The following is a 288,358-nucleotide window of genomic DNA, read 5'->3' as shown; positions in this document are numbered from 1 at the left end:
TTCTAAGGAAGATTGGCATTTTCAATTCTAGAGGCCGAAAAGGAGTCCCAGAGTGTCGGAGAAGCATATTTCTGGTTAGTAGAAGGCAGAACGACTTCATCAAAATCTAGCAGAAGGTAAGTCATCTAGCAAGCTATGCAGAGCAACGCAGAGGCTACCGAAGTGCCCCAAAAGGCCGAATTTCTGAAGGCAAGTGGTGTTGAGAAATTTCCTATGGGGTGAGGAAAATTCCTCTCCAGATTTTTTCCAGTATTTCTGTGTAGGATTTCCATTTTCGACATCCATTTGTACTCAAATTATTTCAATGTTGCTTAATATTAAAACCCTCAGCTGTTGCATTGATTTTCCCAAGTTGGGTTTTTTTGGGGACATTGGTCGAAAAATAACCATGTTATTTTATGTGTGTGTGCTAGCATTTCTTATAGCGTTTATTCTTATGTAGTTTTATTTGTGTAGATTACAGTGTGATTTATTTAGTATTTTTTGTAGGAACCCTGAAAGAAATTGTTAAATTTAATTAACAATTAGGAATAATTTTCAGTTGTTGCAATAGGATTCTGGGTTTCAGAATTTTCACATTCTAAACATATATGTTTGTGAATCCTTATATAGATGTATGGGACTATCAAAGCCCTCATTGTGGTGGTATAGTTTGATAGCAATAGTTTGGGCAAATGTATCAAATATCTTTTTTGGAAGGGAAGATTTAGACTTTTATCTCGCTTATAATTTGCAAGTGATGGATAGAATGCTTAAATACATATGCAAAACTCATACAACAAATCTAATTGTTTAAGGTTCGTGGTTTAAGGATGCCAATATTAGAACCCAAAAAATGTATTTGGAATTTAATTAATTAGGACAAGATTGTTTGTGAATAAAATGCTTGCTCCTATAGATGTCCATAATCCTCATTTGTGTGCTGAAATGCTTAAACACCATTTCGAGCTATATCCCCTATTAAGTGTCTTAAGTAACTATTGAGTCATTGTGTGGTCAACTACACTTGTCTATCATTTCTTGGGCAATTTCTCCCTTACAAGATAAGCTTAGGTTGTAGATTCCCATATTGTTCTAGAACTTACATGTTCAAATATCATTCTTTTCTCAGGGAAAAACAAATAATATTTTATTTAATAAGAAGGAGCATTCACACTCTTACTTTTACGTGTTTATCCTTGGAAATAACCATTAAGGAAAATCCTAGTGGAAATGGGCCATCTTCAACAATGTCTTGAGTTTTGGAGAGGTGCCCCACTTAACATTAGTAAGATTCCAATAAGTGCATCACTAACCTAGTGAACTTGTTCCAAATAACCACAAACAACAAAGCACAACCCATGTCACAATGGCTTGTCATCTTAGTGAAGGCATAATAATCTCCTCCCCATGTATAATAGGTTGATACATTCCAAGCCTAAACACTTGTTATATTTAATATTAGCAAACCACCTAATCCCTATGAACAAAGTATTTTGGATTCTAAGCCTAAGATTATTTATGAAGAAATATGTATTCTATTAATCACGACGAGCCACTCCCTTATGTTGTTATATACAAGACCTATGCTTTTTTTCTATATAAAATTCATATACATATCAATTATTAACAATTAAAGGAGACCTATGGCTAACAAAAAATTAATTGACTAACATAAGCATTACAAAAAGGTGGTACACAAGCGTTGTGTCCGTACAAGAAGCAAAAGAAAGCTCAACTACTAAGCTTGGGTTTAGTGATGAAGCAAATTGAGTTTCATACCCTTTGATTGAATATCATGAGCTACAATTTGTACCTTATAGTCAAGGAGCATCTAAAAGCAAGTGAAAAACTCATGACACATAGAGGTGGGAGTTGACCTTGCACTGCTAGAAAGTGATGACATGCATGTACATATTATGAGCATACCCTCGTGTCATTTTATTGTTAAGGATTGTTATTTTAAATGTTTGTTAGGTAATGTGTGTAACAGAAACCCAACTTCACCCCATGTTCTCCTTAAGGCTTATGATATTATATGTAAGTTGGGTTTTATGTATATTGTAGATTCAAAGTCCCTTATACTCCCCCTGGGCCTTGTGATTTTATATGTTCATTGAGTTACGACCCATCAATATATTTGTCGGATTTTACCACAACTAACTCAAGTCCAATTATCAACTCATCTTCTATCATTGTAATTAAGAATCCCCAAACAACATATCCCATAAAAATACCCCACTCCAATTAACCAAGGTGCATTTGAAAAGAGGAAGAAAATATAGAACTTATAGTATAGAAAATGGTTTGAATATTGGGACATGAAGAAAAGAAGAGCACAATGGATAAATGAGCCCTTAAAGGTCGTGCCTAAAAATGGTACAAGAAAGGAAAACAAAGAAAACATACAAAAGAAGCAATAATACTACATAAACAACTTTAATAAATTAGAGGAGATGAAAGTGAAAAACTACTTAAACCTCTATGTCTCACTTCTCAAAAGTCTAGCAATAACACAAATTTAAATCAACCCACACAAGTTGAGATGTGAAACATAGAAATGTGAACAATCTAAGGAAACACAAACAAGGAAAATTCTAAGGATCCACGGTTATCTAAAAGTGAAAAAACCTTGATAAATCTCATTAATTCTTAAAAATATATATATAATTTGTTTGGTAATATTTCTATGAAATACTCACTTATAATTGTATATATTATCTAGAACACTTTGGAAATTTTTAGAGTAAAATAATTTTATCTTATATAATTTGGGTGAATCATTTCATAGAAAAATGGAAATTGACAACTCTTTTGGAAAAACCACATAAAATTTTCTTTGGGACTCATGGGATGAACAATTATGTTAAGTGTGTTGAAGTGGGAATGTCAAAGTTTAGAAAAAATTTATCCACTGTTGTTGTTATAAACAAAACATATATATATATATATATATATATATATATATATATATATATATATATATATATATATGAGGCCCCATTGTATATCATATTTGTAACAAGCCTCATTAAAAATCCATGTAATAAAGTTAATAAAGGCAAAATAAGACCAAGTTCATGGGACATGTATTCCAAGCTAAATTTTGGGCAAAACATCTTAGTAGGTGTTCATTTGGTTTATTATGGCGAAGAGAAATTGGTAAAGGCATTGAAAAGACAGAGGCATTAATTGACATTTTATTTATGAAAATAAAGGAAATTAGGAGGAAATGTAGGTGAAAGGTCATAGGATTGTAAGTGAGGAAAATTGAAGAAAATAGAGACCTCAGCAATAAAAATACTCATGAGAATTAATTCACAACTTTTGTCAGTTGAAGCTTTTGTCAGTTCAGTATTGGAGTTCTTTCTCTATTCTCTCTCTATCATACTCTTGCACACAGATAATTCTTGGAGCACTCTAGCATTGGAGAAAGGAAGGCAAAGGAAGGACAAGAAAGCAAAGATCAAGCAAGGAAGAGTTGGATCAAGCAGCTACATCAGGATTACTTGTAGGTATTGAGTTGCATGTATGATTCCTTGCTAGTTTTGGCATGCATGTTACATGCATGTGTGTATTTGGTTCTCTTGCTTTCATTGGCATGGGTTTTTACAAGTGTGATAATGGTTTCAACCTTGCCTTGCCATTTCTAGATAGTCATGGTGTGAAGGGGTTCTTTCATTTGGTTGAGCTGGATTTTTAGATGGTTTTGGAACCAGGTGAGGTGGTCTCAAGGAAAATCCCAAAGGCCTAGGAATCCCTTGACCGGTAATAGCGGGATACACGATAAATCCTAAGGGTGGAGACAAGAAAAGTCCTCTAGGTATTGGTGAATAAATGTAGAGGCATGTAAGCTTGTTTAGGCCCAGTGATCCCTTAACTGGTAATGACAGGATTACGGTAAAGCCTGTAGTGAATGTTTCTTTGTTTGAGCTAAGGAATCCCTTGATCGGTAATGGCGAGATACACGGTAAAGCATAGTTGTATAGATGAGGATTTCAAGCCTATAAATTCCTTGACCGGTAATGATAGGAGATTCGGTAAAGCCTGAGGAAGCCCTAGTTATTTTTTTGTGAGTCCCACATTCATGCTTGGAATATGGCACGGGGGTGATTGGCTGAAAGAAAGATTTGGTTCATCCCAATCTATGGTCGCGTGGTATGTGGAAATCCTTGACTTGGTTGGATTTTGCATATGTCAATAAAAGCTATTTTTCCCTCTTGTATTTCATGAGTATTTATACTTATTATTATGTGGCTTTGATGGTTGTTATATCATTGTAATTATTTTGGTTATATGTTGGTTAAAAGCATGGTTTTATGGCAGAATTTAGTTATGGATCTCATCATGTTTTGATTTTTAAATGAATGGTTAATGAATGCATGACCTAATAGATGATAATTCGGTTATTGGGAGAAGGCATCAGACCTTCTTGATGATTCTCAGATAAGTATGAGATCCCTATGTTCATATATGTAATTATGACCTGTAGATTACATGTTCATGATGTGTTTGACGAACTTCCTATCATGGTTAGGATGGGTCAGGTTAAGTCCTTGATCAAGTTTTAGATTAAAGGATTTGTCTTTATGTCATTTATCATTTCTGAGAGTTTCATCAAGTTCTGGGCATAGGTCTAGATCCTAGACCTTAAAAAGTGGCTCAGATCTCCGGATCGCTAGCACAGAATTGAGAAATTTACTCTACATTCGCTGGGAAGCAGGTTCATGGGAGCGACTGGAGGGTTACAATCACTAGTTTGACTTGTCATGGGAGCGACTAAGAGTCCAAATCATTAAAAGTCAATTTAACTCAGGGATTGAGAACTTGGAGTGGTTGGTTAGCTCCTAGGGGTTCTATAGTCCCTGAGGGTGGTCAATAAAGTTTTGGTTGGGCTATTCAACTTCATTCACTGTACCTAAGAGGTTGAGTCATATCATAGTAGCTCCTCTTCTCATGTTTACCCTAGCAGGGCAGTGAAAGTGGGTAGATATGGGACGGGTGGTTATAGAGTGGTATTAGAGTAGCTTGCGCTCTCTTTGGGTAATATCTGATACCTCATAGTGTTATCAGAGTATGGTTCAATACTTGGACTAGATGGGAAAAATATGTTTTTCATGCATGCATGTTAGTTGTCTATGTGTTTGTTGTGAATGCATCATGGTGGTCATTATGTAGTTTATGATGTTGTTGGTATGTTAATGAGGTTGACATTTTACTGAGATAAAACAAGAGATGCAGATCGTCAGAGCGAGGTTGCAGCTCTGGACATTGAGGTAAGAGCATATAGTCACACAGGTTTGTATGTTGCGGTATGTAGGTATGTTGGTTAATGGTTGTTATAGGCATTGTGGTTATGTACATGCCTGTCATTCTATTGTTGTCACGATTACATGCATGATAGATGCTAGTGATTTGTGCGGTCATATGCACATGCATCAGATAGTCATGTATGGTAGTTAACTTGTTGTTATATGCATCACAATCATATGCATGATGATTATGGGCATTGCAACTAATATCTTGATGTTATATGTATCGTGCTATTTTGGACTGACTTGTGCAAATGGTTATGGTTATGATATGTATGAGTTGATATATTTGTGATATTGTGTCCTACTAATTTGGACTGACTTGTGCAGATGCAATAGCCTTCCCTGAGATAAACTGCAGTATGAGGTTGATTATGTTGTCTATTTGGTTTATCTAGCATGGTATGTTTACATTTTGTTTGAATGTTTGATTAATTGCATGATATGCGTATGTGTCCATAATATTGCATGAATGAATGATATTGTTTAAGACAATTGTACTAATACAATATGTGTCGAGACAACTGATATGCAGTTGAGTGCCAGTGGGTGTTAGTTGTAGTATTATGACTGATGACTTTGTGTTGATTGTTGATTATGACATGGTTGTTAGTCTTGGTAAATGTTGATTTAAAATTAATAGACATGATGTCTTGATCTTTGGAACATGTGACTTACATGTGTGAATAGTTCCAGGACAACATGATTTGCATTATCGTGACAAGGTAATATTTGATTTGTTTGTATATCTAACAGTTGGGTGATCTGATATCACGTAATAGGATTCAATCACAACAAGGAAAAAGGTAAAATAATGGAATTTGGGTGAGATTTCCTTTGGCTATGTTTGGAAGCCACAATTCCAAATGAATGAGTGTTTTGCATGAATACAAGAAGCCTTCTTAACCTTGATTTTGTCAGGGAAACTTTCTTAATACAACAAGGTAAGGTAACTGGTATATAGTTACGTTTATTTATGCAGTGACAATTATGTGTTTATGGTATAATGATGCAAGGGATTGCATGAAAAAAGAGACCACCATGAAATTTTGATGAAGGCTTGAGTTGAGCTTTCCCTTGGAAGCATTGGGAACCATGGGATTGAGTCATTGTGTTTGTTGTTATTTTTGTGCTTTTGGTCTTTTGTGATTTGTTTGCGCTTGATTTGCAGTTTTAATTATGTCTGGTGCATGGCCATGCCACTCTGTTTTTGGTGTCATATTTCTATTGGTTTTCATGGTTTTATTCTTATTTGTTTCTTGTTATTGACTTTTGTGTTTTTAGGGTCTTTGGAATTGATTGGGGAAAGAGGAAAGTTAATGGAGCTCGGGGAGATCTGAATGGAACCCAACAGGTAATGCAAGGCCCGGATGGAGCTCGATGCATGAGTCTAAAGGGCAGCTGAAGGCAAGAATACGACAGTCAGTTGGATTGGTTAGGTCCATTGGGATAAATGGACGGTGGTGGGATAGTGATGAGAAAGGTAACAAGAAAGGTGAAGTGAATGGATCTGAAGTATCAAATGTCTTGGCCATGTTGGGAATTGTTGTTCTCAATGTTGTGCACAGATATAGGGAGTTCTCTTAATCTCAACCTTATGAGAACTAATAATTGTATTGCAACTATGATTATGTTGATGTTTATGCATGTATACATGTATATATGTATGTTGTTACCCGACAGGGTCGTCAGGGATCATAATTTTTTTATGTTAGTGATTATATATATGTATATATGTATATCGTTATCTGACAAGATCGTCAAGGATCATTCTTGTGGAGGAATGATTGTAGGTGAATGGAATGAGGAGGTTCCTCGTTTTACGAGGAATAAAGTGGGAAGAGTAGCCTTGGAAAATCTATGAGGTCAGTATCATGTGGATATGAATTGATATTGTGTGATTATATTATGTCTATGTTTATGCTATGGTAGGTAATGCGGAGGGATACATTAGCAGAATGAAAGCAGTGTGATCTGCGGTATGCTAGGACAAGCATGGATAGTGGAAAGACACTAGAAGCAAGGTTGCTTGGTAGGGACATTTTGGTCTTCGGGTGTGCAGTACTAGTGTTGTGTATATGTTGTATAGTTGGTGTTGTGTACCTATGGTGTTGTGTGCATGTTGCATATATGGTGTTGTGTGCATGTTGCATGTGCAGTATTGTGTACATATAGTGTTATGTGCATGTTGCATATGTGGTGCTGAGTATGAATGGTGCTATCTACATGTCGTATATGTAGTGCTATGTACACATGGTGTTGTGTACATATGTTTTTTGCGGTGTTGTGTACATATGTTGTTGTGTACATGTCGTATATGCAATGTTGTGTACATGTTGTATATGCAGTGTTGTGTACATGTGGTGCGATATACACGTTGTACATATGGTGTTGTGTATATATGGTGGTGTGTACATGTTGTACATGTAGTACTGTGTACATGTGATGCTATGTACATGTAGTGTTGTGTACGTATGGTATTGTGTACATGTTGTACATGTGGTGCTGTGTGCCCGTGGTGTTGTGTGCACGTGGTGTTGTGTACATGTTGTGTAAGTGGTGTTGTGTACATGTGGTGTTGTGTACATGCGGTGTTGTGTACATGCGATGTTGTGTACACATTGTGTAGGTGGTGTTGTGTAGATGTTGTGCAGGTGGTGCCATGTACATGTGGTGTTGTGTACACTGTGCGGGTGGTGTTGTGTACAAATGGTATTGTGTACATAGTGTACATGTGGTATTGTGTGCATGCCATACATGTTGTGTTATGCACATGTGGTACTGTGCATGTGCATTGTGTACTCGTTGTTTGATGACACGTGTATTCGTTGTGTTGTACTTTGTGTATGTATATGTGTTATGTTGTACACCAGGTGTAGGTGTATGTGTTGTACACTGTGTGTAGGTGTATGTGTTGTGTTGTAAACCAAGTGTAGGTGTATGTGTTGTGTTGTATGCGAGGTGTAGGTGCATGTATTGTGTGGTATTGTATGTCATGTTTGGGTGAATGTGTTGTGAGTTGTAATGCGTGTATGTGTATGTGATTGAAGAAAAGGGAATTATTGGGTGTATGCCAGGTGTGGCAACCAATCCGATGTGTGCACAGAAAGGATAGAGAACTCAGGTTGAAGTAAAGGACCGACTAAAAGATAAGTATCAATACTTTATTTTAGTTTTAATTATGCATGTGATCTATGATTTTAGTTTATGATGGTTACATGTGATATATGATTTTGCTTATGATGGTTGGGTTTTGAGGTAATCGGATGTGATATGTTTATACATGATCATTTGATCGAAAGGTTGGTTTGACTTGTTATGATAGGAAGTGAACAAAATTGAAGGTGTACCTTATTGATGAGCTACCAATGAGGTATTGAATTTATTTTGAATCTAATGGAGATTATGTGCTTGGTATAGGAAAACATGGAAAATGCATGGTTTGGATGGTTGAAACCGACTACAAGAATTAGTAGCAGCAAAAGGAATTGGAACAAGCAGCAGTATGCTGGTAAAGCACTTCAAGAGCAAGGCCATTGTGGGACACTAGTACACTATAGTGTCCATTGATTTCCATGAGCATGCTATGACCAGTATGATGGTTTTGAGGTAGGGATATGCTTTGTTTTTTGGACCTTCTGATGTGAGGAAACCTTGCCAAGGGATGGATCACTCAAGATAGGGGATGTTGGGGAACTTGGAAGGTGAGTGTGAACGGATTTCCCGAGGGACTGTGTAGCAAAGAAGGGAATGCCAGGGGATGTATTTGTTTTGGTCATTAGCATTGCTAGATAGAATCAGATGCACATTGGGAGTGTGCACTGGAATAATGAGCCGGTAACTGTTCATTGAGAGAACATGTAGCACAAGGATCGTATCACTAGACATTGGATGCAAGTTAACTTTGGTAATGGATTATGAACTTCCTGGGAAGGAGGTGAATCCTAGTACTACTTTTGAGGGTGGAGGTGTGACCCTCTATATTCCTTATTGCGGATGCAGGGATCATATCCTTTTATTTGCTAGTTCAAGCAAATGTGCATATGCATATGTTTATATTATTGTAAATATTGTATCAAGACGTGTTTATAAAGATCCACAAACAATATGATTATTTTTTGGTTAAAGCAAAGGTGCATAAGTATATGTGGTTGTTATTCTAAATACTGTAATGAGTTATCTTATAAAGCTCCAATAAATGGTATGTCTGTTATGTTTTCAAGAGTGTTCATTGTAAATACTACAACGAGCTAAGGTATAAAGCTCCTGATCTATTATGTTTTTGTTGGTTTATAAGTGTCATTGAACACTGAGGACGATATTCCCCAAGGGGGAGGGTTCTGTAACAACCCTGGTTAAAAATACATGTAATAAAGTTAATAAAGGCAAAATAAGACCAAGGTCATGGGACACGTATTCCAAGTTGAATGTTGGGAAAAACATCTTAGTGACTGTTCCTTTGGTTTATTATGGCCAAGGGAAATTGAAAGAGGCAATGCCAAAGGCATTGAAAAGGCAAAGAGGTATTAATTGGATTTTTATTTACGAAAATAAAGGAAATTAAGAGAAAAGGGAGGTGAAAGGTCACAGGATTGCATGTGAGAAAAATTGAAGAAAATAAAGGCCTCAATATTAAAAAGGCTTATCAGGATCAGTTCATAGCTTTTGCTAGTTCAATTTTGGAGCTCTCCCTCTATTCTCTCTCTCTCATACTCTTGCACACTTAGAGCATTCTTGGAGCACTTTAACACTGGAGAAATGAAAGCAAATGAAGGACAAGGAAGCATAGGGAAGCAAATATCAAGAAAGGAAGAGTTGGATCAAGTGATTACAGTGGGATTATTTGTAGGTATCAAGTTTCATGTATGATTTCCTTGTTATTTTTGGCATGCATGACACATGCATGTGTGTATTTGGTTCTCTTGTTGTCCTTGGCATGATTCTTTTCTAGGTGTGACAGTGGTTTCAACCTTGCCTTGCCATTTCTAGATAGCCATGGTGTGATGGGGTTCTTTCATTTGGTTGAGCTGGATTGTCGGATGGTATTAGAACAGGGTAAGGTGGTCTCAACAAAAATTCCCAAAGGCCTATGAATCCCTTCACCGGTAATGACGGTATATACGGTAAAGACTAAGGGTGGAGACGAGAAAAATCCTCAAGGTATTGGTGAAGAAATCTAGAGGCATCCAAGCTTGTTTAGGCCCAATGATCAATTGACTAGTAATGGAGGGATTGTGGTAAAGCCTGTAGTGTATGTTTCTTTGTTTGGGCCTAGGAATCCCTTAATTGATAATGGCGACATACACGTAAAGCCTTGTTGCATAGATGATGGTTTCGAGCCTAGAATCCCTTGACTGGTAATGGTGGGATATGTGGTAAAACCTGAGGAAGCCCTGGTTGTTTTGTTGTGAGTCCCACATTCATGCTTGGAATATGGCATGAGGGTGATTAACTGAAAGAAAGATTTGGTTTAGCCGAGTCAATGGTCGGGTGGTACGTGGAAGTCCCTGACTTGGTTGGATTTTGCATATGTTAATAATATCTCTTTTTCCCTCTTGTATTTCATGATTATTTATACTTTTTATTATGTGGCTTTGATGGTTGATCTATCATTGTTATCATTCTAGTTATATGCTGATTATAAGCATGGTTTTATGGTAGACTTTAATTACGACTCTCATCATGTTTTTATTTGTAAATGAATCGTCAATGAATGCATGACCTAATAGATGATAATGCAACTATGGGAGAAGGCATCATATATTCTTGACGATTCTCAGATAACCATGAGATTCCTATGTCCAGATATGCAATTATGACCTATAGATTACATTTTCATGATGTGTTTGACAAAATGCCTATCATGGTTAGTCATGTTAGGTCCTTGATCAAGTTTTGGATTAAAGTCTTTGTCTTTGTTTCATTTATCATTTATGAGAGTTTCATCAAGTTCTGCGTAGAGGTATGGATCCTAGCCCTAAAAAAGTGGCTCAGATATCGGGGTCCCTGGCACAAAACTGAGCAATTTAGCCTACACTCGTTGGGAAGCAGGCTAATGGGAGCGAATGGAGGGTTACAGTCACTGGCTTGCCTTGTCATGGGAGCGAATGAGAGTCTGGATCATTAAAAGTCAAGTTAACTCAGGGGTTGGGCACCTGGAGTGGTTGGTTAGCTCTTGGGGGGTTTGTAGTCAGTAAAGTTTTGTTTGGATGATTCCACTTCCTTAACTATACCTAGGAGGTTGAGTCATATCATAGTAGCTCCTCCTCTTATGTTTACCTTGACAGGGTGGTGAAAGTGGGCAAATATGGGACATGTGGTTACATTATCATATCATTTCTCATACATTCATTATATGTATAATATTATTATTTTTTTAACTAGAGGAATCAACAACTAGGTCAAGCTTGTAGTTGTGTGACTCAAGGTCGATTTCGATCACTGGCACTATAGCCCCTAGGTGTGACCACCCTATTGCAATGGCGACACATGGGTCTACAGACAAAAGATTTGCACAAAGGACCTTACTACTTGCATAAATTTACATAACATGGGCTTACCAAGTGAAATACCCTCAAGGGGACTACTCTGTATATTTTAGTATTTCTAAATGGATTTCTTTATTATATTCCAAGAATTTTGGATATCTTATTTGTGAGTCACATTTGGTACTAGAGCTTCATTTTCTAATCCCAACCATTGGCCATATTTTTAGAGATAAACTTTTAGCCACAAATTTTGGAGTTTCTTTCATTCAAAGGTCCTTTAAAAATCTGTCCCTTGGCCATAATCATTATTGTACGTTCAAAGTTTCTCTGATTGTAGTCTTTGACCAAAAATATGCTCGCCCCGGGCCATTAAAATTTTCATTGAAGAAAAAACATTCCATTACAAGCTTCAAGAAACCAATAGTCAACATTGATGTCACATATAATTCAAGAATTCTTGTAATATCAAAACAATAAAAAATTAGGCGTTGTAACAAGAAATAATTATAAATATCACAACCTAAGATCAATAATAACTATTCTCGAATAATTCTAGACTGACACATTTACTATGATTTGAGGGATTATATTAATTGGGGTAGAAAAAACAGTTAAGGTGTTTATACAATAGCACAAACCTCTTATCACATCTACACCATTTTACAATAATGTTCATATAACCATGCTAGTTTGCATACTCTTATCTATAGTCGCTAGCATTCGTACCTTAGTTACCAACCAATCTCATTCTTACATCCATCCACATTGTTGTCGTAAAGGCCCCATCGACAACCACCATACAAGCCATGTATGTTGCCATACAATTCTATTTAAGTACAAAAATTATAGATTCCTACAATTTGTATTGTGGTTGTTGTGCCACCCATGTCACACCATACAACCACCAAATTGTCATGTAATGTTTTTAACAACAACATTTCTGTGTAATTCATGTTGTTGTTCTTTTGTTAATGGTACTACTAATGCTAAATAACAATAACAACTCCTACACCCGGATGCGGGTGATTAGTAGGTCATTAATGCAGACGATACAGGTGATTCAATATATATATATATATATATATATATATATATTCAAATTAATAATTTTGGTAAAGTTTTACATTATTAAGTTTTATATATATTCACTAGTTTCAATCCCACTTCTTCACCCCTGTGAGCATCACTGGATGTAATGAATGCTAAGTAAACTATTCAAAAATCATGAGAAATTAGTCAGTTACGACTACCTCTCATGGAAATGGTCATACGTGAATGACTTACTTAAAGCAGTTGAATCCCAAAATGATATCTAATATAATGCACTGTGTAAACCCCATACTTAAATTATTAAGTTTTAATAAGTCATACCATGATTCTCTTCGCAACTGCAACTGTACCCAAGAACATTCTCTGCCGTCTCATCTGAATCTAATCCTCGCCAAGAAGCACCGAAGGAGCAGAGCAACCAAGCAACAACAATGGCGGTGGATTTCAGAATAAAGATAGATACGCGACCAATTTTTTGGAGTTTGTGCTTGCCGACATTGTTACTATGGCTTCTGCGACGACTGCTTATGCTTATGACGATTCATTGATTTATGTCCGTGAATTTGTACTCTTACAACGTGTTGCCATCCATTTTAATGGAAATGCATGAAACTTTGTGTCCGTGAATCTGTACTGTTACAACGTTATTGCCATCCATTTTAATAGAAAGGCATGAAACTTTGTGTGACGAGGCAAAATACATCAGTATTTTCCATCTTGTTACGATATTCTTTAAATATTTTGCCAACAAATTTGTACTCTTACGATGTTATTTTAAGTCGTTTTAACTGAAATGCGTTAAACTCTGGGTAAAGAGGCAAAATCCATCCATATTTTCCATTTAAACCTAATGCCCACTATATAGTGAATAATGCAGCTTCAAAGGCTAAAAAGCAGTGCTATACATGATCAACACTAACAGAGTGAGGTTGAACAAGAAAACAATGTTATAGCCAACCAAGACTAAAAGAATGAGGTTCGATAAGTTTCAAATATTTTAAAAAATGTCGTAGAGTTTTGTTTCGGTAACTTCTTGCGAGGAAGGGATATCAGAAGATAAAGGGAGTTGCATATCTGATTGGGGATTTTAGGAACTCCGTAAAGTATTGTCAAGTCCTCGCAGAAATTTGTATTATGGGTCATGATATGCATTTCGCCACGACCGACACTTCAACTTTTTCTGTATATTTCTGTTCTTGGCTTCTTAAGCTTTCAACTTTTTTTTGTACCTCTCTGTGCAATTGCTAGTTTTAATAGTTTTACATTTAATAGTCATGTCTTCTTTTAAATCCCAATGATCCAATGATTTAGTTGTTGAAATTAAATATATCTATACAATCTATATAAAAAAAATGGTTCCATAAAATAAAATAAAATAAAAATAAAAAATAAAATATATATATATATATGAGGACCTCACTCGAGCACAAGTTGTGGAACTTAAACAATCCAAAGAACAAGTTATGGCAGAACGATAGGCATGGAAATGGGTGGTTATCAAGAATCTTTGGGCAGTCATTCAAGACTCCTCCACACCTGGGTGGGAACCCTGAATTGGAAGTTCCAAGTGATGGGCCCGCTTGGGGAGATGACAAGGTACAGACATTTATATTCACTATTAGAATGGAAATGGACCGTTTTGGTGATCGTCAAGACTCTTGTATGATGCTCTCGAATCAACGGACATCTTCTTCGTGACCAAGACTACGATCCCAGTTCGACCTCTCTCAAATATTATAGGTTACCATTGGTTCTAAGTTTGCAGGTAGGAGACTAGAAGATCATGAGGGGTCAGAGGATTAAGTGGAGTTGCTTGTTTGGCTAGTGACTCACTCCGGAACAGGGTATCTTTGGTAGCCAAAAATGAGTTTACCAGGTTTATGTGGATTCATATTAGCGTCAAGGTCTCTCCTCCAAGGGACATCTACATTGCAGTCTGTTGCTTTCCCCCAACCTCTTCACCATTTTCCATCCATAATGGCTCAAATGAGGAGCCCTTTATATACTTGTACACTGGCATCACCTAGTACTCTACTAACGGGGATGTCATCCTCCTAGGTGACTTCAATGCTCGTATTAGAGATCTCCATATCCTTCTCCACGATCGATCAAAGGATGTGTTTTACACCCAAGGGATAGATCCAGATTCAGTAGGGCTTCACCAAATGTCCGATGATGCTTTGGGGCCACCACAATTTAGGGTAAGCATCTATTGTAGTTAGGGAATCACAAGAGTTGTTGATTTTAATGGTCTCCCCTGTTTCCTAGACTCTTGCTTTTTCACATGTCAACCATATGGCGAGGGTGCGAGTGTAGTTGATTATGTCCTCGCTAGCCAGAACTTGCTCCCTTTTATTCATCATCTCTTGGTCTCCCCTATCCTTCCTTGCTGATCATGCACTTCTTTCCTTCTCTCTCCGGTTTGACCCTCCCCTTTCACCCCATCCTTCCCCTCGGGGCCCACCTCGAACCACCTTTCGATTTGATGAAGGTGACCCTGACATCTTCTCCTCTACCCTACACGTGATGCTCCCATCAGAGACCCAAATTTCCTTGCTTGTTTATGCTTCCACTAAATACACTTGTCTTTCATTTTCCATTTGGGAAGCAACACTCAAATCCTTCCCCCACTACACTCATTCCACTTCCATCTCCCCAAAAGTTGGATCTTTCCCCATGAACAAATGGTACGATGACGAATGTAAGACTCTACATCAAGAACTTTGATATGCTTTCACCTACTCTCAAACCTTCTACCCTGACCTCGAAACTTCTTATCATCATCTCCTTTGTCGCAAGAAACGACTCTTTGTCTCTCATAGAAGACGAGAACTTTCTGCTCTCCTTGCCCACTCCCCTAAACAATTATGGTGTACCATCCTTCCTCGGTTCTCCCCTCTTCCATTTGACCTCGACCCCACATCCATGTTCTCTCACACTTCAAATCTTTATGATATTTCGGGGAAGGCCCAAATTCATGTTACCTCTGCACCTACCTATTCTCATACAAAGATATTAGAGAGCCCATTTGGGTGATGAACAATAAGAAAGCATCCGATCAGGAAGGCTACCAAGCAGATTTCTTTAAGCATAATTTCCGTGCTTTGGTTAGCTACTTGGCTGATCTCTTCAACCATGTAGTCTGTGAAGGTTTTCCACTAACATGGTCACACCACATCATCCATCCAATCCACAAATCATGTTCCAACTCAAATCCCAATAACTACAAAATGATCATGTTGGGTCGCACGTTCTCGAAGTTGTATGTTACTATTCTACAAAGGAAGCTCTCAGTGACCTTGAGAAGAGACAACTAAGAGCTAGGGTACAGGTAGGTTTTCAACTGGCTAATCAGACCATTGACCACATCTTCACCCTTTGCGTCGTGATTGAGGAGGCACTACATCACTCTTCAAAAGTCTATCGTTGTTTCGTAGATTTTCGTAAAGCTTTTAACTCAGTTCCGAGGGAAGCCTTACTCCAGAGGCTTAGAGATATTGGTATCTTGATGACCCTATTGACATCTATTACATGCCTATATGAGTCTGTCCTTGGTTGTCTTCACATGGCTCATGGAATGTCTGATTTCATCTGTAGCACTATTGGGATTAAGCAGGGTTGTCCACTCTCCCCTACCCTGTTTGAGATCTATATTGATGAGTTGGAGGCATTTCTACATGATCATATCTAGGACACCAATGGATGCCTTCTTCACCATGTTTTGATATATATTTTACTCTTTACTCACAATGTGGTCCTCCTCTCCTCATCCTTGTAAGGATTACAGAGGCAACTGGATGATTTAGCTCTGTTCTGCGATATTCGACAGTTGACGGTAAACCTAGGTAAACCAAGGTTATGATCTTAAATGGGGTGAAGAAAACTTCAGACCTTCACTTCCTATTCAAAGGGGAGGAGGTTGAGATCACCAACGCATATACTCACTTGGGGGTGTGATTTTTAGGTCCCCGCTTAAGTTTGCAACCAACGCTTCAGCCTTGGATCCATAAAGGATATGGATCCTTAACCCTTCTTGAGAGACAATGCTTTCGACATCACTTCTAGGACATCTCGTCCAAGATGAACCTCATGGACACCTTGATTCATCCCACTATTCTATATGGCTAAGAGATTTGGGGATCGTCTTTACTTGAGTGAGATTGGGCTTCAGCTGAGAGAGTCCAAATTCTTCTTCTTTATTTGAGTGATGTTTGCTTATATGGTTGCAGCCTCAAAAAGACCTGATCCCCTTCTTGAAATTGGCGCTCTGAGCGATGTTGGTCAGCCTGTTGCTTCATACAGTTCTGAGCTTGATGAAGATTCTCGCGCAGATGGGCAAGCATGGTTGCGCGGTGTTGTAGGAGTTGATCCACGGCTTGTACTTTGGAGCACCCCGTGAGATAAGAAGTAGGGGAAGGCGGAAGTTGTCCATAGACTGCTTCATAGGGAGTCATTTTGGTGGTGGCATGATAGTTGGTGTTATACCACCACTCCGCCAGAGGTAACCACTGTACCCAAAGGTGTTGCTTTTCTGAAGTGAAACACCTAAGGTAGGTTTCTAGACATTTGTTGACGGCTTCGGTTTGACCATCTATTTGTGGATGATATGAAGTACTGAGTTTGAGTTGAGTGCCTTGTATTCTGAAGAGCTCCTGCCAAAAATTACTGGTGAAGATTGGGTCACGGTCGGATACAATAGAAGTGGGCATGCCATGCAATTTGAAGATCTGATCCATGAAAGTTTGAGCAACCAAGGTTGGTGTAAATGGGTGGGGTAGGGCACAGAAATGAGCATACCTCGATAGTCGGTCCACAACCACCATGATGACTGACTTGTTCCCAGACTTTGGAAGACCTATAACGAAATCCATGGAAACCTCTATCCAAATTGACGCCGGAATGGGCAATGGTTGTAATGTGCCTGGTGTGTTGACGGTTTCCCCTTTGTGGCGTTGACAGACGTCACATTCTGCTACGAAAGTAAGGATGTCCTGTTTCATGCCGGTCCAAAAAAATGATCTTCTGGTGCGAGCATACGTCTTCTGAAAACCCGAATGTCCTGCAATGGGAGATGAGTGCAATTCGGCCAAAATGCGACTTTTGAGGGTGGATGTTGGTGATATTACGACTCTGTCCTTGTAGCGAAGAATATCATTCTACCACGAGTATCCCTTGCTGGAATTAGGATTTGCCTGCAATTGAGAAATGAGTTGGGAGAGCCCTGGATGTGAAAACCATTCCCTGCGAGCCTCTTCAATCCAGTCTGGAATGGGGAGGGAAATTGCGAGCAGAGTACTTTCCTCCTCAAATTGGTGCGACAATGCATCTGCTACCCTGTTGTCTTTCCCTTTCTTGTAAATGATCTCATAATCATATCCCAGCATTTTGGCTAACCATTTATTTTGTTGAGGGGAAGAGAGGCGTTGCTCCAAAAAATATTTAAGGCTGTGATGATCTGTGCGGATTTGTAAACGTCGCCCCAACAAGTAAGGTCTCCAGGTCTCGACTGCATGTAATATGGCCATCATTTCCTTCTCGTAGGTAGATTGTCCCAGATTCTTCCCACTTAGTTGTTGGCTGGTGAAGGCCAATGGTCGCCCTTCCTGCATTAAGTCCGCTCCAATACCTTTTCCCGAAGCATCACATTCAATGACAAATGATTTGGTGAAGTCTGGTAGTGCTAAGACAGGAGTGGAACACATGGCGGTTTTTAGAGCGGTAAATGCCTGTTGTGCTTCCTCATTCCAGAAGAAGGAATTTTTCTTTAGGAGTTGTGTTAGGGGCTTCGCTATGCGGCCATAGTTGCGGACAAATTTACGATAATAGCCTGTGAGACCCAAAAATCCTCTCAAGCTTTTCAAAGTCTTAGGTTGAGGCCATTCTTGCATGGCCTGGATCTTTTTGGGGTCCACCTTGACACCTTCGCGCCCCACAATGTGGCCCAAATACTCAACTTCTTCCATGCCAAACGAACACTTAGACATTTTGACAAATAATTTATGTGTTCGGAGCAGTTGCAAGAGTAGATCTACATGCTGAAGATGTGCCGCCCAAGTGCCACTATAGATGAGGATGTCATCGAAGAATACAAGGACAAATTTTCTGAGATATGGTTTGAGGAGGTGATTCATAAGGCTCTGAAAAGTAGATGGGGCATTACAGAGACCAAATGGCATGACGAGGAACTCGTAATGGCCTTCATGAGTTCGGAAAGCTGTCTTGGGAATGTCGACTTCCTTCATGCGAATTTGGTGATAGCCTGAGCGAAGATCCAACTTAGTGAAGAATTGAGCCCCATTGAGTTCGTCCAGCAAATCGTCAACCACTGGGATGGGAAATTTATCTTTGACTGTTAACTTATTGAGGGCCCTGAAGTCGGGACACATCCGCCATTCCCCATCTTTCTTGAGGACCATGACCACTGGGGATGAATAAGGACTAATGCTGGGACGAATGACACCTGCTTCCAACAATTCCTTGATGATTTTTTCTATTTCATTCTTTTGGGTGAACTGATATCTGTATGGCCGCACATTTGGGGGTTGGGCCCCTGGAACCAATGTGATGCTATGATCATGTTCCCCTCGCGAGGGTGGAAGCTCATGAGGCTTGTCAAAGACCGTCGGATGTTTATTTAAAATCTGTTGCATCTCAGGATGAACTGGCGGAGATATGGTGTCTACTACCTGGATGGCATTAAATTGAGCTACCACTCCATGATGGCCCTTTTTTATCAATTTTTCCATTCTATGCAAGCTGATGATAGAGGGGGCTCCTGCCTGAAGTCCACGGAGGGTATGTGCGGAGTTGTTCTGCTTAAAACTCATATATAACTCCTGGAAATCCATTGTGATTGGCCCAAGGGTGTGGAGCCATTCACCACCTAGGACAATGTCGCATCCCCCCATGTGTATGGCAAACATGTGGGTTTTCAACTGATAATCCCCCATTTGAAGTTTGACATTTTCACAGCGGCCTTCACATTTCATTGTGCCCCCATCTGCAATTTGGACCTGGAAGTTAGAGACTGCCCGTAAATAACAATGCGCTGCTTCGGCGATTTTTTGATGGATGAAATTATGGGTACTTCCACTATCAATCAAGACTATTAATGGGCGATGTTTAAGAAAACCCCTGATTTTGAGAGTTTGAGGGGAAGAGATTCCTGCCAACGCATTGAGTGAAATAACTGGGTCATCAGATACAATCTCCTTTTGGTTGTCTTCTTCGATCGCCTCCGGTTCCTCAAGAGGTGGATCTTCCTCGGTGGAGCTGTAGTCAGTGGCATCTATTTGAAAAAACTTGGGCTCCTTGCATTTATGCCCAGGGAAATACTTTTCATCACAGTAGAAACATAGTCCTTGCTTTCTTCTCTCGGCCATTTCCTGAGGGGACACCTTTTGGACCTTAAGTGTCTGAGTCGTGGTATGAGCTTGTGGGGGACGACCTTTAGTGGGGAAATTGGGGCGGCTGTATTGGGCTGTTATGGCACGCTCCACCTTACGGGCTACCTGGCAAGCCTCCATCAATGTGGGAGGGTGGTGGAGTAGAACTTGAGCTTTGATGGCTTCTTTAAGACCACTGATAAAACATTCCGTGTAGAACTCATCTGAGAGATGGTCAGTGCGGAAGGCCAAGGCTTCAAAAGCGGTGATATATTCATCCACTGTACCTGTCTGTCGGAGCTTAGTGAGACGGCCCAAAAAGGAGTCTCCTTGTTCAAAGCGATCTCGAAGAGCTTTGGAAAATTGAGCCCAACTCGAAAAAGGTGCATTGCGACGTTGATGCCATTCTGCCCATTGCCATCGTTCATTGTCCAAGTACATGGTCCCCAAACCAATCTTTGTCCAATCATCTTGGAGATGATTCAATTTGAAATACTGTTCCATGTGTGCTAGCCATGCGGACGGGTTAGAACCATCAAATTTCTGTATATCCAACTTGGGAGGTCGCTGACTATCCAACTTAGGAGGTGGTGGATGGGTGTGCCAGACGTGAGGAGAGTGGCTAGACTCACCCTCAAGGTGTATATGGTCATTATATGGTACCTCAAGAGCTGGCTCCTTGCCCTTAGCGAGTGCTTGCCGTACCATGCTCGATAGGTCTTTAAGCGAATCTTTGAGCTCGTTCATATCTGTTTCAAGTTTCTCTAGTCTTTCATTGGCCATTGCTTGAGCTCTAGTTTCTACCATACACCAACTTGATGAAAATTTGGGACCGCCAAAAAAAAATTTCTAAGAAATTGAATGGTACCACCGTGCTCAGCTTGTTGTCCTGATGCTGATGGGCTAGGTCACAAATAAGCACTTCAGAAAACTCCGTTAGGAGTTTTACTCCTTCCTGATCAATACTGCAGTTGCCAAATCCTCAAACTGTCAATGCCGCCAAAAGTCCTGCGAAAATCATATCCAGGTACAGGAACCCTTCGCAACTACTCCGATCTGGTGGATCTGAGAGATCTGAATGGTGGAACAAATGCTGCTGCTGATCTGGAATATCCGATCTGGTGGATCTGAGAGATCGGAATGGTGGAACAACTACTGCTGCTGATCTGGAATATCCGATCTGGTGGATCTGAGAGATCTGAATGGTGGAACAACTGCTACTGCTGATCTGGAATAGATGATGTGTGATCCCCCGATAGAAAGGGAACTATGGTCTTGGGGAGTGTCAGGTGCTACAGATCGCAATATACATAAGGGTCTGACAGTAGTACTCGGCCCAATGTTTCAGGGCTCTAACTAAGGAGGATCGACTATACCCTTAGCCGTACAACCCGACTACCCTATCGTACGGGCGAGTAATCTCTCCGAGTGTTGTTCTTGGTGTACTGTAGCAACAAGACGGCCGAAGGTTTATCTAAGGCGAGGTTTCAAGGGAGCTAGGGGGCTTCCTATATACCCAGAGGGTACGTGGAAGACAGTCCGTGTGCGGTTCTGTCTAATGCGCTACTACTCGAAGGGGTACCCACAGGGGTTACAAGGGAGTCCAACAGACGTGACCACCTCTTGTATTTCCTGCGTGCATACCTCCCCGAATCCGCAGGTTTATGCGCTTAACGACAGATCCCGTGGTTTAAAGACGCCGGAACACGTCTCTAGCCTAAAAAAAAATTTGCTAAAATTTGGAGATCCCACCGAGCCCTGGAAAGTGCTCTGATACCACTTGTTATGCTCTTAACCTGCAAATCAATACCCAAGCGAAGAAAAGATACCGAGAACACAAAATATGCGAAGAAAACATACCCAGAACACAGAATAGCAATGATTTTATTATTCAGAGAGAAATGTTCATAGGCCTCTTCGAGGGGGCCACCTCCAATAGAGCAGAGCTCGATTACAAAACAAGACACAATGCTCCTCGCAGGGAGTCTCTATCCTTTATATATGACTCATACATGCAATACCACGAGCCAATATCGTGGGTTTTATTAATACCATCTATCTAATACTACCTCCTATTTACCATCTTTCTAATACTTCCGCCCATTTGCAACTAACTGTGGTCCCGTTATTAATTGCGGGTTAACCACTTACAAATATTAATATGGGCTTTATTGACTCTGACGTGATCCCAAGACATACATAAGGGGGTTAGGGTGGGACCCTAACACATTTCCTATGTTTAAGATAAAGACACTAAGTGTTTCAAACTAGGAAAAACCTAAATTATGTGAATCTCTTATTTATACATAGTTGTAACATTGGAATGGAACACCAAGAAGAGGTTAAATTTTGATTATGGTTAAATTTTTTACTATATGTAAATGTATTGAATGCAAAATTAATAATTTATTTAAAACAAGTGTTACAGGGCAACTTAGTCACTCTCACTCAACTTACAAATTATGCTTTTGAATTTGTTTTTATAAACTTGTATAACTTGCATTGGTCAATGCTAAATTAAAAGTGGTTAATTAGCAAATTGAATCCTATAGTCTTGCTTTGGCAGGGACTAATAAATTGATATGTCTACACATTTACAATTTTACTCCTACATAAATAATGGTGGGAAGTAACTCCTCATTTACATCTTGTTCCAATCATTTTTTTATACAAATATTTACTTAAAATATGGTGGGAAGTAAATATGTTATTTACCTAAGTATGAACTATTTTTAAAGATTTTAATTTTGGATGATTTTCTTGCAAAACTTAAGAATAAAAAATCACTACACAAATATTTAAAAATCATAAATGAATATCGCAACAATATCTAGAAATTATGGGATAAATATATGGGAAGCCATGATCCACATGGCATCATATTGTGAAAAGGTTGCAATAAGACCTTCAAATTATAGTCCAATCAAATATTTGAAAAATGTTTTTTTTTAATAATATGAAGAAAAAAAATTAACATTATAAATTGCATTGGTCAATGTTAAACTAATAGTGGTCAATGGAAAAATACCTTGGAGATAGTTTAATGATTGATTAGTAATTTGATAATTATGTATATTAATACACTGACACATCAAGGCCTGCCAAGTAACCCTTTCTTCACATATCGGAACCAGTAAGTTGATGATTATAGGTGCATTGGCACATAGGGACCTTCAAAGTAAGCCTTTCTTTAGAAATATCAATATATGTGAAGCAAGCATTTTTTTAAGCAGTAGCAAACATAACTCGTCTCATGCGTTAATAATCTAGGAACTATCCCCTTATAATTTCTGCAAAAAAACCTGAGAATTTTAATTCCCAATACTTCAAAAAAAAATGTGCAATCCATTCAATTTGAATGTCATGTTTTTGCACACAAAATCCCTCAAAACATTTATTCATCATTTGATTGCCCATAAAAATTCCCTTCAAATCTATAATGTATTGGATTTCAATGATAAAAATGGTAATGTTTGTATTAATAAAAATAAAACCCACTGGTCAGCTCTACGAAAGAGAGTCTGAACCAGGAGAGTTTGGCTCTACAGAACGCTCTACATTGTTCATCAACATTACACATTAAATAAAATACATGGTTTTAGGGAAGTTAGAATAGCATCCTAAGAAATAGAAACTAATTCCTATCCTGAGGCTATGTGAACCAACTCTACCTATTCTAAGATATTCTCCATTATCTTCAACACTCCCCCTTAATGGAGAATGGGTTCACATATATGCCTAACATCTCCCTAAACATTTGAAACTTAACTTTTCCAAGGGGCTTAGTGAAAATGTCTGCAACATTATCACATGTGTTACAATATTCCAGATGAATTTATTTAGATTGCACTTTCTCCCTAACAAAATGGAATTGAGTATCAATATGTTTAGTGTTTTTATGAAACACCAGATTGTTGGCCAGCTTGATTGAACTTTGATTGTCGCATCTGATTGTTGTTGCGACTATCTGTTCTTCCCCAACATCCTGGAGAAGTCTCTGCAACCAAACCACCTCGCACGTTGCTGCACACATGGCTTGATACTCTACTTCTGCTGAAGACAGGGAGACTATGTTCAGCTTTTTGTTGCTCCAAGTGATCACCCCAGATCCAAGACTGAATGCATAACCTGTTATAGATCTGCGATCATTTACATTTCCTGTCCAATCTGAATCAACAAATCTTGCCAATCTAACATCAGAAGAGTCAGTGTAAATAATTCCATAATCTACAGTACCTTGTAGATACCTCAAAACATTCTTCGTTGCATTCCAATGGCTTTCAAGTGGCTTAGACATAAATTGGCTTAACACATTGACTGCATAAGCCAAATCAGGTCTAGTGGTGGTTAGGTAGATCAGACTCCCAACCAGTTGTCTGTAAAGTGTTGCATCTGCCACTTTTGAGCCATCCTCACACTGCAATTTGATGTTCTGTTGCAATGGTATCGGTGCAGACTTACACTGATCCATTCTAAACTTTTCTAACAGGCCTTTGACATACTTTGCTTGAGACAGAAATGTTTGACCTGAATCTCTCCAGATCTCGAGACCTAAACAGTATCTGAGTTCACCGAGATGCTTCATCTCAAACATCTGTGACATCTGCTGCTTGATTTCATCAATTAGATATATAACATCACCTGTAATTATCAAATCATCTACATATAATGAAATCAGCACTACGCACCCTTGTTCATCTTTCATGGTGTAAAGATTAGGGTCATTCTTACTTCTATTGTAGCCAGCTTGTAGAAAAAATGAATCAATTTTCTCATACCACGACCTGGGAGCTTGTTTTAGTCCATAGAGTGCTTTCTTCAACCTATAGACTAAATGTTCTTTTCCCTTTTGGACAAATCCTTCCATTTGCTCTAAATAAACCTCTTCTTTCAGTTCTCCATTCAGAAATGCAGACTTTACATCTAGTTGGTGCATTATCCAATGTTTCTTAGTAGTTAAAGCAATTAACATTCTGATAGTGTTCAATTTAGCTATAGGGGCGAAGGTTTCTTCACAATCTATCCCTTCTTTTTGTGTGTACCCCTTTGCAACCAACCTAGCTTTTAGTTTTTCTATAGTTCCATCTGCATTAATGTTCGGTTTATATAACCATTTGCAACCTATGACCTGTTTTCCTCTAGGGAGTTCTACAAATTCCCAAGTGTTGTTTCTAATTATTGAATCATATTCCTGTTCCATGGCTATTTTTCATTCATTACTTTCATTTGCTTCTTTATAACTCGATGGTTCAACATCATTCATCATACTAGTTATAAATGCATTTTCCCTATATCTTGCAGGCATTTGAGCTTTCCTACCTGATCTCCTGAGTGGTGGGTGGTGGTTTCAAACCTTATTTGATCATCATTTACTTTTTCCTGTTGTTGTTGTTGTTGCTGCTATTGTTGCTGCTGATGTTGCTTCTGCTGCTGCTGTTCATCCTCTGCCTTTGTTTGTTGCTAACCCTGATTGTTTTCTTCTTCTTCTTCCTCAAAGTATGGAATGTCCCATCCGTCATAGTGCTCATCAAGTTCTTCATTATCCTGCTCATGGAATTTAACATCTCTACTAACAAAGATCTTGTGAGTAGAGGGATTAAATAATCTGTATGCTTTATGTGATGAACAATACCCTATAAAAGTGCATCTGATGGCGTTTGAGTCTAATTTCTTTCTATCTTCCTTTGGTATGTGGGAAAATGCTTTACATCCAAATACTCTTAAGTGTTTTACTGCAGGTTTATATCCATATAAAGCTTCAAAAGGAGTTTTAAACTCAAGACTTCTTATAGGACACATATTTTTCAAATAAACCGCAGTATTCACTGCTTCAGCCCAAAAACCATTTGAAAGATTCTTACCTTTTAGCATAATTCTAGCACATTCCACCAGTGTTCTGTTATTTCTTTTTGTCACTCCATTTTGCTGCGGAGTATGGGGTACTGTGAACTGCTGCAAAATTCCATGATCTTTACAATACCTGATCAACTCATCTTTCTTGTATTCTCCCCCTCGATCAGAATGAAGAATTTTTATCTGTTTCCCTGTTTGTCTTTCAATCATATTTTTAAACTGCTTAAAGTATTCAAATGTATCACTCTTCTTACTTAAGAAATACACCCAAGAAAACTTCGTACAGTCATCAATAAACATTTAAAAATACAGTGCACCTCCTAATGATTTTTTCTGCATGGGACCACAAAGGTCTGTGTGAACTAACTCCAGTATATCCCTCTGTTTCTTTTCTACTCTAATAGAGAATTCTTCTTTATGCATTTTTCCTAAAGTGCAAGCATCGCAATCATTATGTACTTGCTTTAGCATAGGAAGATCTCTTACCATTTCTTTCCTCTGTAGTAACAACAAATCATTGTAATTGGTGTGGCCAAATCTCTGGTGCCAAAGCTCTTCTATAGTCAGGCTCGCTACTGTCAATGCTCGAACCAGTGCAGGTCTCACATCCAACTTGTACAGTCCTCCTGTTCGAAATCCTGTAGCAATTGTCTTCATTCCATCTAGCAGATCCTTAATGTAACAGTTAGATTTTAAAAATTCAACTTTCAAATCTTGATCTGTAATCATTGATACAGAAATCAAGTTCTTTGTTATGCCAGGCACATACATTACATTATAAATTTGTTTGATATTACCATCAAGTATAATGACAGAAACTTTCCCACATCCTTTGATTTGATGACTACTATCATCTCCTATGTAAATTTGTGTGCCTTTATTGATCTCTTTAAAATCCTCCAGCGAGTGCTTGTTCCCTATCATGTGTGTTGACGCTCCTGAATCTACATACCAAATGTTTGCATCAACATTTTCATCACGATTTTCCATGAACAACCTCAAATGCTGCACTCAATCACCATTCGCAAGATGACCTGGATGTCTCTTTGGCTTCTGTTGTTCTTCATGATACTTCTTTTTCCTACATTCCCTGGCAATATGATCTAATTTTCTGCAACAAAAACATTTTGTTTCAGAGTAGTTTTTATTTGGGTGCATACCTTGGGTCAGATTTGGTTGTTTCTGTGAACTTCCTCCATTTTGTTGTTGTGGACCTCCTTTCCCTTTGTAGAAGTTTTTCCTCACCACCAATGCAAGATCGACACTTTGGGGCTTCAAAGTCGATCTCCTCTCTTCTTCCTGCATCAGTATACCTGTCAGCTCTTCAAAATGCGGAATCGTTTCTCTGGCATTTTTACCTATGACGAACATCTGATAATCGTGAGTGACACCATTCATTGTAATGGTCACAAGATCTGTATCGTCCATTGTATGACCAATATCTAATAATTTGGTTTTCAGATCCTTGATCCTTGCTACGAATGAAGCAATTGTTTCATTCTCCTCCATCTTCATGGACTGGATCTTACTCTTAAGGAGCAAAAGACAATTTGAATTTTTGATCTCGTACAATTCCTTCAAAATTCCCCAGATCTCATTAGCTGACTTACCTTCTCTAATTTGTGGTATAATACAATCTTTCACTGACATCTTTAACATTGTCCTTGCTATGCTTTCTTGTTTCTCCCAATCTGGGACTGATGCTAATCCAGCTGCGGGCCTCGGCTTATCCCCATTCACAATCGTCCAAGCACTCCGCGCTTCTAGCAAATTCTACATCTTAAACTTCCAATTTGCATAATTGAAACCACCGAGTTTGTTATGCTCATTCATGCATGCTTCAAAAATATTGTTATTCATCTTGGCGATTTAGAAAGAAAAAAAATCGAAAGGTAAAAGATGTTAAATTTACCCCAGATCTGTGACAGAGATAGATCACTGTTGTTTGATCTCGCAACACACGCGCAGATCACTGTGGATTTCTTCTCAGTCTCCATGCAACCTCCTATTGCCAGCTTCAGCCTTGTTATTGGCTTCCCCACGCAGCTTCTCTAATAGCTACAACCTTGTTTTTGGCTTCCTCGCACAACCACAACCTTGTTATTGGCTTTCCTCTATCGTCGCAAAAGTCCCTGTCTATTCTACGACGTCGTCGCAGGGGTACACATCTTTCCTGCGACAGAAAATTTGCACGAAGTGCTACAGTGCCCTCGTCACAGAGGTACACGCCTTTCCAGCGACGATTTCGGAAACATCGCAGTTATCTGCTTCAGAACTGCGATGATATCAATTCAAAGAACCACCCACAAGCCAGCGTACAGGTTCCATATACCATCTCCTTACATTTATGACCCATAGCTGATTATTTTCAACCTTTATGCGCAAGGGAAGGCCCAATGGGAATCACAGTCTTGATGAGACCCAAAAAGCCAAAAACCAATGCAGACATGCGATCATATATCTATACACTCTGGACAGACACGTTGATGATGTTCGCTTTGACAACAAAGTGCAAATACGTGCCCCTGCCCTTTCCTGCTAGGTTCTGGACATATAACGAAAGTCCTCTGGAGTAACTTTCCCTTAAAAACGTTTTCGGTGTAGTGACCGATTGTCACTCGCAAGTCCTTAAATTGATACTTATTTTTTCAAACATATCTTTTTTCAATTATATTAGTATACAGAGTTATAATTAATTTTATAAAAAATTTGGATTAATTACATTATAAGTTATGGGTGGAACTATCTAATATGGTTCAACTTCACCACAAAAGTAGAAAAATCTGATTCAACCTCACCATAAAAGTGGAAAAATCAATCAATGATGTATCTGGTTCCAAAATTAACCATAAGAAATAGCTATTAAGAATTAGCTGTCAAAAATTAATTTAATTAATTAATTATTATTTTGTTAAATTTATTTTTATTTTATTAATATTTTTAACTAAAATAATATTGAATTCAAATTAGTTAAATTAATTTAATAATAATATAATAAGAATGGAATATTTGTAAATATATAATTAAAATTAAATTTAATATATATATCAAATGGTTATTAAAAAATAAATAATATTCAATAATTAGATTTAAATATTATTATATTAAAATATTGGATAATATTTTAAAATAATATTCAATAATTAAATTTAAATATTACTATGTTAAAATATTGGGTAATATTTTAATAGGAAGGTCAAAGAGGATATATGTTGATAAATTAATTAATTAATTAGTTATAATATATATATAATTAATAAAAAACAATTTACTAAGAGAGGGCATGGATCCAACTTCTATTTAAATTTCAACCAACCATCGTCCATGTTAAGATTAAAAGCGCACTTTTCAGTTTTAATGGCTTTTCGAAACTTCCTATGATGGACGTGATCAACCCTCGCGGTGACCCGAGAATCCTCAATGCAGACATGGTGATTGGATTTCACTATATGTTCCACTAAAGCTGAGGAACGAGAGCGGTTGTGCTTAATCTGAACGAGTTAATCAAAATCAGTATGGATCACAAAAGTATAAGATCAAGCATGATAATTAATTATTATTTTTCAGAAAGAAAAAAACATTTTTTTTATATAGAGAAAAAAGCAATACATATATCCAGATTTTCAGTGCCAAAGCATTGCCCAAGGCAACATATATCTATCCATTCAGATGTGACATAAGGTCAATCTATTCTAACATACCACTCTATGAACGTAAATGTAACAACTTATACATATTAACAAATCATAATTACATCTATGTCCTATAAATATCCAGTTAAATAGTCCATCAACGCACCCTATCTATGTAAACATATGCATATCCAAATCAAAAACCTACCCAAGGACAACAATCCAGGAAGATGTATAAACACCAACATTCCATTTGTAAAATATCCCAGCCAAGCAGGACTTATCCCGGGAGTGGTAGAATGCTAGCATCCAGTATGTTTCCACCCATCCTTATCTCAATGTGCATCACATCCAGTGCATCCAAAAGTCTCAGCTTTAACATCCTGTCAGCATTTTGATTGAAATCCCTTCCTATGTACTGAATAGTTGGATCCGTGAAAGACCCCCATAGGGTCTCAATTTGTCTGAGCCATCCATGTAGTTGTGGTTGTCTAATTCTTGTGCTGCCCCAGACGTGGTCGATGATAGTCTGAGAGTCCCCATAAATGTGAATTGTGGGGATGTCCAGGAAAGTAGAGAACCAAAGTAGTCCCCACAAAACCACAACCTTCGCCTTTGTATTAGTCCCTCCACCAACTCCACATTGAACCACATATGCCCCCTTGTGCCGCACCATCAAAAAACCCAGCCAAGCAGGCAATCCTGGGACCTGTCTTCCTATTTGTCGTCCTCTTAGCTCTAATATTGTTTGAGCTTACAAAGGTATACCAACCTAGAATGTGATCAGTCACAATAGTCTCACTTCCCATATTATTTTAAAAAATAATGTTATTTCGCCATCTCCATATTTCCCAAAAAAGAGCCAACGAGATGTTCCTCCACAGGGGGGTTTGTATACTCCACCAGTTCAAACAGTCAATAATGTTATCAAATGGATTAATATGGAAACCTATATGTCCCACGATGTTCCTCCAGATCTGTGTAGTGATGGGGCATTGTAGAAAAAGATGTACGTTGTTTTCCGCCGCCCCCCTACATAATGCACATATTCCAGGCCCTTGCCAGTTTCTCTTTTGTAGATTGTCCTAGGTCAAGTTCTTGTTTTTCCAAACAAGCCAAAGAAATAAAATGATCTTAATAGGAATTTTAGTTTTCCAATACTTATAAAACCAGCATACCTCAAGATTGTGTACTTACCCACAGCAGAAAGTTTTGTAGCAGTCTACCACTTGCATGTCGCCTCCCTTCATTTTCCCAAGCCATCCAATCCGATCACCCTCTACCTCCCTACAAACACCAACCAGTTTCATTTCAGACCTGATCTGCTCCCATTCCCGTGCCATCGGACCCTCCAGGCCCATCTCCCTCAACCCCATCCAAATAGGAGTATCACCTTGCCACTATCTTATGGCTTGATTCCAAAAAATATGCCCATATCATTGATGCATTGTATGAGCCCATATGAGAGGTTTAATTCCCGTCCCATTCCCAATATTCAATCTGGGCCAATCAGAATTTTATGTTCGATTCCAAATATCCAGCATATGTTGTGTAGAAATCTCTGTCTAATTTTATTTAAGCTGAGCCATATTGCTGACCCCATATGAACCCCAATGAGCTCCCTACGCATCCAGACAGTAAAGTCTCTGTCTTTGAGATATTTGTGTCTTATAATGTCCGCCCAAATGCCTACCCCGAAAATACCCCTCCATAGAGTTTTATGCAACAAGGCCCATCCAAAATGCTTCAAATCCAGAATCCCCCAACCGCCCAGCCTTTTTGGTAGAGTAATGGATGCCAAATTAGCTAGATGATACTTATGTGCAGTGGTCGACCCAGACCAAATGAATTTTGCCATGATCCTGTTAAGTTTGGTGATAATGGTACCAGGGAGGTGGTATAGATGGGACCAATATACCCCCAACTATGCAATCACCGATTGGGTGAGAGTAATGCGCCCCCCAAGTGTTAGACATTTGTACTCCCACCCAGATATTTTTTTGTAGAAACGGTCCACTAGCCACATCCAGTCATTTACCCTGTATTTGTTGGGTTTGATATGAAACCCCAGGTATTTCATACCACCAACCAAACTATCAGCCTCCACCCCAAATAATCTTTGGATATATGTAATATCCGCCATATCGCCATTGCCATATAGAATAATAGACTTCTGATGATTCATGAGAAGTCCAGTGGCATTCCTGAACTTATGAAAGATATGAAATAATGTCAACCAAGTAATTCTATGGATCATAGCCATAATAAGCACATCGTCCACAAAAAACTATGTGATATACTAATGTTCCGTCCCAGAACTAGAGTGTTGAAAACTCCCTCCGTCACAGTTCTTTTTATATGTAGGCTAAGCCCATCCATTGCCAAAATGAATAAAAATGGGGAAAGGGAACATCCTTATTTGAGCCCCCTGCCCGCCCCGAAATATTGGGTTGGGTATCCGTTTATAATGACAACATATCGAACATTTGTGATGCATGCCATGATCCATTCTGTGTTCCTAGCCTGTAAGCCAATTTTATATAAAACCATCCTCAGATAACCCTAGTCTAGGCAATCATATGCCTTTTGTAAGTCCACTTTCATAACCACGGCATTAAGTTTTTTTTTGTGAATAGTATGGAGACATTCCTGAGCAGTAGCTACAACATCATGGATCTGTCTATTCTGTAGAAAGCCAAACTGTTCAGGAGATATATATTTTGAAAGAGTTTGTTTAATCATGCTCGCAATAGTCCTGGATATAATCTTATAAATAAGATTGCATAGGGATATGGGTCGATAGTCCATGAAGGATCCAGTGGATCTCCTTTTTGGTATGAGGGCAATGTAGGTCGAATTGATATGTGGATGTATATATCCCCTGAGCCTCGACTCTTCCACCATCACCAGTAGATCTTCTTGAAAGATGTCATAGAAATGTGTAAATATCTTAATAGTCGACCCATCCGATTTCGGGCACTTATTCTTTTTGAAGGATTTTAGCACTTCCAAGATTTCCTCCCTTGTGACTTTTTTATTTAGTTCCTCATTTGCTTCATCGTCAAATATGGTGGGGTATGGACCCACTCCCCAAAATCTGGTCCTCAGCACAATCTGCTTCTCTGCGACTGTATGCTTTTTCAAAATGTTTGACTGCTTCTTCTTGTATATCCTGTTGAGAGTATATTTGGTTCCCCTTAAAGTCAATCATCTCCCATATGGTATTGATCTTCCTTCTGTGGTTGGAATACCTGTGGAAGAATTTGGTATTCATATCCCCCTGTTGGATCCATATAGCTCTACTCTTTAGACGCCATGTTGCCTCCTATATATGTAGTATATTTTGCCTTCTCTTTTCCAGTGAATTTATAGTCGTCCGTAGAGTCTACGAGGGATTGCCTTTTTGTATATGGATGCACAAGTTGTACAATTTAGTTGTAATATCAACAAGTTATTTTTTTAGTTGGGATTTATTCTTCTTATCCCATCCCTTAACCACGTCCTTGAGAGCCCGTAGTTTTTCTAGCACACCCACCATAGGAGAGGTGTTATGCATCTTATATTTATTCCAGAAATCCTTTACCAAAGTGTCAAATTTCGAGTCCTCTAGCCATACCCAGTTAAATTTAAATGGCATACCTTGTTTATGATCATCCCACCTCCATTGTAGAGTGATGGGCCTGTGGTTTGAAATAAGATTGTTTATAATCCCATATTGTATGTACCCGAGTCTCTCAATCAGTTCTCATGTAACAAAAATCTATCTAGTCTTTTGGCAACATAACCATCCTTAGTCCTTCCATTATCCCAGGTAGGGGCAATCTTTGAAGGGCAGATATCTACAAGATTGAAATCAGCAATAATATCCTTTATTTGTGCAGCAATGGCATCTACTTTCCTGGAACCCCCCAAATTTCATTCATCCAAATAGTACAATTTAAGTCCCCCACAATGATAAGAGACTCTAGTGTCAAGACCCCCGATTTTGCCAGATGTTCCCATAAAGTATTAATGTCCCTATATGGTGCATATATATTCAAAATATGTACTCACCCCGGAAGTCCTCTGATTTTTCCCATTAATAAAATACCTGCAAAACACGAATATGCCTTCATATAGACCCATCTCGGGTCCCATAAATCCACAAGGCCCCCCGAGAGGCCCACAACATCTGTCGTCGCCATATGCCAGTCAGGGAGCATCTTTATGAAGTATAGAATAACCTGTTGAGCCAAATGCATAGTTTCCTGGAGTAGAATGATGTAGGGTCGTGACATAAGTAAAAGTTCCTTGAGGGCTAGAAATTTGTGTGCAACCCCCAAACCCCGGGTATTCATAGAAAGGATGAAGTTCATGTCATCCCCAGTGCGGGCACATTCGCTCTAAGGGCCTGAAGTGACAGGATGATGCAATGGGAACATCAACAAGTGCTTGGGGGTCAGACGAACTAAAAGGGAGGGGTCATGGACGTCCCCTGAAATGTTGACTATCTTTGTTATGTTTCTAGCAGACAGTGGTGTTACTGGTCGAGGTAGGGATGATGTGGGTTGATGAGGATTCATGAGGCTTGTGAATAGTGATAGTACATAGGTCTAGGGTCTTCTTATTAAGTAAGAACTCAATATCACTATCCACTAAGTTTATAGGGGATGAAATGAGTGAGGTAGGCGTAAGAGTTTGAGACCCAGTCACCGGGAAAAGTTGTGACTGCAGGGGGGAGGGGGTGCAGGGATATATGTGATGTGTGTTGGGGAGATGTCGTCATGCATCATTAGAGGGGAAGGAGGGTGCCCCGGTATAGGTGGTGCTGCACAGTGAGAATGGGAGGTTTTATCCACAAGAAACAAAGTAGAGTCATCAGCAGTAGGCGACCCAGATCCATTGGTCGTCCAAGGAGAGGAAGGTACATCTATCGGGGTAGTATTATCACAATTATTTGGACAAAAAATAGTGGATGGGAGTGGTAAATGAAAAGGAGGGGTACCTGTGCAATTATGTATGTCGTCCACTTTCCTCGTTGCATTTTGGTCAGTAGCAGAATAGGTGATCTGTCCACCAACCTTTTCCTTCGCACCATGTAACACCCTTCTCTGTGTCTTACGATGACCACCCAACTGGCATGGGCATAGTGCCATGAGGTGGCTCGTAAGATGGCAGATGAGACATCTAAAAAGAATCCCCCATAAGTCCAACCTTTATATCAGATGTGTGCCTTCCCAGAACAACTCAATATGGTCCAGGAAACCCCCCATATAATCATTTTCTATCAAAATCCATGCAATTATTTTATCACGAGCACCCAGACACTGCAGGTCAACATATAGAAACTTCCCGATGGCATTCCCTATATCCATGAATACCTGTCAAGTCCAGAATTCGATCGGCAAACCAGTAAATTTGACCCATATCAATTTGTTTTTTGGCATCTCCTTTAGTGGATTGAAGCCGATATACCATGAGTGTAATGCCAAGAAACCTCGCCCCTTGATCCATGGCAATGCCTTGATCTTCTCCAAGTCGTCCTGGCTCAGAAAATGAAAGTTGTACCAACCATTCATGAGCCTGACCACCGAAGGCATATAGCCCAGAAGTGTCTTCCATTTTGTCTCCACCCAGCCCCACATATCTCCTTCCTCCACTTCAGTAAAATGCCATTTTCCAACCAGAGCTCGCTTCTGTAAGCTGTTTACTCGATCTATCAAAACATCATGGCCAAAACATAAAATTGGCGTCGGGGTGGTAATATTGATAGTCCGATTATGTTTTCGGAGCCTGTTATCTCTGTTGTAGCTGTGGAGTCCCCCATATGAATGGGGAAGCACATGCCCCCCACCTGGCATATCATCCAGCTTCCCCACCTTGTGCCTAGTATTAGAGACATCAGGCCCACCACCCAGATCCACCCTGGCGCCCCACTGTGTTTCCATTCCGCCTCCAGCGTGGCGCATGTGTATGCTTCATGGTTCGACCTGTTTGATAACAGTGGGTCTGATATTAACATATTGTCAAGGTATGGAGTAAATAATAATGAGGTCACCTTCCCCAATCGAAGTAGGAAATGTAATAGTCTCAGTCATAAAGGCGCGTATGTAGGGGGTAGGTCAAACAACAGGCAATTTCATCCCAAACCCTACCATAAGGAATGTATCAGGATCCTGGCCTTCAGTCGTAGTGGGATATACTCACGCCACAACACACCTGCATTCCGCATAACAAGGAAACTGTCGTCGTATCATCGCCCTAAGAAGGAATAAAGAGGAAGGAGGCTATAAAGAATAAATTGCTCGATCTGGACACCAAGAGCACAACCTCCAAAGGTCAAGAATGTCAGAAATCAGCAGTCAGGGATCCCTATAAAGAAATCCATGTCACATATATTAAATGATCCACTAGCGCCCCCCATTGGAAAATTTAAATTTCGTGGGAAACCAATCAGTGGTTGTTATGAGCACTAGGCAGCAGTCTAGCCCGTCCGCAACCCCGTTGCACTAGTATGCCCAAGAGGGATCAGCCAGGAATCTCAACAACCACAAACAGAGCCCAAACGGTTGAACACCAAAAATCTACCCTTCACAGCGACACCCAAACAAGTCCACCACCTGTTACAAAATCTAAAACCAAATTCCTTGCATGGCCTAGAAACAATGAAATAATTCACCCAGCATTACCAAAAAGCATAGTAATTAATAGGAATCAAACAAGATCCCTCCCCTTGATTGCGAGGTGGGCAAGCCAGGGAAAGGATATCAGCCCAAATAGGGATCAAGTGGCCAAGCAGTGTAAGAAAATAGTCCCTAAACATACAAATCAAAATATATATCTATCTATATATATATATATATATATGGCAGTGAAAAGATAAACAAGTAAAATCTCAGATTGCAAGAAAGTAATCATGTCGTCCAGGCAGTGCACACGGAAAAGCTTGCAGACTAATACCCTCGTTAAGAAGACATCAGAAAGAAGTAATTCACCATTACCAATAAGAAGTAACCATTGGATGTGACCATGTAAAAACTAGTAATGGAGGGAGGTGGATTGGGGTGGGACTCTCGTTGCTAGTCCAAGAAAAATCAAAACTCAATGTGCGCGCAACCAAAAGAAAAACATATAATACCAGACTGTATCATAGGTCCTGTTAATATGCTGCCAAATTTGAATCTGCTACAAATTTGTATCAATTTTGCTCACTGCCATGAAACCTTGTAATCCTTGGCGTGTAAGAAACTTGGAACTCTCCTAGATTCTGACCAATATGTAGACCATCCTCAGAAGGACAAAATGACTTTCAGACTACTTTGCATTGTATAAGAAACTTCTCTCTAACAATGCACTCGGAATTCTTCCCATACGCCCCTCTACCAATTTTGTTCTTTCAACCATGCCATTTGTGAATTTCCATTGAAGAAAAAGATGAATGCGTGCCCTCATGAACCATAGTGGACAATGTTTCTTTGAAATTGTTCTCTGGTCGTCAGCATCAAGTACGATAATTAATTTGTCAATTCAATATTAATATAATTTCCCCTTATATATTAATAATAATATCATTCTCTTTTTATTGAATATTTCCCTTTAAAACAAATAATTTACAATACATAATAAAACAACCATAAGAAAATATTCTTTCTTTCATTTTCTAAAAATAATATTCAATTCACAAACAATTCAATAATTTTAATTTCTTTTTAACGGTGATTTTTTTTATTAGACTCAATTTAACCCGTAATTTTTTTTTTCTTTACTTCAACAACTTAATAGAACTATTACAACCGCATTAAAGATATCAATGTGGTTGATATAATCGAATGCTTCATAAATATAACCAAAAAAAACTATTACAACAAGAAAAATTCTTTACTAAGTACACATTTACCTCGTTAACCATGTATAAAAAGGTTATGGGTCAACTTTAACTTAAGAAAATAAAGAAATAAATTATAAATGAATTTTATAAATAATAATGAGGAACTTATCATAGAGGAACTTATTAGAACTGGAGTAATCTCAAATCCCTAGGAAATTGGTGAGATTATCATAGAGGAACTTATTAGAATTGGGATAATTGTAGGAATTTACAGGGTAAGTTCCTCAGACAGAACACCAAAGGATACCACTCACACACAGATCACAGATCAATACACCAATATTTTGACGTGGTTAAAACCCTCAAAGAGGGAAACAATCCACGGCCTGAGCCAACGCGGCCACTTCAGGCAATTTATTAATAAAAGAATGAAATTTTACATAAGCTTCTCTCATGAATAGTTAACCTACAAATGACCCTCCATGCTCTTTAAATAGAGACCATGGACCAATCGGGTGTTAAGCCACGGATCAAGTGTCGGTAATACCGAGGAGAGAATGAACCGTCGGATTGTAAGTTACAAAATGTACATAGTAAAGAAACACACTTTACCTAACTCTATACTAGACCAAGTTATACTTAACTATTTCCTATGTGTCGGAATATCCTAACATCCCCCCTTAAGAACAACTTGGGATAGGATTGAAGGATTTACAAATATGACACAATAGGAAAAGGAAGGAGGCACTAGAGCCTATCCCCCCTTAGTGACAACTTCCTGAACTCCAACCATAAATCGAAGTTTATTGAACTTCGCCTCTGTGAGAGCCTCTGTAAAGATGTCTGCAACTTGATCATCTGTTGAACAATATTGCACTTCAAGAACATGGTCGTGGATGAGCTTTCTGATGAAGTGCATGTGCAGTTCAATGTGTTTGTTGCGCTGATGTTGGACTGGATCTTTGCATAGTTGAATGGCACTTTGATTATCACACCAAAGTGTAGTCGGATGTTGCTGCTAAAAACCAAACTTTGACAGGATCTGACGAAGCCAAAAGGCTTCCTTACTAGCTTCTACGGCACCACGATACTCTGCTTCTGCTGAAGAAATAGAAATGGCACCTTGTTTCTTGCAAGCCCATGTAATAGGTCCTGAACCAAGAGTGAACACATAACCTGCAGTAGACTTCCGATCATCAGGGTCACCAGCCCAATCGGAATCAGTGAAACCAACCAATAGAGGAGTTTCTTCGACATAGTAATGAATCCCAAACTGAACTGTACCTCGAACATAACGAAGTATTCTTTTAGCTGCTTTCCAATGACTTTCATGTGGGTTTTGCATAAACCAAGCAACAAGGCCAACAACAAAGGAAAGGTCAAGACGAGTATGGGTTAGATACAAAATTTTTCCTACAAGTTGACGGTATAAGGTAGCATCAACTTCAGGAGAAGTACAAGTGACTAAAAGTTTGACTCTAGACTGAAAGGGAGAAGGGGTTGGCTTACAGTCTTCCATGTGAAAATGGCGTAGAATATCACAGGCATACTTGGACTGGGAAAGGGAAATACCTTCCTTGGATTGCAAGACTTGAAGACCAAGAAAATAATGTAAGTGTCCTAAGTCTATCATTTCAAGCTTCCTTTTAAGGCTAGACTTCACATGGTTTATAAGGTTTGGGGGGTTCTTTTTTTTTAGTCACTGAAGCTTTGGGTTGCGTGCTTGCTTGAGAAAGCTCTTTTTCCCTACAAAACAAAAAACACAAAACCCAACATGGACATACAAAAAAACAAACCTTACAGCTCAAAGTTAGCTTTAGCCAGAAACTAAATATTTTCCTCAATGTTTCTGATTTTCCGAGATCACACTAAGGCGCAGCGGAAAAGAGCATACGCATGAGAAAAATCCTTCCTTTCTGTTTCTGATTTGCCCAGATCGCACAAAGTCGCGAGGCAAAGAGCATACGCAGAATGAAAGGTACAGATCCGGTAATAAAAATAAAAAAAAAATAAAAAAATCTAAATAAACCGAAACCGAAATAAACAAAGAGAAAATAACTGTAAACTGCAAATAAACACTGTATACCTCCAGATCTTAAAAATGACGTAGCTAGGGCTATCGGAAACCTTTTCGCGTGAAATGAAAGGGGTTCCTCACTGGAACAGATGCTCCCAACACAATAGAGTAGTCCTCTTGGCCCGAAAGTAGTCAGAAACAGTAGATCTAGGAAACGACAGTCGGATGCAGTTCTACTGGCTTCAGATTTGGATCACCAACGGACGCGGCCCTCAAATAGCTCTGATACCATGTAGGAATTTACAGGGTAAGTTCCTCAGACAAAACACCAAATGACACCGCTCACACACAGATCACAGATCAATACACCAGTATTTTGACGTGGTTAAAACCCTCAAAGAGGGAAACAGTCCACGACCTGAGCCAACGCGGCCACTTCAGGAAATTTGTTAATAAAAGAATGAAATTTTACATAAGCTTCTCTCATGAACAGTTAACCTACAAATGACCCTTCATGCTCTTTAAATAGAGATCATGGACCAATCGGGTGTTAAGCCACGGATCAAGTGTCGGTAATACCGCGAAGAGAATGAACCATCAGATCACTACATATCGTGACCGTTGGATTGTAAGTTACAAAATTTACATAGTAAAGAAACACACTTTACCTAACTCTATACTAGACCAAGTTATACTTAACTATTTCCTATGTGTCGGAATATCCTAACAATAATCTCAAATCCCTAAGAAATTGGTGGGAGGGAGCCACATGGCACGAATCTAATTTTTTAAATTTATTAAAAGTAATGAACCATTTTGCTAAATAAAATTTGCTTATATATAAATGAATGTTATAGATAATAATGAGGAACTTAACATGGAGAAACTTATTAGAAGTGGAATAATCTCAAATGCCTAGGAAATTGGTGGGCTGGAGCCACGCGAATATAATTTTTTAAATTTATTAAAAGTCAATGCACCCTAACAAACTTTTTAATACACTACAACCATTGATAAGCATTAAGGCTAAACATATGTAGAGCATATTCCCTTGAGAATCAATCTAGACCCATCTTAAGTTGAAATAAGAAACCTTCAACATTTATTTTGTATAATTTATAAAACAAATATATTATATTCACTTGGTTATTCCTTTTACTTTTCTTCAAACCTCGAAATTGACTTCAACAAAAATCGAAGCTGGGATGGTTGTAGAAAGAAAAGAACTTTGGGGGGTTAGAAAGCATTTTATGCTTTTCAAAATAAGTGTAGAGAGGCAAATTTACGGGACTCGAAAACCACTCAAACTCTTTTTGAGCTTCTAGTGATTTTGGTGATTCTTTATGGTTGTGAACTATGGGCCAGTTGTACATTCGACATGTAGTGGAGACAAATCGAGAAAATTCAGAAGCGTTTGATTACAAACAAATTCAAGACTAAAAGTGTAGTTCCTTATGCTATCTTGTCAAATGAAACAGGGGTCATATTGAAGCAATTACTATAGTGCGAGTCATAAGATATTTAAAAAAAATGAGCAAATGGAAGAGGGTAGATGGCCTAAGGTTGTCTTTAATGACAGATTGTGCAACATAAAACAAAAAACAAAAAAACAAAAACACAAAAAAGCAAAAAAACAAAAACACAAAACAAAAACAAAAACAAAAAAAACAAACAAACAAACAAAAAACTTGGATGCAGCCAAATAACAAATGGTTTAGTAAATGTGGTATTTGTTTGAACACGTGTCCCATAAACAACAAAGAGATAAAGACTTTTATTATGGATAAGTTCCACAAGCGTACTTGGGATAATGAGCTAGGAAGAAAGAAAAAGTAGTATATTGAAGTGTTTAATCCCACTCGTAGTCATCAACCAAAAGCATAAAAAAGAGGTCAATATCTCTTGGAGAGCTAGTTAAGGACTAATTATCATCAACTCCGTGGTGAAACAGGGCCATAGAAAAGGCCAAAAGAAGTGTAGGAGGAAAGAGCATGCATTTTTTGCCAAAAGAAGTGTAGGAGGAAAGAGTATGCATTTTTTGTTCTTCCGGAAAAATGAAACAGAAAAGCATTTCATTTTAGAATGTGACGCCTTCAAAGACAAGAGGGAAAGTTATGCAAATATGCTCACAACTAGCTCTTGGGATAATCTATTTAACAAGGGGTTTGTCGAGAAGCTCAGAGTATTTATTGTGAAGCTTCACATAAAAAAGGCTTAATACATACGCAGATGGAAAAGCAATATGTCCCATAAGCTATCTTTAGCCTTGTGAACTTTAAAATAATTTATTTCTTCTTCTTGCTATATATATTAAATATTTTAATATTTTATTAAAACTTTAAATCATTAAAATATAATTGATTTATTTTTCCACTTATTCACTTTTACTATTTCTAGTATGTATTTGACATATAAGCTTCCCCTTCTTTTTCCTTTTCCTCATATACATTAATAAAGATTTATTGATAGAATATAATTTTATTTTTTCTAATGAAGATTTATTAATATATTTTGTTTATGAATATACAATTAGATTCGATTCTTTCATGAATTTTTATTTACTAAATAATTTATTTAATTTTAAAAAACATTTAATTAATTTTTTATTAAAGTGATTATTTTGCTAAACATTGTATTGTTCTATTTATCTTAATTTACACTCTCTTTTATGATAATTGCTTTACAATGACTATACATTAGGTAACTTTTTCTCGAAACTCAATATAAATCATGATAGAATGCAATTGAAAATAGGGGCATGTCTACGATTCACAATGTAGGAGTTGTTATTGTTTTTTTTTTCTAAGTAAGTTTAATCTATTAAAAAAAAGGGGTAAAAGTACAATGAGGCTTCGACCTCTGCGATGTTGAACAAAAATACTAGTATGAAATCAAAAACCAAAAAGCATGACTGCCCACCGAGGGGAAACTAGTCTGAAAGTGTTCATACTCAATGCCCACGCAGGGGCCCAGATCTTTAAACAAAACCATAACTCAACCAAAATGAAACAAGTGGAATGAAAAGTCATAGAAAACACAACAAAACGGAACCTGGAAAACACAACTATCAAGCAGGACCCACTAAGCGTCTGGTGGAGGCTCCTCCACAATTCGACAGTCGTAGTCCACCCTGTCCACTGACTCTTCCTCGATACGACAGCTGTTGTCATTCCCCTCCACCACCGCTGCGGACGTGCCTCCCTGACTGCCAACTATCTCCTGCGTGCCGCTCGAGCATCCAACGACTGCATGTTGGCCGCCAACCAAATCCTCGCCATGCAGGGTGCCACCATGACCAGCTTTGCGCCTGAGCAAGGCAATCTTCGCCTTTTCGCCTACTCCCATGTTTTCGTCAGCTCCCTTGTCGCACGTCGTCTCTGCCTTCCCTCTGGTGCAGGTATTTTCTTCCTCTGGTTCAGTACCCTGAGTCTGAGTAGCTTGCACCTCCTGCTGACTCAAATCTTCTCTGAAAGCCACAGTGATGGTAGCGATAATGGTGGGGCTATTCAACGTGCTCTGAAAACGGAACTGGGTAGTGTGGTAAGAGGGGTCAAGAGGGCCTGTCGCTTGGAAGGCATCATTCATTCTTCTGGCCTCAGAGTTCTGTGCCCGTCCTCTGCCTCTACGGGTATGCGGGTAATGGCCAGTGAGATGACCACTGGACTGATCAGAAGAGGGGGTGGATGAAGGGGTATCTGATTCAGGGATGGACGGGCGATTGTTGCGTCCTCGATTGCTGTCGCGTCTTCTCCTCATCCTGTGGCGAGTCCGCGTCATGGCGTGGCTAGCAAAAAGGGGATTGTAATTCTGGGCAGGGAAGACAGAGGTAAAATCAGAATGAAGGCTTGGTGAGGAGTGATTCACTCTGGGATTATTGTTGTTGTTAAGCCTAGAAGCAGAGGAATTTTGGGCAGAATTCAGGATGCAATGTGTGGTTTGGGTGAAATGGAATCCATTTCCCAAATCCACACAACTGAGTAGCCAACAACGATGTCCTGTGACTGTGCGTGAGTTCAGCTCCTCCGCTTGGCGGGGGCAAGAGCATCTGAGCGGTGAGGGGGTGAAAGTGTTTTGGTCCGCGTTCTCCATGTTTTTAAGCCCGCTGCAGCTGTCTCGATCTGAGCCCCAGCATAAATGAGCCTGCATGTTGACAGTGTCGTGCCATAAATTGGCATGAGAGGAGACGCAGGTGGCCATATGGCTCGACCGCCTGCCATTCACCTGTATCATCTACATTAATGACCTACTAATCACCCGCATCCGGGTGTAGGAGTTGTTATTGTTATTTAGCATTAGTAGTACCATTAAAAAAAGAACAACAACATGAATTACACAGAAATGTTGTTGTGAAAAACATTACATGACAATTTGGTGGTTGTATGGTGTGACATGGATGGCACAACAACCACAATACAAATTGTAGGAATCTATAATTTTTATACTTAAATAGAATTGTATGGCAACATACATGGCTTGTATGGTGGTTGTCGATGGGGCCTTTACGACAACAATGTGGATGGATGTAAGAATGAGATTGGTTGATAACTAAGGTACGAATGCTAGCGACTACAGATAAGATTATGCAAACTAGTATGGTTATATGAACATTATTGTACAATGGTGTAGATGTGATAAGAGGTTTGTGCTATTGTATAAACACCTTAACTATTTTTTCTACCCCAATTAATATAATCCCTCAAATCATAGTAAATGTGTCAGTCTAGAATTATTCTAGAATAGTTATTATTGATCTTAGGTTGTGATATTTATAATTATTTCTTGTTACAACGCCTAATTTTTTATTGTTTTGATATTACAAGAATTCTTGAATTATATGTGACATCAATGTTGACTATTGGTTTCTTGAAGCTTGTAATGGAATGTTTTTTCTTCAATGAAAATTTTAATGGCCTAGGGCGAGCATATTTTTGGTCAAAGACTACAATCAGAGAAACTTTGAACGTACAATAATGATTATGGCCAAGGGACAGATTTTTAAAGGACCTTTGAATGAAAGAAACTCCAAAATTTGTGGCTAAAAGTTTATCTCTAAAAATATGGCCAATGGTTGGGATTAGAAAATGAAGCTCTAATACCAAATGTGACTCACAAATAAGATATCCAAAATACTTGGAATATAATAAAGAAATCCATTTAGAAATACTAAAATATACAGAGTAGTCCCCTTGAGGGTATCTCACTTGGTAAGCCCATGTTATGTAAAGTTATGCAAGTAGTAAGGTCCTTTGTACAAATCTTTTGTCTGTAGACCCATGTATCGCCATTGCAATAGGGTGGTCACACCTAGAGGCTATAGTGCCAGTGATCGAAATCGACCTTGAGTCACACAACTACAAGCTTGACCTAGTTGTTGATTCCTCTAGTTAAAAAAAAACAATAGTATACATATAATGAATGTATGAGAAATGATATGATATTGTAACCACATGTCCCATATCTGCCCACTTCCACCACCCTGCCAAGGTAAACATAAGAGGAGGAGATACTATGATATGACTCAACCTCCTAGGTACAGTTAAGGAAGTGGAATCATCCAACCAAAACTTTACTGACTACAAAACCCCCAAGAGCTAACCAACCACTCCAGGTGCCCAACCCCTAAGTTAACTTGACTTTTAATGATCCAAACTCTCAGTTGCTCCCATGACAAGGCAAGCCAATGACTGTAACCCTCCATTCGCTCCCATTAGCCTGCTTCCCAACGAGTGTGGGCTAAATTGATCAGCTTTGTGCCATGGACCCCGAGATCTGAGCCACTTTTTTAGGGCTAGGATCATACCTCTGCGCAGAACTTGATGAAACTCTCAGAAATTATAAATGACACAAAGACAAAGACTTTAATCCAAAACTTGATCAAGGACCTAACATGACTAACCATGATATGCATTTCGTCAAACACATCATGAACATGTAATCTATAGGTCATAATTACATATATGGACATAGGGATCTCATGGTTATCTGAGAATCGTCAAGAATATACGATGCCTTCTCCCAATAGTTGCATTATCATCTATTAGGTCATGCATTCATTAACCATTCATTTACAAATAAAAACATGATGAGAGTCGTAATTAAAGTCTAACATAAAACCATGCTTATAATCAGCATATAACCAGAATCATAACAATGATAGATCAACCATCAAAGTCACATAATAAAAAGTATAAATACTCATTAAATACAAGAGGGAAAAAGATATATTATTAACATATGCAAAATCCAACCAAGTCAGGGACTTCCACGTACCACCCGACCATTGACTTGGCTAAACCAAATCTTTCTTTCAGTTAATCACCCTCATGCCATATTCCAAGCATGAATGTGGGACTCACAACAAAACAACCATGGCTTCCTCAGGCTTTACCACATATCCCACCATTACCATTCAAGGGATTCTAGGCTTGAAACCATCATCTATGCAACAAGGCTTTACCGTGTATCTCTCCATTATCAATTAAGGTATTCCTAGGCCCAAACAAAGAAACATACACTACAGGCTTTACCGCAATCCCTCCATTAATAGTCAATTGATCATTGGGCCTAAACAAGCTTGGATTCCTCTAGATTTCTTCACCAATACCTTGAGGATTTTTCTCGTCTCCACCCTTAGTCTTACCGTGTATACCGTCACTATCGGTGAAGGGATTCATATGCCTTTGGGAATTTTTCCTGAGACCACCTTACCCGGTTCCAATACCATCCGACAATCCAGCTCGACCAAATGAAAGAACCCCATCACACCATGGCTATCTAGAAATGGCGAGGCAAGGTTGAAACCGCTATCACACCTAGAAAAGAATCATGCCAATGACAACAAGAAAACCAAATACACACATGCATGTGTCTTGCATGCCAAAAATAGCAAGGAAATCATACATGAAACTTGATACCTACAAATAATCCCACTGTAATCACTTGATCCAACTCTTCCTTTCTTGATTTTTGCTTCCCTGTGCTTCCTTGTCCTTCATTTGCCTTCCTTTCTCCAGTGCTAAAGTGCTCCAAGAATGCTCTAAGTGTGCAAGAGTATGAGAGAGAGAATAGAGGGAGAGCTCCAAAATTGAACTGGCAAAAGCTATGAACTGATCCTCATAAGCCTTTTTAATATTAAGGCCTTTATTTTCTTCAATTTTCCTCACATGCAATCCTGTGACCTTTCACCTCCCTTTTCTCTTAATTTCCTTTATTTTCGTAAATAAAAATCCAATTAATGCCTCTTTGCCTTTTCAATGCCTTTGGCATTGCCTCTGTCAATTTCCCTTGGCCATAATAAACCAAAGGAACAGTCACTAAGATGTTTTTCCCAACATTCAACTTGGAATACGTGTCCCATGACCTTGGTCTTATTTTGCCTTTATTAACTTTATTACATGTATTTTTAACCAGGGTTGTTACAGAACCCTCCCCCTTGGGGAACATCGTCCTTGGTGTTCAATGACACTTATAAACCAACAAAAACATAATAGATCAGGAGCTTTATACCTTAGCTCGTTGTAGTATTTACAATGAACACTGTTGAAAACATAACAGACATACCCTTTATTGGAGCTTTATAAGATAACTCATTACAGTATTTACAATAAAAACCACATATACTTATGCACCTTTGCTTTAACCAAAAAATAATCATATTGTTTGTGGATCTTTATAAACACATCTTGATACAATATTTACAATAATATACACATATGCATATGCACATTTGCTTGAACTAGCAAATAAAAGGATATGATCCCTGCATCCGCAATAAGGGAATATAGAGGGTCACACCTCCACCTTCAAAAGTAGTACTAGCATTCACCTCCTTCCCAGGAATTCCATAATCCATTACCAAAGTTAACTTGCATCCAATGTCTAGTGCTACAATCCTTGTGCTACATGTTCTCTCAATGAACAGTTACCGGCTCATTATTCCAGTGCACACTCCCAATGTGCATCTGATTCTATCTAGCAATGCTAATGACCAAAACAAATCCATCCCTTGGCATTCCCTTCTCTGCTACATAGTTCCTCGGGAAATCCATTCACACTCACCTTCCAAGTTCCCCGACATCCCCTATCTTGAGTGATCCATCCCTTGGCAAGATTTCCTCACATCAGAAGGTCCAAAAACCAAATCATATCCCTGCCTCAAAACCATCATACTGGTCATAGCATGCTCATGGAAATCAATGGACACTATAGTGTACTAGTGTCCCACAATGGCCTTGCTCTTGAAGTGCTTTACCAACATACTGCTACTTGTTCCAATTCCTAATGCTGCTACTAATTCTTGTAGTCGGTTTCAACCACCCAAACCAGGCATTTTCCATGCTTTCCTATACCAAGCACATAATCTCCATTAGATTCAAAATAAATTCAAATAAATTCAATACATCATTGGTAGCTCATCAATAAGGTACACCTTCAATTATGTTCACTTCCTATCATAACAAGTCAAACCAACCTTTCGATCAAATGATAATGTATAAACATATCACATCTGATTACCTCAAAACCCAACCATCACAAACAAAATCATAAATCACATGTAACCATCATAAACTAAAACCATAGATCACATGCATAATTAAAACTAAAATAAAGTATTGATACTTATCTTTCAGTCGGTCCTTTACTTCTACCTGAGTTCTCTGTCCTTTCCGTACACACATCGGATTGGTTGCCACACCTGACATACACCCAATAATTCTCTTTTCTTCAATCACATACACATACACGCATTATAACTCACAACACATACACCCACACATGACATACAATACCACACAATACATGCATCTACACCTCGCATACAACACAACACATACACCTACACTTGGTTTACAACACAACACATACACCTACACACAATGTACAACACATACACCTACACTTGGTGTACAACATAACACATATACATACACAAAGTACAACACAATGAATACACATGTCATCATACAACGAGTACACAATGCACATGCACAATACCACGTGCATAACACAACATGTATGGCATGCACACAGTACCACATGTACAATATGTACACAATACCATCTGTACATAACACCACCCGCATAGTGTACACAACACCACATGTACATGGCACCACCTGCACAACATCTACACAACACCACCTACACAATGTGTACACAACATCACATGTACACAACACTGCATGTACACAACACCACATGTACACAACACCACTTGCACAACATGTACACAACACCACGTGCACACAACACCACGGGCACACAGCACCACATGTACAACATGTACACAATACCATACGTACACAACACTTCATGTACATAGCATCACATGTACACAGTACTACATGTACAACATGTACACACCACCATATATACACAGCACCATATGTACATCGTACCACATGTCACAACACTGCATATACAACATGTACACAAAATTGCATATACGACATGTACACAACACCGTATGTACACAACATCGCAAAAAACATATGTACACAACACCATGTGTACATAGCACTGCATATACAACATGTAGATAGCACCATTCAAACTCAGCACCACATATGCAACATGCACATAACACTATATGTACACAATACTGCACATGCAACATTCACACAACACCATATATGCAACATGCACACAACACCATAGGTACACAACACTAGTACTGCACACCCGAAGACCACAATGTCCCTACCAAGCAACCTTGCTTCTAGTGTCTTTCCACTATCCATGCTTGTCCTAGCATACCGCAAATCACACTGCTTTCATTCCGCTAATGTATCCCTCCGCATGACCTGCCATAGCATAAACATAGACATAATATAATCACACAATATCAATTCATATCCACATGATACTGACCTCATAGATTTTCCAAGGCTACTCTTCCCACTTTATTCCTCGTAAAATGAGGAACCTCCTCATGCCATTCACCTACAATCATTCCTCCGACAGAATGATCCTTGACGATCCTGTCAGATAACGATATACATATATACATATATATAATCACTAACATAAAACAATTATGATCCCTGACGACCCTGTCAGGTAACGACATACATATATACATGTATACATGCATAAACATCAACATAATCATAGTTGCAATACAATTAATAGTTATCATAAGGTTGAGATTAAGAGAACTCCCTATATCTTTGCACAACATTGAGAACAAAAATTCCCAACATGTCCAAGACATTTGATACTTCAAATCCATTCACTTCAACTTTCTTGTTACCTTTCTCATCACTATCCCACCACCGTCCATTTATCCCAATGGACCTAACCAATCCAACTGACTATCGTATTCTTGCCTTCAGCTTCCCTTTAGACTCATGCACCGAGCTCCATCCGGGCCTTGCATTACCTGTTTGGTTCCATTCAGATCTCCCCGAGCTCCATTAACTTTCCTCTTTCCTCAATCAATTCCAAAGAGCCTAAAAACACAAAAGTCAAGAACAAGAAACAAATAAGAATAAAACCATGAAAACCAATAGAAATATGACACTAAAAACATAGTGGCATGGCCATGCACCAGACATAATTAAAACTGCAAATCAAGCGCAAACAAATCACAAAATACCAAAAGCACAAAAATAGCAACAAACACGATGACTCAATCCCATGGTTCCCAATGCTTCCAAGGGAAATCTCAACTCAAGCCTTCATCAAAATTTCATGGTGGTATGTTTTTTCATGCAATCCCTTGCATCATTATACCATAAACACATAATTGTCACTGCATAAATAAATGTAACTATATGCCAGTTACCTTACCTTGTTGTATTAATAAAGTTTCCCTGACAAAATCAAGGTTAAGAAGGCTTCTTGTATTCATGCAAAACACTCATTCGTTTGGAATTGTGGCTTCCAAACATAGCCAAAGGAATTATCACCCATTTCCATTCTTTTACCTTTTTCCTTGTTGTGATTGAATCTTATTACATGATATCACATCACCCAACTGTTAGATATATAAACAAATCAAATATTACCTTGTCACGCTAATTCCAATCATGTTGTCCTGGAACTATTCACACACGTCAGTCACATGTTCCAAAGATCAAGACATCATGTCTATTAATTTGAAATCAACATTTACCAAGACTAACAACCATGTCATAATCAACAATCAACACAAAGTCATCAGTCATAATACTACAACTAACACCCACTGGCACTCAAGTGCATATCAGTTGTCTCGACACATATTGTATTAGTACAATCGTCTTAAACAATATCATTCATTCATGCAATATTATGGACACATATGCATATCATGCAATTAATCAAACATTCAAACAACATGTAAACATACCATGCTAGATAAACCAAATAGACAACATAATCAAACTCATACTACAGTTTATCTCAGGGAAGGCTATTGCATCTGCACAAGTCGGTCCAAATTAGTAGGACACAATATCACAAATATATCAACTCATACATATCACAACCATAACCATTTGCACAAGTCAGTCCAAAATAGCACGATACATATAACATCAAGATATTAGTTGCAATGCCCATAATCATCATGCATATGATTGTGATGCATATAACAACAAGTTAACTACCATACATAACTATCTGATGCATGTGCATATGACCGCACAAATCACTAGCATCTATCATGCATGTAACCGTGACAACAATAGAATGACAGGCATGTACATAATCACAATGCCTATAACAACCATTAACCAACATACCTACATACCGCAACATACAAACATGTGTGACTATATGCTCTTACCTCAATGTCCAGAGCTGCAACCTTACTCTGACGATCTGCATCTCCTGTTTTATCTCAGTAAAATGTCAACCTCATAACATACCAACAACATCATAAACTGCATAATGATCACCATGATGCATTCACAACAAACACATAGACAACTAACATGCATGCATGAAAAACACATTTTGCCCATCCAGTCCAAGTATTAAACCATACTCTGATAACACTATGAGGTATCAGATATTACCCAAAGAGAGCGCAACCTCCTCTGATACCACTCTATAACCACCCGTCCCATATCTACCCACTTTCACCGCCCTACTAGGGTAAACATGAGAAGATGAGCTACTATGATATGACTCAACCTCTTAGGTACAGTGAAGGAAGTTGAATCTCCCAACCAAAACTTTATTGACCACCCTCAAGGACTATAGAACCCCTAGGAGCTAACCAACCACTCCAAGTTCTCAATCCCTGAGTTAAATTGACTTTTAATGATTTGGACTCTTAGTCGCTCCCATGAAAAGTCAAACCAGTGACTGTAACCCTCCAGTCGCTCCCATGAACCTGCTTCCCAGCCAATGTAGAGTAAATTTCTCAGTTCTATGCTAGCGATCCGGAGATCTGAGCCACTTTTTAAGGTCTAGGATCTAGACCTATGCCCAAAACTTGATGAAACTCTTAGAAATGATAAATGACATAAAGACAAATCCTTTAATCTAAAACTTGATCAAGGACTTAACCTGACCCATCCTAACCATGACAGGAAGTTCGTCAAACACATCATGAACATGTAATCTACAGGTCATAATCACATATATGAACATAGGGATCTCATACTTATCTGAGAATCATCAAGAAGGTCTGATGCCTTCTCTCAATAACCGAATTATCACATATTAGGTCATGCATTCATTAACCATTCATTTAAAAATCAAAACATGATGAGATCCATAACTAAATGCTGCCATAAAACCATGCTTATAACCAACATATAACCAAAATAATTACAATGATAGAACAACCATCAAATCCACATAATAATAAGTATAAATACTCATGAAATACAAGAGGGAAAAATAGCTTTTATTGACATATGCAAAATCCAACCAAGTCAGGGACTTCCACATACCACCCGACCATAGATTGGGATGAACCAAATCTTTCTTTCAGCCAATCACCCCTGTGCCATATTCCAAGCATGAATGTGGGACTCACAACAAAATAACTAGGGCTTCCTCAGGCTTTACCGAATCTCCTGTCATTACCGGTCAAGGGATTTATAGGCTTGAAATCCTCATCTATACAACTAGGCTTTACCATGTATCTCGCCATTACCAATCAAGCGATTCCTTAGCCCAAACAAAGAAACATACACTACAGGCTTTACTGCAATACTGCCATTACCAATCAAGGGATCATTGGGCCTAAACAAACTTAGATGCCTCTACATTTATTCACCAATACCTAGAGGACTTTTCTTGTCTCCACCCTTAGGATTTATAGTGTATCCCGCTATTACCGGTCAAGGGATTGCTAGGCCTTTGGGGTTTTCCTTGAGACCACCTCACCCGGTTCCAAAACCATCTGACAATCTAGCTCAACCAAATGAAAGAACCCCATCACACCATGACTATCCAGAAATGGCAAGGCAAGGTTGAAACCATTATCACACTTGGAAAAACCCATGCCAATGAAAGCGAGAGAACCAAATACACACATGCATGTACCATGCATGCCAAAACTAGCAAGGAAATCATACATGCAACTCAATACCTACAAGTAATCCTGATGTAGCCGCTTGATCCAACTCTTCCTTGCTTGATCTTTGCTTTCTTGTCCTTCCTTTGCCTTCCTTTCTCCAATGCTAGAGTGCTCCAAGAAAGATCTAAGTGTGCAAGAGTATGCTAGAGAGAGAATAGAGACAGAACTCCAATATTGAACTGACAAAAGCTGTGAATTAATCCTCATGAGTTTTTTTTATTGTTGAGGTCTCTATTTTCTTCAATTTTCCTCACTTACAATCCTATGACCTTTCACCTACATTTCCTCCTAATTTCCTTTATTTTCATAAATAAAATGTCAATTAATGCCTCTTTGTCTTTTCAATGCCTTTACCAATTTCTCTTAGCCATAATAAGCCAAATGAACACCTACTAGGATGTTTTGCCCAAAATTTAGCTTGGAATACATGCCCCATGAACTTGGTCTTATTTTGCCTTTATTAACTTTATTACATGGATTTTTAATGAGGCTTGTTACAAATATGATATACAATGGGGCCTCATATATATATATATATATATATATATATATATATATATATATATAAGTTTTGTTTATAACAACAACAGTGGATAAAATTTTTTCTCGACTTTGACATTCCCACTTCAACACACTTAGCATAATTGTTCATCCCATGAGTCCCAAAGAAAATTTTATGTGGTTTTTCCAAAAGAGTTGTCAATTTCCATTTTTCTATGAAATGATTCACCCAAATTATATAAGATAAAATTATTTTACTCTAAAAATTTCCAAAGTGTTCTAGATAATATATACAATTATAAGTGAGTATTTCATAGAAATATTACCAAACAAATTATATATATCATTTTAAGAATTAATGAGATTTATCAAGGTTTTTTCACTTTTAGATAACTGTGGATCCTTAGAATTTTCCTTGTTTGTGTTTCCTTAGATTGTTCACATTTCTATGTTTCACATCTCAACTTGTGTGGGTTGATTTAAATTTGAGTTATTGCTAGATTTTTTAGAAGTGAGACATAGAGGTTTAAGTAGTTTTTCACTTTCATCTCCTCTAATTTATTGAAGTTGTTTATGTAATATTATTGCTTCTTTTGTATGTTTTCTTTGTTTTCCTTTCTTGTACCATTTTTAGGCACGACCTTTAAGGGCTCATTTATCCATTGTGCTCTTCTTTTCTTCATGTCCCAATATTCAAACCATTTTCTATACTACAAGTTCTATATTTTCTTCCTCTTTTCAAATGCACCTTGGTTAATTGGAGTGGGGTATTTTTATGGGATATGTTGTTTGGGGATTCTTAATTACAATGATAGAAGATGAGTTGATAATTGGACTTGAGTTAGTTGTGGTAAAATCCGACAAATATATTGATGGGCCATAACTCAATGAACATATAAAATGACAAGGCCCAGGGGGAGTATAAGGGACTTTGAATCTACAATATACATAAAACCCAACTTACATATAATATCATAAGCCTTAAGAAGAACATGGCGTGAAGTTGGGTTTCTGTTACACACATTACCTAAAAAACATTTAAAATAACAATCCTTAACAATAAAATGACATGAGGGTATGCTCATAATATGTACATGCATGTAATCACTTTATAGCAGTGCAAGGTCAACTCCCACCTCTATGTGTCATGAGTTTTTCACTTTCTTTTAGATGCTCCTTGACTATAAGGTACAAATTGTAGCTCATGATATTCAATCAAAGCGTATGAAACTCAATTTGCTTCATCACTAAACCCAAGCTTAGTAGTTGAGCTTTCTTTTGCTTCTTGTACGAACACAACGCTTGTGTACCACCTTTTTGTAATGCTTATGTCAGTCAATTAATTTTTTGTTAGCCATAGGTCTCCTTTAATTGTTAATAAATTGATATGTATATGAATTTTATATAGAAAAAAAGAATAGGTCTTGTATATAACAACATAAGGGAGTGGCTCGTCATGATTAATAGAATCCATATTTCTTGATAAATAATCTTAGGCTTAGAATCCAAAATACTTTGTTCATAGGGATTAGGTGGTTTGCTAATCTTAAATATAACAAGTGTTTAGGCTTGGAATGTATCAACCTATTATACATGGGGAGGAGATTATTATGCCTTCACTAATATGACAAGCCATTGTGACATGGGTTGTGCTTTGTTGTTTGTGGTTATTTGGAACAAGTTCATTAGGTTAGTGATGCACTTATTGGCTTCTTACTAATGTTAAATGGGGCACCTCCCCAAAACTCAAGACATTGTTGAAGATGGCCCATTTCCACTAGGATTTTCCTTAATGGTTATTTCTGTGAATGCTCCTTATTAAATAAAATATTATTTGTTTTTCCATGAGAAAAGAATGATATTTGAACATGTAAGTTCTAGAACAACATGGGAATATACAGCCTAAGCTTATCTTGTAAGGGAGAAATTTCCCAAGAAATGATAGACATGTGTAGTTGACCACACAATGACTCAATAGTTACTTAAGACACTTAATAGGGGATATAGCTCGAAATGGTGTTTAAGCATTTCAACACACAAATGAGGATTATGGACATCTATAGGAGCAAGCATTTTATTCACAAACAATCTTGTCCTAATTAATTAAATTCCAATTACATTTTTTGGGTTCTAATATTAGCATCCTTAAACCACCAACCTTAAACAATTAGATTTGTTGTATGAGTTTTGCATATGTATTTAAGCATTCTATCCATCACTTGCAAATTATAAGCGAGATAAAAGTCTAAATCTTCCCTTCCAAAAAAGATATTTGATACATTTGCCCAAACTATTGCTATCAAAATATACCACCACAATGAGGGCTTTGATAGTCCCATACATCTATATAAGGATTCACAAACATATATGTTTATAATGTGAAAATTCTGAAACCCAGAATCCTATTGTAGCAACTGAAAATTATTCCTAATTGTTAATTAAATTTAACAATTTATTTCATGGTTCCTACAAAAAATACTAAATAAATCACACTGCAATCTACATAAATAAAACTACATAAGAATAAACGCTATAAGAAATGCTAGCACACACATAAAATAACACGGTTATTTTTCGACCAATGTCCCCAAAAAAACCCAACTTGGGAAAATCAATGCAGCAGTTGAGGGTTTTAATATTAAGCAACATTGAAATAATTTGAGTACAAATGGATGTCGAAAATGGAAATCCTACACAGAAATACTGGAAAAAATCTGGAGAGGAATTTTCCTCACCCCATGGGAAATTTCTCGGCACCACTTGCCTTCAAAAATTCAGCCTTCTGGGGCACTGCAGTAGCCTCTGCGTTGCTCTGCATAGCTTGCTAGATGAATTACCTTCTGCTAGATTTTGATGAAGTCATTCTGCCTTCTACTAACCAGAAATATGCTTCTCCGACACTCTGGGACTCCTTTCCGGCCTCTAGAATTGAAAATGCCAATCTTCATTAGAAAATCGACTTTGCTTTTAGAGGCTACTGCACAGTTTTGCATCAACCTCACTGTGGCTCACTTGCCTCTCTACAAATGCACTCACTAGATCTGGAATCCTTCCTCTGGCTTCATTATCTCTGCCCCTCATTGCTTCGATCTCACTAGCTCTCTCTCCGGCAATTGAATGTTTCTACTCTGGAAATTGATTTGTTCATCTGTCTCAAGTGATATCTCCAAGTGTCCATCAACTTCTTCTTATAATCCTTTGTTGGGAATCCAACAGCCAAGAATAAATCTTAATTGATTATTAGGATTAACTTGAAGTTGATCCGTGTGATTTTATCGAATATTCATACCTTAACTTAATTAATTATGATTAATTAACCATATTTCCTAAGTTTAGACTTAGGAAATATTTAAAAAATAACTAATAATCTAATAAAGTCATTTCTAAGCGTATTTTCCATAAACGATTTCTGGGTTTTGTATATCTCTTGTATTTTAGCCTCTCCACAAAATTTCGTGGCTAGAACACATTCGATGCTACAAAAAATTAACACTCCCTCTCAGTGAGGAATGTTTTCTAGTGCTCAACTGCACATCCTATGTCAACACCCTGTCTCTGCATCATCTCGTGTCACGACGTTGATGTCTGGTTGTTGCTGCCCACCGACCACTGCACAACTCTAATATATGTTGCATCTGTGTTGCTACTAACCCTGCTGAATTGTTGCCAACATTGCATCTGCAATGTAACTCCCTCTCATTTGTTGTTGTTGCAACTAAGAAGCATCCTAATATTGAATCAATTGTGATCAACATGATGCATCTGTCTCCTAAGTCCTACCTATTATTAGTATCTGCATTTTCACTAAGTAATTTGCGTTGTTGCTGACTCTGTGTTCTGCCAACTTCACTGCTGCCAACTCTGTATTACGCTCCTCAACATCTGACTGTTACTAGTCTTTTCATCTGTCACTCTACTTCTAACTGCATCTGTTGTCACTGATCCATCCTGTTACTGAATACTGTGGGCCCTTGTAGCAAGGTATTGATCCATGAGGTGGGCCTCCTCAAGGATCCTGCCCAATATTTGTATCTCTCTTGGGATACAGCACCAAATCTCCCCACTTCACTCCTAGAGGTATGTTTGCAAACATGGCAAGGTCTTCCTCCAACCTGGAGAACAACCTATCAATTTTAGCATGACTTGTTAGCTAGTCATGCTTCTCCTCTTTGTCCTTTTTTTACGAGGATACTAGGTACTGTAGTGGCCAAACTCGCCACACTTAAAACACTTGACCTTTGACAAGTCCTTCTTCTTCTTTCTCTGCTCCCCTTGTCCCTGACTGGGACCCTTTGATGCGAGGGCCACATTTTCCTCCTCCTTCACTTGTTTCGATCCATTGTTGCCACTGACGGAGCTCTTAAATAGAGCTCATCTCAACTCCTCCTGCTGCAAATCGACCCACATCTTGTCCCAACTTGGCAAGGTGTCTCTGCCCAAAATACTTTGGACGAATACCTGCCACTCCTAGGAGACATTGTTTAGTGCCAATCGCACTAGCCCTATGGGTTGAGGCGTTGCCCCAACAACTGACAACTAGTCTCAGACCCCCTAAATCTTGGTGAGGAAAGAGTATATGCCTTCCCCGTTATCCATCTGGATGAGCCTCAACTTCTCCTATAAGTGTATATTTTGATGCTTGGAAGTTCCCTGGTACAACATGGCAAGTATATCCCACATTTCTTTGGTCGTTCCCCATATCACTATTTGTGATACAACATGATCTCAGACACCATCTAGGATCAATCTCTTTTCCCGCTCCATCTCCATTATGTACTCCTTCTGTTGACCTGCATCCTGGGGTACTGCTACCACTACATCAATATATGGCTTCAGGCCATATTCATCTAGAAGGAAGGACATCCTTTCCTTACTAATGACATACTTGGAAGCTCCATCCAACTTGTCTTGATCATGAAGTCCAGTAGTGGTCATCTCAACAAATGTCGAAAATATCCTCTTCCCTTCTGCTCAGTTGTTGCTCAGCTCTTCGCACTCCATTCTGGAGTGAGAGACTCTGCTCACAACGATTGTCGATATGCAAGGGAAATCAAACTTCTTGAGGCTAGAAGTTCCCTGAGGAAAATTTTCCCTTAGTGTGTGCTCTTCTTCCTTCCACCCAATGCTAGCTATGCTATAGAAAACTGTTGCAAAACTACTGCATCTAGCTACAAATATTCTCTATGAAAATGTTGGGTTTCTCCCTTTTCCTCTGGAATCCCTCAATCTAGTGAGATCAAATTGTTTTGTCCCTTACTCATAAAAATCGAATCTCCTCAAGAAACTCGGTCTCTCGACAAAGTGACTACTCTACCTCTGGGGTTTCAATCGGATGCCCACACTAAATAACGAAACTCCTTTTTTCCTCACTACTAAACTCTTAAACTGATCAACTGTGCTCTAATACCATGTGAAAATTCTGAAACCCAGAATCCTATTGCAATAACTGGAAATCATTCTCTTAATTTTTAATTAAATTTAACAATTTATTTACTGTTTCCTACAGCAAATACTGAATAACTCACACTGCAATCTACAAAAATAAATCTACGGAAGAATAAATGTTGGAAGAAATTATAGCACACATACATAAAATAACACAGTTATTATTGGACCAATGTCTCCGGAAAAACCCAACTTGGGAAAATCAGTGCAGCAACTGAGGGTTTTAATATTAAGCAACACTAAAATAATCTGAGTACAATTGGATGTCGAAACTGGCAATCCTACAGAGAAAAACTGGCAAAAAATTGGAGAGGAATTTTCCTCACCCCACAGGCAATTTCCCGACACCACTTGCCTTCAGAAATTCAGCATTCTAAGGCATTGTATCAGTCTCTACACTGCTCTACATAGCTGGCTGGAAGACTCGCCTTCTACTGGATTCTGATGAAGTCATTTTGCCTTATGTTGACCAGAAAGACGCTTCTTCAACACTCTGGGACTCCTTCTCGACCTCTGGAACTGAAAACGTTAATCTTCCCCAGCAAATTGACTTTGCCTCTAGAGGCTATTTCGCAGCTCTACGTCAACCTCATTGTGGCTCATGTGAAAATACGAAAACCTGAATCTTATTACAGCAACTGGAAATAATTTTCCTAACTGTTAAATTAATTTTTAACAATTTATTTACTATGTTCTACGGTAAATATTGAATCAATCACACTGCAACCTACACAAATAAAACCGTGGAAGAAATACTAGCACACACACATAAAATGACACAGTTATTTTTGGACCAATGTCCCTGGAAAAACCCAACTTGGGAAAATCTGTGTAGTGGATAAGGGTTTTTATTATTATGCAATAGTGAAATAATCTAAGTACAACTAGATGTTGAAACTAGAAATCTTACAGAGGAAAACTAATAAGAAAAGTCTAGTGAGAATTTTCTCACTCCACGGGAAAATCTGGGCTCTGACCTTAGCTCAAATTGAGCCATCCAAACTGGCTCTGCGCAACTACTACATCACCTTGGTGCAACCACTTATGCACTCGGCTTGAACCAACTTCTCCTCAAGTCATTTGGTCTACTAATGTCTGGGAGAATGTCTCTCTTGGCCTCTGGAACCCCTGCCCGCTTTTGGCACTGAAACTCTGTTTTTCCCAAGCATAAATGAAATTTCCTCTAGAGGGTATTATGCTACTCTGCGTTAGCCTCACTGTGGCTCACTTGCCTCTCTACAAATGCACTCACCGGAACTGGAATCGTTCCTTCGGCTTCACTATCCGTACCCCTTTCTCACTACTTTGATCTCAATGGATCTCTCTCCAGCAACTGACTGCTGCTACTCTGGAAATCGATCTGCTCATGAAATCGAACTATTGAAGTGATCTCTCCAAGCCCCATCGACTTCTTCATATAATCCTTTGTTGAGACCTCAACGACCAATATTAGATCTTAATCGATGGCTAGGATTAACTTGAAGTTGATCCATGCGAGTTTCTAGAACATTCACACCTTGACTTAATTAATTTTGATTACTTAGTCATATTCTCTAAGTTTAGACTTAGGAAATATTTAAAAACTTACTAATAATCTAATTAAGTCAGTTCTAGTCGGAATTTCCATAAACAATTTCTGGGTTTTGGAGATCTCATGCATTCTAGCATCTCCACAAAATTTCAAGGCTAGAACACATTCGATGCTACAAAAACTAACAACTCACTTGCCTCTCTACAAATGCACTCACCGGATCTGGAATCCTTCCTCCAGCTTCATTGTCTCTGCTCCTCTCTCACTGCTTCATTCTCACTAGATCTCTCTCTAGCAATTGACTGCTTCTACTCTGGAAATCAGTCTTCTTAAGTGTCTCAAGTGATTTCTCCAAGTGCCCATCGACTTCTTCTTATAATCCTCTGTTGGAACTCCAACGACCAAGATTAAATCTTAATCGATGGCTAGGATTAACTTGAAGTCAATCCGTGTGAGTTTCTAGAATATTCACACCTTTAATTAATTATGATTAATTAACCATATTTCCTAAGTTTATACTTAGGAAATATTTAAAAACTGGATAATAATCTAATTATGTCATTTCTAGGCGGAATTTCTAGAAACAATTTCTAGGTTTTGGAGATCTCTTGTATTCTTGCCTCTCCACAAAATTTTGTGGCTAGAACACACTAGATGCTACAAAAACTAACATAGAATGCATCAAAACATCATTAGTTATTAGAATTTCAAAAGTCTCATCTCATATATGTAGATTACACCCCACATAAATATTCATCTAGAAGGAGGATGGAAACATTCCATTGCTTGACCATTTTAACTTCCTGAATATGCCATTGACCACACTCTAAAATAGACAAGCCTTTGGAAGATCATTTGCATCTTCATTTCCTTCCCTATATGCACGGTGAAAAGAAACATAGTTAAATTTGATTGAATTAATACCTCTTTGAACATGGGCCTTAACATACAACCTTCTAATCTATAAATATCATGCATCCAATTTATCACATCCATAGAGTGACAAAACATTTGAAGAATTGTGATTCCTTTTTAGCAATGAGGAAAAATAAAAGTTTAGAGGCCAACAACTTTATAAAATTATTTGTACCTTTATCGAGGCTTGCTTTGAACTTGACAAAATGGGAACCATTGAGGTGTATGACCCCACTAGAACCAAATATAGAAGGGATTCCTTTATTGGCCACATCCAAAAATGCCCAAGCACCTCATGTATCAATCACTTAAAACACTACTTGCTTTTCAACTCTTTCCTTTATATTTCAAGGAAAAGTATTCAATACAGATTTACATTGGACAACTCATTGTATAGAAGAAATAGTTTTGTCATCAAATGACATTGCATTTCAAGCAAACCATATGCCCTAACCCACAACCAGAGGAAGAACTTTATACTTTTTTGATGTAGGATTTATACAACAAGATCTTAGGCAACTAACAACACAGTATCCATTCCAACTGTCTCTAATACCAATAATGTCGCATAGTTCCTTCTAAACTGGAATAGTACAAACACAAGAGATAAGAATATGTTTTATAATCCCCCCTTGAGCTTGACACAAAGGTCATTTACTTGGAAGCCACATTTTAATAAACTTTCTTGGTAATGACTTTGCTTCTTATGACCAACTACATAAAGATTCATTCTTTTAATGGCTATTCAATTTCCACACCTCTTTCCACCATCATTGAGTTTCAACCACCTCATCTTCTACAAAGAGAATTAAATAACTTATTTTCAAGAAATACCTTAGTCGTGTTGAATTGTTGGACCAAATGAGCCCATCCTCATTCTTCATAATTCTCACATGACATCTTTTAAGATTAAAATTATATTTTGACCTATTCCTCCTTATTTTTGCCCCTAAAGCCTAGTAGCTCACTAGACTTCCATTCTCAACTCTACACTATTGTAAGTTCCTGAGAGTCAACTTGCTTAAGGAAGAATATTCTCTCTAGGTAGTAAAATGACCAAATTAACAAACAACCTAAATCCATTCCCATAATTGACCTAGGGCTCTAGCATAATATACATCCTTTCCTCATCCCTAATTTTCCACACAAATCATTGCCTAATAAGTGGAAAGGTAACCACTGTAGGCTTTAGACATTGGAGAAATTGTAAATCTATTTTTTAGGATTTTGAATCTGTTATTCAATATAATTTAGTTTGATGTACTCTTGAAAAACAACCCAATACAAAAATCCCCACGCAAATTCAACCTCCATCCATTTTTTGTTGCAACAACATCAACAAAAAAGAAAATATTTTTTAAATCCCACCCACTGACTCATATTTCACAACATTTTGGCACTTAACCAAAGGGATGTCTCATTTTCCCCTTTGGTCGTCCAAAATAAATCTAAAGCACATTTTGTGCAACTTTTATAACCCTCCCTTGGAAATGTGAGCCATAGACAAGTAATGGATTGGAATGGCTTCTAATTTTGATTTGGTTTTTATTAGTCTCCCCACTTGGATAACCACTTATTACACCATACCACACATATTTCTCCGTCTTGACAATAAGCCAATTTCGTAATAGTTTTTTTCCAAATAAAACCCTAAATAATTCAATCCATTATTAAAGTTTTATCCATTTAAGTGAAAATCACTAACATCTTCCTCCTCTACTTCAATGAAAGCAATGTTCAATTTATTGAAGTTGACGAACACTCTTATAACTTCTTCTAACTCGATATCATATCTTCATAAATGATTCAAATTTATGAAGGGAATGGAATGATATACAAATTTATAACCAAAACATAGAGATACAATGAAACTTGACTTCTATTAATAAACAAAAAATGTTGAAATTGTATACATGCATAATGAAAACAAACTAGCTTGAATGGTGGTAGCTTATCTTTAAGAAGAGATGAAATGGCTACACACTTTCACCAAATTGTGTTACAATGAGACTGAGAGGCATTTTTATCATAAAGCAAGGAGAAACTCTAAACATCCAAAAAGCTGACCGTAGGAGTTGAAGCGCCAAAATGCTTGTGGGCTCCGATGGGGTAAGTTGGAATTTCAACTTAACGAGGTTGTAACTTTGGCATATGATCTATGTTTGGCATGAATGATAACCCATTGGAAAGGTCTATCCAAGGAGTATATTTTTTCTGACTACATCTGGCAATCAAAGACCACTACATGTCTGGTTCCCTAAAGAACATTGTTAAGGGCCTCAAAATGATTGAAAAGTTTAGTACCTAAAAATTGTAGACAAAAACTACCAAAATAAAGAACTGTGCTATGAGATGGGTGGCAACTGATATCCATCTAAATTAGTAACCAATAAAAAAAATAAAAAAGGCATTAACAAATAACAAATGGGTCAGACCTCCACGGGGTCTTGGATAGACGATGATTGGGTGCTCTGTTAAATCACTCCTTGATGTGAAGTCACCTGTTTAAATCTTCACCCCTATCGGAGGGATATAATAGACATGATGAAGATATAGTCCGACCAAATTTACAAAAAAAAATAACACATAAATTAGACATAAAATTCTACCTAGATTAATACCTTTAAAAATACCTATTATTTTTGCTACAATTAATAATATGCAACACTTCTCCAATGATCAAGAACAAATATGACAATAAAGGACATCCTTAACAACGATATGAATCAAAGCCTTTAAGGAGTCCATATATCAATTATGACCCATCCATAAACTTACATATTAAAACTTTTGAATTATTATTTTTAATATTCACCGCAAACAACTTAAGTAAATTGTAACTTTTATTTCAACATCTGTGTTTATTTTATTTTTATAGAAGCAGAATATACACTGTAAAATTGAACCATAAGAATACATACAATAATTATATTTTTTAATTACGCCAAAGGTGTTCTATCCGGCTTTCTCTATGCAAATATCGTTCACTCCAGCGAATCACAAGCCCTCATTTTCATTCTCCTTTGTCAAGTAAGAAATTTATGCGTGGAGTTTTGAGCTCGTCGTCTTTGTTGACCGCAAATGGCAGGCACATTTCTGGTGGCCAACCTTTTTGCTTCGAATACATCATCCTCTTCGCAAATGGGACTGTACCTGAGAACATTCTTCGCTGTCTCATCAGAAGCTAATCCTCGCCAAGAAGTAAGAAGAGGAGGAGCAGAGCAACCCAGTGATGACAATGGTGTTGGATTTCCGAAGTTTTCGCTACACTGTTACAACTTGACTCAAAATACAAATCGAGTATGGCCTAGATAAACGATGGTCAAAAGTACTGTTACTGCCTTCCTGACAATCCTTGAGCCGTACACCATTGGAATCGAAATGAATGTAAGAGCTATCCATCCACTTGTGACAGAAACTGGTGCTATAAATATCATCAAGGTGTTTGGAATCAAGGGAGTTAGTAAAACCCATCTGCTGCAAAAATTGCTTAACTAGTGAAGGCGCCCATGAGACATCTGGGGGCTTGGTAATTTGGATGGCCATTTCCCAAAATCCTATAGTGTAAAAGCTACAGGTTGTGTTGTGCCGACAAATTTATTTGGATTTGAAATTTATGCGTTCCTCAAAGATAAGAAGTTCTTGATGATTTTAGATGATGTAAGGTCTAGAGGTGAAAGAATTCTGGAGCAATTAACTGGGTTTCATGACTCAGTTGACAGGAAATTTATCATCTCAATTCGTGATCATAGTGTCCATCCTATGGGAGCCAATTATATAATCAGGGTTGAACTTTTGGCAGAGGAACAAAGTTGGGAAATGTTTAGCTATTATGCTTTTGGGGTTGTGAGGAAATCGATCAAGTGGAGGAAACTGCCACATCCATTGCTAAGGAATGCAAGGGGATTCCTCTTGTTATTAAGACCTGGTAGGAAAAGGAGATCATCGACAGTGGAGGCTTGCGCTAGATCAGCTTAGAAATACAAACACATTTTTTTATTTGGCTCGTCCACAGGCAGAAACAATTTTGTATTGAATTCCCCAAATATTCGGGAATTGAGCGGTGTCAGTCAGATCCCCGAATATTCGGGGAATCAGCAATCGAATTAAGCTCAGGGCTATTTAGTATTAACCATGTTTTCTTTGTTGTGTTGCTTTGCCAAAAGATGAGGAGATCAATACAAAATATTTCATACAACTCTGGATTGCTGAAGGATTACTGGGGAGTGCCACTGCCAATAGGAGATGCTCGTACGTAGAAGAGATTGGGCGACATTACTTGAATATTCTTATTCATTATTGTTTGATTGACATCGCCATAAATGACAGGGAAGGACGTCCAGTGAGTTGTAAGATGCATGTCGAGCTAAGAGACATCGTTATTTACATTGTTGAAGAAGAAGAAAGATGTCTGTTCAGAGCGAGTATGGATTCCAACAACCTTCCAGTGCACCTGTTCCAGGGTCGTAGAAGAATATCACTGGTAACAAACAACATCAACTCATTTCCTGAAAGGTGTCGTTACCCAAAACTAGGCACATTATTGTTGAGCAACAACATATGTTTAAAATAGGTTTTGTATGAATCCCTAACAAACCTTTGGTGCTTGAAAATACTTTATCTCTGTTGTACCGATTTAGAGTCATTGTCGGAATCTATAGGCAGCCAGAAAAACCTTGTGAGCTTGAAATTGTCACGAACAAATATCACAAGGTTTCTGAGGTCTGCGAAGAATCTCAGAAGGCTTCAGATAATTGACTGGGTGTTGGAAGTTAGAGCACCTGCCTTCTATCATGGATAGTCTCAAACATATGGAGTACATGAATTTGAGTTGGTGCTGGAATTTAAGATATCTCCCACGTTGCCTCTCTGAGCTCACTTCTATCTTGGGGGCATGAGCAACGTGCCCATGAAGAAAACTCAAGGTTGGGCGAGCATAAAATGCGCATATCCGACCTCTGCAAGATGTCACATTTGAGACACTTGCACATTGATTGTAGGAAAGAAGTCAGCGTTGTCGAGCAATTAATGGGAATTTTTATGGAAATGAGAACCCTCTGATTGAACATGAGAAAGTTAGAAGCTCTCCCAGAAGGCATGAGAGGTATGGCGAATCTGGGATACTTCAGCTTTCTATTGGGGATCTGCAACAACTTCCAACTTGGATTTCGCAGCTTAAAAATCTCAGGTGGCTTGAATTATCGCATTGCCAGAATATTAAGCAGCTTCCCCCGCTGGAGAGGATGCCCCATTTGTGGCGCCTGCAAATTGAACATTGCTCCAATCTGAGAGAATTGGTTCCAACTTCGTATTTGCAGATGCCTTTCCGACTCTAGAGGTGTTGTGGTTAGGGACTAGATAAACTGGATAAACTACCAGCATTAGAGTCGGTGTCGATGGCCAGACTTTCCGTGTTGAGAATTATTTGATGTGATAATATTAGGAGGTTGCCTGAGGGAATCGACAAGCTAAGCAGTTTGAGGATTTTGGATTTAAATCATTCTTGTGAATTGATAAGGAGTCATAGGGAATCACAGGTAGATACAGGAACATCTGAAAGTTGGCAGAGGATCTGTCATCTCCCTCAGCACATTCATATTCACTCGGACTCTTGTGCACAAACTTCATTTGTAGATTGCAACGACTAGAAGTCACTAACCATTCCATTGAAACTCCATAAAACTCGCTCCAATAATCCATGTAATTGGTTTTGTAACATCACAGTCAAAATGCCGAAAAAGAGCCCTAGATTTAATAGGAATAAACGTGAAAGTTACGTGGATTGACGTTTTGCATTGAATTATTCTAAGATTTCTTACCACCGAAGCCTACCTATTCAAAATCGCACAGTACACACAAGACACCTAATGCATTGGGTGCTTAGATTAATCTCTAGTTGAAGCCATTGTAGTACAATGTTAAATTCAATATATATATTCAAATTAATAATTTTGTTAAAGTTTTAACATTATTAAGTTAGGTTTAAATAATTATAACAGTAACCATCCTTAATAGTCGAGCCGATGGCGGCTTTATTAGTCGAGCGTGCTACAGGATAACCTACTCGCCTGCGAAATAGCCGAGAAAAGAAAGCAAGCTGCACGGAACCAGCACAGCTTGTTCCTACCTGGGCTGGAATGGCTCTGAGAGAGAAAGAAGAAGCACTAGCTCTGGCTGGGGACCCACCTGCCAACACTTACTGCACGGGGGACCCGTAACCCCCTTCCAACCAGAGAGGCACCAACCCCCACCAGTAGAGGACCACCTATCCAATCAGGACAGTACCATCAAGTCCACCTACAGGGCCTACCACCTGCCATCTGGGTTCCCACCTGCCCACCCATGACGGAACAAGACAGAACAGCTAGGTGGTGACGTAGTTGCTTATATACTTTATTTTACCGTGTTTCCTAGTTAGTTGATGAGTGTTGTTGCTTGATTGATTGGCTTGATGAGGGGTTTAACAACAACAGAATTACGCCGAAGGAGTTTATCTCTGGGGGTTTTGGCTCTGCAAACACTGTTCACTCGAGCGAATCAGAAGCCCTTATTTTCTTCTTCGTCGAGTAGGAATTTTAAGCGTGGAAAGAGTTTTGCTCTTGTCGTTTTGCTTGAACAGAGATAGCAAACAGGTTTTTGGTGGTCAACTTTTCGGCAAGGGCTAACGAACCTGTCGTAGAGCATTAAATGCTCGCTCAGCTGCAAGCTCGTTAACCATATCTAATACGAAGTGGAGACGAGTTTTCAAAAAATCACTGCGCGCGTGTTAGATATGATTAACGAACTTGCAGCTGAGCGGGCATTTAATACCCTATGACAGGCTCGTTAACCCTTGCCCGACCTTTCTACTTCGAATAAGTCATACCATGATCCTCTGAGTCATACCATGATCCTCTTCGCAGCTGGAACTGTACCAAGAACATTCTCTGCCGTCTCATCTGAATCTAATCCTCGCCAAGAAGCACCGAAGGAGCAGAGCAACCAAGCAACAACAATGGCGGTGGATTTCAGAATAAAGATAGATACGCGACCAATTTTTTGGAGTTTGTGCTTGGCGACATTGTTACTATGGCTTCTGCGACGACTGCTTATGCTTATGACGATTCATTGAGATTTGTACTCTTACAACGTATTGCCATCCATTTTAATGGAAATGCATGAAACTTTGTGTCCGTGAATCTGTACTGTTACAACGTTATTGCCATCCATTTTAATAGAAATGCATGAAACTTTGTGTGACGAGGCAAAATACATCAATACTTTCCATCTTGTTACGATATTCTTTAAATATTTTGCCGACAAATTTGTACTCTTACGATGTTATTTTAAGTCGTTTTAATTGAAATGCGTTAAACTCTGGGTAAAGAGGCAAAATCCATCCATATTTTCCATTTAAACCTAATGCCCACTATATAGTGAATAATGCAGCTTCAAAGGCTAAAAAGCAGTGCTAAACATGATCAACACTAACAGAGTGAGGTTGAACAAGAAAACAATGATCAACGCTAACAGAGTGAGGTTGAACAAGAAAACAATGTTATAGCCCACCAAGACTAACACTAAAAGAGTGAGGTTGAACAAGAAAACAATGTTATAGCCAACCAAGACTAAAAGAATGAGGTTCAATAAGTTTCAAATATTTTAAAAAATGTCTTAGAGTTTTGTTTCGTTAACTTTTTGCGAGGAAGGGATATTAGAAAACAAAGGGAGTTGCATCTCTGATTGGGGATTTTAGGAACTCCGTAAAGTATTGTCAAGTGCTCGCAAAAATTTGTATCATGGGTCATGATATGCATTTCGCCACGACCGATACTTCAATTTTTACCGTATGTTTCTGTTCTTGGCTTCTTGAGCTTTCAACGTTCTTTGCACCTCTGTGTGCAATTGTTAGTTTTAATAGTTTTACATCTAATAGTCACGTCTTCTTTTAAATCCCTGATCCAATAATTTAGTTGTTGAAATTAAATATATCTATACAATCTATATAAAAAAATGGTTCCATAAAAAATAAATAAAAAATATCTTATATGAGGACCTCACTCAAGCACAGGTTGTGGAACTTAAACAATCCAAAGAACAAGTTATGGCAGAATGATAGGCATGGAAATGGGTGGTTATCAAGAATCTCTGAGCAGTCATTCAAGACTCCTCCACACCTAGTTGGGAAACCTGAATTGGAAGTTCCAAATGACGGGCCCGCTTGGGGAGATGACAAGGTACAAACATTTCTATTCACTATTAGAATGGAAATGGATCTTTCTGGTCATCGTCAAGACTCTTGTATGATGCTCTCGAATCAATGGACATCTTCTTCGTGACCGAGACTACGAGCCCAGTTCGACCTCTCTCAGATATTATAGGTTACCATTGGTTCTAAGTTTGCAGGCATGAGACTAGAAGATCATGAGGGGTCAAAGGATTAAGTGGAGTTGCTTGTTTGGCTAGTGACTCACTCCAGAACAGGGTATCTTTGGTAGCCAAAAATGAGTTTACCAGGTTTATGTGGATTCAGATTAGCGTCAAGGTCTCTCCTCCAAGGGACATCTACATTGCAGTTTGTTACTTTCCCCCAACCTCTTCACCATTTTCCATCCATAATGGCTCAAATGAGGACCCTTTTATAGACTTGTACATTGGCATCACCTAGTACTCTACTAACGGGGAAGTCATCCTCCTAGGTGACTTCAATGCTCGTATTAGAGATCTCCATATCCTTCTCCACGATCGATCAAAGGATGTGTTTTATACCCAAGGGATAGATCTAGATTCAGTAGGGCTTCACCAAATGTGCGATGATGCTTTGGGGCCACCACAGTTTAGGGTAAGCATCTATTGCAGTTAGGGGAATCACAAGAGTTGTTGATTTTAACGGTCTCCCCTGTTTCCTAGAATCTTGCTTTTTCACATGTCAACCATATGGCGGGGGTGCGAGTGTAGTTGATTATGTCCTCGCTAGCCAGAACTTGCTCCCTTTTATTCACCATCTCTTGGTCTCCCCTATCCTTCCTTGTTGATCATGCACTTCTTTCCTTCTCTCTTTGGTTTGACCCTCCCCTTTCACCCCATCCTTCCCCTCGGGGCCCACCTCGAACCACCTTTCGATTTGATGAAGGTGACCCTAACATCTTCTCCTCTACCCTATGCATGATGCTCCCATTAAAGACCTAATTTTCATTGCTTGTTTATGCTTCCACTAAATACACTTGTCTTTCATTTTCCGTTTGGGAAGCAACACTCAAATCCTTCCCCCACTCCACTCATTCCACTTCCATCTCCCCAAAAGTTGGATCTTGCCCCATGAACAAATGGTATGATGACGAATGCAAGACTCTACATCAAGAACTTCGATATGCTTTCACCCACTCTCAAACCTTCTACCCTGACCTCAAAGCTTCTTATCATCATCTCCTTTGTCGCAAGAAACGACTCTTTGTCTCTCATAGAAGACGAGAACTTTCTGCTCTCCTTGCCCACTCCCCTAAACAATTATGGTGTACCATCCTTCCTCGATGCTCCACTCTTCCATCTAACCTCGACCCCACATCCATGTTCTCTCACACTTCAAATCTTTATGGTATTTCAGGGAAGGCCCAAATTCATGTTACCTCTGCACCTACCTATTCTCATACAAAGATATTAGAGAGCCCATTTTGGTGATGAACAATAAGAAAGCATCTGATCAGGAAGGCTACCAAGCATATTTCTTTAAGCACAATTTCCGTGCTTTGGTTAGCTACTTGGCTGATCGCTTCAACATGTAGTCTGTGAAGGTTTTCCACTAACATGGTCACACCACATCATCCATCCAATCCACAAATCATGTTCCAACTCAAATCCAAATAAGTACAAAATGATCATGTTGGGTCGCACATTCTCGAAGTTGTATGTTATTGTTCTACAAAGGAAGCTCTCAGTGACCTTGAGAAGAGACAACTAAGAGCTAGGGTACAGGTAGGTTTTCGACTGGCTAATCAGACCATTGACCACATCTTCACCCTTTGCGTCGTGATTGAGGAGGCACGACATCGCTCTTCAAAAGTCTTTCGTTGTTTCATAGATTTTCGTAAAGCTTTTAACTCAGTTCTAAGGGAAGCCTTACTCCAGAGGCTCAGAGATATTGGTACCTTGATGACCCTATTGACATCTATTACATGCCTATATGAGTCTGTCCTTGGTTGTCTTCACATGGCTCATGGAATGTCTGATTTCATCTGTAGCACTATTGGGATTAAGCAGGGTTGTCCACTCTCCCCTACCTTGTTTGAGATCTATATTGATGAGTTGGAGGCATTTCTACATGATCATATACAGGACACCGATGGATGCCTTCTTCACCATGTTTTGATATATATTTTACTCTTTACTCACAATGTGGTCCTCCTCTCCTCATCCTTGTAAGGATTACAGAGGCAACTGGATGATTTAGCTCTGTTCTGCGATCTTCGACAGTTGACGGTAAACCTAGGTAAACCAAGGTTATGATCTTAAATGGGGTGAAGAAAACTTCAGACCTTCACTTCCTATTCAAAGGGGAGGAGGTTGAGATCACCAACGCATATACTTACTTGGGGGTGCGATTTTCAGGTCCTCGCTTAAGTTTTCAACCAACGCTTCAGCCTTGGATCCATAAAGGATATGGAGCCTTAACCCTTCTTGAGAGGCAGTGCTTTCGACATCACTTCCAGGACATCTCGTCCAAGATGAGCCTCATGGACACCTTGATTCGTCCCACTATTCTATATGGCTAAGAGATTTGGGGATCGTCTTTACTTGAGTGAGATTGGGCTTCAGCTGAGAGAGTCCAAATTCTTCTTCTCTGCCACATCATTAGATGCAAATAGACAATACCTCAACACATCATCCTTGCAAAGTTTGGAGCTCAGCCCTTTCGGCTTGAGATGGTCTTCAGATTGGTCTCATTCTTGCATCGTGTTCGAGGCTTTGCAGACTTGATAAAGAGTAGGGACTAATATCCTTACTTGGCATATTGCTCTTCTGAGACTATTACCTGTTCTCCTCCCTCGGGTCGAGCTAGTGGTTGGTTTACAGGAGTTTCAGATCTCTTAGAGTCAGTGGGCATTCAGTTAGATCGTTTCCCTCCTTTTTGATATTCCTCAGATGCTCCGCATCACCTTCTACCTACTAGACAGCGCTGAACAAGATCATTAGGGAGGACATATACAAGTGTTTCATCTAAGTCACCTGGGTCAATCCTCAAGGAGGGTTGCGCCCAAAGATGACCTCCTATGTTAAGCACTTCTTGGAGTTGAGAGACAAGCTCATTGTTTGACCCCATTATACATTTTGCCACTGGATGCATGCTCTTCACATTCCTCTAGGCTAGTTCAGAGTAGGTTCTCATAGACTTCGGGTAGAGATGGACCACTAGATTGATAAACCAGACAAAATCTGCTAGGTATGTCATTTATAGGAAGTGGAGACTGAGGTACACTTCATTTTTGGATGCCTTGTCTACTACGATATCAGAGGAAGGTTCCATTGTTTGTTTGGAGATTCTTAGACCCTCACCGATTTTTTCAGGTATCCTGATCATAGATGTTTGGCCCTATATATGTAAGAGGCTCTCAGGTTCCGAGCCCATATTCTTCAACCTCCCATAAGACCAGACCCCATACAGAGGATCATGACATTTTTGAGGGTACTACCTTCAGACAGGGGCACCAAGAGAGTGATTGATACCAGTTCATATCCAGACTCTAGATGAGTGAGGATCTGTGGGACCTCACCCTGCCACACGAGATTTCAACGACAAATTTGTCTCATATCTATTCTTGGGAGACAAACTAGGTCATCCAAACTTCAACAATGCACGAACTCCCCCAGGCAAAGATTTAGTGGACAATTCACACTTTCCACTGGTTCTTCATTGGACCAACAAAGTTTGTGGAGTTTTCTTCAGTGTTCTTCATTAGCCTCAGATATTAAAAGAGATAAGTTTGATCCTCAAACCCATTAGCTCCTTGTTCTTCTTTGCCACAACATTGCATACATTATATCTTTTATGTTGGGGCATTGTACCTTTTATATTCATGCATTGTATGTAGACATCATTGTACTCATTAATCCCTTTGGCCTACTTTATGGTCACTAATTAGACAAAAATATAATTATCTTATTAAAAAAAAAACCATCCATATTCACCAATATCTCATATAAATAAAAAATAAAAAATTCCCACTAATGTTCACGTTCCACCGGTTGTTTTCAAGACAATTCGCATGAAATACAAAAAACCAGAAGTACAGAAGGAGGAGGAAAGAGAGCCAGGGAAACGGCAAACGCAGTAATTAATCTCGAGGCTCCAAAGCCACCCCTTCGACGTCACGGTTTCGAATCACAGCGCTTCGGTTTTCCTGCGGTCGTCTCGGGGTCCCTACTGAATACGGCCCCGGCGGTTTCGAAAACCTGACGTTTAACTGGACTGAGTTGTACAGCTTTCGAATCCATGGACGGAAGTGGCTTCTAACCAGAAAGAAAATGCTGCCAAAGGGCAGCGAATTGCTTTTTTGGTGCAACGCAATGGGAGCAAGTCTACCGGAAGTACGGGGAGTTAAAAAGCCATACAAATTTCATATCTCCCACACGTCTGCAGACTCCAATAGCGATCAACGTATGTTTCGTAGCTGCGGGCTCTGGTATTTCCAATTCTTTATCTAATATTTATCATGAATTTTTGCGTCCGGCACTTGGTATTGCGAATGCGGGGGATTCGAACTTAGGACCTCTCTGTTTATAGTATTTTTATGTCATTAATATTTCTCTTCATCGGAATGTTTCTTTATAAAGGATGTTACTCTAAAGATCAGCAAGTGTTTAAAATTTTAACTGTTTTAAGGGAATGTGATTTATGTTAACCAGCTGCGTAGATCCCCAGTTATTGTTAGAATGCTAAAGTAGTTTCAGGGCTTGTAATAGTTTTGATTGCCAGTGGTTTCGACGATTCTTGGCGGGAAGCAGTTTTGATGATTTTTTTTTTTAAACCACGTTTAATGGGAAACAGTGACTTGCAGACTGGGGTGTAGATAGTTAATGTTGGTCAGATAAATGAGGCAAACTAGGTTACATGAGCTCTCCAGAGGAGTTGGGACTCGATTTGTAAGGATGTCAATTTATGTGAGGGTTTATGATGTCCTGAATGAAACAGTGACTTGCAGACTGGGGTGTATATAGTTAATGTTGGTCAGATAAATGAGGCAAACTAGGTTACATGAGCTCTCCAGAGGAGTTGGGACTCGATTTGTAAGGATGTCAATTTATGTGAGGGTTTATGATGTCCTGAATGAAACAGTGACTTGCAGACTGGGGTGTATATAGTTAATGTTGGTCAGATAAATGAGGCAAACTAGGTTACATGAGCTCTCCAGAGGAGTTGGGACTCGATTTGTAAGGATGTCACTTTATGTTAGGGTTTATGATGTCCTGAATGAAACAGCGACTTGCAGACTGGGGTTTAGATAGTTAATGTTGGTCAGATAAATGAGGCAAACTAGGTTACATGAGCTCTCCAGAGGAGTTGGGACTCGATTTGTAAGGATGTCAATTTATGTTAGGGTTTATGATGTCCTGAATGCCCTGGGAATTGTTCGAGTAATTTTGGCGGGAAGCAGCTAAAAATTTTGGATTTCATTTGAGGTTTTTAAACGTGTTTGTTCGGTCGAAAATGTTGACTTGCAGATTCCAGTTTAGATAGCCAATGTTGCTCTGTCAGAGATGGCAACCTTAGTTATTTCAGGTTTCCAGAGGAGTTAGGGCGCGGTTCAAGCGAACCTTTGTCTCCTCAGCTGTGGCTTAACTCGTGATCTGCTGGTCTCCCAAGGGGATAAAAAATGGGGAACCCATCCCCACTTCTCGGTTAATTTTATTAATATAAATTGATGAGTATTGTACTAATGCAAAAATGGGGAACCCATCCCCACTTCTCGGTTAATTTTATTAATATACATTGATGAGTACTGTACTAATGCAGTGTCGAGATGAAAATGAAAACAAATTGAGAGCATGGGCATGGCAAGAAATGGAACTCATGTTAGGTTTTTTGAACATAGGTTCAAACTATTCGTGCTGGTTATATTAGGTGAGCTGGGAAATAATATGCATTATAAAAATAGTGAATAATTTATTTTATGATGACTCTCTTTGTTAATATAGTGCCACCCACACCTATTTGTCCATGCCATTGACATCCATGTCTGACTGTAGCACAATGTCTGGAGCTACTTTTGGATGTTGTGAGGTTTACAAGTGGTTGCTATTTTGTAAGCATTGTGCCTTGTCTTTAATGCTGCGTGTTGATGTTGAGGAGCCAAGCTGATATAAGAACACCTCAATCAAAGAACAATTTGAGCTTGACTTGCAGAATAAGTGGTGGAATAGGCCACCTAATAACCATAATAATGATCTTTTTGTCCTGACTTGCAGAATGAGTGGTGGAATAGGCCACCTAATAATCATAGTAATGATCTGTTTGCCTTGGGTTTGATACTAGTTCAACATAATCATTTGATTTTATTATCTAGCCGCTATGTTATTCACACATGTATGTCCTTTAAATGTTGAACTCATATTTTTTTTGGGGTGAACAAAGTGGTGTTTTAGTTTGTGAACTTGATCCAGGCCAATTTTATTAGGAAAGTTTTCTCTGAGCCAGTCTGCCAGTTTTTGTTGAGTAAAAACTCTTTATAAGTACATACTATTTATATTTAATAATAAGAAACATTTTTGGTAAAGAAAAAAGAAACTTTGAAATATTTAATGTTTAATTGTTGTGGATCAGTTAAAGCTGTTTAATGTTTAATTGATGTGGATCAGTTAAAGCTGTCTGTGTTCACTAGTCTTCACGTAATCCCGACCCTTTAACTCTCAAAAACATTAAAAAAACCACTTGAAAAGATGAATGGGTTGGTTATATCATTACAAAGTCGTGTCTAACTTACATTAGGTCGACCTGGTTTTGTAAATTTTAAACCAACATGGTATCACGTAGGAAAATGTTTTCTCATAGATGTTCGTGAATAAGGTTGTCAGCATAATGTTTTCTCATAGATGTTCGAGAATAAGTTTGTCAACAAAGAACGCTGGTTTGCTTATAAAAAAATTAAACTCATGTTTGATTTTTCTGTATCACGTAGGAAAATGTTTTCACATAGATGTTCGAGAATAAGGTTGTCAGCATAATGTTTTCTCATAGATGTTCGAGAATAAGTTTGTCAACCAAGAATGCTGGTTTGCTTACCAAAAAAAATTGAATTCATGTTTGATTTTTCTCCTTCCCAGGTGTGTTGGATTATTTTTGCCAATGTTTATAATAGGATTGAATTTGACATTGAGATTTATGGGTAACTATTTGACATTTGGATTTACATGTGATTTTTTCCGTGTTAGAAGGTTATTTTGCTTTGTTGCTATTAAAATGATATAATTAGATTTTAATTTTTGCTTGTTAAAATGATAAAGCAGGAAGAGGATTTTGCTTTCTAACATTTTTTGTTCTTTGAGTTTTATCTAATAGTCAACAACTATTATATTATATCTAAGACTTTTGTGATCCATAATGTAGAAAACTGTCTTTCAGATCAATCATATTGTAAGGATTGGGTCAACGTTCCAACCAACTAATGTGGTTCATCCTCAGGACAAGGTGAGAAACCATTCGATCTGAGAGAATAAATGGCAGGGATGCATCATTGTTTAGGGTAAGCAGTTCAAAATTAGCCGTTGGTGAAATAAAATTATTTAGGAATATGTGATGAAGAGATGTTTATTAAATTAACTAGTATTTAGTTAGAAAATAATTATGTAATAATTAATTATTTAATATTGAAATTGTAATTAATCAATTTAAATAATAAAATAATCTAAGAATAACTTATTTACATAATATTATTAGTTAGAGTTAACCTATTCAATGTGAATTAGGTAGAAAAATATTATATATGTTATTTCTTTGTGCATTTAAATTACTTGTGCATAAATCAACACCATTCTTTGTAAATACATTTCGTTGATGAATTTAACGAAGAGTTTCCTAATATTACCATATATGAGAATCCAAAAATAACACTGGATCCATCCATTTAAATAAAACATAAAACTGGGAATGCAAAGCATGTTAGGATTCTCCTGCAATGTATGTCTTAATATCTTTTCCTAAAATTTGTAGGTGTTTTGGCTAATTTAGGTTGATGTAGTTATTGTTTTTCAAGAAATATATGGTGATAGCAATAATCTCTTTTTGAATTGTTGTTATACTTCTAAGATTGAGCAATCTATGTTGCAAAAAGAAGTTTTGATATGTAAGATTACTTTTCTTATTTACCTTATTCTCTCTAAGGGAATCTCTAATTGCATATTGCTTTATATGAACTACATATCTCACTCTGTTGTGCATCCTAATATAAAAGTTTGTGGGCATAATGTGAGATTTCCTCTTTCAAATCCCTCATGTCCCATTTGATTTGAACTCTATAAAACAAAAGCTATATGTTTTTTTTCTTTTCTTTTGGATATGGAATGTGATAGGATGAAATTGGGACAACAATTTGAACTAATTGTATGTTTTTGTTTTGTGCTCCAAATTGCTTGAGAGCACAAAGGTCAACTCTCTTCATGATGTCTTCTCCTTGATGGCCTTTTCGTCATTTCAATTGGATGTAAAAGCCTTTTGCACCCAAGGGTGTTGGAAGTATCAAGAAGTAGGGAAATTTCAAAGGGATGAAATTTTGGACAAATGCAACTTCAATACACATCATAATCATTGCAAGCTTGAATGCATTTTTAAAAGCAATGAATAATACCTTAATTTGCTTTGCTTTCAAAAAGTTATGGATCTCATGGTAACAACAATTGAAATCCCTTGGTGTGAAACTTATCTTCTAATGTTAATTGTTTTGGTGATAATAAATGCAATATTTGCTAACCCTAATTGATAATAGTGGTGAATAGAAGAATTATACAACCAGAATAATTTAATCCGTGTTTAGCAAGGAAATATAAAAGTGTGTGAATGGAATTATAAAAGCGTGCAAAATCTAAAATTTACATTTTATAAATTATAGTTGTTTTTTATTTTAATTTTGTTGTTTTCAGCAATTAAGTTATTGCATAAAACTTAATTTCCATAATTATTTAAGGTTTATGATTGTATCTTAACGATAAATTTCAACCTAAAATATTGGGAAAAACATTTTATATTTCTTAATAATTTTTTAGATTTTATGTTAATTCTTTTTCCTTATTTATTTATGTAATGTATTTTTGGCCATTCACTTCTCATTTGCATATGTTTACTTGCTTAATTTCTTAAACTTAAACGCAAATTTGACATAAAATTACACTAAGACATCTCTAAATTTCATAGTTGAAGGAAGTGTAATAAACCTAGATCGAGCAATCATGGGAAGATTTATATGCTGATTTGAAGCCTTGCCTTACACCTCCACTTAAAAAAACAAAAAAGATTACCACACCAAGATTCCAAGTCAACACATTGGTCCAATAAACCTTGTAGAGTCACGTTAACGTATATGGGCTTGTCATATTCTATAATGACACTCCCTTGAGTTGGAAAGGAACCAACCTAAAGAGTGAGGAAATGATATCATAGTCACAATGGGTAGGCTTCCTAAGTGGCACAAGACTAGTCCCTTGATGCTGGGGGCTTTACATCATATGGGTGTGTTATGTAGAAATTTTGAATAATAAACACTTATTCACAGAGATTATCCTGATTATACACTATTGCGGAATACATGCACAATACATAATCTCCTCTACGTTGATCATCAATTTAGAAGCATCAAAAATCATGAAACATCAATCACATGCACACATTAACACAATATGTAACCCGGGGAAAGCATACAACTGAAAACCCCACACATTCTGTATATTATAATGATTGAGAACATGTAACAATACATAGTACAATACTCCTCACAAGTACTCAGTACTATCTCCACCTGTTACACACAAAACTAGCTTAGATCTGATCAATCACAGGTTCAAATCTTCTCCGCTGCTTTGCTTGCCTACACTGCACAATACAAAGTGAAAATCACGTGAGCACAGGCTACAATTGCCTTGGTATTGGTCCACACTGCGCAATCCTCATTGGCATAACTCAATCCCATGCATGTGCAAATCTCATGCACAACTGATAGTCACAACTCACCCTTTCACTTACCTCTAACACCTGTCTCTGTTGAACTATCCATGCACTGAGTTAACTGATGTATTCTTTAGTTGCTTTATGAGTTAATAATTAGTGAATTAATTAACAATTAATTCACACTACTCATCACTAGTGTATTCTTAGTTAGACTAAATACAACCAGTTCAACTAAGTCACACTGAACACAACTCCATCAACTCCACATCCAACTCCACAGAACTCACATGCATGAGTTCTAACTGAAGTCCTCCATGCAATAGCTCAACTAACACATAAGAAACCACGTGATTCCTTCTGTCAGCTACATGTGTCACATTCGTAACTCGAACTGAAGTGCTCCAAGAGAATAAGATAATGTTTAGAGTCCAAATATTACTAAGGGCTAATAATATTTCACTGTTTCTATTTTTAGCTCAGTAGTCTAAAAATAGACTCTGATCACTCCGCTGTGAACCAAAATAGAAGTCCATCTATTTTTCCCAACATGACTAATCATCCACAAACAACATCTTGCAACTCATAGACCATGATCCATATGTCTAAAAATAGACATAGTCTAAAAATAGACTTTGCGCCAAAAATAGCCTACGGGCCCACTTAGTGAAGGCGACTCATTTCCACTAAGCTCCATCATCTTGTTGCATTTTCAACACTCCCTCTCAACAAGATATGGATTATCTGCAACCCCTATCTTGCCTCTGGAATGTTCTACATGCAATACTCCACTTGCTCCAACAACACTTGGAACAAAAACACTCCCAACTGACCACTCTGTTGGGCTAGGAACATACTCTGATGCTGAAGCTCTACCTGCTGCTGACAAGTGCTCCCTCTCTGACATCTGCGCTACTACAACATCTCCATGCATCTCGCACCATTGCACACCTCTCTATGCCACCTAGCACTGTGCAAAACACTTGTGCCTCTCACATTGCTGTAGCCTGCTAGCTATGCGCTGTCCTGGGATTCCCTACACTGTCGCTCTCTCTGCTGCTCCATCCGCATCTGTCTCTACCCAATCAATCAGTTCCTATTACTCCACATCGGGACTCCCGTAGCAAGGTCTCATCCAAGAGGTTGGGTACCTCAAGGATCCTGACCCTCCTCCTTGGGACGATCAATCCACATCAGCCCACCTTCTACCTGGAGGTATGGCTGCATGCGATCCCTCAACCCACCTGTCTCGAAGTTCCCCCCTACTGGAGGTCTCTGCATGAGTAGATGTCTCTACTCGATCTCCTCTCAGCTTCCCTTGTTGTGGCTGCTCCACAACCTCCTGAAGTTGCTGCACCAATCGTGGCTCCTCCACAATCGTCTGAGACTTCTTCTGGCTCTGCATGTTGAGAGGTAATATATGCTCCCTCTCAACCACCAAGTCTCCATCAGTTGCCTCGCTGCCAAGGCTTTGCATGCATCTTGAACCTCAGGAGCATACAAGTTCTTGACCCGTGAACCAATCTGCTTCACCTGTCTAGTGATGATGTGTCTAAGGAAAACCTTTCCCTTACTGAAGACTACATCATAACCTCCGTTTTCCAGCGTCGCGATCGACACCAAGTTTCTCTTCAGTCCTGGTACATACTTGACATCGGTCAAGGTAAGGCGAGCTCCATGCTCCCTCTGAAAAATAATCGTGCCTACACCTGAGACACTATACTTCTCATCATTACCCATCCCTATGAGTATCTGGAGATCTTTCTCCTCCAAAGTACTGAACAAACTTTTGTCACCGGTCATGTGGAAAGAAGCTCCACTGTCAAGAAACCAATCACTTCCCACCATGGATGAAACCATGCATGCAAAGAGTGTGAAATCCAACTCAAACTGTGAAGCAAGTGCCTCACCTTCAGATCCTTCCCTAGATCCCTTCTTGGATTTCCTCTGTGGACAATTTGCAGCATAATGGTCCACCTCATGACAACGAAAGCATCACACTTTCGATTTGTCAACCTTCTTCCCATTATTGGAAGAACTGGATTCAGAAAGAGAACCCTTCTCCTTCCCCTTCTTCACCTTATTCGCTAAGGCACAATTCTCTTCATCATGCATGGATGAAGAACCGTCTTTGGTGCTCCGTCTGATCTCCTCTTGCACAAGATCCGACCAAAGTCTCTCCCATCCTGGCAATTTCTCCCGACCATTGACAGAGTCCTGATAGGAATGCCAACTCTTCGGAAGACCAAGGAGAGTCAAGCTCACCAAGTCCTCATCATCAACAGTCACCCCCACACTTCCCAGCTCATCTCGGCACTGGTTGAACTTCGTGAGATACTAGGGCATACTGTCTCCATTCTCACATTTAGATGTTTCTGAGTTTATCCTTGAGCGCCATTCCACCAGCTCAAAACTCAACCACTTTTGATCTAAAATTCGTGAGAACAAAGTATTTCTCGTACAGAGATTGACTATATGGGCTTTTACCGGATATCTCACCTTTCAAAAGAAGGATGAATCCAAAAGCTACCTGGCCCGATTACAGACTCTGCCTGAAGAAATAAAATGTAAACACTTTCTGAATAATAGATCTGATGATCAATCCCGCTTTGATATCTTGTAGAACTTTTTCTACAAATCAACCAGCTCTGATACCATGTAGAAATTTTGAATAATAAACACTTATTCACAGAGATTATCCTGATTATACACTATTGCAGAATACATGCACAATACATAATCTCCTCTACGTTGATCATCAATTTGGCAACATCAAAAATCATGAAACATCAATCGCATGCACACATTAACATAGTATGTAACCCGGGGAAAGCATACAGCTGAAAACCCCACACTATCTGTATATTATAATGATTGAGAACATGTAACAATACATAGTACAATACTCCTCACAAGTACTCAGTACTATCTCCACCTGTTACACACAAAACTAGCTCAGATCTGATCAATCACATGTTCAAATCTCTTCCTCTGCTTTGCCTGCCTCCACTGCACAATGCAAAGTGAAAATGACGCGAGCACAGGCTACAATTGCCTTGGTATTGGCCCACACTGCGCAGTCCTCATCGGCATAACTCAATCCCATGCATGTGCAAATCTCATGCACAACTGATAGTCACAACTCACCCTTTCACTTACCTCTAACACCTGTCTCTGTTGAACTCTCCATGCACTGAGTTAATTGATGTATTCTTTAGTTGCTTTATGAGTAAATAATTATTGAATTAATTAACAATCAATTCACATAACTCATCACTAGTGTATTCTTTAGTTAGACTAAATACAACTAGTTCAACTAAATCAAACTGAACACAACTCCATCAACTCCACATCCAACGCCATAGAAGTCACATGCATGAGTTCTAACTGAAGTCCTCCATGCAATAGCTCAACTAACACATAAGAAACCACGTGATTCCTTCTTTCAGCTGCATGTGCCACATCCGTAGCTCGAACTGAAGTGCTCCAAGAGAATAAGATAATGTTTAGAGTCCAAATATCACTAAGGGCTAATAATATTTGACTGTTTCTATTTTTAGCCTGGCAGTCTAAAAATAGACTTTGATCACTCCGTTGTGAACCAAAAATAAAAGTCCATCTATTTTTCCCAACATGACCAATCATCCATAAACAGCATCCTGCAACTCATATACCATGATCCATATGTCTAAAAATAGGCTTTGCGCCAAAAATAGCTTGCGGGCCCACTTAGTGAAGGCGACTCCTTTCCACTAAGCTCCATCATCTTATTGCATTTTCAACATGTTAATATTTGTTGTAACAACACCCAATGTCCAAGTAATTCTTCCACTGAATTCCCATGCGAAATGTCATTTTTTTATGTTAAATAGTCCATCTCAATCAATACATTCATAGCATATGAGGAGGAAATTCGCAGATGTTCTATGTTTTCCTCTTCCTTGAGAAAGAGTGCACCTATTAGGTCTCGATATGTTCCTCTTTTGAAGATCTTCCAATGTTGGGCTTTTTTTCTAACTCCTAGCCACATGTAACTTCTAGCTTTTAGTGGCGTTCTAACTTTGCATCTTGTTTTCTATCACCATTGAGATTCTCTAGATATATCTTAAAAGTACATTGTTGTGTCCCCTAATTTGCAAGTTTAAGTCCCTAGAATTGAGTTCTTAGACCTTACAAGTTCCACGTATTTTTCTATTACATGGATATGGCTTTGTTTTTGTTTATCTACACATGCATCCTGTTGGATTTTATATTGTCCCACTCGACATATTTCCTCTACTTTTTTGCCAATGCTGTTGTCAAATGGAGGATATATCTATCAAGGCTACTTGAGCCCAATTTAATGGGCCTAAATTGTGAAGAGATTTAATCAAGGCTTCCAACTTCCTATCCATGGGTGTGTTCCTACTCTAACCTTTCCCATATCCAACCTTCAAAACTAACCAATTTCATATCACAGGGAAGCTTGGACTATTGTTTTTCAAAGTATAGATGCACTGTTGATAGGCTTGATTAGACTTCTTATACATTCTTCTATGTATTTAGGTTAAAGATGTTTCTGGACTATAATTTTATTGTGGAGTCATTTATTTCAACTCAATCTCCATATATTTTTCGTTGTAATGTTTTCCCAAAATGAAATATATTTTTTAACTCCCATCCTTCTTGTTACTTTGGCTTTGTCATTTCTTTCCACTTTACTAGAGATATACATTCTTTCTCCCTACTTCATGTCTATAACAATTGTAATTTAATTTCCTTACTTTTTCTATTATTCCTAAGGTGTCTAGAAAATTGGTATTGTCTCCAAAACTAGTACTAGCACTAATATTTTGCCTCAAGATAACCACGTATTATACCACATATTGATCGCTCTTTTTCTACTTTTCCTGAGATCCATTGCTAAGTTATTTGTTCCATAATCATTAGGTTTAACAAAAAAGCCTATATACTTGAAGCCTTACCATTGGCTATTGCATTTGAATGGGAAAAGCTAAATAATATATCCAACCTAGGCCTCTTCTATCCCACTGAAGAAACCTAGATACTTTATGCTTCACCAAAGAGCAATGCATTTGAAAGGGAAACATTAAAGAATATATTTGATATGGGTGTTGCCTAAACCATTGAAGCACACTAAAAATTTATAGATCTTGACTATCTACTTATGGGTAAATAATAGAAACTCACATTTCCTTCATTTTCTGGCATCTTTAATTGACCCATCACCAAAAAGTAGAACATCATCAACAAAAAGTGAATGACTCAAGTATAAAGATCTTCCTACTTTAATACCTTTTAGCTCTCATGATCTGTTGGCTTCTACTATGGAACCTTTTGCTACATTCAGGAACAATAAAGGGGCTAAAGGGCATCCCCATTTGAGACCTCATGTAAGGCTAAAAAGAAAGTAACCAATGATTGGAATTACAAAGGAGAGACGATTCATGACCCAATTAACCATCCAATTCGAGATTCCAATGTGAATAAGCATTAATTGAGGTATAGCCAATTACTTTTCCATATGTATTGGAGAGTTCCAATGTCAACATCATTGCAAATAATTTTTTTGTCATGATAAAGTGCATGCTTTCTTGGTCTACATCTATTGCATCGTGAATTTGTCTTCATATGAAGCTCTTAACCCTTAGGGACATATCTTTTAGAGTGGCTTTATAAATGCAATTATAGAGATGTATGGGCATGAAGTCATTAAAAGTTTTAATCTTAACTTTATTTCTAAATCAAGTCATAAAAGTAGAGTTAAAGGCTCCTAGAATCCTCTCCACGGATCTAAATTACCCAATTAGACTTAACATATCTTGCTCTAATAAATCGTAGAAGCCTAAGAAGAATTACATGATCCATTCATTAAGCCCAAGGATTTTTGCCTTTTGGAAATTGTGAAATATTATTTGCAGCTCCTCCGAATATTAGCTCCATCAACTTGTCATTATCTTGTTCCCTCACAAAAAATGGGAAAAAAGAGGTCATCTTGACTATCTCCCATATGTTGATTCTATCATCTTCTTCATAGATAACCTAAAAGCAGGCTCTATCCATCTTCTCTTGTAACTTCCCATATTGTATTGATGTTTTTTTTGTGACTGGTAAAATTGTGGATGAACTTTCTTTTCTCATCTCTTGGGCCAACCATATTGCTCATCTATTTAATCTCCAAGTAGCTTCTTTATTTGGGGCGAGTTTTCTCCTCCCTTGTTCTAAGCTTTTGCGGTTTGCTTTGACCTCTTCATCTATTATCCTATATTAGTCCCTTATATATGTATGTACACACACGTGCATATATTGTAGAAGTCTCAACCTTATTTAAGTCTTGATAATATTTGATTTTCTTTGAGTAGGCCTAATGCGACAACTTTTTTTAACCCCTATGAGATTCAAAGCAAATTAAATGCTCGCTGATTCTCTTGCATTTTCATCAAAGGGCTTCCATTCATATTTGACTCAATTGATGAATTTTCCTCCCACAACCAATTAGAATTTAGTTTGAAGGGACTTAAAGGTTTCCTTATCACCTTTGTTACTTAAAAAACATTATATTATGATTTAATTTAGGCTCCACCTCCATGCAAGAACTTATCCTACTTGGTAAAAAATGAGTGCAGTAGATCAAAATTCTATCTAGCCTCTTTGCTATCCTCAATTCCCCAATCCTATAATTTCTCCATGATGGGAATATCTTAGAGGGTTCCACATCTCCTAGGTCTACTTTATCTGTTATAGAAAATAGTCAACTAAAAGGTCAACTTTAGTTGCGCTACCCCAAATCTTCCTTATGTTCATAGTAAAATTTAGATCTCCCCCCACTATCAAATTCCTTCCCTTGAATTAATCTAAGATAGTAGATTTTCCTAGTATTCGTCCTAATTCTCATACGATCCATAGATGTTAAAGGAATGATATGATTACCCCATTTCCAAGGAGTGCGAGTAGGCGCCAATACATGAAGATAAATTGTTTGAGCTAGATAGCCTAAATAACACTTTTCTCCAGCCTGTTATTAGCTCCACTGATCTACCTTTCGAATCCATTGATCCAGGTGGCTCTAGACGCTCAGATTCAAAAGTGGCTTCAGAATATGTCAAAATTCGAAGTGGTCAGATTTCTCTCGAACCAGGATCAGATCGAAGTGCCCTTTGCCCTGATTCCAATGGCGTGAACATACCTCGAATCTGAGTTCATTTGCAGGAGATAGAGCTAGTCAAAATTGTGGTCAAAGTGGCATGTGGGCTAGGTTTAATGATCCTACAAATTGCTTGAAACCTGACACATGGAATTTGGCCATCGGGCGAGCAAAATTGTTGCCTACTTAATTTGCCCAATGTCTCTTATTTTCAGCGAATTCGAAAACGACCAATAATAGTTAAAAAACAAAAAATATTAAAAACAATGCCAACGCGCTAGACCCACACACCCTCACTAGTCATATCACATAAAAAAGTATTAAGGTTGGGGTGGCAGGCGGTCAAACCCCGCCACCTCCAGACCATAACACAAAATGATGACATATATCGTCACTGCTCACTATATATTACAACACAACGGTTATGTGCTGAGACTGACGGGGCTTGAACCCGCCTAACCCATGTGGCCAACCCCCACTAGGCAGTCTCACAACTCCAAAAAACAACGAATCATAACTCAAATCGCGTGGATCTTGATGGTTACAACGATGGGCTAAAAAAATGTTATGTTAGCGATATACAAAAATTAACAAACCGCTGAGTTTAAAATATAATTGGCCAACAAACACGCCAATCTGGGGGTCAGTGGGGTTGGAACCCCTACCACCCACAAACTAACTGCCATACTTAGCCATTGAGCCAACAACTCATGGTTGTAAAGTTTGCCAACCTTTTATTACAAAAACCCACCTCAATTGCTTAGCGACTAGGGGAGGGAGCGCCGAGTGGAACCATTAATGGCAAAGCAGAACCTTGACACGGATGTCGAGGTGGAACTATGACGATAGCTCCGAGACAGAGTCTTTGCAAATAATATTCCTCGATGCAGAAAGGAATCAAAATGATTCTTTGGGAGGTAAAATTTCACATTGTTAGAATGCTATCAAGTTTATAGTCATTTTTATCAGATTTTTGTAGGGATCACGATGGTGAAGTCAGATTCGCCATCTGAGCAGTGGAATTGCAAGTGCCCCACAACACAGTGTTTAGAGAATCTTGAGGAATATTTAGATTCCCTTGAAGGTTGAATTTTGCGAGTGTCGGAATGTAGCCGACTTTATACTCATTCTTTTCAGAATTTCACAAGGATCGTGATGGTGAGATAAGATTTGCAATCTGAGTAGCGGATCTTTAGCCAACTAGTGGGGAGGAATCTTGGGGGAATCTTTAAGATTCTCGAAGGCCCAGAATTTGACAATGTCAGAATGAGATGAATTGGCAGTGGATTTTACACTACTTGATGCCAGAAGTTCAGTGGTGCAGTTAGTTTCAACAAATGAGGCTTTCATTTTTCGGCCATCTTTAGAAGTGAAGGTACAAGATGCAGTGATGTTATGTTTCCTTTTGTTGTCGCTGAGATGATGTATTTTTCTTGAGATCCCTTTTTGACACTATATTGAGGGATGATTGTTGTCACATTACTGTGAGATTGTGATGTTTGTTGCCACATTATTGTGATATTGTATTAGCTTGTCATGTTGAAGGGTAGGCCCTTATGAGTGAGAGTTCCTGTAGGGAGAACGTCTCATGGAGAGACAAGCCACTCTGTTTGAGGTTGTATGTCCCTGTTATGACAAAGAATAGTCCATGTACATCTACATCATTTACAACATTATATGAAGCGGCCTACGCTACCTTGACGCTGGGCTTGAAGACGTAACCCACACTGGGTGAAATCCGTTATCAAATGTATCGTGTTTTTGATTCGCTGATCGTTGTCATGTTTCCTCTTGTTTAAGCATGCACATGTGGTTCTTTATGCTCTTTTAAATACACTTCTATTAGCATCACAAAAGTAAAAGATCTTGGATAATTCCGGTAATTGAAGAAATCTGGATCATAAACCTATGAAAACTCCTAATCTTTCTTGAATTTTTTCAAATCTCCATGGACCGTGGATCCTTTTCCCATAGTTTCTTGGATTACAATTACTTTAGGCTTATAGAGTTCTAGAAGCCTTTTATGGGTTTTTTTTTCTTTTCTTTTCGCTCAATGATGTAGGCCCTTGATGTTGAAATTGATTATAATCACGGTCCAACCTTTCCTTGGGCCTAGCTAGCTCTAAGGACCCTATCTAGAAGCTTATGCTTTTTTAGTTGAATTTCTTTCTTATATTGAAGTTTAGCTATTAGAATATGTGGTTTTCTACTTTGGAGGGAAGGATTGGATTATACTACTATCCATGACCTCCTTCGATTCCTTCTTCTAAGAGTGCCATTGAAGGTTTGTCTAAATGGGAGAGGGTATATGGTTTGGCAAAAAATGGGGATATGCTCTCTTCAAGATGAGATAAATAGAGGGAATACTTCTAGTTCCCCTTTGTTCTCCTTGTCATCCAAAAAGCACATACTTCTAGTTCCCCTTTGTTCTCCTTGTCATCCAAATAGCGCACATCTTTGATGGCCTCCTCAAGAATATTCATAGGTAATTCTATGAAGCTTTCACCTTCCACTTTAGGGTTTAAGGAAATTTGCTTCTTAGGTAAAGGGTTGCAGAGACCATCCTTACCTGTCCCTTCCCTTTTATCTAGCACATGACTTTCCATATCAAAACACAGACTCAAGGGAAGATTAACAAAGTTTGGGGATATTCTCTCTTCGAGATGAGAAAGATAAAGGGGATACTTTAGAGCTCCTTTGTTTTTCTTGTCATCCAAAGAGTGTAGGTACCTGATGGCGTCCTCTTTGTCTCCCTCAAGAATCTTCATGGGTAATTCTATAAAACTTTTTCCTTCCACTCTGGGATTTAAGGCAATTTTCTCATAGGCAAAGGATTGCAGAAACCATCTTTTACCTAACACTCCCTTTTATCTAGATCTGACTCCATATAAAAAAGAAAGCTGAATCGAGGATTAACAAGAGTTTCTATCATTGTAAGTACATCCTGGGTTTGAACCAGGGCTCCATTCCGAGCTTTTGAAACCGAACTCGGAGATCAGAGCCTTTTCAAACCTAACCCGGAGATCAGAGCCTGTTGAAACGGGATTCATTCTGATGTACTGCCCGGGGACAAGGTTGAATTTGGGTTCCTTCCGAACCCTCCTGTCCATACGGAGAGGGTTCTTTTCTCTTACCCTCGGCCTCTGGACTATTTGTGAGCTGACGATTTAATCCTATCTCCTTCCTGCCATCCCATCGTCTATATCGTAGAGACATCTATCAGGTGGGTACTGTCAGCTGGCTTATCGAATCCCTGCAGCAATTTTACAAAACTTGGTCTTCCTGCAACAAAATATAGACCCCGGCTTCCGTGTCATCAGTTAATGGTCCAGGCTGGTTTAAGTGGTCGACCAATGTCCTCTCAAAAGCATTCCCATCGGATCCAGCGCCTTTTGCTGTGCTAGACTGTACTGTGTCATTCCCTGACTCGTTCCATACGATTTTCTGACAGTGCACTCAAACCAGCTCTTGTTTCGAATGATATTCTTCTGCTAGATGTCTGACGGGCGTGGGACCCTTCGACACCTTTAAATCTTTAATTTGTTGAATATGAAAGTTAAGGTGAGAATTAAACTATTTGAAGGGGTGAGAATATGAAATTTTAGTTGGTTGATTATGAAAGTTAAGGTGAGAATCAAAACTATTTCATCCTTAATTCTTTAATTTGTTGAGTATGAAAGTTAAGGTGAGAATTAAATTATTTCAAAGGGGTGAGAATATGAAAGTGTAATTTGTTGAATACCAAAGTTAAGGTGAGAATTAAACTATTTTAAGGGGTGAGAATATGAAAGTTAAGGTGAAAATTAAATTATTTCAAGATGCATTTTATGTTGATTGTTCTTTTATTTTGTAGATAGATTTGATTTGGACTAGATTTAATTTAGTTAAAAAAAGTTTAAATTTTATGAGGAATTGAGAATAAGAATTATAATTTTTTTTCCTAAGCGATGGTGAAGTTAAACTAAAAAATGAAATGATTTCTTTGGCAATACAATTTCAATCAGATTGTGATTTCTTGTTGTTTAAAAGCACTTTAGAATGCACAAATGACTTTAGCGCTTTAAAAATCCATCCATTAAATAGATTAGCCTTGGACTTAATTCAACTTAGTAAAAAAAGTTAGTTTAAATTTTATGAGGAGGATTTGAAGATAGGGATTATAAAAATTTCCCAATAGGATGGTAACTAGTAGAAGAAATGATTTTTTTCACTGGAATCCATCAATACAATTTTGAGGAATATTGTGATTTCTTTTTGCTTAAAATGTACTTTTGAATGCGTAAATGGCTTCAACAACCTAAAAGACCCCGAGGCACTTGAACTTTGCATATTAAACAATTTAAATATATGATTCTTAAAAATCTCTACTAGATTTGGGGCAAATTTGATAAGAAAAAGTGCATTGAAAATGATAATTTCGTCTATTAGTTAGACTACACATTTAAATTTTATTGAGCTTTGTACAATTTTGGTGATAATACTTAGTAGCTAGGCATATCATTGCTTGCAATATTGAGGTTGACTTTGTCATAAATTTAGTTGATGGAGAGAAAAAAAAGAGGTAAATTGGTCATTTAGTTTTAAATTTTACTTGTGGTATTTTTGCAAGTTGATTGGAACTAACAAGGTATTAACCATCTCATATCTGTAGTGATATGAGGTTTTTAATCACTTAAGTTAGACAATTAGTTCAATGTTTAAGTGTTTTGAGCTATGGTCAATCCACTCTTGTTGCTTTTATTGAATGCCTTAATATTTTTATGGGGTTAAGTGTGTTTGTCTATAGAATATAAGGAAGCACAAACATTTAAAAAAAATAAAAATTGTAGTATATAATATCTATATTGTACAAAAAAAAACATAAGTTTTCTTTAAAGTGTATGTTATAAATAATCTTGCATGTATAATTATTGTGAAATAAATAATCTCGCATGTATAATTATAAGGTGGTGGAATGACTGACTAAAATTAGGGCTTTGTAGCTCTTATGGATGGTCGCAATACTGAAAAATTTGATCGCTGCCTCAAATTCGCTATTCTGCCTGCAACTAAATGACGTCCTTGTTGGACCTTCACTGTCTCAAAAACCATAGATCTTTGTTAGTTGGGGATGTGACATACTCTTTCAATATGCCAAATAATACTTGAGTATTTGTATTGGGGTTCACATCTCTCCTTGTGGGTAGCCGCATAAGGGAACTTTAACAATTGGAAAATTACCTCGTTGTACCAGAACAATGACACATAATGATAACCTTGCTGTACCAAAGATATGTACCTTGCTTCTTGTAACAAACTTCCAATTGTAATAAGATAATCTTAAGATGACCTTGGTTTACTAGACCAGAACAAAAGATAAATGAAAGATTTACTAACTAGGGTGGAATCTTTCACCACTGAAATTAATAGATGAAAGGGGCTTTAAAGCCCTTAGAGCCTCAGGCTCAAAGAAAAATAAAGGGAATGATTCAATCCAGTGATGCCTCAAATGAAATCAACCCTCTTGTATTTATAGATTTCCTTGAGGGGATTTTTTCTCCTTAATTGATTGAGGTTCACTGAAAACCCCAACTTCGAGTTTCTTTGCCTAGTTGCCTCAAAACATGCCCAAACATTGGGTATTTTGGGGTTTCCCCCCTTGATCAATGATTTGATCCAGGTGGATATTGGTGGCCACCTGCCAATTCCACTTGGCCCCCCACCCTTGCTTCTTTCAGTTTTTTAGTTTCCTTAATTGTAGCACAATTTACTATTTTTAGTAGTTTTTTTCGGGTTCTAAACTTTCGGAGCCATTTTGAGGCCCTAAACGACGTTTTTTTGGAAATCTACCATTAGCAATTTTATGTCTAAAATCGTCTTTTCTGTCGCAATCCTCGGAGAGATCTTTTCAACGGGCTATCATGTGCGTCAAACGGAGATAATATGACCAAGTCGCGACCCCGGGAAGTTGGTTGTCCAACTCACCCCAACGGGGCCCATAACTCTTGGTGTTACATCTCCTTGGGTTAGGGATTTTGGTTGTTTCGGGTTTGCTCTTATTGTTCAATAATAAAAATGTCCTTGAGCCTCATTGTAAGGCAGTTCAGAGGTATGTAGCCGCCACATTTTTTCTCAAAGATAAACTACCATCGCCCTAGTTGGTTTATTTCAATTCCTGTTTGTAAGCATATTTCAGTGTTTTATATTAATGAAATGAAGTATTATTTCCGTTGCATCTCTGTGTTTATGGTTATCTCTCTAATTTGTTGCGTTCCTGTTTAAATCTGGATCATGATTATAGCCTACAAGGATTGATATGCTTCTTCATCACTAGGACAATTATTTTTTCGGGAACATTACAAAGAGGGCATTATTCGACCATTGATTTTTAAATCTCCTAATCTTAATTTACACTTTTCATTAGCACATAAGTCTGCATCTTTATTGAGATCACAAAGAATGTGGAAATATGCTATTGAAAAGAACCCTTCCACTACTTATCTAATTCTTTTCATAAGACTTTCTAATGTTTGTTCCTTGGGGAGGAGACCTTCACCAAATGCTAAAAAAGGAGGAGAGGCTCTCCTCAAACAGTGAGAGAACTTACCTGTTTTTCTTTGCCTAATTAAATCCCTTGGTAGAGGGCATAAGCTTCATTTTGGTTGTTTGTCATGCATTCTAAGCCCCATGAATACTTTGCACCTTTAACTTCTTCGATACTATAGAACACCCTCCACCTCTTGCCATCCCTCATATCAATTCTTTATTTTTATTGTATGTGTTTTGAATAAATTCACACTCATCATGGTTATGAGATATAATTGGTTTAGAAGGCATTGCCTATATTGAAATCTTCACCAATTCAATTAATTTTGAGATACCACTCAATAAATCAATGTTGTGTATTTCTTTTTTAGGTGGTACCTCTACTTGTGACCCAAAGGAACCCAACAACTCGACTGACATGTAACTACTAGTAAATCTCTGGGGGTCTATGGTCTGTCCTCCTCTTCGCAAATCGGGTCACAAATAGGGGGATTTGAACCTAGGTCTCTTGAGTTTCAATGGTTTCACATATCTCAGATTGCCAATTGAGCTAACCCCCCCAGGGACAATGTTGTCTAATTTTAGTACAAAATACAATTTTAATAGTGTAACTCATAACATTTCTTCAATTCATAGCTATTATTTATATGAAATATATAAATATATATTATAAAATAATAAATAATTTGTAAATTGAATTTATTTCTATTAGTTTTGTAGCATTAGACATGTGTTCTAGTCTCGACTTTGGTCAGAGAGGCTAAAAAACACAAGTTCTCCAGAACCTATAAATTTTTTCAGAGAAAACACTTCGAGATGACTCAATTAAGTTAATTGATCAATACTTAAATTAAATATTTCTTAAGTATAACTTAGGAAAAATGATTAATTAACAATAATTAAATGAGAAATGTGAGATTTATCTAGAAACTCACATGGATCGAGTTGGAGATTATCTTAGTTGTTGATGGGGATCTAATCATGGTCGTTGGTTCTCCGACAAGGGATTATAATAGCAACTTGATGGATAGATGGAGAACATAGTTGTGAGGTCGAGTTCCTTGGTAGATCGAGCTATCCAATTACAAAGGTCAAGTAGGGAAGAAGAGTTCAAGCTAGAAGGGACGTAGAGACAGAGAAGGAGCAGAGACAATGATTCCGGAGGAGTTTCAAATTCCAGAGAGGCAATAACAAAGAAGCTAAGTTATTCCACTAGAAGATGTGTAGGCAACTTCAGTGAGGTAGTTCGATTTAGTTAAGCAGGAGGTTGATTTAGTTGTCGAAGGCTAGAATAATTTTCCAGAGGGCTGGAGGATCACTTCCAGAGGCAACAACAGGTAGAACAACTTGATCAGAGGTAGATTCAGGTTGTGCGAGGGTCTGCATAAGCACTACGCAGAGGCCTGCATAAGGGTTCTTGCAGGGCGAGTTTTTTTGAAGCAGGTTGTGCCGGGATTGCTCTTGGAGAGAGAGAAAATTATGTCTAATAATTTTGGCCATATTATTTACTAAAGATATCCACTTTTGGGCATCCAAATTGTACTTAGATTTTCACTGCTACATAATAATAATAAAACCCTCCTCTGCTACACTGATTTTCCGACATTGGGTTTTTTCGGGGACATTTATCCAAAAATAACTATGTCAATTTTAGTGTGTGTGCTCTATATTTCTCAGTTCCAACATTTTATTTTCCAAAACATTTTTATGGTGAAAATTGCAGTTTTGATTTTATTTGTTGTTTGCCATAACAAATAAATTGCACTTAATAATAATAAGTTAGAAGAATAATTTCTAGTTGTTGCAATATAGTTGAACATTTCACATGGCATCAGAGTCCAACCAGGTAGTGCGAATTGCTAGGCAGAGTTCGATTTTTTAGTTGTAGGTGGCAAAAAAAGTTTGAGTATCCATGTAGCGGTTCCAACAGGTAATGGTATTGTCGGGAAGCAATTTCAGTGAGCAGATTAGAGAATTTGTTGACTAGATCTAAGCACAATTGGTTTGCAACAATGTTTGTAGAAGCATATCAATGTTGAGTGGAAGAGAATTAACACATGCAAAAGAATTTCTCTAAGGGTTTCCAGATCTCGTTCCAGGAGGAAATCCTTGATTTCCAGTTGCAGGTGGCATTAGTAGTAGGCATAACTGCACATTCTAGGAGGGAGTGTGAGTTGCAGAGCAAGCAACCAAGCAGTGAAGGGGGGAGATTCTTGTTTATTTCCCAGTTGTGAGTTTTGTAGAAAATGGCCTCAACAGGACTTTGAGATCAAGATAGGCTAGATGGAGCCTCAAATTATTGTATATGGAAAACCATAATCTTTCCTACTAGACGAGTATGGTATGAAGACGTATGCAGAGATAGTTGTAGCCATACCGACAGACTCGTAACAATTAGAGAATTATAATAAGGAGATGACCAAGGAAAAGTAGTTGATCCTTGATGGTGTTCAAGATCATATAGTCCCACACTTAGCAACCAAGAATATGGCCAAAGAAATGTGGGATGCAATTGCCACGCTTTTCCGAAATCCTTTTGAGAATCGGAAGATGTTCTTGAAGGAGAAGTTGAGGACTATGAGGATGCATAAGGGTGAACGAGTCATGCCTGATCTCACCAGGGTTCAAAATGTCTAGGACGAGCTTGTTGTAGTTGGAGAAGCACCTCAAGAGAGTGAGTTGGTGCGTACAACTCTCAATGGTTTCACCCTGAAGTGGGCTACCTTCGTCCAAGGTATCACTGGACGAGATAATCTACCAAGATGGGATCGATTGTGGGTAGATTTTACGTAGGAGTAGATGAGGCTTGCTCTAGTTGAGAACAACAACGACAACAATAGTAACAAAGGACCAAAGGGTGTGATAGAAGAGGAGAACGTAGCCCTTGCATCAAAGGGAAAGGTAAAGAAAGGTCCCATTCAGGGATAAGGCTCACATGGAGGAGAAAAAAGAAGAAGGATCTGTCGAAGATCAAGTGCTTCAAATATGGTGAATTTGGTCACTACCCATTGTCCCAAGAGGGAGAAGGACAAGATGGAGAAGCAAGAGTTGGCAACAACTTCGATAGAGATAGATAATTTGTCTTCCAAGATGGAGGATGAATTCACACTATATGCAACTATACCTCCAGGAGAGAGGTGGGGAGACATTGAGCTCTAGACCCTAGAGTTGTTGAGGTTTGGGCAGGGTCCAGGGAGGATAACCTCAGACATGTGTTTCCTCATGGATCATTACCCTTGCTACAAGGGCTGCAGTATTCAGTAGTAGGTTGGATTGGTGTTAGGATGACATAGCCATAATCCTAAGGGATAGTTGGAATACTAGTTGCATTCAGATGATGAGGGGCGCAAAGTAGTTGCAACACAAACAATTACTCAATGGACAATGCAGAGGCTAGTAGCAATCCGACACTGAGGAGACAATTGTAGAGCCATCAGAGGGACATAGTTGATTCCAAGGATTTTATTCTCAGTTGCAGTAGTTGTAGCAATGACAACAACATGCGATCAAATGCAATGTAGAATAGAGTTGGTAGTTGTACAGGTGGTACAATGCAGTGTCAACAACAACGCAGATGCAGGGTGGTTCATCTTAGAGTGGCAGATGAATGAGAGTTTTGTAGTGGCTTGGTGCGCAGTGGCTGATTGTCACTATTGTTAGACATCAACAATGTGTATGGGAAGATGTTATGAAACAGGGAGAAATACCACATTCCTTGCTAACAGGGAGTATTAGTTTTGTAGCATCATACATGTGTTCTAATCTTGATTTTGGTTAGAGAGGCTAAAGAACACAAGATCTCCAAAAACCTGAAAAAGTTAAAGGAGAAAACATCTAAAGATGGCTCAATTAAGTTAATTGATCAATAATTAGATATTTACTAAGTGCAACTTAGGAAAAGTGATTAATTAACAGTAATTTAATTGAGAAAGGTGAGATTTCTCTAGAAACTCACATGGATCGAGTTGGAGATGATCTTAGCTGTTGATGAGGATCTAATCATGGTCGTTGGTTCTCCAATGAGAGATTGTAAGAGCAAATCGATGGGTAGATGGAGGACATAGTTATGAGGTCGAGGTCCTTGGCAAATCGAGCCATCCAGCTCCATATGTCGAGCAAGGAAGAAGAGTTCGAGCCAAAAGGGACGCAGAAACAAAGAGGGAGTAGAGATAGCGATTCCAAAGGAGTTTCCAGTTATGAGAGGCAACAACAAAGATGTAGAGTTATTCCACTAGAGGCTCCGTAGGGACTTTCGAGGAAGCTTTAGTGAGGTAGTTCGAATTAGTTGAGCATGAGATCGATTCAATTGTTGGAGGCCATAATAATTTTCTAGAGGGCCGGTGCATCACTTCCATACGCAGTAACATACATAACGACTTGATCAAAGGTAGATTCAAGCTGTGTGTGTGAGGGTTTGCACAAGCACTGCGCAAGGGTTCTTGGAGGGTCAATTTTTCTGAAGCAAGTTGTGTCGGGATTGCTCGTGGAGAGATAGAGAAATCTCTCTAATAATTTTGGCCATATTCTTCACTGAGGATAGCCAATTTTAGGCATCCAGTTTGTACTCAGATTTTCACTACTGCATAATAATAATAATAATATTAATATTAAAAGCCCCTTTTGCACCACTGATTTTCCCACATTGGGTTTTTTTGGGGACATTTGTTCAAAAATAACTGTGTCAATTATATTGTGCGTGCTCAATATTTCTTAGTTCCAACATTTTATTTTCTGCACCAATTTTACGGTGAAAATTGCAGTTGTTATTTTATTTGTTGTTTTTCGTAGCAAATAAACTACACTTAATAATAAGTTAGAAAAATAATTTCCACCTAATGCAATAGAGTTGAAAATTTCACAATTTCAAGTAGTTGGGAGGAATGATTGTTATCGTTTCCACTCGAGTTCTATTTTTACAAGCGACATATTGAGCTCATTTTAGGTGTATTCTTGTAATGAGTTCAAGCCTTGTTGTTTTTTGACCTTAAATCTTATAGTTTTACCTTTACGTACAAATTGAAAACAAAATTACTTATACTAATAATAAAAAATAAATAAAACAACAACATTATTTCATTAAACAAAAATTGAAAATATTCATATTAACTAACAATTAACAAATATCTTGAATCTTTAAACCCTTTTCCACCAAAGTCCTTTGAGAATTCCCTAACTTCTACCATTTATCCATATCTCACATAACTTGCATCTTAGTAGATAAGTTGACACATAACCATTGTTAATGCTCATTGTTGAATATGTATCTACATTGGTGAAAGGACTAGTATTTTTAGTCAAAGGGATGGATTGGAATTCAAGTAGTCTAGTTGTTAAATGTTTTTGCCCTTTCTTGGGCATGTTTCCTAGTAAATTTTGCACGTAATATGGCAATATTTTTTTGGAATCTTATGCTTTACTTGTGTAATTTGTAAAATTTGAGAGCCTTAGGAGTTTTTAAGGCCCTGAATCCATTTATATGTTCACAAGCACATTTTAAACAACTAAAATTCATGATTTTGCCAAAAATTGTATAACCAAATTTTAGCGAAAAATTACAAAAATATCTAATAATTAAATTGCTCCAATTAGAATTTTCCACATATTGAAGAGGCTTGAGAAATAAATTAGCAAGTCCATGGATCATGGCTAATTAGTAGCTAGAAATGGTTCAATAGGAAAATTATTATATTGTTTATGGGAGGAATTCTATTTTTCATTCATTTAGTTTATATGTTATTTTTAGGAATGCGAAATGTGAAAAGTAAATTTTTTTGGTGTTGGAGTTGACAATACAACAATGACTATGCGTAATCTAAAAAACCCTACAACACTTTTCGACAACAAGATTGAGAATGCTACACCTTAGTTGAAGATTCGAGCACATTGTTTCTTAAGGCTTTGGGAGGATTGGTGAAAGGTACTAGATCGATTGTGTTGTGGCATCTGCAAAGGTCTTCAAGCTAACACAGTTGTTGTTGCTGCTAGCCCTAGCCACCCTGCAGTCACTGATAACCAAATCTTTTCTCTTGGTCCTAGTGTTGCATTTGCGACAAAGGATCTTCTCCCCTAAACATATTTAATGATCTAGTTCTTTCGACGTTTTTTCAGATCTTGTGAGGACCCTCTCTGGAGGACGTCTAGGCCACAAACATTTGGGTTTATAAGTTTGTGCTCGGATGCTTGGCATGAGGCATTCTTAGATCTCAAGCCCTTCACCCCCACCGCCCCCCCCCCCCCCCAATTTGTAGAGCCCTTTCTGCTCTCACGATGAGGTTTCTACCCCAGATTTGGCAACTCTTATGATCTTTGTAAAATCGATATCAGGAGTTTCCCTTTGTATGTTGGTCAAAGCCACAAATCTCGTATCCTCACTAACAACCAAGATACTAGAGTGGGTTAGAATCCCATATGGCAGTTTTCGACTCTTGTTCGAAGAACGACAACTTTAGGATCATAAATGTCTAAGGGAGTACGACATAGTCAAAGATGCCACGATTTATATGGTATCAAGAGTAAGAGGTGGAGTTAAAGGTTTCTATGCGTTCATCTCATCCCAACCCAAATCCTTTAAGGATGTCCTTAAACCATGACCTCCAACTCCAAACCCTAAATATCCCTTTGGACCAACATTTGTGGTTGACTAGACAATGAAAAACCATTCTTATGAGGTAAAAAATGGTTTAGCTAAACTCCTGGCTTCAAACTATGAGTGTTAGGGGATTATTTGTTGTTTTAATGAATTTTGGTCCTCGCCATTTGCTCGTCGGGAATGGGTTTACCAAAGTTGGTTTCAAAATATAGAGCTGTTATTTTACTCAAAAGGATTCTTTGTGGTGTTCTTCAATAATTTCGAGGACATGCAGAAGGTTTTTGACAATGGTCCTTGGTTTTGCAGTTGTTCTGGGCTCTTAATGTAACCATGGTTTCTGGAATTTAATCCTCTTGCTATGATGTATCTTGCAACTCCAATTTGGTTAAGGATTCCCAATTTACCCATCCATTTGACATATCCAAACATATTATAGGATGTGGGAAGTTTAATAGGTTGCTTCATTAAAATTGATAAAGAAAGGCTTTCAGAAGGAATTCTCACCTTTACCCACATATGGGTTGAAGTGGATCTTATTAAGGGGTTGTCGGATAAAATCTTACTCAAGTGGGGGGGGGGGGGGGGTTAAGGTTTTCTCGCAACCACTGAATTATGAAAATACTACTTTCTATTGCAGGACTTGTCAACAACCCAAACATCTTCAAAATGTATACTCCATTCCCCCCAGACTATGAAACAAATGAGTTGTGGATGGTAAGATTTGAAGGCAACCAAAGGATCCAAGAATACTTCATGGCAAAAGTTGGGTACCCCTCAACAAAATACGTCATTTACTGCCAAATCAACTCCTCCAGCCCCAACGCAACGTCAAATGACACCAACTAATCCTTCAGAGGAAGAGATTCATCCTTCAAATGAAAAGGAAACAATCTTAGCCATAATTGTGGCTTCCACAATGAGTGGGCAAAAACACACCCATGAGTTAGATCAATCAGATAGTGATAAGGAAACGCCCAATATGGTGGAAACCTTGGCAATGGAAATGTTCCAAAGAAATAATGCTAATATTTTATCTACAATTGGACTTGATAATTCAACGGAATGGATTGACGTTCGCAAAAGGAAAGGAAAGAAAGGAAAAATCCATGTCCAATCTTGGGATATAATACTAGGAATGTAGTAAATGTGGTTTGGTGTATTGGGCTCATTGGTGATGATAATATGATGTAATCCGATTTTCTGAGGCAATACAATTTAACTTACATAAACAATAAAATTTTCCGGTGTTGGAGTTTAAATATTAAACATAATTTACTTGTTTTTTGGTTGTCTTTTATTATTATTTATTTGGATTTTTTTTTGAGAAATCCTAAAGTGCTTTTCTTGATTTAAAATGGCACTTAAACTAAAGTCTCTAATATGGTGTGGGTGTTATAGATTAATACACTTCATTTTAAGGGAATCAAATGGAGGACTTGTACAACATGTTGGATTATTGGCAACATCATGAAAATGATAAAACCATTGAATGAGCTAACCATTAAGGTTAAGAACAAATGTTCAAAGCATCTTGTCCAATCTTGAAGCACTCGAGGGAGAGTGAGATTGTAAGTACCTTGCCAACCCTAACTGGCCCACAATAGACAATCATGTCATAGTGAGATTTGAACTTGGGTAGGGAGGATAATACTTTTTCCTTTTAACCACTCAAATCTAAATCCAATTGACTTTTTTACCTTTTATTTTAATATAAGCTCTTTATTTTTTGGTTAGACTGGAGTCAGGAAGTAGTTTTTGGCATTAAAAACAACTAACTTAGTAATTTTTATGAGAACACCATTGCATTTGTTTGAATTTGATTTTCTTTTTGAGTAATATGACTTAAAGTTTTAGTATTCTATATTTAATTATTAAGGCATCTTCTTATCTATAATAACGATTGATAGGATAGATCTTTATTGAACTATCCGTGTGACCAAATTTTTACATGGGACAACATAGTTTACATTTTCCCAATAAATTAAAAGATGATTTGATAACTAGTGATGGTGGTGTAATTGTGGGACCTAAATCATTAACATGATCTACTTTATTATATCTAGTCCCCTCAACTTTACATAAGGGTTGGAGCCCCCGTAACCCTATTTTCTACATGATTTTCTCAACCAACCTTATTGTATCCCTTACCAAACCCTCTTGAAATATCAATTCCTAATTTTTGATAAGCAAGTTGTGAGTATGTTATGCAATTGTGACAACTAAAACTAACTCACAAATAAGATATCCAAAATGCTTGGAATATCATAAAGAAATCTATTTAGGAATAATAATATATATAGAAATTTTTACATGAAATGATATGATATGATATAGAATGGGGCTCCACATATATATCTAAGTTGGAATGTCTTTTCATTAATATCCATCTTTTCATTGAGAGTGTACTTTCACGTGTCTCTTTATTTATCATGAATTATTATTTATTATTTATATATATTTATGTTATTTTTGTAAATATTTGTTCTCAAAGCAAATAGATGACAAGGCTTCACATTTTTAATTTTGCTTGTAATATCTTTACCTAATTCTTTGTTTTGGATGTTGTCAAAGTTAATGATACTAGACAATACAAATTTCTAGGTGTTGAGCATAACTGTCAAATTGTAACATGTTCAGACTTTTCCAATTCCATTTTTTGCGAAACACGGCACTGATAGGATATTAAAGAGATATTGTTATGCGACTTAATGATATTCGTACTAGTATTCTTTGGAAGAAATTTTAACTGTTTTCCCTCTTAAGTGATGTTGATATGTAAATTGGTTAATATACCTACTCTTATGATGTGGACTTCAATAAGGATTTCTTATATTATGATTTTCCTTTATCACACATGTAAGGTTTTCTTGGCTTACTTTAAGTATTTGATTTTGTTCATGCACTGATATTGCTTAGTCATTTATTGGACCTTCACTTGGAATTTCCGTTCTTTGTATTGCAACATCCATATATGTTTAGCTTGAATTGGTTTGGCATCTTTCTGAGTTGTGATATTGTTGGATATGTGCTTGTTCCCTTTTTGTCAACTTGGATACACTTCCTTTTGGATAAATTATTCCATTATGTTTTCCAATGATTGCTTTTCATTCTTAACCTTTTTAATTTGCACAGGTATATATATATATATATTTTTTTTTATTCTAGTTATTGACATGTGAAAGTTCATCAACTTTATTTTTCAATGTTTTAAATTCTTCCACTAATGTTTGATGAAAAGCTTTTCATGTGACAATTTTCTTCATCTTTTGTTCATAAGCTCTTAAGAGTTCTTCTTTGTATCTTCCTTTAACTATTCTAATATTTGTTAATTCTGCTTCATAGCCTTGGACTTATTGGCTTGTGCAAATAAATCTATTTGGGCTCTTTTTCAACAAGAAAGTTCTTCACATTTATATGTTGAATTTTACTTCACTATAATGTCCTAAATGCTATCTTCTTTTTCTTACAGGGAAACATCAAAAACACTTTTCCTATGTTTAATATAAAAGTACCCAGTGTTTCAAACGAGGGAAAATCGAAATTATGTCGATCTCTTATTTATACATAGTTGTAACACCAAATTGAGAGATACTTTCATAATCATCAATTGTCACTTGCAAGTCTTTAAATTCATACCTTCTCTTGCAAAAAAGTATCTACTTTTTCAATTAGATTTATATATCGAATTAATAATTGATTTGCCAATTCAATATTAATGTAGTTTCCCTCTTTTGTATGCTAATAATAATATTAATCTCTTTTTCTTGAGTATCCCCCTTTAAAGCAAATAATATACAATAGATAATTGGACAACCATGATAAGAAAACATTCCTTCCTTCATTTTCCAAAAATGATATTCAATCCACAAACAATTATATAGTTAAATATTTTGAAACCTTTTAACAATATACCACTCAACTTAACTCCACACTTCTTCTTTACTTACACCTTTTAATTTAATTATTTTTCATATTACAAGAAGGTACGTTATATTTACTTAACCATCCCTTTTTTTCTTTTCTTCTAACACTTTATTATATATGTTTTAAATACTTTAATAATCTATTTATTTTCCTTTTTTTCCTATGTGTTTCACGGACTCTGGAGAACGATGACTGCTATGCCCACAAAATATTTTTACCAAGGATATCCACTCGAAGAGATCACTTCTTGTTGGCTCAACCATGGAAACTGACCCTGGGAGTGTCGAGAGAATGAACTTACGACTTCTCAATAACAAAGGTGCTTTAACGACAGGGACTTGATCAATTGAAATAACTCTCTGGACTTTAACAATCTATTGAAATATAATTTACTTATTTTTCCACTTATTTACTTTTACTATTCCTTGTAGAATTTAATTTATTCATCTTCTCATTAAACAAATTATATCAATAAATCTTCATTATATGCCAAGAAAATGAAATTATATTAATAAATCTTAATTATATGTCAAGGGGGAAAGGAAAATTACAAATTGAATACTTAGCAAAAGTAAAAAACTAATTATACCAATAAGTGCAGAAGAACAAGTTGACTAGGAAGCAAGATAAAGAAGAAGGATAAGTGGATATGGTCAGTCTTCAAGGTGAAAACCTAAGGGTGGAATGGTAGGGGAAAAGCCCTTCTGAAGAAAGTAATTACATTATGAGAATTGGTGTTGACAGGTATAAGGAACAAATTGAAGGGGTAGGTTGATGCTTGCAAATTGTTGAGTTGGTTCTCATGTGAGGAGATTGGAGTCTCCTGAAGATTGGTGCCTACGAAGTTGCTGAGTTGGAGCTTAGTTAGGGGACTCAAATTTCTTGGTGCCGATGAAGTTGTAAGCTGTGATTAATGAGGAATGGTGTCCTCATCTTGTTGATAGGTTGGAGCATGCAATTTTTGTAAGTTGGTGCTTATAGAGGATTGTTGTCCTGACAAATGGTTGCAATGAATTGATGATTGTTTACAAGTGTTTCTTCTTCAAGTTTTTTTACTCGTACTTTTTTTTTGTAAGCTTGGTAGGACTACATCTTCATCATGTCCAACTTCTCACCTCGATCGGGGTGATAACACAAGATTTGAACCCAAGACTTCCGGTTTAGTGAGGACTTCATTTCCACTACCATTGCCAATTGAGCTATCCCAAGAATACTTTTTTACTTGCACTTTTGATCTCTATGTTCATACATTGTAAATTATTAATTATGTGATGTGAATTCAGTTTCAAGATTAACTAAGTGAAAAATTGTTAAAAATAACAAAATACTAATTCAACCCCCCTCTCAATATTTCCAACATTATTTTACTCTAAAAATTGCCAAAGTGTTTTAGAGTAACATATATAATTAAAAAAATGAGTAGTTTTATAAAAATATTATCAAACAAATTATAGATAGCATTTTAAGAATTAATGAGATTTGTCACGGTTTTTGCACTCTTAGATAACTATGGGTCTTTAGAATTTTCCTTGTCTGTGTTTCCTTATATTGTTCATATCTCTTTGCTTCACATTTCAACTTGTGTAGGTTAGTTTGAGTTGTGTTATTTCTGTCTTTTCAAGTAATATGACGCAAAGTTTTTAAGTAGTTTTGCTCTTTGATCTCCTCTCATCTATGGAAGTTGTTTATGTAGTATTATTGTTTCTTTTGTATGTTTTCCTTTCTTGTAGCATTCTCAAGCATGACCTTTAAGGGCCCATTTATCCGTTATGCACCTCTTTTCTTCACGTCCCATTATTCAAACCATTTTCTATACTATTTTCAAACCATTTGCTAATTTATGCTTATTTAATTAATTTTTAGTGAGATAACTAAATTTCCCCTTGTTCACATTCATCCCAATTACTTAGTATCTTTGACCACTAATATAACAATGTGGAAATTGCACTCATGGAGGTCTAAATATTATAGACTATTTGTAAATATTTCCTTTTGTTGCTTCTTCTTTTTCTTTCTCTTCTTCTTTTTACATAAACTCTTTCTCTTTTAATTGGAGTGGGATATTTTTTTGGGATGTGTTGTTTATGGATTCTTAATTATAATGATACAAGTTGAGTTGATAACTGTACTTGAGTTAGTTGTGGTCAACTCTTAGTGGGTCATAACTCAATGACCATATAAAATGATAAGGCCTAGGGAGAGCATAGGGGACCTTGAATCTACAATATCATAAAAATCCAACTTACATATAAAATCATAGGCCTTAAGGAGAACATGGGGTGAACTTAGTTTTGTATTACACACATGACCTAACCAACATAATTACAAGACTCAACAAGAAAATGACACGAGGGTATGTTCACAACATGTACATGTCGGTCATGACTTTCCAGCACAAGAAGGTCAATTCCCACCTCTATGTGTCCCTAATTCTACTTCATGTTGGAAAGGACCACGTGATTAATATTTCCACTTTAAAATATAATATGTTGTTTATGTTGTGTGTCATGTTTAAAGGTTACAACTTATGGGTGTCACAAGTTTATCACTTGCTTATAGATGCTCCTCGACTATAAGGTGGGAAGTGTAGCCCATGAGATTCAGTCCAAGGGCATGAAACTCCTTGTGCTTCGCCACTAAACCCAAGCTTGTTAGTTGACCTTTCTTTACTACTTGTACAATCATGAGTGCTTGTGTAGCACCTTTCTGTAATGTTTATGTCAGCCAATCAATTTTTTGTTAGCCAAAGATCTCCTTTAATTATTAATAAGGTGATATGTATATGAATTTTATACAGAAAAAAGCATAGGTCTTATATCTAACAACATAAGGGAGTGACTCACCATGATTAATGGAAGCCATAATGCTAGATAATTAATCGTAGGATTAGTGTCCACAACACTTTGCTCATAGGGATTAGGTGGTTTGTTAGTCTTCAAGATAACAAGTGTCGAGGCTAAGATTGTATCAACCTATTTAGATGGGGAGTGGACTATTATGCCTTTACTCACATGACAAACTTTTGTGACATGGGTTGTGCTTTGCTATTTGTTATTGTTTTGAACAAGTTCATTAGGTTAGTGATGCACTTGTTGGATTCTTGCTCATGTTAAGTGGAACACCTCCCCATAAGTTGAGATGTTGTTGAAGATGGCTCATTTTCGTCAAGATTTACCTTGAATGGTTATTTCCAAGGACAAACTCGCAAAACTAGAGTGTGAATGCTCCTTCTTGTTGAATAAAACATTCTTTGTTTTTCCATGAGAAAAGAAGGATCTCTAAACAAATAAGTTCTAGAACAACATGGAAATCTACAACCTAACTTTATCTTGCAATGGAGGAAGTGTCCAAAAAACAATAGCTAAGTGTAGTTGACCACATAATGACTCAATAGTTCCTTATGACACTTAATAGGGGAATAGAGCTCAAAAAGATGTTGTTAACGGTGCTGGACCCATCAACATTCAGAGGATCTCCCTGGTATGAAGTCCCAACTAGGTCTCACACCGTTTGGTGTAGGAGCCCCATCCGGTATGATGGTCCGGTTGCCATTATCTTAGAGATTTGCCTTAGCTCTTGTTGTTCAACACATAAGAGTGTTATGCTTGTATCTTCAAAAAGAGAGGTGACTATGCCTAGTGAGTGCGTAATGTAACTTTGTGTCCAGGTTCTCTTATTGTAAGGGAGAGGGTAAAAGTGAGCCTTTAGATGAGAAGTTGTAGTACCACCCAAGGAGAGACACACGTGAAAACAACAAGGGTCTATCCAACATCCAACGGAGTAGTCCATAGCGGATGCGATAGTCGTTAAAACTAAAGTGCAAGGGAAAACTCGTACACCATCCAATGGAGTAGTCCACACGGGGGTGACAGTCGTTATAACCGAGAAAACAAGAATGGTATGTCTAATGTCCTGCGGAGTAGTCCACATGGACGAAACAACAGTGATAAACAATACAACACATCTTCAACAATGTAAGTACTAAAATAGCCAAATTAGCTCAACTATCTTAGTACAGGTTAAGCAAACATGCATAATAAACGTTTAAAGAATAGTCTTGCAAACAGATACAAAACATGTGTGAAAACGTGATGGCCTGAAAAAGGCTTCTGAATTAAGAAAAAGTTCCAAGACACATCTGTACACCATACATCACTAGTCCTAGTAGTGAGACATTGGAGCCACTTCTCGCTCCTCAAAGAACATACTACAAACTCTCAAGGCTATGTGGGAGGAGCCAAGGTGAAAAGTCCCTTGCTCATACAATGAAGGGGTATATATAGCCAAGGGTGATGCTTGACCCTTGTGACTCTTGGACTTCCCTCAAGACCATTCAACTTCCTATGACTTTTCAACTGACGTGATTCTTCAACTTCATATGTGCATCCGTTGGACATTCACTTTACATTACATTTGATTACAACAAGTATGGCCCGTAGTAGTGATGTGGCCGAGACAACTCATGACACAACTTGACATGACATTGTTGACATGTACTGGCTAACTATGGTGTCCATGTTAAGCTGTTATGCTGTAAGTGATGGACGTGCTCTCGGTGTGTTGTGTCTTCACCTCTGCATGACAACGTGTTGTGGGGTCTTCGATGGTCTTGGTCTTTGCTTGATAGTTCAGTGCATGTATCCCTTTTTCTTGCTGCTCGATGTGCTTTATATGTCTGTTCAGTTGTAAGCAAGTTTCCTAGCATGCGCTTCTTGTTCATCATGTTCGCTATCGCGCCATGTTCCATCAATGTACATATTCCAACAATTCACTCATGGCGGGACGACATCAAATCCAAAAATCTCCTAGTCTAGCATGATGCATTATTTTTGGTTTCGGGTCCAGGTGATTGGGAGGGAGGACAAAACACTGAAACTGCACAGAGCACAACTCTGGCTAGGATGAGGGGTTCCAGAGTACTGTTGGGAAAAACTGCGCAAGGGTCACTGGAAGGCAAAATTACGCAATCAGGGACAACAGTGACAGCTGCAAGGTGGAACCCAGTGGGGTAGAATTGTGCAGTTCCTGGGAGGAAGACAAGGCAGGGTGTCGGGGGGAATTGCTAGACAATTATGCACAATTTTCAAGATGAGGATTGAGCGGGCTACTCGGGGTTCGATTGAGAATCTGTGCAGTTTGTCGGAGGGAGACAGAGCGGGGCAGCAGAGGGCACTAGCAGAGAATTCTGCTTAGTTTTCCAGAGCAAGGAATGATCGGGTTGCTAGGAGCTGCTGGTCACAACTGTGCATTTTTTAGGGACAGTGTGGGACAGGTAGCAGGGGCCTTCCCATCATGACTGTGCGGTTCTCAAAAACAGTGCAGAGCAGGGCAGTGGAAGGTGTACCAGTCAGGATTGCGCAATTTTCAGGAGCAGAGCACAACCCAACAGGAGGGCTTGTCAGACAAGCCTGCGCAGTTTCTGGGAAAAATGCAGAGCAAGGCAGCAAAGGCCTGACTCAGCATGACGGGGCAATTTTTGCAAGCAGTGCAAGGCAGACAGCTGGGCCTATCTGCGCAGTTTTGGAGAGCAGTGCAACCTCGGGTCAGTAGTGAAGATTTCCAGTAGACCAAAGGGAGGCTTGATAATTGATCTTGCGGGAAGTGCAGATTGGATTGGGCTTGGAGACAACTTCTATGCAATTCTGGGACACAGACAACCTGCTCACTTCCAGGATTACATAGTGCAGCTGCCCCAGAGGACAACCTCAAGCACTGCGTAGATCTGAGCAGTTTTGTAGGGTCACTAAGAGCTGACACTGTGCAGTGTAGCTCAGTCGGGGTCCGGTTGAAGGGTTTTGTCCATTCTACAGATTTTTAGGAAAAATGGCTAAGTGCAAGAGCAAGTGAACTTGTGTAGACGTGACATTGTGATCAGACACTTAGCATGACTCGACGACATGATACCAAAACCAACAAGACAAACATGTGCTTAGTGAGATTGCCTTAAGGTTAAGAGTGACAAATGTGACACTTGAGATAGACCTTCGAATGGTCGTGACGACACTTGCGTGATAGTGCTTACAACTTTGTGTGTGAGTACGACCGATGTTCATAAAACGAAGACAACTCATGCACACAAAGACCAACCTTCAAGATTGCTAGAACAAGATCGCAAGCATGACAAAGCAGTCAACATGACAAAGATGACTGTTGGTCAGACAATCAAAAGGGTGTAAAGACCCTACAAGAGCTCATGGAATGAGCTTGAGTGTTTGCAACCATTAGTGGAAAAACCAAGGAAGGCTTCGAAATTTGGATGTAGGGCAAAATTTTGGAGGGTGTTGACGTCGCTACAACAGGTGCTTAAGCATTTCAACACACCAAGGAGGGTTATGGACATTTATAAGAGAAAGTCTTTTATTTACAAACAACCTTGCCCTAATTAATTAAATTCCAAAATGTTCACGAGTCTTGGATAGACAGTGATCGATTGCGCTTTTAAGGCACTCCTAGATATTAAGTCACCGATTCAATTCGAGTGTTATTCTTGGACATGACCATGATGTAGCCTCACCAATGTCAAACTTATTAAAAATAAATAAATAAACTCCAAAATACATTTTTTAGGTTCCAATATTGACATCCATAAACCACCTACTTTGAACAATTAGTGTTTTTGTATGGAGTTTTGCATATGCATTTAAGCATTTTATTGCCACCAAATTATAAGAGAGATAAAAGTCTAAATCTTTCCTTCCAAAAAAGATATCTTATACATTTTCCGAAAATATTGCTAACAAAATATACCACCACAATGAGGGCTTTCACAATCCGATACATCTAAGGATTCACAAACATATATGCTACAAATACAGCAAAAAGTCATTAGTTATTAGAATTTCAAAAGTCTCATCTCATTTATGTAGATTCCAGCCTACAAAAATACTAATATAGGAGGAGGATGGAAACATTCAATTCCCTGACCATTTTAACTTCTTGAATACATTATTGATCATAATCCAACAATAGACAAGCCTTTAGAAGATAATTTACATCGTAATTTCCTTCTCTATATACATGGTGAAAAGAAACATAGTTAAATTTGATTTGAATCACTGCATCTCTTTGAAGTGGGCCTTAACATATAGTATTCTAATTTATAAATATCATGAATCCAATTTTATCACATCCATATAGTCAAAAACATTTGAAGATTGGTGATTCCCTTTTTAGCAATGAGGAAATAAAAGTTTAGAGGTCAACGACTTTGTAAAATTATTTGTACCTCTATCGAGGCTTGCTTTGAACTTGATAAAATGGGAACCATTGAGTTGTATGACCCCTCCAGAACCATAGATAGAAGGGATCCCTTGAATAGCCTCCTCCAAAAATGCCTAAGCACCCCATCAATCAATCACCTAAATCACTACTTTCTTTTCAACCCTTTCCTCTATCTTTTAAGGAAAACTATTCGATATAGATTCATGCTTTTAATGGCTATTCAATTTTCGTACCTCTTTCCACTATCATTGAGTTTCAACCACCCTATCTTCTCCACAGAGAATGAAATAACTTTGTGTCGAGGAATACCCGAGTTATGTTGAATTTCTGGACCAAATGAACTCATACTCATTCTTCATAATTCTCACATGAGATCTTTTAAGATTAAAATTGTAATTTGACTTATTCCTCCTTATCTTTTCCCCTAGAGCGTAGTAGCTCACTATACTTCAATTCTCGATTCCACACTGTTGTAAGTTCCTGAGAGGCAACGTGCCTAAGGAAGAACATGCTCTTTATGTAGTAAAATGATCAAATTAACAAATAGTCTAAAGCCATCCCTATAATTGACTTAGAGATCTATCCCAATATACATCCTTCCCTGATCCCTAATTTTCCACACTAGCCATTGACAAATAAGAGGAAATGTAAGTATTGTAGCTCTCAGACTCTTTTATTAGGCTTTTGGATCCATTCTTCAATATAATCAAGTTTGATGTACTTTTGAAAAACAACCGAACATAAAAATATTCACACAAAATTCAACCTCCATCCACTTTTAGTTGTAACACCTTCAAGAAACAAGAAAATATGTTTTAAATCCCATTGACCTACTCATATTTCACAACATTTTGCCACTTAACCAAAGGGATCCCTATTTTTCCCCTTTGGCCATACAAAAGAAATCTAAAGCACATTTTGTGCAACTTTTCTGCGACTCCCTTGGTAATATGAGCCATAAACAAGTAATGGATTGGAATCGCTTCTAATTTTGAATTGGTTATGATGAGTCTCCCCACTTGGATAACTACTTATTACGCTATATCACAATTCTTTTTCCATCTTGATAATGAACCAATTCCATAATGGTTTGGCTTCAAATAAAACCATAAATACTTCAATCCATTATTAAAGTTCATCTATTTAAAGGAAAATCACTAACATTTTCCTTCTTTAATTCAAATAAAGCAATGGTCAATTTATTGAAGTTGATGAACACTTTATACCTTCTAACTTGATATCATCCCTTCCTAAGTCAACATAAAATCAAAGAATGCCATTAACAAATAACAAATGGGATATGAAGTTCTACCTAGCTTAATGCCCTTAAGAATTCATATTTCTTTTTGCTGCAATTAATACTATGCTCAACACTTGCAATGATAATCAATTATAACCCATCTATAAAGTTACATGTTGTAAAGATTTTTGAATTTTTATTTTTAATATCAACCTAAACAAATTAAGTAAATTGCATTTTTTTTTGGTAAAGGTTTACATGTTTATTATATCAAGAAAGTATTACATCAGATGTGGCTTTGTGTTACTTGTCTGTCAATGGGAAACCAGACTAGTAACACAAATTTAGAGCCTTGAGATTATTAACGCTTTTTCTAATCATAGCATTAGGCATTACAAAAATTATGCTTATGGTATTCACTGAGTGACAGGTGCGCAAACCTTCGTTAACTAACTTCCAATACAAAGTATGTGTTTACACCAAAATTTTTCTAGACACAAAACTAAAAACTAAGCATGAATCTAGGTGAGGCCGGTGTTGAAAATGGCAACAAGAAATGCTAAAAATAGAAGTGCTAAAAATAACACCGGTAAAAATAACAGTTTGGATACCAGTGCTAGATTGAGCAATAGAGAATGAAAAATGGAAGTGCTAAAAATAACATTGCTATTTTTAGCAGTTTGGGATGGATTTCAATTTTAGTCAGTCCTTGGATTAAAAATTAGGAAGTAAAATTCGAATTTGAACTTAACCGCTGTTTGAAAATAAATTAATTAACTCACCATGAGTTAATTAGTTGTGAAAAATCAAACATGAAGTCTATGTGAGGACATGCAACAATTTATCTATTAATTGAGGAATTTATCCATCAGTTAAAGAGATGAGGATGAGTTCTAATTTGAGTTGTAATTAGTTGGCTCAGTTAACATAGTCAAGTCCAGTTAGAATGATTTAAACAATTTGTTTAAATTAATGTGAGTTCAGTTAATTAATGCATGCTTGCATATAACTGCTGCACTTCAGATAACTGGAGATTCTCTCATGAATAACTCATGCATGTCAGTTCAAATAGAGACCCAGTTGAGATCAAATAAGGGACAATGTACTATCAGTTGGATGAAATTTTTCCTATAAAGGAAGCTCATCCATGGATGAGGATTTATCTCCTTCAGGATTGCGTAGTTGAATTAGAGGTTAGTGAGTGTGTGAAGAGGTCAATTCAGATAAGTGGCTGCATTGGACCCCAATCAAAATTGCATAAAGAAATAGGAGGCTTGGAGGGTAGACTGGAGGTTAGATAGAGGCTTTTGACTGTCTATGAGCAACAGAGGTATTATAGAGAGAGCATGATAGCTTTTGAGCTGATTCTTTTTGTAATACTAGCTATATTTCCACTTGTATGATAATACAGAGTTGGGGTTTTAGGCTGAGGCTTTCCCCGGGTAAATTCTTTTGTCTTATGTGTGATTGATTTCTCCATATCAGTTATATGTGTTCTTATTGATGTTGCTCATGTTCGATTAAGCTTCCGCTAAATTGTTTGTAGAGGTAGATCAAGTATTTTGCTTTAGTATATTGCATTACTAGGTGATCTACAGTGAGAATTTTCTACATGGTATCAGACCCAGGGTATTTGTAGGAAAAGTTCTACATGGTATTGGAGCAAAAGTGATCAAATGAGAGAACAATATACTGAGAGGAGATTTCAAAGTTTTGAGTTTTGGGTTGAGATTTTGCAGAGCAAATCTGAAAATTTATGTACAAAATTTTCAGAAACAAATAGCAGATTTGGATTCTCTGAGGAAAGAGACCCAAATTCAAAAAAAAATTCGCTGAATCGAAGTTCGAATGAGGGAGATATCGCTGATTTAAAATCAGCTCTTTTTCCAGAAAATTTTGTGATGGCGGGAAAGTGGAAACAGATTGGTGTGCTAGCCAAGACCCTGTATGCGCTTGAGGTACAAGATGCATGCAAAGCCTTGAGGAGCAAGGCAAAAGTTAGATACTTCGTGGTTGAGAGGGATAGTAAATTACCTTTCAACATGCAGCACCAGAAGAAGTCTCAGACAATTGTGGAGGAGCCACGATTGGTGAAGCAACTTCAGGAGGTTGTGGAGTAGCCACAACTAGAGAAGCTGAGAGGAGACCGAGTGGAGGCATCCACTAATGCAGAGACTTCCAGTAGGGGGAAATTTAGAGCCAAGTGGGCAGAGGGATCACATGCATCCATACCTCTAGGTGGGAGGTAGGGCGATGTGGAGTGACAGTCCGAAGAAAGCTGGAATAGGGGCAGGATCATTGAGGTACCTAACCTCTTTGATTAGACCTTGCTATGGAAGCCCCGATGAGGAGTAGCAGGACTGATTGATTGGGTAGAGACAAATGCGGATGGAGCGACAGAGAGAGCTACAGTGCAGGAGTCCCAAGACTGTGTAGAGCTAGTAGGCTGCAACGATGCAAGAGGCACATGAGTGTTGCACCACTGCAGGATGGCGTAGAGAGGTGTGCAACGATGCAAGAGGCACATGAGTGTTGCACCACTGCAGGATGGCGTAGAGAGGTGTGCAACGATGCAAGATGCATGGGGTGTTGCAGCACCTCAGAGGTCAGAGAGGGAGCACTTGTCAACAGCAGGTAGAGCTTCAACATCAGAGTATGGTTTTAGCTCAACAGAGAGGTCAGTGAGGAGTTTTTTTTGTTTCTAGAGTCGCTGGAGCAACCACACTTGGGAGAAGTGTTGCATGCAGAACATTCCAAAGGTACAGGATCGAGTTCTAGTTGAATGCCTTTCTTGTTGAGAGGGAGTGTTGAAAATGGCAACAAGAAATGCTAAAATTAGAAGTGCTAAAAATAGCAGTTTGGGTACCAGTGCTGGATTGAGCAACAAGGAATGAGAAAAGGAAGTGTTAAAATAGCATTGTTATTTTTAGTAGTTCGGGATGGATTCCAATTTTAGTCAATCCCTAAACTAAAAATAGGAAGTAAAATTCAAATTTGAATTTAACAACTGTTTGAAAATAAATTAATTAATTCCCCATGAGTTAATTAGTTGTGAAAAATCAAACATGAAGTCTATGTGAGGATATGCAACAATTTATCTATTAATTGAGGAATTTATCCATTAGTTAAAAAGATAAGGATGAACTTTAATTTGAGTTGTAATTAGTTGGCTCAGTTAACAGAGTCAAGTCCAGTTAGAGTGATTTAAATAGTTTGTTTAAATTAATGTGAGTTCAGTTAGTTAATGCATGCTTGCATATAACTGCTGCACTTCAGATAACTGAAGATTCTCTCATGAATAATTCATGCATGTCATTTCAGATAGAGGCCCAGTTGAGATCAAAGAAGGGATAATGTACTATCAGTTGGATGAAAATTTTCCTATAAAGGAAGCTCATCCATGGATGAGGATTTATCTCCTTCAGGACTGCGTAGTTGGATCAAAGGTTAGTAAGTGTGTGAAGAGGCCAATTCACACAAGTGGCTGCACTGGACCCCAATCAAAATTGCGCAAAGAAAGAGGAGGCTTGGAGTGCAGACCAGAGGTTAGATAGAGGCCTTTGACTGTCTATGAGCAGTAGAGGTATTTTGGAGAGAGCAGGATAGCTTTTGAGCTGATTCTTTTTGTAAGATTGGCTACATTTCCACTTGTATGATAATACAGAGCTGGGGTTTTAGGCTGAGGCTTTCCCCGGGTAAATTATTCTGTGTTATGTGTGATTGATTTCTCCATATCAGCTATATGTGTTCTTATTGATGTTGCTCATGTTCGATTAAGCTGCCGCTAAATTGTTTGTAGAAGTAGATCAAGTGTTTTGCTTTAGTACATTGCATTACCAGGTGATCTACAGTGGTAATTTTCTACAGCCGGTCTCGTCATTAAAGGGATGAGTTACCTGGTGCCATTGGTTCTCTATCCAAAAGCAAGTGCTATGCCTTGGAACCTCTATCGACCCTTTGCAAGTCTTGCGGTGTCAACCACGTTGTTTTGCTATGCTGTCCAGTTGCAGTAAGAAGCCCCGAGCCCCGACCATGATGTCCCATTGCTACGTGTTGAAATGTGACAACAAATTATGTAATTATGAGTAAATCTTTATTAGTTACTCACAATTAGTTTTGTAAGTTAGTAACAAGTTTTATACCGAACAACAGTTATGTAACAAAGGAGGCTCTTATAAAACTGGTGAATGCTTGAGAGAATGTAATCATGGAGAATCATTCTTGATTAAATGAAGATCTAATCCTTGCCCCATGGATGTTTCCTTGACACACTGTCAAGGTTTTACCATATAAAAATATTGTGTTTACTTGTGGGATTTTTGGTTTCCATTCAGTTTTCATTTTGTTTCTTTCTTGTTTAATGTACTGCTTGGACCAACAAATGGTATTGGAGCCTAACTGAGAGAAATTCGTCGGTTTGTCGAAATCATATTACCCTGTCCGTTGTTGTGAAGGGGAAAAGGAGATGCCAGTTTACATAAAGTGTGCAGTAGAAGATATGGTTTGATAGAGGTAGGGAACACAACGCAACATAACTGTCGATTTTATTTATTTATTGAAGAAGTCCGGGCTCAACTCAGACCAAAACGCTCAACAGAGACCCTGTCGTTGCAGCCACCGGGAAATGAAACCCGCCGCTGCCACCAATGAGGAAGTCGAGCTGGAGGGGCACGCTAAAATCGGTGTGCATTGTGTAAGTCCTCCTATAGCCATAAGAATGCAAATAGGTGCACAGGTGGAACGTTGCTTCTCTCCTGCCTTGTTGGTTTAATATGTAAAAAAAAAAGGAGCACAACTACATAACCCCTTACTGCTGGAGTCGAAAGAGAGACTACAACCCACCAAGAAAGGGAGTTTGTTTGTTTTTTTCTGAAGCAGAATCGTTGTTTTTTTTTTTTTTTTTTTTTCTTTTCGGATGAGCTGTGGAAATTCAATGAAACTCAGGAGGGAGCCACACCAATGATCCTGCCACTGTTAAAAAGAAAGGAGGACACAAAACTGTAGAGTCTAGGTATTTATTTATTTTATTTTTATAGAAATTCGAATTTTGTTTTGAGCATTGGTAAATTTTGTGAAGAGATAAGGGGAATAGGGTTTGAAGTATTTTTTTGAGGCAATTTCAAGTTTAGTTTTTTTTTTGTTAAATCTGTGGAGGAAGCTTGATTTTTTTTTTAAAAAGGGCAATAAAATCAGGGTTTGTTTAGAAAATCAAAATCATAAAGAAACCCTAGGTGAAAGCAGATTGTAGAGAAAATCAAATTCAGAAATAAACCTTAGAAGCAATTTTTTAAACGTTATAAAAAGAAATGGCTAAAGTGACGAATGCAAAGTTCGAGGTGGAGAAATTCACTGGCGAGAATAATTTTTCTCTATGGAAACTGAAAGTTAGGGATTTATTTGTGCAACAAGGGTTGCACAAAGCATTGGACTGGGTGAATAAGAAACCTGCTAGCATGACAGATTCAAATTGGGAGGACTTTGATGCTCAGGCTCTTAGTACCATTAGGTTATGCCTGGCGGATGAAGTTCTCTTCAACATTGTTGAAGAGAGTACAACTGCAGGTTTATGGGAAAAACTAGAAAAATTATATATGACAAAATCGTTAACCAATAGAATTTCTTTGAAAAGACAATTGTATAGTCATCGAATGAAGGAAGGTACAAAAGTTGTAGAACATTTAAATGTTTTTAGTAAACTTATATGCCAATTATCACATATCGAAGTTAAAATTCAGGAAAAAGACAAACCTATAACCTTGTTGTGTTCTCTCCCCGAGTCATGGGACCACTTCGTAACTTCAGTCAGTTTGAGCACCGCTGATTCTTTGAAGTTTGAATCAATTATGGGGGCTCTCTTATCTGAAGAAGTACAAAGGAAATCCAGTGCTGAAATAGCTACACCAAAAGCCATGGTAGCCAGAGGACGGTCAAAAGAAAGAGGGGAGAAAACAAGGGGCTCTTCCAGGTCTAAATCAAAGGGTAAAAAGTGTAAGGCCAAATGCTGGTACTACAATTAAATTGGACACCTCAAGAAAGACTATTGGAAATGAAAAGAGTCTGATAATCCAAAGAAGGAAGCAAATCAAGTCTATTTAGGTATGATAAATGAAGTTTTATCCGCTGAAGGATTATGTATGATAGATGAAACTTTACCTGTATGTAATGTCTCTCAGAATTTTGATAGTTGGTTGTTAGACTTTGGTGCTTCTTATCACATGAGTCCACACAGAAATTGGTTTATTTCATATGAAGCTGTAAATGGTAGTTCTGTGTTTATGCGTAATAATGTAACACGACAGACTGTTGGGATGGGAAATATCAAGATTAAAATGTATGATAACACAGTTAAAGCATTAACTAGTGTTAGACATGTACCTTAATTAAAGAAAAAATTGATTTCTTTGGGAGTGTTGGACTCGGATAGTTATAAGTTTACAGGTCAGAATGGAGTGCTGAAAGTCTCAAAAGGTGCCCTAGTTGTTATGAAAGCAGAAAAGGTCAGAAATCTTTAGAGACTCAAAGGAAGTACTCCGGTCAGTGAAACAACGATTATGTCAGAGAAAGAATAAGAAGGTTCTCGCCTATGGCATCAACGATTGGGTCACATGAGCGAGAAAGGTCTGTAGGTACTGATGAACATTAAATTACTTCTTGATTTGAAATCCTTGAAGTTGGATTTCTGTAAATATTGTGTGTATGGAAAACAGTGTAAACAGAGGTTTAAAACTGGAAGTCATAAGAGTAAAGAAATTTTGGATTATATTCATTTTGATCTGTGGGGACCATCCCCTGTTGTATCGTATGGAGGTGCTCTATATTTCTTAATGTTTATTGATGATTTCTCCCAGAAAGTTTGGGTCTTTATGTTAAAAATGAAAACTGATGTATTCAATGTTTTTAAACAATATAGAGCAATGGTAGAAAAAAGAATAGGCAAATCAATTAAATGTTTGAGAACTGACAATGGTGGTGAATTTACTTATCTAGAATTTTAACAATACTATAAGGATGAAGGAATTATTAGATATAAAATTGTTGTTTATACTCCTCAACAAAATGGTGTTGTTGAACGTATGAATCAAACTCTTACGGAAAGAGCGAGAAGCATGATCAACAATGCTAACCTGCAAAAGGAGTTATGGGCAAAAGAAGTATCCACTGCTTGTTATTTAGTTAACAGATCACCTTTAGTAGCAATTAATTGTAAAAGTCATGAAGAAGTTTGATCAGGGAAATCTTGTGATTATTTACATTTAAGGATATTTGGTTGTGATGCCTATGCTCTTATTCCTAAAAATCAACGTTCAAAATTAGATCCAAAATCGAAATTTTATGTCTTTGTTGGGTATGACTATGCAGTGAAAGGATACAGGTTGTGGGATCTTATGTTGTGGAAGATAGTCATTAGTGGAGATGTAACATTTGATGAATCTTCTTTTTTAAAATCAAATGTTGAAAGAATTGAACAAAAAAAGGTATTGCCAAATTAACAAATTCAGTTGGAGGCTAGACCTTTTTTCAAAAGTCAAAAGGAAGGAGAGACTTCTGGAGGAAAAGGTGATGAAGATACAAAGGAAACTATTGAAGTTTCTGAACCAGTTCAACAACCAGTCACTCTAAGAAGGTCTACAAGCGAAACAAAAACTCCCAAAATGTATAAAGATTCTGCTTTGTCTTTTGCTTTGATTACTGAAGATGGGGAACCTTCTTGTTACTAGGAAGCAGTGGATGATATGAATAGTGAAAAATGGAAAACGACTATGGAAGAATAAACGGACTCCTTAGCCAAGAACAATACTTGGGATCTTGTAGAACTTCCTGAAGGGAGAAGTGTTGTTGGATGCAAATGGGTCTTCAAATTGAAACATAAAGTTGATGGAAGTATCGAAAGGTATAAGGCGAGACTGGTAGCAAAAGGGTATTTTCAGGTTGAAGGTATTGACTTTCATGAGATTTTTTCACTAGTTGTAAAATTTGTTTCTATCCGTACTATGTTGGCACTAACCGCATTACTTAAACTTGAGTTAGAACAGTTAGATGTTAAAACAACTTTTCTACATGGTGATTTGGATGAAGAAATATGTATGGAACAACCAGAAGGTTTTGTACAAGATCACAACAGAAGATTACTTTGCAAGCTCAGGAAACCATTGTATGAGGCAGTGTCCCAGGCAATGGTACAAGAAGTTTGACTCCTTCATGGTGAGACAAAACTTTATTACAAGTGAGCATGATCATTGTGTATACTTCAAGAGTTTCAGTGGCATATTCATTATCTTAGTTTTTTATGTTGACGACGTGCTTATTGCACACAAGAGCATGGAAGAGATCAACAGGTAAAGGCTTAGCTCACTAGGACGTTTGATACAAAGGATCTTGGAGCAGCAAAACATATCTTGGGCATGGAGATACACAGAGACAAGAAAAATGGTAAGCTTTGGTTATCACAATAGAAGTTTGTGGAAAGAGTACTTGAAAAGTTCGGTATGAACAATATGAAACCTGTTAATGTTCCATTAGCTTCCCATTTTAAGCTTTCTTCGGTTTTGAGTCTTAGAATTGATGAAGAAAAGTGGTATATGTCTCGTGTACCATATGCAAATGCCGTAGGCAACTTAATGTATGTGATGGTATCTACAAGAACTGACATTTCACATGCAGTTGGAGTTGTCAGTAGGTTCATGGAAAATCCAGGTGAAGAACATTGGTGAGCAGTGAAATGGGTGCTTCGCTATTTAAGAGGCACAAGTGATCATTGCATCATCTTTAATGGTAGTGAAGGATCAGTCTGCAGTTATGTGGACGCTGATTATGAAGGTGATTTGGAAAAATGAGATCTACTACAGTGCATGTCTTTACTCTTGCAGGTGGAGAAATTAGTTGGATGTCAAAGCTTCAATAAACAATGGCATTGTCCACTATCGAAGCTGAGTATATAGCTGCTTCAGATGCCAATAAAGAAGCAATCTGGTTAAAGGGTCTACTTTATGAGGTTGGAAGGACGCAAGAGAGAGTGAATGTATTATGTGATAGTCAAAGTGCTATTCACTTGGCTACAAATCCAGCGTATCACAGCAAGACCAATTACATTGATGTAAGGTATCATTTTCTGAGACGTGATCGATGGCGAAAAAGTAGCTCTCAAGAAGGTCCATACATGAGAGAATTGTGCAGACATATTCACGAAGCCAGTTACAGTAGAGAAGCTGTGATGGTGTTTAGCTTCTCTTGGCTTGCAGAAGAGAAGATGAATGGGCATGGGCAAGGGATTAGGAAAATTGTTATCAAGGTGGAGTTTGTTGAAATGTGACAACGAATTATGACTAAATCTTTATTAGTTACTGCCAGTTAGTTTTGTAAGTTAGAAGCAAGTTTTATACCAAACAACAGTTATGTAACGAAGGATGCTCTTATAAAACTGGTGAATGCCCGAAAGAATGTAATCATGGAGAATCATTCTTGATTAAATAAAGATCCAACCCCTTGCCCCGTGGATGTTTCCTTGATACACTGTCAAGGTTTTACCATGTAAAAATATTATGTTTACTTGTGTGATTTTTGGTTTCCATTCAGTTTTCATTTCATTTCTTTCTTGTTTAATGCACTGCTCGGACCAACACTATGACCACAAGCCCCGTGGTCCAGTCATCGCAATCTCGCCCGTCACCCAACCACGACATGTTGGCAATGCTGACAAGCCGCGTATTTCCCTCAGACCAAAACATCCCTCTACCAACAATCTCCATATAAGTAGATGACCAAAATGTGTTGCCAAAGGATTGTGTTGATGTCACCAAGTTTATAATGCTTCAAAGAACAGGGTACACCACTGTGCACTCAATTCCGAGGGTGGAGCCAAGAACACTGCCCTGCTTGGAAAGTGGACGCTGCACACAGATCTGAATCGAACCGTCTTCGTTTCATGTGAGCAGAGTTGATACCTATCTAACTCTGCAGGAGAATTATTCTCATGCTACCTATCGAACTGATAATGTGAGAGAGAGCCATGATGTGAACTAGTAAACGAGCCATTACCGCGTGGGATGGCGAGAGCAACTGAATGTCCATGAATGAAAGATCGACAAAGAAGAATTCTTAGCGAACCACATCGTTGCCCTTAAACACCATGTCTGAGTAACCCCTTCTATTCTCAGTGCCAACCTAGATTGCGAGAAAATCATCACTGAAACCATGATCGACATGGAGAATTATTCGTGTTATTTCTATAAAAGACAAGCACCAAAGTAGGGAGATGAGCCTTGTCATTCGTGTGAATGACCATTCTAGAGGATGATACTGATACATCTTTTAGAGATAAAACTGGGCGTGCCTTTGTTTGATAGCCATTGCGGTTAACATCACTTGGGAATTAAATACTATGTCTGGTCGACTTAGTGAGGGAAGATGGGAAGCTAGATGGCATTCCTTTCCTTTTCTTATGTGATTTCATTATAAATCACATAAGCTTGAATACAGAAATTACATATATAGATTCAACACGGTAAAAATTAAAACCATGAAAACACTATTTAACAACGGAGTTGTCTATAATGCGACTTTTTGGAGATTCCGGTGACGCAATCCGGCGGAAGAAATTGAGGTTAAATCTTGATTTGTTGCAGTTAAAATGGTTTTTTAACTGCATATTTGGATTAAGCACCCTTAAAAACCCCTGGGACGCTTTCATTGTGTAGAAACTAGCTATCAAACTTGCGATTCCAATAAATCCTGCCGGATTTCGACCGAAAAAACCCGCCGGAAAGACTTTCAAAAAGTCGTGTTATAGACTATTTCTTTAACAACTCTAAATTGTAATTCCAACCCATACTTACCTTGAATAAATTAAATCGAAAAATACATTTAAAAAAACCCTCCCCAACCTATAGTAGGAAAATGTTTAATAAAAAAGTTAAAAGTATCTTTATATAAATAAAAAAGTCCCCATCAACGTTCAATATTCACCGGTGGTTTTTTAGACAATCAAAGGACAAACTAACTTCAAATTTGCCATGATAATCAAACTAAACTTCAATTTTGCCATGATAATCATCTAACAAGGGATGAGTTGACGAGGCCTTATTGCAAAGACCCTTGACGTGACATTCTTTTATAATAATAACTAGTAGTGATGGACGCGTTATAGTAATAAAGCGATCAATATTTACGGGATTGTATTGAATTTAAACCCACCTTTTCCGTGAGTGGTTTTTGTCAAAACAGCTTTTAAATTTGCATCCGGTTTTAGGTTTCAGAAACAAAAAGGAGTTATAATTCGCAGGAAAACAACCTGCAAAAACCAAAAGCACAGAAGCAGGAGGAAAGAGAGCCCGAGAAACGGCAAACGCAGTAACTAATCTCGAGGCTCCAACGCCTCCCCGTCGACGTCACGGGTTCGAATCACCGCGCTTCGGTTTTCCTGCCTTCGTCTCCGGGTCCCTACTGAATACGGTCCCGAGGGTTTCGAAAACCCGACATTGAACTTGACTGAGTTGTACAGCTTTCGAATCCACGCGATGGCGACGGAAGGGGCTTCTAACCAGGAAGAAAATGCTCCCAAAGGCGGCGAGTTGTTGTTTTGTGGTGCAACGCAGTGGGATTTGGTGGGCCGGAGGACCGGGGACATAAAAAGCGATAGAAATCTCGTATCTCCTACACGTCTGCGGGCTCTAACGGGGATCAACATATCTTTCGTAGCTGCCGGCACTGGTATTTTCAATTCTTTATCTAACATTTATCATGACCTTTTGCCTCCGGCTCTTTGTGTTGCAATGCGGGGGATTCGAACTCAGGGCCTCTCTGTTTGTAGTATTTTCATGTCATTAACATTTGTCTTCGTCGGAATGTTTCTGTACAAAGGATGTTACTGCAAAGCTCAGTAAGTGTTTATGATTTTAACCGTTTTAAGGGAATGCGATTTATGTTAACCAGCTGCGTAGGTCCACGTTACTGTTAGAATGCTAAAGTAGTTTCAGGGCTTGTAATAGATTTGGATGCCGGCGGTTTCGAGTATCCTTGGCGGGAAGCAGTTTTCAAATTTAAAATTTGTTTGAGATGCTTAAACCGGGTTTAGCGGAAAATAGTGGCTTGCAGACTGGCGTGTAGATAGTTAATGTTGGTCTGGTAAATGAGGCAAACTAGGTTACACGAGCTCTCCAGAAGGGGCTCGATTTGTAAGGATGCCAATATTTCTTATGGATTATGATGTCCTGAATGCCCAGGGGATTGTTCGAGTAATTTTGGCGGGAAACAGCTTAAAATTTTGAATTTCGTTTGAGGTTTTTTAAACGTGTTTGTTCGGTCAAAAATGTTGACTTGTAGATTCGGGTCTAGATAGCGAATGTTATGCTGTCAGAGATGGTAACCTTGGTTATCTCAGGTTTCCAGAGGAGTAAGCTTACCTTGTTTCCCCAGCTGTGGCTTAACTCGTGACTTGGTGGTCTCAATTGTGCCAACCTTATTTTTCCGAGCTGTCCAGAGCACTTAGGACTTGGTTCAAGCAATTTTCTTTTTCGGGTTTCTCAGGGTCAGTGTCAAGAGATTTGTTGAACTGTGACCCACTGAATGTTGTATGTGAATTTTTTGATCCTATGCCACAAGAAATTGGAAACGAGAATGGAGCAAGAAAACAGGGCAAGGGCCCAGATGGTTTCAGCGGATTAAAAAACGAGAACCCATCCCCACTTCTCGGGTAATTTTGTTAATGTAAATTGACGAGTATTGTACTAATGCAGTGTCAAGATGAAAATGAAAACAAAATGAAATCATGGGCATGCCAAGAAATGGAACTCATGTTTAGGTTTTTTGAACATAGGTTCAAACTTGAAATTTGTGCTGGTTATATTGGCTGAGCTGGAAGATAATATGCATGATAAAAGTAGTGAATGATTTATTTTATTATGACTCTCTTTGTTTATAGAGGGTCAACTACACCTATTTGTCTATGCTTGTCCATGCCTTTGGCATCCATGTCTAATTGTAGCACAATTGGACGTTGTGAGGTTTTACTAGTGGTCGCTATTTTGTAAGCTTTGTGCCTTGTCTTTGTAATGTTGCATGCCAATGTTGAAGAGCCAAGCTGATCTATGAACACCTTAATCAAAGAACAATTTGAGCTTGACTTGCAAAATGAGTGGTGGAATAGGCCACTTAATAGTCATAATAATGATCTGTTTGCCTTGGGTTTGATGCTAGTTGCAACATAATCATTCGATTTTGTTATCTACTTGCTTTGTTATTCACACCTTTATGGCCTTTAAATGTTGAACTTGTACTTTTTTTGTGAGCAAAGCGGTGTTTTGGTTTGTGAACTTGATCTACAACAATTTTGTTAGGGATTTTCCTTAAGTTACCACTTGTAGTAGTGTGCCAACCTTTGTTGTGTAAAAACTTCTTATAAGTACATATAATTTATATTTAATAATAAGAAATATCTTTTGCAAATAAAAAGGGAACTTTGAAATATTTAATGCTTAATTGTTGTTGATGTCCCACACAAGTTAGATAAAGCTGTTTGTGTTCACTTGCGAGGTTTCATGTCTAAATAACATTTATGTGCTTAGTGAGGTAATTTTCCCATCTATAAGTAAGCTCTGATTGCCTCGACACCCTTATTGCTTGGTAGTAAGGTGCATATGCTATAATATAGGGTAACAAGGGCATACACCTTTTTCTCTATAGTAGAGTATCAAAGTTCATAATCCTTTTATGTCTTGGTAAAGTTCAAACTCTGTAACCAACAAGGTTTGTATACTCTTGAAAATTAAGAATATATGGAATATGTAAATAACCATTATAGGACTCGTATATTCAGAGAAAAATATTTGAGAGTCCAAGTGATATGATAATGATATATGATATGTTGCAAATGAGGGCCTTGCTTATACACCATACAAGGTTCCTCTTCATGAATAGTCATGTTTTTTAGGACATGTCTCTTCAATATGTTAATTATTTATTAATTATTAGCTATATATTATTTTCATAACATTGCCTTCCCCTTTAGAAAAGCTTTGTCCTCAAAACTTATTGACAACAATGCTTGATACCTTTTTTGTTTCGTAATGTCTTTTCATCTTTTTCAATTTTTGGAATTGACATCTTCAACGATACAAGATGATATGAACTTCTGAGTGTGGTACAATATTGTTGTATTGTGAAATGATCTAACTATCCTAAATTAATCTTTTTTGGAATCTTGCAATTATTGGAAAGTTGGCATGAATAATTATCATAAGATTGAATTGTGCTGACATCGACATTCTTTGAAGCATAAGTCGGTTGTTTTTGCCTTAGAGTGACATGGGTACACTAATTGGTTAATGTATATGCTCTTGTGATTAGGATGTTGATAAGGTGTATTCGTATTATTTCGTTTATTTGCTTTCAAAGTTTTATTTTCTTCATGCATTGATGTTGCATTATTAATTGTTGAACTTTTGTTAATAAGTACACTTGAATTTTTTTTTGTTTGTACTCCAACATTTGAATATGTTTTTTACTTCAATTGGTTTGACATCTTCTTGAGTTGTGGTATTTACTGGAACCTTTTCCTCAACTTGCATTTTTACATTTAAAGATTTTGATATTGCCCTTTTGATATGTTGTTGTACTTTGGTTTCCAGTGAATTTTTTTTTCTAAGTAAAATTGATCTATTAATAAAAACATAATGTACAAAGAGGCACTGGCCTCTGCGGTACTAGGTTAGCTATATGACCATTTTAAACAACAAGTCCTGATATCGCGACTGCCCCAGTTGGGGAAACCAGTCTGAGAACGAGATAAGAAAAGTTCATTTTACCCACGCAAGGGCTACAGTTCCAGAATTCAAAATTTTTAACCAAAATTAACACTGTAAAATTCAGAAAGGCAGCCACAGTGAAACCCACAATATAGTTCAAAATTAACCACAATAAAACAACCCAAGAGAACCAAAACTTGGAACTCGAGCTGGATGCGAGACTCAAAATTGACTATACTAAAACGAAAATAAACAAAACCGAACTCAGAACCCGACACGTGACCTGGCATGCAGCGGCTAGGTGGCTTAGGTTGGTGGCTTCTCTTCCACGATCGGACACCAGCCATATTCTTTTGAACCAGTTTTCGCTAATTGCCCGCCACCTGCACTGTCCTCCACTTGAATTCCTTTGTCTTTACAGGTGGTGTCGCCTCTTAGAGTCTGCTATCGGCTGTTGGACGGATGGTCCATGTCTCTCGACGGGTGGCTGGAGCTCGGCTCCCCCTGACAGTTGACGAGCGATGGAGGAGCTTGGTTCATTTCCGGGTTGAGCTCTAGTTCGGGGCATGAGTTAGTTACCTCTCTGAAGTCCACCGTGACGGTGGCAATGATGATTGACCTATCCATGGAGTAGCGAAACTGGAATTGTGCTTGTTGGGAAGAAGCAGTGGAAGTGGTGTGCTGGGCAATTCCACCTGAACGCCGAATCTCGCGGGTGCCCAATCTACCTCGGCCGCTGCGGGTGTCCGGGTATCTGCCAAGGAAGCGGGAAGTGGAAGGGCTTGCGGGTGGGGAGGTGGAGACAAAAGGGGGTAGAGACGAAGGGTGAGTGGTGCCACCCTGACTACCACCTCACCTGCACCTCATTCTATGGCGTTGGCGCATGATTCTCCGACTAGAAAGCTGTAGCGAGCGTTGAGTTTCAGGGTCAGGGGGCGGGGCAAGAACGACAGAGGGGATGTTGAGAGGAACAGGGGAATTCAAATCCAGGCCGGAGAGAGGGGCCGAGACCTAAAAATGCAGGTTGCAGAGAAAGGACTGAGCAAAATGATGACCATTGCCCAGGTTGATGCAGCAAAGGAGTCTGCAACGTCTTCCCGTAGCGGTGTGAAGGCTCGGCTCTGCTGCAAAGGGGTGGCAAGAGCAACTGAGAACAAAGAATTGCGATATAAATATATAATCCCCAATGTTTAGTTGCAAATCGGTTATGTCACATTGTTTTGTGTTCTAGTGGTCTAATTTTTCAATTATATTTGATTTTGGAATCACTAACTAGTTTTCGAGTTTAGGTTTTATATAATTTATATTTTATTATTTTCGATGGGAGAGATAGAAATAATAACATCTTTTTCTGCAGGAGACCCCTAAATTCTAAATAACACTGAGACATAGCTAGGTGATGTTTTTGAAAATTTTCCTTTCACTTCCATTATAGACTCCATTACCTTCTAGTAAGGTATTGACTCAATTTTGCTCGTTGATAATTTTATGTCAAACAATACTCTGATGTTAATGATAAGTGACTTTCTATTTTTTTTTTTAAATTTAATTCAATATATAAATTTATACTTCAAAACTCTTATCTCTTGAATACCTTGCAATCTATGTCACATGGTTCGTTGAACTTTAACCCTTAGGCTCGAATTTTAGTGAACCTTCATTTTTTTTTTTTTGAGGTTCGACTAACCTCATAGAAACTCATAGCCATTGACCAAGTTGATAGATCAAAACTCATAGCTTCATGTCACAACTCAAGCTTGTAATTTATCTTTCCAGTTTCCATGCTTGTGATAACATTTTTGATGTTTATTGATGTTGATTTATTACTATTTTATCTTATAATGGTGAACATCATAAAAAAATTTGAACTCAAACCGAACCTAATCATTGCCAAACCTAAACTCAAACCTGAACCATGTGATGTTGCTTGCAAAATACCTTTTAATTAAGATACTTCCTCTTTTTGCTTAATTAGACTCAAATATATATATATATATATATTTGCCCCAAGGAAAAATCACAACTCTATTCAAAAGAACAAAATTACGTATTGCAGATGCTAAGAAGCATATGAGCCAACCAGCACTACTTGGTACCCAGGAAAAAGAAAAACTCACAAGAGAAAAAACACAAAACACAAAACTACTTATTTCTCCCCTTCTTTTTCTCCACTTTCAACCAACCACCAGAGTTGGGAGTGGAAGAAACAATAGCCATTTGATTTTTTTCTACATTTACTATTTTTTTAGTCAGAATCCGAACTCTTTGATGCATGGATTCTTTTGGTGCCGCTTGCTTCATTTTCAGAGGAAGTCTTCACAATTTGCTGTTGCTGAGCTGTAGGTGTTGTTACTTTGGACAAAGTTGGAACTAACAAGGTAGCTTGCTCTACCCCATTCTTCTTTATGATTTCCTAGAATTCTATTCAACTATGTTTGTAGTGTTTTATGAGATTTCTTTTCCTCTACTTCGATTCCTGTGAATTTGAGAACTGCCATCCCTTTGGCTTTTGGGCTTGTCTCTTTTTTCTTTAGGGTCTTTCTTTGCTTGAGGACATGAGTTTTGAAGATGTATGGTTTGAAGACATATACGACATCTACAAGCCATATTTTCAAAGTCTAGAGATTGGGACAAATTTAGGGCGTTATGAATTAGAATAATGCGATTAGGTAAACCCTTACTAAGGTCTACTTCTACATAGATCCTAACAAAGGTGAAAATTCCTTTTCCACCTTTAGGAACTTCCCCAAAGAATTACCTATTCCTATTAGCACTTTGTGATGCCAAAAATGCAAAAGTAGATTATGTAACCCGACCCATACCGACATTTTGGAGACCACCAGAGTATTTGCATCAAAGCTTCGAAACCATGGGATCATGAATAGACTTGAACTGCCCCAAAATAATGGTCCCTCTTCTAATACATATTCCATATCTTTTGCTGTGTCAAATTTCGCAACAAAAATCCCCTAGAAAATAGGTGAATATCACAGTGTTTCATCGAAGCGAAGAATATCCATTGATGCAAATCCTTCGACTTAGGCCAGAAACCATTAAATCTGCACATGATTGCTCTTGAATGGAAATTAGAGTAGAGCTCATTGACCTTTGGCAAGTTGACTGATAAAGTCGACACCTAGTGCATTTGTTCCACAATATAGGGACTAGGTATATTGGGGATGTGATTTGGATTTTTGTGCGGATCAACCCTTCCTTCCACTGCATTCTTGAAAGAAACCAAACCTTTTGAGCTAGAACCAAGACATCCTCCAAGTAATCTCGTATTAAGGATAATATTTGAATCACGATCAATGCCATAGTCTTGCAACTTGCTTTCCTATTGCATTGATTTCCCTGCATAAATTAAATTTTTGAAATTTGCTAGAATACCCAGTTGTTCTTGAATCTTCTACTTAAGAATTTGAACCCGATCCCTGTTCCAAACCCTCATGGCTACTGATTTCCGATCCAGAGATTTTATAAAAATCTGGTAACATGCTCCTACCACTAGATCTGGGAATGAGCAATTGAGATCCATCCTCTCTTTAGATGTAATCTGTAGTCTCAAAAGTGGGGAGGGGATTCGAAAAAACTTTCTTGGATTTGTTGAATTAACCTTTTGTCCATTGAGATCCAATGAAAAAATTCCAAATAGATCAAACATGTGATCTTCCAAATAGATTTGTCTTTGGGTAAGAACTGATCTCAGCTCCTCCACACCACCAATGGCACCTTTGATCAACCACATGATCGTTTGATGTCCATTCACCACCGGATCTGAAAAATGCCCATTTGCATTTGTTTGGAGGTGAACCACTAGATCTTCAATGGGAGGATGATCCAAACATTGCGTTCATAGTTTCTCGTAAAACACACTCCCTCGCCTCCAATCTGGGCCTAGGTGAGACCAAGGCAATGACAAAGAATTGCGCACTCTCTCAAGCTGCAAAACCCACCAAACATATTTCTCTAACAAGGGATTGTGTCAAAGTAAGCACTTATCACGACCTCTCGAAACAATCACACCCATGATATCGACAATCTAGTAGATGCTTCACATACAAGAGCGCCAAATTGCGGCCCTTGTCCTAGATCCACGTAATATAGTTGGGGATTTATCTAGCGCGAAACCTTCGATCTTGCAGTCCTCATAAAAATTCCAAATCAAACAAAGAAATATGCTATTAGCCATAGATCCATGCTCACAGAGGCATGATATGGCACGATAATAACAAAATCAACAACGTACGTCAGCTTATCCCAGTAAATCATTTGACTACCAAGGGCAATTAGATCTGCACGATACCATTCATTTGCTTGCCATTTGCATAGTTTTGGGCAAAGAAATCTACCGCTGTGAATTCCAGGACTAGATCCGCCCTTAGCAGCGGTGCCTTGTAGATCCTGCTCGCATAGCCAAAAACCTTGACAAAAATCAATTCTCCATAGTTTATAATACTTTTTCCACTTATATAACTTTTAGGCATAACTTGGGCACTTACCCTTTTAACCTGTCTTGGATTTTTATTTTTATTTATTTACTTGTTAACTTTTAATTCCTTGGTATAAATTTAAAATAAGGCAAAAAATTTGTCTTCCCAACCTTTCAATGGTTGGACAAGTAAGATTTAAAACGTCATGTTCTTTAAGCTAGAGCCTGATGCCTCTTCATAATTTTTGTGTAAGGGTATTCCTCGATTGGTGTTTTATGTGCCATGATTTTATTGTGATAATGATTTCTACGATGATGACATATTTGTGGTGATGACAATGGCAGATTTGTTGTGTGGTAAAATAATGGTGACTGTATGGTTCACATGATTCAATTGACTGATGGTAGGTATGGACATGCGTGATTTGATTGACTGACAATAGGTATGGACATGCGTGATTTGATTGACCGACAATAGGTATGGACATGCGTGATTTGATTGACCGACAATAGGTATGGACAAGTATATGGCTATGGAAAATACGTTGGCGATTTGGGTGGCGGTTGTAGGCAATGGCGTTTATCTAGTGGTGGGGTTGTGAATGCATCAGAGGCCGTGGAGTTGCTCGATGACGACTATCTCTGTATAGTGGCTGTAGGCAGTAGAATCATAACATATGGCATGCAAAGGGATTTACAGTGGCGATAGGGTCAGTGGGCGGACAAATTGCGGCTAGATTTGAATTCGCAGCAGCTACGACGGCGGTATACAGCAACTACATGAACTACAATACAAGGACATATGGCTGTGGCTTTTTCATTGAGTGTGCAATTGCTTTTCAGACTTATTTTTTTTTTTTGATATTTGATCTTTTATATACATGTATGTATTTTCTTTTAGTGGCTGAAGGCCTCACGACAAAGTGGGCAACCTCCAAAAGAAACTTTGTGTGGCTAACAGATTCTCAATTGCAATGGCATGAAGTTGGCAAAGGGTTGATTGTCGAGGGCTGGAATCACAGAACAAGGCTCTGATACCAATGTAACCAACAAAGCTCGTATGCTCACTAATATTCAAAATATCTAGAATATGTAAATATCCATTATAGGACAAATAGTATATTTATATAAGAATGTTTGAAGGTACAAGTGATATGATATATGATATGTTTTTTTTTTTCTCCGTAAAAACTAGCTAAGTCATGTATTATATATACAAGTGAAAATTACAGACAGTAAGACATGTCTTCCAGGGCCTGTAGTAGCACCCTGGGAACCTGGACCATAGTTCTAAAAGCTCCCTTGCTGGGGTAGCATCGCCAAAACCATTCAGACATTGCCATGACATCAAAAGCTCCCACGCAGGGGCAGCACCGGATCGACTTTTCAAAACAGTTCCAGACAAGTTCAGACTCCCTGAGGAGCAGCAAGTGTAGACCCAACACATTCTTGCCCACGCAGGGGCTTACTACCAAAATAGACTGACTCAAAGACCAGACAGAAGTGAGCATGGCAGAGGCGCTCATATCAGCTATCAACTTAGACCATTTAAAATTAAGACTAGACCAGAGATTAGACAAAATTACACACGGCGAAGATGTAAGCATCATCTGCCAGCAAGCAATACGAAATAACAAGAGAAAAATACCCACGGCTGCGCTAATCCTGGGGACGAGCTGAAGGTGGAAGGAGGGCCGCGAGCTGGGCATCTGCCTCTTCAGCAAGGCTTTTGTCTTCAACCACGTACGCCCAGCCATCACCCTCTGCTCTTCCCTCCCACATCTTCCTCCATATCTCTTCGTCGACGCCTGGAGGGGGTGGCCCCACTGGAGGAAAGGTGTCTTGCAAGCCTTTATCTTCCATGCTTCCAGCTTCAGACGCTGGAGGCACCAAAGCTGAGCCCTGTTCCGCCGCCTCTTGTTCTCCTCTGTCAATTTCCTTGCCCTTGCCTTCCAGTTGCTTCTCCGGCAAGCTCTGAGGGGAGTCCTCCCCCTTGCCTTCCAGAATTTTTGTAAACATGACTGATATGTGGGCACTAAGCCCTGGGTTGTCCTCAGAGCTTTGCAGCGTGAATACCACAGAGCCGAAGGAGGGAAGCTCCGGTTTTCCTTCATTAGAACTCCCAACCTCCAAGAAGTGTCTAATGGGGAGCGGGGTAGCCCTGGCTCTCCTATGACAATAACAGCAGCAGCAGTGGTGATGCTCATCTGCTGCAGGGGTTCTTGAGGAGGAACCTCTCGCTGGACCTCTCCTGCATGGCTGTCGTTCTCGAATTTTGACCATGGTGAGTCCGATTCTTCTTCTGTATGCTTGCGGGTGAGTTTGGAATCGATGGCAGAACCAATTGCTTTCCAAATCTCTCTCTGGTACCCAATCTTCACTCTGAAGTCCTCCCCTTGGTAGCAGATTAAACCATTTCCATAACTGTCGTTGCAATTGTGCCAATTGCCTACTTCTGCTCGACCAGCAACCAGAGTGGCAATGGCCACGGGTATCCAAGCCTCTGGGTGATAGAAACTGCCACCGCCAAGGCCCTCTGTGTTTCCGCCTCTTCCAGCTCTTCTCAGACAATAATTCTTTGCCCGATCCATCGTGCCTGTAAAACGCTGCCTCATTCCCTCGATACAGGCGCACATTAACTTCCTTCTGCATTTCCATCTACCATGCTCCCTCGCCATTAAAAGCATTAACGCAGCAGGGGCTTCATTTATCAGCTGACGACCTTCTCCTGGTGGCCGTGGTGTTAACACGGGGCAACCCATGCGTGGCATGTGGCTCGCCCGTCCTTCCCAGTCCGCCACCCGCATCCGGGGATATGATATATGATATGTTACAAATGAGGGATCTACTTATATTTTAGGCAAGGTGCTCCTTCAGAAATAGTCATGTCGTTTAGGATGTCTATTATATGTGCTAATTATTTATTTATTATATATTATCTTCATAACAAACTCTTTTGGCCTTCTTTTGAAAGAGGAAAGTGACATTGTTCTTCTTAGAGGCAAAGAGATCTATCATAAAATATTTATTGTAGTTGGAGTTTTGGTGAGAATAGTGGCGATACTAATACCTCAGTAATATTTTTCAAAGCTTGTTTGGCACCATTACTCTAGGAAAACACAATTGTCCTTTGCAAGAGAACTTTAATTGGCATAACTAATTTTCTAAAATAAGGAATGAATTTGATCTTTTCAAAGAAAATTTATAGGCCAATTTTATTTGTAGGCAAGTGCAAAGCTTTTTTAACTTTGATGAGTGATGATGGTGGGCATAGGACAACTAAATAACTCATCTTCTCTTGGATCAATTTGTGTTCTTTGCTTATACAAACAATGGCATGCAACTTGGCTTTTGTGATTAGAATGATTGTTTGTGAGGTTCAACATGATGTCCAAATTTTACACTTTTGAAGTGTTTGCCTAAGATTTTCCATATAAATTGTGAGATTATCTAAACATATCACACGAATTTTACTTATTAAACCTTTGATTGGATATTGTATAATTCTTTGCTAGGTGGAACCCATGTTTATTTGGTTGAAGGACATCCTTGTGCAAGTATATGTTTGCCATGGTATGGTGAAAGTTGGCTTGTATTTATGTTTTTGAATGACGAGAATTTGGTTGTTGTTTACTAAGACATCTAGTGCAAACATCATGCAAGAGCTTGTCCATTTGGGGAAGATGGCAAGTATCTTTCAATGAGGCTTTACCTAGGTTTGGGAAATCCACAAAGAGATGTACTTCTCCACCCTTGTTGTGCAATATAGCTATGTTAGCCACTCGATAAGGATCACAAATGGAGAATATGATCAAAGAAGAGAACCCTTATTCTCCCTTGGGAAAATAGTGTATTGATTTTTATTTGTTTGGTAGATATTGAGGTGATTATATGTCCATATGAAGATTTATTAATGTTGATTTTTGAGTAGCTTGGGAGGTACTCCAAGCCTTAGGGTTCAGGGTTTGGAGGACAAAGCACCACAAGGGTCACTTGTGGGCTTGGAACCCAAGGTTGGGGTTTTGCACCCATCCGAATTTAGGCCAAAACCATGAAGAATTTGAGCATGAGAAAATTTGAGGTGATAGATCTTGGCTTGTCGATTCCAATGCTCCAAAGATCACTCAAATCAGAGCTCTAGAAATGAAGTTATGAATTTTTGAAGTTGACAATTAATCATTGGACAATCAAAGTCATGTAGGCTTGAGGAATTCATTCAATAGACATGTCTCTTCATCAATTCGTGGAGCCCTTCTATTGGTGTATAAATAGAAGGTGATGGAGGAGTCATTTCCTCATGCATTTGCAACACATGGCTTGGAGACATGCTTGTTGGAGGAGAGATAGATCTTTGATTTAGCCGCAACAAGGGAGAGATAGGACAACGAAGGAGCAGAGGACCGGTTTAGGCCTAGTTCAGGGATTCGAGAGCTAGGAGGAGGGTCAAGTACGCTTGTCGAAGGGCCGAAGCTTCAAGGGATTGTTTGCGGATTGAATGGTGGTGAGGGAATGCTGTTTTGGAGGGTTGTTAGGGTGCCGCAACAGACTGTGGTAGGCTGCAGGCCTAGCCTCTCCAAAACAGGCTAGCGTGGTGGTGTTAAGGGTTGCCAAATGCCAGAACAACAACCCACGAGGAGGTCACCTCACCTTGCCTAGGCCGCAACAAAGAGGAGGTTGTTAGATTGGTTTCTTAAGGGTTGTTGCAGCATGCACAAGCCCTAACCAGGGACAATAGAACAACAATATTGCAACAACTATATGTTGTGTGTTGGGTCATTGTTTTGACTAGTTTTGGATCAATTATTGTAGCATCCTGTGGGAGCCAATTTGGAGGCTTGATTCGGTGATCAAGAGCCTTCATTGGAGGAGATCTTGCAGTGAAGGATTAGGAGTCTTTGGTTTGGTGGAGGGCAGCGTGTGGATGTCCAAAGTAGCCCTAGACAACCTATCTTGAAGTGACGAAGAAGAGCTGAAGGTTGGGTGAAGATTGGGGCCGAAAGTGCATCACTTTGATGGAGAAAGGTGACTGCTAGCTTGGCAGATTGGAGCTCGAGAATTGGCCAACGTAGAGAGTAGATTAATGAGCCCGTGTACATGTAGCAAAATTGACTTGCAACAATGTTAGGTGGTCACCCTCCTGGAGTTTTGATGTGTTGTACTTTGAAGGACTAAGGAGCAGCTAGTGAGCAGTATAGGAGCGAAGGACCAACAAGACAAGATACGACATAAAAGCTGCAATGAAATTTGTCATTGTATCTTGTATACCATAGACTATTGTATTATACAAAATCGATTTAATATAATGAAGATTGGGAACTTTGTTAAAAAATGTATATTCTTGTGTACATGTGATTTATTGCTCTATATTTTCCCCTGTGCAAAGTAGTTCTTGTTGAGATTCTTGGTTTGGTAGCATCAAAGATCTTAATATTCTAACCTAGACCCTAGATCGTGGAAATTCAACAATTAATACTCTTTCAAAAGCTTAAGGATAATGTGTCTCTCATTATCCTAGGTTCAAAGATTTGGATTGCTCTTGATGACATTGTTTACTTGAATGGTCTTTGAATGATTCATTGTGGATTGTTCCTCCTACAAATTTAAAATGGAGAAGGTGATCATGGTTGAACAAGGCTTCTAAGAAAATCTTCTTGGATTTGAGCTATATAGTGCATTTCTATAATCTTTCCATTCTCCTACACTCTTGTTAATGGCCTTGATGTCCTTTGTGTATGTTTCCTTGAATAATTCAACCCAAAAGAGCTTCTATAAGACATGTTTATTAGTGTAAAGAATCTTGCTATTTGATTGATATTTTTAGGCACAAGTGGGTTGAGGAGTAGTTGAACTGAGGACAAGTGAACATAAATGCTAGCTTGTTAGAGACTTGGAAAATTGATTTTCTTCTTTGATGATTGCTCGAATGGAGAAATCATTGAAGCATTCGACGAGACCCCATTGTTGATGCTTTGTCAAGGAATGATATTGTACCAGACTCATTGCTAGCTAATTGTGCGTAATCACTTCCAATATTATATTTGTTAATTTAGTAGCTTCTTGTAATTCAAGGATTAGTTCCTCATATTCACCAATGTTATGGGTGTTGTCAAATTCCATTTTAAAGGAAAATTAAAGCATATGCGATTAGAAACAAATTCGAGGATTGCCTTGTAACTATTTCATAGAATCAATCTTGCACTGTCGAAAGCTGTTGTTCTATACCCTATGTGGTTCTAGAGTCAAACTCCCCTTGCTAAAGGTACTACTCCCTAGGTTTAGTCAAGTAGCTAGGTTTCTTCATGAGATTTTTCATCATGGCCTTGGAAGGTAGTGGGGTTGGATTCTCTCATACTTGTGCACTCCCTTAGGATCATAAAATTGGGCCTACTCAAATCCCACTCACTCCTGGAGTGTTTCATTTGTGGGTGCATTGACATTTGCACATTGATCAACTATTTTGACCAAATCTAGTAGGGCTTGACATGCTTTGCTAGCTTTGTTCAACATTGAGATTTTTAGTGTTTAGCATGATCATTATACTTGCAACTTTTTTATATCTTTTGTGACTAGATATTTAACTCTTAAGTCGACACTTAGTTCATTATTTGTATACTTTTAGTGTTTATCTAAGGAGTTTTCACATTCCTACATTTTACCCACATGGGATGTACCTTTTAGTTCCATTGTCCCACTTTTGTGGTCATTTGTTGGATTGATAAAATCATCTTATCATATCTACATATAAAGTATTTTCTCTCCTTTGTTCATTTGGCTTTTCCCAATTATTAGTCCTTGTTGCTGCAAAATCTTGCAGGTCTTGTGAGGGGACTTAGATCCTATGGCAACAATGAGGAAGGATTGCCATTGTCACCTCAACAATCATCCTCCTATTTATTGGAATTTCACCACAAGAGAGGCTTCCCTGTATCCACATATAAGGATATTCTAATTAGAGGGTTCCATTCGATATAAATAAGTTAGGGAAAGATACCTTAATGATGGAATAGGTTCAATTCTTCTCTATAAAGGAGCAACTATACTAACCCTAGACTAGACATGGACCACTACAATTTAGGGCTTATTGAGATGCAATGATAAAGGAGTGCCTAAACATGTAGAAGTTAAAGAAAGGGCTTACTTAATCATTAGATCAACCCTAAAAAAGGCTTCAAGTTGAAGCTTGGCTAGGGTTTAGGGTTTCTAGGGCACAATATTGTTTGTTGAAAATAGTAGCGAGAAAGACCACAAGTTATCCTTGTTTGACCATGGTGTGAGTTCATGTTGATGGTGAGCTTATTTCCAATGCGAGAATAACTTCATGGGTTCATGCGTAGTGTTGGAGGATCGACCACGTGGAGCCTTATTCAGTTAACTATAGGATTATATGACAATTTGAGTTAAGACAAGACAAGTTAGAGCTTCAGTGTTTGATTGAAGGAAGGACAAGTTGTGACTTGAGTTATGATTGGAGAGAGAACCAATTTGACTTGGTTAACTTGGTAACCACTCAATTTCTAAATTTGTACTTGCCTATTTCTATTTTAGCATGGATCAAATATATAAAACAATGACAAACACACATTATTATTGTTGTGTGCAAGAGTTTGTGTGAGATCTCTTTGCTTGTGGTGTGCTCATCTTTGAGGAGCAAGTGCACACATTTTTGGGAGTTTCCTTGTGATAAATAATAGGGAATAATTGCGTAAGAAAATAGGAGGCAGTTCTGCACTAGGATTTAGGAGCAGAGTCCTAAAGAATAGAAGGCCTTGTGCGCTAGAGGATAGGAGGTTGGTGCACAAGGAAAAATAGGGCAAGGTAGAGGACAAGGAAGGAGGAGCAGGGTTAAAGGATTGTAGAGCAGAGTCCAGCTAGTATAGTAGGAGAACCAATGTGTGTTCTAGAGAAGACAAATTGCCTCGTTGTAATGTTCCAAACTAAAGAAAATAGAGCTATGCAAAGCAAATGTGATTTATACACGGAAAAATTAAACGAACAACAAATGCTCAATGCACAACAGAAATGAGAACCAGTTGAGCCATTTTATTAATGGTGTGGAGCAAGTACAATAGTGCGGAAAATGCACTTGGGGTTGCCTCAAGGGCAAGCTTGATAGAACCCCGGTGTCAAACAATAATCTCAATGCTGGAAAGAACTGCTCCTCTAATGCTCTGCACTGTCTTCTAGTAACTACAATTGTTGGCTGGAAAGGAGCTGTAAGAAACCCCGCCTCCGATGCTTAGAAAGTGATGAAGCTTCAGCCATAAACTCCTTGTCCAAAACTCACAAAAACCTAGAAATGGTTTGGCACGATTTGGACTTCCCAAAATCAACCCCCAAAGGCATTGTGCAATCCCTGACAATTCTACAATGTCTGCTGCAAAGATATGGCTGAAAACTCCATCTCCGGTGCTAAGAAAACTCTGAAACTTTATATTTGGGATCCTTGTCAAAAACCTAGAAAAACCCATAAAGGATTTTGGCTAGTTTAGACTTTTGAAATTCGACTCCCTTGGAGCCCAACTTCAGCTACAACTACAAAACTCGACCTGCTGGAAATTTCCTGTAAATCCTCTCGGAAATGGCCCCAAAGTGCTGGGTTGGCACCTGCTCCCAAGCTCCACAAAAATTGTTGGAGTGGCCTCTGCTCTGTTCTCTCTCCCAACAATTCGAGCTACTAGAATGCTGGCTATAAAAGTCAGCAAGAATGCTGGCTTATTGTTGCTTCCTCAACTCTCTAACTCACCCGACACACACCTGATCTCCGATGGCTCCTAGCTTCCTCTGCGTATTCTCTAGCTGCCCAGAAATCGCACTCCTTGCTCTGCGCTAGATGATGGTATTGTCTCACAACCCCGGAACTCTTGAAAGACTTGTGGAACTGCCTCTCTAGGGCGGGCACGGATGGTCCCCCGAAGTAGAGTTTCAATATCTTGCTTGAGAGATTCGTGGCTTAACAACTTGTCGACTCAGCTAAACATCAGAGCGAACAATCAAGTAGTTTTGCTTGCAAGATGTAAAAGTGAATCCAAATTAGAGCTCCCTCCTCCTTTTATCTGCTTGGTCCTCGTTGCCTCATGTGGGCCCCTCCTTCCAGCTATTCGAATTCCCTCCAAGCCATTCGAATGGCCAAGTTTGAATTCTCATGTGGGTGGCCCCCACATTCCACTAGCAGCCAAGTAAAGTCGAATTGCCTCCTAAGTCCCTAAGTCGGAATTATGGGTTCTCTTCCTTAGCCAAAATTGTGTAGCACACTTTATTACTAATGTATTTGAGAAGGGACATGACAGTCCTCACCTCCCAAATGTTGCTTGTCCCCAAGCAACTTCAATGTTGGATGCTTAAGTATGCACTCACCCTCCCAAGTAGCATCCTCATCCGACAAGCTCCTCCAATGCACCAAAAATTGCTTGTCCTCAAGCAATCTCTAAGCAAGCATCCTCTCTAACTGTTGCTCCCCGCTGTCATTGCAAAATGTGCTAGGGTCCCAGTTGTGCCACTAGATCGTGCTTGTCCTCTGCACTGTCCTGATATGAAAGAGTCCTTCCATACCAGGATCCTAGGCCATCTTGTCCAACATGAAGCTCCCCTCGCTCCACTCACTATCCTGCCCGGCCCAAGTACCAGAAGTCCCCTGCTCCATTAATGACTCGCTAAAGCCCAATGGAAGATCTATATGATCTCCCCTTGCAGTAGCCTACACATCCCTAAAGGTTATTGAGTTGTAATGTCCCAGTTCCCTGCTAGTCCTAGAGTGGTGCCACCATGCTGACGCTACGCTACTCTGACTGTGTCATACTCCCCATCGTGCACAGTCAGTATCCTCCTCTCCTGGAACTCGATGGTGGAATATTGAAAGAGGCGAGACACATCCTGCCTGTGCATCTCCATGGTGCGAAGGCCTACCCATCCAAATCTAACTGCGAACCTGTGCAACAACAGAGGATGTTTGCCTCCCCTTATGATGAAACCCTCTGTGAACCCCCATGTGTTATCCTAAGAGCGAATTATATCACTCTCTGCCATGACTCCACTCATCATGAGTGATCTATCGATCAACTGAATCCCTACATCCCATAGAAAGACTTGCTGTGGCATAGCCCTGTCAACTGATGGAATCCCTGTGGCCCTCATCTCTAGTCCTCACATGCCACCCATATGTAGGCTCCATAGTCCATACATCATGAACAAATCTGAGGCATGCTAAATTGTCTTGTGCCTGCCACTGTGTAGTATTGATGACCACTGGAAACCACGTGTGCCAAATAGATACCCCTTGAATGCAAATAATAGATGGGTATCTGATACACACAGTCGACTCAGTGTATGCTGATCTATCCTGCTCCTGCCAACCATCGCCACTGGGTTGACTACTTGCCCCGTGGAGAATGTGTCGATACAATGTCGAGAACCCATATACATACTGAACTTATATCTCAACTGTACACGATATCCTCTGCTCATGCATGGTTTATACATGCCTTGTGGAAAGAGTGACACATGTCTCCGCTGCGACTAGCTCCCCAGGCATAGGATCAATGATGAATGATATGCCATCCCTGTCAATGATCACCTTATCCCTCTACCTGCGTTTGTCAACCCACGCACCGACTTGATGCTCCCGCTGAGAAGTCTCCCCTCTATCGCACCAAGTGTCACCCGAATATCTTGGGTGAGCTTTCCATCCCCTGTGGCTCATGCCTAAATTGTCAAAGGACAGCAACCAGAATGCCTGTTCCTGTAAGTGATGGAGAAGAGGGTCAGGCGTGTGAGTCCTGCGGATACAATCACGTATCACTCATCTGTGTCCCCATCGATCCTGGGTGAATTACACCGAAAGGTATGCCCTATATCTCCGTCCATGGGTGTCCTTGGAGGCAACACACCAAGACCTCGCTGTGCAACACCATCCACCTTTGCATACCACTGATCATCCCAATACTCCTAGACATGCCACTGTACTCCGAGGCCTACCCATGTACACTTCTGGATACCCTCGACTACAACGATTCCATCCCATACTGTCTTGCTTCTTGCCTGTGTCACTACACTTGTCACTCCCCGTATGTACTAAATGCGATGTGAGGCACTCCCACTCCACAATACAGTCCAACACACTAGAACACACCACCATGCATCTCCATGCCCACCTGTGGACCACTGCCCAATGCTAGATGCTCCCACACATCCCTGGATGTGATGGCTTAGAGTTATGGCTCTACATGTCAGGCCACACCCGATCAATATCATCACCTCCACCATCGCATCACTATCCCCGCTGATGAATGGATCTTCCCTCCAAATCCCCGCCTAAGAGATCCGAGAAGTGACTCTCCCTATGTGTCAGTAGTGATGCCACCATTGCTCCGCTCCCCTGCGTCATCTGTGCCCCACACAAAAGTGAAGAGTCCTCAGCTCCATACAAGGCACCGTCTAGTGGCTTGCTAATGCCACCTCCTACGACAAACTCTTGCCAGAGTATGCTGATCACCCATTGGTCCCGTGTACAAATTCCATACCAAGAAAACCAAAAGAGTCTGTTCATAAACTGGTTGGCCACTGGTGTTGATCGAGACTGCTCGAGAGAATGTTCATGCTCAACTGCTAGGTCAACTTTACCATCCCGGTTGTACTCATCTGGCATACCTGGGAAATGAAAGGTAGTCCCTCCCGGATCCCAATGCCAATCTGGGCTTCTGACATCCCCAGTGCCTGGAAACTCCTGCTGAGCTACACCTAGGTCTACTACCATCTCCGTAGCCCATCTCTCTGTTGATTTGGGGTAGCATCAGATGTGCTCTAGCCACGAAATTTGGTGGAGAGGTTGGGGCACATGAGATCTCCAATACCTAGAAAGGGTTTGGGCAGATTCTAAACAGTTCGGGAGATATTAAAATCATTAATATTTTTAATGGAGTCCCTAAGTCTAAACTTAGGGAAAATAAAATATTAATGTGTATTAATATGAAACTGTGTAAGATTGGCCCAAAAGGCATGGATCAAGCTAGATCTAATCTTAGCTGTTGATTAGGGACTTAATCTCGGCCGTTGATATGTCAACAGGAAAAGAGAAGAGGCTTGAGGGTCACTTGGAGAATACATCAGTGATTAGTCATTCTATTCTCTAGAGCGAGGTTTGCTAAGAGAAATAGAATTAGTGATCGGGAGTTGCAACTAAGGGGCATTGAGTACAGAGAGACAGAGAGGCAGAGATAGTGCCGGGAGAGCAGCGTAGTAGTCGGGGAGAGTGACACAGAGCTAACCAGGGCTCACGCAGAGGCTGTAGGGAGTTGCGCAAATCCTCATAGAGTTTAGTGTTGTTGACGCAGAGGGCCAGAGGGCTAATGCAAGGCCTCCTAAGGCTGACGCAGACCCATTCGGGGTGATGCAGGGCCAACACTGGGTAGAGAGGGGTTGACACAGTCCAGAGAGAGGTTGACACTGGGGTTTCTGGGGTAGATTGGTGCTGAGGAGTTGCCAAAAGGATTATCTGGGGTTTCAGCCAGGAGATTTGTTAGAAACTGAGAGGTATTATTGCCAAGGGAATTTTCTGTTGGGTAGGCCAGTTTCGGAACCCAAATTGTACTCTGATATTGCTTAATAAGAAAACCCTCAGATAACTGCACTGGTTTTCCCACATTGGGTTTTTTTGAGGACATTGGTCCAAAAATAATGGTGTCATATGGTGTGATTGTTTCTGTTTCCTTTGGTTGTTGATCTGTAATATGTTGAGCATGCATTAATGTTTATTTTCAGTATTTACATTGTAAATAACTTGCTAAGTAAAATAACAAGTAGGTAGGAATAAATAAGATAAAGTACATGGAGGGTTTCTAACTAAGTAAACATAGAAAGTTCAACACTCTCAGAGGGATCAAATGCACTAACTCCTGCACATAGAACAACCCCTGGCATGTCTGTGTTGCACCCTGTGCAACTCAAGTTGTCTCATCTCGCTATCCTAGTCAATACATGAAATTTGACTAGGTAGCTCTGTCTCTTTCTGTCTAATGGGCCAGGGTGACCTAACAATGCTTGCATCCCTATTTATGTATGCCCAAAGAGAGTTGCTCTCACGCTCCAATGTGCACTCTAGTTGCCCCGGTGGGGAATCCAATTGCTCCTCAACGTGAGTCAATTTGGCCATGGACTCGACACGAATTGCTCTCATGCCCTCGAACTCCTCGTTTTGCTACAGAATGACCTCTCATACTATCATGGTCTTCTTTCTCAACGCTAGAAGGCTAGCTCGACATTGATGAAATTGTGGAGGGCGGTTATCCCCTGTAAACTCAGTTACTGCTCTGGACCCCTCCGTCTCTTCTGGTACCTCCTCAATGACAAGTATGCCTCCACGCACCTCATCAACTTGTTGTGGACGACCATCGTCTAGAAACTAGGTCATAGCACCGGGTACCTCATCAACTGTTGGCATCTCGTCAATAGGTGGCATCCCCTCAGAAGATGGGTCTATGTGTGTAGGCTCTATCTTCCCCACCAAGGTGTTAACTCGGGTTATCAAAGACGTCTCTAATAAATATGACTCCTACGCCATACCGGGTATATTGATGTGCTACTCACCATCTTGTGGGCTCCCAACATCATGCTCAACCTTCTCCTCAGGCTCCTGATATCTAAAGCCAGGTCTCCACCAACAAAAGCGACCCTTGTTCTCACCCTGTAACTGTCTTTGTCCTGCCTGCTCCTTTTCAGGAGATCTAGTGCCCTAATCTAGTCGGATTTCCCCACATAATGTAGATGGTTGCACCCCCACAACGTGCTCACCTCTAACGTCTCTGTTGTAAGGGTGAGGATGGGTTTATTCTGTCACCCTCCTTACCTGGGCCAACCTCTCTCATCGTCCTAATGAATTCTACCCCATAATTTTTGCATACTGGATTTCCCTTGAGCCACTGGTTTGTCTATGGTTTCAACTGTCATTGTGCGCTCATACCCAAAGCTTCCATGATCTTCTGGTTAATTTCCCATAGCTGGGCCAAGATCATGCTCTGATACCATTGTAATGTTCCAAACTAGGAAAAATAGTGCTATGCAAAGAAAATGTGATTCATACACAGAAAATTTAAACAAACAACAAATGCTCAATACATAACAGAAGTAAGAACCAAGTAAGCCATTTTATTAAGCAAGTACAATAGTGCGGAAAGTGCACTAAAACTTTATATTCGGGATCCTTGTCAAAAACCCAGAAAAAGCCAGAAAGGATTTTGGCTGGTTTAGACTTTTGAAATCTGACCCCCCTTGGAGCCCAACATCAGCTGCAACTACAAAACTTGGCCTGTTGGAAACTGCTTATAAATCCTCTCGGAAATGTACCCAAAGCTCTGCGCAGACCCCTAATATCAAATCTTTGACTTCCCGAATGTGGCTCTTGGCCTATGGCACCTGCTCCCAAGGTCCACAAAGACTGATGGTGTGGCCTCTGCGTTGTCCAGTGGCCCAACAATTCGAATTGCTGGAATGCTGGCTTTGCTAGTTGCAAAAGTCAACAATAATGTTGGCCTATTGTTGCTTCCTCAACTCTCTAACTCTCCTGTCACACACCTGACCTCCGATGGCTCCTAGCTCCCTTTGCGTATTCTCTAGCTGCCCTGAAATACGCACTCCGTGATGGTACTGTCTCACAACCCTGAAACTCTTGAAAGGCTTGTGGAACTGCCTCTCTAGGGCGGGCACGAATGGTCGCCCGAAGTAGAGGTTGAATCTCTCGCTTCAGAGATTCGTGGCTAAACAACTGGTTGACTCAGCTAAACAATAGAGCGAACAATCAAGTAGTTTTGTTTGCAAGATGTAAAAGTGAATACAAATGAGAGCTCCCTCCTTTTATCTCCTTATCCCTCGTTGCTTCATGTGGGCCCCTCCATCTAGCTATTCGAATTCCCTCCAAGCCATTTGAATGGCCAAGTTCAAATTCTTATGTGGGTGGCCCCCACATTCCAGTAGCAACCAAATAAAGTTGAATTGCCTTCCAAGTCCCGAAGTCAAAATTGTTAAGTTCTTTTCCTTAGCCAAAATTGTGCAAAATTGTGTAGCACACTTTGTTACTAATGTATTTGAGAAAGGACATGACACGTAATTAATATTTTTGCTCAATCAATAACATACCACGTTATGGAGACATGTTTTTCCCTGAGAAAAATAAGTGAGTTAATTTGTGTGATTGTGTTTTTATCTCTGTGATTATTCCATTGCTTATGAGTTAAAGAACTTTGTATCTTGGTGAAGGTTAAAGTAGGTTTCAGTATTGGTTTCCTTAATTTTCTTTTATTCACTAAGTAGTTGCAAAGTTTTGTGGGAATTTAACATTGTTTGGGAAGGATGACATCAACACTATTTGGGGAGGATTCGCCACAGTGATAGACTTTGCCTATGAATGGTTTAAGGTGGTAAACCCTAGAGTTACATCTACAAATATCCACCCAAGAAAACCCTACAAGCAAATCGACCCTAGAAAAGCCTAAGCAACTTGCCTTAAAAAGCATAGGAGAGATAAATGAGAAGAAAATATTAAAGGATTTTTGATAAGCACAACTTTGGCCAATGCCTATTCTAACTTTGGGCAAATGGAGTTTTGGGGAAAATTCATTTGTTTTATATTATTGTGGCCATTATATGCTTTTATTATTCTTTTAGTTGCAACCAACATCTAGGGCAAAGTTTTTGGCCTAAACTCAAGGATGAGGATATGAGGGTGCCAATCCCAATAAACGAGTGACCACAAGCTCGAAGAATGGAGATGAAATTTAGGGAATGATGGAAAGTTGCATGGAATATCATGGACATACTACTTCAATTGAGGTCTCCCAATTAGTGCCCCTCTCGTAATACTAAGGCCTCCAAGGCGGTCCCATTGGACTAGGGTTGAAAACTAACCTTAACGAGGAAGTGATAGAGCACATTTACAGTCAACATCAATCAATGATCTAATTCACTCCATAATCCATGTTAGAATGCCTAAAACATTAAGTAAAAGCACATGATTGCAAGATGGTTAAAGTCTTTTACTGAATGATGACCCACCCTCCTTCAAGAGGAATGTCAGATGGTGAGAGGTCTTTGATTGATGCAAATGCTAGAGGATCATGGTAGAATATCATCACTGAGCAAATGCAGGGTTGGTGGATAAGTTGTTGCCCAAAGAATGAGAATTTTTTTTCTCTTATGGGGTTACCCACTTTTTGGTGGGTATCTGTCCCTAATACTGTATGAGATCCTAGTACATTTCCAATTGAGCAAATTTGTCCTTTGGGAGATGAAGGCTTGAAATATGTAATGTGTGCCTTGATTCCCTTGAAAAATGCACCATAGTGATTTTTTATAGAATTTGTTGAAAATGTAGTTTGGAAGGTGATTCTACATCGCTCAAGTGGCATCACATGCAGTAAATCACCAAATTTCCTGACAACTGAATTATTTAAATATTTCCTAAGTTTGGACCTTAGACAAAATGAATTTAAATTATGATTTTATTGGCCACTTTTTAATAAAGTTAAGAGGTCAACGAAAGATTATATCATTAACGTTGATCTCAAATGTGGATGTGCAATCTCAGCCCTCCATCACTTTGGAGATTAGGTCGGAATATTATAAAAGAGGGAAAGGGCTTGTTGGAGATATCAGTTCGACTTGGCACAAGAGGTGGGCAGTCAACAAAAACAGAGATTGAAGTGACAACAGAGTTTGGGTCAATGAAGAGGCTATTTTCCAGGCACAACAAATAGACTTACGAGGGTCGAGATACTAGGTTGAATGGGTTGATTTTATTCAACAGAGATCAGGCCAATTTGGGCAATTTGTGTGGGTTGATGAAGGTCGAATTGTGGACTAGTTGGCTAGGCCATACATGTTGATTTGCATCAAACTGTACAACTATTCTTTTGCTGGGTTAGAGTGCTGAAATTTTTGAGTGATTTGCTGCTGTAAAATTCCTTGAAAAGGGTTGTTGTAATCAATTTATGAAGTTGAATGAAGAGCCCAAGTTTGTAGTTTTCATCACTTTGGGGTTTCCATGGTAGAAACTGTCAAATAATATTTTATGTGCTTGGTTTTCATTTTTGTTTTTGCTATGCATAATTGAGTTAGGAACCCAAAGTATTTTTTGTTATAAATTTTCAGATCTAAAGAAATTAGTTTTATCTATGTTATGGGAGATTTTGTCGAACATTAAATTTGATCTGGGTTAAAGAAATCTAACATGGTATCAAAGTAGTAGTTTATGAGTACAATATCAAGTGCATTTGACACAAGGTTTTTAGTTCACAAAGAAAAAGTGCGACTTTTCATTAAGCAAGTGTTTAAAAATTTATTCCACCATGGCTACCAATGTTTGATATGAAGACAAATTAATAGATTGGAAGGATCCTCAAACTACCGTCAATGAAGGTTTCAAATCATAGTCGTTCTCAAAGAAAATAAATTGTGGAACTTCGTCAATACCACAATGGTTTCACCAGCTTTGGATCTGATAGCTCGAGATTTGCATGAGGTAAAGAGGCAAGGGCATAGATGATAATTTTGGATGGAGTCAAAGATCACCTTATTCCACATTTGTCTGAGAAAAAGACAACGAAAGAAATGTGGGATGCGCTCATCAAGCTATGCTAAAGTGTGCCTATCAGAGTAGAGATTTACATTGAACAATTGGAGGGTTTTGTAGTGCATGGGGGGGATTCCTATATGTGAAAAATGAAGAGAGCATTGGATGGACTCAAACAGGCTCCTAGACCATGGTTTGCCATGATTGATAACTACTTCACCAAGAGTGAGGCAAACCTAAAGTTGTATTACATTCAGGTTAAAGGTGAGCCTCTCATTTCGGTGCTATATGTGGATGACTTATTTCACACAAGTTGTGTTAAAATTGGCAACTAGGGCCAAATTCCACCTTAGGAAAACTCATATGATGGGGATGATTATTGCATTGGATTCCTCTTTTCGAGAGGTCCAGTTTTGATATAAAGATCATCTCATTTTGACAAGCAGAAGTGGAATTTTGAATTTATTCTTTTTCATGCACAAATTGTCAAGGTTGGCCTCAGTCAAATGTAGCCTCATAAGCCCAATAGATGTGTCTCCTCACCCTCAATGAAGTGTTTAAATAGGTGTGACCTCTCTCCTCATTTGGAAATCACTCATCTCATCACATATCTCTCTCTCTCCTCTCTTGATTGGTTTGTACAACGTGGGGGTAGCCTTCTTTGCTTCACAAGTGTGAAAGGAGGATGAATTGCTGGGTTTGTTTTTCGGCTGAATTTTAGGAAATCAGACCAACGTTGACCAATGTTGACTAGGGCTCTTTTGACCAGCGTTGATTGCGTTTTCTTGGGCAAAATTTTGATTTTCGGAGGCGCACCCATTAGCACAAAAATAGAGGTGATTGGGATAGTTTGACTTCAACGTTGACTTCAGATTTGACTGTAGAAGTTACAACAATGTTTTCTCTCCTTTGACTGGTTTGACCGATTTGTTTTGGGCTGACTTTGACCCTCATGGAAGGCCAAATTTATCTGCTGTTGATTGCTTCTTGGAGGACATTTTGGAGCTACTTTGACTAGCATTGATGTTCTGGTTAGGGCTGCAGCTGACCGCTGATTTGACAGGACTGTTTTGGGCAAGTTAATTTGATATTTGAATAATAATAAGAAAATTTGATCAAAAGGTTTCCCCACATTAGGGTTTTTCCCTGGCATCCGGCACATCTTGTGTCCTCTTGTCTTGGCTTGTCTTCTGCATTGTTTTTATGTTCTATCTACATTTATTGTCAATGTGTTTAAGTTAATGTGATTGCTATTGGAAATAATTGGAAATTGTCATTGGGCTAATAAGGAACATTGAAGTAAATTGTGCTAAAGCATAGAACATACCATTGTATCTAAAATTATCAGGATGTGAGAGGCTCATAAGAGAATGCAAGAGGGACCTAGTGACAAAGTTTGACATGAAGGATTAAGTGTTGATGCATTAGTTTTTGGGCTTGGAGATGTGGTAGAAGGATGGAGAGATCTTCCTTGGGTAGGATTGTAGACCCATGTCTATGCCACTAGTGACAAAGTGGAAGATGATTGATGCTTCTAGATCAAAGGTAGTGGACCTTACATTATTTAGGCAACTGATTGGCTGTATTAAGTACTGGGTCAATGCCAGAACAAACATTTATTTTTGCAGTCAATACGCTCAGTTAGTTTATGGTGGTGGACCTAAGCGAGTTCATTGGGTGGATGTAAAATATGTGTTGAGATAAGAGGCATGTTTGATTATGGACTGAGATATACTCAGATGGATGGAGTGAAGCTAGAGGGGTATATCGATGTTGATTGTGTAGGTAGTACAATTGACGAAAATAACACTTTTGGGTGCTATTTCAGCTTGGGATCAAGAGCAGTTTCATTGGTTCAATGAGAAGCAAACCTCAATTGAATTGAGTTTTGTTGAGGCCCAGTACATGGTCAAAAAATTATGAAAGAGGGAAAGTGACTTTTGGAGAGATTAGTTCAATTTGGCACAAGAGCTAGGCATTCAACAATGACAAGAGATGAAAGTGACAATATAGCTTGGATTAGCGAAGAGGCTATCTTTCAGGGGCAACGAATAAACTTGTGGAGGCCAAGATACCATAATGTATAAGTTGATTTGATTGAGTAGAGATTAGGCTGATTGGTGCAATTCGTGTGGGTTGAAAAAAGTTGATTATGGACTAATTGGCTCAGCCATACAGGTCAATTTGCATCAGATTGTACAATTATTCTTTTGTTGGGTTGAAGTGCTGAAATTTATGAGTGATTTGTTGTAGTAAAATTGATGAAAAGGGTTGTTGTAATCTATGTTGCAGGGTTCATCAAACTTGAACATTGAGGTTCAAAGTTCGGTGGAACTCAACAAAATGTTTAGATTTGTCTTAGATTTGACTTAAGCTCACGGTGCTTTGTTTAGTTTGGGAAGGGTTACAATTTTTGTTAGCTCTTGCCCACACTCCATCATTGTTTTTTGGCATTGTCATCATTGCTGAAAATTCTAGTTGCGTAGTGTATGGTTTGAGGCTCTTCCTTCATTGGTTCCAATGAAAAATTTCAGCCACGCTATGTCCGGTTCAAGTGTTCCTCTACTAATATGGGGAGAATGACAACTTGTTTTGATTCGAGTAAAGTGCAGGGTTGTTTTCTGCTCTCGCCCTATGGAGCACTTGCCACAATGGCTTGACGTATTGGAAGCTTCGACGGGCTTGACCATCTCAACGTGGGTGATCTATTGGTAAGAATTTGGTGGTTGGCCCTCCTACCGTAAAAAACTATAAGTCTTGGGGAATGATTTAGGTTGGGAATGTCGTTACCATAAGCTATCGAAGCGAATGGGTTTACTCGTAAATGCATATGTTTTACATTTTGAACATATAATATAGTTTCATGATATATATGTCAAAATTCATTATTTTATAATAGATAAAGTGTGTTCGAATTAAATTATATATTTGAAAATAATTTTATTTAAATTATATAAATATTTAGATATACGTTGTTTAGTGTTTTATTTATTTTATTTTAAATATTACATATTATTATTAATATTATTTTATTACATATATAATTGAATTTAATGGTAAACCTCATTCGAACCTTGTTAAAAAATTAGAACTCGAATCAAATTTAATCATTCTCGAACTTGAACTCGAGCCATGTGACACACGCTATAATCAATTTTTTAAAGCTGAATCAAGAGCCCATGTTCATTGGTTTTTCCCACTTTGGGCTTTCCAGAGTAAAACTTGTGTCAAATAGTTTTTTATGTTCTTGGTTATTTGTTTTATTTTTGCTGTGCATAATTGAGTTAGGAACCAAAAGTATTTTTTGCTATAAATTTTCATATGTAAAGAAATTTTTATTTCTGTTCTTGGAAATTTCATTGAACATTAAATTTGACTTGGGTTCAAAAAATCTAATAGAATCAATATATAAATGCCATAGTTTGATTATGAAATCTCCAAAAGACCCTATGCAATAAAGATGTAGAAACATGGTATAAGTATTAGGTAGATTTGAGTAGTTGTGCATATATAACTAAGTGAATATGAGAAATGAAATGTAATTGAATACCCAGATATTTTATTCCTCCAATAACCGAGGCTTGAAATATGTAATGCATACCTCACTTTGCTTGAAATATGGACCATAGTGTTCTTATATGGAATCAATGTATGATTGCCATATTTGGGTTATGAAGTCTCTGAAAGACCTTATCCAGTGGAGACATAGCAACATGGTTTACGTATTAAGTAGATTTTGACTAATTTTGCATACATTAGTAAAGTGAATATGAGGAATGAAATGTAATTGAATACCCATATATTTTATTTCTCCAATGGTTGGAATTGACATAGAATACATTGTCAATACTTTCCAATCTTCATTAAACAATCTTGAAAATACCACTACACTTGTGAATCTTTACTAAACAATCTTGTGCATACAATTACCAACTTTACCATGACTGAAAGAGGCATAGTATTATATGGAACTTGTTAGGAATAATGATCATGTGACATTGTAATTTGTCATGACTAGTCACTTTAAGTGTCAATGCATAATACCAAGTAGAATTTGGAAGTACCAGATAATGGACACTTATGATGTTGATATGCCATGAAGAGGAAGCACTAATGTGAGGTGTCATAATTTCTAAGACAAGTGTAAGGAAATATGTAAGAGATGTAAGAGGAATACTTCATATGTAAGAGATGTAAGGAATATGTTAGAAGGGAATGGAAACCTGACATGATGTATTCCATCAAAGTTAACAGATTGATGAATGTACCAATATATATGCTTGTATTGATATGCCTCTTGTGTGGCAATTCGATTTATGAAATAGTATGTGAAGGTTTCTCTCTCATTTCTCCTTCGTCATGCTATGTTGTAATTTGGGTACCATTGTTGGTCATGCCAGTACTATAATTATGTCTATCATGTGTGATTCATAAGCCTATGGCATGCTCATCTATCTAAAATGATTCATGAATGCACAATTCAAGTATAATATCTTTGCAATTCTCTTTCAAGTTGAGTTTAAGATTCTCAATCTCTGCTTAGATTTGGTTTCAAAAATTGTGTTGCAATGTTAAGACCAATTCTCAATCTCGGAGTGGGCTGACTACTTATGTGTGTTACACCGCCTAGAAAAACTCTGAATCTTTCACTCTTTAATTCCATTTTTTCAAAGAGACAATGCATGCTACAATATAATTGTTTGCCTCTTCTCATTGAAAACAGCTATATATGCAAGTGTTCAAGCAACATCTTGTTTACAAGCTGAATTTGATGACCCATGCACTATAGCAACATGATTATTGTGTTCATATGTGGTGGTTGTAGGTGTGAATTAATACTCATGGCTTGAGGGTGGATTGCTATAGTTAGGCCTTGATATATAGCTCCTAAATAGGACACAATAATGTATATAAGCAATTGGTCAATTATGTATATATGCAATTGGTCAAATATACTTGCCTATAAATGCTCATTCCAACAATTCCAACAAATAGAATTAACATAGTGGGGAATTGAATTAATAGTTATATGCTTTAGATTGTGCTGTATTTTGTTAACAAAGCTCAAATGCAAGGGATGATGCGTGAACGTGTTGTAGCATGGGCATTACACAACATTTCATTATCTCAACAATCAAGTGAACAAACTATTGGGTTGTGGGAACCATCCAATGATTCAAGCAATGTGACTAATTAATTTTTTTCTATGGCAAATTTGACAAATTAAACAAATTCCATGTTTGTGAACGTGTGTATGACCTCTCGCCAACAATCCACATTGACAAGTGTATGGGGAAGTGTTGATCTCCAATATGTATCTTAGAAACTCATCTTGGGAATATCGCCAATGACTAGAAGCACTATTCCCTCAACCAATGATCTCTTCCAACTCATAGATGAGTGGTCTAGAGCAACCCATCCATTTTGGCCTTCAAAACTACTCGGGGTAGAGAGTACTCAAATTTTCGTAATTTTGTTTAAAGTATGGACATAGGAGTTCACAAAATAATATATCATTGAAAAACCACCCCATTCAACTCAAATGCATGAGTAGACTAAGCAAAGAGAAGAGATGCACTCCATAAAATACTCTAAGCACCCATAGATGTGGATGCCAAGTGGTCAAAATATTTTACAATTTTTGTGGGGCAATGTTAGTACTGTCATAATTAGTTCAATTATTGGTTGGTTTTCTTTAATGGTCCCATTTCAGAAGTCTTATGACCTTTGTACATCTAATGGTGCTAATTTGGTAGATTTTTGGGCACTGTGTCCATTGATAACTGTTGGTGAAGTTGGCCTTCCTTAAAATATTTGCTAAAATCAGCTCATAATCACCTCTAATAACCCACATGTGAGAATATTCCTCCAAGTGGCTCATGCTTGATCCATATGTTGACAAATGTACAAAAATTTGTTGTGAACACCACTGTGATGATGTGGCATCCTTGTCATTGTCGACTATGCTGTCAAAGATTCCAATGCAATGACATATATCCCATGAGAAAATGGCAGGGATAATAATGTAGGTAGATATGGTTGAATATAGGCATATGGATTCAAATGTGGGGCACCTGCCTATATGATGAGCCAATCTATAAAACAAGTTATTAGGTAATGTACATTAATTAATCTGTTCCAGCACCATCATAACATCAGTTAATTTTTTAACTTGCCTAAGTTTACCATGGTGGGAAAACTTTACCCCTATTACATGTGTTAATTCCTAGGACAAAATGTGTTTCATAGATCACTTGGTTATAAATAGGTAAAATCATGAATAATTTATGGAAAAAGGAAGGGGAACCTGTAAAATCCCCAATTTTGATTTTTCATTTGAGGAGATTAACGAAGTTTATTGGGGAGGTGCTAGGCATAGCACAATTTTGTAGTTAGTTTTAGATATGATTTCGGTTTGAGGAGCTTGGGTGAAAAGTCAAGATTGCAGATCATTGGCATGTGGGGGCCACAAGAGAGACTAAAAGGGAATGCACACTTGTGGAGCACGAGAGAGAAAAAGAAAGGGGATGAACCAGAGGAAAGTGGGGGCCACCAAGGGACAGATAGGCCAACAATTATAAATAGAGAAATGAGGCTCTCATTTGGGGGATCTTTTAGTCATTTTACAATTTCAACATTAGTTCTCTTGAGCTGCTTAGCCAAGACAACCGTACAACCGAGCTGTTCAGTGCAAGGAATTTCCAAGTGGGAATTCCACCTCTACCTTTGATGAACTTTGAGTGTCACCCTAGGGGGGTAAGAAGGAATCCCTGTCAGGGCTTCTCTAGGAGCTACATTGCAGACCATTTCTAGCTGGAACGTGCTTCTCTTAGGGTACAGAAGGAAATTCGAAGGGGCTGAGAGAAACTAGCAAATAGTGGAGTTTTGGTTGAAGAATTTGCAGAGATATTTATCCATTGCAAGGGAGAGTTTTTCTTTGGTGATTTGCAGGGCTGAGAGTGGTGCATTTTGGAGGGCCGAATTTATCTATTTCAGGGGTTTCTGGACAGCTACTGCACATACATTTTTACAGGGAGATTTCGGAAGTTTGGGCTAAGGAGAAATAAAGAGGCTTGGAGGAAATTTTTATAGTAATTGATTGGCCTTGTATAGCATAATTATTTCTACACTGCGTTTTTCCAGCTAGTTAGAACCATACACATTTCTTGGGGTCTTTGGAGCATGTTGGATTCAGCCCAAACCCTTTGTGGGTTTATTGAGATGAGTCTGCGGCTAAGTTTATAGAATTTTTCGGGCAATATGCAGGCCTGAAATCCTCATTCTTATAGCAGGGCGAATTGCTAGTTAGTTGGGGAGTTTGCATCACTTGGTGGGCTCAGTTTTGGCTTGGAGTTGGGCCTAACCATTTCTGGGTAATTCTTGGGTTTTGGAGGGGAGTCTGTGGCTGCAATGTCAAGGTGATCCGAGCATTTTTCATGGCAGAACCTTCAGTTCCATTCCAGCAGTAGTAGCAGTAATTTTCTGGGTAGTGCACAGTACTAGTTTGGGCCAGTATTTCCCCTAGATCATGGTTGTACTACATGGGGTTTGCCTAACTTGCATAGCATGCCCAGGTTCCAAAACGTCAGCTCATTTTATGTACTCTTTTATCATAAAATTAATAAAATGGCTCAGATTGTGTTGCTGGACATTTTGGTGTTTTAATTATTGTATATGAGTTCCAGTTTATTTCTTGTTCTTAGTCCAATTCTTGGTATTAGCTGTTAAATTCCAATTAGGAATATTACAGAACCTTATGTTCTGATACTCAAACTCATGTTTACTGATGTAAAACGTGTTTAAACTGATCCTACTAATGCTTTAGAGCAAGGAATCTTCTTTGTCTTTTCATGTTAACCTTCAAGAGGGAGATTTACTTAGAATTATCACCTTGACAATTTTTTTAATACCATTTTTTTTATTCTTCATAGTCCTTTCTCTTTAGATATGCATTTTTAGTATATGATTTGGGGTTGGGCGTTTTTAATGATGTGGCATAGCTCTGGCGTCAATAATTTTTATTTTATTTTATTTTATTATTCGAAATTCTTGCTCTCTGCCTCTCGTCTTTTTTGGCTGTATTTAACTTTTTGGGCCATATCTAATTTCTTCCTTGCTAGATGACATATGATTAGTCAAACATAAGTGGGAATAGTATTTTCTTATTAAAGAGATGGAAATGCAAGGGAAAATATGGAATTGTTGGGTATGGTTAGGATCTGTGATATGCTACTCAATTAAATCACCAGTACTATGATTTGGCCTAAGTTAAGACAGCACTTATCTAAGGACAATTATGGTCCCCCATGGTACACTAGACAATAATAAAATCTTTATAGTTAATACATGTATTTAGATCAAACCCAATGTTTATTACTTTAATGACAAGGTTATAAACAATCACACCACTTCTAAGCAAGAAGCCCACATGAAAGCATAGCACATCGATTGAAAAGATTACGCATGAAGTACAATATGTGAGTGCAAATAACATTTGAGGTTTAAGGCATAGGAACTGATATACCATAGTAGAGTATATGACCGAAGCCATTGATTATGTAAGACTGGATGATCATAAATCTGATGGAAGCACTGGAAGAACAATTCTGAATCAGCAGATATGAGTAGGAAAGCTCATCCAGGCAGCATCAATGCACCCAAGGAAGGTTGGTCTGGAAGTAGCCGTCCTTGAAGGAACAACACCTTTCGTGACATCAATAGGGAACAACATTGAGTTAATACACTTGTTCTCCAATCTATATACTGTGAATGAGTTAGCATTTTGCTATCTATATGACAGCGACTGCTGCACATTTTCTGTGGCTGTTCCTATGTGTGTTCCGTGCATATGGCCTGTATTTCTGTTCTGATGCAGACAGTCAATATCAGTCTTATGGGACAGATACAGAAAATCTGACAATTTATGATAATTCTTGGAAAGCAATGACATTAGTGATTATGCCATTCATTTACACTTGAAGGATGTTTAACTGACTATTAACAGAGAGGGAGCTGCTAAAGTCCCCTCTGGTCAAGATACTAGCATAGAGATCGAGTCATGCCTTCTCATTTCTCTGAGATTGTCTACACTCTGCCTGAATGTTTTGTGATTCATTTAATTATTTTGTATTGAATGTGCCTAGGAAAAGTGGATATATAGGACGTAACAAAGTTAAAGCATCAAATAAGGCAATGCGGGGATGCTTAAATGTGTGTTAGAAATAAAACATTTAGTTAAATTGTAGTGCCCTTGAGTAGGTTCTGAATTGTACTGCTTGTAATTTGATGGTGTGATCTATCTCATTTCCTCCAAGTAGCCATGGAATATTTCGTTATTTGTTTCTCGTCTACTTTTTCAGATCTGATTGTATGCTTTTTTACTCAAATAAAAATGAAATTTCTGTTTCCGGTACCAATTCCCACCTTTTCTGGGTGCTTATGTTATTGCTAATTAAAAAACACAAATTTAGTTAGATATTTTCCTTTTGAAAACATTTATGTTAAAATTCGCTCAACATGAAAACTTGTAAATGGAAATTCATGATTTTTATTTTTTGTAAGAAATAATGTAAATTGTAAATGTTCAGCATGGGGCATGATGAAGCAGCCTTGGGAAAAAAATCTCAAGAAGGTGCTAGAAAATTGTCAAAGTGTTCTTGAATACAGTAAATGACAAAGGACAACACATAAGCTTTGGTGTTTTCCCATTCATATAGCATACATGTAGCATGATGTATGATCCTGCAGTCTTAAATGCCTTTGAATGTCGAGAATATACATAGGAAAAACAAACTGGCTAAAACATACATAAGAACAATAGTTTTTGGATGTTTGGGGTTTTTATTCTTTGTGGCTAGGTATGTAATGCTCTATATTCATGTATCTGTTTTGCATAAAATTTTAATGAGCGAAATGGATAGACTATTTTTTGTATCAATTTTAGAAAACTTCAGAACTAGTTTGAAACTTGGAGTGAATTTGAGCTATTTCCTCTTATTTATCAATTCAGCATCATGTCATTGTGTTGCGCTGGATGTTGATGGCCGTTGTTACACTTGGGGCCGCAATGAGGTAATCCAATTTTTTCTTTGGTTATTATGTTTGTTCGTTATTATATTTGAATGCTTTGGATAAAAATCTCACATATTTATGTTTCCAGAAGGGACAACTTGGACATGGAGACCTAATACAACGTGACATTCCAACCAGGGTACTAGGATTGTCAAAGTAAGTTTTGTGCATTGCAGTTTGCATTTTGTTTCTCTATTTGTGTTTCAATCACGTGTTAGTTAAGTGGGAGATGAGTTCTGTTTTATTTATTTAAATGTGAAATCATTATTGTTGGTGTTGAATGAATAACATGGAAAATGTTTGTGGCTGAATTTTTCCATTTGGTAATTTTCTGTTTTATCTTTCCAAAAATGATTAGCCCATTTACATTTTGCCCAATTTTTGTAGAATAAACTTATCTTACTGAAAAAGTACATAAATTTTCTAGAAATTGTTGAAAATCCTCAGAAAGTTGAATATTTTTACCAAAATGTCAGTGAAGATGTATATGGCATTTTAAGAATTGGTAAGGTTTGCCTTGATGCATACATGAAGTTTGTTGGCCAAAAATAATGTTTGGCCATTTTTTTTGTTTCCACAGAAGCAAATCTGTAATTTTTATCAATGGTTAATAAAAATGACATTCTGTAGACCCACTTAGTGTGTATGCATGGCTATTCAAGAAAACAACCAAAATTATTGTCATCAGGACTGAAAATAGACAGCGCTGTCAGAGAGATCATCAGCAATATAGTCTCAGTGAAGGTGTAGGAAAATCATGACCAGAGACAGAAACATAAATATATACACTCTCAGTAGAGAGTTGAAATTGAGCACTAAAATGAGCTCATATATCACCTGATATATAAAAAGCAAAAAACTGACAATTGAAAATTTAGATGCAGTCCCCGGCTGAGGAAGAACAGGCTCCAGCATAGGATGACAAACATGTGAAGTAGAGGAGCCAGTGTGAACTTCACAAATCTGCCAATTCCCCGGATCCAGAACTAATACTGATTTGGACAGTTGATCTGCCTCCAAGTTCTGCTCCCTGAATACGCGGTGACATGTAAATGAGTTGAAGGAATTTTTAATGTTAAAGGTATTTTTTATATTAATAGCATGATTCAAGATAGGAGACGGGAGAATATTTCTGGAAGCCTGGACTCTGTTTATCCAATTCAGCAAAAGCAAAGAATCACCAAACAAACTGAAGATATGTAAACCCCTATTCAAGAGCAAAGCAAATAAGATTTCTGCAAGACAGTAGTTCAGCATAGTTGTTCGACCCTGGCCCATAACCCATAGAGACATGAAAAGAGTGTGAACTAGAAATATGAATAATAAGGTCAACAACACTACAAACTACCAAGGCTTCAGAGGCCCCATAAAAAAAGGCGCATGGAAGAGATTGATCTGGATATTCGGCCTCAATAATTCGAACTTTGCGCACGTCCTTATCTTGGGGAAAATGACTCAATATGGCCATTGCTTCAGCTGCAACCAACTTGTTGAAGAATGTAACTGGTGTTGGTCTTCATAATTGTAATTGAGTCATGATGTAATATATTTATCAAAAGAAAGAGAAATAAATTTTATCACTAAAGAAATTGACTTATTAAAGCATGGGTTTCATGCTTGGGTCAATTGTTTATAGGTCAAAGTCTCCATTGCAGGCTTCCAGGGTCTATGTAAAGTGTCCTTGTCCATGTCATAATGTAAAGAACCTTTTATTGTAAAATAGGTCTTCTAGGCCTCCTCCACCAAGTCGGCGTCAAGGAAGGACAAATCAGCCTCAATAAGGGAATTTGACCTCACAAACACACTATATATTGGAGCAACTTGACTCATTTGGAAACACACCCCACACAAGTTCGAATTGCGATAGCTGGGAGTAGAAAAAGTGTGAAGTTCAAGAAAGAAGTTGGAATCGAAGTTTATGGGTTTCTCTCTCTCTCTCATGTGCAACGAAATTTTGAAGTTGCATCGAAGCTGTGAAGTTGCATCGAAGCTATGACGCTGAATCAAGGTCGAACTTGTGAAGCTGCAACAAAGATGTCAAGTTACATCAAGGTCGAAGGTGTGAATTTGCATCAAGGTCATAGGTGTGAAGTTGCTAGGCTGGAGCTACCGATGTTGCTAGATCAAAAATGTAGTCCCAAAGCTGGGTCAAAATTTTGAATCCGGGGGTCGGAATTCTAGGTTGAAACTGCATTTCAGAAGTTGGCACTTGGTAACTTTGGAAGAGATCATCTATTAGGAGTTGACTTGGTTGAGGAAGGGCTTTTCGTCTAGAGTCTTGGTCTATATCAATTTGAATCTACTGAAGTAAGCGTTCTGACTAGGTTTTCCGCTATCAAGGGGTTTAGCCTTGGCTGATGCCTACATTTGATGTCCATGATCTTCATGTTTTTGCTTTGATGATTGCTTGATGAAAAGAAGATAAAGGAAGAACATAAAATAAACTAACAGGAACAAAATAATATCGCAAGTAATTGTCAACATAAGAAAATATTTCTGCCTTTCTGATTTTCTAACACAACCGGGGGGCGGAGGACTAATTAGGAAATATTGAACGATTGCAAGAGATACAAGTCCCCCAAGAAATAATCAAAAGAAAAACTTTAAAGATATGAGATGATGGGAGAGATAATCATTGTTACCATGTAGTAATTGGAGAGTGACATCAGATTATTGGAGCATTGATTCGAAACTGTCGCTACCTTTATCTGCAACTAGGATCATTGTGGAGATATTTTTAACTCCACTTGGTGTGGACTTGGGGGTAGGTCTCGAGTTGATGCTGTCTCTCAATTTTCAACTCCATCTAGGCTTACTCCTAGTGAAGCCAAGGGTGGTGGACACTACAAAATCTTTAAGGATCAACTAATGAAGTTAAAGTTCTAAGAGTTAGTGAAGATGACCAAGATACAACTCATTATACAGAGTCAAAGGGCACTCATGAGCATACACATCCACAAGTATTAAATTTGTAAATTGAAATCAAGAGATCAATGCTAAATTATAAGTGTGGTGGGCTCCAGTATTGTAGCAATAATGCTACAACTCCTGGAGCTTCCTATCTCTAATTTTATCAACCCGGTAGTTCGTACAAACTTGGAAGCGACGGTGCTGTATGCACAAGTACTAGCTCTTGTCGCAGCTGTCACTTGGTCAGCTGGCACAAGTCCGCTAGGGCTCAAGCCAACTTCTATATGCTCACAGAAGAAGCTTTATGAATGATGGACGAAAGCTAACTCAAAGGAGACTAGTCTAATTGCAGAAAGAAACTGAAAGCCAATAAAGCATGAAAACCCTAGTAAACCCTAATTTGACTAGCTAGACCCTTACAATGCAAAACTGTGAATGAAACTACTACCACTAATGCCATTACTTGTAGTGAGCTGAAATACATGCATCTAAGCTACTTGCATCTGAAAAGACATGTTTTTGTATTTTTTCATTAAGTGGTTGGATTTATTGTGATGATGCTTTTGATTAGGGTTTGGTTGTGCAGGAGCGGTTTGAATGGAAGGAAAGCATGGGCAAGGTCAGGATGGCTAGGGGAGGTCCCAGAGGGTCTCTAGCATCAGTCCACAGAAGTCTACCACGCTCGGATGCTCAGCAACCGAGTTTGCAGGCTTCTACAGGAAGTCTGCAGGGGATCCTACAGGAAACTCAGGGATTCTACAGGAAGTCTGTGCAATTCTACAGGATGTTTGACCGTGGAAGTTTTGGAAGACGGTGAAGTGTTGGAGTGGTGTGGGAGGATAGGTGTGATGGAGATGGAGCTGGTGATGGCTCAGGAGCAGAGAAATCAGATGGAGGAAGAGTGCATGCAGTGGGTTGATGGCTGGAAGGATGGGATCACGAAAGGTTAAGTAAATGAAGCTACGTGGCAATGGATGAGTTGGAGGGTAAATGAGCTGGACAGAGGCCGAGTAGGGCTTGAGGAGAGATCAAGAAGAAGAAGAAGGAAGTGGAATGATATGGAGCAGCGTAAATGAAACAAATGACTTATGCACCAAAAGTGAGAATTCATTAACCTATGATAACTGTGCCATGAAACCTATGAACAACAATGGAAAACCAAGAAATGAAACTCGTGCATGGAAGTGGAATGTAGGAGTATGGTTCAATATCAAAAGTGCATGGATGGATCTTCAATGAAAATGTCTATGTTGCAGCTTGCATGGAAGTGAGAAGAACTGCGTTTCTTTTTGGTGGTTGGTTATGGACTGCACCCCAATCCCTAAGAGAGATGGCAGTGAGCCTTAACAACCTTTTTCTGGAGCTCCAATAAATTATAACTATCCTCCTATCGAATCTAAGCAACTGAAAGCAAATTCACCATAAACTAATCCTATTCAATCTCATGAAAAAGACTAAATTAACAGACTGTAAATTCGAATTGCATGTTCAAGTAAAGACTCAAAGTGCTGGAACGAAATGCAAATAACATTACAACACCGAGGAGATCTATTGCTCTCAGGTTGGGCCCTAACCTGAGAGCTATAGCTCCCTTAGAAACTCAGAATGAGATCAAAATCTGCCTGCCTTTATTCATAACCAAAAATCTGATGTCATGCCAAAACTGGCTTACATAAGGAACAAACACCGAGCTGTAGCTCGTACTTCCAAATTACAAGAGCAATACAAAAGTTCAAAAAGCTTCTATCCAAGGTTACGGCCTCAGTATTTATGCAAAATGATCATCCAACAGGTGTCCTTGATTTGTGGAGCTCGGCTGTCCAACTGAAGGTTAAACTGCTGATCCTGTAGAACAGTTATAACTGTTGTTCCTGTAAGACAGTGGTAACTACGGTTCCTGTAGAACGGTTGGCTGCCTCTAAGCTCATTGGGGAGATTGGTTGGAGCTCGGAGCTATGGTGGGAATCACGAGGAAGGTCCCTAAGACTGTGGACATCCTCTCCTAAAAACCAGCAGTGCCACCTTACTATCTCCTTGTCTCCTTTCTCGTGGTCTTTTCTCCCTTTTAATGCCAAAAGCCTGAAAGCATCATGCATTAGTCACGTAGATAGAATGCCTACCCTTCTTCCTACAAACAACACGAATAAACCAAGAAATGAATGCATAAGCAATAAAAAATGAATGGTTTGAGCAGAGCAAGTAGGCCTAATGAGCCCAAATTGTACCAAAAATTGGGGCTCATCAAAGTGTCTGCTAAATTATTGCTCCAAGTAAAGATAATAATGAAGTGCTTTGAGAGCAATGCGTGAAATGGAGATGTCACAAGAGATAAGTGAAAGGAAGGATTGCAATATTTAGGAAAAACAAAGTTACAACAAATTTTCTAAAACTCCCATTTAGCAAATTGGGGATATAGAATGGTATAAAGAGGCAAAAATATTGAAAAATTTTCCAATGAAGAAAGAGATACAAGAAGAGTACAGTGGTTGAAAATTTGCAATCTTCCAAGGTGTTCAAGGTAAGTGTCCAAAGGGCAGATTGTCCATTGTTCCTTATAAAAACTGCCCAAAAGGACCATCTTTGAAGGCTGCAAACTCTACTAAAAAATGTAGTCCCTAAAGACTTTCTTCACTACCCCAAAAACTAGTTAAGAGCATAGTTCGCTTTGTCCTATGCATCTACCCAAAAAGACATTAAAAGGCAATAGCTAAGTAAAACTTAAAAAGAAAGTGTCAAAATTCAGCATATATTAGAATTGATTCTTAGAATTATTTTGGATTTCAAGCAATGAAGCACTACTCTAATTTCCTCACCGTGAACTAAGTTCTTAGAGAAAATAGACCAAAAGCAAAAGCCTCTTTTGCTCAAAATTTTAAAATTTTGCACATGAAAAGTAACAAAATGAAATCTATTAGAAAATGATGGAAGGAAGGAAATAGATGGGCTCTTTAAAGCCTCTTCTTTTGGATCCTCTTGAAAGTTTGGGGATGGCTTGAAGTGAATTTTATTGTGGGCTCCTTGGTTGGCTTAGAGTTGAATAGTTTAACCAACAACGTCCCCAATCTCCAAGTAACTTGGTTGCTTGCACATAGTAAACCGAAATCCTGCCAAGCGATGATTAAAATCAAAGTGGGGTGACTCACATGACAACAATGCCTCTTTGGGCTTAGATGAAAAACAAAAGTAAGCAAGAGAGAGTAATCGTTCAAACAATTATATCATCACCATTGAAAAAAGCACAAGGTTACCTCATAACTCAAGAGTCATCCACCATAATACAAACCAAGTGAGACTTCCATAGTCTTTTCAATGTGTTATTGAATGCGAAAAGTATTCCAACAGAGTATGCCTAGTCATAGTGCTTTGAGCCATCCGAGCAATGGGACCATAAATATATAAAGTTGAGGGAGCAAATCCCAGTAACCAATCCATCAAACAAGTCACAAATAATTGTCAATCTTAAGGAGAACTCGAATCAACCAAGTGTAGAGGGGTTGACCAAGTGTGAAGTTGACTATTGTAGTTGTGGCCATAGACTGGATGTAGACTCCCCTTTGCTGGCAACGTATTCTGTCTTGTCTGTGAATATGAGTCCCATTTGATAGCTAGAGTGGATGAGAAGATTGGAGATGACAAATCCCCACAAAAGTGGACTCAATTGAGGTGGAACGCCAGTGATTCTTGCAAGTGCTGTATGGAGCTTGTAGTTTCTTGTGAGTAGACCACATGGAGGTTGAGCTGAATACATGTAGAATGAGGGAGGCTAAACTAAAGGATCATATGAAGACAACCAAACACAAACATAAGACATTGAGAGTTAGGTCTAATGAGAATACAGTGAAAGATAGAGAATGAGAATGGATAAAGTCACCAATGTTATATCAACTTGCAACTGCAGTGTTCTTGCTCTTTGCTTGAAGATCTCCTTTTCTTGATCAAATCTTGTCCTTCACACTTGCTCTATATCTTCCCTTGCTCTTACTCTTCACTCGCTCTTACACTACGCTTGCAAACACTCAACAATAGCTCTCCTTTACAATGAAAATGCATCTCTCAACTCTCACTTGCTCTTGCTTAAATAAATGAGAAAGGAGAGGAGTTATAAAATGAATTCATGCCTTGAGCCAATATTAGGAGAATCAAATTCCATGAGGGAGGAGTTACTCTAGGAGAAGTGTAACTCATCCAAGAATAGAGAGAGATGTACACTTGAATTAAGGAGTTACAATTTGAATTAAGGAGAGAGAGAATTACACTTAGACATGAGAATATTTTGGTGAGAGTGACAAATGAAATTGAATGAGGGAGTTACAAGTGCATTTAATGAGGAGCTACACTTTTCCCATACATTGAATTAGTGAGGGAGAGTTACATTCTCTTAAGTGTGGAGTTACTATTTTATTCCGAGAGAGAAGTTTAATTTGACAAGTAAGAGATTGTCAATTTAATTTACTTATTTCATGATAGAATTCGTTTTTATTAATCCATTAAAGGTGAATGACTTTAGATCATTTTATAAATGATAGTACATTAATCATAATAATACTAGTAAGGATTCCATATGTCGAGATCATCCTTGATCATTTGGACATGACTTTCTATTTTTTGAAAGTCACTTCCAAATTAAGATGCGTCTTACTATTTTTGGAAAGTCATTAGAATTGTCAAAAATAGAATTTTATTGTAGGCTATTTAAACATAACTAAAAGATGTGATTTCATCTAGGAGAAATTCATCCTCGAGCTGCCAAATTTTAACGCTAAAATTCCTTGACTTTAAAGCCTATTTGACGTCCAAGTCAACTCATTAACCTGCGTTCTATTTTCAAGTAATTTCTCATGCCCCCTTTTGACTTTGAAAACATTTTTAATATGTTTCCATTATTAATTATTTGAATTTCTTTGTCCTTTTCACTACTCACATTAGAGAAAGTGGGGTTTCAAGGTGAAATTTTGACTTCTTGACTTCCAAAGTGCATGTTAAAATAATGTTGGGTCCATGAGCACGAATTTTGAGTACTCACATGCCCAAAACATTTTTTAATACCACTTATTTACATTATTACATAGGAAATTAATTAAAAAGTCTTATCTTGTGGGAATTTTTAATAATTTGAAAAATTAGTGTTTGTAGATTTCTGTGGTGATGAAATTGCTCGACAGTAGACATTTTTATCGTTGACATTTTGAGTCTAAACCAAGACTCCTCGTCAAATTCCGTGAGACTTTGGAAATGACCTAGCATGGTAATATACATTGACCCTAGACATTAGGACCAATGAAAGGCCCGATTATTTAGCCACACTCTAGCTTTGGAGGTATTCTGTGAAAAGACTCAATTAATTACTTGTTATTGAAGAGTGAAAAGGAAAAACACTCTAGAGTGGAGTGACTTGTTAACTGGGTCCTAGGTCTCGTAAGCTTGTTTCACAAGTTCATCATGCTAGCCGACATTTATTACAATTGCCCTATAAGGGTTATGATATTTAAGAGAAGATATTATAGAGAGAGGAGAGAGAAAATGAGGTATATACGCCATGCTCACTTCTAAATTTCTGGAAAAATTGTCAAGAGCTCATCTTCATGGTGCAATGGGGTCTATTCCCTTACTAGGTACAAATCAACAAGTAACAAGGCACATGAGGGTTTATATGGCATTTTGTGTTGTTTTCGAGGTAGGAGGTTAGCATGTAACCACTTTCTTGTCAAACACTTGAAATTGAAGTCATCGCTAGGGATTTTAGTTAATTTTATTTGTAAAGTGGAGGAAGGTGTTGAAGAAAGTGTAACTAGGTTTGGTCTTCATAAATATGAAATGTACTTTTGATTCTTGTATTTTGTAAAAGAAAGAAAAATGATTATTATTATTATTGAGGTTCGGTTTCTTGCCCAAGAAATTTGTTTTATAGGTTAAGCACTAGTTGAAATTGCTTTTAGGATTGTTCTAGGTCAAGAAGTCAAATAGGGACATTGTCATAATATGAAGACACCTTCGGGCATCTTGTAAATTGTACAAAGAATTATATTTGTATTTCATTGAGCCTTCCAAGAGCAAGTCAGCTTGCCAACCTGTCAAGTCGGCCTAGAAGCTGGAATTTGTATCGTTGGAAGAGATATATATAGAAGACAGTTCGACCTCATTTGGATACATTCATTCCTCTCTCTTTCATGTGAAGGAAGAAGAAGAAAAGGGCAAGCAAAGAAGGTAGAAGAAGGAGAAGAAGTGTTTTGGGTTCCTCTCTCTCTCTCTTTTTCTCCACAAGTGCGAAGAAGAGGGCTGAAATTCTACAACTTTTCAATAGGGTTTCTGTTGTCGGGCTAGGGTTTCATTGTGGAGGTTGGATCTGTTGAAAAAGCGCTGAAGGAAGGGCCAACAAAGTCCCCTTCTAGATGCAAAGGACAAATTAAGTCAAGCGAGACAGTTGGAGGCAAAGAAGAGGCATTTCTAGTCCACATGTGCGAAGTAGTTGCTGTTGGAGGCCGAAATTGCAGATTTGCAGTTAGGGCCAAAAAGTTGTCGCTGGAGGTCGAAGTAATGTTGTTGGAAGAGATTCTGCTGGGTTTGGAAAGCAGTGAAACAAGCACATTCTCTAGAAGCCGATCTTGGACTTGGAAGGGCCTAAGTGTTGATCGAGGGTCTTGGTATTCGTCTATAAAGAATCCATAAGAAGAGATTGAAGGGTTTTCCTCTCAAGAGGAGAGGTTTTTCCCTGGCTTGGAGCCTACATATTGTGTACTTGTATCTTGTTGATCTTCTTGTTTTTGTAGTTTTTTCATGATTAAAGAGCACACTATAATAATAATAAGAAGAAGATAATCCTAATAAGTAAAAAGACATCACAAGTAGTTATCATAGTTAGAAGAATCATTAATGTCATCTTGCCTTAGATTTTTCAACATGGTTTTAGAGCTATGGTTTGCACAAGGCATGAAGAAGGTCAACTCTATTAAGAAGAAGCTTTACAAGAAATGTTCATCATTAGCAAGTCTCATCAAGCGAAGTTTCAAAGCGGTATGGAATAGTCTCTTATCTTCTAGAGATCTCAAATCTTCAAAGAATGAAGGATGTTCTCAGCCCTCACCAAAACATTTCAAGATGAAAATATATGGGTGATAGATAGTGGAGCTTCAAGGCACATAATTGAATATCACAAGGAACTGAAAAACCTATCCAAAGGGAAGTCCTCCCACTGTGTGGAGCTTGGTGCCAACAAGAGCTATCCGGTAAAAGGCAATGGATCTACACCAATTGAGCTAGAAGGAGGAGGTAACATTCATCTCAACAACATTCTATATGTTCTAGGTTTGTGCAAAAATCATATTTTTGTTTCACCATTAGAAGAAAAAAGAGAGAGTTGCTTTTATAGATGGTAAAGTAGTGGTTTGGGCTAAAGATTCTAACATTGAAAAATCTAGAACCATTGGAATTCGAGAAGGACGACTCTACAGACTAGCATCTCCTCTAAATGAAGCACTTGTCTACATTGAGATAAATTTGTGTGAACTTTGGCATAGAAGATTGGGCCTTCTTCATTACAAGATCTTGCCAACTCTAAACTCCATTGTAAATGGGATACCAAATCTCAAAGAAGACCATGAAGGAGTTTGCAAAGGCTGTGCTCTGGGAGAGAATGCAAGGAAACCATTTGCAAATAGTACATCTAGACCTCAAGAGATTTTAGATCTCATCCACTTTGATGTATGTGGTCCCATGTCTAAATCACTTGGGGGTCATCTATACTATGTTACTTTCATTGATGATCATTCAAGGAAAACTTGGGTTTATTTACTTAAATCCAAGGACAAAGTATTCATAAAATTTCAAGAATTCAAGGCAGATGTAGAAAATCTTACAGAAAGAAAGATAAAGATTCTAAGGTTAGACTATGTGTTCTAAAGAACTCATTGCTTTTTGTAAGGAGGCTGAGATTAAGAGGGGGCTTGTAGTTCCATACAATGCCGAGCAAAATGGAGTAGCTGAATGAAAGAATAGAGCTATAGAAGATCAAGATCTACGGAAATTCCTATAGGTGTTGAAATTTGGTACCGGAGGACAGGTGGTTCCCTTGGGCTTTGATCTTTGGCCTAGGGAAAAGTGTCCAAAAGAATTTAATTTTTCTCCTAAAGTGACTTTATAATTTTATAAAGTTAAATCTAATTTAAAAGTGACTTTAAGTGATAAAGTTACTAAGTCTAATTTTAAAGTAAATGAAAAATTAGAAAGGAAAAGTGACTTTGGAAATAAATGACTAAGTGGGTCTTTATTAAAGTGGGGTGAATTAAAAAATAGAAAGTGAGATTTAAATGAGCATTTAATCTCAACCATTGATCTAAATCTATTTCAGCCATTGGATTTAGAGATCACCCAAAAGTCACTTGGATCACCCAAAAGTCACTTGGAGTTATATTAAAGGAGGAAAAGGAGGAAAAGGTCATTCATTCTTTCATGAGCAGATTGGGAGAAAGAGAGCAAGAGAGCAAGAGAGATTTCTGAGCAGGGAGGAGAAGGAGACAGCAGCTTGGCACACATTCCAAGGCAGCAGTTGAGCAGATTTGTACAGCTGATTCAGCACATAGTGAAAAATCAGATTTTTGCACAAAAATCGAGGAGCAGTTTGCTGATTTTTCTGCACACAAAACGGATGCCGTACAACATTTATTGCTGTCCTGTTTGCTGTAATTTCCAGATTGTTGTGAGGCACGGGAAAGGAGATAAATTGTAAATTTGCTTGCTGATTTTTTGCTGAATAATTCTCACTGTAAAAAGGCAATTTTCAGAAATAAAGAAAAGCTCTCAAACTGGTTTCCCCAAGAGTTGTAGGGGGTTTTTCCACGGTCAAGTTGACCAAAAATATCAGTGTTTTAATGGCTGTTTTTTATTGCTGATTTTTAATTCTGCAATTTCCAACATTCTGAAAAATTTCCAGAATTTGTGTTTTCAGCAATATTTATTTTTTTTCAGTCTGTTAAATATGGTTATGGGAATGGGCATTTAACTACATGGGAGAAATAAGGAGAAACTGAAAACCGGGGTGGGAAAACAAAGATTTTTACATGGTATCAGAGCTTGAGTGCTGAAGGGCAGTTTGAGACAGCAAAAAGAAAAATTACAATTGCTGATTTTTCACTCAGAAAATTCCAGCACGCTGATTTTTCCATAAACAACAGTTTTATCTTTACTACAACAGTGTTATTTTTCAGTTTTAGGACAACAGAATGGGCATATAAATTACAGCGTTTGGAAGGAGAGAATGCAGAGTATCTTTGAGGAGGCAGAAGTCTGGGATATCATGGTGCATACCGCACAGAACCTTGTTGTTGTGCCCACTGATGTTACTCAGTTGGCTGAGTATAAAAAGAAGAACAATAAGGGTAAGAGGCTGATTCTAGACGGAATCAAAGACCATTGCATTCCTCAGGTGAGAGGAAAGAGCAATGCCCATGAGATGTGGACAACATTGTCTAATCTCTACCAGAGTACCAATGAGAACCGGAAGATGGTCCTGAAAGAGAAGCTGAAGAACATTAATATGGGTAATGATAGTGCAGCTGGATATCTCACAAAGATTACTAATGTGAGAGATGAGTTGGCAGCGATTGGAGAGGCCATTCCACCCACTGAGTTGGTGCGGATTGCAGTGAATGGCCTCCCCCGTTCATGGTTGAACTTTGCTGATGGGGTTTGTGCACGTGAGACCCTTCCCACATGGGAGAGGTTTTGGGATGATTGTATTCAGACAGAGATCAGGAAAGGACAGCTTGGGGCAGCCAAGCCAGTTGAGCAGGATGAGGACGTAGCACTGGTGGCAGGAGGCAAGAAAGGCAAAGGGAAGAAGCAGGGTTCCACAAGCGGTGGTGGAGGCAAAGGCAAAGGTAAAGGTAAACAGAGTAACTCACAGAAAGATTATTCCAAAGTGAAGTGTTGGAATTGTCAAAAGATGGGACACTATGCAGTTGTGTGTCCGGAGAAAAAGAAGAAGGGGAAGAATCAGGACGTGGCAGCTTCAGCAGAGATTGAGGACTTTGCTGGTCGTTTTGACCGAGAGTTTGCGTTCACTACGTGTGAGTCCTCTAGTGCAGGATCACCTGTCACACAGGTTCAGAGGGAGCATGATTTTCCCTCGATTAGCGGAGCATCTACATGTATCTGGTATGTGGACAGTGGGGCTTCACGTCACATGACAGGAGTCCGTGAGTACTTCTTAGAGCTTTCAGAGAGTGGCACTGATATTGAGGTAGTACTTAGTGATGACAGAGTTGTTAGAGCAGTCGGGGTGGGGACAATGACATTTCAGAGGGAGTCCAAACCTCCCTTGAAAGTTTCAGATGTTCTTTATGTGCCAGGGTTGAGGAAGAAGCTCATATCTGTCTCAGCTTTGGAGGACAGAGGATATGAGGTACTGTTCAGGGGAGGACAGGTGTTGATGTATCCCAGGGGGGCTCTAGCTGATTCAGCTAGAGTGATAGGTGTACGCCATGCAAAGGTGTACAAGTTTGCATTTCAGCCCCTTTTGGCATTGAGCAGTAGTACCGACAGCAGAGCTAGCAGTTCTGAGCTGTGTGAGATTTGGCACCGCAGGATGGGACATATGTATCATGGAGCCTTGAGGACATTGCGGGAGATCACTACAGGTGTGCCAGATTTCAGTACTGATCACTTTGATACTTGCAGAGGTTGTGCGATGGGCAAGTTTGCCAAATCCCCTTTTCCCAGCAGTGACAACAGAGCGGCGGGGATACTTGATTTGATTCATTCTGATGTGAGCGGTCAGATGTCTCATGTTTCCTTGAGTGGATATGAGTACTATGTCTTATTCATTGATGATCACTCCAGGAGGACCTGGATTTATTTCTTGAAGACTAAGAGTGAGGTCTTCAAGCGGTTTCAGGAGTTCAGAGCTCTTGTGGAGACTCAGGCAGGTCGAAAGATCAAGTCCCTGAGGTCGGACAATGGAGGAGAGTACACCCTTGGAGAGTTGGTTGACTATTGTGCGGAGGCAGGCATTAGGAAGGAGTTCACTGTTCCTTACAACCCCCAGCAGAACGAGGTTGCAGAGAGGAAGAACAGATCCATCATAGGGGTTGCCAAAGCCATGATACATGATCAGGGGTTGCCATTGTTCTTGTGGGCAGAGGCCTGCAACACAGCTGTTTACTTGCAGAACAGGAGTCCGCATCGTGCCTTGGGGCACATGACTCCGGAGGAGGCTTTCTCTGGGAAGAAGCCTGATCTTGGTCATCTTCATATCTTTGGATGCATTACATACTCCTATATACCCAAGGAGAAGAGGACCAAACTAGAGCCCACCGCAGAGAAGGGTATCTTTGTGGGCTACAGTGAGACCTCAAAGGCCTTTCGGATTTACATCCCTGCACAGAGGAGGGCAGGGCCTTTAGGAGGTCACGGGAGTTAGAGTATCTGGATCAGCGAGACCCTCAGCAGCAGTTGAGTCAGTCACAGGGATCCAGTGGGCAGGGATCAGGAGGATCCGGAGGTACATCCATGAGGATGTCAGGTACATCAGTGAGCAGTGGCTCGCCAAGCCAGAGGGGTGGTGCTCTGGGCAGCATGCAGAGCAGTTCACAGAGCAGTTCACTAGGGAGTCCACTGATGGACAGTTCACACGGTACCTCAGCTTCTACAGGTTCAGGTGCAGGTAGGAGGACAACAGACAGACAGTCAGGAGTTCAGGCTACTGATGATGATGAGGAGGAGGAGTTTCATTCTCCAGTGGGAGAAGTGCGCTCAGGGAAGAGGAAGCCCAAGTGGCTTCAGGACACCTTGAGAGATGCCACATCTGTTGCTGAGCCGAAGAGGCCGGTCAGAGAGAGTAGACCACCTGAGAGGTTTTGTAGCTATATGGCGATGGTTACCAGCATCCTTGACTCTGAGCCTTCTAGCTATGAGGAGGCAGCTAGCCAGCAGGTCTGGAGAGAGGCCATGCAGGGGAGTATTCTTCTATCATGAAGAATGATGTTTGGGAGGTGGTGCCGAGGCCTGAGGGCAAATCCGTGGTTACTTCCAGATGGCTTTACAAGGTAAAGCATGCTGTAGATGGCAGCATTGAGAAATTCAAAGCGAGGTTTGTGGCTAGAGGGTTCTCCCAGGTAGAGGGAGTTGATTATGAGGAGACCTTCACTCTCGTGGCTCGATATACTTCGATCCGCTCCATTATATCGATAGCAACAGAGATGGGTTGGAAGATCCACCAGATGGATGTGAAGACCGCATTTCTCAATGGCTTCATACAGGAGGTGTACATTGAGCAGCCACAGGGCTTTGAGGTGCATGGGAAGGAGTCCCATGTGTGCAGATTGAAGAAGGCCCTTTATGGCCTGAAGCAAGCTCCCAGAGCTTGGTACTCCAGGATAGATGCATACTTGCAGGGGATGGGTTTCACAAAGAGTGAGGCAGATCCGAACCTTTACTTTATTGTGATTGGTGAGGAGCCTCTCATTCTGGTGCTGTATGTGGATGACTTGATCATTACAGGTGCAGAGAGACTCATAGAGCATTGCAAGAGAGATCTTGCGGCGGAGTTTGAGATGAAGGACATCGGCTTGATGCATTACTTTTTGGGTTTGGAGGTGTGGCAGGAGGAGGGGCATTTCTTCTTGGGGCAGGGGAAGTATATTGTGGACATCCTTAGCAGATTCCACATGGAGGATTGTAGACCCATGTCGACACTAATGATCACCAACTGGAAGAAGCTTCATGCTTCGGATTTCGAGTTGGTGGATCCCACATTGTACAGGCAGCTGATTGGTTCTTTGATGTATTTGGTCAACACTAGACCAGATATCTGTTTTGCAGTCAACACGATGAGTCAGTTTATGTGTGAGCCTAGGAAGGTTCACTGGGTGGCTGCAAAACACATTTTGCGGTACTTGCAGGGGACAGTGGATTATGGTCTGGACTACAGGCAGGGATATGGAGTGAGATTGGCAGGGTACAATGATTCTGATTGGGCAGGTTGTGCTTCTGATAGGAAGAGCACTTCAGGTGTTGTTTTGGGTTGGGTTCAGCAGTAGTGTCATGGTTCAGCCGGAAGCAGCAGTCAGTAGCACTGAGTTTCAGCGGAAGCAGAGTATATGGCAGCCAGTCTAGCTAGTTGTGAGGCCATCGGGCTTCGCAAGATGTTGTTTGGCTTATTTGGTCAGCCGTTGAGACCTTCAGTGATTTACTGTGATAATCAGAGTTGCATTAAACTCACGGAGAATCCAGTATTTCATGACAGGTCAAAGCATATCGGGATCATATATCATTTCATCAGAGACTATGTTCAGAAGGGAGTTGTGAAACTTGAGTATATTTCCACTGATGAGCAGGTTGCAGATATCCTTACCAAAGCCTTACCACGGGGCAAGCATGTTTACTTCAGAGACAAGATGGGTGTGGTGAGGAACACCTTCCTCGGTAAGAGAGAGTGTTGAAATTTGGTACCGGAGGACAGGTGGTTCCCTTAGGCTTTGATCTTTGGCCTAGGGAAAAGTGTCCAAAAAAATTTAATTTTTCTCCTAAAGTGACTTTATAATTTTATAAAGTTAAATCTAATTTAAAAGTGACTTTAAGTGATAAAGTTATTAAGTCTAATTTTAAAGTAAATGAAAAATTAGAAAGGAAAAATGACTTTGGAAATAAATGACTAAGTTGGTCTTTATTAAAGTGGGTGAATTAAAAAATAGAAAGTGAGATTTAAATGAGCATTTAATCTCAACCATTGATCTAAATCTATTTCAGCCATTGGATTTAGAGATCACCCAAAAGTCACTTGGATTACCCAAAAGTCACTTGGAGTTATATTAAAGGAGGAAAAGGAGGAAAATGTCATTCATTCTTTCATGAGCAGATTGGGAGAAAGAGAGCAAGAGAGCAAGAGAGATTTCTGAGCAGGGAGGAGAAGGAGACAGCAGCTTGGCACACATTCCAAGGCAGCAGTTGAGCAGATTTGTACAGCTGATTCAACACATGGTGAAAAAGCAGATTTTTGCACAAAAATCGAGAAGCAGTTTGCTTATTTTTCTGCACACAAAACGGAGGCCGTACAACATTTATTGCTGTCCTGTTTGCTGTAATTTCCAGATTGCTGTGAGGCACGGGAAAGGAGATAAGTTATAAATTTGCTTGCTGATTTTTTGCTGAATAATTCTCACTGTAAAAAGGCAATTTTCAGAAATAAAGAAAAGCTCTCAAACTGGTTTTCCCCAAGAGTTGTAGGGGGTTTTTCCAGGGGCAAGTTGACCAAAAATATCAGTGTTTTAATGTGTTTTAATGGCTGTTTTTGATTGCTGATTTTTAATTCTGCAATTTCCAGCTTTCTGAAAAATTTCCAGAATTTGTGTTTTCAGCAATATTTTTTTTTTTTCAGTCTGTTAAATGTATGGTTATGGGAATGGGCATTTAACTACATGGGAGAAATAAGGAGAAACTGAAAACCGGGGTGGGAAATTAGAAATTTCTACAATAGGGAGAAGCAATGAAGACTACAATATACATTCAAAATAGAAGTCCTCATAGGTCACTTGGTAATATAACTCTAGAAGTCTTCACTAAGAAGAAACCAAATATTGATCATCTCAGGATATTTGGGTGTCGTATATACATTCACATTCCCAAGGACAAAAGAAAGAAGCTAGATCCTGCAAGCAAGATAGGAATATTTGTTGGATATAACAACTCTTCCAAGGCTTACAGGATCTACATAAAAGAAGGACATCAAATAGAAGTAAGTAGAGAAGTAATTTTTGATGAGAGCATTGCCTTCAAGAAATATAAAGATCTCCCATCCGATTCTGATGAGGAGGATCTTCCTATGCTTTAGGAAGAGGTTAATAAGGAAGAAGTCTCTCATCATGAAGAAGAAGGTCCCAGTGAGCCAATCTCTCTCCCTGAAACAAGAAAGAGATCTAATTGGTTAACTTCTACACTACAAGAAGCAGGAGGTCACGCCACAAGAGGAAGATTCAAGGAGAGCAAGAAACCGAAAAGATACTCAGTATATGCAACATACATATCGAAGCTCATTGAAGATGAACCTTCCACTTTCAAAGAAGCAGCCAAACACCAAGAATGGAAGAATGCAATGAATAAGGATCACCAATTTGTTATGAAGAATGGAGTTTGGGAAATTGTCCCAAGACCATAGAACAAAACAGTGGTAACCTCTAAGTGGCTATATAAGATGAAGCATGCTACAGATGGAAGCATAGATAAATTCAAGGCTGGATTCGTGGCTTGAGGCTTCTTTCAGGAAGAAGGCATTGACTGTGAAGAGACCTTTGCTCCTAGAACAAGGTATACCACGATCCGATCTATGATATCTCTGGCAACATCAATGGGATGGAAGGTAAATCCCGTCTACATAGAGCACGCTGCAAATGCAAGCATAGTTAAATTCAAGGCTAGATTCGTGGCTCGAGGCTTCTCTTAGGAAGAAGGCATTGACTATGAAGAGACCTTTGTTCTTACAACAAGGTATACCACGATCCGAACTCTAATATCTCTCGCAACATCAATGGGATGGAAGGTAAATCAAATGGATGTCAAAAAAACATTCTTGAATGGTACCATAGATGAAGAATTCTACATAGAGCAACCATTGGGATTCTAAGTAAATGATAAAGAAACTCATGTTTGCAGATTCAAGAAGGCTCTCTATGGTCCCAAGCAAGCGTCTAGGGCATGGTATGCTAGAATGGATGCATACTTCCAAAGGTTGGGTTTCAGGAAAAGCACGACCGATCCCAATCTGTTAATTTTAGGATAACAATGGTATGTTCTATGGTTAGAGCAATTTTACTTCAATTTTCTTTATTAGCCCAATATCATATCCAGTATAGCAATCACATCAACTTTATAGTAAAATGCAGATAGAACATAAAAAATAACAGTAGAAGGCAAGCCAATACAAGAAGACATAAGGTATGGCACCAGTGAGGGACAAACCCCAATGTGGGGAAACCCTTGATCAATTGTTCTTATATTTCTTCAAAAGTTTAGCACAGAGAGAGAGAGTACGATTTATAATATTCACTTGCCCAAACCGATCAGTGAAAACAATAGGAACAAAAAGTTCTAACCAGAAAGTCAACGTTGGTCAATAGGGCTAAAATTGACCTCCAAAACAACTCGGTCAACCTTGGTCAACTTGGCCTCCAACAATAAGATAATGCAGCCCAAAATAGTTCGAAAATAATGAGTCAAATTTGGTCAACAAAAGTCAATACAACAACCTCAATTAGGGTAGTCAACACTAGTCAACGCAGGGGTCAAACTGCCTTGGTTTTGGGCCTAGAACAATGGCCTACCCAAACAAAAGTGTCCCTCACCAAACCAAAGTCAAACATGGTGAATACTGGTCAAAGTCAACCTCTTGAACCATCCCTATCACTGCACTGCTCTGCCGAACCATGAAGAAATAAGAAATGATCAAGAATCTATCATACCATTCTCCACTGACCCGAGGTCAGTCTCCAACAAAATAGAGTGTGTCATACCACTCTTAACTGACTCGTAGTCACTTTCCATTGGTCCCATATCAATATCAACATCCTAGCATAGGGAGCATGGTAGTACAGAATGCGTCCATTGGTAGTACTATGGTCCCTATCCTCATTTCCCTACTCATTGGCCAGATGAGAGGTACTTCCCATGAGTCCCGGACTACATGGGTAGGATGTACCGATAAGAGAAGGTGAACCATTCATCTTGCTTATATTCCATAGGGGAGGGTGAACCACTCAACCTATGCATATGCCACCATGGGGTATCATAGGCGAAGGTGAACCATTTATCCTGTATACACCGCACCACTAGGGGAGGGTGAGTCACCCTATGGTCGCTCATCGCTCCAAGAGGTACCCCAAGCCTCTTGGAGCTCACAGAGCTCACTATCGATCTCATATAGGACCCTCATAAGAGGGTCTCTCCACGACTCCAAGTCGTTCAAGGAAGGTTAAGAATATGACCTTCACAAGGGACTTCATAAGAATATCAATGACTTGCTCATCGGTCCCAATATGATGGAGCCTTATTGCTCCTCGTTGCACCATATCCTGAATGAAGTGGTAACTGATATCAATATGCTTGGAGGGGTCATGAAACACGGGATTCTCCGAAAGACTAATCCCACTCTGGTTGTCGCAGAAGATTAGGGTGGTATCCAACGCATGTCTCAACAGCTCACTAAAGAGCTTTCTCAACAAAACAGCTTCACAAGAGGCCAAACTAGTAGCAATGTATTGAGCCTCAGTAGTGCTCAAGGTAATTGACTTCTAGTTCCTACTCATCCATGATATCGAAGAAGAACCTAGGGAAAAGCAATTTCCAGATGTGCTTTTAGGATCCACCACATTGCCAGCCTAGTCTGCATCAGAGTAACCATGGAGCCTCACATTCCCGACAATGTATATCAGTCCCGAAGTGATTGTGCCTCGAAGATATCTCAAGGGATTCTTGGTAGCAATCCAATGTATGTGATGAGGCTCGACCATAAACTGGCTCAATATATTCATTGCAAAGCATATGTCTAGACGGGAGTTCACCAAGAACATCAGGGCCCACACGAGTTGACGATACTCAGAAGGATTTCCCAAATCGAGCCTAGGGACACTTCCCAATAACTTCTTGAAATTAAGTTCCATTGGAGTAGTCACGTACTTGTAGTCCACTTTCCCAAATCTTTCAAGTATCTTCACAATATATTTTCCTTGAGAAAGGAAAATCTCGCCTGGATTTTGCTAGACCTCCAACCCTGGGAAGAATGCATCAGTCCTAGGTCCTTCATTTCGAATTCTGAGGCAAATTGATGAATAAGAGGGTTTGCACCTGTCAGGAAGAGATTGTCCACATAGAGTACCAAGATGAGAGGTCTATCATTCTCAATCTTGAAGTAAAGGTTCAGATCAACTTCACTTCTTGTAAATCCCAACTTCATTAGATAGCTATCGATCCTCTCATACCAAGCCCGAGGTTCTTGATTCAACCCATAGAGGGCATTCTTCAACTTGCATACATGTGTTTGACGATCTTGAACTTCGAACCCCTCAGGTTGTTCTACATAGACTTCCTCCTTAAGTGAACTGTGCAAGAAGGCAGTCTTGACATCCATCTGGTGAAGATTCCATCCTTGCAAGGCAACAAGGGTTATAATCCAATTGATGGTGTAGTGGGCAACTGATGCAAATATCTCATCATAATCTACACCTTCTTTTTGCGAGAAGCCTCGAGCAGCGAATATGGCCTTGAACTTTTCAGCACTTCCATAATCTCCATGCTTGATCTTGAAGAGCCATTTCGAGGTGACAAAGGATTTGATCTTGGGTCTAGGGACCACATCCCAAACATCATTCTTCATAATGGACTCATACTCTTCATTCATTGCATCCTTCCAAACCTCGTTTTTGGCAGCTTCTTCTAGTGTGTGAGGCTTAGATTGAACAATGGTGCTCATAACGGTTAAGTACCCTTAGTACCTATTCGGCTTCTTGCTTTCACAGAATGTCTGGATAGGTGCAACATGTCTCTCGACATTTTTGAGAGTCTCCCTAAGCCATGAGGGTCTCCTTTTCGAGGAGGAGGGCTCATGAGGGGGTGGATCAATGGATCCATCGGTCCTTTAGCATCGGACATCTGCGCATCTTGTGGTTCTCCCTGCTTTCCGGAATTTGCTTCTTTGTTCTTCCTTGGAAGGGGAAGGTTACTAATCTTCCCAAGGGCATCATCGTCATTGAAGGTGACATCATGACTTACCTCCACTTCTCTTTGACTAGGCATATAGATTTTATATGCGAATTTTCATTGTAGCCCACAAATGTTCCTTTCTTCCCAGGGGCATCGAATTTGCTTCTCTTTTCTTTCGGCACATGAAAATATACGGGGCTACCAAAAATTCTAAAGTGAGAAACATCAGGTTTCTTACCGGTGAAAACTTCTTCGAGAGTCTTGTAGTCCAACGCTTGATGAGGGCATCTATTTTGAACATACACAATTGTTTTTGCGGCCTTGGCCCATAAGAACTTCAGAAGGTTTTGATCATGAAGCGTGACATGAGTGGCTTCTACGATAGAACAATTCTTCTTTTCAACAACAACATTTTGCTCAGGAGTATATGCGGTAGTAGTCTCCTTCTTAATGCCAACTTGCCTTCAATAATCTTTGAACTCATTTGATTCGTATTCGGTTCCATTATCGGTTCTCAATACTTTGATCTTCTTCTTGGTTTGATTTTTGACCAAAGCTTTGAAAGAACGAAACCATGAGAATACATCGTCCTTCTTCTTCGAGAAAAATATCCAAGTCCCGCGAGAGAAATCATCTATAAAGGTTGCATAATATAAGTATCCTCCGAATAAGTTCACGAGCATTGCACTAGATAGATCACAATGAATCAATTGCAATATGTCAGTAGTCTTGCTATCACTTGAGGAAATGGTCCCCTTGTATGTTTTCTCTCAACACATCCTTGACATATATCTTCATGCTCTATTTTGAATTCGAACATACTTGTAACCATCTTCCTTGCATCGGGTAGAGCCTTATAGTGAAGATGAGCAAATCTCCAGTTCCATAGTTCAGATTGAAGAGATGTGTCGCAAGACATGGCTCCCAGTGGACTTCCTCCAACTTGATATAAACTATTAACCTTGAATCCAAGAGTAAATGATTCTTTGGAATTTCTTTTCCATACACGTACCTTTCCATCGATGAATGCCACAATGAATCCTTTGTCTTCCATCGTCAAGATAGACACTAGATTCTTTTTTAGATCAGGTACATACAGTACTTCTTGAAGATGAACAATGTTACATTGACTTAATTGAAGGGTAACATTCCCAACTCTCTTCATGAGATAGGTGGCATTGTCTCCAAGGATAATTTCGAAATTTGTATCCTTCTCTATCGACTTTGAAAGAGCTTCCTTGTACCTAGTGAAGTGCCTTGAGGCACCTCTATCAATCAACCAATTTCCCAAACTATCTGGAGGAGAGGCAGTAGAGAGGGAAGATATAAGATAAAATTCCTTTTGCTTAGAATTTACAACATTAGACTCATCATACCTGGAGTTTCTTGTTCTTTTAGAAGGTCGATCATTTCCAAGTTGAGTAGTGGAAGCATTCCTTTTCCCTTTTGTTGACACCTAATCTTCATGATTGGGAATTTTATGTAAATAAATAAATTGGGAAGGTGAACAGTCATCGGGAGATGAACTGAACAATCACTCCCTATTGTATATAAAAATGGGTTACCTATGGAATAATACACCAATCAGTTTTTCTGCCTTTGGAGAGTTACTGCCTGGCCTGACATGGTATCAGAGCCAGTCCTAAAAATAGTCGTAACTCCCTTCATCTCTGCCACTGCCTCTGTCCTGAAATAGTCTGCCACTGCCTCAGTGTTGAGCGCTGCTCTGCCTCTGTCGCTGGGCTGACATGCCCAGAGATGCGTTGGTGCCTCATTTTGCTCTCACCCAACGCTCATGGTTGTTAACGTAACTCCCTTCACCCAACGCTCTCATCGCTCTCTCACCTAACGCTCTCACCGTTCTGAGGGATTCCATGCGCAACGAAAACGCCATCGACAAGATCGTTGAACGCTGCCTAATCCAGTGTTTTCATCCTCCCTCCAGACTGCTTGACTTTCCTCGGGTATTTGGACGGTGGCGGATGCATCCGTTCAGTAAAACTTATTGCTCAGAATGATTTCTTGAGAATGCGGAAAGCTCTTACAGTTTGGGAAGGTTTTTGAGACGTGGAATCCAGATTTTGGTGCCATTCTGGTGATGCAAATCTCCGTCATGGAGGGCACGGTTGGATTGTTGAAAATTCTTGCCTAACAGTCATTCTGACATTTTTCAATACCAGTTGAACGCTGCTTGATTGTGAACGCAATTGAACGCTGCCTGATAAGAGTGTGGTATCATCGTTCCGAATGCGCAGTGCATTAAAGCTGGTAACGATGTTTGTATATGCCTTGTTTATGTTTTGAACGCGCTGTGTTGTATATGCCTTGGACGCTGTTTGAATAAGCCTGACATTTGAATATGCCTTGGACGCTGTTTGAATAAGTCAGTTCAGCCATTGGATTTATAGTGTATACAACGGTGTTTGTATAAGCCTGACATGGTATACAACGGTGTTTGTATATGCCTTGTTTATGTCTTGAATGCGCTGTGTTGTATATGCCGTGGACGTTGTTTAAATAAGTCGGTTCAGCCATTGTATTTATAATGTATACAATGGTGTTTGTATAAGCCTGATTCTATCATGGGCATTGACATTTTCCATAGGCGGTGAACAGCTCTTTGGTTCTAGTTGGAAACGTCTGGCTGTTTATAATATAGCTAATAACATTGATCTTCTTGGTGGATCATGAATTTATCTGATGTAAGTAGCATTGAGGCTTTGATATGATCCCGTGGTGGCCTTTTTTAGCTTTTGTTTATGATTGGGTTTTGTATATTACAAATGTAGTATTGTTAAGGATTTAAACACATCATATTATATTATAAGCAGAAAGGGAGGTTGTCTCATGAATAGATCATGACGGCATTAAAATAGCCTGTACATATGGTGGCTATATTGTATGAGGATCCTTGAAGGAATTTGAAGAAATAGTACATAAAAGTATTTGAATTTTTTTTTGTCCTTTTGAGTACAATTTCACTGTATATCAGCAAAAGTATTTTTTTCTATCAGCAGAAGTTTTTTTACAGAATGCATTCAATCATCTCTATGGTAGGAATAGTTCTCACTGGCAAGGAGAACTACCCTGAATGGTCCCGGATGATAAAACACACCCTCATATTCAATGAGTTGTGGAAGGGAGTGTGTGTCGGAGAAGGAGACAATGACCCAGTACAACCTACATCAGACAAAGAGCTTGTCATTTGGGAAAACAAGAACAACAAAGCCTATGCATTAATCGCAGCATCTGTAAATGAAGAAGTAAGTCGCCATATTTCATCATATTCAACTGCCTTTGAAGCTTTACAAAAGCTGAAAGAACTCTATGACTCACATTCTGCACTTGAAGTTGTTCAGCTCATGATTAAACTCTTCACTCTTGAACTGAAAAATAATGATCCTCTTGCTCTTGCATCTGAAGTAAAATCCATAATGCATGATATCAAATCCACTAAGGTTGAGCTGGATATCCCTCTTATTGCTTTTCTCAAGGCACTCTATCCTACTTACTCCATTTATCTTGAGTCTTTACAAGCAAATGGAAATCTTAAAGATATAACCTTTGACTCTGTTGTGAAAAAGTTTGCTGAAAGAGAGAAAGCCTTTGGAAAGAAGACAATCCCTGAATCTTCTGAAGAGACTGTGTGCCTTGCTCATAAAGAAAAGCATCCTGTTCAAGACTCTACAAGAGGAAGAGGTGGACGAAGAGGAAGAGGAAGATATTTCAGAGGCAGGGGGCAGACATTCTCAAGGAGAAAAGGCAGATCTGCATTGCATTCGCTGCAAACGAAATGGATCACATGATGCTTCTACATGCAAGCTACCATGGGACAAAATTGAGCAGAAAAGAAACCAACAGAAAGGTAAAACGGATGATATAGACAAAGGTAAAGCACCTGAATCCGCTCACTATATTGAGGCACAATGTAACCTTGGAGTAAATGAAGATTTGTTTAATGCTTCACTTGCTTCTTCGAAAAATGATTGGTTGCTTGATTCAGGAGCAACCTGTCATATGACTCATAGGAAAGATTTTTTTGAAGATTTCACTGACAATGTTTATGGAGCAGTATACTTTGCAGATCAATCAAAAATCAAGCCATCAGGGCTTGGCACAATCAGGCTTAAACTGCTTGGTCTTCCAGACTTTCTTCTGGATCATGTTCTATATCTCCCACAGCTCAAGAGAAACTTGCTGTCCTTGGTCCACATCCGCCAGCAAGGTCACTCCATTCATATGTTTGATGGCAAGCTTGAGGTAAGAAAAGCATCTGACCACTCACTTGTCATGAGGGGAATAGAAGAAGAAAGGCTTCTCAAACTACAAGGAACCTCTGCTCATGCACAACATTTCTCATATATTTCTCATCATGAAGAAGGTACACTTCCATCAAGTTTATTATGGCATGCTAGATTTCGACATTTAAACTATGACAGTCTCCGCTTACTGAAGAAAAATGGTGTTGCTGGTTTGCCTACAATTCCTAGGAAACATAAGCAATGTGATGCTTGCATTCTAGGAAAGCATAGCAAACAGTCTTTTCATGATTCACATTCAAGAGCACATAGGAAGCTTGAACTCATTCATTCAGATTTATGTGGTCCAATGCCTGTTCCTTCTGCAAATGGAAATAAATATATCATGACATTTATTGATGATTACACCAGAATGTGTTGGGTTTATTTATTGAAGAACAAATCTGATGCTTTTCAAACATTCAAGAATTTTCATAAATGGATTGAAAATGATGCAGAATCTCATAATGGGTCTATTCGCACTGATAATGGAAAAGAATATACATCAAATGAATTTGAAAACTATCTTCGCCAACATGGGATCAAACATCAAACAACTGTGTCTTATAATTCCCAACAGAATGGTGTAGCTGAAAGAATGAATAGAATAATCTTGAATATGGTACGATCCATGCTTTTCTTCAAAAATGTAAAGATAATGTTTTGGGCTGATGTTGTTCAATGTGCTGCATATATAAAGAATAGATGTACATCTAATGCTATAAGAAACAAGACTCCTTACGAATTGTGGTATGGACATATTCCTTCGGTAAAACATCTCAGAATCTTTGGTTCCACCTGTTATGCTTTGATACCAAAGGTACATAGAAACAAACTTGGTGCTAGAAGTCGTAAGTGTATCTTCCTGGGGTATTCAAACACCTCTAAAGCATATTACCTCTATGATGAAGTAAATAAAAAGTTTGTTGTATCTAGAGATGTCATTTTTCTTGAATCATCCAAATCTGACAATGTTGTTGAGCGACAACTTGATCGCTTGGATAGATTCGCAAAAACAAAATCATTTCAAGAATTTGATAATCAGATTCCACATCTTGAAGGGGGGATTCCTATACTAGATCAACATGTGGAATCTTCTTCTGAAGAACAATCTCCCCTGCATGAAACTCCAACAACGGATGATGCTTTAAGGGATGTAATTGATAGAATTGGGAGACTCAATCTTGATTCAGTCCCAACTCAATCAACAGAGCAGCCTGGACCATCTCAGAAAGGTCCCCCAAAGTGGCTGACAAAGACACTCGAAAGTGTTCATCCTGATGAAATTGGAAAAACAGGAACCAGAAATTCAAACCGACAAAATGGAGGTGATGTAGATGACTCTAATTCACCTGTTGATATGGATGTTACTTATGATTGTGAATTGAACTTGTCTACAGATTTTGAACCAACTTCCTTCAAAGAAGCTGCTTCTCATGATGAATGGAAAGAAGCGATGCAAAAGGAGTATGATGCTCTCATAAAGAATGGCACTTGGAAGCTGGTTGATCCTCCATTTGAAACCAAACCAATTGGCTGCAAGTGGGTCTACAAGAACAAGTACAAAGCTGATGGCTCACTTGACAAGCACAAAGCTAGGCTTGTGGCAAAATGTTTTGCAAAGAAGGAAGGGGTCGATTATGAGGAAACTTTTGCCCCCACAGCAAAATGGGCCACCATCCGGACACTCTTTGCACTAGCAGCTCAGAACGGTTGGAAAGTCCATCAAATGGATGTAAAAATTGCCTTCTTGAATGGAGATCTAAAAGAGAATGTTTTTATGTCCCAGCCTGAAGGATTTGCTGTGAAAGGACATGAACATAAAGTATGCAAACTTGTGAAATCCTTGTATGGCCTCAAACAAGTACCGCGAGCCTGGTATGAAAAACTAACTGAGCATCTTCTGAAACTCAACTTCAATCATTTTGATCTTGATGTTGCAACTTTATTTGTCAAGGAAGTTGGCAAAACAGTTGTGTATCTTGTGGTGTATGTAGATGATCTTTTAATGACAGGGAACAATGAAAGCTACCTTGCATCCATAAAGAAGGAATTGGGGAAAAGTTTTGAAATGACTGATTTGGGCTATGTTCATTACTATCTTGGCATTGAAGTAACCCAACATCCAAAAGCCATATTTCTTTCTCAAAAGAAATACATTGGAGATTTGTTAAACAGATTTGGCATGATAGAATTCAATCCTCTTTCTACTCCAATGGAACAAAACTTAAAGCTCACATCTATTGAAGGAAAGGAATTTGAGGATGCAACAAAGTATAGACAGCTTGTAGGAAGTCTCATCTACCTCACTAATACCCGACCAAACATTTCATTTACTGTTGGAATCCACTCCAGGTTCATGCAGGTTCATGCAAAAGCCTTGTGAGAGACATTGGTCTGCTGCAAAAAGAGTTCTAAGGTACTTGAAGGGAACTCAAGACCTTGGAATCAAGTATACACAAGTGGACGACTTCAGCTTGATTGGATACTCTGATTCAGACTTCGATGGAGACAAAGAAACTGGGGTATCTACCTCAAGATATGCTATGAGTCTTTGATCAGGAGCTGTCTCCTGGAGATCACGCAAACAATCAGTTCCAGCAGATTCCACAACAGAAGCAGAATACGTGGCAGCAGCTGAAGCAACGAAATAAATTGTGTGGCTCAGGAAATTTTTTGAAGATTTGCAGTTAAACAAGTACAATCAACTCCACTCATGATTGATAACACCTCTGCAATAAAACTGGCCAAGAACCCAAAGTTCCATGATCGAACAAAGCATATCAATACTAAATATCATCTGATTCGACATCATGTTGAGGCCAAAACAATCCATTTCCGTCATTGTTCCACAAATGAGCAAATTGCAGACATCTTCACCAAAGCACTTGGAAAGGAAAAGTTTGAACGATTCAGAATGATGCTTGGACTCACCAACATCCCTTCAGATTAAGGGGGGGGGGAATGTTGACACCTAATCTTCATGATTGGGAATTTTATGTAAATAAATAAATTGGGAAGGTGAACAGTCATCGGGAGATGAACTGAACAATCACTCCCTATTGTATATAAAAATGGGTTACCTATGGAATAATACACCAATCAGTTTTTCTGCCTTTGGAGAGTTATTGCCTGGCCTGACACCTTTGTTGTTGAACTTGCCATTCCTTTGATTGTTGTTGTTTCCCTTGGAATGATTGTGATCATCATCATGAGATGTGTCCCTTCTATTTGGACACTCCCTTGCATAGTGACTAAACTTGATGCAAATGAAGCATCTTCCCCTCCTTCCATTTTTGAATCCCGATCTTCCTTGACTTTGCTTCTTTGAACTTGCATTGTTCTTTCTCTCGGCATGAGTGGAGAATGCGGTTAGATTATTCCTATTGGAAGGCGTCTCCGATTCCATGATCCTTGTTTCTTCTTGAGAACATCTAGTCAACAAATCTTCAAACCTTGGAATTTTTTAGTTATTAAGAATAATAGTGTTGAAGACATGCCATTCGGGAGGAAGACCTCCAAGGGCGATGAGAGTGAGCTCCTTGTCAGCAATAGCTTCACCATTCGAAAGAAGATCATTTTTGATCTTGGTATTCCTCATGAAGTAGGATTGGATATCCTCACCTTTTCCCTTCTTTATATCCTTCACCTCGTTCTTGAGGAAAAGAATTTGATTTGCATTGCTGGATTTGAACATGCCAACCAACTTGTCATATATCTCCTTTGATGTATTCAAATTGGAGATGTAAGTAACTAAGTGCTTATGTATAGAATTCCTGATGATATTCTTGGCTTTGACTTCACCCTTCTTGTACTTTGTCTTAGCAGAAGCTGGTGCATTTGAAGGAGGTTCTAGAATCTTCCCCTGCACATAATCCATGACATCTTGCTCTTCTAAAGTCCAATCAAGAGACATCTTCCATGCATGATAATCAAACTTATCATGAAGCTTATCATCAGACTTGAAGTAGGATGTGGAGGCCATTGAGACTGGTTCTTGATCAGTGATTGCTCTTCACTTTTGCTTGGGCTTTGTCTTCACCTCAACTTTGATACCTTGTTAATTTTAGGATAACAATGGGATGTTCTATGTTTAGAGCAATTTTACTTCACTTTTCTTTATTAGCCCAATATCATATCTAGTATAGCAATCACATCAACATAATAGTAAAATGCAGATAGAACATAAACAATAACAATAGAAGACAATCCAACGTAAGAGGGAACAACATATGGGACCAGCTAGGAACAAACACTAATGTGGGGAAACCCTTGATCAATTCTTCTTATAATTCTTCAAAAGTTGAGTAGAGAGATAGTACAATTTACAATATTCACTTGCCCAAACTGATTAGTTAAAACACCAGAAACAGAAAACCTTAACTAGAAAGTCAAAGTTGGTCGGCAGGGCTGAAATTAACCTCAAAAACAACTCGGTCAACTTGGCCTCCAACAACAAGATAATGCAACCCAAAACAGTTCAAACATAACCAGTCAAATCTGATCAAGAAAAGTCAATGCAACAACCTGATTTAGGCAGTCAACATTGGCCAATGCAAGGGGCAAACTGCCTTGGTTTTTGTGCCCAAAACAATGGCTTGCACAAACAAAAGTCTCGATCACAAAACTGAAGTCAAATAGGATAAGCGCGGGTCAAAGTGAGCCTCTTGAAATTTCAACCTTCTGAAATTTCGGCCAAATTTGGACAACGCAGTAGCTAGATAAGACAGTGTTCCTTTCGCACGTGTGGAGAGAGAGAGGTCCATAAATCTGTACCCAATCAAGATGAGAGAGAGAAAGATGAATGAGATGAAATGCCAAAATGAGAAGGCACCTTGTATGTATATGCAATGTTGAAGGGTGGAGGAGGCTAATTTGTTGGCTGGCCAACCTTGACAATTTGTCCATAATCAAAATAAATTCATAGCTTCATTTGTACGTCAGAATGGGATGATCTGTCTCATAAGGGTTTTCCAAAGTGATGTTTTGCCCTAGTTGCCAAAGTAGAGAATGATGAACCTGTCATCATTCTTCTATTAACTTGTAATGAAGAAAGAATTCGAGAGTGTAAGAAAATGCTGGCAGATGAATTTGATATGAAGGATCTAGGACTTATGCATTATTATCTGGGATTGGAAGTCTAGCAGGAACCGAATAAGATCTTCTTGGGACAAGGAATGTATGTGATCAAGCTATTGAAAAGGTTTGATACGGCGGAATGCAAACCCATGACAACTTCGGTGATCACAAACTTGAAAATGTTAAGGAATTTTGAATCTAGTCTAGTGGATCCTACTAAGTACAGACATCTGATTGGCTCCGTTATGTATTTGGTGAATACTCGACCAGACATATGTTTTGCAGTAAATGTTTTTAGTGAATTTCAAATGGAGCTGAGACATGATCATTGGATAGCTGCCAAGAATATACTGAGATATTTGTAGGGAACCACCCAATGCTGCCTGAAGTATGAGAAAGGAAAAGATGTTCATCTTGAAGGATGGAAGAAGCACTACAAGAGGATGTTTTAGCTTGGGATCCTCCACTTGGATGAGCAGAAAGCAAGAGACAATGGCTTTGAGTAGTGTTGAGTTTGAGTACGTCGCAGCCTGTGAAGTGAGTTGGGAAGCGACTTGGTTAAGGAAGATGTTATCTGATCTATTTGCTGGACCGTTGGATCCTACCATAATACATTGTTCTAATACCAGTTGTATTAGTCTGTCCGAGGACCCGGTAGTTCATGGAAAGATGAAGCACATAAACAAGAAGTACCACTACATTCGAAAGTTGGTACAAGATGGCGTACTGAAGTTGGAGTATATCCCCACCGATGATCAAATTTTTGATATTTTGACAAACTCTCTTCCCAATAAGAAGCTTGTGTATTTTAGAAACAAGCTTGGATTGGTTGATATATCTTCCCTAATTGAGAGAGAGAGATAGACACAACATTCTTGTCTTAGTTTTGGAAGAAAGAATGGAGGATTGAGTAATCATCTGGCATTCGATACTCTTTGAGGATGTTGTAGGACATCCAAGATAAGAGTAGGCAGGAGGACCAATATTCTTTGAGGGTTGGGGACGCAAGATAAGAATAGTCCTAGAAGGTTGTACTCGGTGAACACTTGGGTGGGTATGTACCTTGAGAGATATGATGAAGGTGTCCACAATCATTGGTCTTGCCAATATTGTGCTTTGATCTATTAAGAGATAGAGCTGTTAGTTAAGGCCTTGCTATGCAACAATGTTGGTTATAATGATGCTATACAGATGGATTACTAGTCGGACTCTTCTTATGAGATCTCTTCAGTATTGTGAATAGCCATGTACCATTTATGAATACCTCCCTAGTTAAGAGGGAGTGTTGAAGAAAGTGTAACTAGGTTCAGTCTTCATAAATATGAAATGTAGTTTTGATTCTTGTATTTTGTAAAAGAAAGAAAAATGAATATTAATATTATTATTGAGGTTGGGTTTCTTGCCCAATAAATTTGTTTTATAGGTCAAGCACTAATTGAAAGTGCTTCTAGGATTGTCCTAGGTCAAGAAGTCAAATAGGAACATTCTCATAATATGAAGACCCCATCAAGCATCTTGTAAATGTTAAAAAGACTTATTTTTTTATTTTATTTTATTGAGCCTTCCAAGAGCAAGTCAGCTTGCTAGCTTGTCAAGTCGGCCTAGAAGTTGAATTCGTACCTCTAGAAGACCTATATAGAGTAGACAATTCGACCTCATTTGGACACATCCATTCCTCTATCTCTCTTGTGCGAAGGAACAAGCAGAAAAGGGCAGCGAAGAAGGCAGAAGAAGAAGAAGAAGTGTTTTGGGTTCCTCTCTCTCTTTCTCTCCACGTGTACGAAGAAGGGCGTTGAAATTCTGCAACTTTTCGCTAGGGTTTTTGTTCTTGGGATATGGTTTCATTGTGGAATTTTGATTTGGTGAAAAAGAGATGAAGGGCGGGCCAACAAAGTCCCCTTCTAGATGTAGAAGACTAATTAGGTCAAGTGAGGCAGCTGGAGTCAAAGAAGAGGTAGTGAAAAAGCCAAAATAACACATGCTTTAGGTAAAATGACAAATTCTTGGAATGACTATGGGTATCCATTGTATCTGATGGTTGGACAAATGTAAAAGGAAAGCCATTGATAATTGTCCTTGGTGTGTCTGTTAGTGGCGCAGTCTTCCTCTCAACGTATGATTACTCAAAAAAGTTCAAGACCACCATCAAAATTCCATAAATGTTACTTTAAACAATTGAAAATATTGGGCCATACAATGTCATCCAAGTCATCACAGATAAAACTTCTAATTGTAAGGCTGTGAAAACAATCATTGAGGATAAATATCCCAACATATTTTAGTCTAGGTGTTTGGTTCACACAATGATCCTTTTGGTGCATGATATAATTAAGAACAAACAAGCTCAATATAGATGGATTGGTGATTTGTACAAGAGAGGTAAGAGAATGATAAAATTGATTATGAATCATAACAATACCCATGGGCTTTTCCGCAGTCACTCAAGGTTGGAGCTGTTGAAGATTGCAAGACTAGATTTGCTAGCTATTACCTCAGCTTTGGTCACCTTTTGAAGGTAATAGCATCATTGGCTAGCATGGTATCAAGTCAACATTGGAAGGTATCAAAGGACAAGACTTCAACCACACCTAACAGACAAGGTTTGTAAGAGGTGGAGGAGACCGCTCTTGGTGGTCTATTTTTGACACGTGTGAGGGATGTTTTACAATAAACCAAGCCCATTTATAACACGATTCATTTTGCAGATACAGATGCACCAATGGTTGGGGAGGTGTATGAGTAGAAGGATAACATGTTGGAGCAAATACAAGATATTGTTTAGCAAAAAGATCCCAGCTTGTATGTTATTATTCACAATTTTGTGTGTGCACCAATGTTGCACGAAGCGGGAGCGAAGCGGAAGCGTTTTTTGGAAGCGGGGACGCCGAAGCGTCATTTTCCAAAAATCTAGGAAGCGAAGCGTCCGCGGAAGCGTCTGCTATATATATATATATTTTATATTTTTTTGCATTTATACTCAAAACAAACATCCCAAATACCAAATTAATTGTAGAAGACATGAAAACATGCATATTTTTTCATAAATCAAGATAGATATAACATCCATTGTACATTAATGATCTAGAATCTAGATTCTTCTCCTCTTGTCTAGCCTTTGCCTCTACCTCGATTGTTTAGGGATATTAGTCAACATTGCCCAATTTTGATCAAACTACCTAATTCAAGACTTAAAATATGGTAGAAAAAGCTTAACATGTTTGATTGATGATTTTGACTTGATTGAAAGGTAATTTTTTGCTAAGGGCGTGCCGCGTGACAAAGGAGTTCAACAATGAACACCACCAACACCAGGGTACATATAGGGCTTGGTGCTCTTGATTAAATGCTAATCGCATACCTTCATACTTGATATAATCTAATGAAATGCCAAAATCCCATTGATGCTGAATTCCTGAAAACTGTTAAGTCTGCTGAATTTTGAATAGGATATGAAATTCTATTTTCTCCATATGAAGTCCAATGAGGCTGGAACCACTCTCAAACATTCTGAGTCATTTCATGGTAATGTTAAAAATTTAAGTAAACGGATGAAAATGACAAATAAAGGAGAATGTCACTTTTACTTTAAGAATTTAACATTACCATTAGGGAGCATCTGCTATATTTATATTTTTTTTTGTTTTCATTTGTCACCCTAATCCAAGGTGGACCCACCCCCAACAAGCAAACTCACCTAAAATTAAAAAAAAAACGATTTTCTAAATGCTTTTCCGGAAGCTTTTCTGGAAGCGTACGGAAGCGTATGGGAAGCGTCTGGGAAGAGCCTGGGAAGCGTCGTACGAAGCGCGCTTCGGCGCTTCGGAATCGCCAGCGCTTCCAAATTTCCAGGAAGCGTCTAAAAATTTCGGAAGCGCGCTTCCGGCCAAGCTTCCTAGGCGCTTCTGTACGGGACGCGCTTCGAGGCTTGGAACCGGGGGGGGGGGGCGCTTCGTGCAACACTGGTGTGCACAATGGGATAAGCTTAGTGTTCCACTACATGCCTTGGCGTATGTCCTTGTGCCAAAATACTATTGTCCATCTTGTTTGGGGAAACTTGCACCTAGGGGGTGGCGTTAGGACCAAGCCCCATACAGATCGAAAGGTACAAAATGGGTATATGAAAACATTAGACAAGCTAGCCCTAAGAGAGAGGAGTGTGCTAAATTGCATCTTGAATTAGGCGAATACTTGACTAGCACTGGAGTGTTTGGTTCTTTGCATGCAATGGAAGAGAGGGTCAAATTTGATACTATCACATGGTGGGACACGTATGGCAGCCAAGGATTTTTGGCGAAATTGGTAAAGAAAGTGCTTTCACAGGTTGTAAATACTTCTTTTGCAGAGAAGTATTAGAGCACTTGTAGCTTCATCCATATGTGAGAAGAAACAATCTCAATGAAAACCGAGCAGAAATCTTGGTTTATGTGCACAACAACTGGAGGATGTTGATACATTATTGTGACCAGGCTTGTGATGATATATCAAATTTATATTGGGACAACAACCCAAAGGAATATAATTTGGAGGATGGAGCTCTACATCTAGAAGAATTGGAAACAAAAATTTTGAAACATGATGATGAAGCAACAACAATAACCATGCCACCCCTGGGCTGATCATCTAGTAGGAGTGCTCGAGTTCCACAATCTTTGTCCTTCCTGCCACCACCTCCATCGACGTCCTCATGTGGAGGTCATGTGCCTTCTGGTTCTAGTTTTGGACATTGTTGTTTGACTATGCGGGAGGAGACTCCGAGTAGACCACCATGAGTTTCTAAAAAATTAGAAATTTCTCATGGCAAGGGCCTAAGCAAGCAATAGATAATAGATTTATTTGTCTTTTCTAGTCTCTACTAGTTTTTTTAATTGTTGAGTCTTTCATATTTATTATGACATTTTTTGTATACAATATACGACAATTTTTGAAGTTTGAAGTTCACAATTACAGCTCATTCGTAATGAATTATGAATATGATGCTTTGTGGAAGTTGAAACATTTAATTTCATGTTAGATATTCTTTGTTATAGTTTGGTTACTTGGTAATGGTAATGGTTACAAGTACAAGTTTAGTGATCAATGATGATAAATGTTATATATTGAATTTTGGAAGCTTGAAACTTTAAGATTGATGAATCATGAGACTCGATATGTTGTATGTTACTAACTTGTCGATGTGGTCGATGAAGATTATAACTTCTAGGTGATTGATGTTATATGGTTCAATCCATGTTTTTATGCTTTTTATATCTAATTCGTCATTCCACATGTTTTTGTTGATATATATACATCAAAATATATAAAAGTATATATTATTTAAAAATTTGCTCCTGATCCGACAACTTTTGAAAATGTCGTTCTCGGCTCTTGCTTCACCTCCCGCTCCTTCAAATTCCTAATCTGGTAGGGTTGGTGTGGAGGAATTCCAACAGTCATATAAGTCCAGGGGACTCCTTGGAAGATGAAAACCAAGTTTCAGGAAAATTAGGTATTAATGTGTATACTTTGTGCGTAGTCTATATCACACATGATTTATCCAAATCTTGTGTATTATTTGGTGTGTGTGTTCTATTGTCGCTCGGATTGTATAGGCACCACGACAATTGCTGAAGGCGGGGCTCAAGGTAACAGCCCCCGCTGTTATGTAAAAAATAGTTAATTTTAGGTTTATTATTTAATTTAGGTTTAGTTAGGCGAAAGGGCACGATCATAAGATCATGCCCTTTCCTAAAGGGTGTCCATGGCGATATATAAGCCAGGCATCCCCACTGTAAACATCATCATCTGTAAATTCATCTTATTAATAAATTATTTATACATATTTTCTGTGCATCCGAAGTTTTTTTAGTCCATCTGGTATCAGAGCCGGTTTGCATCCTCCACACTACGCTGTTGCTCGCTGGATCATTCGACTGACGCAAGTCCCTCACTATTCGCTGTGCTCACTGTTCCCTCACCGTTCGTTGTGCTCACTGTACCCACATCCGTCGCTGTTCCAAGCCATCGTTTCATCTACCCATCGCTGTTCCGGGCCATCGTTTCATCTGCCCACATCCGTCGCGGTTCCGTCGCTGTTTCGATCGTTTCATCTACTCGCATCGGCCTGTTGTCACGGGCCAAGTGCATTTATTCTGAAACGCAGATAACAATCCGTTGATTTTTTCTGCAGGAAAGTAGTTACGTCGAGAGGTGATACGGTGTGAGAAGTCATACAGTGTGAGGCGTCATACATTGCGTTAATACACACGTAAACGTGACCCTTCCTTAAGACGTGACTATCCAACGTTTATGATATATATAAAAAAATAATTATAGCTTGATTAATTATAATATATATATATATATATATATATATATATATCATATTTAAATTTATATATAATATATATATATAATTTAATTATAAGTTATATAATTTATAACTTTAATTTATATATATAATATATATATATATATATATATATAATAATAATTAATAATTATAAATTATAATTATTATAATTTATAATTAATAAAAAAAATTATTAATTAAATTAAATTATTAAATTAATTTAATTTAATTTAAAAACCAAAAAAAAATATTAATTAAATTAATTTAATTTGGGAAAAAAAAAGGGAATTAAAAATATTTTAGCTGGCAAATAAATACACGCCTCCGCAGACCCGCTCAATGTCGACAATGACAATGGCGGATTTCCAGAAAAGGTTGTTGGATGCAGAGCAAAAGATAAATAACAACCACGACGAGGTCAGTAAGAGATTAAATGACGTCGAGAGCAAGCTTGGGGAGCAAGCAGACAAAATCAAAAATCTTGAAGATACGACAAATCGAATAGAGATAAAAATGGAAAGTCAACATGTCCAAACAGGAGTAAACTTTAGGGAAGTCTTAACAATGCTGAAAAGTCTGTGTAAAAAGTCGAATTGTTCACCCGAAGAGCTATTGAAAGAAGGTGAAGAGAATCAAGAACACATCTCGCCAGAGTCAACTAAGTCCACAGACTCTCATGACAAGGCTGAATCCCCAAAAAAATCAGCGACACACCACCAAGAAGCAAGTAACACTGCCTTTACAAACAAGCAACTTTGGGATACCCTTACTAATCAACACCCTCTTTTTGCTCAACCATTAGCCACATACCAGAAGAGGGTAAAGGTTGAGATGCCTAAATTCGACGGGAACGAAAAAAACAAATTGGCACCAAAGTTTTATGGACCTTATCAGATCAACAAAAAGATTAGCCAAGTTGCATATGGTTTAAGCCTTCCAGAGACAAGTCGTGTTCACAACGTCTTCCACGTATCTTGCCTTAAAAGGGCCCTAGGTAATAATCAAACAGCGCAAACAACACTTCCATCCCTAGATGTTGAGGGAAGAGTTATTTTAGAACCAGAAGGTATTTTGTCTACTAGAGAAAGAAAGCTTCGTTATCGTACTATCAAGGAATATCTGATCAAATGGAAGGACTTGCCCGAAGAAGAAGCTTCTTGGGAGAATGAAGCATTTTGTCAACAACATCCGTCATTACGTATGCTTTGAGGACAAAGCATTCTTTCGAGAGGAAGGCAATGTTATGTAAAAAATAGTTAATTTTAGGTTTATCATTTAATTTAGGTTTAGTTAGGCGAAAGGGCACGATCATAAGATCATGCCCTTTCCTAAAGGGTGTCCATGGCGATATATAAGCCAGGCATCCCCACTGTAAACATCATCATCTGTAAATTCATCTTATTAATAAATTATTTATACATATTTTCTGTGCATCCGAAGTTTTTTTATTCCACCCGCCTTGAGTAGTTGTCAGCGACAACATGTTCAACACTCAACATCTACACATGTTGTAAATGTTTTCATCCTTTTAGGTTGCCAAGTTTCTTTAAAAAGGTCCAAGGACCAATACCCTTGCTAATGCATAGGTGTCACCTGTTGTGTATTGAGGTTGGGCCATGGGAACAGGAATAGTGTTCTTTCTTCCTTGTCTCTTTGGTGATTGCACTTGCCAGTTTTCCGACCTTATGGCTGTGGTTACAGAGGCTGATCTCCATCCTTACAATGCTTATTGGAAATAGAGGTTTGATTAATATATATCTTGATGGAATACGGAGCAAATTTTGTGCTGTACCTTTAAAACATAGCTATTATTTGTATGCGCCAAGATTGGGCATGCTAGGTATTCACTGAAGTATTGTGCACGGCATATCTACAAATTAACATTTAATGCGACAGGTTTGTTGTCTTGTAATACAGCTATAGTATTGTGATGAATTTTTGCCGTGGAATATCAGGTGTTCTTAGTGCTGGCATAATGTTTTAAATGTGTTAAATGGCCAACATGGAGTTTGATATGCATTTTAAGTTTGAATGCTGCGGATGAAATTATATGACCAAGATGGAATTTGATATATATTTTAAGTTTGTATACTGCATATGAAGATAATATTGGCTTTGTTTGCAGAAGTATTTTTTATTTATATTATGTGAAATTTGAATCATTACCATTTCTCATTGCTGTATGTGGGCAAAGTGTCTAGATAAGGTGTTTTGCGACTTTATATCTTATTGTTTTAGGAAAGGCTTCAAATTTGATGGGTGATATGATATTGCTTTTGAATTCAGCTATAGAATTGTAAAAGCAGGAGGTGGAAGGCAGCATACAGTTGTAGTGACAGACGATGGGATTTCTTTTGCATTTGGTTGGAACAAGCACGGGCAATTGGGTTCTGGATCTACAAGAAATGGTGAGTGTGGAAATGCTTGTAAACCTTTGGGGTATGTTTTGAGGAGTTTCTGAAAAGATCTTATTCTGAGTTAATCCTCTCTTTTGATTGTTGTGTTCTATAACTTTCATTCTGAGTTGATTAATATGTATTTCAATTTCTAATTCTGTTTTCTAGTTGTAGAATGTTTCATGTTTTTATTGAAATAAATATAATGTCAATAGTGACTACTATTAAATATATATATATATATATATATATATATATATATTTTTTTTTTTTTTTTTAATGTGCCTTTAATATATGTTTAAACTTCATGGACTCATGGAGACTTCTTTGTTTTTGTTGTTCTCATATTTAATTCGAAGCCTTGTTAAAATTGTTGTTAATTTTGAATATTGCATTTTGTTTTCGTATATCTCGTTGAGTTTTTTTTTTAATGCCGTGGAGCATTGTATTCAGAGGTGGAGAGCTCTCCAGTCCGGTGTCTTGTATCAGATGCCACAAATGCTGTGTGTGGAGCTGATTTCACTGTGTGGTTATCTTCTGTACAATGCTCTACCATCTTGTAAGGATTTTGGAATACTACCGGTTTGTATATGGGTCATTGCCCTTTTTGAATTTGAAGTTCAGCAATCATGTTTGTTTCTGGCTAGATTATAAAATTTTGTGAACGATTTCTAGCTGTAAAATGTTTTGTGTTTCTTCAGCTCAAATTTTTATATTTAGAATTGAATGTTGCAGTTTCTTATATTTTGTTAGTGTGGTGATAAAGAAATATGCAATTTGGTGCCTCACAGGACTGCTGGTCTTCCGCAATATGGTCAGCTTGGTCATGGAACAGATAATGAGGTATATTTGACATTCCACACTTCAGTATACTTAGATGTATGTGTTATTGTTGATGCAGCTACGAAATTGTAGAGACTCGTTGAATTAATGTAAAGACTTGTTATTTGTGCAGTATAATGCAAAAGAGGGTACAGTGAAGCTGGCCTATGAAGCACAACCCCGTCCTCGCGCAATTGCTGCCTTATCAGCAAAGACAATCACTAAAGTTGCATGTGGTAACAATCACACAGGTCAGCGAGTAATATTAAATAAGCGTGATATATACATTTTTTTTTGTTAATTTTTATTTCTGTTTATATTAATTTGCAACACATCTTATAGGATATTCTATTTCAAAACGGTAAATTAGCTGTAGGAAATATTACATGGGAATTTTTACAAGTTCATTTCAATTATCTCTTATTTAACTTGGACATTGCTTTGTCTGATATTTTTACAGTCGCAGTGGACTCGGATGGATTTGTTTACACGTATGTAGCTTGTCCCTTTATCCTGTGTCTATAGTAAAAAAAATAAAGTTTTGGTTCAAGTTTTCACAAATTTCCTCTTCCACAAATATTGTGCTTTTAGGTTTAGTATCATGTTGGGGCCATTTTAATTTAGTTGATTTCATTCTTTATTGGTGAGTTACTTGGATTGAGTCAGATATGTAGGAAGCCTAAATCTTTGGCTTTTATGCTGGAGTTTGAGAAATAAGACAATTCTTTCCTAAACTCATTACACTGCAGTGGTTCATCTACAAATATTGCACTTTTCTGTAGATAGTAGGAGATTAGTGAGGATCTTGCTTTTCAGGAGTTGTAAAAAGGTTTATAGTAAAATAAATATGGGTCATCCAAGCAAAGAGAAAACAGAAATTATTTTGCAGTGCACTATGACAATTCTGTTTCTGGAGACGTAAGAAGAGTTTTTTCTTTGAGGTAAAAGTGAAAAGACTACATGTGTGAGTGTTGAAGGCATGAAAGTGATCGGAGGAGCCTCCATTGTATGAAACAGGGTTATATAGTCTTAATGATAGGTCCTGTAAAACATATATGAAAAAGACGTGTAATAAGCAGATTAAGATTATTTATGAGCTGAGTCATGAAAGGAAGCAGAGAAATAGTCCTTCCCAATAGACAAGTCTTAAATTCCTGAAAAGGAAACAAACAGACCGCATCTAATTGTCAATTCTAGCTGTGGCTGCAGAGCTATGCCTATCCTTGTCATGCGGCATTCGGAGCAACATTCCCTTGATTTGTAGTAGCTCTTGTTTCTGGGTGAGGATCTCCTTAGAGAGTAGGGTGAGGGTTCATTCTAGATAAGCCAAGTGGTGTATGGCAGGCTTTCTGAATTGCTTTCGGGCATACAGGCTGAAGGAAATGAAGGAATGGATGTGCCACATCATGTTTAAGGAGTAGTTCCATAACAGAGTTTGCCTGCCTCTTCTATTCATGGTGTCTTTCATAGCAAAATCAGAAATTAGGGTATATTCTTTCTCCTTCATCATCTATGCCAGTTACCTTGGAGGAGGCATTAGAATTTGAGTTGGAATAGTTGGAAAGTTTTTGCTTTATATTTATATTTTCTAATTTTGAGGTGACAGCCAAGCTACGCACCAAATTGGTGTAGGCCCCCATGTTTGTGGGACAAGGCACCCACCTCTGCATAGCGATTTGACTACTAAAGTCTCTAGAGATGTAAAGGGACCTAGGATGGTTCTTGTAATGGGCCCTTCATTTGCATCTTCTTTTTCTTCAATGGAGTCGTGACTTATCAACTTGATAGAGGCATTGCACTTTTTGGATTATCCAATGACCATGCTGGTTCTAGTGACTAGGTCTAGAGTGTGGGGATTCTGAGTGCTTGTCTCATTAGGATTTTGTGGATTTTGAGTCCACTTCGGCTGAAGATTACAAACATACTATCGCTCGGGTATATCTCAAATCAAAATGGGAATAGAATTGCCCATATGGGTAGGAGGGTTGACAATCGTGGATGTTTTCAAACTTATTAGACAGAAGGGCTCCTCAGGGAGAGTTGAGCAGGAAAAGGGGAAGCAAAAATTGAAGAAAGCAGATGGTGATGGAAAGGATTAACATATTTGAAAGCCAAAAGAGGCAGGGAAGTGAATTGAAATCCAAGAGAGGAAGAGAGATAACCTTTAAGCTAAGTTACACAACATCAAAACGTCTGGAAGTTTCTGAAACAGGTACAACTGGAAATGTGACCCCAAAAAATGTAAAACATCGGCTGAAATGTTATATGTATTTTAAATTATTTTACAAATAAGTTAATAACATATTATCTTGCAAGAAAAGAAAGAATGAGACACATAAATGACATTTTAGAGGGAAAACCAAGTCTTTATTAACTCTCATAAATGATTGCGTGATGCAAAAATCCAAAATTTGCTGTTATAGATGAGGTTGTACATTGAAGGTTCACAAATCAGCTTTTATACATCAGGCTGTTTGTTCCTAAACTAAAATATAACATGAGCTAAAGAGAATTATTGGCGACATTAACATATCATTGATCATAAAAGTCCTCATTCTCATCAACAAAAATAGAACAAGATGCTTGTTCAACAGAAAACGTAACTCTACAAGTACTTGCACTTGTAGCTCCAGTTGCATCAGCACTGAGTCTAATATCAAGAATAGCAAGAGAAAATTCTGAGTCTGGACATTTTGCTTGCACATCTCAATCTTTATGCGGTCCACTTTTATATTCTTCACCCACTACGTGCCACACGGTGCAGGTTTTGTAGAAATTGTGTTTATTGCTGTAGCACACTCAGTTTCAAGTTTATACATGGTTTAATGATCAAAACCCATCATAAACATATGACTGATATAGAAATTAATTTAGCGTTCAACTTGAAACAAAAGGCTATACTATCTTTCACTTTTCAGCTGATATGAGAGAAGAAAATGCAAACGCGCACACATAATATTTTACACACTTGTTTTTGGTCTAAGACCCTGGAAAAACCCTCAATGGGAACACTAGTCTTCTAGTAATTCTTAGGTTGCTTTAAGAAAATCAATACATCGAGAGAAAATCAAACTTATCGCCCCTATTCTCTTGTGGTAGTCACTCATTGGTTACAGTGAAAATCGAGCCCTCTGTCTTTGTCATAAATTCAGAATGACTTAGCTTTGTTTTCTGTGCAACTGACTGTGACTTAACTTGCTGCCAAACTGAGCAGAACCAACTGACTGTGACTTAACTTGCTGCCAAACATAGCAGAACTATCTTGAGAATTTCTGTTATAGCTCTAACCCAGAAATATATGATAATGGAAATAAACTCAGAAACAATATAGAAATAGATAGAAATGCTTCTTTATTAATCAAACCCTTAAGGTAGGGCAACACCATACATTCACTCCTTAAGGAAGGAGAACACTCCACAAGCCATATGCCTGTTCATACAATAATCTTTGACTATATCCCCTGTGGAGTCTCTAGCCTCTATATAGGCCTCATACATACAATACCTTGGGTCATTACCATGGTTCCCTCATACCATCAACTAATACCATGGGCCCATTACATTATTATTAACTACTTGTGGTCCCTTACATGACATCGGTTAACCACCTTATTTATTACTATGGCCCATCCCATTATTACATTATTACCTTGGGTACCTCCCTTGGTACCCCATATTATCCCCCCTAGGTATATAACATTCCACCCTCAAAGCATGTTTCGTCCCCCAAACATGGGAAGAACATAAATAATAAGATCTACTCAAAAGAGTAGTCCGCTGATACCATGCACGTGCATCTAGCCATCCAAGAGAAAGGTGAACCCTTGATCTCGCTGGTGCCTCGCTCGCTTGAGATGGAAGTTGACCGTGGCAGCTCTTCTGTGTTGATGTGTATTGGGTGGATCTTCTCTCCTCGCTATCCGTCATGTGACTTTTGGTTTTCATCTTGATGGTTGTCTTGCGGGGTGATGTGGGTGATGATATGTTGAAGTTCTAACCCACGGTGTCTTTTTCTTTAATTCACCCTGCTGTGGTGCTTGTTGTGGTGTCTTTTTTTCCAATATGACTTCAACCACTGAACCCTCATCAGATGTGTCAGCACCTGTTACCTTTTCGGCTTCAGCCTCTGTTTGTGTTTGATTGTCGACCATCAACTGCTCATCATCTGATATGTCAGTCCCTGTAACATCTTCTGCTTCAACCTCCTTAGACTCTACCTGCTTATTAATGGAAATATCCTGTAATGTAATTTTCTTCTTTTTATACCAGAGCTTCAGGAATTTCTTCTGCACATTAATATTTATAGTACCCACTAATTCCATCCAAGGGTATCCCAAAACAACATCCATGTTATCCATATCTGAAGCATAAAAATCACCATGAAACACATACTTATCCATAGAAAGTTTCAAATCCTTATAAATTTGAACATCCTTATCATCAACCTGTGTATTTTCAATATGTTTTGCTGGGACTTGCAATTTTTTTGCCAAATTAACATTGATAAAATTATGTTTACAACTAGGATTGGTGGAAACAATGATCTTCTCTTTCTGAATTAATCCAGGAACCTACAATAAGGATACCAGTAGGAAATAACCCCACATGTTTCTCCTTATCTTGTTTTCTAGCATGAGACTATCTGTCTAAAAGTAATTTTTCAAATTTTTCATCGGGCAGCTTGGAACACTTCTTTTGGTTAAGTAATCCCCACCATGTGGCCGCCTCATCTGTAAAATCCTTCACTGCCCACCATTTCCAAATGTTTTTCCATACCCACTTCTTTTGTTTTATGTATTCCTCAATAGTAGGACAACTATCTTTTCCTGTAAAATAAAGAACCTCTCTAGAAGCCATGAGGAGAGTTCTGAAAAAAATCACTTACTTGGCGAAAATTTGAAATTGTCATAGTTTCGTCAATATTGCTCAGAATCTTTATTATGACCTGTTTTTTGAAACAGAGCAATCATTCTGTATCTGCTCATGTGATAGAAATCCTGATCCAGGCACTAGAATTCCAGATCTGCGCTGCAACTCTTCCGCCGGCACCAAAATTTCTGCAAAAATAGTTGATTTTAAATCAGCGATATCTCCCTCATCCAGACTCCGGTTCGACCGATTTTTTTTTTTTGAAATTGGGAATTTTTTCACATAGAATCCAAATCTGCAATTATATTTTTCAGATCTTGTACCAAGACGTCTAGATCTGTGCCGCAAAATCGCTGCCCTGAAAATTGTCTGCAACCCCACTGATTTTTAGATCAGCGATATCTCCTTCATCCGGGCTCCGATTCAACCGATGTTTTTTTTGAAATCGACTATTTTTTCACAAGGAATACAGATCTGCAATTAGATTTTGCAGATCTTGCACCAAAACATATAGATCTGATTTGCAACTCGCCACCCCTGAAACCCTCCAAAAAAAATTCTCCACTTTTGTGCCCAAGAAAGTGCTCTGATACCACTTGTTGTAGATCTAACCCAGAAATATATGATAATGGAAATAAACCCAGAAACAATAAGAGGGAAATAGATAGAAATGATTCACTTTATTGATTAAATAGCTCTGATACCACTTGTTGTAGCTCTGATACCACTTGTTATAGCTTTGATACCACTTGTTATAGATCTAACCCAAAAATATTATAGATCTGATATAAAAATATAAGACAATGCAAATAAACCCATAAATAATATGAAATGATTCTTTATTGATCAAACCCTTAAGGTAGGGCAACACCATACATTCACTCCTTAAGGAAGGAGAACACTCCACAAGCCATATGCCTGTTCTTACAATAATCCTTGACTATATCCCCTGTGGAGTCTCTAGCCTATATATAGGCCTCATACATACAATACCCTCGATCATGACCATGGTTCCCTCATACCGTTAACTAATACCATGGGCCCATTACATTATTATTAACTACTTGTGGTCCCTTACATGACATGGGTTAACCACCTTATTTATTACTATGGCCCATCCCATTATTACATTATTACCTTGGGTACCTCCCTTGGTACCCCATGTTATCCCCCCTAGGTATATAACAATTTCTGTCACATAGTTGACTGCAAACAGCATTGAACTGTGTGCTAAATGAGGCCTGAAAACCACGCTGACTGGGAGCTGTTTCTTGTCCTCCTTAACCTAGGAAACTTGAGCTGGGTACTCCTTGCTTCTCAACCAAATTTAGTTACAAATCTCGTCCTACATTTATCCCAGAAATTGGGCTGAACTCAGACTGGAAACTACCCGAAATTTTGGGCTGGAAATCTCTCTCTAACACAGCCTGAAAAGGTTTGAAACTCGGCTAGGAATCACCACTTCTTTTGACCTGAACTTGGCCTATACACAAGCCTGAATATTAGGCTTGAACTCAGCCTAAAGACCCTCCTAAACTCAGCTTGAAGACCACGCAGAAACCCTGTTTGGAATCCAGTGCAAATGCAATCGGTTTTTGCTGACAGAAGTTTTTGGGATTTGTGCCAGGAATCTGGCCTAAAAATTCAGGCTCTTTGCTTGTGCTGTTCTTAGAACTTTTTCTGTACGAACTTCTTCGTCGCCTGCAACCACAATTTCCTTGCTCTCCTGACTCCTCTTCTCAAGTCTCATGGGAAGAATTGAAGATTGTGTACGCACAAAACTTAGATAGCAATTATAACCAAATCTATAGAAGCATGAAGTTAGCCATTTCAGAATCATAGAAGCATTTCAACTTTATACATATCAGATACCCAAACTTAATTACAAACAAGAGACATATACACTTAACATTTTGCTAAGGACTTTGTCATAAAACCCTAGATTGCTTCACAACAACTTTCATTTTATCTAGGGTTTCAATGTTTCTTTCAAAGGTGTAACCTATCCGACTACAATATATAGCACACTCTAGAAACAATTCAAATATAGATCTACAAGGTATCTAACAACATTCAGAATTCATATGTTAGACTTTCCACTAGGGATTCATACAAATCTTAGGTTTCATACAAAAGAATCAATTAAAACCAATCACAACTTAGTCATTAACATGACCAAATTCCACTAGGGTTAGTTGCAAACCCCAAATTTTTCAATCAAACATCAAATCCAACTAAAACTCAAATTTCAACAATCTTACACAAATCTCAAATCATCACTTTGTCATCATACATTAGAGATTTTCACTTCTACTAAGGTCGAACTCCAAAACGCTAGAATTTCATTTTCACAACGTCGACAATCAGTAGGTCTTAGATTGTTATATCACACATACTAGAGAATTCAACTACTACTAGGTTTAGCTGCAAAACCTTAGATTTACTAAACAACATCATCCTAGAACATCAAACTTTGACTAGAGCTTGTTTCCATACCCTAGGATTCATGATCACCGACAAACAGGTCAAGTCATACATCTAGGACATCATCATCAGGCATAGGCATTTCATATCACGAGTTAGTCAAACCCAACTTCACAAAGATCAATAAGAGTTAGACATACAACAAGCTTAATTAGACTAGGGTTTGATTAGACAAACACACATATTCCGTGGAAATCAGTGCTAAGACATTATATGGGTCTTTGTTACACATTCTACCAAACCCTAATGAGTTAGGTTTTCAATATAGAAACATGACAAACCCAAAATTACCAATATTCCAAAGGTTTGGGATTTTAGACTTTATCATTCAACCCTAACAAGTTAGGTTTTCTTGATCATACCAAAATCATAAGCATGGCATCATCAATAAACTTCAAATAACATTTCTCAATATCCCTAGGCAGTTTATGGTTTCAGACATTCACATTAGCATACCCTTAGGTTACTGTTTTCTGGAGAACTTGTCTAGGGTTCTATAAAATCATTTAAGAATAGGAGTGGGGTAGATTTATTAAGTGATGAATCACCCAAAATAGGAATCAATATGGTTCACTATAGCTAGTCACACCAATGTTAGTAATAGACTATCAAATGAATACACATTTATTATAACAAAATCAATGTTTTAAAGCGTAACTTTGTTCTTTGACAAACCTTGTCTTGGGAGGTACTCTTCCATAGTCCTCGAGAATATAACATATGTTTTCCTAATCACGACAATAAAGGGAGAATCATGATTAATATTTAATATAATCAAAACTTAAATGAGTATATGAAACCAAAAATTGAAAGGAAATGAGATACTTATCTTTGTGAGTTGGTGGGGGTTCCCTCCAAAGCTTGAGGGATACGTATAAACTTATAAACAAACGAAAATATCTTTTCCAAAAGCATGTTAAAACCCATAAATTCTAAACATCAAAAATATAAAATAGAATAAATAAGACTAAAAGCAAAGGACTTGGTTGTGTAAACCCCTTATGTTAGATTCTTCAGGTTTGACTTTCTTTGGGTCTCTTTCTTCAACAATGTTGGCTTGATCTCTTTCTTTTTTCTTGTTTCTTGGATTGTCAAGACAATTACTCTTGTAGTGACCCTTCTTAAGACATTGATAACATTCTACCTTGGACATGTCAAGTTTCTTCCTTGATTCTTTCGATCTCTTTCCTTTATGTTGAACAATGTAGGCATTTGATACTCCTTCAGGATTGGCAACTAGAGGGATCCTCAATTCTTCTTGACTGGAGGTAGTCTATAGTTCTTCAATAGTGGGAGCTTCCTTCCAACTGTTAAGTCCTGCAACAAATGCACCACAAGTAGGTGGCAATCCTAATAGAGCAGTGATCACAGGTTCTTTGTTTCGAACATTTTCACCAATGGCAAAGAGATCATCTCTGATTCTTGCTATCTTCACAAGGGTGGCCACGATTGATATGTTATTTTGTACACTTATTGCTCAAAACTGTTGTTGTACATAATATAAATGTATTTGTATAATATTTTATAAGTTGATAAGATGAATTGAACGCTTACAACGCTGAGGTGGTGCTCCTTTAATAGGAATTGACTGGCCATGCCCAAAGGAGAGAGACATGTCCCTTGGGACTGATGTCTCTTCGATTAACTAAGTGTTATTTTAATAATTTATCTAATTAATTTAATAATATTTAAATATTTTAGTTTTTATGAATTTTAAAATCATAACATTGCCTTCCCCTTAAAAATGCTTTGTCCTGAAAGCATGGGTAACGCTGGGTGTTGCTAAATGAAATGTTTTGGCTCCCAAGATGAATCTTCCTCTAATAATTTCTTCAATTTGATGAGATACTCCTTTATTGTCTTGGACAATAATGCTTTCTCCCTGGTGGTGAGTATACCTTTAGGTTCTAAGATGATTCTTCCTTCATCATTCGTCTTCAGTATCTCTGTTTGAGCTCTTTCGTTTTGCCCCAATACTTTCTTGAGATTTGATACATGGAAGGTATTATGGATTCAACACTTATCTGGCATCTTCAATCCATAGGCTACACTACTTATTTTTTTAATTATTTGATACGACTCATACTATTTAGGAGATAGTTTATTTTTCCCTTGCAATTTTAATGATAATTGCTTATAAGGTTGGAGCCTAACAAAGATCCAATCTCCTTGAAATTCTCTTTGAATTCGATGTCGATAGACCTATTGTTTCATTCTATTACATGCCATTGCTAGATGTTCTTTTAATAAGTTAATGATTCTTTGCTTTTCTTCTAAGTGGTTTTTCGCTGTTGGAACCCTAGAATCGAGTAGTGCAAAATTCCTCCATTTGGGTGGTTCATAACCATAGAGAGCTTGGAAAGGTGTCAGTTTAGCCGACATATGGTAGGTGGTGTTCTACCACCATTCCGCTAGGTGTATCCATTGGGTCCATTTATTTTGCTTGACAATGACGAAGCAACGAAGATATGTTTCCAAGGATTTATTTACGATTTCAGTTTGACCATTTGTCTGGGATGATACATTGTACTCATGTTGAGGGATATCCCCGCACGGTGGTAGAATATTTTCACTCTTATTGCTTCGACAAATACCACATTTTACAACATATTTATGAATTTCCTTGCTCATGCCCTTGCAATAGAATCACTGTCAAATGTTGTAGTAAGTCTTGTAGAATCCGACATGTTCGACTGGAGGCTAATTGTGAGATTCTTCTTGAATTTTCATCTTAAATTTGGATGTTGGTGTTAAGTAAATTCTACCTTTATACCATATTATGTCATTCTTCCAATCAAAATTGGTATATTGATTGATATTCTTAATCATTAAATCACAATCCTTACCCTTGCCATATTCGGCTCGTATTTTATCCAACCATTCCGGAATAACTATCATGGCAACACATGTTATGTTGTCATCCTTGCGTGAGAGTGCATCAACTACGACATTCTCCTTTCCTCTCTTGTGCAATATTTCTAGGTCGAGCTGACAGCTTCTCCATCCACCCTTTTTGTTGTGTTGATAATGTCCTTTGCTGAAGTAAGAATTGAAGATTTTTGTGGTCAATTCGGATTGAAAATTTACTCCTAAGCTAGTATTGGTGCCACTTTGTTAAAGTATGTATGATGGCGAGCATCTCCTTTTGGTATGTTGATTTCAAGCCTTCTCGTTATTAAGTTTCCGGCTCTTGAGTGCTATAGGCTGGTTGTCCTACATTAATATGGCTCCAATTCTGAATCCCAAAGCATCACATTCGACTACGAACGGTTTGGAGAAGTCAGGAGTCGCTAGCACCAGTGTAACTGACATTACTTCCTTTAGATCCTCAAAACACTTGTTTGCATGGTCATTGCCGTGAAAATCATTCTTCTTTAACAAATTGGTCAAGGGTGCTTTCAAATGTGCGTAGTTTTTTATAAATCTTCTGTACCCAGTTAGTCCTAGAAATCCTCTTAGCTTGGATATGTTCTTCAGTTTGGGCCATTCTCTGATTGCTTTAACTTTGTTGGGGTCCACTTTGACTCCCTCTCTGGATATAATGTGTCTTAGGTATTCAACTTCTTTTTGCGCAAAGTTACATTCCGGTAACTTGGCATATAATTGATTCTTCTCTAATACAAATAGTACTGCTTCCACATGCTTGAAGTTTTCCTTCCATGTCTTACTATAAACGAGGATATCGTCAAAAAAGACTAACACAAACTTTTGCAAGTATGGTGGAATAGTTCATTCATGGTAGCATCTTCCCCTTTGTGAGTTTTGAATGTTGTCTTTTCAATGTCTTCTAGTCTTACCCGTATTTGGTAGTACCCTGATCTTAGATCTAATTTTGAGAAGTATTCCGCACCATGTAGCTCATCTAGCATTTCATGAATGAATCGGATCGGAAATTTATGATTGATAGTGATTTTGTTTAACACTCTGTAATCTATACATAATCGGAAGGACCCATCTTTCTTTCTGACCAATACTACAGGGGCAGCTTATGGACTTCTACTTTTCTTAATGATTCCATGCTTCAACAGGTCTTGTATCAATTGTTCTATTTTTGTTTTGTGATGATGGGGATAACGATACGGTTTAATGTTTACTGGTGCCGAGTTTGGTTTGACTTCAATGATGTGTTCAATTCACCTTTCAGGAGGTAATTTCATTGGGAGACCTTGAAAAACCTTCTCGTATTTCTGGATCAAGGATGAAATTTCTGATGGCTAGTGAGACCTTTCTATCGATAATAACTCCAACTACTGACATTGTGCAACAAAGGCAGGGGTTCCCTTGGGTATAAGTTTTTTCATATGTTGAGCCGAGATGACTCGAGTGGGTGGAGCTTGGAACCAAAACAACTTATATTTCCTTCCATCCCATTTGAATTTAATGAACTGCTTTTGGGTATTAGTTGAATACATGCCTAGTGTTTGTATGCATTGTATCCCTAAAACGACCTCTACTCCTCCTTGGGGGACTGTATAAAAAATGGACTCCAATTCAGAATCGCTTGGTTGCAATTTAACTTTATGGAACTTGCCTACTCCATCTATTTGTTTACCATCTACTACCATAACTGTTAAATCTTCTACAAGGTAAGCAAAAATGTTCAGTCTTTTTGCAACATTGACATCTACAAAGTTGGGCATACTCCTTGAGTCTATTAGAACGATCACGTTTTGTTTCTTGATGTGACCTTTAAGCTTTAGTGTCTGTGGTTGAACTCGATTGTGATGGCTGCTGGAGAAATTCAAGGTGTATCTTCTTCTATTTCTGGATTAGGGTTTTCATTTTCTTCATTGTTTTTTTCGTCAGAGCTGTCTTTTGAAGATTCTTCTTCGCAGTTGTAAAATTTTTGCTTTGTGCACTTGTGTCTTGCGTAATACTTGTCTTCGCATGTCGAAACACTTGCCATCGTTTTCCCTTTCAACATTAAGTTGTTTTTCTTCCTCCCTTGCACATTGGTGGTGGAACGTACTTGCCAGTGTTTTTTGACGAAAGTTTACTAGATTTCCCTTTCGAATAATTGTTTGGCTTCTCATTATTGGCATGTGGTGCTTTATGGAGTTTATATTTTCGTTTGATAATTATAGCTGCGTGTCTGGCATCTTCAATGGTTTTGGGTTTATGTAATTTTAATTCTTCTCGAATATAATCTTTAAGGCCACAAAGATACATTTTTCATAGTTCTTAATTTCAAAATCGTCTTTACCTTACCACCAACACTTCCCATTTGTGAGCGTATTCACTCACCATTCCTTTCTGTTTGAGGGGATCGAATCTGTGGTATACAATATCCTCTACCTCATCATGAAATCTTTTCAGTGTGGCGTTTTTAAAGTTTTGCTAATTGAACGAGCAACTTGTACATTTAGAAGACCACCACAGAAACCATTCGTATGCTTTTGCTTCTAGGTAGTTGGATGCAGTCATGACCCTTTCTTGCTTGCCAAGTGGTGGGTTTGCTAAAAAATTGCGTCCATCTTATTTACCTATACTACGACGCCTTTACGGTCCTTACCATCATACTTAGGTAACTCCTTTTAAATATTAAGATGTTTCCTTTTGAAATGCTTAGTATAATACCGACTTCCTTTGAAGTGTAGTTGAGGTATTCTCGGTTGCTCATGCCTCAAAAATCCACGGTTTGGAGAATTTTCTTCTTCTGGTGTGTGGGGACTTTGTGTGGCTCAAGGTGGTTTAGTCTTCTCAAAATGTTGGTCTTCTCAAAAGTGTTGGCTCATCATGTTTTTTAAATTCGAAATATCTTTGGCCATTTGGTCCTGTTTATTAACCGACTCTTCGACATTATCCATGCGCTTATACACCTTGTTGATGTCCTCTTGGATTTTTTTTATGTCGTCACTGTTATTACTGCACCCCATTTTCGACTTCTTCTTCTTGCTAGACCTAATTTTTTTTAAATTAATATTGTTTAAAATAATTTTAATTAATTAATTTTTTTTTGTTTTTTGTTTTTGTTTATATATAATAATTAAATTATTTTAATATAACTTTATTAATTAAATAAATTTATTAAATTGAGTTATATTATAATATAACTATAATATGATCAACTTGTTAGCGTGACCTATTGACTGGACGACCACGACGTTTGACCTTGATTGTTTGTTTGGTTAACGTTTGGTTGAACTGCGTCACGTACCATGAGTTACAACGTATAATGTTCCCTTGACCTTTCGAATGGGACCATGATTTTTTGTTATTTGCCATAGCGGAAAGCGGAAGGACGTGGTGTGATTGAATGAGAGAGGGAAATATATGGAACAACCAACGGGAGAAGAATGGAATGTGGGTAGTGTTGGACGCAGGTGACGAGAGACCACAATTAGCGGAATATATGGAATAACCAGAGAAAGAAGAAAATGAAGGTGGAGGGTCGACAGGGTTGTCGCCCCGCAGTGAGCGTGGTTGCTACTAGAGGATTGCGGCTTTGATACCATTGGTACGCTAATTATGTACACTTATTGCTCAAAATTGTTGCTATACATAATATAAATGTATTTGTATAATATTTTATAAGTTGATAAAATGAATTGAATGCTTACAAGGCTGTGGCGATGCTCCTTTAATAGGAGTTGACTGACCATGCCCAAAGGAGAGAGACATGTCCCTTGGTATTGATGTCTCTTCGATTAACTAAGTTTTATTTTAAAATCCTGTCAAATAATTTATCTAATTAATTTAATAATGTTTAAAATTTAGTTTTTATGAATTTTAAATTCATAACAACTGTATGTTCTTTAGTCATCTTTGTGGTCTTTAGCTCATCTTTCAAACTTGCTACTTGACCAATGTTCTTAATAGTGAATAACTTTGACAAGGATTCATACATTTCTTGAGCATGATTGATGCTGACTATGAATGGGAAGGTTGTCCTTTATTCCTTCTACCATTAGAGTCATGGCCACCAATTCTAATTCCTTGATTTCCACTTTGTCAGCATCATTGGAGTCTTGTGTAGGGTTCTTTACTTTTCCTTTGACCATGTCTAGAACCTTGTTCTTTTCAAGGATGAGGTCAATCCTCTTCTTCCATGTTATAATTGGCGACTAGGGCCAAACTCCACATGGGTCATCTTATTTATGACAACTGATATTTTTCTTGGATTCCTCTCTCTTAGAGGTGTCAGATTGATCTAAAGATCATCCGATTTTGACATATACAAATGAAGTTACGAATTTATTTTGATTATGGTCAAATTGTCAAGGTTGGCCATCAAACTTATGTAGGCTTAGAACCCCAACAATCACGTCTATTCATCCTCAACATTGAATATAAATAGAAAGAGACTTAGCCTCATTTGGACACACTCATCTTCACACTTCTCTCTCTCCTCATTGATTGGGTATGGATTTCTGGCCTCTCTCTCTTCACAAGTCTGAAATTTCAGGAGAGCGAAATTTCAATGGGCCGAAATTTCATGAGAGCGAAATTTCAAGAGGCTGAAATTTCAGGAGACCGAATTTCTAGACAATTTGAACAGCATGCGTTGACCTCCTTTGATTGTGTTTTTGTGAGGGCTATCTTTGTTTGGGCAGGCCATATTTTTGGGCACATAAATCGAGGCTTAACGTTGACTATTGACCAGCGTTGACTATAGCTAGGGTTCATTGTAGGTAGGCTGTTTGACTAGATTTTGACTGGGCTGAATTTCACTGTTTCGAGGGTTGTTTAATCTTGTTGTTTGGAGCTTGAATTTGGCAGAAGTTGACCGATTTGCTGAGGGTCAAATCTGCCTTGTTGACCAACGTTGCCTTTTTTGGTTAGGGCTCTTTTGTTGTTATTATAAATTATCAGATTTGTAAATTGTACTCTCTTTGTTGAACTATTGAAGACTAGAAGAAGATTTGATCATGGGTTTCCCCACATTGGGGTTTGTCCCTCACTGGTGCCACATCTTGTGTCCTCTTGTCTTGGCTTGTCTTCTACTATTTATGTTTATGTTCTATTTGCATTTTACTATCATGTTGATGGGATTGCTAATTTGAATATTGATACTTGGCCAATAAAGAAATTAAATTAAAATTGTTCTAAAGCATAGAACATAGCATTGTTGCCCTAAATTAACTTTCCAAGACTTGTAGTTTGAGGTTCCTTCAAGTTTGTTCTCTCACTTGATTGTGTTAGACATCTTCCTTGAATATAGTAGATTGCTTCCCTAAGATAATCCTTTTGAATGGTTCCTTGATTAAGTGCTTGAGACTGCCTTTTTCTACTTTCTTCGCTAAAGCTTTGATATGATGTTAGAAAATTAGAAAGACAAAAATATTTTCGTATTCTTGATAATTATGTGTGATGTTCTTGATTTGTTATTACGATTCTTTATATCTTCTTTCTTTTAGTTCATCAAGCAATTACCAAAGCAATAACACATGTAACAACAGACAATTGATGTAGGCACTATGCCATCATAAAACCCCCCCTTGAGGGGAAAACCAAATCAAGAAAATATTTCCTTTTAACAGTGGTCTTTGAGACTCTTCACCCTAGACAAAGACTAGACCTTTGGTCCACACCAAGTTAGCCTCCTAAAATTTCAACCTCCTTTCGAAGAACTTCGACTAGGCAACAACTTTCGGCATCAGGCAGCTTCCGACATCAATGAAACTTGGAAGACTTCGATCTCCCTATCTACAACACGAAACAGAGAGGGGGAGGCACCAAATTTTCGTTTTTCTTCTTCTCCTTAGACTCCATCCAATTCACACTTCCTTTGGCTTCTCAACTTCGTACTTCACACTTCCTAGCTTCCTTAGAGATATCGAACTTGCATGAGATGAAGTACTCCAAATGAATTCAACTTGCTTCTATTTATAGGCTTCAAGGGAGGTCGAATTGATGTCCTTAGGCCGACTTGATGTGGAGGAAGCATAAGTTACATTTGACTCAATGCTTAAACTTTTTACATGATTCAAAAGCCCAGGAAGGGTACTCCTTAAAAGTACAATGACTCTATTGACTCAGAATAAATCCTAGAAGTCCTCAATGGGGACTTTGACCTAAAACATGGTAACCCAAGCATGAATCCCATGCATTAATAAATAACAATAACAATAACAATAATAATAATAAAAATTCCCTTTATTCTTTTGACAAGTACGTTACAAGATGACTCAAATACATTAAATGATGATCGAACCTAGTTAAAATTTCCAACAAATATAGCTTATATATATATATATATAGATTCGTTCAACTTCATTTTACGTAGGATTTCTTTCAGGAATGGAGCAGAGAGATCAGGGTTGCGGGGGAGTGCCCCCCAAGAACCTCCCAATTTGTGCTTTGGTCGGGAGCTACTCGGTAGCACGCTCACGAAATTGATCCCGAAGGGGGAGAAATCTCGGGTCCGTGCTCCCTTTAAAAGAAAACGCTTCCTCGTTTTTAGGGAGCGATTAGTGGAGCTTTTTTAGTTGTTTTTGTAATTTTTCTTTGTAGTAACATTCGAAATGCAATTTTTTACAAAGAAACAAATAATTTTTAAGTGGGGCAACATAATGATCAAGCCTGTGGCCCTAGTATTGATATGTGATTCATGATAATGTTAAATTCTTAAACTAAAATTCGCAAGCTACAAGCTACATTTTTTCTATCTTGACTTGACAAGATACATTCTCTCTATCTTATTTTAGTGCTTACAGGGTGATATTAGTGACAAAGATGCCAATATAGGTAATGCTTTTGATGATATATATGTATTTGTTGTAGCATGATTTTTTTTTCGGATGCTAGAGGCCATCTAGAGCCTGTTTATTGATGTATGCTAGATAAAGAGGTGGATTGCAATCAATGCTATTTTGGTTATGTGCACCCTTACATGTTATATAAGTCAAACGTTTTGCTTATTTGCATTTAAATGGTTTGGATTCATATGGATGCACATGAATATTTATATGTTTTTATTTAAAATTTGTATATTTTAGTTGTTTTTGCTCGAGTGGTTTTTTGGTTCTTTTTTAATGCTAGTTTTGGTCTAGTGCACAACAATTTTTCTAGTGTTCAGAAGTCAACAAGGCATTCCAACCCCTTTCTCTCTCCTCCGTCATCATTTTTTTAGTCGTCAAATTTCGCAACCCGTGTGGATGTGGCATAAATTTCACTAGCATGATGAATAAATCTATGTAACAAACCTAAGATGCTTGAGACTCGATCAACAAATGAGTACACCTTGTATTTTTCTTTTATTTGGTTAATTATTCCCACTTATCAGTGGCAAATGATTTTCTAGGTTTTGTCACTCATCGCATACCCAAAATCTGGGGTGACAACTTGAAGATCTTGCCTTAGGTCCATCGTAGTGTCTATGGTCAACGTATATTGACATGGTAGGTCATCTTTGAAATTTCATGGAATTTGACTAGGTCTAAGTGCGATTTTTTCAATATTTAAAAATTTCCTATTAATCAAGATCTTTTAGTTAATGTCTATGTAATTTTTTTTTTAACATGGCAACACATTGTGTCGAACTGGTAGTGTTGAAGTCCCAAACTCCACGAGTTGCTTACGTTTGGAAATAAACCTAAAGTGAAGTCTCGTCTAATGTTGAAACATTAAGGAAAGTGAGTGGGGGTAGACCCCACTAAACTTTACGTTTGGTCTATGCATAAGACAATTATAAAAATTACACACATTCCAAATAAAACATCCATGTTGGCCCAGTCAAAGATCAATGCAAATGTCAAAGGAATCTCAACGTATGGCATGATGGCTCATTTTGTATTTGATTGAGATAATTTGGTAGTGTTAATTTTAGGATAACAATGGTATGTTCTATTCTTAGAGCAATTTTACTTCAATTTTCTTTATTAGCTCAATATCATATCCAGTATAGCAATCACATCAACTTGATAGTAAAATGCAGATAGAACATAAAAAGTAACAGTAGAAGGCAAGCCAACACAAGAGGACATAAGATATGGCACCAGTAAGGGACAAACCCCAATTTGGGGAAACCCTTGATCAATTCTTCTTATAATTCTTCAAAAGTTTAGCACAGAGAGAGAGAGAGTACGATTTATAATATTCACTTTCCCAAACTGATCAGTGAAAACAATAGAAACAAAAAGCCCTAACCAAAAAGTCAATGCCGGTCAACAGGGCTAAAATTGACCTCCAAAACAACTTGGTCAACCTTGGTCAACTTGACCTCCAACGACAAGATAGTGCAGCCCAAAATAGTTCGAAAATAATGAGTCAAATTTGGTCAACAAAAGTCAATGAAACAACTTGAATTAGGGTAGTCAACACTAGTCAACATAGGGGTCAAACTGCCTCGGTTTTTGGGCCTAAAACAACGACCTGCCAAAACAAAAGTCTCCCTCACAAAACCAAAGCCCCCTGAAATTTCGGCCAAATTTGGTCATTGTAGTAGGTCGAAAAGATAGTTTTCCTTCTGCACGTGTAGAGAGAGAGAGGCCCGAAAATCCGTACAAAATCAAGATGAGAGAGGGAGATAGATGAATGAGATGAGATGCCAAAATGAAGAGGAGGCAACTTGTATTTATATGCAACGTTGAAGGCTGGAGGAGGCTAATTTGATGGATGGCAGACCTTGACAAATTGTCAATAATCAAAATAAATTCATAACTTCATTTTTACATGTTATAATGGGATCATCTTTAGATCAATTCTACACCTCTCGGAAAGAGAAATCCAAGAAAAATATCAGCTGGCTCAGAAGAGTTGTCCAAAGTGATGTTTGGCCCTAGTTTCCAAATTTAACACTCCCATTCAACTAGGGAGAACATCACTTGCCAAACTGTCTAACAATCTGTACCATCCCTGTCACTACACTGCTTTGCTCTGCTCTGTAGAACCATGAAGAAAGAAGAAATGATCGAGAATGTATCATACCATTCTCCACTAACCTGAAGTCAGTCTCCAACAACAGAGAGTGTCATACCACTCTTAACTGACCTGTAGTCAGTTTCCATTGATCCTAGATCAATATCAACATCCTAGCATAGGGAGTACAGTGGTACACGATGTGTCCATTGGTAGTACTATGGTCCTTATCCTCATTTCCCTACTCATTGGCCAGATGAGAGGTATTTCCCATGAGTCCCAGACTACATGGGTAGGATGTGTGCCAGCATGAGAAGGTGAACCATACATCATGCTCATATGCCATAGGGGAGGGTGAACCACTCAGCCTACGCATATGCCACTATGGTGTATCATAGGGGAAGGTGAACCATTCACCCTGTACACAACGAACCACTAAGGGAAGGTGAATCACCCTATGGCTAGTCATCGCTCCAAGATGTACCCCAAGCCCCTCGAAGCTCCCAAAGCTCACTATCCATCTCATACGGGACCCTCATAAGAGGGTCTCTCCATGACTCCAAAACGTTCATGGAAGGTTAAGAATTTGACCTTCTCGACGGACTTTGTAAGAATATCGGTGACCTGCTCATCGGTCCCAATATGATGGAGCCTTATTACTCCCCGTTGTACCTTATCCCGAATATAGTGGTACTTGCTAGCAATATGCTTGGAGCGATCATGAAACACAAGATTCTCAGAAAGACGAATCCCACTTTGGTTGTCACTGAAGATCACAGTGGTATCCAGCAAATGTCCAAACAATTCACTAAAGAGCTTCCTCAACCAGATAACTTCGGAGGAGGCCAAACTCGCAATAATGTATTGAGCCTCAGCGGTGCTTAAAACAACGGACATATGTTTCCTGCTCGTCCATGATATTGAAGCGGAACTTAGAGAGAAGCAACATCCTAATGTGATTTTGCGATCCACCACATTGTCAGCCCAGTCTGCATCAGAGTAACGATGGAGCCTCACTTTCTCGATAGTGTATCTCGGTCCATAAGTGATGTGCCCTAGAGATATCTCAAGAGATTATTTGCAACAATCCAATGTATATGATGAGGCTCGACCATAAATTGACTCAATGTGTTCACTGCAAAACATATGTCCGGATGGGAGTTCACCAAGAACATCAGGGCCCATATGAGTTGACTATACTCACAAGGATTCCCTAAATCGGGCCTGGTAGCACTTTCACATAACTTCTTGAAGTTAAGTTCCATCAGAGTAGTCGTGGACTTCACAACATATTTTCCTTGAGAAAGGAAAATCTCCCTTGGCTTTTGCCATACCTCCAACCTTAGGAAGTAATGCATCAGTCCTAGGTCCTTCATATCAAATTTCGAAGCCAACTCTCTCTTACATTGATGAATAAGAGGGTCTTTACATGTCAGAAAGAGATCGTCGACATAGAGTACCAAGATGAGAGGTCTATTATTCTCAACATTAAAGTAAAGGTTTAGATTAGCTTCACATCTTGTAAATTCCAACATCATCATGTTGCTATTGATCCTCTTATACTAAGCTCGGGTGCTCGCTTCAACCCATATAGGGCTTTATTCAGCTTACATACTTGTGTCTGACGATCTGGAACTTCGAACCCCTTTGGTTTTTCCACATAAACTACCTCCTTAAGTGAACTCTGCAATAAGGCTGTCTTGACATCCATCTGGTGTAGATTCCATCCTTATGAGGTTGCAAGGGCTGTAATCAAATGGATGGTGGGGTAGGAAGCAACGAGTTTAAATATCTCATCATAATCTACACCTTCCTTTTTAGAGAACCCCTGAGCAACAAATTTGGCTTTGAACTTGTCAGCACTTCCATCAACACCATGCTTGATCTTGTAGAGCCATCTAGAGGTGAAAACAAATTTGTCCTTGGGTCTAGGGACCACATACCAGACATCATTCTTCATAATTGACTCGTACAATTCGTTCATAGCATCCTTCCATACTTGTTTCTTCACAACCTCTTCGAATGAACAAGATTCAGATTGAATAATGGTGCTCATAGCAATTAAGTACCCTTGGTACCTATTAGGCTTCTCGCTTTCACGAAATGTCCCCCTTGGTGCAACATGTCTCTCGACATCTTTGAGAGGTTCCCTCAGCCATGAGGGTTTCCTTTTGGAGAAGGAGAGCTCACGAGGACGAGGATAAATGGGATCCATCAGTTCTTCAAATCGAGCATCGACTCATCCTACAAATCTCCTTGATTTTTTGTATCTGCTTCTTTGACCTTCCTTGGAATAGGAAGGTTGCTAATCCTCCTTAGGGTAGCATCCTCATAGAAGGTGACATCGTGACTCAACTCTACTTTTCTTTGACCAGAAACATAGATTCTATATCCTTAGAAGTCTCACTGTAGCCGACAATAGTTGCTTTTTTCCTAGATGCCTCCAATTTACTTCTCTTTTCTTTCGGCAGATTAAAGTATACGAGACTACGAAAAATTCTAAAGTGAGAAACATCAGGTTTCTTATCGGTGAAAACTTCTTCAAGAGTTTTGGAGTCCAATGCTTGATGATGCCATTGATCTTGAACGTATAAGCATTGTTGGCAACTTCTTCTCGTAGGAACTTTGGAAGTCCTTGATCATGAAGCATGGCACGAGTGGCTTATATAATGGAACCATTCTTCCTTTGAGCAACACCATTTTTCTCAGGAGTATATGTAGTAGTAGCCTCCCTCTTAATGTTTGCTTCCCTGCAATATTCATTGAATTCATTTGACTCATACTCGGTTCCATTATTGGTCCTCAATATCTTGATCTTCTTCCCTATTTGATTTTCCACTAAGGCTTTGAAGGCACAAAACCATGAGAATATTTCATCCTGCTTGAAGAAATATATCTAGGTTTTGCGAGAGAAGTCATCCACAAAGACAACGTAATATAAAAATGATGTCACAGACAACATACCAGATATATCAGAATGAACCAATTGCAAAATGTCTATGGTGTTGCTATTACTTGGGGGGATTGGTCCCCTTGTATGTTTTCCCTCGACACATCCTGGACATATACCTTTGTGCTCTATTTTGAATCGAGGCATTGATCTGGATTTAAATAGTAATGCAACACATTATAGATATAACCATAAATACAGAGATGCAGTAGAAATAACACTTCCTTTCATTAATGTCAAATAATGAAATATGCTTATAAACAGAATGGAAATGAGACTAGCTCGGGCGATGGTAGCTTATCTATGAGAAGAGATGTGGTGGCTACATGCTTCTAAACTATCTTACAATGACGCTGAAAAGCTTATTTATTGTTGAGAAACAATGGAAAACCCTAAACATCCAAAAACCTAACCCTAGGAGATGAATCACCAAAACAATGGTGCTCGTTTGGGTAAATTGGTACATCAACTTCCTGGGGTAGTAACTTTGGCATATGATCTCCGTTTGACTTGAACAATACCTCGCTAGAAAGATCTATTCCAACGATACAACTTTCGAATGGTCAACATTGGTCGACGAGCCATGTTGGCCCCTGTTTTCGCAAAAAAATACGTTATTTAAGGCCTCAAAACGGCTCTGGAAGTTCAGGGCTCGAAAAATTGCCAAAAATAGTAAATTGTGCTACAGTTAAGGAAACTGAAAAATTGAAAGAGATAATTGTGGGGGTCCAGGTGGGATAGGTGGGTGGCCACCAACATCCACCTAGATCATTCCTCCTCTCTTAGGAAACAATGGTCCCCATTGCGTTTAGTGCTTCCATGAGATGGGGAAACCTTTGCTGAACTTGGTCCCTGATGAGCTGTTCTGCAATGTCTGATGTGTCCAGTAATGGCGGAAGCGTCGTCGAGGGTGGTCCACATTGAACACTTGGTGCAAGCCAAGGAATGAGGTAATGCTGTGCTCCAAAGCATTATTTCCACAACCTTGGTAATGGTGTGAGGACCATATTAGAGTGCTCTAAGCTTCCGATGGGCTTTTGTAAGGCATTCCTTCTACAGATCCAACCAGACTTTGTCGCTCACTTGTAACTTGTGTGGCATCTGATGTTGATCATGTCACTGCTTGTACTTGGCATTTTCTAGAATGGAGTGACGATATATCAACATGTTGGGTAGAGGTGCTCCTAGAGTCAAATCGAACAAATGGTTAACTTGATAGCGCATGCATACCCCTGTGGGTGAGGAGAAGATGCCCCTATATTCTTTCATGACCGTATCCACCTGCTTCTGCTGCGTGGGGGAACCCTTCCTAGGGGCCATGGATGTGGATACGATCTTCCCCTTACTTTGAGAGCGAATCAAAAAGAAAATGAATATCTTAGTATGGGAGATGATCTTACTGCATTTCTTAGCAGAGATCAAAGAGGTTGTGGTAGGTGGGGCTCCCTCCGTTATCCTATATCATGAATTACCCAAAGAAATAATAACAACGTGAGGCCTTGAATCGTACACAACATGTCTCTTCTACAAGTATGGTTGGCCTAATAATACATCACAAACATAAAGAGGTGCAACATCACACGATATTTCATTTGTGAAGGGCTTGATGTTGTAGGGAAGATGACATTGCTGGCGAACTCAAAGATCTCGTCCTTGGTGAAGCCACCTGATGCTGTATGTTTACGGGTGTGGTATGGTTAGTAGGCCCAACCGCTTCCAGACCTCCCTACTGAAATGAGGTTCTTTGGGCTGCCACTGTCGACAATGAATTGCAACGACGAACCCTTCACCCACATTTGTGAGTGGAAAAGACGCTCCAATTCCTCTGGATCTTCGGGCTCATTCTTTCGGATCTTGGTGGTGGCAATAGTGGTGGTAGGCTCCGCATTAATGATCTGCTTCCCTTTGTCATTTCTCTTGTCGGGTTTTGACTCAGGGTCGGAACATGCATTTGATTCTGAAGCCTTCAGCTCGACCATAACGACTGCTTTGCCCAACAATCACTTGTGTGTTGAGTGGGGCTCTTATGGTACTCACACCACTTTCTTGTGTCCTTATTTGGCTTCGTGGTGTTGTTCTTTTCTTGTGGTTTTGACGGGTTTTCTTGGGTCACACCCTCTTGGCTTTTTCCTTGGTTTTGCAGTTTGGGGAAGCCTTTCCGTTGCTTCAGATTTGTGGATCCAAAGTCTTGCTTATTTTGTTTAAACTTATGCTTGATCTTGACAACGTATCGGTATGCTGTGTCGAGCGAGGAGATGTCCAAGAACTCCATCTCGTCTTGGATGTACCAGTGTAGGCAGCTGCAGTATTTGAGTTTCAAATGCCGCTAAGAATCTTTGATACCGAACTTTTTGCGAAGGGTATGAGAAATGTTGGTAGACTCCGACACGTCTTGGTCCCTTGCCTACCGTAGTGTTGTCCACTTTATGTGTTTATCCTACAGCTTCCAACAAGGTAGTATTGCTCCTTGATGGCATCCTAGAATGAATTCCAAGTGGGTGCGACTAAAAACAATGGGTCCGTACTCTCATCCTTATGCTCACAATAAGTTTCCCACCCATCCTTGACATGGGGTGCTGCTTTGAGAAGTGCAAAAGTGATCTTTACCCGCCTGGAAAAATTATGAACGGAAAAATATTCTTCTAGCATATTTAACTATTTATCTACATCTGCATGTATCTGACCCTCAAATATGGGAATGGCGAAGTTAACTTGTAGCTTAAAGGGTGTGGCGCTTCTAGAGTAGTTGCTGGAAGTAGATGCATTGCCCCTAGGTAGCCGCTGAAGGATCTGGATCAAGTTGTCCATCATCGCGTTCTTTTGTCCCTGGAGGGCTTCTTCGAGCAAGATTTTGATAGGATCTCCGACACCCTCATCTTTCTTTTCATCTGCCATGGGAGGCCGTTGGGATTTGCGAGGTTGGTATTGCAAAGGTTCGACCAGTTCAAGCCCTAACTTCTTATATCCCGACCTCGTTGGTGACATGCAAAGAAAAACAGAGAAAGAGCAGACCGCTCTGATACCACTGATCCAAATTTAAACAGGAATGCAACAAATTACAGATATAACCATCAATACAAAGATGCAGCAGAAATAACACTTCCTTTCATTAATATCAAATAATGAAATATGCTTACAAACATAATGGAAATGAGACTAGCTCGGGCACTGGTATCTTATGTCTGAGAAGAGATGTGGCAGCGACATGCCTTTGAACTGTGTTACAATGAGGTTCGAAGGCCTATTTATTGTTGAGAAACAATGGAAAATCCTAAACATCCAAAAACCTCACCCTAGGAGATGAAGCGCCAAACTATGGTCCCTGTTTGGGTAAATTGGTACATCAACTTCCCGGGGTCATAACTTTGGCATACGATCTCCGTTTGATGGACAGAATACCTCTCTAGAAAGATCTATTCAAGGACTACAACTTTCGAATGGCCAGTATTGGTCCACAACCCTTGTTGGTCCCCGTTTTGACAAAAAACATCATTTAGGGCCCCAAAACAGCTTCGGAAGTTCAGGACCCGAAAAACTGGCAAAAATAGTAAACTGTGCTACAATTAAGGAAATTGAAAAATTATGGGGGTCCAAGTGGGATAAGCGAGTTTCCACCAACATCCCACCTGGATTAGGCATACCTGTAACCATCTTCCTTGCGTCGGGTAGAGACTTATAGTGAAGATGAGCAAAACTTCGGTGCCATAGTTTAGATTGAAGAGATGTGTCGCAAAACATGGCTCCTAGTGGACTTCCTCCAACTTGATATAAACGTCAACCCCGAATCCAAAAGCAAATGCTTCTTTGAAATTTCTTTTCCACACATGTACCTTTCCATCGGTGAATTCCACCTTGAATCCTTTGTCTTCCATCGTTGAGATAGACACTAGATTCTTGTTTAGATCAGGTACATATAGTAGTTCTTGAAGATGAATGGTGTTACCTTGATTCAATTGAAGGACAACATTCCCAAATCCCTTGACGGGATAGGTGGCATTGTCTCCAAGGATAATTTCCAAATTTGTGTCCTTCTCTATCAGATTTGAAAGAGATTCCTTGTACTAGGTGAAGTGCCTTGAGGCACCATTATCAATCAACCAATTTCCTATAGTATCTGGAGGAGAGGCAGTAGAGAGGGCAGATATAAGATACAATTCCTTTTGCTTAGAATTTACAACATTAGACTCATCATACCTGGAGTTTCTTGTTCTTTTAGAAGGTCGATCATTTCCAAGTTTAGTAGCAAAAGCATTCCTTTTCCCTTTGTTGTTGTCCTTGGAATGATTGTGATCATCATCATGAGATGTGGCCCTTCTATTTGGACACTCCTTGACATAGTGACCAAATTTGTTGCAAATGAAGCATCTTCCCTTCCTTCATTTTTGAATTCCGGTCTTCCTTGACTTTGCTTCTATGAACCTACAATGTTCTTCCTCTTGGCATGAGCGCAGAATGCGGCATGATTATTCCTATTTGAAGGCATCTCCAATTCCATGATCCTTGTTTCTTCTTGAGAACATCTAGTCAACAATTCTTCAAAACGTGGAATTCTGTCGTTATTGAGAATAGTAGTGTTGAACACATGCCATTCGGGAGGAAGACCTCCAAGGGCAATGAGAGTGAGCTCCCTGTCAGCAATAGCTTCACCAATCGAAAGAAGATCATTTTTGATCTCGGTAATCCTCATGAAGTAGGATTGACTATCCTCACCTTTTCCCTTCCTTATATGCTTCAGCTTGTTCTTGAGGAAAGTAATTTGATTTGCATTGCTAGATTTGAACAACCAACCTATAATATGTCTCCTTTGATGTATTCAAAATTGGAGATGTAAGCAACTAAGTGCTTATGATAGAATCTCTGATGATCTTCTTGGCTTTGAATTCACGCTTGTTGTACTTTGTCTTAGCAACAATCAGGGCATTTGTAGGAGGTTCGAGAATCTTTCCCTGCACATAATCCATGACATCTTGCTCTTCTAAAGTCAAATCAAGAGACTTCTTCCATTCATGATAATCAGACTTATCATGAAGCTTATCATCAGACTTGAAGTAGGATGTGGAGATCATTGAGACTTGTTCTTGATCAATGATTGCTCTTTACTCTTGGTTGGGCTTTTTTTTCACCTCAACTCTGATACCATGTTAATTTTAGGATAACAATGGTATGTTTTATGCTTAGAGTAATTTTACTTCAATTTTCTTTATTAGCCCAATATCATATCCAATATAGCAATCACATCAACATGATAGTAAAATGCATATAGAACATAAACAATAATAGTGGAAGACAAGCCAACAAAAGAGGACCCAAGATATGGCACCAGCCAGGGACAAACACTAATGTGGGGAAATCTTTGATCAATTCTTCTTATAATTCTTCACAAGTTCAGCAGAGAGAGAGAGAGTAAAATTTACAATATTCACTTGCCCAAATTGATTAGTGAAAACAATAGTAGAATGTTAATGCTGGTCAACAAGGCTGAAATTGATCTCCAAAACAGCTCGGTCAACGATGGTCAACTTGGCCTCCAACAAAAAAATAATGCAGCCCAAAATTGTTTGAAAATAACCAGTCAAATTTGGTCAACAAAAGCCAATGCAACAACCAAAATTAGGGCAGTCAACATTGGTCAACCTAGGGCTCGAACTGCCTCGATTTTTGGGCCCAATACAACGACCTGCCCAAACAAGTCTCCCTCACAAAACCAAAGTCAAACAGGGTCAATGATGGTCAAAGCCAGCGTCCTAAAATTTCGGTCAAATTTGGTCATTGCAACAATTGGAAAAGACAGTCTTCGTGTCGCACGTGTGGAGAAGGCGAGGTCCAGAAATCTGTACCCAATCACGCTGAGAGAGAGAAAGATGAATGAGATGAGATGCCAAAATGTGGAGGCACCTTGTGTTTATATGCAACATTGAAGGCTCTAAGAGGCTAATTTGATGGGTGGCTGACCTTGACAATTTGTCCATAATCAAAATAAATTCATAACTTCATTTGTACATGTCAGAATGAGATGATCAATCATACACCTCTCGGACAATGGAATCCATGAAAAATATCAGTTGCCTCATAAGGGCTGTTCAAAGTGATGTTTGGCCCTAGTTGCCACATTTAACAATGTCTCCACCATACTCCACGTATTCATCACACTTGGCACGATAATCTAGTCGAGCTCCTATGTAGATTATCCCAGGTAGCCTCTACGTATTTCCTACAACACTCCACATGTAGCTTGTTGGCATATTATTGGGTCACATTACGTAGGTGTCACTATTTTGTTTGATGGATGCGATTTAGTTGAGGAATTTTAGATGTGTTGAACCTTATTGTAGGGGGGGATGAACTTGAACAATCATAATATTTTGGACATAAACATTGCTTGATTAGATTGGCATAGTCCCAACAAGTTTCTCTTTTTGCTTTGACATAGAAAATGATAAGTAAGTGATGTACGAATAGAAATGAGATTTCTTGATGATGCAAGAAATGGTGATTACAGTTGGGAAAATATCCATGTTTAGAGTTCAATGCCTATATAACATGTGTTTGTAACCAATTAGTTCGATTCTATTTTTTTGGGAGCAAGGTCTTTTTGATCTAAACATTAATGTTTGGAATGTGTGTGTGTGCATGTGCGCATTCAATTGTTTGTGTGTAATGTATAATAATTTATATGCACTATATTTGAGGCAAGAAGGACAAAGAATTGAAATCAATGTATGATGGATAATATATTATTGAATTAATGAGTTGTTTTTGTAATGAGACTTGGTTATTGTGTACGTATGTGCATTGACTAGTCTTGAAGCTTAATGGTTATGTCCCTATTTCTTGATCATCATCATGGATTGATAATTTATCTGTTTTATATTCATTACATTGTGTCTCCCTTTTAAAATGTTGCCAACAATGCATAAAAGTATTATGTTTTTGTTCTTGCTTGTAATTTTTTCACGACATACTTTACCCTTGATGTTTTCATCATTCCAAGAATTAAGTTAGTGCGATCTTTAAAGCATAAAACAATTGTCATATTGTTTAGGGTTAGTCCACCCTACTTCAAGCATCTATGGAATGGTGTGTTTATATGTTCATTTGTGGATAGAAAATCTTGTGTTGTGATTGATGTTAGAAATCCAAGTATAGTGTACTATAAGCATGTGTTTGGTTATTTATAATATAAATGTCTCTCTTAATATAATACTCTAAGATATTTGTTTTTTCCTTGTAATGGATTTAAAACACACACACACACAAATATATATATTGTTTTAACTCTTCAATGATTTTTAATTAAAATGTACTTCCTTTTCACTTTATTATAATAACCCTTTTCAACTTAATTTTATACGCTCCAAAGTTAAATTGAGACAATCTGAGTCAATGGTCACGTCTCAGTGTCTTAATGTTCACGACGCTTTGATGGCGATGGCAAAACACATCCAACTTGTTATGATAATTCAATGACAATAGTGGCTTATAACTCCGTGGGATTGTTGGATAAGTAATTGTTGGCTAACCCAGTGTTCAATTATCCTTTTGACAATGTGATTAATCTGTACCCCTATGTAGATTGTGACATTGTTGCAAAATGATTTTTTAGTGATGGTAAGCAGAGTGCAAGAGTCGAGGTCAATGCAGGTTGAAAGATTGGTACGCAAGAATGGATGGCAACGATGCTTATCACAATGGCTTTGGATGGAGTTTGTGGAACAAGATCGCAATGCACGGTGTTTGTGGTACGTCGAGATCGGCGGAAGGCAGCGATTTTGATTGGAAGATTCTGAAGGAATTTTCTGCGACAGTAGAATTGGGCCGCATTGTATCTTTTGTTTGGCGCGTTTGCTGTGCGGGGGAGACCACTATTGGGAAGACGAGGAAAACAAAGGAGTGTCTGGCTCGACAGAAGTGGCGGAGGCTGGTCAGGTGGCTACGACGGTGGTTCACTCTTTGCTTGACAGACAACTTAGATGGAAGCAACAAGTCGGACACGGGCCAGGGAAATTTATTATTCTATTTTTTTTTTTCTTTTATACATTTATTCTGATTTTTTATTTTATTTTTTATTATAATTTTTTTTCTTTTTAATAATTTTTTTGGACAACTTTTTTTTCTTTGACCTTTTCTTTTTTACTTTCTTTTTTTGGACTTTTTTTAAAGTAATTTTTTATAAAATTTTATTTTTCGAATATGTTTTTTTGTTGTTGTCTTGTCAATATTTGTTTTTTAATGGACAAGGGCCAATTGGTAAAAATGGAGAAACTCCAAAAGGTGTAGTGAAACACTTCAACAACAACAAAGTTGACGAATTTTGACGGCCAAAGACTTGGGTTGGAGAACGAGGCTCTGTGAAGTGGTTGAGGAGCCAAAGGATCGAATAACTTTGATACCAGTGTAACGAACAAAGTTTGTAGACTTAGAGGAATGCTTTGATAATAATGTAACAAACAATGTTCATTATAGCAGGTTAAACATGCTATAGAAGGCTTGGAATATGTAGATCTCCATTGAAGATACAAGAATATATCATAAAATGTATGAATGAGAATGTGATATAATGAAAGTGATGGCTTGCTTATATACCCTAGGCTAGTGTCCATTTATGAACGGTCATGTCCTTCGGGACATGCCCTTTCATTAACTAATTACTCATTATTTATGATGTGCTATATTTACGTTATCTATATCTATATTTTATTCATAACAAAAGTCATTCCGTCTTTTTGATTTTTTAACAAGATCAAGTCAACCAAAGTCAGATCTATGCCTCAGAGCTTCAAATCAAGCCATCAGAAGTCAGATCTATGCCACAAAGCTTCAGAGCAAGTTCTCAGATCACTGCTACAGGGGTCACACAATGAGTTAGACATGAGATAGTGAGAGAGAGGACTTTCTTGTTTCAGTATACTGTAGATTGCTCCTTAATGTTGAGAAATTTAAGGGCAATGCAGTTGTTATATTTCTCTTTCTTAGATAACTGCTTGAGATATTATTTTTCGTCAGATTTGATTGATATTATTACTGTGCATCATTATCATCAACCAGCAATCAAAATAAGAAAATCAATCATGCACAAGTACACAAATATTGGCACCATGCCAGGGAAAAAAACCTCTCCAAAACTTGAGAGGAAAAACCCTGGAACTCTTTCTTATGGAATCTTTATTGAGAAATTACATAACCCAAAACTTGACATTGAAATGCCTTCAACATCAGATGACAATACCTCAGAATATGTACCTGGTAGCATTGTTCAGTTCTGAAACTGAAGAATTATGTCTGTTTGTACCAAATCAGCGCGGAGAGGCTCTCCTAGCCTCGATCTACTCTTGCCCCACACACACACACAGACAGATATATATATATATATATATATATATATATATATATATATCATATGTTGTCAGAATTATGAAAATCTCCAATGTGCACGCCTCCCACAAGATAATTCAATTGACTGTCACCACTGCGAAGGAGGGTGCCCTAGAATTCTGAGCATATATGCATACGTGGATGGAGTTAGGGCTCGTTTGGTCTTACAGTACCCTCGCACTGTCATCCGTAGTCTCCTCCTGAAATGCGATATGCTAATCTTAGGACTGCCCTTCAAACGAAATCATGAACTGCGATATGTTAACCCAAATATGCCCTTCAAACATAATCACGAAATGCGATATGCTAACCCAGGAATGGATGCTGAGGTGCAGGCTCGATGAGGGGACAAACTTCACTACCTTGCTTCTTTGTGAGAGAAGTGAGTTGAATTGCGTTGTTGAGGCTCCATATGTAGCCTACATATATAGGCTTGCCTTCCCATTCATTGAGCCGATGTGAACTTCGATTATGCCGATGTTTCCTTCTATCATTTAGCTTAGCCGACATGGTTTCGTAACCTTCCTTTGAGCAGTTTCAAGAGTAAAACGATGGGTAAATATTTGAGTATTTATTTGATGATCTAGAAGGACTTACGTTCATTACATTTACTAAAATAATATATGACTGTCTTCATTTTCTCTTGAGCTCTTTAATTAGAGCAAAAATAATTCTTTAAATACAAAAATACATTAATGCAAAAATAATGAAGACCGATCCTGGTTACAATATTCTCAACACTTAAAACACCTTCGCTTGAGAGGTGAGTGCATAACAAGGAGAGCAAGTGGCCTCTTTATATAGTCATCAAGGTGATCCGAATGGGTGCTAGTGAGAGCAAGCCAACTTGACTATATTGAAGGACCGAATTGCACTTGTGGAGCCTTCATAAATTACCATTTAATTTTCCTTCTTTAAAATACAATTCTCTCCCAAGTTACTGGAAACACCTAAAGAATTTGGCGGAACGCAGATCCTCGTTTCCATCTGTGTCCGAAACGTTGTGAGAATGTTTATGTGCCATTCCAAAAGATTAGAAACTTCATATTCGGAATTGGATACACTTCCAAGGCTTTTATTTATTTTTGGATCCATATCGGTAAATGGATACATGAAAATCGTGATCGAAATCCACCCTTAAAATGTTAAAAAGCGTGAAGATTTGTATAACCATAAAAAATAAAAAAAATTAAAGAAATTATATTTGCAAATAAACTCGCTATAAACAAAGTCTCATAATTTCTTTTCTTTAGAAACAACAATACTCCATATAATTATCAAGGATTCTTTCCACTCAAAAAAAGATAGATGTTCAAAATACAAACAACAAGGTTTGATGAATGTCTTTGTAAAGATATTTATTTGAGTGATTAATTTTGAGTTTGTTTACTGTTTTGTTAATTGTCATTGATTTCGCTCTTGATTTCATAAATCCCTCCAATATAACAAGTCTTCTCTAACCAATCTTTTGTATGCATATAATCAAGAGACCAAGTCGACGTTGTTCAAATAGGTCTTGAAGGAATATCACAATGATCCCATGGGCCTTTTAATTGCCATGCAAGAAAGATAAATAGCAACTACCATGCATGACACATTCTTTGAAAGTGCTGGGCTCGGAAGCACAAACGTTGTAGCATTTTTTATTTCATTACTAACGATGATGATAATATGTTGAATATTATAATAATCACTAATGATGATGATAATGTTTATGCTGAATCGATGATGATGATTATGTATTTTCACATATAGAATCTAGATTCTAAAAGATGAATGGTAATCTAATCACCTGACATGGGGATTCGGGATTCGTAGGATACAGGGATTCGAGAGTCGGATTCATACACGTTGACCTCCCAAGATAAGACACGTAGGATTTGTTTTATATATATATATATTAAAAATTTGATATTTCTTACACAAATTCTCATTAATGATACAACTTCATTGATTTCAAACATAGATCTTCATCTAGATTTTAGTTTTACTGTTTACAAAGTAAGTTAGTAACATTATAGCATGCATAGTACATAAAAAATTCAAATACATGTCACATAAATCATGATTTATAAATGAAAGACAACTTACAAGATAGTAAGATAAAGACACTGAGAAGTAGAATTATAGTTTTCTCATTAAGTCATCAAATCAAGATGTGTTACATAGGTAGTGCAATGCCAATGGCAAATAGAAATAGAAAATATAAAACAAATACAGGTATACAAGCCTCAAGGTAATAGGTAGCCCATGACTCATGAGTCAACAATCCTCATAGTCATCATTAGAATCAACATCAAAGTCCTCATTATCATGGTCACCAGACTCACCACTCCTCTCCTCTGCATCCTCCTCCCTCTACTGGTGTCGAGGATGACCCCTTTAAAATATCACCATCATCAAATCTAGCAGGCTCTAGCACTGGATCATTGAGATCCATGTTGGCCAATGCCAACTCAACACTGCTGTCCAGACCCATGTCATCAAGAAAGACATGCCACATCTTTGTCTTTCCCCTCAGCCACTCTTCCCTTTGCCTATAAATAAGCTGAAGGTTGGTGTGTACATATATCATTGTCTCTGCCCTGGAATGCTCATGCCTGCTCTTCTTTACACTATACAAATTCCCATATGTGCTCCAATTGCTCTCGCAACAAGAGGATGAAGTCACCTAAGAGAGGAGCGTGATGGCTAACTACTGAAGAGGAGGGCTTGTTGCCCCATGATTTGCCCAGCAAGAATAGGGCTTCTTAGCCCCCTTGTCTCTAATCACATCATATCCTGCAAATTGACCAATGTCAATGGAAAACTCCGCAAAGGCATCCTCCACCTCATCAAGCTATGCTCTATCTTGAAAAACTTGCTTGAATGCGCCTTTCCTCCCTGTGAGATTTCATCATCCATGTGAGGAGGGAATCTGCGGGAAGGTGCACCATTCAGACACTCATGGCTGTAGTATTTTGGGTTCAATGAGTGAGCCAAACAATGTGAAGGTGTGCAATTCTTGTCCCATCTGCTGACAAGAATATCCTGTATAGTACCACAGAAGGCCTCTGGTGATGTCTCATACTCGGGGCACTCACTCTATAGAATAAGGCTCCTCACAGACTCAATCATGGAATCCCATCCCTCATATACCTCTCCTAGGATGGGTTTGTCAGTATCTACAAATCGAAGCAAAGAAATGACAGGGTCCATGATCTGAATAATTAGATCTACCCTCTCCTACCAAGCATCATCTAGCAATTTGTCCTTCACTCTTTAGAGGCTAATTGATCAATCTTTCTCCAAAAAGACCAAAACTCTGAAATTACCATGGCCCCAAGAGCGGTCTTGACCTCCCTCAACCTCTTCAACATGATGAATGAAAAGGCAAACCATGTATCAACAATGATAGATTGTTGTACTCCTTGTAGATAGTGAGGGCATTTGTATGATTTTGCACAAAGTTATGGATATGTCGTGCATCCTCAATAATGTTACCAATCCAAAGCACATCAGAAGCAATGGATTTTAGTGCTAAGTTCAATGAATGGTCAATGCAAGGTGTCCAAAACACTTGTGGATATTTAACTTCCACAATCATGTCAACAACGTTGCAAATAGGTGCATTATCTGTAATGATTTGCACACAAGAATCAACATCTACATCTTCAATAACGTTAATAAACAAATCATCCATAAATTGTGCATCCTTGTATTCTCCAAGAGTATCCACTGCTTTCAAGAAAACTGGACCATTCAAGGAAGACACCATGAAGTTGATGAGTGGGTGTTGTGCTGGATCTGTCCATCCATCAGAAACAATGCTAACCCCAGATGTTGGCCATGATGCTTTAATAGGCTCAAGCATTTTTTGCACCTCTTTTTTTGCCTTCGTCAACAATGTTTTTCTAAGCTTCTCTGAACCAAGAGACACATACCATGATCAAGACCTGTGAGTTAGAACTCGGCACAACTCAATAAATAGAGGTGAGGGTGCAACATTAAAGGATATGAAGTTTTGATAGAAAAAAGGCAGTGGTGAAATCAAGCTCTTCCCGTTTCTCTTTTTGAAAAATCTTGTCCACTAGACCAAGTGAAATTGCCTTTCTTTTTGCTGCTTGTCCCCCAATAGAACTCTCAAATGGAAATTTGGTGGTGCCTTTCCTCAAAAATGGAAGGGGGTCTTCATTCTTGGTTTTTCTTTATTTTGCAGCCACATTTGCCATACCAACAGTGAACTCTTTTTTCAGTTCTTTCCTCTTTTGTAGAGGAACAACTTTACAAGCTCCAATTCCACAACCTGGTAAAGCCAACAAATTGCCTTTCACATGGTAATATGTGCTTTTGAAAGAAATGTGGCAAGAGTTGCATCTCCATTTCAGATTGCTTCCTCCCTTCCCCTTGGTGCTTGTTCCATCCTCTCTTGTAACATATTTCCACAAGGCATATTTCTCGATGCTGTCTTTAGGTCCTCCTCTTCCCTTAATATTACTTGCAGCAGACTCTGAAGATATTTGGGGAGGAGGGGTATCTCCAATGGAGACATTCTTCCCCTTCCTTTGTCCCCTAATTGCTACCCTTGATTGAGCCATGAATACTGTAAATCAATAAACAAAATATGCACAAATTTGTTGAAAAAATTCATATACAAACTGCTATAATAGAAATGCAAAAAAATAGAGATGAAATGTACTTACCTGGTGCTTGAATCTCCTTGCCGAACGCTGCACACCCTTAACTCCTTGCTCGAAACTTGTAGCTCTTTGCCCACAACTCAATGTATGCAAAACTGAAAGAGAGAAATGGTAAATCACTGATAGAACAACGCGATTTTATGCCTGCGGTTTTCCCTCTTGTGGGATTCGAATCACAAAATCATGACACGTTGTGTCCTAACGTGACATGTGCGAGATTCGATTGTGTCACGTTCTAGGATTCGAATCACCATCGAATCGTGTCCGATTCGTGGGATTCTGACACACAGGCCATTTCCAGGCTGTTTCCCTTTCCGTGTCATATCCAGATTTTTGAAAATTTGCTATATCCGTTTGCAACCTTGTGTCTGTATCTGTTGCAATGGAGCTTAGATTTTCCTTTTTCCAATGCCATGTAAAACATGGGTTACACAATTTATTTTGACCATGAAGAACATGCTAGTAGGAAATTATATATATATATATATATATATATATATATATATATATATATATATATATATATATATATATTTCATGAAGACCGACCATAGCTACGTTTTTAACAATAGAACTGTTCTTAGATAAGTCTAATTCACATATATGAGAAATATTGGTTTGTTTAAAGTGACACCAATAAGTTGGTTTGTTAAAAATGTCATCTAAAGTGATTATCGTGTCAATAAGGTGCCCTTGTAACAACACATTTCCTTGTGATAAATCGTATTAGAAGAATTTTCTTGATTCACCTGCTTATGATAAATCATATTAGAAGAATTTTCTTGATTCACCTTTAGTATTATATCTTCTTCATATACTTGGGTTGCTTTGTTGATTGCTGAATATTTGTTAGCAGAGATAGTTGGATTTGACATGGTTTCCCATTTGATTTTTGTACATCAATGTTGGAAGATATCCTAATTGAACTAGATTATATATTGTTTTCTTGTAGCTGAAAGTGTTTTGGTGATACTTTCCAGCTTCTTTTTGGTGATTTTTTTTTGTAAGTAGTGATCATATTTCCGACGATAATTGATAATCTTCTTCATTTTTAATCAATGACAACCATTTTTTGGGGCCTGTTTCTGGAGATCTTGCATCTTTTATAGTGACTTTTGTTAATCTTGAAGCATCACATTTGTTGCATCAGCTCGCTCTTCTAGTGACGGTGCTTTTGAGTCTGACTTCATTATCAACTCCTACAATCTTATCTTATCACTCTTGTAGGGTGCTTCTTGTTTCCATCCAGGGTGAACATAGAGTTATATCAATGTCTTCTAGATAAGTTGCTACTAGTCTTAATTGTGATATCAAAGTACAATTAGTATTTGTCAATTGGAGATTGTTTATTCCATATTCTTTTGGGATGATCTATCTCTTTTTTAATATATTTTATTTTGGAATTAATAATTGATTGAGCAAGTACATGTTAATGGTTTTTTTCTTCGTTTGGACAAATGGTGATGTTAATATCTTTTTCTTGAATAGTACCCTCAATCTTTAATAGGGGCAAACACTTTTTCAAAGCCATAACAAAGTCTTCCTTTATTTTCTTTCTTAATATTTATGTATTTTTTGAAACATACCGTTGTTACAAAAGCTTATATCAATGTTGCAAACATTGTGTTAGAATATTTTGTTGACCGTTTGGAGATAAATGTATCAACAACATTGGGGAAAATATTGATCAACTTAAAAAAGGTATAAACTTTTCAATATTATTCAATATTCTTCTAAATCTTTGGTTTCTCTCTTCAAATTGAGCAAAACAGTTACCAAAATATGAATAAAATTATAAATCCGCTAACCTTGCTGATATATTCCAATTTCTCATAAAATTTTGGTGCATATATTGCAGTACCATAATATATTCAAAAATTGAAAAAACTGTATATTTTTATGGTGATAATGTTGTACTGAGAGAATCATGATTTTGATGATATCTTATTAATACTTGCAATACACATTATATCTTCTTCGAACATTGCATGTTGTTTACATTTTCTTGATATTGGGCAGGTGTTGAAGTAGGAGGGTTCCAATTTTTAATGTGAATGTTTACCCATTTCACAAAAACTTGCATTTACCTTTTGAATGGTAAAAAGTTAAAACATCACTTTTATTTGATCACTTTTCTTGATATGTACTTTTGCTATCGAATCACCCTTCTTTTACATATATCCTTTATTTTTTAAATAATGTTCTTTTCTATTGTTTTTAAATGACTTTACATGGCCAGTTCATCATTAGCTTGAGATGCGTGTCATTTTCTTAATAGTAAAACAAAGCATTCGGTTTTTATTGCTATATACTTTAGCACCCCTCTCTTATATACTTCTGTTTATTTATTTGTTTTTATGCATATGTTTATTTGTGTTGTAGTATGCCTTAAATTTGTATATATATATATATATACATATCTGTGTGTGTGTGTGTATTAATCCCTAAGGATTTGTTAAGCTTTATGAATTATTCTCTTCAGAGTATCCAATGTGTTCGTGGTGATTCACTCGATCAATTTTTAGCACTTATGAATGCCCATGTTGTTTTTTGAAGATCCTTGCCGATGTGTGAATAGATGATAATATCTCTCTATATTTTGTAGTTCCTATGACTTATATTTCCGAGGCCACGTGACTATATTCATGCCAACTTTAAGCCTCTTCAGCAGGTGCTTACAGACTCGGACTATTATCCCAACAATTAGGAGTAGATCTACAGATTTAATCTTGGGGTTTTTGATTTCTTGTGACAGAGAAACAAATTGTCTTTTATTTTAATTTATTCCAAATCATGCAACCAGATACAGGATTGTTCCTTGCACATGCGCCTTTGCTTGATGTTTGCATTCAATTTTTCAAAATTCCATGTCCCCTGATGGAAATATGTATATGCTTGGTGACGTTTGTACTATGTTTCTTCTACTACACTGTCTTCATCAGATATACAATGTTCGTGTGTTTTTGTACTCTATTTTCAAGCAGTAAACAGAGAATTCGATGGAGATGTTAACTATTCTTATCCTTCCTTCAGATGTGAAATAAAGGATCATTATGATGCGTGAATTTTCTGAATTTTAACTGTGCAAGACTCTTCTAAAACGTCCAACATTTTGAGTGGACCCTCCAACGATCCTTGGGGAAAAAATTACAAATATGCTTTAAGCTAGAAAACAATGTACTGGCGATTATAATTTTAAAGGCTGGCAGACATTATATAGCCGTTGTGGATAATTATTTAATTAATAAAATAAAATCATATATTAAAATGCTTAAATACTTATTTGTGAGAAATAATCAAAATATTACTGGATTTATTGATAAATGGCCATTGTGAAAAATCATGGAAGTTCTTGAAGGATGGTGAAGAAGAGAAGAAAAAGAGAATATTGGAGACGAAAAGTGAGATGTGGTATTTTCTGAATTTCAGATCTGATTTTAATTCATAGTAATTTTTCTAAAACAGAAAAAGATTTTTTTTTTCCAATTATTGAAAAAAACGCACCGGAAATTTTAAATCAGAAAATTAGATAGCGGAAGCAAAAACAAGAAATAAATCATGGAGAAATTTCTCCAACTGATATTCACTTTTAATTCTTAGGACAGTGAGGGCCGCCTTACTGGGAAATTGGCCGAGAGAGAAATTACAAAAAAATTACAGCAAAATAAAATCTGGTAAATATGCCACTGAAAAACTGCGATCTACACTTCCACCAGCTGTATGACCTATCCATAGCTTCTTGTCCACACGTGTTCTTACTGCTTCAAAACCCACATTGCACATGTGGCCTTCAGCTGCCCTTGTGCGGCACGTGTGAGTTGCCATTGCCATGCCCTTGTTGCCTTGCAAACTGATGCTCAGAAATCGATATGGCCTTGGCCCCCACTCCATATCCTAAACCAGAATTTCTCTCTCACTGCTGCAACACTTTCTTTCTCTTCAGACTTGACTATCACAGTCACAGAGAAATGATTTTCTCAAATATTTGTGAATTGTGTCTTTGACTCATCAAACTAACTGCCTAACATTAAGCTCCAAAGTGATGGATGACTAGGATTAAATCTTAACCCACTTGAGATCAATGTTGAGATTAAAACAGATCCACTAATGTAATTAAAATCATATTTCCTTAGTTTTCCTAGGTTAACAGCAAACACTAATTAAATGATAAAGACAGCTTACTAATTAAATTTAGTAGGCTTACTAAAAGGGATTTGGGCAATTCTTGCATGCTTGACAGCTAGCCAATGTAGAAATATTTGTCTACTGCTACAATTATCAACAAGATGGATGGTGAGGGGAAAGGAGCAGAAGCTCGGTCAGATGAGAAAAGAAAAGGAACAAAGTAATAGGGAAATAAGGATAAAGGATTATATAGGTCCGAAAGGTGAAACAAATATGAAGAAAGGAGAATTTTGTGCTATCAGTTCTGGCAGTGGAATAGTTTTTGTGTAATGAATTTACTGAAATTGAAATGGAAGAAAATGGTTTGTGTTCAAAGATCCAGAGTCAGTAAAACCTGAAAAAGGCTGTGTCGGACCAAAAGGCAGAATTATTGGAAGTGCCTTAATACCAACATAATTAACAATGATTCGTATATGAAATATCCAACATAACATGGACAAATAGCTGAAAATCATATAGGGTGAATAATACACATAATGTGGTAACTGACTGAATGAGATGATTTTACAATAAGCATAAGCATCTATTATTCAAGCAGGTGGAGGGTTATGTCATTTAGTTGCTGAGATTGAAACTATTATTATGTAATGGTTATTCATGTATTTTATAGTGATGACAATATGCATACATTTTTAAATGGTTTGGAATAAAAACACAAAATGTTGGTTCTACCTGTAGCAGTTGTACTGGATACGTATGAAGTTTCTGGTACTAAGACAACTGATATCACATTAATTTTTGTCAATACCGTTTACAAGGACGAGAAGGGAACTCAAGTGCTTGAAGGTTACAACAATAGCTAGCTACAGTCAGAAAATCCCATACAATGAAGGAACATGCTTACCAAGATTTGACTCTGCTCTTCATTACAACAACTGCTGCAAGTGGCCATTAAATCACACACTGACAGTCTCTTTCTTAAAATAGCGAAAAACATATTATGTGCAACTCATTTCAGAATATTTCAGATTCTTGCATGCTTGACAGCTAGCCAAAGTAGAAATATTTTTCTACTGCTACAATTATCAACAAGATGGAGGGCGAGGGGAAAGTAGCAGAAGCTCGGTGAGATGAGAAATGAAAAGGAACAAAGTAATAGGGAAATAAGGATAAAGGATTACAGAGGTCCAAAAGGGGAAACAAATATGCAGAAATGAGAATTTTCTGCTATGAGTTCTGGCAGTGGAATAGTTTTTGTGTAATGAATTTACTGAATTTGAAATAGAAGAAAATGGTTTGCGTTCAAAGATCCAGATTCCAGAGTCAGTAAAATCTGAAAAAGGCTGTGTCGGATCAAACGCCAAAAGTATTGGAAGTGCCTTAATACCAACATAATAAACAATGATTCATACATAAAATATCCAAAATGACATGGACAAATAGTTGAGAATCATATAGGGTGAATAATACACATATTGTGGTAACTGACTGAATGAGATGATTTTACAATAAGCATAAGCATCTATTATTCAAGCAGGTGGAGGGTTATGTCATTTAGTTGCTTAGATTGAAACTATTATTATGTAATGGTTATTCATGTATTTTATAGTAATGGCAATATGCATACGTTTTTAAATGGTTTGGAATAAAAGCACAAAATCTCGGTTCTACTTGTAGGAGTTGTACTAAGACTACTGATATCACATTAGTTTTTGTCAATACCAGTGTTGCACGAAGCGCCCCCCCCCCACGGTTCCAAGCCCCGAAGCGCGTTCCGTATGGAAGCGCCGAAGCGCGCTTCGTCCGGCGCTCCGGAGGAGGAAGCGTACACTTCCAGAAAAGCTTCGGGAAAATCGTTTAGAAAATCGTTTTCTTTTTCAATATACTTTTTTTTTTTTTTTTTTAAAATTTTAGGTGAGTTTGCTTGTTGGTGGTGGGTCCACCTTGGGTTAGGGTGGCGAATGAAGGCAAAAAGAAATATAAATATAGCAGATGCTCCCTCATGGTAATGTTAAATTGTTAAAGCTAAGTTGCATGAAACGTGGCCCTAGGGGGCGTTTCGCCAGGGGAAACGAAACGAAACACGTTTCCCCGTACTGTACGGCATTGAAACGCGTTTCCGGCCGTACGGCCACGTTTCCCGAAACGGAAACGTGGCCGTACGGCCGGAAACGCGTTTCCAGGCCGTTAGGGCCACGTTTCCCCAAAAAAAACATTTGTTTTTTAATTTTTTTTTTCTAATGTAGATCTCTTACATTTGTTTGCCCTAGTGTTGATATGCAGTTCATGGTAATGTTAAATTCTTAAAGTAAAAGTGATATTCTCCTTTATTTTTCATTTTCATCCTTTTACTTAAATTTTTAACATTACCATGAAATGACTCAGGATGTTTGAGAGTGGTTTCGCCGTCATTGGATTTCATATGGAGAAAGTAGAATTTTAGATCTTACTCAAAATCCAGCAGACTTATCTGTTTTTTAGGATTTCAGGATTGGGGGGATTTCAATGTTTCCATTGGATTTTATCATGTACTAGGGTATGGAACTTGTATTTAATCGAGAGAACAAAGCCCTCTATGCAGGGGAGACTCCCAATAATCAAGAGAATGTAGGGTACTAGTGTATGAAACTTGTATTTAATCAAGAGCACTAAGGTCATTCGACTATGTAGGAGGAGACTCCCAATCAACCACGAGACAAAAAATTAGAAATTTCTCGTGGCTGATTTTGGATATTTCTATTTTCATTATGTGATTATTCATGAGTAAATGTGATGTAAATTTAGATACTTATAGTCTATGCATTGACAATTGATAATTTTATCATAATGTAATAAATTAGAATGTATCATATATGCTTTATGATTGCACATATTTCTTAAATTCCTAATATATATATATATATATATATATATCGCGTTTCCCCGTTTCCAAAATTTGGGGAGGTCGCGTTTCGTATCGCTTCCCGTTTCGGAAACTCGTACCCGTTTCCCCATTTCGTGCAACCTTGTGTTAAAGTAAAAGTGACATTCTCCTTTATTTTTCATTTTCATCCTCCATTATTTTTCATTTTCATTCTCCTTTATTTTTCATTTTCATCCTCCTTTATTTTTCATTTTCATACTTTTACTTAAATTTTTAACATTACCATGAAATGACTCAGGATGTTTGAGAGTGGTTCCAGCCTCATTGGACTTCATATGGAGAAAATAGAATTTCATGTCCTATTCAAAATTCAGCAGACTTAACAGTGTTCAGGAATTCAGGATCAATGGGATTTTGGCATTTCATTAGATTATATCAAGTATGAAGGTATGCGATTAGCATTTAATCAAGAGCACCAAGCCCTATATGTACCCTAGTGTTGGTGGTGTTAATTGTTGAATTCCTTTGTCACGCGGCACGCCCTTAGCATAAAATTACCTTTCAATCAAAGTCAAAATCATCGATCAAACATGTTAAGCTTTTTCTACCATATTTTAAGTCTTGAATTAGGTAGTTTGATCAAAATTGGGCAATGTTGATTAATATCCCTAGACAATCGAGGTAGAGGCAAAGGCTAGACAAGAGGAGAAGAATCTAGATTCTAGATCATTAATGTACAATGGATGTTATATCTATCTTGATTTATGCAAAAATATGGATGTTTTCATGTCTTCTACAATTAATTTGGTATTTGGGATGTTTGTTTTGAGTATAAATGCAAATATATATATATATATATATATATATATATAGCAGACGCTTCCGCGGACGCTTCGCTTCCTAGATTTTTGGAAAATGACGCTTCGGTGTCCCCGCTTCCAAAAAACGCTTCCGCTTCGCTTCTGCTTCGTGCAACATTGGTCAATACCTTTACAAGAATGAGAAGGGAACTCAAGTGCCTGAAGGTTACAACAATAGCTAGCTACAGTCAGAAAATCCCATAAAATGAAGGAACATGCTTACCAAGATTTGACTCTGGGTCTTTATTACAACAACTGCTGCAAGTTGCCACTAAATCGCACACTGACAGTCTCTTTCTTAAAGTAGCGAAAAACAGATTATGTGCAACTCATTTCAGAGTTATTTGTGTATAAGTTTTGTTTTTGAAAGAGCAGAATATTTTGTTTGTAGTTGATGCCTGATATTGATCTGGAATTTGTTCGAAAATGATATTTCTATAACAATAATTTTTGCTTTTAGCTGTTTATTATACTCTCCGTAATTTAACTTCAAGGATTGGAGCTTGTATTGGTTATGATGCTTAATTGTTGTCTCTGTTTGGTTGTTATGCATGTGCAGATGGGGATTTGGAGGGTATGGAAGGTAAAATAAATTCTAAATTGCTATGCATTACCATGATATATTCATGTGCACCGGCATCTTAAAATTTGCATGCTTCATTTTATTAATATATAGCTGTTTGAGAAATTGTTCATTAGGCTAATGGGCCATGATATTTTATTTAAATATTTCAATTTTCCTAGTTGACATTTCTATTTCAACATTGATGTTGGACATTCAGGCTAGGGCATAGGGAACAGAAAGATGAGTGGACTCCGCGGATTGTGGAGACTTTTCAAAAGAGCAACCTGATTCCTCCTACAGCTGTGGTTGCAGCTGGTGCCACTTACTCTGCATGTACTGCAGGCAAGTGACAGAATATATTTAATACACGATTAGAGAAGCTATGTAATAGATTAGCTTATATGTTTTGAAAATAAGTTTTGAGAATCCGGTCACTTTATATCTCATATATTTTTGTTCCATAGGCAGACTTACAAAAATATTTACTGTCCTTTGCTTCTACTATTTGGCTAGCTAGTTCCAGGAAATGTAAAAGTGATACACCAAGTTTCAGTAGTGCATTTTCTGCTTAATTGGCAGGTTTTGAAATTGTGATATCCTCTTATTCAATTTATTTTTGGGAGGGTGGATCGGAATTGCCTGGTTATTGTATGTTTCTACTTTTTAATGCTATCGAGTTATATATGTGTAGGTGGCTTACTCCAATTATTGGTGCTGTAAGCACATTCCCATCGTGACTAATCCCTAAGATGCATCAGGAGGATATTTATATGAGCATGTGTTCATGCAAGGAGTGTGGCATTTGTATTTTCCTTGTCATTTTTAGTTGTAGGGCATCTCCAATATTTACTGACAACAGACAAAAGTAGCAGAAATCCCTACTGCCCTTTGTTTTTTTATTTGGCTAGCTTCTTTGTTGAAATGTAGATGTGGTACATCAAGATTCAGTAGTACAATTTTTTTTTTTTTTTAATTAGCAGGTTTACAAATTCTTCCTTTTTCTTGTGCACTTTCCTTATGGTAAACTGGATGGGAATATCTTGTTTATTGCACATTTCAACTATCAAATTCATTACAGTTAGTAACATGTAGATGAATCACTACTATTATTGGTGCTTTCTAAGATATTCCCATTTGAACTCATCGTTAAGATGCATCATTAGGTTATCTGAGACTTGAGTATGTGTATTCATGTAGGAGCGCCCGATTAATTTTTGCTTGGTGGTTCTATACATACAAGTAGTTTACTACAATTATTGGCATTTTGAATATATTCCCAACTGAGTTCATTGTCAGGTTCGAACAGTAGGTTTCTAATATGAATCTGTCTTAACATTTTTGAGTGTAGCATTCATTACTTTGAAATCCATTCAGGAGATCTAACATTGCATGTTGTGGAGAATGTAGGAAAAGTAGATTCTCATCCAACAATCGGGTGTAGTTTGGTTTTTAATCTATGTTGCACAGAGACCCACAACCCAAGAAATACCCCTCGTACCTTCTGTTCCCTTGCTCTGGGGACTAAAAACATCTAGTAAACGTTCCAGATTGGCTAGGGACATTATTTGGGATATGGGGACATCTAAGCTGTTCCCTATCCCTCCCTTGCTGAAATCAGAGACTTCAGGGTTACAGTTCGATCGGCCCATAAAAAAAATCAATGATGATTTTATTAGAATTCCAGCAAACCTAGCACCTGACAGTTAATTCCTAGCAGAAAATTGTTGTAATGATTAAATGCACAACTAGGTTCATTACCACAAAAATTCAACGGAAGAAGAATTTACCAATCTCAATGACGAAAAATGACACAACAGAATCTACCTATGTTCCATTGCATTTGGGGATGGGGGGACGGTAGGGACGGGGAGACGAGTTCCTTGTACGGGTAGAGCACACCCCCAATTTATTACCATGTGCATAAAGAACAATAATAAATACATCATTGCAATAGAATTATAAACATTGAACTAGCTAAGAAATCTAAATTTTATATTAATAACTACAAAATCAAATATGTAATTTCAAATTTCAAATTTAAGTTTGAAGATTTTGGTTGAGAGATGATTTGTCAAGAGAAGTGTTGAGCAAGTGAACTATTTTCCTAGTGTGACACATGCTAGTTAGTGAACTATTTTGCTAGTTTGACCTTTCTAAGACCTAATTTGTCTTTGCACAAATGTCAGATCAAAAGCTTGGGTTGAATTACTAGAACTAGTTGTCTTGCTTGCTATTTTTGGTCTAGTCCAAAAGAAGGTTGAGTTTTACTATTCTTGGGATAGACTCTTGAATGTAAACTGATTTGCCTAACTATCCCAGTTGGCAACCATGGGAATTTTGTCAAAATCAAACCTTGGCTCAAATTCCTAATATTGCCAATCTCAACACGTAAATCAACCGTCTCTGTTGTTAGGTTTGTCAAATAGAAGCTATGTCCTATTGGTCAACAACACTAGATATTTTCCTAGTCATATGAAAGCTAAATGGTCCTTTCTTATAGTCAATGCTACTAATATGGCTCAGTTAAACAAATTGAACGTCCTTCGCATAGTTAGCAAAGTTGCAAAGTGTGTTAGAGCCTTAACCATGTGGTTTCTTTACATCACTCTAGCGTGAAAATCAATATTTGTTATGAATAAAATATAAATAATGATGATATTTGTAATGATTAGTGAATTAGTAATTAGTGTTGAAGAGGTATGTCTAAATGAGACATGACTTTTCATCAAGAGGCACCGATGTAGTATATAAGCAGCCCCACTCTCATTTGTAACATCATTCTTATTCATACATTTTATATATATTCTTGTATCCTCAATGGAGATCTACATATTCCAAGTGTTTTGGAGTATTTAACTTGAAGAACAAAGTTTGTTCGTTTCATTTGGAATTAGAGTTGTTCGATCCTCTCTCCGCTCAACCGGTGCACAAGACCCTCATTCTACGATCTAGGTCTTTGGCGATTTACAAAAATTATTAAAAAAAGAAGTCAATATATAATTAAACAAAATATAAGAAAAAAATAAAAAAAATAGAAAAAAATCGGGTAGGAAAAAATATATTTAAAAAGAAGAAAAAAAGACTTCAGAAAAGAGTTATAAATTAGAAAAAAATTGCAAAAGAAAAGATCTAAAAAAGGAACAGAGCAAGATATTTTTATAATGGTAAGAGGGGATTACTTGGAAAAAAAGGGCGTAAATTCCAATTAATTTTAAAGGTGTTATATTTCAAAAGGGGTTTAAGGAATAACTTTTGTAGCTTTAATATAAAAAAGATGAGGGAAATTAATATAAAAATAAATAAATTAAGAAGTGGATATTTGTAGAGAATTATAAAGGTAGTAAAAAGATAATATATTTGTATATTCTCAAACTCATATAAGAAGAAAATGAAGGAGTCAAGATGAGTTCTACACAACAATCATTATTTTGTACTAAATCTCTGTTTTGTATAATATACATCGAATATCTTTGGATTCATAAAAATTGCGAATTATGTTGTCCAACATGCGAAAAATTGTTTAATGCAGAAGATTGCCAAGATGATGTATACATGGAAATGACAGAACGTGTGGAAAAACTTGCAGAATTGGAACAAAAATTAACAGGTTAAGATGAGGAAATTTTGCTCTAATGGAGCATAGCCAAAAATTACTTGTGAACGTCAAGAAGTCCAAAGAATGAAAGAAAAAAATAGATGAAGAAAAGGGTTGTGTCGAGAAGAAATTCAACGAGATTCTATCAGAGAAGGAAGAAGAAAATTTCCGATTAAAGGACTTGAACCAAAGATTATTGGAACAAATCAAAGATCTAAAAGATGAGAGGCGTAGAAGTCAAGATATTGAAAATAAGGTTGATGAGTTAGAAACCAAAGAACTCTTATGTCTAAGAAACAATAATGAAAGTCCACTCGCTCAAATTAAGAAACTTAAGGATGATAAGCAATCATTAAAAAACAAGTTAGAAGAATTACTCACGAAAGACGTATCAAAGACTTTCTACATAACAGTGCAAGTGAAAGAAATGGAAAGAAACACAGATCCCATTAATCTCACAATTCAGACCAATCCAAACCCAACTGAAGTAAGGACATACTTAGAAGTTGCAGTTTAAACGATGAAAAACCCAGGTGAAGATTTTGTGACCAACTCGATAACATCAGAACCTGAAGTAAGTCTAAATCTTGCCACAAACATGATAAGGGAAAGACAAACTCCTTATCTACATCCAAATCACAAGAGTAGACATTCCAATCAGTTTGCGTATTTGTATCTCTCAAAACAAAAACAAGAAACTTATGTTCAGAAGGATAATGAAGTGCACATAATTTAGTGCATTGATAATGATTCATCACACGTTTCTAGTGATCCAAAGATTCCACGAAGGATTAATTTAAGATGGCCAGATCCTTTCTTTGTGCGACAATTTTATATATCACTCCAAGGATCATATCAACTTGTATCAATGAAGATGACAGTCCTGAGGGGAGAAGACATTCGAAACACAAAAAAGATATCAAGCCTTTTCATCAACAAACTTTGAGGACAAAGCTTTTTGAAGAGGAAGGTAATGTTATGAATAAAATATATTAAATACAAATAACGACGATAATTGTAATAATGATTAGTTAATTAGTAACCAGTGTTGAAGAGGTATGTCTAAATGAGACATAACTTTCCATGAAGAGACACTTGCCTATTATACAAGTGGGCCCCTCATTCTTATTCATACGTTTTATATATATTCTTTTATGCTGAATGAAGATTTACATATTCCAAGTCTTTTGGAGTATTTAAGTTGAAGAACGAACTTTGTTCATTCCAATCTTGAATCCTAGTTGTTATTCTTGGACAATGTAAGTGTAATGAACACTTTTGGAAGCATTAGTGTTAAGAGGAAATGCACTGAAATGAGTCATCGTTGGGAGCCTTTCACTGTTTCAGGTAAAAAATATTTGGTTGCGAGGACAATACACAAGAAGAGAACATCCCAACAACTCCTTGCAAACATGTTAAACATAGTGCAAAAACTTTCCAGAGGTATAGGGATTTGTTTTGTTGAAGAAATATTTTGAGGCAAATTTTGGAGCAACACAAAGTTACTGGAAGGCTAAGCTAATCGTTACAAGGAATCTTGGAGTAGGTCTAATTTTTATATCACATCTTCTTCTAATTCATTCGAGGTTTTGTTGTTCTCTATTGGGGCATGATTCACTCTCACCTCTAGAAGTAAACAATGTTATTTTCAATAAGTGTTAGTTGCTTGATTGGATGATTCTCTTTTTGGAAGGCATTCTTAGTAGATTTTTTGTACGAATTCTTGTCTTCATTTGATACTAGGGTTGTATCCATTGTGCTCCACCTAGCATTACAAAACCTTAGGCCTTGAGGTACCAAGTTAAGGGAGGATATAATTCCATGTCCTTTACTCTTGTGGAAGAAGGATCATATCCTTAATCCAACAATTTGCAACCATTTTATTTACAAAATTATATCTTAAAATTTCTTGTAATTTTTGTAAATCTGTAGTTGGTATAAAATATAAAACCTTAAAAATTTTATACATTTCAAAAAATCAAATTAGTTCCTATAAAAATTCAAAAAATATTTCAATAGTAAATATCTTAACTTAATTGTGGTTTGCATTGCAATTATTGACTTATTCATTGGTAAAATTGTGATTTTTTTATGCAAGTTCTATTGCAGTAACTGTAGTTAATTCTTCTACCCGTAAAAGTAATTATGAAGTTTGTTGCTATGACAACAACGAATCAATCACACTACAATTTTCAGGAATAAAATATTGCGGAAAATAAAAGCGCTGTGTTGTTGCACAAAATGTCTAGGCACTGCGACAACGACTCAATTTGGGGGCTATGACACTGATCCCCAATCTCCCTGCTTGAGCTGTCTCCCAATAGTAGACTGAGGGGGCTAGACCCTATGGAAATGGAATGAAGGAAGATTAGTTGGGAACCAACGAATCTTGGAGACACAGTTAAGCAACAAATGCTGTTTAGATTACACAAAGTTTTGAAGGATTCAATTCGATTTAAGGAAAATGATACTAGTGCTTTGTGGAGTCAACTATCTTGCGAAGGAAATAAGACCAGTGATGGATGGAAACTGTTGCTAAATGATTTTGACTATATTATATGCAAATGAAAAACTTAAAACTATGTGAAATGTAGGGACTTGGTTAATTTTAGTTAAGTGCTTGTTCTAAGTTTGATCCCTTAATGTTTCTAGCGACCAAGCTTATGCTTGGAAGTGAAATTTTAATGTGCAAGTACTAGTTTAGTGTGCGAATGCAAAGTGAAATGATGTGATAGCAAGAGGAGGGCCTAAAATATGAGTTATTTTGAGTTATGTTGTGAGTGTTTTTTAACTTAAGGCTCAGGAAATCGATCTTAATGTGGGAACAAATACTTATACCAGCGACGCAAAATATGAAGTCTGCACCAGTAATTACTGAAAACATAACAGGAAACCAATGTAAAATGTTGGAAATAAAACACTTTACATTCAGAAATGCATTTGTATGAGGTACTCAATCAAAGATCATTAGATGCATAAGTAAAACTAAATTAGTCTTACTTGAGTGAGCATGTAAAACCAAATGTACTTCAGGAATTAAATTAAGTGCTTAAACTCAATTCACAACAATTAGCTGCAAAGTTTGAAATATCAGTTCTAACAATCTGCTCTAAATGACAATGCCAACAATTTATTTTAAACCAGTGATCCTATAACCATTCAAGATTTAGATTTTTTCTGTGTAACAACAAAAACTGCACATGACAAACTGATACCTAACAATTAAGAAAATTTCTGAGTTTAACTGTTTCCAATCAGTGATGCATTTGATCTTAAAACTCAGAAATAAATTACTGTAAAAGTAGTGAAATAATATTTAGAAATTTGTCAATTGGCATGCAAAGGTTTTTGAAAATAATTCTGTCTCAAATGTACTGCAGTGAAAGATGCAAATTAAATTTGTTGTTAAACTTTAGCTAACTGAAACTCTATGCCAATATTAGTCTTGCTTTCAATTAGATCAATGAAATGAAGTAAGGGTTTAGAGGATGTGCACTAGTCAGCCCTTAGGGGCTTCAAAAAACTTGAAGATGAGTTGCCCAAACCACTGAGGATCTTTAGATCCAAATGCCAACTTAATAACTTTTTTGCCAAATTTTTTGTTAAATTTTTTATAAATCTTTTTAAGGTAATTTTGAGTGAAAATTTATGGTGAGGGAGGGTGAAGGAAGAGAGGCTTTAGGGTGAGGGTTGAGAAAGACTGTCGGAGGCGAGAGATGGAGGTGCGAGAGGCTGAGAAGGAGAGGGGAGGTCGAGGATAAGGGAGGAGATGCAGTGAGAAGGGAGGCCGAGAAAAGGAAGAGCGAGGCTGAGAAGAGAAAGATGAGGCCCAAGAAGGGAGGTCGAGAGGAGGAGGTTGTAAGGTAGGCCGAGAGGGAGAGTCGAGGAAAGGGAGAGCAGGGGAGATAGGAGGAGGCCGAGAGGAGATGAAAGAACCCGAGAAAGGAGGAGTTGGAGATGGCCAACGCAGGGCCTCTAGACCCTAAAAAAAATTATCCCTCAATCTTTTGCTAGACTTGCAGCACTGAGATTGAAATCTTGTGAATCTACCTTCTGAATATTTACGTTGACCTGCAAATAAAATGGAGATCAAATCTTGCCCACTAGGGCCTAGATCTGTCTCCAAAATCCACAAAACTTGTCGGCAATCCTCAGATACGTTCCTTTAGAAACAAAAGATAGAAAACCCCAAAACATGTATATACAAAAATATGAAATATGAAAAACCCTAATAAATTAGAAAATTTGATATTCACAAATCTACAATAATATTCTACAGATCCAGCAGATCTACAGATCAAAGCCTTCTATTAGCCAAATTTAAACAATTTTGCTCAAATTTATAAATGAACTGGAAATTTTAAAGAGGCACAAGCCCATAAAACCTTGCCAATAAAATATTTTGTAAGATGACTTCAGAAATTAAAAACAATAGGCTCTTTAGATTCTGTGACCTGAGAGGCAATTGTTCCAACTGAGGACTTGCCCAAATGCCCAAATCATGAATAATAACTTCTGCAAAACTTAACTCTAATTGTTAGATTAATATAGATTCAAAATAATAATAAAATCATCTATAAATAGAGATACTTGCTATTTGTATCAAATAAAAAATGATATTTAAAAAAACACAAAAATGTGTGCAAGATACCTGTGCACAAATCAATCCTCAAAGGCTATTCTGTAACAAATACAAATAAAGACATCAGAGTATTAAGAGCAGTATTACCACATAAATCTGAAAGACGAACACCACGGTCTGAAACCCCAAAGTCTTTGCGTTTTATTAACCAAAAAAAAATTGCAAGAGCTTTCTAGAGCAAGTACACGATTCAATGATCAAATCCAAATAATGGAGAGAGATCTCTAATTTATAAGTAAATTCTCCAATAGCAAGATGGCTTGATCCTCGTCAAAGTAATTTCGACTGTTGATGAAAATCAAATGATCTTTTAATCATCACCGTCAAAATTAAGTTACTTTTTGAGGAAATTCAAATTTTAGCTTTATTTTCCTTCTACTTAACTCAAAAATGATTGTTTTGAGTTAATTACCTCAAAAAATTGACTTTGACTTAACTACTAATTTTCAATTTTCCCTTGGCCAGGGACTTCCAAAAATTAAAAACTTTAAAACCCACGAATTTTAAAAGTTGGATAATTTAATTTTTCTTAAGACTTGAATTAATTAAATTTCCAGCTTGACATTTTTAATTGATTTTAGTCGGAAAATTTAGTTAATTGACTCGTGAGGGGATAAATAATTTTTCCAACCCTCTAATATTTAGTCATGGTGTCTAATTATGAGGGACCATGCAGTAAATATGTTTTACATCAAGATATTACAATTTAATACATGAAGGAGGAACCCCTGTTCGTTATAGATCCTCAACATTTACCCATATCTGCGACACAAAATATGATTTAGTAGACTAAGTGACTTGTAATAAAATAATCTAACCAAATAGCTAGAATTATTCCCAAGTCACTTTTATAGATTCTCGATAAATAACACTAGGACTCATCTAAGAACTTGATGACAAAATCCACCCTAGCTTTGGGGTGAGGCTGGAGGGAAAAACTTTGTCGATCGTCTGTGTTTAGATAAACACATGAATCGGTGAGACAAATAACCTCATATGATAGAAATCACCATCAGAAAATTAAATTTACCTAGGTTGTTACATACAAACATGGTCATACTGAAATTATTTACATTTTACATATGTAGAATGGGCTGGCATATTCATAAAACTGCCAACTAATGATGAAGCCTGAATAGCACAGACACTCGAACATGATGGATCACATATGCAGAATGGGTTGACATATTCATAAAACTGTCCACTGATGATGAAGCCTGAATAGCATAGACAATCAAACATGATGGATAAATTTTGCGAAAAGAGGTGTACTGTTATGGGGTTGTTGACACAGAACGGTCAACATATTGGAAATTGAGAAATTCTTGCACACAGAAATTGTGACACCGTTATTTTCGACAAAAGTCCTCCGAAAAACCCAATGTGGGAAAACTGACTGCAACAGCGGAGGGTTTATATTATTATTATGCAACAAAAATTTGGAGTACAATAGAAATGTTGCAACAATGGCGATTCTACACGAGAAAAACTGTCAAAAATATACTGAGGGATTTTACACTCTCTCTAAATATCTCTAGCACTTGAATGCCTTTGAAAAGCAAGTCGTCCACCTATTTTGGGTAGGCCCTACGTCAACCTAGCACAAACATTCACATGGTTGGCTTGGAACTGCTGCCAATCTAGCCATCTTGCCCGCTGGTGAGTGGGAAAATGCTTCTTCGGTCCTCTGGAAAATCTTCTTGGCCTTTGGAATTGAAAATGACCTCCCGTTCAACGAAATTAAATTGCCCTGTTGAAGTAATTGTACAGTCCCTACGTTGCTTCCTTGAGGAAAATATTTGGCCTCCTCTTTCCGACTCGTCGAGAATGGAAAACTTCCTTTTGATCACTGCAGACCTTTCTTGCCACCTGCTACTTGCCTCCTGGCTCGATCTCCATTGCTGAATCACTCCTACAACTAGGAATTCGAATTGCCTGGGCAACTGAGTATCTGCACTGTTGTGTTCTCCATCTATGCATCAACCCTTGTTATAATCTCTAGCTGGGACCAACGACCATGATTAAAACGTAATTGATGGTTGAGATATTCTCGAAGTCGATCTATGTGAGTTTCTAGATGATTCACACCTTTCTCAATTAATTCCTATTGATTAACCACGTTTCCTAAGTTAAACTTATGAAATTTTTAATTATGGTCAATTAATTTAATTGAGTCATCTTTAGGTGGAATTTCCAAAAACAATTTTCGGGTTTTGGAAAAATCCTGTTTTTTAGCTTCTCCACAAAGTCTCAAGATTAGAACACCATCATGCTACAAAAACTAACAATATTCAACACAAAATTTGCAATTTTGGGAAGCCCTAAGCCCTAATGTTGTACAACCCCCTCCAATGTGCTCTATATTCCTGTACTAGCTGCATTTCCAAGTGTTTGGAAACTAATCACAGGTGATGGAATACATGAATATTAAGATAAAATATTTTGTATCCATTCAAATTGATCTAAAGAGGTTCTTTATTGATTAATCATTATTCTTGGATCAAATACTGATTGTCCTAAAGGATTTGCAGGTTTGATTATTATTTATGTTCAAGTCAATTTTAAGCCCTCACGGTTGTGGGCTTATTTCTGGGCAGGTGTATTACTGATTTAATATCTATCGAACTACTTGTCCAAAGTTAGTGTTCTTGTATTCATTGGAATGTTGTTTGATAGTACTAACATCTGCAACAAAGTCCCTTGAGGTTTACTAAAGGCTATTTTTAGGTCCTTGAAGTGGCCCTATGCTTCCAGGTGTATGGCACTCCTTAGAAATATTAAAGTTACATGTCGGAACAACATGTGTTTGTTCTTCTTACAATGATATAGAACAATAATGGTAGAAGTGTCCTCAGACACACAACTTTATTAATCAGAAAAGGAATTACATATTGATTTGGAAAGAGTTTACACACACACTCCAAACACTCTTGCAATCAAGAGAATGAATTATATATAAGCTTAATTTCCTAACCATATTCTAGTTATCGACTACTTATTTAATTGACAAGTGTCCATTTACAATAAATGCCATTCTAACCAATCTACTAACTCTACTCCTAAATTGCAGCCTAAGATACGACATTATTCTAGATGTCATATCTTTTACAACAATATTCTATTTCTAAGTGTCTCCAATATTTAATTAAATATTCTAAATAAATAAATATTCTATCCTAACTTTGTGAACTATGAATTTTGTGTTTTGGATCATCTAACATTCTATTTATGGTATGAAGCTTTGATACTCAATAGTAGTGATTTCAAGCTACTTTTCTTAGCATATTGAGAAATTTCTCATCGCTGGTCTGCGATATTACGTCACTGTGATAACATAAATCAAATCAGAATTTGGTCATTTGACTAAGTCCTACTTCTTCCATATATTCCATATAGGCACTAGTCTAGTTATTTGTTCGTTGAGTTGTTGTCTGTAGGGATACCATTTGTGGAATTAAGTCTGAGTTGGTCTAAAGCTAGAGAAGTACATTGAGGCAATAGTGGGAATATTTCTAATGGTACTTATTGTGTAGCAGTCTTGGTCAAACCTTGCAAACATTGCTAATTTGAGCAGTAACAAATAGTACGAGGTTGGACAAAGTTATTGGATCGGTTAAAATAATTCAAATCAACCCATGTGTCCAAAGTACTTCGTGGGTCCCCATGTGTCTTACCATGCATTTTGGTTATGTGATTAGTGCAGTGTATCTCGACTTCTCTGTGCTTGAAAATATCCAGGAAAGAGAGGAACTTTGACATCCAACCTCTAAGATTAAGCATATTTTCCTTGCTTTAAGTAACATATGGATCCTTGGCCTTGTTCCTCTCCTTTAATTTACATTCGATCTCATCTTTCTAGTAATTCCATTGTAGGTCCAAGTAAGTTGTGTTTCAATTCATTTATATCAGATCCTTTTAACATTATTTTGATGTGGGTTGCAAGTCCTACATATCGTAGAGAATACAATAATGGTTGTGGTAGTGACAATTTTCCATGATTGTGGGCCAATGATGATTGTGGTTGCATCTGATTGAGATATATAACACTAGTTGAGCTTCCAACATCATCTCTTGCAAGAAAACAATACTTGCTACCATTAACATGCCATGGAATTAAAATTTTCGTGCACGGATTTGTCTTATTGAAAGGAATTATCATGTCTTCATGGTGTTCATTACTACCCTAGAGGGGTAGTGTCCAGGGTAGTAAGATATATTGATGAGTAATGGTGATGCATAGTATGTAAATTAATATTGGTTATTTGCATGCTAGGCTCATGTGGAATTGTGCTTCTCCCCTAATGTTGGTTGTTGAAGGCAACATGTGATAATTACTTCATTTGTGCTTAAATGTCGTTGATGAAGATGAATTCTCTTATTTGCTTTTTAATTGTCCTGAAGATTAATATTTGCAGTGAACATGATAGCAATATATATGACAAAAATTTTCCCAACAAATATTGCTCATTGACAAGGTTTAGCGGAAGGGATATAGGATGGAAGAGTTTTAGAGTATAGAGTTCTTTTGATTATCATGAAGTTGCCTATCGTTCTCACTTTATACATGTTTCTTGCTTTATATTATCTGAAAACCATGATTACAAGCTCGTTGAGTTTTTAACCTTTCTTTTATTTTCGACTTCGAACCCAAGTTATCTATAGATATTGTTAAATTTGGTTTGTTGGTGGTAAGTCTCGTACACATTGTACTAACTGTGCTTTTTTATTTTGAGGCTTTGTGGATGAAAGACAAACTAGTTTGTCTCTAATTTAGTTTTAGTTTATCCTCTTTAAGCTAAGAAGTTTGAATACAAATTGTCTGGCCATTTTGGTCACTAATTACTACATTTTGGATCAATTGGCTTGGAAAATGTTTTGGTAAGGCATTTGATCATCTAGTCTTGCATATATGTTGTAAATTTATGAATATTTGTTTAGTAGCATTAAATTTTGTATTTTCTTGTTTTTTTGCTTTTAGTAATGGTTTTGTTATACATTTTTATTGTGTATTTGTTTAGAATTCTTTATCATTTTATTTGGAACTCATAATTGGTGTATTTTATGCAGGAGGTGGTCAACTTTACATGTGGGGTAAAGTGAAGCCAACATCTGATAATTGGATGTACCCAAAACCTGTTTTTGATTTAAGGTATTTTATCAAATTTATTTATTGTGGCATTTGCTATTTCATTGTTCTTGATAGTATTCGTAATCTACTTAATACTGCAAATGTATTTTTATTTAGTTAGTTGCTTCATGTTTATGTTTTGTTAGCACTTGATTTTATAAGTTATAATGGCTTTCATGTGGTTTGGAAGGTGATGAGGATCAGGACTGAATATATATTTTGCTTTAGCATAAAGCATATTTAAAAAATCTACTCATATATAAAACAAAATTTACAAACAAGATAGAAGTTTGTCCAATGTTTAATTGAAATCACAAAGCTTTTCAAGTCATTCAAATTGTTGACAGAAGGAAAAAAGAGTTTGAAACAACCTTCAAATGGACATGCCAATAGGGATTGCAGACACAAGCACAAATGTTAGGATTGGTGTTAATTTTAGTTAACAAAGGTAATTACTTCAATGTTCCTTTAGCAACCCAATGACAATTTCCAATTTAGATTTCCAACAGTAATCACACTAACCAATAATCACATTGGCAGTAAAAGTGAAGATAAAACAATATGCAAAAGACAAGCCAAGGCTAGAGAACACCAGATTTGGCACATGCCAAGGAAAATACCCAAGATGGGGAAAACTCTTTGATCAAGTCTTCTTATTATTTTATCAAATGTTCAATAGAGAGAGAGTACAAAAGTCAAATTGACTTGCCAAATTCAAAGTCAAAACAACACGGTCAAAATCTGCAGTCAACTGTAGTCAAATCAACCCTAACTAGAAAGTCAAAGATGGTAAAAGTAACAATAAACTGTCATCAAAACAACTCGGTCTTCCGCAGTGAAACTTAGCGTGATTAGGAGGTCAAAGTCAGCGCAAAATATTGACAAAGTCGACAATCAGACTTGGTCAAATTGCTGTTTTGAAATTTGTTGTGCCAAAAGAGTTGGCTTGCCAAAAAAAGATAATCTCCCAAAAAAATCAAAGTCAAACACTCATTTGAAGGTCAAAGTCAACCCTGGTCAACGCCGTGAAACTATAGAATTTTCTCCGATTTTCGGCTCTGCAATTTAGCTCTGAGATTTGTCCTCCTACGTGTGAGAGAATGCGCAATGTTGTATGGACTAATGGGAGGAGAGAGAGTGTGTGAGTGATGATGATGTCAAATGAGGTGAGAGGACACTTGTGTTTATACAAGTTGTTGAGGGTGAAGAGACATGTCTATTAGGCTTCATGAGCATACATGATGATGTGGCCGACCTTGACAATTTACTCATGAGTGGGCATAAATTCAAAATCACACTTTTGCTTGTCCAAATTAGATATTCTTTAGATCAATTTTGGTCATCTCTAAAAGAGGCGTTCAATGCAATGATCATCTGTATCAGTGTTGCACGAAGCGCCCCCCCCACCATGGTTCCAAGCCCCGAAGCGCGTCCTGTACCGAAGCACTTAGGAAGCTTGGCAGGAAGCGGCGTTTCCAAATTCGGAAGCGCCACTTCGGCTTTCTCAGCCGCTTCTCGGAAAATTGGAAACGTTGTACGGAAGCGTCAAAGTGCGCTTCGTACGTCGCTTCGGGCGTCGGAAGCATGGCGCTTCGTAGGAGGAAGCGTACGCTTCCAGAAAAGTTTCCGGAAAAGCGTTTAGAAAGTCGTTTTTTTTCAATTTTTTTTTTTAATTTTCGGTGAGTTTGCTTGTTGGGGGTGGGTCCACCTTGGGTTAGGGTGACGAATGAAGGCAAAAAAAATATAAATATAGCAGATGATCCTTCATGGTAATGTTAAATTGTTAAAGTAAAAGTGACATTCTCCTTTATTTTTCATTTTCATCCTTTTACTTAAATTTTTAACATTACCATGAAATGACTCAGGATGTTTGAGAGTGGTTCCAACCTCATTGGACTTCATATGGAGAAAATAGAATTTCATATCCTATTCAAAATTCAACAGACTTAACAATTTTCAGGAATTTAGGATCAATGGGATTTTGGCATTTCATTAGATTATATCAAGTATGAAGGTATGCGATTAGCATTTAATCAAGAGCACCAAGCCCTATATGTACCCTAGTGTTGGTGGTGTTAATTGTTGAACTCCTTTGTCACGCGGCACGCCGTTAGCAAAAAATTACCTTTCAATCAAGTCAAAATCATCGATCAAACATGTTAAGCTTTTTCTACCATATTTTAAGTCTTGAATTAGGTAGTTTGATCAAAATTGGGCAATGTTGACTAATATCCCTAGACAATTGAGGTAGAGGCAAAGGCTAGACAAGAGGAGAAGAATCTAGATTCTAGATCATTAATGTACAATGGATGTTATATCTATCTTGATTTATGCAAAAATATCGATGTTTTCATGTCTTCTACAATTAATTTGGTATTTGGGATGTTTGTTTTGAGTATAAATGCAAATATATATATATATATATATATATATATATATATATATATATATATATATATATATATAGCAGACGCTTCCGCGGACGCTTCGCTTCCTAGATTTTTGGAAAATGACGCTTCGGCGTCCCCGCTTCCAAAAAACGCTTCCGCTTCGTGCAACATTGATCTGTATCAAATGAGTTGCCCAAAGTGGAATTTGGCCCTAGTTGCCAATTTTAACACTCCCTCTCAACTTGGGGAATTCCACCTCCAAATATATCCATCATCATCGATTATCATGCCATCATGTCGTCATGCACCATCTTTGTATCTCATCTCATCTTCGCTTTGTTGAACATTGATATGAATAATGAATAAGCATCGAGCTAGAGTGAGTCACAAGACCTTGCTACTCTCCATTGACAAAAGTCATTGTAGAACTGCAATCAAATTTGATCTTGAATGATCAAGCTGTTGAACAACATGCATCCTAGACATAGGGAGTACAATAGTACTCAATGCGTCCGTCTGTAGTGCTATGCTCCCTATCCTCTTTTCCGAACTCATTGGCGAGATGAGAGGTACTTCCCATGAGTCCCAAACTACATGGGTAAGATGTATGTTGGGGCATCTATAGGAGAAGGTGAACCACTCATTCTGCTCATATGCCACATGACAAGGTGAACCACTCACCCTACACACGTGTCATCAATGGTAGGGGAAGGTGAACCACTCACCCTACCCACATGTCAACCATCATGGGGTATCACAGGGGAAGGTGAACCATCACCTTGTAACAGTGCACCTATAGGGGAAGGTGAACCACTCACCCTGTACACAGCACACCTATGGGGGAAGGTGAACCACTTACCCTGTACACAACAAACCTATAGGGGAAGGTTAACCAGTCACTCTATGGTCACTCATAGCTCCAATAAGTACCCTAAGCCCCCAGGAGCCCCTATAGCTTAGTGTTCAACTCAAGCGGGACCCTCATGGGAGGGTCTTGCCATGACTCCAAATCTCTCTCGGAAGGCTAAGAACTTGACCATCCCTAAGGGCTTCGTGGGGATGTTTGTGACCTGTTCATCAACCGTGATGTGTTGGAGAATTATTGCTCCTCGTTTTACCATGTTCCGGATAAAGTGGTACCAAATATCAATGCGCTTGGAGCGGTCGTGGAACACAAGATTCTTTGAAAGGCGAACCCCACTCTGGTTGTCACAAAAGACCATAGTGGTATCCAACACGTGGCAAAATAGCTCACTAAAGAGCTTCCTCAACCAAACAACCTCACAACAGGCCATGTTAGTTGCAATGCATTCGGCCTCCACGATGCTTATAGCAACCGTTTTTTGATTCATGCTCATCCAAGAAATCGAAGCAGACCCTAAAGAGAAAAAAACATCCTGATGTGCTATTTCGATTCACCAGAATGCCAACCTAGACAACATCAGTATATCCATGTAGTCTCAAATTCCCGATAGTGTATCTTAGTCCATAGTTGATTCTGCCATGAAGATATCTCAAGAGATTCTTGCAGTCCACCATCCCACATCTCTCGAATAGTTTCACAATGTCCTTTCCTTGAGAAAGGAAAATCTCACCTAGCTTTTGCTAGATATTATAATTTAAATTATAAATTGTTGTAGACTGATAATAAAACACCAGATAAATTCTAAATGTAATATATATATATATATATATATATATATATATATTGATAAAAATTGAATGATGTTTACAAGGCTGAGGTGGTGCTCCTTAAATAGGAGTTGTCTGGCCATGCCTATTCAGAGAGACATGTCCCTTGGGGACTAATGTCTCTTCATTTAACTAATTATTTGCTAATTAATTGATTATAATTAATAATTTATTTATTTAAATAATATTTTAATATTTTATTTAATTGTTATGACTTTAAGTTCATAACATTGCCTTCCCCTTAAAATGCTTTGTCCTCAAATCATAGGTAGGCTTGGGTGTTGATGCATGAAACGTTCTGATTCCCAAGACGAATCCTCCTTTGGTAACCTATTCCATTTGATGAGGTATTCCTTTATTGTCTTAAATCGTAAAACCTTTTCTCGGGTAGCGAGTATACCTTCAGGTTCAAGGATTATTCTTTGGGTAGCGAGTATACCCTAATATGCTTCCTAGCCATATACTAGGCTTATTCGGATTGTCGCCCATCTGGGCAATGGGTTAGGTGAATTTCGATGTGTTGGATCCTTACAACTTATGGTAAGTGTGTCTCTCCCAAGTGATTCGATGCAGGTGTTTGACTCCTTTAGAATTAGGCTATAATCCAACGACATATTGTTTCACTTTCTTAAATTGTTCGTCCATAATTTCTCTGTTTCTTTGCATAAATTTAGGTAGAAGTAGAAGTAAATATGTTGTCCATTCTTTATATTTCAGTAATTAAACATATTTAGCAATCATTACAACCCATCATAATTTATTCAGTTCTTAGGTAGAAGTAGAAGTAGAAGTAAATATGTTGTACATTCTTTATATTTCAGTAATTAAACATATTTAGCAATTATTACAACTCATAATAATTTATTCAGTTCTTAGCATAAATTTTGGGAGTAAAAGTAAATATGTTATACATAAAGATTTTAACAACCCCAAAAATTAAAACTCCATTGAGGTCTTTCTCTAGCAAAGCTCTGATACCATGTTGATTTTCTAGTGCTAATTAGACATAATTTTTTGCAACTGATAATTACTTCGAGATATATGTGACATTACTTTAGCACATCCCAGAACGACATTAAGCAATTACACAAAAAATTCAACTTCTTCGAAACATCAACCTCTTCCTCAGATTACTTCCCACCTATGAGAGAGACAAAGATGTGAGTGATGAGTGAGTGAGTAAATGAGAAGTTCAAGTGTCTTTCTATAGTGATATTAGGGTGCGCAAAGATGCATGTCTCTTTGCAAATTAAATTTAAAATTAAATTAAATTTTCTTTGTAACGAACAAGGTTTGTGTACAAGTAATTGTAAATTGAAGTATATAATGAATTGATATGAGATGATTACAAATGAGGGTGAGGGCTTGCTTATATACCTATGAAAATACCTCTTCAACAATGGTCATATCCTTAAGGGCATACCTCTTCGTTAATTAATCATGATTTATTTTTAATAATGTTTACATTATTTTATATATATTTTATTCATAACATTCTTTTTTCTAATTTAAAATTTAATTTTCCTTTCTTTTAATTTATGTAGCTGGGGACTATTTTCTGCAGGCACAAAAAAAATCAAACGGCGATGGTAGCCTTGTTGGAAAAGTGTAACTAGGTGCGGTCTTCATAATGACATGTAACTATGATTTTTGTTAATGATGTAAAGAAGAAAAAAAACTATTATTATGCCTTGCTTCATGGGTTTCATGAGCAAGAAGTTTTATTTTTAGATAAGCGCATTGAGAGATTTAGGATTTGTCATAAAAGTCATATAGAGTCAATGTCATGTATTAAGAATGAATACGAGTCAATAAGATTGTGAAATAACCCTCCAACAACAAGCACAATTCCTCCTCTTCTATGTCGACTTTAAGATGGATTAACAACACTCATGTTGGCTCACTATTTGAAGACACAACCTTGCATAAAGACATGTTGGCTTATTTATAGGACAATCACTATAAGTAGGCATGTGGGCTCTTTGCATTTCCACGTTTCAACATTTGTATCTCTCTGAATTTGGGTGAACAAAACAATGATAATTTCAAATCACAGTTCAGATGTCAACGAAGAGGCTCAGATAGATAAGGAAGGGACAATGAGGATTTGGTTTTGGCTTATCACAGAAAACAAAAGTTTAGATTTTTTGAGTGAAGGTTTCAGTACTACAATATCCCGAACAAGGACATCTATACTCCAATCTGATGCTAGAGAAGACTATAGTTTGGTGATCCAAGGAGGCTATAGTTCGGATCTCTCTAATGTACGAATAATATTACAGGTAAGAGGAGTTTGGATCTTTCTGAATTCGATGGCAAAGAGCAGAGAGTAAGGCCTCTGTTATATGACAACAAGGAGATCTCAGAGTATAGGAAATCTCAATATGAAGACAGTGATAAGATCTCAGTGATGATACAAAGGTCGAAGTGGAAGGTCAAGAGGATTTGTGTCTTGGTCTTGGAGTGGTAGATAGGTCAAGGATCTTGGTCTTTGTATTCGTCAATTGGAATCTCTATAAGAAGAATTTGTGCGGGTTTTCCTTTTCATGAGTCTGAGGTTTTGGCCCTGGATGATAGCCTACAATCTGTCTCTCTTGTCTATTTATGTTTATGCATTGTTTATTGTTTGATGAAGAAGAACACTAATAATCTAAGAAGAAGAAGATTCTAATCTAAAGAAGTAAAAAACATTCACAAGCGGCTACTAATCAAGAGAAATCCTTATTACTAATGCTCTAGATATCTCAACAAGCCTTATGAGACCTTGTCTGATATGGACAAGTAGTTCCTTCTTTAGCTTCATGCTTTAGGTAAGCCATCCTTCCTCTCTCGTTGGTTGAGCTTGGGTGCACACCTCTCCTTATCAGTCGAGCCTGCCTGCAGATGTTGAATTGGAGAAATAAAGACAAAAGCTTTAGCTTGACACAGTTTCGAGAATAGTGTTTCATATGGGCAGTACCTCTTGCATTGAGTTCTCACTTTCAGTACTTGAGAGCGGTTTGATAGAACAATACTCAATAGAAAAAAGACACAATAGTCCTATGCCTCAAGATAAGAAAGCGAGACAAAAAATCCTGAGGTCAGGCAACAAAGACAATAAAAGTACCCAAAATGAAGCTTAATGAATGAGAGGAAAACTGACCTAGTTCAATGCGAGGAAAACAAACGTCATAGAGTTAAGGGTAGTAAGTTCAGGTAGGTGCAGTACGAGGTCACATATAAATATCATGAAGAAGTCATAGGAGTGGGCAGGAAGGAATCGACGGATCGTAAAGCATGAGAAATAGAAAGAAGTTGTCTCCCTGGTTGGTGGTGTCATCAAAGAGGAACTAGTACTCGACCAATAGGAGGGGAAGAGTCCAAGCATTATACCGATCAGGGATGATGAGGCTTTAGCCACTGGAGGGGTGGATAGAAATAGACTTAAAGGGATAGAATGGCGACGATCAACACATGTGGAAGTAGAACGCATTCCATATTGTATCAATTTGCTATGGAAGAGAAAGTGTTTTAAGTAGTTCACGGTCACCCTGCTCATTTCCCTCCTTCTGGCCATTGACCTATCCACCATACCTTGATTGTTATGTCATGGAAGGATTCAGGAGATGTGGATCATGCTTAGTGAGATCCGCTACAAAGGTCACTCAGTGAGATAGTGGTGGCACGGAATAGAATTCGAATCTTAGGCCTGTGTGCATCGTGAATTGTGAGTGATGGGGGTGTGCGATTGCCCCTTCGATAAGTTTGGTTCCTCTAGCAGGGATGACTCTAAAATGTTGTTCTAATGACTAGTACACCCATGAGCTAACCACGTCCCTCTGGTGGGTGAGATAAGAGTGCATAAGTGGCGACAAACTTCTAAGAGTGCTAAGAGTGAAAGGAAAACCATCTTAGTGAGATGGAGTGATTGAACCACTCACAATTGAGTGACTTGAATATACCCACTTGTACAAATCTGCTATAAATTTTGGGACCTTCTATACTTACAACCTAGAACAAAATGTATAACTCAAAGCCCAAATTCATCTAAATGTAAGTTAGTGTGGAGTGGATATGACCAATCCATGAATTTAGAAGATGCTTGAAGGTTAATTAAGTATGTTTAGATTAATTAATTGCATCATTTAATCATGATTATCATAAGTTGTAATAAAGTTATGGTTGGATGCGACACTTTTGTCATTTGTAATAATTGGTGCGCAAGAAGCAACAACCACGATTCAACCTGCCCGGATAAATGACGAGTGATTGGGTTCAACCCCTTCTAGTTCCTCGGACAGTTAATCACTGGTGGGGGGGGGGTTCGAAAAGTGGGTTCCCATTTCTCGCTTGTACAACGAGGCATCCTCTCCACCATTTCCCACTACTCCTTATGTCTTCTTCAACGAGCCTTGTGAATTTTCAGCAATGTCTTCACTTGGTCTCCACATTACTTTATTAATGACAACCTTGTCTTACCATGAAAGTGTCGCCATTGTTCTTCGTATTTACCTAACCAATTTCTCCAAGGTCACTTCCTGATGACTAATGCATCATGGTCTCCAAGATTACCTCTACGGACAAGTAGGCTGCTCAACAATGTGTCTTCAGTAAGTTGCACTAAGTCTCAAAAATCTGTACCAAATAATTTTTGTTTCGAGCCTTTGTTCTCACTATCGTGGTAGCTGCTTTAGGAGTAGCTGCTTCAAAGGAATAACTGCCATGGCTTTATATTGTGCGTTCAATTAAAACAACCCTGTTCAAACTGAGATAATCTTTTGAACCGTCATCTGAATCACTGTTAAACACAGGTCCAGGCTCTATGAATGATCCTATACGCAGTCAGTCTCGACTTTATTCATTCTTCAAATATTTATTGCTTGTGTATTTCTCCTACGATCGACCTTAGTCTTCCTTCTTTCCTGGTCGAGCTTCAGCTTCCTTTGTTCCTTCAAGTTTAGGAGTTGTGGACTTTTTCTTCTTCTCTATGATTGATACTCCGAGATCCTTATTTCAAGTGAAGCTTTTGAACCCGTTTTTATACGAGTTTCTCTAATGACCGAAAGACACATTCATTGGGAAAGTTAGGCCAAAATTACAAAATATATCAGTGGGGCCTTTTGTTAATATTCATTTGATAGACTTGTTATTTACGGATATCACATAGGAGAGGCTATCCCACATGGAGGTCCGACATGCCACATCATCACGTTTAATCCTGCAATCGCAACTTCATGAGAATCAGAGGTTTGCACATAATATTGTCGATTCCCCTACATTCGACTGAGCAGATTTGATATTCAATAAACTGTTTTTGATATGCTAATCGGGTCCACAATATTATCACAATCGGCGGTCTTGGGTCCACTACTTTATTGCAATCAGCGGTTTGGGGTCCACCACTCTATTGCAATCGACGGTCCACAATAATTGCAATCGCCGTTTTGACTGACAACTATTTATGATTTGTGACATGTATTATAGTGGTCCAGCGGGTCGGCATATTCTATCACAATCGTTAGATTTAACATGACATCCCTTAAGACTTTTGATATGACAACTTTGATACAACGGATGTGATGTTTCATTAAGTCGTATTGTAGTGGAGCTATTAGGTTTGTGTTGTATATCACAATCGGGGGTTTTGAGCAGTGTTACATAACCCAATATAATAGAAAACGTCGATATGGTACAATTTCTCCGATATCTTTGTTTATGCTCCTTTGTCACAATGCTCCTCCGTTGTTTTCTTCCTTTCGGTTCTTCTTGGGCATATGCGATATTTCCGATATGGCTCCTTTGCTGTTTTCTTTGACTCTTTTTCTTTCCTATGGCTTCTCTGTGATCTCCGCTATTCTTGCTTCGATATGTTTCTCTTGCTACGATATGCTTTTCTTGCTCCGATTCTGACTTCCAATAATGAACCACTATTCTCAATAATGATCGAATTCCAGGGTTTGAAGAATTGACGTGGAGATGCATTCAAGAAGAAACTAGGATGGTGGAACAAGAAATGCCTTTTAATAGAGGCAACCCTACCGCTTTCTCCGCTCACGGCAAAAGGAGAAATTACGCAACATCTAAAGGTCATTTCAATGGAAAGCTTGGATCTAAGGGAGGAAGGAAAGGCGGATGCTTTGGCTGCAATAAGTTTGAACATTATGCAAGCGAGTGTCCGAATAGAAGGGACACATCACATGATTATGATCATAATCATTCCAGGGGCAAGTTCAATAACTTCAATGGTTGAAGGAATGATAGGTACAATGGCAAAGGAAAAAGGAATGCAGTACATCAAGGTAGTGCTCGGCCCTCCAAAAAAGCAAGGAACTCCAGGTATGAAGAATCAAATGTTGTTTCTGACAAGGAAAATGAATATTATCTTATATCGGCCCTCTCCTCTACCTCTTCTCTGGATATGTTGGGAAATGGTCTTATTGATAGTGGTGCTTCAAGGCAGTTCACTGGATACAAGGAAGCACTCTCTAATTTGATAAAGAAGGAAACAAACTTGAAAATTATTCTTGGAGACGATGTCGCCTATTCTGTAAAGGGTGTAGGGAATGTTACCCTTCGATTGAATCAGGGTAACATAATTCATTTACAAGAAGTTCTTTATGTACTTGATCTCAAGAAGAACCTAGTGTCCATTCCGACAATGGAAGACAAAGGTTACAAGGTGGCATTCATCGATGGAAAGGTAAGTGTTTGGAAAAGGAATTTTAAAGATGCTTTTACTCTTGGGTTCAGGGTTGGCAATTTGTATCAAGTTGCAGGAAGTCCATCGGGAACCGTGTTGTGTGCCACATCTCTTCAATGCCACTGGAGGTTTCCCATCTTCATTGTGGGGCCCTACTCGATGTGAGACATATGGTGACAGGGATGCTTGAATTCAAAGAAGAGCATGAAGGTACATGTTCGAGATGTACCAAAGGAAAACTTACAAGGGGACCATTGCTCTCACCGTGAGACCACAAATGTGGAACAACCCGAGGGGTTTGAGATTCATGATCGGGAATGTCATGTATGTAGGTTGAAGAAAGCTCTCTATAGTTTGAAGCAAGCACCCCGGGCTTGGTATGAGAGGATTGACAACTATGTGATCAAGCTGAGATCATAGTTTTTAAAACCGTTTTCAAAAACCGGTTACCGGTCAAACCGGCCGGTTAGCAAGGCTGCCGGTCCGAACCGGCCAAAAAACCCGGTTTGACTTGGCATTTCACCTTTTTTTGGCCCTAACCGGTGAAAACCGGCCGGTTTAGGACAAAACCGGCCGGTTTGTATCAAACCGGCCGGTTTTGTCCTAAACCGGCCGGTTTTAGGCATGCCCACCGTAAAGTTTAAAAATCATATTTTTAACTGTGTTTCAGGGGTTTTGGGGGGAAACTAAGGGTGTTTCAACCCTAACAATGTTAGCAATTCATGGTAATGTTAAATTCTTAAAGTAAAAGTGACATTTCCTTTAATTTTCATTTTCATCCTTTTACTTAAATTTTTAACATTACCATGAAATGACTCAGGATGTTTGAGAGTGGTTTCGACCTCATTGGATTTCATATGGAGAAACTAGAATTTTAGATTTCACTCAAAATTCAGCAGACTTAATGGTTTTCAGGATTTCATGGTTTGGGGCTAAACAATAAATGCAATCGGAGCTCCAAATGATGAGCAAAACTCCTGATCTAGATGCCATTGTGTTGGACAATATTGATCCAACATCAGAATGGGTGGAGGAGACTGAAGAACCTATGTTTGAGGCTGATTTTGATATCGACATGGCTTTAGCGGGAGATGATGCAGATTATGTGGTGGCATCAGAACTAGGATCAATAGCGGCATCAAGGAAAGGCAAAGAACCAATGGAAGGCACTAGTCATGCAGGTCGACCAACTCGTGCTTCCATTAGGTCCACTTCTATTGTCATTGGTGGCATTGATACTGAGGTTGTAGATCAGGCTGAGGCATCCTCAGACTCTGAACCAGATGATGTCTATGTAGCTCCTGATGATGATCCTGTGTCTAGTAGTGGTGATGAACTTGATGATTGATCATGTGTACACTGTAGACTTGTAGTAGGTCAATGGCCTCATAGCTTGCCGCATTGTTTTTGGACTTTATAGGCCATTTAGAGCCTCATTTCTTATGTATTTTGCTATTTTGTCGATGATATGTATTGTACTCGGTGCCATTTTGATATATTCACCTTTACATGGTATATAAATGAGCAAACTTTGCATATTTTGTCTCTATTGGCTTGGAATCATGGTTTTACATCTTAAAAATAGTTTTGTTTCATTAAAAATTAATTATTTAATGTATTTTTTTAAAACCGGTTCGTTTAGACCAAACCAGTCCCGGTTAGACCGGTTCTGGTCGGTAAACCGGTTCATTAGGTGGACCGGTCCGGTCACCGGTTCCGGTTTTAAAAACATTGGCTGAGATACACTAGGAATGAAACCGATCTAAACCATTGCTTTAAGGTTGTGGATGATAGACCTCCCATAATGGAACCTTATGAGGACGACCTCTTTCTGATAGGTACAAACCGTCTCATTTGCATAAGTAAGAGGGGGTTGGATTCCGAATTTGGAATGGTGGACTGTACGCCTATGACTACCTTGATGGAGATTAACTCTAAGAAGTTATGTCGTATTGCTACCATACTTGATTTGGGAAATGGCTCTGAGTTTCTTCAACTCATAGTAGCATTGATGTTCTTGTTGAACTCCCGTCCAGATATATATTTTGCAGTTAGCATGTTGAGCCAATATATGTTTGAACCTCATCACTCAAATTGGATTGGTGCCAAGAATCTTCTGAGATATCTTTGGGGCAAAATCACTCATGCACTGACAGACACTGTCGAAGATGCGAGGCTGCATAATTATTCTGATGCTAATTGGGCAAGCAGTGTGGAGGATCGCAACAACACTTATGGGTGTTGGTTCTCCTTGGGTTCAGTTTCGATATCCTGGATGAGCAAGAAGTAAAAGACAGTTTCTTTGAGCATCGCTGAGACTGAATACATAGCTGAGAGTATAGCCTCTTGTGAAGATGTTTGGTTGTGCAAGCTCTTCAGTGAGCTGTTTGGACATGTGTTGGATACCACCATGATCTTCTGTGACAACCAGAGTGGGATTCGATTTGTTGGGGAATCACGTGTTCTATGAACGCTCCAAGCATATAGATATCAGGCACCACTTATCTGGGATATGGTACAACGAGGAGCAATAAGGCTTCATCACATTGGGACTGATGTGCAGGTCGCTGATATTTGGATGACACCCTTGGGAAATGTCAAATTCTTGACTTCCCGAGAACGACTAGGAATCGTGGAGAGACCCTCTCCTGAGGGTCTTGTATGATCTAGATATTGGGCTCTAGGAGCTCTGGGGGCATGGGGTACTTCTTGGAGACATGAGCAACCATAGGGTGAGTGGTTTAGCCTTCCCCTAATGGTTTGCTATGTAGGAAGGATGAGTGGTTCATCCTTCTCCTATTGAGACACAATGATAGGGTTAGTGGTTCAACCTTCCCCTAGTGATTTGTTGTGTACAGGGTGGGTGATTCAACCTTACCCTGGGATACCCAATGGCGACATGTAGGCAAGATGGGTGGTTCATCCTACCCATGCGGTCTGGGACTGATGGGAAGTAATTCTCATCCGGCTAATGAGTAGGGAAATGAGTATAGGGACCATAATACTACCGACGGACGAATCGTGTGCAAACGTACTCCTTATGCTAGGATGATATTGATCTGGGATCAATTGGAAATGACTTCGGGTCAGTAAGAGTGGTATGAGACACCCACTTTATTTGGAATTGATTTTAGATCAGTAAGAGTGGAATGAGAGACTCTTTATTTCGAATTGTTCTCGGATTAGTAAGAGTGGTATGAGATACTCTCTTTATATGGGACTGACTTAAGGTCAATAGAGAATGGTATGATACATTCTTGATCACTTCTTCTTCTTCATAGTTCAGTGGATTAGAGTAGAGTAGAGAAGAGAAGTGTAGGGCATTGCATTGATGACAAAGAGTACAGACTGGTAGATGGATTAGAAGATGGGGTTCTCCCGAGAGAGAGTGTTAAAATTGCAACTAGGGGCAAACTCCATGTGGGTCTTCTTATTTATGCAACTGATATTTTTCTTGGATTCCTCTCACCGAGAGGTGTAGGATTGATCGAAAGATCATCTAAATTCGACATGTATTCATGGAGATATGAATTTATTTATGTTATGTGACAATTCGTCAAGGTCGGCCAGTAACCAAATTAACCCAACTTATCTCAACGTTGCACTATAAATAGAGGTGGCTTACAAGTTATGTTAGACATAAATCTCTTGTGATCTCTCCCCACTTGTTTCGGTTTTGGTGGTAGGAGAGATCTAAAAGAGAATACACTGCCCTAGAGGAGATCTAGCCCTAGCCCTAGACGTAGTCAAAAGAAAAGGCTCTTCGCACTCAAGGAGGGAGCTCTATCCACAGTTCTAAAGTGACCTAGCTGCAGTCCTAGGAGGAGACACCTCTACGCAGTCAAGAGGAGGCACTTATACACAGTTAAGATCAATGTTTTAAAACTCCGACTCGGCTGAGGGTCGACTTCGACTCCGAATCCGACTCTGACTCGGTATCAACTCGACTGGCTCGATCTCATTGACTCGGTCGTTGCAAAAATACATTAAATATTTATTTTTTATAAAAACACGTAATTTTAAAGATTTTCATTCATGTTTCCAAACACACAAAATTAGAGTATAGATAGAAGACAACATATGATCAAAGTAGGATCTTGAATATATCCATTATATTAAAATGGCACCTAGTGCACTGTCCAATACATACACGATGATCATATAGAGATCAAAACAAAAACACATAACCAAGGAGGCTAGAAACTACCTCTACAACAAAATTCTGTGACCAATACTATTGGCTACTGCAAGAGTTACTAACATCATCCTCAATGTTACTTGGGAGAGGGAGCGGGAGCGAAAACGAGAGTGGGAGCGACATTTTTGGAAGCTGCCGGTTTGGGTTCTGGGAGCTAATCCTGGAGGAGTTCGACAACCAATGTCACTAACATCAAGGTACATAGAGGGATTGGTGCTCCTGATTAAATATGAGTTCCATACCCCAATACATGACAAAATTCAATGGAAACATTGCAATCCACAAATCTGGAAATCTTGAAAAATCGATAAGTCTGCTGGAATTTGAATGAAATCTAAAATTCTACTTTCTCCATATGAAATCCAATGAGGCCGAAACCACTCTCAAACATCCTGAGTCATTTCATGGTAATGTTAAAAATTTAAGTAAAAGTGACATTCTCCTTAATCTTCATTTTCATCCTTTTCTCCTTAATCTTCATATTTATCCTTTTACTTTAAGAATTTAACATTACCATGAATAACATAGCCTTAGTAGGGCAATATGATCAAATACTAGGGTTTGGGAGAGGGGAATGGACCCCAAAGACCAACAAACTAATTGATAAGCCCCTTTGGAGTCCCCCACACTTAGGAAAATGAAAAAAAATAAAAAAGGTGCGTTTTTATGGTTCAATGGCCATTGTCAGCTACCCAGCTGAGTCGGCCGAGTTATCACTGACTCGGTAGGGTCATGCTATGACTCGGTTGGGTCAGTGATAACTCGACTGACCAAACCGAATTTTCTGCTGGGTTGTATTTTTTTTTTTTCTCTTTCCGGCTCGGACCAACTTGTCCGAGTCAGTTCCGAGTCGGTTGGATCTTAAAACAATGGTTAAGATGAAGTCTAAAGCGATGTCTTAATGGAGAGCTTGCTGTAGTTAAGAAAAGGAGAATACATTGTCTTAATGTGCCCTAAATGCAGTCAATGAAGGATGCCCCAGCTGCAGCCTAAGAAAAGCTCTAAATGCAGTCAAAAGAAAAACTTAGCCATAGTAGAAAGAGAGATATAGTTGTAGTGGAAGGGAGTTCTGGACGCATTCAAAGGAGGCCTATATTTGCAACCCAAAGAGCCTAAGTGGCAATAAGAAAAAGACTAGTTAATGTGGATATTTAAGCGCTGTTTCGAGGGTCCAATTAGAGGGCATAATTGCTGGTTTGCAGGATGAGGCCTTGTTCTTGAAGGCCGAGGCTAGGAGGTTTGATTGAGCACTTGCTGGAGGGTTAACAATCACTCTAATAAGTTGCCACAAGCCTGTTCTAAGGGCTGTTGGATGCCATTGTAATAAGAGGAGGGCATAGCCATTATTCAACCATTGTTTAGGGCTAGAAGGCTGCTCTGAATTGTAAAGGAGACAACTTTCCCTTAGAGAGCAACTGCAAGACAAATTTGGGTAGATTTTGAGACTGCTAGGAGACAGTACTTGTTGAGCTACGCCACAGGCCATAGCCAACAACATGATCTTAGAAGGACTGCGTTGAGGTTGACTCAACCAACAAGGAGCAACATGGTGGTGTAATCTCTCCTTGCAGAACCTTACTCTAGAAGCTTGATATGCGGCAATTAGTTGAAGATTGAGGGCTGCTCTATCAATACTTTGAGCTGCAGTCCTTGGTGCCAGGAGTATAACTCCATTGTGTCATCTTCACGGTGAAGATCTTTTGTTTGGAAAGTCAGTATTGACATTGAATCATTGTACTCTCTCTTTGTCTCTCTCTGCTGAAGTATTGAAGAATATAAGAAGAATTGATCAAGGGTTTGCCCGATTGGGGCTTATCCTTGGTTGGTGCCACATCTTGTCTCCTCTTGTCTTCTGTTGTTTATGTTTGTTAAAATTGGCAACTAGGGCCAAACTCCATGTGGGTCATCTTATTTATGGCAGCTGCTATTTTTCTTGGATCCCTGTCATTGAGAGGTGTAGGATTGATCAAAAGATCATTCGATTCCAATAAGTATTCATGGAGTTATGAATTTATTTGTGTTATAAGACAATTCATCAATGTCGGCCAACAACCAAATAAACCCCACATGTGCTCAACGTTTTAGTATAAAAGGAGATGACTTGAGAGTCATTTCTCACACACACTTCTATCTTGATTTCTCTTTCCGCTTGTCTTGGGTTTTAGTGGAAGACAAATTTAGGAGTGGAAGCCCTAGACGTTGGAGGAAAAGAGGCAGCCCTAGACGCAGATGGAAGGAAGCCCTAGACACAGACCTACGGGTGCCCTAATGCAGACCTAAACGCTGCCCTAAATGCTGGTCTAATCTAGCCATAAACACTGCTCTAATTCAGTGCTAACGAAGTCAAGTTTATGCACTGCAGTGAGGGTTTGCTGTAGGTGACAGCGTGGTAAGTAAGGGTTGTTCCATAATGTTGGGCGGATTAGGCAGAGGAACGACTGTGTGGAAAACGAAGATATAGCCACAATATAAGGGTTCAAAAGAACAACATGGAGGCTGCCCTAAGCAGCGTGAAGGGACAACGTGGCCTTAACCGCAGTTAAACAAGGCCTAAAGAAATAACGTAGGTATGGAGGGTTATTCCCTTGCTTAATCGCAGTCTTTAGAAGGTTGCCTTGTTGATTTGTGTGGAAGATAAGGGCTGTAGGGTGATGCCCTATCCAGTGATGCAATGTAGTAGTGCAACGTTGTGAAACAACACATGGCAACAAGGTTACATGGTGCTGCAAACTAGTGCAACAAAGTTAATAGACAACTTGGCTACATGGTACTGCCTAGATGCATGGACATGCAAGCTACACAGTGCTGCAAAGTCACATATGACAATAGCAAGGTATAGCAACTATGTTGGGACAACAACTATGATGGGACAACCCTATGACATAGGACAATGGACATTGTACAACAGTGGTGATATGACATGGTAGCAAAGTGGGACAACAATTGTGATATGACATGGCAACAAAGTGGGACAACAGTTGTGACATGATAGCAACAAGCATGGACAATAGTATGCATGGTATAGCATGACAAGTGTGGAAAACATGGGCATGGTGCTGGAAACACATGAGACATGTAGTATGACAACATGATTCAACCATGGCACATGGGACCGCAGTGCAGCATTAGGTGCAGCAGTCATGAGGTCTAGCATTGTGATGATGGGTGCAACATGGTGCAACACGGTGAGGTGCAGCATGATGACGGGATGCAACATGATGATAGGTGAAGGAGTCACCTTGGAGAATCAGTTGAAGCAACATGTCTTCAACTGATCTCATCTTCTTAGAGATGATCTATATTCTTATCTAGATAAGTCAAAGTGTTGACTTTTGTTGTAAATGTACTCTCTCTCTCTCTCTCTTTCTGCTGAACTATTGAAGAACATATAAGAAGAATTGATCAAGGGTTTCCCCACATTGGGGTTTGTCGCTAGCTAGCGCCACATCTTGTTTCCTCTTGTCTTGCCTTGTCTTCTGCGATTTATGTTTATGTTCTATCTGTTGTTTACCTTTATGCTGACGTGATTGCTAATTTGGAAAAGATATTGAGCTATCTGTGAAAATTGAAATAAATTGCTTTAAGCATAGAACATACCTAAAATTAACATGGTATCAGAGCTGAGGTGAAGACAAAGCCCAAGCAAGAGTGAAATAGCAATCACCGAAGACAGTTGGGAAAGAACGAAAGGATTAGTGGATACCTCATCCCTCTTAAAATTCATTGAGGGTGAAGTTGAAGCAGAGAATATTATCAGAACGACGTAGCGGAAGTTTTTGATGGCCTACCTAAAGATCACTTCAATGAGAAGTCCGAATCTAAGGGTGAAAAGAAACGCAGATGCCTTGGTTGCAACAAGTTTGGCCATTATGTGAAGGAGTGTCCGAATGGCAGGGACACACCACTTGATGATGATAACAATCATTCCAACGAAATCTTTAATGATTAGAGGAATGACATGTAATGCAGGTCATCAAGGAAATGGCCGACTCTTCAGAGAAAGCAAGGAACCCTAGGTATGAAGAATCAAATGTTGTTTCTCATAAGATAAAGAAGTTTTATGTTATATTAGCCCTCTCCTTTGGATTCTATGGGAATTTGGCTTATTGATTATAGTGCTTCAAGGCACTTCATCGGATAGAAGGATGATCTCTCTAATTTATTAGAGATGGAAACAATCATGGGATTATACTTGGAGCAGATGCCACTTATCCTAGAAAGGGTGTAGGGAATATTACCCCTCAATTGAATGAGGGTAACTTGATTCATTTACATAATCTCTTTTATGTACCTGATCGCAAGAAGTACCTGGTTTCGATTTCGACAATGGAAGTCAAACATTTTAGGGTGGCATTCATCGATGGAAAGGTACGTGTTTGAAAATAGAATTTTCTAAGATGCTTTTACTCATGGGTTCAGGGTTGGAAATTTGTATCAAGTTGGAGGATGGTCCATTGGGGATAATGTTAGTTGTCACATCTCATCTATAGCACTGGAGGTCTACTTATTATGGCGCCCTACCGGATGTGAGTCAGATGGTGACAGGGATGCCCTAATTCTGGAAGAGCATGAAGGTTGTTATGAATATAATTCATAACAATTAGCTAAATAAAATAAATATAAATATTAAATAATTAAATATTATTTAGGTTAATTAGTCATTAAATGAAGTGAAAAGACATGTCTAAAAGACATGCCCCTTCACAAAAGGTCACTTGTTGAAGTATAAAAGCAGGGTACTCCTTGTACATTGAAACCATCTTATACATTTTATATATAATAATAAATAATTATTTTAAATACCTATGTGTAGTTTTACAATTAAGTCTTCAAGCTATCAGTTCTCGTGCTATAGCATAATTTTTTATGCTACAGTGGTATCAGAGCCATGACACACGATATAATTATGCGGGCCTTTGAATGTAGTTCTCTGCACAATGTGTCATTACGTTCACATCTAGATTACATTGAACAACTTCGTATTCAGGAAGCATTTCAACATTTAGAAAAATCATGTGCAGAAGTTAAAGTATGTATAAAGGAAATCAATAATAAGGAAGATGATCGTGAAAGTGAAGGAACAGAACAAGGTGAAGCAGGAGAAGAAGATGTTGACCAGAATAGTGATAATCAAAATGAAGGTGTAATAAATGATATATTTGATTAAGATAAAGATGATGATCCAAATGAAGTTGAAGATGAAAGTGAAGATGGGAAAAGGGGCTTAGATAGACAGTCAAAGAGATTAAAGTTGGAGGCATCAAATACCGTTGAGGATTCGCAAGATGCCCCCCAAAATGCAACATCTCCACCCAATGATCCAGAAGTAAAGAAAGTTGCTGACAAGTTAGCATGTTTTGTGGCAAAGAATGGGAGATAGTTTGAAAATATTACCAAGCAAAAAAATCCTGGCAATACACCTTTTAGGGTCTTGTTCGATGTACATTGTCTCGACTACAAATATTATGAATATCGTGTTTCTGAAGAAGAAAGAGCACTTGCACAGACGAGGGATTCTCAGAATGCTGAGACTGCCAATACAAGCAATACAACATCACGACAAGGCAAGAATTTGCAAAAAGGTGATCCTCAACAACAAACAAATTATCAAACTCTAGCATCTGCACTCTATGATGCTGGTGGCGTAGATTCAAGATGGTCAAATCAATCAACTGATGTAGCTTGTTCCTCTAGTGACCACACCACTGACTCATTGCACACAACGCTTTTTCTTCGATATGAACCCCAAGCTATAGTTGTTGGAGCGATTATGACAGCCTCTTAAGTACTCAAAATCCATCGGCTTCCGTCAAATTGGTATATCAGATTTGGCGTTTCTTCACATAGGCCACTTATAGATTTCGGCATGCAATTGGGAAATCTCTATATCAGGTTAGGAGTGCATAACGTGTTGGAGGAGCTGCACTTTGAGAGTACTGAGGTACCTGCAGAGACAGCAACATCATCACGTCCTGTTCAGCCTGACCAAATGTTTCTGAAGGTGTTGCCATGGAAGTGGATATGGAATTCGGAGAAGATGAATTTGTTCGACGTAGAGGAGCTAGAACATCATCTGATGATGTTAATGCTGGATGGATATATTACACTTATAACTCTTAGAGTGGCCCCTTTGCCAGATACCAACCCGGCCGAAACGACGACGGCAGATTCCGTCCTCCTCCTCATCCTAATTACATGTAATCCATGTCCACGTTCACAGTCCTTTGCTACGTTGGTTGTGCCCACCGGCGCCTCTCGACACCCCTCCGTCCAGAAAACCTCGTCCACTGTCCTGCCTTTGTCATTCACTTGTCACTGTCCCGTTACCTTTCTTTCTGCGTGCAATTCCATCGCTATTACCTTACCATACACTTTTTTCTCCACCGCAATCTCCACTGTTGTTGCCACCCGCCGAATAAAGGATCCACTGAGAACAATGGCCACAGTCAAACAACGTGACCCTCTGGTGACGACTATAACTTGTCGATTTAATTAAATTTTAAATTTATATATATATATATATCAAAAAAAATCCAAGGAAATGATACTGATAATCTACACGACGAATCAATGACCAAGTTGTACACATCGATAGTGACTAAGTGAAGAAAACCCAGTATTAAAGCTTTGAGGACAAAGCTTCCGAAAGGAGAGGCTATGTTATGAATATAATTCATAAGAATTAGCTAAATAAAATAAAAACAAATATTAAATAATTAAATATTATTTAGGTTAATTAGTCATTAAATTAAGTGAAAAGGCATGTCTAAAAGACATGCCCCTTCACAAAAGGTCACCTGCTGAAGTATAAAAGCAGGGTACTCATTGTCATTGAAACCATCTTTAATAATAAATAATTATTTTAAATACCTATGTGTATTTTTACAATTAAGTCTCCAAGCTATCAGTTCCCGTGCTACAACATAAGTTTTTATGCTACAGAGGTACATGTCTGAGATGTATCGAAGGAGAATCTTACAAGGGGACCATTCCCCTCATGTAACAGGTCCACAGGTCTAGAACAATCTGAGGGGTTTGAGATGCATGATCGAGAGTCTCATGTATGCAGGTGGAAGCAAGCCCTCTATGGCTTGAAGCAAAACACCCCAGGCTTAGTATGAGGGGATTGATAGTTGTTTGATGAAGTTGAGATTCACTAGGAGTGACGCTGATCCAAACCACTGCTTGAAGGTTGTGGATGATAGACCTCTCATGTCGCCACCTTTTGAGGATGACCTATTTATGACAGGTGCAGACTCTCATTTGCAGAAGTAAGCGGGAGTTGGATTCCAGATGTGGAATGATAAACTGCAAGCTTGTGACTACCTCGTGGATCTTAACTTTCGGAAGTTATATGGTAGTGATGCCAGACCTGATTTGGGAAATGCCTCTCAGTTTCATAAACTCATTCGCGTTGATGTTCTTGGTGAACTTCCGTACGGACATATGTTTTGTAGTAGCATGATGAGCTCATATATGGTTGAGCCTCATTGGATTGGTTCCAAGAATCTTCTGAGAAGCTAGTTAGCATGATGAGCTCATATATGGTTGAGCCTCATACAGAAATATACTAATTGTAGTTGGTATGGCTAGTAGTGCTACTTGGAAGCTACTACTAATAGTCTATATCTCTATAGCCTTATTTGGTGACCCACCATGCCCATATCTCCAGTGATATTTCATTCCCTATAAACTAGACTAGTTCTCTGTTCAATAGGTGTTCCGTTCTATATTTTGTCTCCATTCTAAGAAAAAAGAGTTATGAAAGCCTTAATTCAGTCTCGATTCTATGTTTCGAGGGACAATTCAATTCCATGCATTTAGTTCCATGCCATAAGCCAACATAGAGTATATGATTATGTGGACTTAGTTCCAAGGAGTTCAATTTCCTTTTGTGAAAGCCAAGTGAAAGTCTCCATTCATTTCAAAGGAAAGAGAAGAAGGAGGTTGGTTTTGGCTCTCCATATGGTAAGGTAAGTTCCATGTTCTATCACTGTATTGGAATCTGTGTATGTTTATGCTTATGTTGTTGGTCGATATAAGGAGACGCACACACAATCAAAGCCCTTGAGCGCGAAGAAGTTGCTCTTCCTATACATAGTAGCTCTGTGAGAGTGAAAGCCGTCTCGAGAGAGTGGAAAGAAGCCTTACAATATACTATTTCGATTTTTTGTCTCCATTTATGTGCCCAGAGGATAGCATTGATTCATTGAACCCATCAAGGTCAAAATAAGGTTTTGACAAAGGAATTTTTAGATCCCATGACATAAGGAATGTAAGGAAGTGCAAGTTGTTGGCATTATGATGGATGTATTGTACTTGATGGCAACCCACTTGTAGCAGAACAAATCTACAGAAGAGATATAAGATGTGAAAGAATGCATGACAACAATGTTTACAGATGTGATGAAATGCAGGGCAACTTCAAGGAATCAGTTCAGAAAGTATAGCAGGTAACAAAGAATTGCAGATTAGTCTTCACAGAATAAAGAAAACAGAGGTATATGGAGGTTCATCATTGACCAAGCTGCGTATACACACAGGTTCAATGTATACAAGTCGCGTATACATGCACATGCATTTTCACGGAAGGAAAAGCGAGTATACCTTGGACAACTAAATATTTGGTCCACGGTATTTTGATCCATGGTATTGGTCCAAGGTATTGACCCCAGGTATTGGGTCCAAGGTATTGGTCCTAAATGATTTTGGTCCATGGTATTGAGAAAGGCCTAAAACTATAAAAGAAGGAGAAGATCATTAGTCCAAGGTGTGCAAGTATCGAATATCTGATGAAGTGTGAGATTTAATATGCAGGTTATTGGCTTATGGTGCTGTGCTCGATCTGAATCAAGGATGAACCTTAGCGTTTGATGAAGGATAAGATCTAATGATGTATTAGGATCTTAAGGCTTGAATTGCATTATCTTTATGTGGTTTGATCATGTATCTGAATAACTAGTGCATGTTGTAGTCTGTAAATATGATGATCTGGGTATGACTGAAATTTGGAGTAGTTGTAATGTTTAAATCATCATTTATAGATCTGTACGCACGTTTAGTTTAGAAAAGGAGCGTATACACACTGGTTTTGCATATCAAAGCAGTGTATACATTATAAATTTGATTTGCAGATCTGTACGTTGGTTTGCCTTGAGGAATGCGCGTATGCACGCAGGTTTGACACATGGAAGTAGCATATACCTTATAAAATATGTTATAGTTGCTTTTGTTTGCTGTTGCAGTGTTCTGGGTTCTGGCTTGGGTTTTGGTTACTGCATTTTGGTGACAACATTCTGAATGATCAGATGGATGGAATGATTGATTGATTCGGTTGTGGTTGGTTCAAAATGAGATTGGTTGATGCAGATATATTTGATGATTGAATGATGTTTTTGATGGATCTAGGCTGAAAATTTATGAAACGTGGTCCCTGGAAGAAAAGAGAAGGTTGTAGCTTTTTGTAGGCTATCACCTACGTACTAGCAAACATATCAGCTAGTACAAGAGCTCGGGGGTTGTAGCTTGCTTCCAGTAGAAGCTGGTGAATGAGAGAAGGTTGTAGCCTTCTGCAGGTAGAAGCCTGCATACTGGTATAAGACTGCATCAGTACAAAAATTGTAAACGGAATTTTCTTATTATTAAAAGAAGATAGACGATTGCGGCACGTGGTTTTCACCCACATTGGGTTTTCACCTTATATCTTGGTGTTCATGTGTGTTGCTTATGTGTGATGCCTTATTCTGTTTTTACTGCACTGTCTAATGAATTCTTGATATACTGGTTAAAGTTCAATGCATGATCATTTGGGTAAATAAAAAATTTCTGCATATACGCTGGTTACATTAAGTACAGTTGCGTATACACGCTAGTTCACTAAGTTGAAGTAGCGTATACAAATCAGTTTTGAAAATTAAATTATTGATTCGATAATACAGATTCACCCCCCTCTCAGTATTATTTCCAACACAAGCATGTTCTCCAAAAACTATAAAGGATAGGTAAAAAGCAAAATGATAAGGCTTTTTTAATGAAATATGTCCCATCTCCAACCAAACAAACAAGAGTGTAAAAACATCAATATGTAAACTCAACTAGCCTAGGCAAGCTAACCTGACCTGAAAGAAATTGATGACATATCCTGCCTCTCATAGGTCAACTTCATGGAAAGGCATGTTCCCAGTAAGAAGTAAATCCATTTTAGACTCCGAATGAGAATTTATCAATGATTGGACCCCTCTTCTCCTTCCTCTCAGCTTTAGATTGCATATTCACAAGTCGTAACAGGAAAAATTTGTCTGCATTCCCACATAATATAAATAAGATAAGGAAAAGAAATTGAATTCCCATAATCTCCCCATATATAAATTTTCAATATGGATACAACCTAAGTGCTAGTAGTACGACTCAAGACCTTGAAGTCCAAATCGAGACTATAACCATCTTACTAACGTCACTGGGACACGTTAGAATTCATATAACTAGAACAAAAAGCTACGCTTAGTTTTAGAGAGAGCCATGCTTAGTCCAACAACTAAGAGAACAAAAGGGTTAACTAGTAAATAATCCAGCTTCAGACTCTCTACTAGCTAAAAACTCAACATGTAGTGAACTACAGAGATTTTGAAGGCCGAAAGAAGAAAGAGTTATACTAGCATATTTTGGAACTACAATGGAACTTATTAACTTTATATATGCACGTATAATATATATATCCACATGCATTAACTAAAAACACTACTCGCACCTAGGCGCCTGTACTATAGTACGCAATATTATTTATAAAAATTTTAAGTATTGAACATGATGTATCGTATATAACACAACACAACCAGGTGATATTGGTTATGGCTAAATGTGTAAGTTAACTGGTATCGTCTTGACCTCGTTGATATGTGCGTGGATCTCGTATTGACTGACTCATACCTGGCCTAACTTACCTCACCTGGTAGTGTAACCACTAGGCTATCGAAAGCTCCCACTTGTTCTCCACTCGTTCTTCTATGCGGGAGTGCTTGGATCTCGTATTCACTGATTCATACCTGACCTAACTTACCTCACCTCGTATTGTATCTTCTTGGCTATCAAAAGCTCCTACTTATTCTCCACTCGTTCGTCTATGCAAGAGCTTCTTCTATCTTCCGGCTTTGGGGTGTCTATCTCGAGCAATATCACTCCATATGGGGGTAGTTATCCTTCAAAGCTCAAGGGGAAAGTAGCAATCCAACCAACCTTGAGCAAGCAGTAGCAATCCAACAAAGCTCCAACCAATGTCTTCTAGTTTATAAACTATAGGGTCACTTCATTCATGTATTGTGTATGGCAACAACATAGATAGCTCCAATGTAGGGTGGGAACGAACATGGTCTAATAAGCAAGGACCTTCCTACCAGCGTTGGATATAACTTCTTCTTGATATGGTTTTGAGTCAGGATGATTTGTTTTCTTTCAACTGGGGAGTCGTTTTCCAAAAGATTAGTAAGAAGTGTGAGGAGCGAGATGGCCAACTAACAAGTGTATTTCGTGCAGGGAAATTACTACACCCACCTATATTGGGTATGTTGGCCAAAGGAAAGGAAAACTTCTTTCAACAACTTTTATGGATTAGATAAAACGAGTACATGTAGATATTGCTGCTTTCGCCTTAGCTTCATTTTCAGATTAAGGTTGCATAGATTGCAAATTACAAAAGACAAGTGAAATGTAGATATGTGATATTTTATATCAATGTATGGATTTCTTTTTACAATGGTAAAATGAAGCGTAGAGATGCCAGTGTCATAATATATCAATATTTAGTCCAACTACAACAGTAGTGCCGCATGTGAATATGCCTGAAGAAACTTTTCTTAGTCGTCAATGCACTTAGTTATACATGCATCTTTGATTCATATGGAGACCCATGGGGTCATTTATGTGCCCTTAGAGCCACCGGGAGCACCACAGGTCTACTACTTGGGGAACAAGGGGCCATCCCCTTGTCCATCATATTCCGAGAAACTTTGTCCTCAATATGGCAGTTCAGGATATTATTAGTGTTAAAATTGGCAAGTAGGGCCAAACTCCATGTGGGTCCTCTTATTTATGGCTGCTGATATTTTTCTTGGATTCCTTTTGTCGAGAGGTGTAGGATTGATCTTAATATCATCCTACTCTGACATGTATTCATGGAGATATGAATTTATCTGTGTTATGTGAAATTCATGAAGGTCGGCCAACAACCAAATTAACCCCAACTTATCTCAACGTTGCACTATAAATAGAGGTGGCTTACAAGTCATTTTAGACACACATCTCTTGTGATCTCTCTCCACTTGTTTGGGTTTTGGTGGTAGGAGAGATCTAAAGGAGAATACGTTGCCCTAGAGGAGATCTAGCCCTAGCCCTAGACGCAGTCAAAAGAGAAGGCTCTTTGCAGTCAAGGAGGGAGCTCTATCCGCAGTTCTAAAGTGACCTAGCTGCAGTCCTAGGAGGAGACACCTCTACGCAGTCAAGAAGGGTTTCATATGCAGCAAGAGGAGGCACTTATACGCAGTTAAGATGAAGTCTAAAATGTTGTCTTAATGGAGACCTAGCCGCAGTTAAGAAAAGGAGAATACGTTGTCTCAATGTGCCCTAAACGCAGTCAATGAAGGATCCCCTAGCCGCAGTCAGAAAAAGCCCTAACCACAGTCTAAAGAGATACTTAGCCGCAGTAGAAGGAGAGAGATATAGCCGTAGTGGAAGGGAGTTCTGGCCGCATTCAAAGGTGGCCTATATCCGCATCGAAAAGAGCCTAATCTGCAGCAAGAAGAAGATTGGTCAGCGTGGACACTTAAGGGTTGTTTCAAGGGTCCAATTAGAGGGTAGAAATGTTGGTTGGCAGATCAAGGCTAGGAGGTTTGATTGAGCACTTGCTGGAGGTTAACCGTCACTTTAGTAAGTTGCCACAAGCCTGTTCTAAGGGTTGTTGGATGCCACTGTAATAAGAGAAGGGCATAGCCATTGTTCAACCACTGTTAAGGGCTAGAACATTGCTTTGAATAGTAAAGGGGATAGCCTTCCCTTGGAGAAGAATTGCAAGGCAAATTTGGGCAGATTTTGAGACTTCTAGGAGACTGTGGTTTGGACATTATTCAAGCCCAGTCTTGCTGAGCGAGGCCATAGGCCATAGCCAACAACATGATATTAGAAGGATTGCGTTGAGGTTGTCTCAACCAACAAGGAGCACCATGGTGGTGTAAGCGTCTCAGCTCAGAGAAACTTACTCTAGAAGCTTGATACACTCCAAACAGTTAAAGCTTGAGGGATGCTCTATCAATATTCTGAGCTGCAGTTGTTGGTGCTAGGGGTATAACTCCATTGTGTCATATTCATGGTGAAGATCTTTTGTTTGGCAAGTTATTATTGACTTTGAATCATTGTACTCTCTCTCTCTCTCTCTCTCTCTCTCTCTCTCTGTTGAACTACTGAAGAATATAAGAAGAATTGATCGAGGGTTTCACCACATTGGGGTTTTTCCCTGGTTGGTGCCACATCTTGTGTCCTCTTGTCTTGGCTTGTCTTCTGCTGTTTATGTTCTATCTGCACTTTACTATCATGCTGATATGATTGGTAATATGAATATTGTCATTGGGCCAATATGAAATAAATTGCTCTAGGCATAGAACATGCCAAAAATTAACATGGTATCAGAGATGAGGTGAACACAAAACCCAAGCAAGAGTGAAAGAGCAATCACCAAAGGCAGTTGGACAAGGTCAAAGGCTCAGTGGGTTCCTCATCCCACTTCTCAGCTGAAGATAAGCTCCGTGAAAAGTCAGAATATCACAGATAGAAGATGTCTTTGGATCTGACATTGGAAGAGTAAGAAGTTTTGGATTTCGTGAAGGGTAAAATCCCTGAGCCTCCATCAAATGCACCAGCTGCTAGAAAGAACAAGTACACCAAGGGTGAAGTCAAAGCGAAGAAGTGCGAAATAGTCAAAGTAGATAGCCTCATAGACAATGTGAAGAAAGAAGGATGCGTGAAGTTTTTCCTGGGTTAAAATATATGTGCAAGGATTTTCTATCACCTATTGCACACAGGGCCAAGGTATTCCACTTATCAGAAGAAGGCATATTTGGGAAAAGATCAAGTGTATCCTCAAGCCGAATTAAGGAAGGACACTCTCCACCTCAAGCAAAGAAGATTGAAAGTCAAACCTCAGATGTTAGGGTTTTTGAAATAGGGCCGAAATTAAGTGCGGGTCTAAAGCAGAAGGAAGTCGAAGTTGAAGGGTAGCCAAGAAAGAGAAAGGAGTAGGAGTTTGACTAGTGTTGACTTGGTCAAGAAAGAAAAAGCAATGGAAGTGAACTTGTGTCTTGGTCTTGGAGTGGCAAAGAGGTCAAGGGTCTTGGTCTTAGTATTCACCAATTGGAATCTCTATAAGAAGAAGAATTTGTTCGGGTTAACCTCTCAAATGGGAGAGGTTTTGGCCCTTACTGATCGCGTATATTTTGTGTCGCTTGTCCAGTTATTGTTTATGCTTTTGTAACTGTTTGATGAAGAACACTATACTAATCTAGCTAAAAGAGAAGATTGTAATCTAATAAAGTAAAAAGCATTCACAAGCAATTATCATTGATCGAGCAATATCCTAATCTTGATGCCCTAGATTTCTCAACATGATTAACAAAGCTATTTAGAAGGGCAATGAGTCTGCTAAAAAGAGAGTTTTGGGCAATGATTTCATGAGGAGCGGAGGATTGGAGTGGGTTGGGTTCTATGGGTGAGGGAAATAATAGAGCTAGGAAGATGGGACTAGATGGTATTGGGCTTCACGCTTGATAACACTCATGGATCAACGCTAAGAGGGGACTCATGGGCTTGGTCCTCGGAGGGCACTGACTCACATGGTTCAACACATTTCCTTATTTGGTCATAAGGCAGGAAGTTAGCATTGTTACTTGTATGTCCTTTGTTCATAAGGCAGGAACCTTCTCAATTCATAACGCTGTGAAATCACACAAATAACTATTCTGTTCATAAGGTTGTGAATATTGATACCTCATTCGCTTTAATGCACAAGCCACATTTGTCTATTCATAAGGAAAGAGTATCGCTCGCCCCACCACCTGTACATTTGGGTAAATCCTTATCCATTCAGAAGGCAGGACATACAAACCACCCATACAATGAATTGACATCACACATTCAAGTCCGTTAAATAAACACATGAATGTAAGGGTATAACCTTGTCTTCTATAGGGCATTGCATATATGTCTCGAAATCGGTAGGATAAGACAAGGGCATAGGGCTCTAAATTGGCTTTCAAAAGGTTAGAAACTAGTAGGATAGTCAAGAGCTCTAAAGCAATAATTTATGAGTGGGGAAGCTTAATATTCAACCCTAGGGTTGTAGTAATGCTATGTAATCAATGGTAATGTTAAATTCCTAGAGTAAAAGTGACATTATCCATCTTTCATTTTCATCTGTTTACTTAAGCTTTTGACATTGCCATTGACTCAAGATGTTTGATAGTGGTTCCAACCTTTTTGGGCTTCGTATGGAGAAAATCAAATTTTAGATCCATAAGATTCTATCATGTATGAGGGTGTAGAACTAACATTTAATCAACAACACCAAACCTAGAAGTATCCCTTTTGGGGGGAATGTGTCTTCCTTGATTTTCTCCTTGATTTTGTCTAACAACCCTTGAAATTAAAATATAAAGTTATTAGACAACAAAAATAAAGATAAAAATAAAGCTAAAATTAGATAGAAAAATACATAACAAATATCAAAACCTAAACTAATTTGCAATTTCTAACTCACTCAGTAGACTTAGCAAGCTTACCTCTATTCAATTTATCCTATGACACTATTTCACTTAACAATTATTTGTTGCTTCTCCTCCCTCGTGGTAGTATTTGACTTATCGGTTAGCTGTTGCCTCTCCTCCCCTGTGATGCTCCTTCGATGCTCATTGCCCATTTT

The 288,358-nt window shown here is 38.2% G+C and overlaps 1 protein-coding gene across 1 annotated transcript; it reads left to right on the top strand.

Moving 5' to 3' along the window:
• The first annotated feature begins 123,390 nt into the window (after nucleotides 1-123,390).
• Nucleotides 123,391-278,185, top strand: LOC149213500 (Regulator of chromosome condensation (RCC1) family protein). The gene is made up of 14 exons (XM_089389052.1): nucleotides 123,391-123,907; nucleotides 158,935-158,996; nucleotides 159,085-159,152; nucleotides 198,579-198,700; nucleotides 199,142-199,247; nucleotides 199,480-199,531; nucleotides 199,644-199,761; nucleotides 199,971-200,001; nucleotides 244,071-244,094; nucleotides 244,294-244,418; nucleotides 257,381-257,544; nucleotides 277,388-277,490; nucleotides 277,575-277,746; nucleotides 277,828-278,185. The coding sequence occupies exons 1-14, from the start codon at nucleotides 123,715-123,717 to the stop codon at nucleotides 278,183-278,185; spliced, it is 1,698 nt and encodes a 565-aa protein (XP_089245178.1). The 5' UTR covers nucleotides 123,391-123,714.
• The last annotated feature ends 10,173 nt before the right edge of the window (nucleotides 278,186-288,358 follow it).

Source organism: Pinus tabuliformis, chromosome 1_1 (genome assembly GCF_031772625.1).
Source record: "Pinus tabuliformis cultivar Carrire ecotype Pingquan chromosome 1_1, CPIR1, whole genome shotgun sequence".
Lineage (NCBI taxonomy): Eukaryota > Viridiplantae > Streptophyta > Pinopsida > Pinales > Pinaceae > Pinus > Pinus tabuliformis.
This window is presented reverse-complemented; position numbering and strand designations above follow the sequence as displayed.

Coding starts and splice junctions, on each gene's coding strand:
- LOC149213500 (XM_089389052.1), top strand. CDS start 123,715: ATGGCGACGGAAGGGGCTTCTAACCAGGAAGAAAATGCTCCCAAAGGC. Junction 123,908..158,934: donor TTTCGTAGCTGCCGGCACTG/GTATTTTCAATT, acceptor TTATCAATTCAG/CATCATGTCATTGTGTTGCG. Junction 159,153..198,578: donor AGGGTACTAGGATTGTCAAA/GTAAGTTTTGTG, acceptor TTTTGAATTCAG/CTATAGAATTGTAAAAGCAG.